The sequence below is a fragment of the Sminthopsis crassicaudata genome, chromosome 4 (genome assembly GCF_048593235.1).
Source record: "Sminthopsis crassicaudata isolate SCR6 chromosome 4, ASM4859323v1, whole genome shotgun sequence".
Classification (NCBI taxonomy): Eukaryota; Metazoa; Chordata; class Mammalia; order Dasyuromorphia; family Dasyuridae; genus Sminthopsis; species Sminthopsis crassicaudata.
In genome coordinates, this window is record NC_133620.1 from 196,995,951 (window position 1) to 197,284,308 (window position 288,358).

A 288,358-nucleotide genomic window follows, 5' to 3' on the forward strand; every position below is an offset into this window, starting at 1 on the left:
TTGGCACATACAGGAACCTTTTCCCTCTTTAGTATTTCTTTGGGATATAAGCCCAATAGCAGCAATGCTGGATCAAAGGGTATGCACAGTTTGATAACTTTTTGGGCATAGTTCCAAATTGCTCTCCAGAATGGTTGGATTCTTTCACAACTCCACCAACAATACATTAGTGTCCCAATTTTCCCACATCCCCTCCAACATTCATCATTATTTGTTCCTGTCATCTTAGCCAATCTGACAGGTGTGTAGTGGTATCTTAGAGTTGTTTTAATTTGCAAGAAATGTAAGAAATTAATGTTCATTCCCTCACTTAGCTATCCAGTCAATATTGAATATGAACTGTGTACAAAGCACTGTGTCCAGTGCCTGGGAATTTGCAAAAATTGTCAAGCACCCACTATGTACAAGATTTGTGACCAGTGCCTGGAAATTTAGAAAAAATGTCAAGATATGTTCCTTCCTTCATAGAGTTTACAACTGATCAGGAAATCAATGAAACATAGAAATATGCAATACAATGTAACAACTGTGGAGTCCCCCCAAAGGAATCCAGAAAGCATCAAAGTCAATAAGTACCAGGCATCTTACCAAGCAGAGAGGGATGGAAGGCAAGGGCAGTATTAATTTACAAGAAAGCTTCATTTGAAAAATATCATAGAGAAAGATAATAGACAGCTGTGAGCAGTAATCTCTCCTTAAATGACAAAAATAATGGAGGGGAAGATGGTAATAACTGACTTTTATTAAATGGTATAAGGTCTACAAAATGCTTTACATATATTATGTAAATAATCCTTACAGTTCCCTGAGGTTGATTCTATTGTTATCCCCATTTTTCAGATGAAGAGATGAAGCTCAAAGTGCTTTGATAACTTGCCTAGATGATACAACTTATTTGAAGCAATCATTCCATTTAAGCTCTATACAGAAGCACTTGTTGCACTGTATGAAAAGTGGAAGAAGATGAATCTGGAAAGAACAATTGACCTGCTTCTCTATAGGGGGAGAGGGAGAGAGAGAGAGAGAGAGAGAGAGAGAGAGAGAGAGAGAGAGAGAGAGAGAGAGAGAGAGAGAGAGAGAGAGAGAGAGAATGAGAGAGAATGAGAGAGAATGAGAGAGAATGAGAGAGAGAGAGAGAGAGAGAGAGAGAGAGAGAGAGAGAGAGAGAGAGAGAAAGAGAGAGAGAGAGAGGGATAAAGGAATGGAGGGAAAGGGAGAGGAAGAGGGATAGGGGAGGAGAGTTCCCTCATTTGTAAAATGAGAGAATTGAACAGTATGACATCCGTTTTATCTCTAAACTTATGATCCTATGGGGATGAGGTGTTCTGTAGGTGTTCTTACTTGCAGATGATGTATTGATTGCAGCAAACTTCCCTCCCAACCTTTCCTCTCATGATACAAAGGCATTACATATCTGAGTAGTCCTTACATCAAAATTGGAAGAAAGTATTACATACAAGAAAGACTAATCTGACAATGCTATAAAAAGTAAGTCAGGGGAAAGAGCAAAGCCCTGCTTTTTTTCATCAAGAATGTTTTGAAACCCTCTATTTCTCTTCCCTCCCCCTCCAAAGCTCTTATTCATTTTTTCTAAGTAAGTTATTCTTAGCTATGAGTCCATATTTTTTTTGCCTTTTGGAATACCATATTCCAAATTCTCTAATATTTTATAGTGATGGCTGCTAAATCATGTATGATCCTTCCTATATCTTCTCAGTATTTAAATACTTTCTTTCTGTCTGCTTGCAGTATTTTTTCTTTTTTAAAAAACTATTTTCTTTTTTTATTATAGTTTATTTACAAGATATATGCTTGGGTAATTTTTGAGCATTGGCAATTGTAAACCTTTTATTCCAATTTTCCCCTCCTTCCATCCACCCTCTCCCCAAGATGGCAGGTAGACTAATACATGTTAAATATGTTAAAGTATATGTTAAATACAATATATGTATACATATCCATACAGTTATTTTGCTTGCAGGATTTTTTCTTACATGGAAGTTCTGGATTTTAGTCCCTGGGAGTTTTCATTTTGGGGTAACTCAGGAAATGACCAGTGGATTCTTTCTATTCCACTTTACCTTTGATTCTCAAATTTGTGTGATTTTCAAGCTTTTTTGAAAAATGATATCTAGGCTTTTGTTTTAGTCATAATTTTTAGATAGTCTAGTGATTCTTAAATTCTTTCTTCTCAATCATGTCAGTTGTATTTATTATATTTTGCATTTTTCCCCTAATTTTTTAGCTTCTTGCTTTTGTTTCAATATTTTTTGTGGCCTCATGGAACCATTGGATTCTCTTTAGTATATTCTTAGTTTTCAGGGAGTTTGTTGCTTGGTAAATGTTTTGTGGCATTTTTTCCAAGCTATAAAGTTCCTTCTTTTTTTTCTTACATATTTTCCAATATTTTCTCAAGTACTCTCATTTCAATTGTAAAAACATTTTAAGACTGTTTTAAAACTCTTGCTTAATCTCTCCAATGCATTCTAGTTGAATTTGTGTCCAAGTTTTATTTTTCTATGAGGTATTGCTTGTAGATGTTTTAAAGTCATTCTCTTCTAGTCTAGAGACTATCAATGTCACTATTCTAGTTTTTTATGGCAGGATACTTTTTTGGTCCATTCTTCTAGCCTACTTCTTGACTTTAGATTTTATGTTATGGATGGCTCTTTCATATTTCTACATAAGAGTTAACCTAGTTGTGTTGCTGCTTTCTTGGGGATTGAATGTAGTGTTATTCAAGGATTTTAGGAATAGATTGGAAAACTGTGAGCTTTCAGAGCTGATCTAGGTCTGATCTAGGACAAAGTCTGCACACTGCCTTTCTGATCTGAGCTCTGGAAATTTCTGCCTTAATTTTGGGTCTGCTATTGGCTTCAGCCCCATCAGCCAGCTGGAAAATTGTGTTGGTTTAGTGATGGAACTGTATGTAGGCTTCCCTTTAGTTTGGGATTTTGGCTTTGGATTACTCGTCTGTATGTTGGGATAGATGTTTTAAATGAGATCCTACTCTGCCCCAGGATTTGAGCTATACTACTGTTGATTTCTGAACTTCTTCCCTTTTAGGTAAACCACCTAGAGCTTCCCTATCCAGGAATACCATTCCCCTACTTACTATCCTTAGTCTGCCCTAGATTTGTAACCTGGAACAGAGTAGAAGAAAGCAAAACTGCTAGTTGACACCTGTCCCAATCACAATGTCCTTATGGGTCTATACAGTTTTGGGACCTTCTCTCATCTTGAAAAGCAGCCTCTCTCTGGGTGTTGGATAATGGCATGGATAGTGTACCCTTGGCTGACCCTCTTCCCAGTATTCACAAAGTTCCTATCTTGTTTTCCTCTGTTCAGTTAGGCTGTTCATTTTCATTTGCTAATAACATATTCTAATAATAATGTCAATTCTAACTATAAAACTTGTCCAATTAATTTATTTTTAATATATTTTTATTTATTTTGTTAAATATTTCCCAATGATGTAAAATTTTTAAAATATTAATTTAAAAAATTTTGAATTCCAAATTTTCTCCCTGTCTATTGCCCCTCTCCCACCCTGGAAAAGGCAAGCAATATGACATCAATTATACATGTGAAGTCATGCAAAACATATTTTCATATCAGCCACATTGCAAAAGAGAACACACAAACTAGAAAAATAAAGTAAAAAAAAAAACAATCTTTCAAACTATACTAAGAGGCCATCAATCCTCTTTCTGGAGATAGATAGCATTTTTCATCCTTTTGCCCAGTGAATTTAAATCAATCAAATTCTATAAGCATTTCTTTTAAAAAATAATATTTAATTTTCTCCAATTCCATATTAAAACAATTTTTAACATTTAAAAAAGTTTTAAGTTCCAAATTCTATCCTTTCTCTTCTCTGTTCCCAGGGATCACTAGCAATCCAATATAGGTTACAAATGTGCAATCATGTAAAACATTCAATATCAGTCAATTTGCACAAGAAGATTCAAACAGAAACAAAAAAAGAAAGAAAGGAAGGAAGAAAGAAAGATAAGAAAAGAAAGAATATGCTTCAGTCAATATTCAGACAATATCAGTTCTTTTTCTGGAGATGAATGGCATGCTTCATTGTGAGTCCTTTGGATTTGTATTTGTATCATTGTATTCCTGATAATAGCTAAGTCATTCTCAATTCTGTTTGTGTAAAATATTCTCCTGGTTCTATTCACTTTACTTTGTATTAGTTCATATAAGTCTTTCCATGTTTTTCAGAGATCCTTCTTGTCATTTCTTATGTCATTTCTATCACAATCATATACCACAGCTTGTTTAGTCATTCCCCAAATGATGAGTATCCCCTTAATTTCTAATCCTTAGCCACCTCAAAAAGAGCTGCTATAAGTATTCTAATACAAATAAGTCCTTTTCCCCTTTTGATCTGTTTGAAATATATTCCTCACAGTAGTATTGCTGGATAAAAGTATATGCATAGTTTTATAATCCTTTGGGCATATCAACAAATATTTCTTAAATATCTTATTGTTCAGCTTTTTCAATCATTTCCAATTTTCATAATGCTATTTGGAATTTTCCTAATAAAGATATGAGAGTGGATTGCCATTTCTTTCTCCAGCTCATTTTTCAGATTAGGATCTAAGGCAAACAGGGTTAAGTGACTTGCCTAAGGTCACACAGCTAGCAAGTGTCTGCGTGCTTCAATTTGCACTCAAAGTTCATCAATTCTTTTTCTGGAGGTGGATAGCATTTTTCATCATGTTTCCCAATGAATTTAAAGCAATTCGATTTAACAAGCATTTCTTAAGTACCTTCTATGTACCTATTGTGCTACGTGCTCAGGATACAAAGACAAAATGAAATATTACTTGTTCTCAAAGAATTCATGTTCTATTGAGGGGAAATGACATGTGCACATGTATGTAAATTCAAAATATATTAATTTCCTGAGAGGAGGCAGAAATCTAGCACGAAGGACAGCATTTTAACAAAACAAAGATTCCAGAGTGCACAGTGAAAGAGTAGGGTGTGTAGGTTAGTGATGGCTTTGGGAGAACAAGGAATAGAGGTCTCAGAAGGGACTTTGTCTAGCCAATTTAAAACTCAGTAGCATAGGACTGTAACATAGGCTAAGAGGACTCATGGGGCAGTAGATTGTCATGCCCTTCACAGTAGTAAAGTAGTATTGATTTGATTATCAACCTGAGAAAGAGGTGGAACAGGGAGAGAGGTAGTGGCAGGGCAAGATCAGAGTCTATGGAGTTCTGGGGCTAGAATGGTTATAAGGGAGAGAGGCAAAAAAATTATCATTCTTGAAAAACGCACATTTATATAATCACACATACATTTTGTGTGTATATGTGTGTAGGGAGGGGAAAAAAGAGAGAAAGAAAGAGACAGAGACGGGAGGGGGGAGAGGGAGAGAATTAAAATGAAATACCATTTCCTATAGGGGGTAAAGAGGAAATAACTACTATTATTAACTGAAATCTCATAAATAAGTTCTTTGATGGTTGTTCAAATTCACTCATTTCTCTGTTACTGGCTTTGACTTTCTGAGAAAGTCATAGAATCCCAGAATATTAGAGCTAGAGGGAACTTTAGATATTACCTAGTCCAAGCCTTATATTTTGCAGGTGAGGAAACTGAGACCCAGAGAATTTGTCTTACTCTATGGATGATTTTTCATTTTTTTAAATTGGTGGACAAGACTATACAAAGTGGTTATAAAAGGAAAACTTGTGATGAGTGATGAGAAAATGTTTGGCTAATATCTGTATGAAAACTGAGTAATGGTAAGTCTTTCCATAGCCGTGATCTATTAAAAACAGAAGAAAATACAGTTTTAAAGCAAATAATAGCTTAACATAAAAAGGAAGGGGCATAAAGAAAGTACTCTTTCTTACTCTTTCAATTTTAGCAACATGAAGAAAATTTTATTTTCTGAAAAAGCATACCAAAAACTGATTATACCAAGCCCCAGCGATGCATAAAGATATTCCATGGTCCTTGTATTAATTATGCCTTTTGAAATGAGGTAGCACTGAACTGAGAAGCAGCTAGGTGGCACGATTAAGAGAGATTCCTTCTAAAGTCAGGAGGACCTGAGTTCAAATTCAGCCTCAGACACTTATTAGCTATGTGACCATTATTTACCTCAGTTCCTCATCTGTAAAATGATTTGGAGAAATACATGGCAAATCACTCCAGTATTCCAATGGCACCCTCTCCCCCACAAACAGGGTCATAGAGAATCAGATGCCACTGAAAATGACCCAACAACAAGCATTTACCAGGAGAACAATGTATACAATGAACATTATAATATAAAGGAAAAGAATACTAAAAGTTGAACTCTGAGTAAGTATAATAAAAGATTTTGTCCTGGACAACACATAATGAAATGAATCTCTCCTCTCAGAAGAGAGCTGGGGAACAGCAGGGATAGATTATTCTATATAGTCTATCATTTTGTATAACTGTTTATCTTTGTTATGAGGGAAGAAGGATTTGGTTTTTTGTTGGGCTTGATAATTGAGAATGAAAGTGATATAAAAACAAAAGGCATCAACTAAATATATTAAAAATATTGTCTCATAGATCTCAGTTTCAATCTCTTACTTGTCTCTGTCTCTATCTCTGTGTGTGTGTTTGTCTTTTCTTATTCGTAAAGTAGAGCTAATAATAACTGTGATACCTATGCCTCATGGGGATGTTATGAGGTTAAAATTAGAAAATACACATAGAATCTTTGTGAACTTTAAAGAGCTACATCTTTGTGGGTGTTGTTATTTTATTACTGTTACCACCTTAAATTCTGCTACTGCTGACAAGAATAAACTTTACATTCTTCTGTTTCAATATTGGGTTTCCATGGTCACCCTCTGCTATATGAAAGCAGGGCATAAAGGCAATAAGACTGACTTTCCTTAAAACCCACACCTTGTGTTGGCTGGGAGAAATGCGTTACCACAACAAAAGAAGCAATCAGTTAGATTTAAATTGCCTTCATTTTAAAGAGTCTCACTGTTAGACAAAGAATTTCACAGCAGATCCATAGACTAAAGGTCTCCAAGAATGAAGACTAGATAGAAAGGAATCAAGGTTTGGGACCAAAGAAAATCTGTGGCCAAAGAAAACTTGGCACCAAAAATTTAAAAATCTCCCTCTGTACAGATGGGGAGATTTTTCTCTTTATTCATGCTTTTTTCCCCTCGTGGCTCATTTTTACACAACTTTGTTAGTACACTGATTAGGTTGTTGTTGTCTGAGTAACCTCTATAGATTATAGAAATGATACATATGGACTTTTTCTACAACGTGCTACCAGAGCTTTAGAGCAGGATCTGCCTACCACTTTGTGATAGGTGAGGTAGGTAGTGGTAGTATTGTGAAGTCAAAGAGCTAATAAGTAAGTGCCTACTACTGTCAGGCACTATGCTAAGCACTGGGAATGCAAAGAAAGGCAAAAAATAGTTCCTACTCTCAAAAAGCTTACAATCTAAGGGAGTAGACAATATGCAATTATATACAGACATACAAAGAGAGAGAGAGAGAGGAGAGAGAGAGAGAGAGAGAGAGAGAGAGAGAGAGAGAGAGAGAGAGAGAGAGAGAGAGAGAGAGAGAGAATAAATTGGATGTAAATAATAGGGGGAAACATTACAATTAAGGTGACTCTAGAAATATCTTATATAACATGAGATTTTAGCCAAGACTTGAAGGAAGCCAGGAATGCCAGGAGATGGAGATGAGGAGGGAAAGAATTCCAGTCCTAGAGGACAGCCAATTAAAATGCACAGGGTTGAGAGATGAAATGTCTTTTGTGAGAGTCAGGAAATCAGGGTTACTGTATCACAAAAGAACTTGGAGGGAAGTAAGATGTGGGAAACCTGGAAAGCTAGGAGGTAATCAGGTCATGAAGAATTTTGAATACTGAGAATGTATATTTCATCCTGGAGTCAATGGAGTTTAGTAAATGGGTAAGGGATATTAGTGGTGATAGTGATATGGTTGAACCTGCTTTTTAGAAAGATCAGTTTGACAGCTGAATAGAGGATGGAGAAATTTGAGACAAGAAGACCAATGATAAAGCTTTTGCAATATTCTAGGTGTGAAGCGATGAAGGTCTGAACAAGGATGATGACATTGTCAGAGGAGATAAGCAGGCAAAAAAAAAAAGAAATGTTACAAAAATAGGATTGATAGGACTTGGTAAGACATTGAATAAGACATTGAATTTGAAAAATAGGTGAAATCACAGAGCAGATTAACACCTAATTAATTAATTCTAAAATCTACCTTTGCCCAGCTATAAGATGCTTGGTTCAAAGCATTCCTATGGGTAGACTCAAGATTATCTGTAGTTGGTTTGTTTGTGTAAATTTTATTTAAGGGAGGGGGAAGAAATTAACAAGCTCTAGATAACTAAGTGGCTCTGCATAGAGTGCCAGGGCTGGAGTTAAAAAGACTCCTTTAAGAAGGTTTGTATTGGCCCTGGGCAACTCATTTAACTCTATTTGTCTCAGTTTCCTTATCTGCAAAATGAACTGGAGAAGGAAATGGTAAACCACTCCAGTATCTCTGTCAAGAAAGCCCAGAATGGGCTCCTGAAAAATTGACCATGACTGAAATAACCCAACAACAAAAGATGGATTGAAGCCATCTTAACTGCCCCTTACGGTTATTCTGGTCTCATGATACCCCCAAATCCCAGGGAATTTGCTCTGGTCTTATATGAGAGCTGAAGGAACCCAAGTTTTCTTCTGTTTTTTTGTTTTGTTTTGTTTTGTTTTGTTTTGTTTTGTTTTGTTTTGTTTTTTAAGAGGGTCAGGATGAGGCTAAATTAGGACACTAAAAGAAGAGGACCTGTACATACTCTAAGGACTTCACCCTAATTAAACAATCCTCCATAAAGTATCTGTCATAAAATGCACTATCCAGTAACTCTGATCCTGCTTAATTATTATGCAAAATATAGCAGAGATAGAGATCCAAATTATTGAGATTTTGTAAACTTAATTTGTAGTTGGTTAATCTAAACAGCCTACCAATTTGGAGTTACAAATTAATGAATATGAGAGTTAGGCTGTTTTAATGAGTGCTGTGAAAAAAAAATGGGGGGGGGGGGAAACTTGTCTTTAACTCAGAGCAGTCTAGATGGTATTTATCCTGTGTAGTATATTTTTTTACCTAGTAAATTGAGTACCAGCTATGTTCTCAGGCCTAGATGATTTGTGTAGGCTGAAGAATACTGATACAGTTCTTGGCCTGAGCCTGCTTCAAGTTCACATTGAAAATATATTATTAGCATTCTAGTTTTTCACATCACATGCGATCAAAAGCAATGCATATATATGTATATGAATAACATATTCATATATATAAATATATGCAAAATTATATATATAATATACATATATAACATATTTATGCACATATAATATCTGCTTGTGTTAAGGAGAAATTGTTTCAGGTATTTGGAAATAATATTAAGAACAGTAAGACCTGGTGATTTTCTTTTCTGGCAAAGTAATAACTTTTTATTCCTGATGTGGGTTGGTTTTTCCAACTTTGTGTACATTCAACACAGTTCTATTTTTTTTATTGTGACTTGCCATCTTTGTAACATAGATGGGCTCTGCTCAAGCAAACCACTCAATTCATTCATCTTTTGAGCTAGAGAGAGACAGGAAATTTGAGGCCAAAGATTCATGAAGAATATAGCCAAGAACATTCATTTGCAGGGACAACCAAGTAGTCCTAATGAGCAAAATGGTTGAATTGTCAATCATCCTAAAGCCAGTGGCTCCATTTGCACATGTCAAGGCTTTCTGTCCCTGTCTGTGGGCACAGCTTCTCTGGCAACTCACTGCCCTTCTGGGGCATAGATTTCCTGTCAAATCTGCTGTACTTGCTCAGCCTTCCAGGAGAAGAAGAAAATGGCTGCCAACCTCACCCATTTCTTTTCCATACTAGCTTATATTTACCAAGGTTATCTTCTTGGAAGTGGCTCTTTCTTTTTCTTTCAAAGCACTCATTAAAACAACCTTACAAACTCTCATCTCTGTTAATTTGTAACTTCAAATTGGTAGGCTGCTTGGATTAGCCAACTACAAATTAAGTTTACAAAATCTCAATAATTTGGATCTGTATCCCTGCTATGTTTTGCATAATAATTAAGCAGGGTCAGAGTACTGGATAGTGCATTTTGTGACAGATATATTGTAGAGGACTGTCTAATTAGGGTGAAATCCTTAGAGTACGTGCAGTATTCCCTGCCTGGTTTCTGTCTCTCATAGATGGAGACTTTTTTATTGTCTTTTTTTTTCTTCCCACTTAATGATATTTTATTTTTTCCAATTACATGTAAAAATAGTTTTTAACATTTATTTTTGTAAGATTTTCAGTTCCAAATTTTTTCTAGCCTTCTCCCTTCCCTCTTTCCTCCCCAAGGCAGCAATCCTTTAAACATATTTCCACATTAATCATGTTGTGAAAAAAAAATCAGGACAAAAAGGGAAAACCACAAGAAAGAAAAAAAAAACAACAACAAAAAAAATGAAAATAGTATGCTTTTATCTGCATTTGGCCTCCATAGGATATGGATGGCATTTTCCATCTCAGGTCTTTTAGGATTCTCTTGGATCACTGTTTTGCTGAGAAGAGCTAAGTACAACATAATTGATCATCACACTACCTTTTTAAAAAATATTATTTTATTTTTCCAAATACATGTAAAGTTAGTTTTTTTTCCTGAGGCAATTGGAGTTAAGTAACTAGCCCAGGGTCACACAGGTTAGGAAGTATTAAGTGTCTGAGGTCACATTTGAACTCAGGTCTTCCTGATTTCAGGGCTGGTACTCTATTCATTGTACCACCTAGCTGAAGATAGTTTTCAACATTCAGTTTTGTATTCCAAATTTTTCTCTCTCCCACCCTTACCTCCCCCCTCCCCAAGACAGCAAACAATATGGTATAGAATTTGCAATTCTTTTAAACGTATCTCCATATTTATTATATTCATCATGATGTTCATGCTATACTTATTTGTCATGCTCATCTTGTTGTTACTGTATACAACGTTCTCCTGATTCTGCTCACTTCATTCAGCATCCATTTATGTAAGTCTTTTAAGGTTATTCTGAAATCTGCTTGCTCATCATTTCTTTTACAACAATAGGATTCCATTACATTCATATACTTCTCAATTAATGGACATTCCCTTAATTTCCAATTCCTTGCTACAACAAAAAGAACTGCCATTTTTGCACATGTCATACATGAAGACTTGGTGACCCTTCTTCAAGTCATAAATGACTCAGGGGTAGGGCTGAATACTATCATAGAGTATTCTATCTGCCTTCAGAGTTAAAAGGACTGATAATGGAGCCAGAACTGAGTTTATATACAGAGGATCATTTTACTCTTGCCCCTGTTATGCTTCTTTTCTTCCCTAGCAACTTATGAATGCCAGCATGTGAGTCTCTTGACAGCTGGTGGTAGTGGTGATGGGATGGAGGTGGAGGGTAAGGCACCATCTTTGATTGATTTATGTCCTTGAACACATTATACCCATTTCTGTTCTGTTTATTTTTTTCCTGGTGTTAGGTGAATGAATATTTAAGGATATAATAGAGCAGTTGAACTTTGAAAAGTAGAATGTACCATCAGATGTTCCCTCAGCAATTGTTGATATAAAATTAGTAGAGTGGTAGCTGAGTTTAGTGAGGAAATAGTTCTGAGGAGCAATCTACTTGATCCAGCCCAGAAATAAATTGACCCTTCAAAGCAATAAACTGGAAAAACATTTTTACAATTAAAAGTTCTGATAAAGGACTCATTTCCAAAATATATAAAGAATTGATTCTAATTTACAAGAAATCAAGCCATTCTTCAATTGATAAATAGTCAAAGCATATGAACAGACAATTTTTGGAGGATGAAATTGAAACCATTTCTACTCATATGAAAAGATGCTCCAAATCATTATTGATCAGAGAAATGCAAATTAAGACAACACTGAGATACCACTACACATCTCTCAGATTGACTAAGATGACAGGAAAAGATAATGATGAATGTTGGAGAGGATATGAGAAAACTGGGACTCTGATCATTGTTGATGAAGTTGTGAATGGATCCAACCATTTTGGAGAGAAATCTGGAACTATAATCAAAAAGTTATCCAGCAGTGTTACTATTGAGCTTATATCCCAAAGAGATATTAAAGAAGGGAAAGGGACCTGTATGTGCAAGAATGTTTGTGGCAGCCCTTTTTGTAGTGGCCAGAAACTGGAAACTGAGTGGATGAATAAGTTGTGGAATATTATTATGCTATGGAATATTATTGCTCTGTAAGAAATGACCAGCAGGATGAATACAGAGAGGCTTGGAGAGACTTACATGAACTGATACTAAGTGAAATGAGCAGAACTAGGAGATCATTATACACTTTAACAATAATACTATATGAGGATCAATTCTGATGGAAGTGGATATCTTTAGCAATGAGAGGATCCAAATCAGTTCCAATTGATCAGTGATGAACAGAATCAGCTACACCCAGTGAAAGAATACTGGGAAATAAGTGTGGACTACAACATAGCATTTGCACTCTTTCTGTTGTTTGTTTGCTTGCATTTTTGTTTTTCTTCCCAGGTTATTTTTACCTTCTTTCTAAATTTGATTTTTCTTGTGCAACAAGATAACTGCAAACATGTATGCATATATTATATTTAACATATATTTTAACATGTTTACCATGTATGGGACTGCCTGCCATCTAGGGGAGGGGGTGGAGGGAAGGAGGGGAAAATTTGGAACAGAAGTGTTTGCAAGGGTCAATGTTGAAAAATTGCCCATGCCTATGTTCTGTCAATAAAAAGCTATAATTATAATAATAAAAAGAAAATATACCCTTCAAGGCTTTAGCCTAACTGGGTAAGAGAGTAACTCATCCATTATAGGCTGCCTGTTCCATAACCCAAATTGAACTTGATGGGAACTCCTCAAAGGGAGAAAAGGACTTCCTAGTCCAGGAGTTCGCATGTATATATCTCAGTACCTTTTGGTTTCAAGTTTGAAGCCATTCTCCTCAGGAATAGAATGTTTGGAGTGGAGAGAGTATGTCCTTAGTTTAGGAGATGTCTTTGTAAGTTCTACTTTTTCCATATTTTCTTAGTACAGATTCTCTTGTCAAAAGTAATAGAAGTCAATAGGTCAATTGCTTATGATTGGAGGAGGGTCATGAACAATAATACTATTAGAAACTTTAGTTCAACTACCTTAGAGATATCCAATCTGAGAGTTGGAAAAGTGAACTCACTGGGGATACAATAGATAAATTGTAAAAAAAAAATCAAAATTGAAAGTAACAGCTAAGGGAACAAACAAGTTTAGACATGTTTTTGTTTTATTATATCCAACTCTTCATGATCACATGTAGGATTACCTTGGGAAAGATCTTGAATTCATTTCAGACTAGGCAAAAACTCTTTAATTTAAACATTCATTTTCACTTTTGACTTGAGATCATTTAGTAAGAGCATCCTTTCTTTCTCTCTATCCATCTTCCATAATTATTGTCTCTTCTATTCCTTTATTTGTTGAAATGATCATTCTGCTGAGGCAAACTTCTCCATATGACTCCTATATTGCAGAACTTCCTGTATTTTCCATCAAATTATTCCTTCAATAACCTCACATTTTCTCTAATTTTACATCTTTCCCTATAGACTGATTCCTTCCCTGTCAGAAAAACTCCTATTTCGATCTTTAATACATATTGTTTTATGAATTTTGTTGAGAGAGAAAAATCAGAGCAAATGGTAAAAACCATGGGGGAGAGAAAAAAAAAGAAAAAAGAAGTGAACATAACATGTGTTGATTTACATTCAGGCTCCTTAGTTCTTTTTCTGGATGCAGATGGCATTTTCTGTCAAAAGTCTATTGGGATTCCTTTGGATCACTGAACTACTGAGAAGAACCAAACCTTTCATAACTGATCATAGCACATTCTTGCTGTTACTGTGTACAATGTATACCTGGTTCTGCTTATTTCTCTCAGTATCAGTTCATGTAAATCTTTCCAGACCTTTCTATAATCAGCTTGTTCATCATTTTTTTTATAGAACAATAATATTCCATTACCTTCATGTACCACAACTTGTTCAGCCATTCCCCTGATAAGCATCCACTCCTTTTCCAATTCTTTGCTACCACAAAAAGAGCTGCTACAAACATTTTTGGACATGTGGGTCCTTTTCTCTCCTTTATGATTTCCTTGGGATACAGACCCAGTAATGACACTGCTGGGTATGCAGTTTTGTAGTCCTTTGAACTTAGTTCCAAATTGTTCTCCAAAATGGTTGGCTCATTTCACAACTCCACCAACAATGCATTAGTGAAAAACTCCAATTTCTTGATTGGTTTGACCATCTCTGCTTGTTATCATCTCTTCCGTCTTAGCTCAACTTCTTGAAAAATTCAATCTACACTAGGGTCATTAAGTAAGTCAATTAACAGAAATTTATTAAGTACTTTGTATACCTAGCATTTGCTACACTGTGCTAAGTGCTAGGGATATAAAAACAAGCAAAGAAACAAAAAAAGCAAATCTATCCAGCAAGAACATGCATTTTTAAAGAAAAAGACAAAATGGCAATAACTAGGAACATAGAAGATATACACAGAGTAGATAAAGATAGGGCAAGACATTGGCAACCTTAGGAAGGAAGGGACCAGGAAAGGTGTGAAGAAGATAAGATCTGAGCTGATTCTTGAAGGAATACAGAGGCCTCCTGTGTTTCTCTTCTCTCACTCATTAATAAATCCTTTGAAGTCTATTGTCTGACATCATCAGTGACACTGATTTTTTAAAAAAGTTACTTATCATTTTTAATTATCAAATGTAATGGCCTTTTCCCTATCCATATGCTTCTTGATCTCTTTGCTGTTTTTAACACTGTTTGCTGCTATCTCCTTTTGGATTCTCTCTTCTCTATCATATTTCTCATGATATTTCTCTTGCCTTCTCCTTTCTAATCCCTCCTTCTCAGGCCCATTTGCTGGATCTTCTCACAAGTCATCCCATTAAATATTGGATGTTCCTCAAGGTTTCATTCTGGACCTTATTTTCTTATTGTTCTATATTGTCTCATTTGGTGATCTCATTTGCTTTGATGGATTCAACCTCTCTATGTAGATCATTTCCAGATTTATATATTCAGTCCTGGTCTTTCTGCTGAGCAACCTACCGCCATAAATCTTCAACTGGACATCTTCAACTCAACATGTCTGAAACAAGAATTATGATCTTCTCAGTCACAACCCTCTCATTCCAAACTTCCAAGGCATCATTCCAGTCACCAAGATTTGTGACTTTGGTCTTTTGTTGAACTTGGTGTTATGCTATACTTCTCATTCTTACACATCATATATATCTGATCTATTGCTAAATTCCAACATCTCTCGTGTCACTCATCTCTCAATGTGTCTTTTTTGTCTTTATTTCTAATTTTGTCTCCTGTCTCCCTGTCTCTATCTGCCTCTATCTCTATATCTCTCTCTTTTCCTCTGTCTTTCTCTGTTCCCTGTCTGTGTCTCTTTCTCTCTCTCTTTTTTTATTTCTGTATGTCTATTTCTTGGTTCCCTCTCCCTCTCAGTCTCTCTCTGTCTTTCTGTTTTTGTCTGTCTCTGTCTCTATCTGTCTGTTTCCCTCCTTCCCCCTCCCTCCTTCCCTTCTTTCCTCTTTCCTTCCCTTTTTTCATTCCCTCTCTTCTTTCATTCTTCTCTTCTTTTCTCCTTCCCTTCCTCTTTTCCTCCCTCCCTGTCTCTCTCTGTATGTTTGTCTTTTTTTTTTCTCTCTCTCTCTCTCTTCCCCTCACCTCCCAGAGAACCACCATTCTTCATTCCTTCTCTCAAGGACTCTAAGAGTTGATCTTCAATATATTGATCTCCCTGCATCAAGTCTTTTTGTTATCCAATTCACCCTCTACTAATCTACTAAAGTGATTTTCCTGAAATATAGACCTAACCATGGCATTTCTCTACTCAATAAATTCCAGAGGTTTTTCATTACTCCAGAATAAAATAAAAAGTCTTCTGGGATTTAAATTCTTTCACAAACTGGATTCTTCCTACATTTCTCATCTTTTTATATTTTGCTCCCCTCCATGCACCCATCTAGCCCATCCACTTCCTGTATCCTTATTCTCAGTTTCTGGACTTTCTATCTTTGTACCCGCTTTCCCTCATTTGTAATGATATTCTGCCCCTTTCCACTTCTGCATCTTAGATTTCCTAGCTTCTTTCAAGGTTTAACTCAAATCATACCTTCTACAAGAGATTTTCTCTGCTCTTTCTGTCTCCTATCCAACTATGTATTCTGTATCCTTGGAAAGAACTTAGCTTTAAAAGGCCAATAACTCCCACTGCATTCTGAGCTATTGCTAGTCGTCCTGACCAGCATCACTGGACTCTGATGATCTTGGAGGAGAGAGTGAGGTTGATGACCCTACATAGTGCAAGCCCCTGACTAGTAAGTTTGTTAAATTATATAAAATATATCCTCTTTATGTTATCTGCCTTCTTTGAGTTGTTTGTCTTTCGTTCTTCAAGAGAATTATGACATCAGGGAGATAATGCTATGGTGTGCCAATGAGTTGGATTTAAGTGAGGAAAGGCTGTGCAAGGTCACCAATCTCACTTTCTCTCCTAAAGCCCTCAGAGCTCATCAAGATGATTGGAGATAGCCTTGGTGATAGGGGAGCTTCATCTTTTTAAGCTAAGATCTTTTAACAGGTCTCTATCTGACACCCATTTAGTGATTAAGGCTAGATAAGAATCGAGACAAAGAATGGCCTCTTTCTAAGGGGAAGACCCTTAGCATTTCTGGCCAAAATATAAACAATTGCTATTTACATTCATCTGAAACCAGTATGGCCCCAGACAGAGACCAAGTAGAACTTAGCTTGTCAGACAGAGGTTAAGTGACTTACTCAGGTCACACAGCTATTAAGTATTTGAGGCCAGATTTGAACTAAGCTCTTTCTGACTCTCAGTGTAAACTCTTTATCTACTGAGCCCTAAGTTTTATTAGAGTAACAAACTGGTCCATGACCCTAAAAGATTGAGAGCCCCTGACTAGTAAGTTTGTTAAATTATATAAAATATAACATCTTTTCAAGATTAGGTGTATTTTCCATGTGAATGGCAACTTGGACTATTGCTGAAGGGAAGGAGCTTGAAAATTGACTTATAGCCTCAGTTTTTAGAGCATTTTGGAAGTTACTCCATAAGAATTGTATTTGAGCAAGTTGCAGTAAAACCAGGATAGAAAAATAGAAAGAGAGAATGGAGACTGGAAATGTTAATTTACTTCTTCACTTAATCTATATTATATGTGACCTTTTAAAAGAAATGGATAACACTGTATTTTATCTAAAACTTAGTGGGGTTTCAGGTATTATAAATTATTGGTAATAATTTAAAGTGATATTATAAATTATTTGCTATGAAAGCAATTTTGTAAAGCAAATTAAAATTTGAGAGCAAATTTTCTATACTAGTTAAACCCTTTGTAGACTTTATATCCCATATAATGGAGACTTACTTTTGACTCTGGGATCTATCTTGAAGGATTTAGATTCTCACTCTCTTATTTTATAATATTTACTCAATGGCAATAAATAGGACATCAAATCAATTAAAGCATGATTGTGATAGTACAAAATTTTTCACTAGTTAGTCTAAGAAGAGGTCAGAAGATTCAGAAAGGGAGGTATACTGGAGCCAAAGATAAATTTTGCTTAATTTAAAAGAGTTTCTGCCACTACCAGTGGTTTGACTACATTTGGAGTGTTTGTTCTATTTGGTTCTGGGGCAAATAGATTCTTAATGGATAGAGTGCTGGCCTGAGTTCAAATCCAGCTTCTTAGATATGTGATCCTGGCCAAGTCATTTAACTCTGTTGCCTCAATTTCCTCATCTATAAAATGAACTGGAGAAGGTAATAGCAAACCACTTCAGTATGTTTGCCAAGAAAACCCTAAATAGGGTCAAGAATGTCAGACACAACTGAAAAATGAATAACAATAACAGTACTATATAGATATATTCTCCTTGGCTCTCCTGAGAGGAAGCATGCTATACTGGATGGAGAACTGACCTTGAAATTAGGAAGATCTGAATTCAAGTCCTTGTCTGTATGCCTTTTGGTAAATCACTTAATTTCTTTGTATTCTAGCTGTATTTATAGATTTACAATATTATATTGTTTAATATAACATATTAATATTATGGAAAAATTAGATATAGTATAATATTTGATATATTCTATTTCTAATATTATTTATTAGATATTATATTTGTTTGTATATTATATAATTTATATAGTATTTCTGAGACTAATTTATAGAGAAAGTATTGACCTGATTTATTAGAAGTTACTCCCTATCCCTATTTGGCTGCAGAAGTCAGGCTTAGATTCAATTTTTGGAAGTAGGAAGGAGATAAACTTAATTCTGATGTACAATTAGACCTATACATTGTGTCTTATTGGAAATATCTATGATAATGCGTGACAATGAATGAAGTAGGCAATGGGAAACCTTGCTTTACTTTACAAAAAAGGAAAGAAAATGGGGAAAAAACCCAAAACAATCCTTTATAGTGGATTGTCATCACTGGAAACCAGTCATTTCTTGTAGTGGAAATTCTTTCTTTAATTTGATTTAAACTACATCGTCATGAGTTCCGTTCTAAATCAAATTTTTATTTTCATGAAGTTAAGTTCGTCTTCTCAGCTCCATGTTGCTAATAGTTAACCAAGAAACATTTCTGTGGGGTGAACATACATGTTGTACTCAAAGAAAAAAAATCAAACAAGTATAAATGAATTTTCCCCTTTTTAAAAACAATAATAATGAAAATTATATAGAATAATTATATATGTACACATGTGAATATATATAAGTATATATATACACACATATATATTTATGTCTAATGATGATTATCTCTAGGATGGGGAGGAGGGAAGAAAAAATGGAAGAAAGAAATTTATTTGATAATTATTATATATTTGAAAGATATAACAAGTTGTACATTATACATTTACAGTTTCATGTGCAATCTTTTTTTATTATATTATCTTATGGAATTGCTTATTTTATTCCATAAATTAAAAATTAAAATTAAAATAACAGCAATGATTTTTTAAAAATTCAACCTCCAAACCCTACTGCAAGTTATTGTTGATGAGTTAAGGACTATTGTTGAGTTGCCTATATCCACATTAGATGCTGCTGGTAACATCCTGAGATATTACTCCAGACGAATGGACTCAGTGTACTAAATCTCAACAGATCACATCTGTAAAGAAAATGAGGAAGGATAAAAATGGCAGAAATCCAGGTAGAAGAAAAAAAAATTCCCTGCCTTTGAGACAAGCTGACTACTTGGGCCATTTTTTCTTGTTTCAGTGTTTATGTTTTGACCATCAGAAGGAAATAAAAATATTTGAAATTTCTTATAAGATATCCACAAGACATATTTTCTTCTCAACCCAACCAAGTTATTTGCCTGAAGATCAACAAATCTTTAAGCTGGAAGGGACCTTGGAGATCATCATATTCAACCCTTTCCTTTTATAAATGAGCAAACACACCATTTTAATTGTCATCCTTTGGAATGGTTCATGAGCCTAGGAGCATATATAAACATAACATTACAAGTGGAATAAGGATGCTTCTTGATGACAAACAGGGAAAGAGGAATAAGACAAATTGCTCATCTTCCAACACAGTTCTCATTTCAGTTTTTAATTAAATTCAATTTTTTTGGAGGAAAGAGGAGAAAGGGAAGCAATGATTGCTCCCTTTCTTCCTCAATTGCCCAATTTTATCTACTTGAGTTAAGATTTCAAGTTCATCCTGTTGGTTTAATTTATCTTCCTCTGATTATTAAGGATTTTGAACACTTGTTCATGTTTTAGCTGATAACTTGTGTTTCTTCTTTTAAGAATGCTTGTGCATACCCTTTGCTGACTCCTTTTAGTGGAAGTTTTCACCAATTCCTAATAAGTTTTGGCTGTTGGACTTTTATCAGAAATGTCTGTTATAAAGAATTTTTCTGGCCTTTTTTCTTCTTGTTCTGGACACTTTTCCATTGTGCTTTTAAAAACATAATCCAATTGGTCTTTTTTTTTTAACTTAAGAAAATTTATCCAAGTCACAGCTAGTTGAATATTTTCTCAACCCTCTCTTCATATCGTAAAAGTACAATCCACTATGTACCTTTAGTCAAGTCAGCAAGCATTTAAATATCCAGTATGTGCCAAACACTGTGCTAAATTTTTGGGACTCAAGGAAAGGCAAAAAGACAATACTTGCTCTCAAGGAGCTCACAGTCTAATATAGGCAATAGCACGCAAACATCTATGTACAAATAAGACAGAGACAGAATTGGGAATGATTTTAGGGGGAAGGCATCAACATTAAGGGAATTGGGAAAGGCTTTTCATAGAAGGTGGGATTTAAAGACATAATCATATTTAATGTTGATTATTGTTTTACAGATGTGAATGAGCATGGCTGGATACTTATAGATCAATAACTAAAATTCGAAAGCCTTTTAGTAACTTTCTCCAAAATTTTATCATTTGCCAACAATTTCTCATGCGTTTCTAATATTATCTTTCTCAGAAGGTTCATGAATTATAAGTTTAATTCTTGATTTACTAAAAATGATTAAATGATATTAGATGCCTTAAATAGTCCCAATTTCTATTTAATTCTATGTATCTACATTCTAGCAGTATCCTCAGGGAGTATTCTTGTGTATGCTCACAATATTTGTACAAAAGGATGTTGTGTCTTGAGGAAATACCCAATAAATTGGAGTGAATGAAGTGGGCAATGAAGAAATTTGCCCCACTTTACAAAAGGAGGGTGAAAGAGAAGAAAGAGATCCTTTACAAATATAAATTAATTTGCTACAGAGGGAGCAATGGAGCCTAAGTGATGTATAATACAGTTCCCCCCACACACACACCCCCTTTCTGAGTTCCAACTACACCATAATATAAGACCAGATATTTTTTGTATCTGAAAAGAGCTGCAAAATTGTTTTGTCATCATAAAGCATATGATAGTTTTGAACTTAATAGGTGTTTATTGAATTGAATCGGATCATTATCAATAATAATATTTACATAGAAATGTCACTGGAGCAAGGATAGAGCTACTATTCTGTATATACATGTTGAATCTTTCATATGAACACCTACAATGTACATACTTATGCACACAAATTCCCATGTGCAAAGGCACTGCTTATCCCAAGCATCCATACCATCCTCATTTTAATTTCTTTTTCCCATTGTCAGAAGTCTAACAACTGGTCCTTCAGATCACCAATATCTTTATGAGCTCAGTGTTGGCCCACACTGCTGCATGATTGGGACAAAGAGACGATGTAACAGTCTGGTTTCTATGGCAACAGAGGAGGGGTAGTTAAAACCGAAATGTTGGGAACACCCATTCTGATAATTGGGACATAATTCTGGCTATTGCAACTACATAGACTCCTGAAGAAGCAAAAGTGGCTTTTACCTTGCTACTCGGGCTGCCAAAAAACCTGCCCTGCACGTTTTTCTTAGTTTAGCTGTTAAGAGGAAGGAAACATCTCACACACAGGCCTCATTTTCTGCATGTAAAATGTGTGTGTTCTTTAAAAGCCAGTGGTTGGCTGGTTTTCCGGACATGATGTGGTTGAAGCTGTCATCGTAATGGAAATTCATTGCTGTAGCTATGGTAAATCGAGTTTTCTGCCTGTGCTGAATGCATTAGTCTAATGAGATGTTTGCAGCTGGAGAGCTGAGCTGCAGGAGACGTACAGTGTCGCCACTAAGAGACAGGGAGAAGATGGCTTGCGCGATAGTCCATGTGCGTGCCCTGAAAGTCCTCCGTCCGCTGGGTCAACACTCTGGGTCCCGATAAAGAAACTGACCAGAGATCTAGAATAAAGTAATAGGTAAGGGAAAGGCTTGATTTTTTTGGAGGGTGGAGGGCAGTGGAAGGGGAATGCTTTTGGTGACAAAACCTTTTTTTCTAACTGTCATACTGTGAGTATATGTATGTTAACTTCTTTAGTGGTTTCTGGATTGCATGCCTCCGCCTGTGGATGTATGAACGCACTGCCCATGTGAATGTGGCACCCAATTGAAACTTTGGTCCCAGAGCCTCCAAATGCAATTGTTTGATTCCCCAAGAAGAACTCTGGGAGGGAAACTTAGCATTGCTCTGTGTTCTACAAGTTTGGGGAAACTAGGTGTGTATATGTGTATGTATTAGATCACCTCTCTTTAATTATGCATTTAATATGCAGAAAGTCTTCAATCTTTTTCAAATGGAAATCCAAATCAAGTGGCAAGTTGTCTTCCTCTACCTGGTGTTACAAAAAAAGAGTCTCCTCTTTTGCAGCACATCCTGACACAGAAGGATTTTACATCAATCAGATTTTTAAAACTGATAACACAAGTGTTACGACTCCTTTGTTGATGGTTGTTTTGTTTTGCTTTGTTTTGAAGTAGAATTTGGTCATCAAGATTTTGGATTGGAAATAAATGTTATTTGGCTTTCTCTAACTTAACAAGATGTAGACAAAGACACTTAAATTGTTTCCAGTTGCTGCTTTTACTGCATTTTGGGGGAAATCTCCCCAACAGGTTGATTATTGATCCATCATTCATTTCTTGAGTGAAATGCAGATAAGCTTCCTTAAAGACTCATAAGCACAAACCTATTAAGCAAAATGTATGTATATATGTATATATATTATGTATATGTGTGTGGACATGTGGATGTGGGTATGGGGATATGTGTTTATAAAATGGACTGCCTGGATACATTTTTTTCTCAACTTCACAAGGCATACATCTTTCTTCTCCATTCTGCAGGAAGAGACAGACAGAGAAGCATACAGAAAGGGAGTGAGATAGAGAAACAGAGGCAGAGAAGGATTTATTGAAAAAGGGTAAAGAACAATCTGCTTTGTAAGTGATTTAATGGATAGTTGAGATGCTTAAATAGAAGTTATTTTCTTTTCTTATTCAAGTAAAAGAGAGATTTTTGCCCTATTTTGTCCTGAGAAAAATGTTTGAAAAAGGTAGATAAAATTGACTTGTTTATGGGAGGATGGTGTGTGTGTGTGGGTGTGTGTGCGTGTGTGTGTGTGCATGTGCCATTTTGGGGTATAATCAATACTGAGCTTCAAAAAAAATTTAGCAGCCATAATAAAGTCTTTTTGAGTATTGTAGGGACTTTGTGTTAGATGGAAATGTAGGCAGATATATAGCATATTTTTCTTGTTTCACATCAGAAATTTAGAAGCTATTTTCATTTAGTTAGGGGAAGAGTTTTTAAAATGTTTTGTGGAGTAGTTTAAGGAGAAAAATTAAAAAATAGTTCAAAAGAATTTAATGATGTATCCAATGATGCAATTAAAAAACCTGGAAGGCCCAATATTTTCTGTGCATTCTGTTGTCTGACTTAGCCAAACATATAAGGGTGCATTTCACAACATGGGAAATGAGTGTGACTTAGGAACATAATGCTTCTCAAGTTCCAGCTACAGAAAATATTAGGAATAGCCTGTTTTAAGGACCACTGGACAATTTCCAATTGATTGCTTTGGGGGTACACTTATGCCATATTTTTAAGAATAAAGATGTGGACTCATTTCTTCCCCCTCCTCCCAAAAAATTGGCAGCATGGAATGCCAATGAGTGTTGAAGAGTGGAAAGTCTTCCTAAGATTATTTGCCAGAGCTTCATTCTGAGCTGGTCTGATTGGCTTAGTAAGTTCACATACAAAGCACACATACACACACAAGTCCCATACTTGATATGGGAAAGAAAGAAAAGAAAGAAAGAAAGAAAAAGAAATAAATGCCCAAACACTTCCTGACAGAAGAAGTGAGCATTAATTTTCACTATTTAATTGACTCTGGTTTGGTGGACATGAGGAGAATGAAAATACAACAGTCAGTTTCACTTCTGGGCCCAAGCCTTCTTCAGGACTGAGACAGAAACCCAGCAGGCAATGATAAAATATCTATGTATTTTTCACTTTCTAAAAATGGCCTTAGTTGTTAGGGTGTGAGTTGATTTGAGAACTATTTCTGTAATGACATTTCTTGGTTTATCATCAGTCTCTTTTTCAGATATAAGTATTGGATTTAAAACACCTGATTCGCTCACATACCCCCCAACATATATATGGGTATGGGCACGTGTGTGCACATACATACACAAACACATAATACCTTTCTCTTGCAGAATAACTTAGGAAAAGCATAGATAACTGAACATTTTTTTCTTTTGAAAGTGTAAAAGAATTAGTCCACCGTGCCTGTATTTAATCTGGGAAGTTAAATGTAGTTCTTTGGAAATCTTTTTCAAATATTACAAGATATCTTTCCCCTCTTTCCCTCATGGCTATGAGCTTATAAGCCACTATAACCCTTAAGATACATACTCAAAATCTGATTCAAAATTTGATGTGTCCCATTAATTTGGGGATTCAAAACAATAGAATTCCTTCCAAGAGACTCAGCCAGCCATTGAGAGACCTTTCTGAGAAGAAAACTATGGCTGAATGTTTTTTCTTCACTCTCTCAAGCTTTTCTGAAAAAGATTTGAAAGGGAAAAGTAATGGTGTCCCTAGGGTATTTCTGTGCTTATGGTATCCACATTAATATAGATACAAAAGTATCTATGGCTTTAGGTTTATAGAATGTAAATAATTTTTAGTTTAACTCTGGATCATGTTTCTTTTCCATTGGTTTTTAGACTTTGGAGTAAATTGTGTGTGTGTATATATGTATATATATATATGTGTATATATATATATATATATATATATATATGTGTGTGTATATATATGTTACATAGTTAATTTAACTATGAACCATCATTAGATTGAGGCTTTATGGAACGAAATGTGTGAAAATAGCATCAGAGTTGTGCTAAGAGTACAGAATATTTCTATTGGTAGCAAGTATCAAATCCAGAAGTGGAATCCTTGTTTAATACTTTTCCATAGAATCTTGATTAAATGCCTGTGGACTCATCCAGGGATAGCTTAAGGTATATTTTTATTGTCTTCAGTGGAAGTGAGGAGAGAAAAGAGAGAGAAATAAAAGTATGCCCAATGACAAATGGTACAGAGAATACATATTGCTGGTACATAGAACCTAATACAGAAGTCACCAGTGTGCCCAGAAAATTACACTAAATTTTAATTAATGAGTCACAGAAGTCAAACTGCATGCTTAAAAAATTACCCCTGTATCATCGAGGTGATAATTAACTCTCTCCAGAATCAGCAGTCCTCCCAGACCTGAAGCAGTCTTCAGTGCTGCTAAGTTTGCTGGCATATGTCCAGTGCTGAATAATTGATTCTTTGGCAGTCATGTCTTGGCTTTTCATTTAAACAGTTGTGACATTTTCTAATGGGGCCAAAAGGCCACCAAGATCACCAGAGATCACTGACAATTCTGAGGTCAGGGGATAAACTGGTATTTGGAAAGAGTTGTCCCTTCACTTTTTTCATCATTACTTTTCTCTTTCAAATCTTTCTCAAAAAATAAAAAAGAGAAAAAAGTCCCCTCTAGCACCATAAGATCACTGACAGCATTTATTTTTTTAATATTTTATTTATTTTGTTAAATATTTTCCAATTACAATTTTTTTTTGAGAAATTGAGAAAACAGGAGGAGAAAATCTAGATTTTTGGAATGAAAATAATTCAGCAATATTTCTTTTTAAATTTAGGTACAATTTTTTGAAATGTTCATTGTTAAAAATTTGAGTCCCAAATTCTCCTTCTCCTTCCCATCCCCTACCCCTTAAGAAGAATACTTATAAAATTTGTTATAAACCTGTGTTGCTACCTTTATTGCAAACTTCATATGTGCTGGGACTGCACATGCAGTAAGTTTGAACAGTCTGCCCAGGGGCCAGTCAGCTTTGAAGTGCTTTTCATCCATCTCTGTTTCAGCTCCAGCCAGGTTCTGTTTCTATTTCTGCAAACATGAGCTAGTAATTTGTCAGCCATTGAGATGTAGATAGAACCTTGAGATGCAGCAGAGGGAAGTAGGGGACATCTTTTTAGGTTCTGTTGCTTATGGGCCTTCTTGACCAGAGCAGGCTGTTTTGTGAATGTCATCTTTCCCATCTAAAGGGATGTTCATTCCACGAGTGGGCTTTGAGTCCTTCTGCCTGAGGGAAGCTAGGATTTGACCAGTATAGAAAAAAGAACAACTTAAGACTATTTCATTTCCAGCTCATACTCTCCATGTCTGAAATGTTTGGGCTTTTGCTTCTCAAGCAAGTAGACCTATACTATATTAGGATTAGCCTTGGGACAAAACTTCCTAAGGATCTTACTAAGTGGTGCTGTCATGAGGAATAACATCATCACTTTTAGGGGAGGAAGAAGAGTGAACAGTAAGTGGAATTTATAGATATTCCTTAATAAATTGGGGCCTGGCAGTTGGGGAAAGTATTTTAGTGCCAGAGAAGAGATAATATAATACATTCACTTTCTATCTGACCATGACTTCTTTGCTATCTTTTAGAACAAACTTAATAATCCAAGGATTACTAATTAATCCAGGGATAGGAAGCACCTGGTATAAAACCTAAAATCTATTTCCCTGAAGTAATTAGACATTCTTAACTAGACAAAAATCATACTGATGACATTAGACATGTTATGTTATTGTTGAAATAGTTATATTTTGTAAAGAAATTGATGGTACAAACCAGTGAATGGTGGTGTCCAGTTTGTAGCTGTCCAGAGAGATAATATTTTTAAAATAGCTTTTTATTTTTTAAATACATGTAAAGATAGTTTTCACCATTCACCCTTCTAAAACCTTGAGTTCCAATTTTTCTCCCTTCCTTTCCCCTAACCCACCTCCTTAGATAGCAAGTAATCCAATATATGTTAAACATGTGCAATTCTTCTGTACATATTTCCACAATTATCATGCTGCATAATAAAAATCAGATCAGAAAGAAAAAAATGACAAAGAAAACAAAAGCAAACAAACAACAACAAAAAAGTTGCAAATACTATGTTGTGATCCATGCTCAGTCCCCACAGTCCTCTCTTTGGGTGCAAATGGCTCTCTTCATCAAAAATCTATTGGAATTGGCCTTAATCATTTGATTGTTGAAGAGTCACATCCATTAGAGTTGATTATCACATAATCGTATTGTTGCCGTGTACAAAGTTCTCTTGGTTCTACTGACTTCACTTAGCATCAGTTCATGTAAATTTCCAAAGAGATAACTTTTTCCCTCTTTCTTTTCTTCCTCATTTCTCCCAGTCTTCTTTGGGAATTGAGAAACTAGGAGGAGAAAATCTAGCTTTTTGGAACAAAAATAATTCAACAATATTTCTTTTTAAATTTAAGAGATGTGGAGGAAAGGTCTTGTTGAACAATCTCCATACCATAGTGATAGTGCAGATTCTGCTTTGTCCCTATGTGAGGTGATAGTATAGGATCATATTTAGAGCTGGAATTGCCCTTAGAGGTTTAGCCCCTTCATTTTACAGGAGGGAACTAAAAATAAAGTAACATATCCAGGTCACATAAGTGGTAAGTAGGGAGCTGGGTTTTGAACTCAGATCCTTTGATTACAGATCTTCTTTTCACTCTATTCCTGATCTTTGTAAATATTTGTGAGAGAATGATTTTGAGGAGATGTTTTATACCAATTGTTATCAGAGTTGTTGTCATTTCAGTCATGTCCAGCTTTTTGTGACCCCATTTGGGGTTTTCTTGGAAAAGATACCAGAATGGTTTACCATTTCCTTCTCCAGTTTTACAGATGAGGAAATTGGGGCAAGCAGGGTTAAATAACTTGCCCAGGTCAAACAGTAAGTATTGAGGTCATATTTGAACCCAGAAGATTAGTCTTTCTGACTCTAGGTCTGGTATTCTGTCCCTTGCACTTCTTATTTTCCCATTGTACTTAGTACCACTTTAGTAAATATTCTTTTCTAAAAGCTACTTAAGGCTACCTAACTGGTTGGGCCTTGGACTGATGGTATTAACTACCCTTGATTCCATAAGTTGCCCTAGAAATTTGAGCAGAGAACATAACCAAAATCTGAGGACTCAACTTGTAATTGGGAATGGAACTGGGAGTTGGGATAAGGATACTCAGAACTTATGTGGACTATCCTTGCTTTCTCTAGTCCTTCTACTAGACAGAATATGGGCACAAAAGTATTATGGCATCTCAGCAGAATTAACTGCTATGAAAAAATGAATATGTTTGAGACAAAATGCATTTTATGATGCACTCACTTTGTGAGTTTGGGAACTGTAACAACGTTTGAAATTTGAGTGGTTAGTGGGAGAGTTTTATTCTAGATACTACTACTGTGCTGATCACTCAGATTGAAAGTCCAAATATTCTAGAATCAGAATCATTTTCACTTTGAAGGTGAGTCTTAAAAAATTAATGAACAAAAACTAACACATTAAGTAGAGCCACACAGGAGGCACTTTATGAAGTATAAGTCACTCTAGGAACAAATGTAGAGTTGGGCAGAGAATGGGATTGTATAATAGCTTCCAAATCCAGTGAGTAGGAAATTACATAGAACAAATTGCACAGTACTGAGATAAGATCCAAATCTGGTAATGAGGTTTATAGACTACTATATATATATTCCAATTTTTTTAATCTTTGTATTCCTAATATCTAGCTACATGCTTTAAATAAATGTTTGTTAAATTTAAGGCAGTTCAATTTATTTGACCTAGTAACAGACTCTCGAATTCATCATCTAGGCAACTGCTGAAGAAATAGTTCTAAATTGTGGGTCTAAGTAAGATACTCTCTAGCTCAAAAACTTCTAGTGAGTCTCAATCACTTAGAGTAAAATATAAACTCTTCTATTTGATATTTAAAATCCTTTAAAATCTGACTCTAGCAAGGCTAGATATAATCATTATTGTATAAATTATTAAAATTTATATAATTATAATCAAATTATTAATAAATTATAAATTATTATTGTATAAAGTGCTGTAATGATTCCTGCTCCTTCATCTACTTTAGAATTGAGCTAAATTGGCCTATTTGCTGTTCCTCAAGAGCAACTTCTAATCTTCTATCTCTTTTCCTTTGTATAGGTTGTTCTGGATGCCTAAAATATGCTTCTTCCTTACCTCCAATTATTATAATCCTTAGATTTCTGTAAAGATCATTGCAAGTGTTACCTCCTACATAAGGCTTTTCTTGATTCTTCCAAATACTGTATGTTTTTCCCTCTTCAAATCAGTTTGCATTTTTGTATGTATGTTTATAGTTATATAAATGTACATATATATATATATATACATATATACATACTATTTATATATACATATTTATTGGGTATGTAAGCATTGTGTGTATTTTTACCAAAAAAACATATATATATATATATCCTTCTTGAGGGCATAGTCTAGTATGTGTATATGTGTGTGTTTGTGTGTTTTCCAATTATATGTAAATATAGTTTTCAACATTAATTTTATAAGCTTTTGAGTTCTAGATTTTTCTCCCTCCCTCCCTTCTCCTCCCCCCAAGACAACAAACAATTTGATATGGGTTATATATGTAAAATCATGTTAAACATATTTCCACATTAGTTATGTTGTGAAAGAAGAATCAGAACAAAAGGGGAAAATCATAAGAAAGAGGAAAAAACCAAAACTAAATGAAAATAATATGCTTTGATCTACATTCGGACTCCATAGTTCTTTCTCTGGATGTGGTCAGTATTATCTATCATGAGTCTTTTGGAATGTCTTGGATCATTATATTGCTGAAAAGATCTAAGTCTATCATAGTTGATCATGGTTGTCACTGTACATTGCTCTCCTGTTTTTGCTCACTTCATTCAGCATCAGTTCATGTTGTCTTTCCAGATTTGTAGGTTCTTTTCCCTTTTTATGATCCCTATGAGATACAGACCCAATAGTGGTATTGTTGGAGCAAAGCATATGGACAATTTCATAGACCTTTAGACATAATTCCATATTGCTCTCCAGAATGGTTGGATCAGTTTACAACTCCACCAACAATCCATTAGTGTTCCAATTTTCCCATATCATCTCCGATATTTATCATTTTCTTTTTCCTAATCAATAGTGATATAGAGAGTTTTCCATATAATGATGGATAGCTTTAATTTCTTCCTCTGAAAACTGCCTGTTCATATGTTTTGACTATTTATCAAGGGGGGTGACTTGTATTCTTATAAGTTTGACTCGGTTCTTCATATATTTGAGAAATGAGCCCTTTATCAGAGACACTTGCTATAAAGATTGTTTCCCAGCTTTCTGCCTTCCTTCTAATCTTGGTTACATTGGTTTTATTTGTGCAAAATCTCCTTAACTTAATGTAATAAAAACTATCTATTTGGAATTTCATAATGTTCCCTATGTTCTGTTTGATCATAAATTCTTTCCTTATCCATAGTTCTCACAGGTAAATTATTCCTTACTCTCTTAATTTTTTATGATATCATTCTTTACATTTAAAACATATCCATTTTGATCTTATTTTGGTAGATGCTATGAGATGTTGGTGTGGGCCTATTTCTGCCATATTATTTTCTAGTTTTCCTAGCAGTTTTGATCAAATAGTAAGTTCTTATCTCAAAAGCTAGAGTCTTTGAGTTTATCAAATAGTAGATTATTACACTGTGTTTTGGGTGCTTAATCTATTCCACTGATGAGACATACTATTTCTTAGCCAGTACCAAATAGTTTTGATATTTTCCACTTTTTAATAGATCTGTTATGGCTAGGCCATCTTCCTTTGCATTTTCAAAAATTAATTGATGTTCTTGACCTTTTTATTCTTCCAGATAGATTATTTTTCTAGATCTATAAAATAATTTTTTGGCAGTTTGAAGTTTATTTTTGAAATGAGATTGCCAAAGTGATCAAAGGGAGAGAGAGTGGATCTATATGTATAAAAATATTTTCAGTGGCACTTTTTATTAGAGCAAAGTCCTGGAATCAAAAGAAATGCTTACAAATTGAGGAATGATTAAACAAATTATGGTATATGAATACAATGGAATATTATTGTGCCACGAGAATTGACAAATATGATTGTTTCAGAGAATTCTGTGAAGACTTGTGTGAACTGATGCATAATGAAGTAAAAAGAATCAGGAAAATAATTTACATCATGTCCCCAATAACGTAAAGGCAAACAAATTGAAAGACTTTGGAACTCTGATCAATGCAGTGATCTCAACCTCAGAAGACTGACACTGAGACATTCTTCTTAAGTCTTGGCAAACAGGTGATGAATTAGAGGTACAGAATGAGGTTGACATTTTCAGACACAGCCAAAAGTATTGCTTAATTTTGCTTTACTATTGTTATAAGGGAGACTCCTACCAGGGATATCAATAATGATAAAGAAAAAAGAATGAAAGAAATAGCAATGAAATGCTTAAAAATACACAAAAGAGAGCAGAAAGAAGTTCAGAAGACATTACACACAAGCAGGGCATTTTTGTAACTATTGTATTAAATATAATATACATTTTAAAAAAAGCAAAACCAAAAAACAACCCTTTGCCTAACAGAAGTTCATAGTTCCATATATAATTCTATTCTCTGTTATTTTTATATTGAAAGGCTCATGTTTGTTAAATTTATAATAAAAAGAGAATTTATATTAAAATTTAATAAAATCAAGAAAAGGAGCTAGAGCTAGATGAAGTATAAGATCATTTCCAGCTCTAATAATTCCAGGCCTGCCCTCAAGTGAACCACCGCAGCCAGATGAGCATTATTTCTGCTGTTAGTGGGGGGGGGGGAAGGGAGAGAGCAAGAGAAAGATTTTTCATAGTAACCCTCTGCAATCCAGAGATTACAGTAAATAGAGAACTGAAAGCTTACTTGGGAGTCAGAAAGACTGAGATTCTCATAGATATTTGCCTGTGTGACCCTGGTCTATTTTAAGTCCCAACTCAATATTTTTTGTTCTATAAGATGCCCTTCCTCATTCCCCTTAATGCTAATGTCTTCCTCATAGTGACTGTTTCTAATTTAGCCTGGATGTAACTTGCATGTATCTAGTTGTCTTCATGTTGGGAGCAGAGATTGTTTTATGCTTTTCTTTATACCCTCAGCTTGGTACAGTGTCTGGCACATAGTAGTTGTTATTCAATTGTGTCTGATTTTTTTGTGACCCTATTTGGGATTTTCTTGAAAAAGATGCTGGAGTGATTTGACATTTCCTTCTCTAGCTCATTTTACAGATAAGGAACTGAGACAAACAGGGTTAAGGGACTTGCTCAGGATCACAAAGCTAGTAAATATCTTATATTGTATTTGAAACAGGCTCTCCTGACTACAGAGCCAGCACCTATCTGTCCACTGTGGTATCTAACTGCCCTACAGGTTTATATTAAAACCCCCAAATACTGGCAGCAGGTGTTAGGGTTTTGATTCACTAAGAATTTCACAGAGGGGATGGATTTCTATTTTTCTTTTTAAATCTGGGGAATTCTGTATTAATAGAGGAAAACCAAATAAGGATGTGTCTACAAGGCTCATTCTTTCCCATCTCCTGTCCACTTCAGATCTTCATGCAGTTATCATTAGGAGTATTATGAGTGGTCTGGTACTCCTTTGTTTGAATGTCTTTGGATGTTGGTATATTTTAACTCTTTTAGGCAATAAGGCACCTAACAGTGGGTGCACCTATTCTTAAATGTATTAAAGCATGGACTTTAAAAAGAGAAATAGTAATGGGAATGACATTTCTCAGCAACCTGCCTTGGTGGTTGGTGCAGAGCTCCATTGTTGGAGGTTTGGCTTGTTTTTGGGAAAAGTGTGTGTGCTAAGTAAAGTACCAAAAACTAACTTTCCTCAGACCCACTTTTGACTCTATCCGTAGTCTGTATACACAGGTCCCCATTTGAGCCAAGTTCATCAATTATAAGCAATGCCTCAGAAAGAGAGAAAATATGGAGGAAAAAAAAGAATAAGAATTTATTAAATATTTAAATATGTGTCAGATACTTTGCTAAGCACTTTACAAATTTGATCTTTAGAACAACTCTATAAGATGGATGCTATTCTTATCTCCATATACAGTCAAGGAGTCTTAGCCAAGGTTACACAGCTAACAAGTGATTCAGAAGGGAACATTGACAAGCAAGGCAGTTTTGTTGTTACCATGTTGTTTAGTGTGCAATTAAAAACTGTAGCTATTAAACCACAAAATGTTAGCATCAAAAGATGCTTTTATAAGGATATTTAGTTTCAACTTCTCTTTTAATAGGTGAGTAAACTGAGGGCAAGAAAGAAAAAGTCATATGCCCCAGATCATACCCATTTCTCTTCTCTCCCCAGTCCAGTGTTCTTTCTGTCTCCTTGGGGGGAAAACCACAATTTACCTTTGTGAAGTATACAATTCATCTCTTGGCTTGGTGTGTATTGCACACATCTCACTGTGTGATAAATTAACCATGTCTGTGCCAGTGGATGCGGTTAATTTATCACACAGTGCGATGCAACATGACTGTGTACTGCCTTAATGAGATGTGGTAAAGATATGCTGGCTGTAGGAGAAATGAAGCCAGACAGACTATAGGGAGGTTAGTGGGGAGGGGAAGAAGCAGGAGACTTTTTTTGCCTGGGGCCTTTTCCTTAATGCTCAGTAATCTAAATATGGATGCTTATAACATAAGCATGGGATAATTTTTTCTCCTTCTACTGGTTTTCTTTTAGTCTAGTTAATGAGTGTAGTCTTTATGGTTCTTAAAAAAGATATCTGTCGGGACTGTCCATTGGCCATTTCAAGCAAATGCTAGAAAAGCTTGGCCCAGTTGGGGACATATATATATATATATATATATATATATATATATATATATATATATATATATATATATATATATATATATATATATATACAAAATAAGACAGAGTTGAAAGTGGGTCTGGAAAAGTTAGCTTTTTGGACCTTTACCTAGCACACGCTTTTCCAAAAGTAACTCAAATCCCCAACAATGGAGCTCTGCACCAACCACTAAGACAGGTTGCTGAGAAATGGAGTTTCCACTAATTAGCTCCAGGCCAAGGGAGCATGAAATAAACTTGATATGTAATCCCCATGTCTCCAGCATAGGTCTGGGTCTAGATTTAATCATTGTGTTCATAACAATTACGGAAGTTACTGTGCTCTTTAAAAAATTACGTTTGCTTAAGTGAGGCAACCAGGGCTTAATAGCAAGTGTTGGATTCTATGTCAGGATGATTTGGGTTCAAATTCGATTTACTTCTTTACTCTCTGTGTGATCTTAATCAATTATCTAACCTCCTTGGGCCTCAGTGTACTAATCTGAAAAATAAATTAAATTATTATCACAGGGGGCAGCTAGGTGGCAAAGTGGATAGAGGACCAGCCCTGAATTCAGGAGGACCCAAGTTCAAATGTGGTCTCAGACACTTAACACTTCCTAGCTGTGTGACCCTGGGCAAGTCACTTAACCCCAGCCTCAGGAAAAAATAATTAAAAAATTATTATCACAGATTAAAAATAGATTAGATTATCTTTACAATCCCTTTTATCTCTAAATTATACCATCCTATGAATGCTCTGGAAATTATTATTTATAGATTCATAGTAATAATGGATAGTTTGATGTGATGTAGTGTGCTAGAATTAATAGTTTTATCCCCATCCACAATACAGGTGGACCCAGGACGTTCTTCTTTTTCTTGTTCTTAGGGATTCTTGTTCTTAGGTTCCCTGGCACCTGATTGATCTTGGCTTCTGGGAGACAGTCTCCTATTCACTTAAAGGCATTAAAAAAGTCCCAGCCAAGGGCAACTGGACCCTTCAGACTTGGTGAATTTCTGAAGACCACCAAGTCCTTAATAATACTCAAATGTTCATATGGATTATTTGTATCTTCTAAGCTTGGATTTGTCTGATCAGTCATAATGGGTACATGATGCCATGTTCCCAATATAGTGATGTCACTTGGGTCCTCTTCAAGAACAAAGGATAATAATCAACCAACTAACCTTGCCCTAATGAACAGATATTTCTTTTCAGAGATGAGGGAAAACTACATGCCTCTATGCCCTTGTTGTCTTAAGGCAAAGTAAACCTTTTATTCACTCTTCAATGATTTGTGAGCACTTTATTTCATCTTAATATTGACCCTAAACTAAGAGAGCTTTGGTGCTAAAGCTGATATGCAGCAGCTAGGGCAAATTAAAGTTCAAGTAATTTAAAAGTTTGGGAAGGGACTTAAAAAAATCAAATTAAACATCTGTCATTTTATAAGTCCAGGGAATTTTCTCTGCCAGTATAGCTGGCACTTTCTCCCTAGCTTGTAGACTTGGTGAGGGCACTGAGAATTTAAGTGACTTGCCCAACTTTGCCATGTCACTCTGTCAGAGCTGGGAGTTGAACCTAGCTATTCCTTGCTCTGAAGCTAGTTCTCTACCTTCTGTTCCATGTTCCCTCTCTTGAGAATGCTACTCGTGACCTCTCCACTGTCTCCCTACGAACACTTTGGATGACCCATCGGCTCATAATCTATTCCTCTTCCTGTCACTGTGGATGCTGATTGAAACCAGATGGAGAAAATTAAGGAGCATCAGGACACTTAACTGGGAACAATAGCTGGTCTTTGATGAAAAGGCTTAAAAGACAAAAACCCGATCCACAGGAGAGAATTGGCTTCTTTGTGTTTTGAAATATTGCTTGAAGAGGCCAAGCAGTTTCACCTGTGAAGGCTAGAAAGGGGAAAAAAAAAACACAAACATTTATGCAGCAGGTTCTGTTATCCTTGCTTTGATTTGACTGGAATCGGTCCCACTTCCAACAAGTTCTAGAAGGGAAATGCTTCCCGACTTCCCACTTAAAGGCACAGATTTATTTAGCTCCAAAGCCCACTCCTAGAAAGAACTAACTTTCTCTCCCAACTTTCTACCATTATTGGTTGATTTCTCACCAAGCTCCAGCTTACTAGTGTTTGGAGAAAAGATTCTGCTCTTCTGCCTTTTTCTCACTCTGTTGCCCTCCCAAGTTTCTCATAGATATCTACCCTCATATATAAAGATTCTGTTTCCAGAGACATTTGGTGTGCTAGAAGATGAACTGACTAAAACCTGCAATTTCCACATAAATCAGAAGACCTTGACCTCTTTTTCACCTTTTCTCCTTCACACTGTGCCAGGGTTTACTGTAAATACAATAGTACCTCACTATCCTATTATATGTCTCTGTGTAACTGCTCCAGTTGTTGAGTCATTTCAATCATGTCCAATTCTTCTTGATCCCAATTAGGGTTTTCTTGGCAAAGATACTGGAGTGGTTTGCCATTTCCTTTTCTGGCTTGTATTATAGATGAAAAAACTGAAGAAAATGAGGTTAAGTGCCATACCCAGAGTCACACAGCTAGTATGTGTCTGAGGCTGGATTTGAATTCAGGTTCTTTTTTTCTCCAAGACTGGTGGTCTATCCACTGAACCACTTAGCTGCCCATTTTCCAAGGCCATTTTGTAAGCAAATACATTTTTATTTGGGGATTTGGGGTAGCAAATGAAATTGCAGGTTAGTATAATCCTTTATTATCACTCCACATGAGGATTTTGGTATATGCAGAGGAGAACTGGATTCTAACTCTTAAAACATGGAGTTAACACCTATTTAAAATAGGACATTCAGAAAATCTCTTATATTCTTTGACTTCTGATCTTTGATTTCTGATGAGGTGATCTCTCAGGTCTTTCCAGCTTCTTCACCCTACCTACCCTTTTCTGATTCACATCATCAGAGCGCCAGAGGAGACAGTCAGTTTAAAGAATATATAATACTAGTTCACATAAAAGAGAGGGCATTGACTCAGAAGAGATGGTAGAAACACAAAGAAACATAAAATACAATAAAGATAACAAGGGTTTTCACAAAACAATTTATATTTATTATTATTATTATTTATTTATACATATAAAGCCACGGTAAGCTTGTTTTTTCTTCCCCTAGGGTAAAGGAAGAAAATGTATTCATAGTGTTTATCTCCTGATTTCATCTGACAGTTTTCATCTATTTTCCTATAAACTATGAATGAGAGATGCATCTCATAACAATCTCTTATGGCTCAGTAAATACTTGAATTTATATGCATATTAAATCAGCCCCTTTCTTCCTTTCCTCACTTCAAGCAGTAGGCAGCTACTTCTATGTGGGGTACAAAGAGATCCTGGCTTCTACTAGGGCAAAAAAAGCCATTTGGTGTCTTCTGCTTCCTTTTGAGTGTCCAAAAGAGTCGAGAATACCATAACAATTCATCATTATTTAACATAAGCAATTAGACCAAAGAGAGCTGTAGTTCACGATTGTAAAGTAGCCCAATATGCCTAGTTGATAAAGGACAGAAATGTGGGGCTCCATTCAGACATTGTGAGGGGACTGTCTTCTCCAGGTGGCACTGCCCCCATTGCAGCAGTTTCATCTCTCATGGTAAGACATGAGTGCATCCAAGAGGTCATCCAAAATCCCATAGTACTTTACATCTAAATAGAGGTCCTAAATTCATGTTGTTTATCATTTGATTCATTATAGATTGGAATTTGGAGTTTTCTCTTCCTGCTATTTACTATCCTAAAATTCTGGCTGAAAAATTAATAATAGAAATACCTTTAAATCGGGATTAAAGAAGTAAGTGTTGTCAGATTTTTGTGTTAAGACAATTTAGGCTCCTTTTTATAATGGCATGGGATTGGAGATTGAGTGGATGTCCATCAGTTAGGGAATGGCTGAATATGTTATATTAACATTATTCTGTAAGAAATGATGAGCAGGCTGATATCATAAAAACCTGGAAAGACTTCCATTAACTGATACTAAGTGAAGTGAGCAGAACCAAGAGAACATTGTACAAAGTAACAATATTTTATAATGATCAGCTTTAAGTGATGGACTTATATATTTTCAAAAACAAGGTGATCCAAGATAATTCCAAAAGACTTGTGATGGAAAGTGCTATCCACATCCAGAGAGAGAACCATGAAGATTGAATGTGAGATCAAAGTATAGTATTTTCACCTTTTTTTGGTTGTTGTTGTTGTTTTTTTCTTTCTCATGGTTTTCCTTCCTTTTGATCTGTTTTTTTCTTATGCAACATGACAAATATAGAAATATGCTTAGAAGAATTACACATAGTTAGACAATATTGAATTGTTTGATGTTTTGGGAAGGGAGGTAGAAGGGAGAGAGGGTGAAAAATTTGGAACAAGGTTTTACAAAGGTGACTTGAAAACTTTGCATCTATTTGGAAAAATAAAATACTATTTTTTTAAAAAGAAAGAAAACTTAGATTCTCTGCTTAGTAGCACAATTGGAGCCAAAACTTGCAAATCTTGAACCGATGGCCAGAGTGCAATTCAATATCTTAAATTCTTTGATCTGCTTCTGGGGCTATGGTGAATAAGAATAAGGAAATGTATATTTAAAACTGTTTTAAATAGTAGGTAATGACATTAGAAATGTTTGGTTTCTAAACAGGTCTATTTGGGTGATGGTGCAGGCTTTAAGAATGAATCAATAAATCAATTATTAAATATTTATTAAATGATTACTATGTGCCAGGTTCTGTGATAAATGCTGGGGATACAAAGAAAGGGAAAAGACAGTTTCTACCTTCAAAGAGCTTATAATCTGATACCATCATTGAATCATAGTTTTAAAGGCAGCTAGGTAGGCAATGAATAGAATCCTGGGCCTGGATTTAGGAAGCCCAAGGTATAGCCTCACATCCTTATTACCCAGGTGACCCTAAGCAAGTCATTTAATCTCTGTCTGCTTCCATAAAATAGGGAATAGCAACTTTCTCCTGGGGTTGTTGTGAAGGTCCAATGACATAATATTTGTAAAGCATTTAGCCCAGTGCCTGGCATAGAGTAGTTGCTTAATAAATGTTTCTTTCCTTTCTTCATAGAATATTAAATCTGGAAAGGACCTTAGGTGTAATTTAGTTCAATCTTTAAATTTCATAGACAAAGAAAATAGAGCTCAGACAATAAGCAAAGTGTGTTGCTCTGACTCAGGTGAGCCTCATTTAACTAGGCTCTTGTTGATCAGCTGATTCTTCTCTTAAATGGATCCTAACGGCACCCTAATGGCGCATTTGGAATGGGTTCACAACCATGGTACATTATTATAATTGGGCAGTCTGATGGCAGGTTTGAAATGCCCCCTTTCCCTAATTTCCACAGAATGATAGAGTTGAAAAGGAAATCACCTTTATTACCTAGGCAAAGAGTTTATTAATTTTTCCAGTCCCCAAATCATTTGGCTTTCAATAAATCTTCTCGTATGCTCAATTCTTCATGGAAGAAAATAAATCCAAGTTTACTATACTTGTCTTCAGAGAAAATTTAAGTGATTGAGTAATTTTTCATAAAAATTTTATTTGGTACATGAAAATTATAGCATCATAACTGCTAATTATTGGCATACAATCAAATAAATTAGTCGAGACTATTGATTTTATTTGTCAACCAAAATTTTGTATTTGGCATAGTTTTGGGAGTTTGAGCAGCTAACTAAGTAGTACAGTTGATAGAGTGGAGGACTTGAAGTCAGAATGATTCCAATTTGAATCTGACTTCAGACACTTAGTAAAGATGTGATTCTGGGAAAGTCACAACCCTGTTTACCTCAATTTCCTCACTCGTAAAATAAGCTGGAAAAGGAAATGGTATTTACACCACTGTCTTTGTCAAGAAAACTTCAAGTGAATCATGAAGAATCAGACATGACCAAAATCACTGAATAACAACAAAAATAGTTTTGGAAAGAGATTTCTACATGTCACATTCAATGTCCATTTTGTTTCTTGCTTTGAATTTGAGAATGAGACTGAAGATTCTGATTTACAAAAACAGGCTTTTATGAATGAAACAAAGCCTTGAGATCATGTTTAGGAAAAAAAATGGGCTTTTTCAGGAGTACACCTAAAATTTTGGAAGTTTATTGATAGGAAATCAAAGTTTCTGTTTATTGGGGAGATCATTTAGATCATCCTATACCACATCACTGTTACTGATTTTTTCTAGCTCTCTATGAAAAGTTTCATATCTAAATATCATTTAAGGCTTTTGATAAGTAGGAATTATTCTTTCAAATTTTTCAGATGGATCATAATGTTCTCTTCTTATCTCTATTCACCACCACTTTTCTTTAATTCACATTCAACAAGTTAATATAATTATTTACCAAATATTCCCTGAGAAACTTTTTGAACCCTCTAAGAGTTTATGTGCCCCAAGCTGGTAATTCCTAATTTAGTCGATTCTATACATAAACAGAAATTCCTTCCAAAATATTCTGGCAAATAGTCCTTAAGCTTCGATTTCAGGACCTCCCCTGAGGAATCATCCATTCCATTTTGGAGTCGTCAATTGTTGTCCTTTCACCAAACCTAGTTCTGTCTGTCTGAGGTTTCAGTCCATCCTTCGACTCTTCTAGAGATAAATAGAACAGGTCTAATCCAGCTTCCCTATGACAGTCCTTTAAATATTGAAACAAGTTAGTACTTCAATAAGGATGATATTAAAGGGACTTTTGACCAGTATACTGTTTTTTTGGCATTTTTTTCTATTCAAGGGAAGTGCATTGAGGAGAAGAACTCTTTATTGTTTTTAATTTTATTTAATTGCTTAATTTTTCTGGTTACATATGCATATTGACCTTTTAAATATACATTTTCTTATGAATCATGTAGGGAGAGAAAAAAAATCAGAACAAGAGAGAAAAAAATCATGAGAGAGGAAAAAAAACAGAAAAAAGAAGTGAACATAGCATGTGTTGATTTACATTCCATCTTCATAGTTCTTTTTCTGGATGCAGATAGCATCTTCTATCCAAAGTTTATTGGGATGATCTTGGATCATTGAAACACTGAGAAGAACCAACTCTTTCATAATTGATCATCAAACAATCTTGCTCTTATTTTGTACAATGTATTCTTAGTTCTGCTTGTTTCACTCAGCATTAGTTCATATAAATTTTTCTAGGTCTTTCTAAAATCAGCTCGCTCATAATTTTTATAGAACAATAATATTTCGTTGCCTTCATACAACACATTATTTAGCCATCCCCCGATTGATGGGCATCTACTCATTTTCCAATTCTTTGCTACCACAAAAAGAAATGTTATAAACATTTTTGCACATGTGGGTCCTTTCCCCTTCTTTATGATTTTCTTGGTTTACAGATCCATTAGTAGTACTGATCTCCAGAATGGTTGTTTTTTGTTTGTTTTGTTTTGTTGTCTTTTTAACCCCTATGGCCAGTTTAGTATCTTGAACATAACGGTTGTTTCATAATGGTTTAGGAAATTGAAAAACAAAAAGAAATATCCTAGTCCTTGCCATGAACTTCTAATCCCAGCCTTGCCTTTGAATATTGAAGCTGCTTCATTGCCAGAAATCTTTGTCAGGTCCTAGAGATCAGTATATATTGGGTCTGCAGATATTTTATAGCACATAATAACACTTTTCTTTCTCAAGTGATATGTGCTTTTGTATGATTTACAAACATGTCTGTCTTTACACTTTTTTCCCCCTTACATATGAAATGTGATGTGAGTGAGTTGAGGTGACTAAAGAAATTTTAATCTCTTGCAGGGAAAAGTCATTATTTTTGTAGTTGGAATTTGCCTAAAGCAGGGTTTTTTAATCCTTTTCTGAATATTATAAACCTCTTTGGCAGTCTGGGGAGTCTTTGGAACTTTTCTCAGTCTGATTCAAATGCATAAAACAAAATTTGTTGTTTAGTTGTTTTCAGAAGTGACTACCTCTTTGTGACCCTTTTTGTTTTTGTTTGTTTTCTTGGCAAAAATACCGGAGTGGTATCTCATTTCCTTCTCCAGCTCATTTTATAAATGAGGAAACTGAGGCAAAATGGGGTTACCTAGTAAGTGTCTGAATCTGGATTTAAAAAATCAGGCTTTACTTACTGTAGACCTGGCACATAACAACTGCATCATCTAACTGCCTATGATAGATCTGCTAGAAGCTCTTAAAGACAGGCAGTCAAGTAAGTATATCTTGAGTCACAGAATAAGTTTCTTAATCTGGATTTGAACTCAGGTCTTACTGATTGTAGACACATTATTTACTGTATCACACAGCTGCCCCTTTAAGACTTGTTACAAACCCTGAAAGACAGGCAATCAAGTAAGTATGCAATGTAGTACAGAGGAAAAAGCATTTGTGCTCAACACAAAGAATGGAATTCATAGCCCATTTCTAAAAAGAACTGTGGGATCTTGAATGTAGCTGGATCTTAATTTATTCATCTATAAAATGGACATAAGGGTCTGTGATTAGATCCCCCCTTTTTCGAGGTCCCTTTTACTTCCAGTTATAGGATGGTCTCTCTGGTTTCAGTACTACCAGCTACCTCCTAAACCTACATGAATTAGGCAGAACCTGGCAGCATGAGTTTACTCTCTCCTTACAGGGCTGGTTCAGAATGAATGTATAGCCTTATTCTGCAAGGTGCTATTTTCACAAAAGTTCTTCTACTTGGGAAATCTGGGACCTTGCCACAAACTCCCACTATCCTCTATTTGGGAAGAAGCAGGGCTGATAGAAAAGGACAAATTATTCTTTTCCCACTCCTCATCCCTAACTCTAGCCTTCTCCTTGTATAGTAAGGCTGAAAAATCCAGAGTATTTCCCATTAAAGCTGCTTCTTTTTGGAATGATTGCCCTTTCTAGCCTGTCTACCATCTCCTTTCCTTGTCCCTAGTTAGATTTATCAGCTCTTAGCTTAAGATCCCTTAAAATGCAGTTGTTATCAAAGTCAGTCTGAGCTCTAATAAACTGAAACAAGCAGCTTGAGAAGGTATCATGGAACAGAAATCCACACAAGAAATTCTGTCCTTGGGAAACTTGGGGCTGCTATCCCACACATGAGAGAAGACTTACCTGCCTATACCTCTAGAAAAGAGCCAGAGGTTGGATCAAGGAGCATAGTTTTCTTTAGGTAGCTTTTCTCAAGAAAAAAATGGTGATGAAATAGATACAATGTTTAGCATCAGGGAGATATAAATTCATATCTTGTTTCAGAAACTTAGTTGGGTAACTGGGCAAGTTACTTAAGCTCTCCTAGCCTCAGTTTTGTGATTTGTAAAATGGGGTAAATAATAGCATCTGTCTATCAGGATTGAGTCTGGGGTGCAGTGGGGATGTCTTTGTAATTCTTAAAGCATAATATAAATGCTAGCTGTCATTATTGATGTCTTGAGGAATCTTTTTAGTTTTTTTTTCAAAGAAATTTTTGGAGAAAGAAGAGAAAGGGATTGATGTGTATGTGGGTTTTTTTTTCCATGTATTTATTTATTTGCCAGAAACATCACAAAACAGTGGCGTATCTTTCCTTCCTTATCAAACATTCCAGAGAGTTTTGTTGGTTTTCTTCTCTCAGCTTCCTTCTGTTGCTCTGAAGAAAATCTGTCCCTTACAGATGAGCAGGGAGAAAGCCAGAGAGGCAAGCTCGAGAGGGAGGGAAAAAACTGGATGAACAGGGAAGAAATTAAACTTAATCCTGAAAAGCAAGCCATTAGGCTAATGGAATTTAAGCCAATGGAATTGCTGAAATGTTTGGGCTTCCCTGACTCAGGTTGGAATTAAGTGGTCAAAATTTTTATTGTTCAGTCATTTTCAGTTCTGCTCTCTGATCCCATTTGGGATTTTCTTGAAAAAGATATTGGAGTGTTTTGCCATTTACAGCTCATTTTATAGACAAGGAAACTGAGACCCACAGATTTGAGTGATTTGACCAGTCACACAGCTAATATGCATCTTGAAACTAGATTTGAACTCAGTTCTTCCTGACTCCAGACTTGGTGCTTCATCTACTATATCACTTAGATGCCCTGATTTTAATTAATGAAAGCAACCTAAGTAGTTAAATATCAGCAATGGGATTCCAGTAGCAATATCCTGGGCACTTTATTGTAAGGAACATGGAAGATAATTACAGCATTTAGTGAATGATATCCCTGCCCAGGGTCCAGAACTCAGAGGAATTTGCCTCCACCTGGTCAACTAGTATGATTGCAAAGTTTGCCAATGAGGTGGAAAGGCTGGCACTAAGAAGTGGGAAGGAGTAGCTTAGGAGGGGACCTAGAGGAAATTTTGGAGTGATGGTGAGACACTAGCCATAACACCATGGTGATTTTTAAAAGAATCTTCCTTAAAATGCTAAAGCCAATTGACTAAGTGGAATTTTACTTCTGGAGATAATGACAAAAGATGCCAAATGATTAGAAATAGCTGTTTGTTAAAATTTTTAAAAATACTTTCTTTTTAAAAAGATATTTAATTTAAACATTTTCTTTTTAAATTTTGAGTTCTGAATTCTCTCTTTCCTATCCATTCCTCCCCCACTCACTGAGAATGCAAGTATCAATAATATCAATTATGGATATGAAATCATGGAAATAATATTTCTATATTAGCTATATTTTTAAATATAAGAAAATATTATATAATAAAGAGTGAGAAATTTGTACTTCAGTTTGTATTTAGAATTCAACAGCTCTTTCTCTGAAGGTAGATAGCATTTTTACATCATAAGTTTTTTGGAATTTTCTCAGATCAATATACTTACCAGAGTAAGCAGGGCAATTGTATCTCTTATAAACAATATATTATTGGATTTTGGTTTCTAATTTATTCTGCTATTTGCTTCTATTTTATTGGTGAGCTCATCCCATTCACATTAATAATTATAATTACTGACTTTCCCTTCCATTACATTTTCTTCTGTTTCTCTTTCTCTCTCTTTTTGTCTTTTCCTTCCTCAAAAGTGTATTTTGCTTTTAACCACTGCCTCCCTTAACCTTCACTTCCCTTTTATAATCCCAATCCTAACCTTTTCTCTTTTAAAACAGCTGGTGATACAGTAAATAGAGTGCTAGACCTGAAGTCAGGAAAACTCATCTTCCTGAGTTCAAATATGGCCTTAGATACTTAGCAGCTTTGTGATCATGGACAAATCACTTCTCTCTGCCTCTGTTTTCTCATTTGTAAAAAGAACTAGAGAAGGAGATGGCAAACCATCCTATATCTTTGCCTTGGGTCACTTAAGTCACTAAGAAATGACTTAAAAACAATTGAGCAATTCCTTTCTTTTATCTCCTTCCCCTCCTATTTTTTATTGGATGAGTTAGAGTTCTATACATGCCAGTGTGCGTGTTTTTCCTTTTTAAACCATTCTTATGAGTGAAGTTCAAGCATCATCTTCCCTCTTCCTCCATTTTCCCCATAACATAAAATATTTTTCTTGTGCAACAATTTTATGTGGGAAAATTTTTCCCATTCTACTTTTCTCTTCCCTCATCTTTCAGTGCATCCCTCTTTCTTACCCCTTCATATTTTTTGAGGTTATTCTAATGTAATCAATTTACAATCCACATTCTTCCTATGTAAACTCCTTTTAATTGCCATAACAATGATAAAGTTCTTATGAGTTACAAATATCAGTTTCCCATAAAGGAATGTAAACATTTTAATTTTGTTGAGTCTTTTTTGATTTATCTTTCATGTTTACCTCTTGAATGTTGTATTTGAAAGTCAAGTTTTCTATTTAGTTTTGGTCTTTTCTTTAGAAATGCTTGAAAATCTTCTAATTAAATATCTATTTTTTTTCTCTTCAAGGATTATACTCAGTTTATTGAATAAGTTATTCTTGCCTGTATTTCTAGCTCATTTAATTTCCAGACTATCATATTCCAAGACCTCTGCTCCTTTAATGTGGAAGCCGCCAAATCTTGTATAATCCTGATTATGGTTCCATGGTATTTGAATTGTTTCTTTCTGGTTGCTTGATATATTTCTCAGGTCCTGAAAAGTTAAGGGATTTTCCTACGGTCACAGAGCTAGTATATTTAATCCCATGTATTTCTAACTCCAGATTCATTGATCTATAATATCATGATGACTCACATTCCATTATGTTGACATATCACAGTACATTTATCTCCAAATTCATGGGTTTCTAGATGTTATGTCAGAACATTTTGTTAATGCCAAATGGGGGAAGAGAAGAAAAGCTATGCAATAATAATTATGGGTATTTTTAGTGGAAGTCCTAGGTAAACCAAATTACTCACCCAATTGAGTGAGATGAAACTCATCATATTTACTCAAGATGTATTTAATTAATTGACTGCCAGTCTTTAGGGCTGGTTACAGATCTTGTCAGAGTTAAGGTATTTGTAAAATGGGAGTGAGAAGATGCAAGTTTCAAGAGCAAATATGAAATGAGGACAGAGGACAAATTAGAGTAGAGGATAGTGTTAATTCCTTGAAATCAGGTGTTTTTTGGTTTTTTTTTTTTGTATTGCAAAATAGTGACTGAGGTTATAAGAACATGAATTCCCATACTTTATTTTATCAAAACATCACAGCAAGATACCTAGGAATGTAGGTACTCCAACTAGTTTTTCCTTTGTCCTATACCTGTGATTTTTATTGATGTAGAGAGCTTCTAGTGAAAAAAACTCCTATCTATGCAGATTAGTCACTATAGGTATTATTATCCCCATTATGCACATGAGAAAATTGAGTTCTAGAGAGATTAATTGCTCTAACTGTGGTAACAAAGCTAGTATCAAAGACCAGATTCAAACTCTTCTTCCTCATTCTAAGGCCATCATTCTACCCACTAAACCACCATACCTCTCAACAAGAATGGTTCCATCCAAAGATGAATCCCAAATCAGTTTTTAAAAGGCTTATCTTATTGTTTCTAGCTTTTAAATATTTGGCTTCAATATAACAAAAGAATAAAGGCATTATAAATCAGGAGTTGTATCACATGTAAACCCCTTAAATATATAGACATTATAAATGAAAGCTTAGACACATTTCAAGGAATAATTTATTGTTCCCTAGAGAGTTATTTAAATTATTCTCCTCTCCTTTCCCTATTTCTGTTGAAGCATTATCAACTCACTTTTTATTTATTGAGACATGCTTTCATTATTCCCAGCACAGGAAGAAACATCAACATACATATATGATTAAAAAATTGTCCAGGTGTCAAAAGGTCTCAGGCTTTGCCCGACTGAAGGCACCGTGTTGACAATGTGCCAGCCCCTCCAGAGTTGTAGCTAATTTGTATCAGAAGGAACAGATGGCAAGTGCCCATGTCTCCAGCATGGCATCCTTGGAAACAGCAGGCTCCAACGATATGATGACTATGTCTATGTCACATTTAGCTCCTTCAGCCCAGGGTCTTGAAAGTCTCTGGAACATGAAAATACCACATCCTCAATAATGTTCACCTGATGGTGAATGTTCTCCTGATGGAGAAGTACCAGTACCCACCCATTAGGTGAGGACTAGAATATGGGACAAAGTTAAATCAGGCCCAAATCCAAAGGCTATGGGGTGGAGTTAATGATAGAAGGTGTAAAATTAAATCACTGGAAAGTGAGTCAGATGTTGGAAGGGAAAATTAGATGATCTCTAAAATCCCTCCCAACTTGCAATCCACAATACCATGAAGATCATGATCTCATTAGATTTGTTTCCAAAACTATCTAAAAATTGAAGATCAAGAATTAAGGAATGTATACCTTTCTCCATTATGGAGTACAGAATTCCAGTTTACTTAAGTTCCTTTCCCCCTTGGCTCAGCTTTCACATAAGGCATTTTGTGTGATATCCCCCTGCCCTCCACCCCATGCTTCTGTATTCTTTTATATTTTTAAAATTAATTTTATAATTATAACATTTTTGACAATACATATGTATGGGTAATTTTTTACAACATTATCCCTTACACTCACTTCTGTTCCGAATTTTCCCCTCCTTCCCTCCATCCCCTCCCCTAGCTGGTAGGCAGTCCTATACATGTTAAATGTGTTATAGTATATCCTAGGTACAATGTATGTGTGCAGATCCTAATTTTTTGTTGCACAGGAAAAATTGGATTCAGAAGGTAAAAATAACCTGGGCAGAAAAACAAAAATCCATGCTTCCGTATTTATCACAATTCAGAATACTTCACACTAGGTCTCTGCTGATTTTCTCCTCCATTTTAAAAAAAAATTATTTTTTGCCAATATGCCACAATTTCTTGTCAAGGCTCTTAAACTGGCCCTTTGCTACATCACACACTGGGACAAGTAAGAGCAGCTCTGAGCTTAAAACAGAATGAAAGTTCATCGTTTCAAGCGAAAGGAGTGGCCAAGTTGATGGGGACAACTTAGCATGTGCTGGGCTTTCAGATATAGTTAAATGGCTTTCTGCCCACAGAGTTGTTGGAGCTCAAAAGGTCAGTGAAGGGCCTAGGGATTCATGGAGTTACATGAAATCTCTGAACTAAACTTGTAGTGGTTGCCACACACCAGCTTTAATTAAGCGAGGTTATTAAAATGGCAGATCATGTCGCTTAAACTCACACACACACCCCAACTGCCATTTTCTTCATAATTAATGTTCAGTGAAGCTCAGCATGCCCTCACTACCAAGAACATGGCCTTCATCCTTAAGAATCCAAACTGCTTGACTTCCTTCTGCTCTGGAGTAGGCCAGTATATTTCATTTGGGATAGTTCATTCTGTTGCTGTGTTTAAATGTAGATGGTTGAGAAGATTACTGCTGGAGAGAAATGGATAATAAAATGGTCCTGCTGGGCTCTATCCTGATTAGCTCTTTTCTGCTTCTACGTCTAATTTGCTCAGCTTGCAGAAACATCAAAGAGATGAGTTTATATCCAAGAGGCATCCCTATAAACCCACTCTGAGAATGGGAAGGCCAGCTACGCCTGACCCTGAATTGTGCAATAGCATCATCCCCAGCTAGAAAGATCTGGATATTAGAAAGGGAGGAGGAGGGGGAAAGACAGACAGAAAGAGAGAGACACACACAGAGAGAGACAAATACAGAGACAGATAGAAAGACAGAGGGGGGGGGGAGAGAGAGAATAGAGTGATATATTGGTAGAGATAGATACAGACAAAGAGACAGACATAGAGACACAGAGAGAGACAGAGAGATAGAGACAGAGAGGGAGAGACAGACAGACAGACTGAAAGAGACAGGAAGATAGAGAGACAATAAGAGGAAGAAGAGCAGATAAAAGAGAGGAAGGAGGGATGGAAAGAGGAGAAAAAGGAGAGAGAGATTTTGTTTCTGTAATAGTTCTTTTTTCCCCTCTCATTTATTTTTTTCTCAACCACATGCAAAAAAGTTTTAAAATTCATTTTTAAAATTTTTTGAGTTCTTAATTCTCTTCAATCCCTCATTCTCCTTCCTCTTCCCCCAAAAGGCAAGCAATTCAATACATGTGCAGTCATATAAAATATATTTCCGTATTAGCCAAATTGCGAAAGAAAATGCAGACAAAAAATCCTCAAGAAAAGTAAAGTTATAAAAGTTTGGCTTCTCATTCAGATTCCATCAGTTCTTTCTCTGAATATGGATAGTATTTTTCAACATAAGTCCTTTGGAATTGCCTTGAATCATTGTATTACTGAAAATAGCTAAATCATTCATAGTTGATCATCAATAAAATATTACTGTCACTGTACACTGTGTTCCTGGTTCTGCTCTTCACTTTTCATCAATTCATAAAAGGCTTCCCTTGTTTTTCTGAAACCATTGTGATCATCATTTATTATAATACAATAGAACGTTATCACAATTATATACCACAACTTATTTAGACATTCCCCAATTAATGTGCATCCCCTCATTTTCCAATTCCACCGAATATGACAATACCAATGAAAGGGAGCTTAGAGAATCTAATCTAAATCTGATAGATGTGAGGTGGTATCTCAGAATTGTTTTAATTTGTATTTCTAATAGAATCTGATTTGAGAGAGATAGCATGATCTATATAGTGGAAAAATCAAAAGATGTGGATTCACTTTGCTTATTCCTGGTATGAGCTCGGGTAAATCATTTAACTACTGTACCTCAATTAACTCACTTAAAAACTAGTGATTTAGATTAGATTCTCTAAACTCCTTTTCATTAGTAAAGCTTATGTACCATATAGAGATGGGAATTAATTTTTGTTAAGCATTGAACAACATAATAATAAATAATTTGGTGAACTTGACCCAACTGTATTTCAATGATTTTTCTCAATCAGTCAATAAGCCCTTTCTTATGCTTATGTTTAGTGCTATGAAGCATCCTAAGATTTGAAACTACAAGAGACTTTTGAGGTTATACAATGCAACCTCCTCATTTTATGGATATAGAGAAGAAAACAACAGTTAAATGCCATAACTGGCACTATTTCTACTCATGATAAAAATTCAGATAAAGTAGATTTAAGTCTGAGCTTGAAAGATTATTATTTCTTACAGCACAATAGTGTTATATTACAATGAAGTTTGCATTTGAGCTGAGTGTTGAAAAACTAAAATTCTAGTCAGTACACTGGATGGTCCTTTAATAAGGAAGATGAGAGTTCAAGTCTAGCATCAGATACTAACTAGGCAATTCACTTCTGTTTGCCTCATTTTCCTTAACTGAAAAAAAGATAATAAAACATTTACCTTCCAGGTTTACTGTTTCAAATAAGATAATAATTATAAAATGCTTAGCATAATTCCTGACATATATAAAATGCTATATAAGCTATATAAATCACTGCTATCATTATTATCCAGGCTGGAGAAAAGACCATAGGCAAAGTGGCAGAAGTAAATGTGAATATAACATGTGTGAGTGACAGAAAGGAGACTGTTAATGATCAGAGATGTGACCCAGATGAAGTGCCTTTGAGTTTCAGCTGTTGAAGTACTCTGAAACCAATTATTCAGAAAGCATTTATTAAAGTCTTGCTATATGCCAGCAAAAGCAAAAACATTCCCTGCCCTCAAGGAGCTTACAATGTAATGATAATGAAAAAAAGTCCAATGGGACTATCAAAAGAGATAAAAAAAAATCTATGAGAACAATGGCAGGGCTCAGGGTGAAAAGGAAAAGTGTGAACAGGTGCTGAGGTCACCTAGGAAGGTGCCAATAGATGGGAATAGAAAGAGTAGATGTGGGAGAGGAGGTAAGAGATTCTACTTCAATATTGAGACATAAAGAGGGGAGATAGAATTAAAATGGCCTAAAATTGGCATTGGGACTAGAAGAGCAGACTGAACTCTTTGCTTTCCCATTTAGTAAAGGTTGGAGATAGGGTGAGGAGCAGAAGTTGAACTCTTCATGGGCAAGGCATTGGTGAGGATGCAATGTCTTGAGGAAGAACCAAAATTTAAATTTTGGGAGGGAGAGTGGGAGGTGGTGAAATGGGATTGTGGGAAGGAAATGAAAGAGAGAAAGTTAAGAGATATTCCTTTTTTAAAGAGTTTATTAAATATTTAGCATTCAATATTGATAGTCAATGAAAACTGATCATTTTACATTTATTTTACATTTATATCCAATATTTTACATTTAAATAAATTAATTTCAATACATGAAGATTTATAACAATTTACATTTACATTTAAATAAATTAATTTCAATAAATGAAGAATTATCACCATTTTTGAATTATTCTAATTTTTTGTTAGGACAACGGAGTCACCTATTTCTTTTTTCTTCCCTTTCCTCTTTATATAATCATAATATGTATGTACTCTATGCTGATGATTCTACTTTTAAAAAAACAAAAAACCTTTTCATTATTTTGTAAAGATTTTTCCAGATTTTTAGATTGTTGGTCTTAATTGAAATTTCTAGTTCATTATATTAATATAGAGATAGAGAATTATCCTGTGATTTCATTACCATAGACAGCTACTAAGTTTCCTCTAGTAAAGCATGTGGGCACCTTCTTTGCAACTAAAAGTCTTACAGGACAAAATGAATGCTATGGTAATGCTTTACATTATTGTGCATGTATAACTTCTATTGGATTGCTTTCAGTCTCAGAGGGGTGGAGAGGGAAGGAGAGAGGAATAGAATATGGAACTCATAACTTTAAAAGAAAATACTAAAAATAGTTTTAACATGTAATTGGGAAGAAATTAATATTATTTTTTTAAGTCCTACAGAGTGGCCTGAAGGTCTAAATAGTTTTAGGGTCTTATTCAGACTCATACAGTTAGTATGTGGGAGATGTGGGAATTGAACAGAAGTCTTCCTGTTTTTAAAATCATCTTTTTTTGGTAAAACACAAACTTTCTTTTTTTTTTCTTTTTTATTATTAAAGGTTTTTAAATTTTCAAAACATATGCATGGATAATTTTCAATATTTACCCTTGCAAAACCTTGTGTTCCAAATTTTTTCTTTCCTTCCCCTCACCCTTTCCCTTAGAAGGCAAGTAATCCAATATATGTTAAGCATGTGCAATTCTTCTATACATATTTCTATAATTATCATGGTGTACAATAAAAATCAGATCAAAAAGGGAAAAAGTGAGAAGGAAAACAAAATGCAAGCAAACAACAAAAAGAGTGAAGATACTATGTTGTGATCACACTCAGTTCCCACAGTTCTCTCTCTGGATAAAGATAACTCTGTTCATCACAAGACCATTGAAATTGGGCTAAAAAATCTCCTTGTTGAAAAGAGCCATGTTTGTAAGAATTGATCATTGTATAATCTTACTGTTATTGTGTACAATGATCTCCTGGTTCTACTCACTTCACTTAGCATCGGTTCATGTCTCTCCAGGCCTTTCTGAAATCCTCCTGCTGGTCATTTCTTACAGAACAATAATATTCCATAACATTCATATACCACAATTTATTCAGCCATTCTCTAATTGATGGGCATCCATTCAATTTCTAGTTTCTAGCTATTACAAAGAGGGCTGCCACAAACATTTTTGCACATACGGGTCCCTTTCCCTTCTTTAAAATCTCTTTGGGATATAAGCCCAGTAGTAACACTGCTGGATCAAAGGGTATGCACAGTTTGATAACTTTTTGAGCATAGTTCCAAATTGTTCTCCAGAATGGCTGGATGTATTCACAATTCCACCAACAATGTATCAGTGTCCCAGTTTTCCCACATCCCCTCCAACATTTTGCATTATCTTTCCCTGTCATTCTAGCCAATCTGACAGGTGTGTAGTGGTATTTCAGAGTTGTCTTAATTTGCATTTCTCTGATCAAGTGATTTAGAGCATATTTTCAAAAGGTTATCTTTCTATTATACCACACTATCTCTGCATTAATCTGCCACAATTAATTTTTGTTTCCTACAATGGAATAGGGTTTTCTTAGGCACAGAAAGAATGGTAGATAGGACTTGGTGGATTGATGTGATTAATTGTGGACGGTGAGAGTTTGAGTTGAGGTTGCAGAGGTAAGAAGGTGCTTACCAGGGGACCAGGTATAATTATCAGGAATTTTGTTCAATAGATTCTGACTCTTTATGACACTATTTGGGGTTTTCTTAGTAAAGATACTGAAATGGTCTACCATTTCTTTCTTTAGCTCATTTACAAAGAGGGTAAAATGACTTGCCCAGGACCCTCACATAGTTAGTAAGTGTCTGAGGCTGCATTTGAATTCACCAGGCCTAGAACTCTATTCATTGCACCACCTGACTGCTCCATTAACAGGCATGGTGGCAGCTTTAAAATGTGAGGCAGAATAGAGGTATCATCTAAAAACAGAAAAAAGAGAAAAATGGGATTCCTGGATGTAGTGATTGGGAAGAAAAAATTTAAAAACTTAATTTACTGTGGCAGAAAAATAATAATATAAAAACATTGAAATATTGAGATAGAAGAAAATGCATGCTACATACACATGCACACATGCACACATGCACTCGTGTGCTTGCATACACACACACACATACACACGCACACACACACACACACAGAGTTCAGGCCAGAATATAGAATTCCAAATGGAACAAACAAAGGGTTGCATGTATGTTTAATCATTTTCAGTCATCTTTAACTTTATATGACCCCATTTGGGTTGTTGGAATTTTTTTTAAAAAGATATTGGAGTGATTTACCATTTCCTTCTCTAGATCCTTTTACAAGTGAAGAAACTGAAGTTAAACAGGGTTAAATGACTTGCTCAGGGTCACTCAGTTAATAAATGTCTGAGGCTGGATTTGAACTCAGGAAGAGGAGTTTCCCTGACTCCAGGCTGGGCACTTTATTCACTGAATCACCTAGCTACCCTCTTCATAGGGTTGGATCTCAGTAAATTCAAATGTAGCAGAACATGTGCTCTTTGAGGACAGGAAAAGTTTTTTAATTTTTATATCTCTAGTGTATAACATTGCCTGGTGCATCTTAGGTGACTAATAAAGTTTTCTTGAATTGAATGGAAGAAATACCAGATTTGGATTCAGAGGAAAAGTGTTCAGTCCTAGGCAGGTCACTTAACCTCTTTGGGCTTCAGTTTTCTTATCTGTAAAATGTGTGTCATTGGAACAAATGACTTCTGAGATTTAATTGAACTCTGGACTTGGGATGGCTTATGACACTTAGAGGTCATGACAATGGTCTTTTTATACACACTGAAAATGGGATAGAGAAAAACTTTGTGATTCCTTATAAAATCAGCTAGTCCCAAAACTGGCCTTATTTAGGGCTCTTTGTTTATTTCAGGTCCTTTTGCCTCAGCATCCTGGAAACTAAAGTCATGAACCAGACATTCCAGCGGGAATGAATTTGCCTGAATGGCAGCAAAAGTCAAAAGGTTTTTAGCAAAACCAACAGACCATGTTAGGACTTGGCCTAAAGTTATGCCAGTCAGACAATTTTGAGGCTTTCTTTTTTCTCTTTATAATTGTTCAGTGAAATTAAATTACTTTACATTTCAATTGCTGCTTTCTGGTCAACTTTTGAACTTATGTAGGAGTAGGAACCACAGAGATTTGTTTTGTTGCTTGCTGTTTGCAAAATATCCACCAACTTAAAGATTTTTTTTAACCTAATAAAACATCTCAAGTATAGTTAGAAAGGAAAAAAAGAAAGTAAATAAATATTATTTTTGTTCCAACTTCTTCCCTTGGTAACAAGATGCAAATATTTATTGTTGTTTTTATTTATTTATTTATTCGTTTATTCATTTTATTTATTTATTTGTTTGTTTGTTTGTTTGTTTGTTTGTTTATTTATTCATTTTTGAGGCAATGAGGCTTAAGTGACTTTCTCAGGATTATATAGCTAGGAAGTCCCTCAAGCTGAATTTGAATTCAGTTCCCCCTGATTCCAGAACCAGCATTCTATCTACTTCACTACATAACTACATCTAAACAGTTATCTTGAAAATTGTAAAGCATGATTTATTTTGGAAACATCATCTGAGTAAGAAAGATTAAATACACAAATCTTTGTTTAATTTTAAGCTTTTAAAGCTTACTGTGTGTTAGGTCGATAGTTGGTGTAGTAGATAGAATATGGAACCCGGAGTTAGGCGGATTTGAGTTCCAACTTGGCCCCTAATACTTACTAGTTGCATGACCTTAGACAAGTCATTTAATCCTGTTCACCCCAGTTTCCTCACCTGTAAAATGAACTGGAGAAGGAAATGGCAAATCAATCTGATATTTCTGCCAAAAAATTCTGAAATTGGGTCATAATGAGTCAGACATGACTGAAAAATAACTCAACAAGATGTGCTACTCACTACACTGCCTTTAAGCTGATAAAGCTTAACGTGGCACTAAGACTTTTAGGACACCATGTGGTATGCATGAGTATATGTGTATATGCATTTGTATAGTGCATGTGTGCATATGCATATAAACATGAATATGTATGTACATATATATATATTTTTTTATGAAAATATTTTGTTTGGACTTTTGTTTTTGCCTTGGGATATTGGCTAGAGCCTGCAATTTTGGCAAACATTACAAATTAAGGCTTCATTTGTTGTTTTATATTGGCAAAACTTAAGAAAGTGATGAATAAAAGGTTAACAACTCAATTTAAAAGGATGCTTTTGCATAGTTCTTTTTGGAAAGCTGGTTGTTAAATATTTACTAGCACATTTCTCAATATTAGTGACATAAGAATGAGATTATCAGCATTAACATGATTTTGGATGGATTTCAGAAAGATTCAGAGAATCATCCCTCTATTCTGACCTGGAAACTATTTCTAATGAGAGTTCTGGGTAGGATTCTGGATCTGGCGTCTAGAACACTTGGGCCTGTCTCTGATGTTGACTAACTCTGTGACTGTGAGCAAATCCTTTGCCTTCCAGGCTTTATCAAGCCCTAAGGATTGTACATTATGAATAGATGCTACTCTGCCAGCAGAAAGGTCCTTGACATATATTCTCCTTCTTTAGCTTTCAATAATTAGGGAGATGTGTTGAATTTGGTATCAATTAAGGAAATTAGCAACTAAATGGCACAGGGATAAGAGTATCAGGTCTGGAAGAGTCTCTTTCTGACTTCAAATCTGACCTCAGACAGTTTCTAGCTGTGTGATTCTGAGCAAGTCACTTGACTTTAGCTCAGTTTTCTCACCTGTAAAATGAATTAGAGAAGGAAATAGCAAACCACTGAAGTATCTATGCCAAGAAAACCCCAAATAGGGTCACAAAGTGTCAAACATGGCTGAATAACAACAACAGGAATATCATGCCTTCAAATAATAATAATTTATGCCTGCAAAATTCTTTGGGCAGGAACTTTGCCTGGTGATCTTTGTAGTATATGACTAACTACAGGAAGAGAAAAAGAAAAAAAAAACCCTCAGATATCTCCAAAAGAATAAAATGTGTATCACTTTACTCCCTGTATGGATTTCCCCTCTTCCCCACATACATACATAATAAATTACCCATTTATTTCTCTAAATACAGACATGTTTCCATAGAAATTTTTCTAATTTTTTCTAATTATAAATTTACATGGATCCTGAGATAACCCATCTTTTTTAGGGTTATCCTTTAAAAAAAGATAAGCAGCCATGACCCAGCTGAAATGTAACCTATAGAACTATGTAGTCCAAAGAAATGAATCAGTCCTTAAAAGCCAGCAGATAGTAAAGACTACAGCCCATGACCTATTAATGAGTGAATTAGTTTCACCTATACTCTTGTTTTTCTTTTTGCTTCTATATTTGGAAAAATTCCTTAAGTAAAGAAAAATGTCCAGTGTCAGCAGTATGGGTCAAGTTTTCTCTATAAAGAATAATCCTTAGTAAATATAGTTTAATCTCTAACAGCCTAAGGTGGATAAAAATCATTATTTAAAAAAAAACCAATTTAAAAACATATAAATCTGATTTTAAAAAATGAAAGTATTTATTAAACTAGCAAAACACTTAAAATAGCTTTAATTTTAGATAGATTAAGACTTAGAGAAACCATCATGGAATAGAGATTATAACTTCTAATCCCATAATATTTCACCAAAAATATTCATGTAACCTTTCCAGAAAACCATTGTGAATCTCATGAAATTATATTAGAAGCCTAATAGCATAGCTTTCCTGGGGTTATCCTATAGATGAGTTAGAAAAATTTTATTCTGTATATTAGGAATGACTTGGCTAAAATATAAATTTCTCTGTTTGGCATTTAAAGCTTTCATATCCTGGCTATAGCCTACCTTTTCAATCTTATTGAACATCACTTTTTTCATTCATTTAATGTTTCAGCCAAACTGGCCTATTGTTCTCTAGACTCATTCTATTTTTCACTTCCAGGCCATTGCACAGGCTATCCCTCCCTCCCTTCCAGTCTCAGAATAGACTCACTCTTGTCTTACCTTGTCTTCTTACAATAGTTTCCATCAAGGCTCAATTTGAACACCATCTATTACATAAATCCTTTTTTATCTCTCCTCACTGTTAATGACTTCACCTCCCTTATTTTTCACTCCTTTTTGACTCTTCATGACTTCTCTTGGGAATTTCTTGGCAAAGATAGTGAGGTGGTTTGCCATTTCTTTCTCCAGTTCATTTTACAGATGAGGAAACTGAGGCAAACAAGATGAAGTGACTTGTCCAAGGTGACATAGCTAGTAAGTGTCTGAGGATAGATAGGAAGATGAGTGAGTCTTCCTGACTTCAGACCTGAGAATCATTCACACTGTGATACCTAGATGTTCCCTTCTCATATTACTTTGTAATTATTTTGAATAGATATCCTACTGAATCATTCATATGCATATTGTTTCTCCCAAGAGACTGTCAATCCCTTGAGGATAGGGACCATTTCATTTTTGTCTTTATAACTCCAGTGCCTAACCTGACAAATGGGAGTTGCTCTATAAATGTATGAATCAAGGAATGAACAACTTATTAACTTATTCTCAGTCCTACAAAGCATCAAAGACATACTTAGTTATCTCAGTTCTAAAACTGTGGATTTAAATCTCCAGAGATTCCAAGTTAGTATATAATCACTATAGAAAAGAGCTTAACTCTATGTACACAAATGGAGACGAAAACTGACAGTTTCATACAGGTTAAATCATTTGCCCAAGGTTGCAAAAAAAAAGTAGTGTCTGAGATAGGAGTCAAGCTCATCTCTTCTTAACTCCAATTGCTCTCTCTGTTCTCTCTTCCTTCTTCCCTCCTTCTCTCTTTCTCTTTGTCTCTCTTTCCCTGTTTCTCTGTCTCTGTGTGTGTCTCTCTGTTCTCTGTTTCTCCCTTTTTTCCTCTCTCTCCCTTCCTCTCTCTCTCTCTCCCTTTCTCTCTCTCATCTGTCTCTGTCTGTCTGTCTCTGTTTCTCTGTCTCTTTCTTTTTCCCCTCTCTCTATGTCTGTGTCTCTTTCTCTATGTCTCTGTATCTGTCTTTCTGTCTACTTCTCTGTGTCTCTGTCTCTGCCTCTCTTCCTCTCTCTCTCCCTCCCTTTCTCCCCCTATCCTCTCTCCCTCTCTCCCTCCCTCCTTTTCTCTGTCTCTGTCTCTCTTTCCCTCCCTGCCCCCCTCTTGCTACTATCCTGTCATTTGCGTCATTGAGCCTATATAAGAAAAACTCTTGAAGAAACTAGGAAGCCATTGAAGTATGGGCATTTGGTACTCTGGCTCAAATCAGGAACCTTTCTAAAGGTCACCAGTTAGGAGTGTCTTCTTCTGATCATTTTTAGGCAGTAGAATTATGAAAGTGACAGGTGCATTGCATATCTCCTGAGACTATGGGCCATGGAGTTATATTTATGTTGCTTAGATTTTAGCAAAGTGTTGTTCTAGGAATACTGGTGATTGGTTCTAAGATATAAATGAGATGGGTCAGCTTGCTCTTTACTTTCTTGCTTTCTGAGGAAGAATAAAAATCCCAAATTACTCCCAAGACTATAAGTATTTATTGACACAGCCCTGAGGTGTTTGCAGCTCCAGGAGTTTTAAGACTTCCTAGATCTTTTCACTGAGATTAATGATCTTACTTCTCCCCAGTATCTGTTCAATGTACTGAGCTGGGTAGTATGGGGTTCTTGTTCACCCATTTCCTACTCTTTGTAACCCCATTTGGGTTTTTCTTGGCAAAGATACTGCAGTGGTTTGCCATTTGCTTTTCAAGCTCATTTTATAGAAAGAAAACCAAAGCAAACAGGTTAAGTGACTTGCTTAAGAACACACAGCTATGACACAGTTAAGATGAGTCTTTTTGACTTCAAACTCCATATTGTATCTATTGCATTGTCCAGCTGCCTAGCCTGTATGACAAAGTAGTCAGCTTCCAAGGTATCAGTGATTTACATATCGGCTAACATGTTGGTGATTGTATGTCTATAGATATCTTCCCTCAGAGATTTCCTTCCATCTACTTTGTATTTGTATTTAAAGATAATACTTTGTATTATTTTGTATGCATATAATTGTTTATAAGCTGCCTGTACTTTTACTCTTTAAGAAGATGAGCCTTGAAGGTGCGGACTATGATTTTCACCTTTCTTTGAATCTGCAGTTCTTAGAACAGTGTCTTACACACAGTAAACACTTAATAGTTGCACCCCATCATTGAATTCTCAAAAACTTTCATCATTACTGACCAACAGATTGTTATCTGATAGCCAGCCTTGTTGGTGGCTTCCCAAGGCTGGTTAGCTTTAGAGTTATTATTACATCCTCCCTAGGAGCTACACCATATCTATATAAAGTTTTCAGATGAAGAAATTAAAGCTATCTATAGACTTATGAAAACAATGCTCTCAGTCATTATTGATTAGGGAAATGCAAATTAAAACAACTCTGAGGTGCTAAAGGAGTATAGCTTTTAGGGAAATATAGAGATGATTTTGGGGGGATTCTGTTCTGGCAATCTATTTCCAAAGTCCTGTGGCTTTGCTTCCCCCCCACCTAGGAATGTTATTGTTCTGACAATCTGTCTGATAGTGAATAGACTATGCCTCAATTCATTGCTCACAGTCAGATAGATAATCTGTTGGTCCGTGATAACCAAATTTCTGAGACCACTCCTCTGGACCATAGAATTAGCATATCAATGATAGAAAGCTGGATAAAGGGGTCTCCTCTCTCTTAGGACTTTGCTAATTTATTTTGAAATTCAGGCTGCTTGTAATTGGCTGACAATTACAATAAATTTTGTCCCTTGACAAGGAAATGGGTTCAAGCCTGCAAATTCTTTTGAGATATCTCACGATACAGTCTATAACCCCCAAACTTTTGAGGTCCCTTCCCAACCTCAACAGAACTACTTCATACCTATCAGATTGGCTGATATGACTAAAAAGGAAAATGATAAATATTGGAGGGGATGTGGGAAAACTGGGACATTAATGCATTAATGTGATCTGATTCAACTGTCCTAGAGAAAAATTTGGAACCATAACTAAATAACTATGAAATTGTGTAGACCCTTTGATACCATGGTCACTGCTAGATATTGGCATTGATTGATTGACTCCTATTAAATTATAAGTTGAAGGACTAAATCCAAACATTTTAAATTTTTTCCCAGTGTCTAGCATGATACTGTATTCACAAAAAGTGCTTAATAAATGTTAGCTGTTACTGTTATAGATGCCTGTGAAAGAGTCTCAATCAGAATTCATTAATGGACAGAAAATAGAGTCTACTACTTTCCAGGATGAGCTAAGGGAAGGGAAGAGAGGAAGTCATATTTACTCTGAGTTAAGACAAAATACTTGTATAGCCGTTACAAGGTTTGAATGACATCTCTTATGAATGGCAGAGACTTTGAGTCCCACTTCATTGTAAACTAGGGAACTGATGGTAAAGTGAATACCTCTGTGCTATAGAGGGTAGACAATAAAATATATATACAATAAGAAGAATTAATATTGAAAAGTATCCCTCAATATTTTTGTTTTGAGGGTTGCTTATTTTGCCTACTCTGTTCTGGCTCTGATCTTGCCTTCAAAAATATTGTAAAATCTGAGTTTGCGAATTGATGAATCAGGGCTAGAAATGAAGGGAAAGAACCTTCCCTTGTACTTATAGCAATTATGGGAAGGCCTGGAATTTCTGAATAATGTTGTCCTTAACTAGTGATGGTCTCATCTGCTCAGTTCTGAATATGTATACCTCATACCAGACTGTGGTGAATCCCCTTATCTTGGTCCTTGAATAGAAACTGTAACAGGAAGAGAGCCAAGAAGCCACAGACACAGGGGAGGAAGTTACTTGTAAACACAGACCATGAGAACAGCAGGTGCTGACCCCATGATATCATGGTAGTATTGAACTACAGGTTATTTAAAGATGAGTTCCCGTATCTACAAGTCACCAGTGTGATCTAACCTGGTCAATGTCATTTTTCACTGTCAGAGTGGATTGTGGTGAAATCCAGAAATTCAGAAGTACAGCTGGAGAAAGATAATTGACCAGCCTGGGCCCTTCCTATAGAAGACCTGGGAGGATCTCATGGTAGAAGAAGGGGGTTGAGACAGCATAGTTATATTCTAGGATAAAATGACTGACAGTGATTTCCAGAGTGAGAATGCAATTGAGAGTGCAGCTTGTCTTGTGTCTGTAGGGCCACTGGGATAAGTACTGCAAGTATTTGGGTAGGAGGAAATCGGCCAAGGGAAAGGTGAACACCTGGAGACTCAACTTTCAGCAGCTTATCTGATAATATTAATAAATTTCTAATACTAATACTAGCTTGGATAAAGGACTTCCAGCTTTGCAAAAACACTCTTACATATATTATTTCATTTTATCCTTGAAACAACTCTGAGTTAGGTGCCATTATTATCCCATTCTATAGATGACAAAATTAAGGCTGAGAGTGTAAATGTCTGAGGTAGGATTCAATCTCAAATTGTAATTGCTATAATTAGCTGCTCAGTAGGAATTTTCCTCCTGAGGTTATCCCCACTTTAGAGGCATGTTTCCCAGCTCATATACTGTTCATATACTCACATCCTGCTTCTTTCCTTCTGGATAGAGTCATCCATATCTATTTTTGTCCACCATCTCTTACTACTCTTTGGTTGGTCTTTGATCTCCCTTATTCTCCATTCAACTATCTCAAATTTTGCTTGGAGTCTATGACCTGAATATCCTAGATCTATCCTAAATGATACTATCTACAAGAAGAGAAGGTTCTTGGTGAGCCTAGCGGTTACTTTGTGCCTCTGAAAAAAGGCTCTAATGTGGAAGATTTTGCCTGGGAATAGAACTGAAGGCAAGAATGTTACAAGAATGTTTCACAAATCCAGAGAAGACTAGACTGATCTTTTATGTTTTTCTTTTTTTGTTGTTCTGATTACGTTCCTTAGGAGCACTGGTGTGAGAAGATCGCTGCAGAGCTTCTTAGAATAATGCGAAGGGCGAAGGACTCTGGAGAGAAATGCAATTTGAGATGTAGCAGTTATTAAGAGGGGCCAAACCAACGCTACCTTCTCCTCCAGTGGGCATGTGGGTAGAGAGCCAGCCAGGAAATAAGAGCTCTGTTTTTCCCCAGCTGACCTCAAAAGGAACCCCTGCTGTTCTAGCACCCAAGAAGGGAGTGTATTGGATAGAGAAAAACCTTTGCTTACACTAATAATATTCTGACTTCAAATTTCTTGAGGGGAAAAATCAAAACCTAAAAAAACCCAAGCAAATTTTAAACTTTCTATTAAGTTCAGTCTCCGAGCAACTTTTTTTTTTACCTCTAAGGTTTTTTATAGTTTGGTTCAAACTTTAGGAAGCCTTTTCTTTCTTTTTTTCCTAATAAATTTATTTTTAATACACATTGCTTTATGAATCATGTTGGGGAAAAATCAGAGTAAAAGGAAAAAAAAATGGAAGACATTAAAAAAAAACAGAAAAAAGAAGTGAACATGGTATATGTTGATTTATATTCAATCTCCTTAGTTCTTTTTCTGGATACAGATGGCATTTTCGGTCTGAAGTCTATTGGGATTGCTATGGATCACTGAACCACTGAAAAGAATCAGATCTTTCATAGCTGATCATAGCGCATTCTTGCTGTTATTGTGTACAACATATTCCTGGTTCTGCTTGTTTCACTCAGCATCAGTTCATGTAAATCTTTCCAGGCCTTTCTAAAATCAGATTGTTTATCATTTTTTACAACAAAATAATAGTCCATTACCTTCATATACCACATCTTGTTCAGCCATTCCCCAATTGATGGGTGTCTACTTATTTTCCAATTCTTTGCTACCACCAAAAGAGTTGTCAGAGCAACTTTTTGAAGTTGGGTCTATTTGGTGCCAAGTGAAAAAAGTCAGTCAACTGATTAAAATTAGCAAGACCTGACAAATGTGGGGAGGAAGTTGGATTAGGGGATGGTTACCTTTCTTGAAATTAAGCTTTCTTAGCTGCTCAAAGTTGTCTCAAATTTCTAAAATAGAGAAGAGTGATACTAAATTCAGTCTCTTTCTTCTCTCAAAATATGATAACTTTTTGAAGGATAACATATTTAGCCTTATTGCTCCCCTAACAAGAGTGAGTTTATTCTTTCCTGTGAACAGATATTGTTTTTAATTTTCTATCAGTTTTTATTGAAAAGTGATTTCATACCCCAGTATTTTCTTTTTTCACTTGTCAGACAAGACATTTATTGTTTCCTATCTGCCAGGAATTATACTAAGCGCTAAGGCTACAGAGACAGGCAAAAACATAGTCCCTGTCCTCAAGAAGCTCATAGTCTATATAAGGCAGATAACATGTAAGCAATTATGTACATATAAGATATAGATAGATTCTATAAAATAATCTATATGATTCTACCTATATACATACAAGGTAGATATAATCATAATCTACAAAATACAAGATAGACATTGATGTATATAATATATATATGATATAATAATAATATGGCACAACAATTAAATATTAAATAAAATAATTATATACTATATATAGATATATAATCTATATGATTATATCTCTAAATATAAGATATAGTTATGGTTTCATCTACAAAATACAAGCTAGACATTGATATAAACAATATATAGATATATCTATAATATGACATACTAATAATATATCAAAATAATTACATACCAGGTATAATAAACCAAAGTAAAATATACAGATATATAATCTATCAAATGAAAGATATATATATATATATATATATATATAAAGAGAGAGATGCATATTTCTCTAGACATGTAAGATATATATATATATGTAGTCTATAAAAAAGAAAGACATGTAAGAGATATGTACATATATGTACATGTAATCTACAAGATTATATCCATATCCATCTTGTATGTGCATAATTGCTAATAGATATACATTTATGCATAATAAACAAGACAACAGGAAGTAATCTGAGAGGGCTAGAAGAAACCTCTTGAAGAAGGTGGGATTTCAATTGAGTCTTTAAGGAAACTAGAAGATAGAGAGGAGGTGAGAGATCATTCTGTGAATGTGAATGAAAGGGACGGGGTTAGCAGATAGAGTGTTGAGTGAATGAATAGTAGCAGTTAGACCTCTGTGGCTAGATCATGGAATATTTGGAGGAGGTCAGAGTATAAGAAGAAGTTAGGAAGGGATCAGGTTGTGAAAGATTTTAAAAGCCTCAAAGAAGATTTCATATTTATCTAGTCTTATAGATAACAGAAAAGGAATTGATTTACTGGGAGGAGTCAGATCCACACTTTAGAAAAATTACTTTGGTAGCTGAATGAAGAATGGAGTAGAGAGAGACTTGAGGCAAGGTGATAAACCAGAAGGCTATTGCAATAGTTTATGTGTGAGGTAATAAGAACCTGTACCAGGGTGGTGGCTATGAGAGTGGAGAGCAAGGAATATATATATATATCTGTGTGTGTATGTGTGTGAGTGTGTGTGTGTGTGTGTCTGTCTGTCTGTCTCTATCTATATATCTATCTATTTTTCTACCTACCTATGCATCTCTGCACATGAGAAATGATACAAAGGTAGAAAGGATAAAATTTAACCATAGATTGGATGTATAGAGTGTACATCCAAGGAGCTGAAGGTGATCCTAAGGTTCTGAATTTGACTAACTGTGAGGATGGTGGTGTCCTTGAGAGTAATATGGAAACTAGGAAGAGAGGAGGACTCAAAAAAAAAAAAAGGAGAGAAAATGAATTCTCTTTTGGATATGTTGAGTTTGAGACATCCATAGGAAATCCAGCTTGAGATATCAGATAGAGAGTTAGTTGGTGACCTTAAGTTTAAAATAACTATGGGTTATGTCAGTTCTATAATTCAGATATTTATGATTTCCTCACCAATGACATTCTCTTCAAGGAAGACTGAAAACCACCCCTTGCACTGTTGGAGCTTGTGGGGTGCTCTTCCTGTACCTCTTTCTTTTCCTCTGCATACTTCTTCTTCTAGTCCATCAGCTTTCATCCAGTTTCCACTATGTGTAGACCCCTGGGCTGATTACACCAGAGTATATACCCTTCTTTGCCTTTGAGAAACTTAGAATCTTACAGGAGAGGCTAATCAAATATACATGAAAGAACATATCTTACAGAAAGAAACATATGAGAAGTTGATGGTTAACACCCACTGTTCCATTTGCTAGGCTCCACTGCTTAGCCTCTCTTGGAGCAGTTGTTCATAAGAGACATTTTTCCTTTTAAGGAGCTTCAGCAGGGCTTCATCGATTTACTGTTTCTCAGCTCATGCTTGAAAGGATGGACACCCATCTTCAGAGAATTCTGAATGCCAAAGTCCTATAACTGGAAGGCATTAATTTAGGGATATCAATTATATCCTGCTAGTGTGAGATTAATTTTCTTCTAGTGCTACTTCTTTCTCTAACTAGTTTTGTGCCTTTCACTTTTTTGAACCTCAATTTCTTTATTTGTAAAATTAAGAGATAGAATTAGATTAAGAGCTCTTAACTTTCTTTGTGTTATGAATCCCCTGGGCAGTCTGATGAAGCTTATGTTAACCTTCTCAGAATAATGTGTGTTTAAACATGTTAAATGTATGCAAAATAAAATAAAGATTACAAAGAAAACCAATTATATTAAAAAATAGTAATCAAAATTTTAAAATAATTAAAATAATTCTAAGGATAAAGATGTTAGATATAAAAACTTCTCTTCCACTACCAATCTAAATAATAATGAAAGTACATATATCACAACTGATTTGTGTATAAAGAAAACAAGAAAGCTAGACTCCAGGGGCAAGAATTCCTAGGCTAGATGATTTTTAAGGCCTCTTCCATCTTGTAAATGAGATGATTCTGAAGTAAATAGAACAATTGATTTATTCTTCCCTCATTAACTCAAGAAAAAAGATAGAAAACAAACCAACTAATCCTGCCTCTTGACAGAATTAGACAGCTGCCCTACCAAAACAAACTTCTAAAATCTAGTAGAAATAGAAACTTCAGATATCAATTAGCCCAATTCCCCCATTTTAAGTAGTTAAGTGACTAACCCAAGATCCAACTGAACTACCTTGTCTCTTTTGAAGCTTATGTAAATGAGTTGTTAAGGTGTTTTTTCATAACCCTCTAAGAAGATATGAAATATTTCCTTAATCAACTGGAGAAATTTATACACTTTAGTCATTAAATATAGACAATCAAATACCAAACATCTAGCAATTGAAAGAATCGGTAATACGCCCTAAATGTAGGTTTAAGCTTTGTGGTGATTAGGGTGGGACAATTCTCTCCTCTTCTCTAGAAACAGAGCTAATCACATAGACAGAAAGATCTCATCCAATCAAGTTATTTTGATAGACATGGAGACAGAGAAGAAACAGAACTACATATTCCAGGCAGACAAGATCTAGGATCAAGAACTCTAAATTCAAGAGCTAGACCAAAGAGTTATGACTCAAATTTTGGAGCTAAGTAGACCTAGGAAGTCTTGCTGAAAAGTCTACCCAAAAACAGAATTGTGTTTAGACTATACTAAAAGAAAGAAAAGACTTCCAGGCCTTAGAGTTATAGGAATTGTGAACTGTCTTTGTTCTGTGTGTATCCTACATGTGAGTCTCCCTGCCATTGTGCTCTAGTAAGTTTGTGCCCACTCTTCCCATAGACAGTATATGTGTATTTATGAGAGTGTGCTTTAGTGATAGGAACGTTTTGTAGCTACTGCCTTTTTTTTAAAAATGTAAACTTAGTTAATTACTTTGCTAAGAGCTAGTCATATTTACCATCTTATTGTTAAAGGGAAATGCACTAGTGAGAACTTATGAGCTATTGCTTTTAAAGAGAAGCTGCACAGAATACTCTAAATCCTTGAGACATCTTGTAGACTCATCTCATGAGAGAAATAAACCACAAATTCCATTCACAGGTCAGTTATTTGTATAAGACATAAAAAGATCTTATTGAATTGCCCACAAACACATACACATGCACATTTAAGAGACGTAATACATTAAGCTGTTATAATATAACAATATAAGAATAGGATAAAAAAAAACAACTTAGTAGAGCAAATGGAGTGAGGAAAAAAAAGATAAATAATTGGAGGCTGAAGATATTAAAAGACTGAACACAACCAATGAGTATGGCTTGGAGAGATAGCTTGGAGACAACTTGACATGATAGAAAGAGGAGAGACTGAATTATAGAGTAAGGTACTGTAAATAATCTTCCCCTTCTTTATAGGTTTAGCCAGATCTGGAATAAGGAATCTTTTCTAGTTCTAAACTTGATACAGGTCATGGTAAGAATTAGCATGGGATAGCGTTGTCTCCATCCCCTTTTTAGTCACATTTTTCATTGGGATTATTACAGGTTTTTGTTCATTGCAGATCACTTGGAAAGAAGTAATTAAATTCTTGACACACAGAACACAACCAGGCTGTGTAAAATTGCTATTGTTCTCTAGCCTGTTTTCTCTGCTTGTTTTTGTAAAATAGTTAAACATAAATGACTATGATGCTGCCCATTGCTGATGTGGACACTAGAGTTCTTAGTGTCTGAAGAAATAGCTTGCAAATTAGATTGGAAGCTTCTTGCTTTTGGGGACTATTTACAACATCTTTGTATTTTCCATAGCGCTTCACATATTGTAGTCACTCATTAAATGCTTCTTAGCTTATCTACCAAGTGGTTCTTCAGATCTTTGACTCATCATGGTAAATAGAGGTCCAGGCATTAACAATCCCATCTATGTTCATCCCAGATGTTATCATTCAACCCCAAACCAGAGAATACTCTGAGGAAAAGCTAAGTTCTGTGCAGTTCTCAGAGAGCTATCTATCTCAGAGCACTGTTCTCTAGATTTGTCTTATTTTGGCTAACAATACTTATTTTGTTAGTCTGGGGTGTGGATTTCTTGCATTAGTCTCTTAGTTCAGTCCTTAGTCATAAGAAGATTTTACCCTCATTCCTCCTTTGGGTTAAAAAAACTGTTTGGATACTTATTTATTGTGTGACCCTGGCCAAGATCCTAAATTTTTCTCTGTCTCAGTTTTCTCGACTGTAAACCAATAATACAAATATAAACAACAAATAATAGCACCTACCTCCCAGAGTTGCTGTAAAAATAAATTGGTATAATATTTATAAAGTACTTTGCAAACTTTAAACACCATATAAATGCAAGCTATTATTATTATTCCCATGCTTATTGTGTTTCATTAGACTAATTACTTGAACGTGACATAAAGGTTTAATTATTTGTAGTTCTTTACTCAGAAGTAATTACACAAACTATTAAAAACAACTATTATTGTAGACTATGTACATATAGTTCTTCTCAAACCCAGGAAGCCTCCAACCCAAATCCCGGAGTTGAAGGAAAGATCCCATTCAGGTGCATGAACTCATGGGGTCAAATGGGGTCATAGAGAGTTAGTTATGACTGGAACAACTCAATAGCAATAATATTCCTGTTCATCTCATCAAACTTCTGTCCACTGCCACCCATAAGTGTCTTGAAATGGCTCTAATCTGAGGTTAGAAGTGAGTTTTTGAAAAAAAGCAGGGAAGCTAAGAGAATGAAGTGAGTGAGCTATGAATTCTAGGCATAAGGGGCAATCAACCCCAAAGTATGGATTGATGGGAGATGGGGTTGCAATGTGCAAGGAGTAGCAAATAGGCAAGAGTGCCCGGATCAGAAAATGAGTATAATGAAGTAAAGCATGAGAAGACTGAAAAGGTAGGAAAGGGCAATATTCCAAAGGACTTTAAAAGTCAGATATGATTTTGTATTTGTTCTTAGAGGTGAGAGAAAGGAAGCCATAGGAATTTAATGAGTGGAGGTAAAATGGGACCTATGTTTTAGGAAAATCACTTTAGCAATTGATTGGCAGATGGTATCCCAATTCTGATCTTCAGCAGGTAGGGGAAGGGAAAAAGTAATTATTAATCACCTGTGTACCAAATACTATGCTAAATACTTTACAAATATTACCTCCTTTGAGCATTTAGAGGTTAACAAAGAATGAGAAGGCTGGTACATCTGTTCAATGCTTCATAAAATTCCTGATTTGTTTCATTACAGAGTAGTCCTTATCCTAATATATATGGCAACCTCTTCATTAGAAAAAATTAATAGAAGTCTTCATAGATTTCTGTGGCTAGAAAAATTCCTCAGTGGGCTTTCAACCTTCTGGCAATGATCCTCTTCAACCTCAGTCAGGCTGGCCTACAGACTGGAGATGCACATGCCTTTATATCCCTAACACTTTTCAACCCTTCGAGCTTATCAGAGCTGGCAGACTATGTGTTCTTTTGGCATAGCTTTAAGTAATTCAGGGTCACCTTCATTCTTTACTGAGAAGTTGGAGTCAAACTTTAGCAGAATGAGTTGAAAGAATAGTTGGTTTTTTTTTTAAATCCTTACCTCTCTTTTAAATCATCATCATCAAAGATGATGAAGCAAAGAGAGTAGATTTTCAAAGAAAAGAATGGGTTATATAGGTCCTTAAAAAACTCAACATTTCCTTTCTATATATTTGAATAAATTTCCTTTTGGGAGCAGAGACATCTTCCCATCAGGGGAAAAATATTATTCTTCCTATTTACATATGTTGACACAGCAGGTTCAGCATATGTTGAAAGTTGTTTAGATGTCTAATCTAGTGCAGAGAGCATTTCTTTTGCTTTCACAACAACAATAGCAACACATTACAAACATGAAAAGACAAAGGATAAGCAGAGGAAATTATGTCATCAAAAAAAAACATTGAAAAAGAAAGTCTGCTCACATGGGAAGAAGAGGGAAGTTAATGAACAGTTTATGCCTTCCATTGATATGCTCTCAGTATCATGAAAAATCCAGGAAGACCCTCAGCATTATTATAGAGAACGTGTGGGTAGCAATATACCTAAGTTTTCTAAAACAGGCAGCAGTATTATTGTTGTTCAATTGTTTTAATCTTGTCTGATTCTTCACAACCCCATTTTGGGGTTTTCTTGCCAAAGATACTACAGTCACTTGGCATTTCCTTCTCCCCTCATTTTGCAGATGAGAAAACTGATGCAGAGTGTCATACAGCTAATGTATTAAGTGTCAGAGGCCAGATTTGAAGTCAAGTTCTGACTTTTGGGCTGGTGCTCTATCCACTGCACCATCTAACTATCCCCTGTTCTCTCCATTGTGCATGCACCTAGCTTCTTCAGGCAGCAATGGATGGGTTACAGTCACTGTAAGAAATATCCACAGTGAACATTCACTAGTTTTTGAATAATAATAATAATAACAGTAACCAGGAGAAAAAAATGTAGCATATTGGGTGGAAAACAAACCTGGCAATGGAAAAGACCAGGGTTTTGTCTCTCTTAGATGCAGATGCAGATAATGATAATGGTAATGATAAAATATACCGCCTAGGGTGGTGTAAAGGGGGAAGAAAAGGGAACAAACATTCATTATTCACTATGTGCTATGTGCTATTCATTATTCATTAAGCAATTTACAAATATTATATCTTTTGATTTGGTTCAAAGGGCATTGAAACCTAGGTTCTAGTTCCAGCTCTACTACTAATTAGTTGAATGACTAAGTTATTTAATAATAATCAATGTTTAATAATAAAAATCAGTGATTTACTCCTCGAGGGATCCTCACAACTACCCCATGAATTAGGAACTACAAATATTATTTTCTCAGTTTTACACATGAAAAAAAATGACATTTGGAAAAACTAAGCCCCTTGCTCCTGGCCACATAGCCATTAAGTGTTGTCCAGGGAAGTTCATCAGTAGTAGTAAGCATCAGACAAAAAATTACAGAATCATGGAATTTCAGAATTGAAAGTGATATCAAGAGCCATCTAGCTCAACCCACACCTAAACAGTAGTAAGCAACTTACACAAGTTCTAGATAATAAACAATGCTCTTTGTGTTTTCCCAGCATAGCTGTGTTTTTGCTACCAGGCTTTTTAACACGATGTTTCAGTGATGCTATCAGATAGCTCTGAAAGGGTGAAAATCTCCATTCATGAGAACTTGTACTTGCTGTGACCCTTAAAACTGTCATGACTTCATTAAAAAAGGTTTCTTTCTCTTCTTGGAAGTCTGGTTCTCTGGACCTCAATAAACTTCTCTGGGTATTTGCAAAATGAGGATGCATAAATCAATTGACCTCTAAAGCCTCTTCCAATTCTAAATTTCTAAGATTTTAATAATATTTCAATACTTAAATAACTCCTGATTTTATTAATATGAGAACTGAATTCACTGACAAAGATTATAACTCATCTGCATCCCAGTAGGCTGTTTTCTTTTTTTTTTTCTTTTTTTTGCTTGTTTTATTTTTTAAATAATAGCTTTTCATTTTCAAAATATATACAAAGATAATTTTCTACATTCACCCTTGCAAAACCTTGTGTTCCAAATTTTCTCTCCCTTCCTTCCCTTTCTCCTTGACAGCAAATAATCCAACATATGTTAAACAGGTTCTTCTATACACATTTCTACAATTATTACTCTGCACAAGAAAAATAAGATCAAAAAAGAAAAAAAATAAGAAAGAAAACAAACAAAAGAAACCAAGCAAACAACAAAAAGGTGAAAATACTATATTATGATCCACATTCATTTTCCACAATCCTCTTTTTAGATGTGGATGGTTCTCTTCTTCACAAGTCTACAAAGCTGCAGTCCTGACTCACCTCGTTGAAAAGATTTTTTTCTATTAAAGATTTTTTTTAATTTTCAAAACATATACATGGATAATTTTTAAAAATTAACCCGTGCAAATCTCTGTGTTCCAATTTTTCCCCTCACCTCCACAGATGGCAAGTATTCTAATATATGTTAAACATTATAAAATATATGTTAAATCCAATATATATATATATTTATACAATTATCTTGCTGCCCAAGAAAAATAAAATTACAAAGGAAAAAATGAAAAAGAAAATAAAATGCAAGCAAATAACAAGAAAAGAGTGAAAATGTTATGCTGTGATCCATATTCAGTTCCCACAGTTCTCTCTCTGGATGTAAATGGCTCTCTTCATCACAAGATCATTGAAATTGGCCTGAATCACCTCATTACTGAAAAAGACATGTCCTTTAGAATTGATCATCCTATAATCTTGTTGTTGCTGTCTACAATGATCTCTTGATTCTGCTTATTTCATTTAGCATCAGTTCATGTAAGTCTCTCCAGGTTTCTCTGAAATCATCTTAGTAGGCTGTTTTCAAGAGTTGCTATGGACAAAGAAATTTCATCAGTGTGTGTGTGAGAACACAGGATCATTTCTGCACTGTGACCAAGGCATCTGGGAGAACTTAGTGGAGGATTCTGATAGCTGCCTATATTTTATTAAACATTTCCCAGTCATCTCCTTGTCATGTTGCCATCATCATCATCATCCTCCCTCCTTATCCTTCCCTCCCTTCCCCCCACCATGTCCTTTGACACGTTGTTCAGACAGGTGAGTTTTTACCTTCTTTCTCCTACAAAAACAGATGTCCACACTACCTTTAGGATATATACATACAATAATAGGCTCCCTCTTTCCAGGGATCATCTGGTATTTCTTGTTGCTGCTGCTGCTGTCAAATGGACATCTTGCAAACTTGCTTTTTTTTTTTTTAGTTCTGAGAGAGGCTACAGAGGCAGCATGAGTTTTCAAATCTTTTCTTTATTCACCATGAAATGTTATGTGCTGTCTTTTCCCAGTAGAATGAAATTAATATAACTTTCTTTCTTGGTTGTGTATTTGTATCCTCAAGGCTTGGCACAGTGCCTGGCATATAGTAAGTGTTCAATAAATCTTTTTTTTCCCTATCTATCCACCATCTATATATCTATCTATTTATCCATCTATCTACCTTCCATATTCCTATTAGTTTGTAGCATTTGATAGTTATAACATGTTTTCACAAATATTATCTTATTTGATCTTAACAATCATGGGAACATACAGAATGAGATATTATCACCCATTTTCTAATAAGGAAACTAAGACAAAGAGCACCTAAGTGGCTTAGGTTCATAATTGGAGCTGGAAGGACCTTAGAGATTATTTAGTTGAAATAGCTCCATTTTCACAAGAGGAAACCTAGTTGGAAATTAGGAAAATGACTTGTTAAAGGTAGTGCAAGTAGTGAGAAGCAGGTCTATTATTTATACAAAGGCTGACTGAAATCTTTTGGGTTATATAAGGAGAAAAAGGAAAAAGAAATAGGTTATCCTGTAATAATCACAGAAAAGGTCTCTCTCAAGTCATTTTTGGCCAGATTCTTTCTGAATTCTCCTTAATAGGCTGATTTTTCCCCTGAATGCAACATTCATTGATCTGACTAATGCCTTTAATACAGTCAGTAATAAGGGCTTGTAGAAAATCGTGGCTAAATTTGGTTGTCCAGGGAAGTTCATCAGTAGTAGTAAGCATCAGACAAAAAAATTACAGAATCATGGAATTTCAGAATTGAAAGTGATATCAAGAGCCATCTAGCTCAACCCACACCTAAACAGTAGTAAGCAACTTACACAAGTTCTAGATAATAAACAATGCTCTTTGTGTTTTCCCAGCATAGCTGTGTTTTTGCTACCAGGCTTTTTAACACGATGTTTCAGTGATGCTATCAGATAGCTCTGAAAGGGTGAAAATCTCCATTCATGAGAACTTGTACTTGCTGTGACCCTTAAAACTGTCATGACTTCATTAAAAAAGGTTTCTTTCTCTTCTTGGAAGTCTGGTCTGCTTCCTGGAGGTCAAACACTCCTTATATATCCCCAGAACTAATATTGCAGGATAATAATCCTGTGAAGAGGATGCACCTCTTCCTGGGGAGCTTGGTCAGCTCTCAAGGAAAAGGCAAACACTTGTATTAGTCACACAAGAAGTTGACTCAATGTCTTTTTTTTATCTAAAAGTATATTTAAGTCTACACTGGGAAAGTAGACTTTGGAGTCTCACCTGTGAAATGGAAAGAAGCATGGTCTGGGATTTTCCCAGGTGGAATTCTGGAGGCTGAACTGAGAGCCCCCAGATGTTTGTGATATATGTGATCTCCTGTTTGATGATATGTCTTTTTTTAAAATTTATTTTCCTTTTGTTACAATAAACCTTGTTTCCTACTACATCAATTTCTTTATTCATTATGATCTGAACTGAAACTAAGCTCCTTGCTGCAGCACATTGCTCCTTATTAATACAACCTTCAATGAATATAAAAATGTTAATAAAATTAGCTACTCCACAGCAGTAAATATATTTAACTTGAGAAGGCTACATGTCAAAACTGGAAGGAGAGTTGGTGTGTGACTTTTTGTTGGCAGATGATTGTGCTCTCAGTGCAACGTCTAAGGCTGAGTTGTCAGAGGCTGAGTAGTCAAAGTATGGATCAATTCTCTGCTGCTTGTGTTCGTTTTGGCTTAATAATTAGCACCAAGAAAACAGGTTTTTCCATCAACTTGCATCCATCCATGAAACCACTGTTTCAAATAGAGAAATTTTGAATGCTGTGGTTAACTTTACTTCTCTTGGCATTATGCTTTCTGTGGATGTCCATATAGATGAAGAAGTTGACCCACACTTTATCAGTGTTTGGGAAGCTCTGAAGAAAAATGAGAGAGAAGAGGTATTAGACTGATTATCAAACTGAAAGTCTACAGTGCTATTGTGCTGTCCTCATTATTATATACTTATGAATCCTGGATAGCATACCAATGATATACCAAGAAATGGAATCACTTCCATTTGAATTGTCTTAGGAAGATTATGAAGATCACCTGGTAAGATAAGGTACTGGACACTGAGATCTTTTCTTGAGATGAACTGCCAAATATTCAAACTCTACTGAAGAAAGTGCAACTCTGATGGGCTGGCCAGATTGTTTGAATGCCAGATATATGTGTGGCTAAAGGTTTATTTTAAGATGAATTTGAAGAAGGCAAGCAGTCGAACAAAGATCAGAAGTGATCCAAGGACCCTCTCAAAATCTCTATAAAGAACTTTGTAATTATAAGACATGGGAGACACAAGCCCAGGACCTCTCAGCACAGTGTGCCCAAATCTAAGAAGGCTCTGTTCTCTATAAGCAAAACAGAATTGCAGTAGCTCAAAACAAACAAACAAACAAAACATCATGAGATGAGGAAATTTAGAGACATCTCCACTCCAAATGTTCATATGGACTATTTGTATCTGCCTTGTGTCAGAATCTTCTGAGACCATAATTGTAGAACACACTTTACTTTGACTCCAACATAGTAATGCCATTTTGGTCTTCTTCAAGCACAAAGGACAACAACCTACTGAGCAATAGAGCCAGAAACCAAATCTAGACTCTTTAATTGAAGCCAATGCTTTTCCCACTATATTACACCCAAATTCCACAGTCAATTAATTGATCAATAAATATTTATTAAGTACCTACTGTGTGTCAGGCACAAACAGTAATAGAAGTCAGGATTTAAACACAAGTCTTCTGACTCCAATTTACTTTCCTCCATCTTTCAAAATTCATATCACATGCCCTTTTTCTAAATCTATTTGGACTGATTTTCAAGGGACAAAAATGAGATTAATAGCTAGAGAAGGTGCTAGCATGAATGGGGAAAAAAGGTATTAAACTTTTTAGTTGGGTGGGTTCTAGATTCCTAGATACCTAGACCTCATTAAGATTAAGGATTTGCCTTTCAAAGAAAAAAGATAAATCACTAATCTTACAAAGTGGCAGACAAGAAATTACAGAATCACGGAATTTCAGAGTTGAAAGTGATAACAAGAGCCATCTAGCTCAACCCACACCTTAAATTAGAATTCTGCAACATATTAAATAAATAGTCCAAGCTTCTCTGAAAGATCAAAAGAGAGGGGGAAACCCATTACCTTTGGAAGCAGCTCATTCCACTTTGAGTTAGCCCCAATTATTAGGAAGTTTTTCCTAATATCAAATCTGCATTTTGCTTTTGAGAATTCCCACCTGTGGCTTCCCAATTCTTTAGTGATAGAGTGAGTAGCACAAGTCTAATCCCATCTGATACACATTTAAAAGTTCAATAAGCATGGCAACAGTGAAAGGGGGAAAATGTTATTCTCTTCAACTACTTAGTGAGGCAGTTCAGATGTTTACTCACTTTGACTTTCACTGTGGGTGAAGTCTCCTTCTATTTGTAAAAAACTTCTGGTTTTTCTGGTTGCTGCTTTTGTTGTCTGTAGAAAGCTTGAAAACTTGCTTTTAATAGTTCTAAGAGACCTCAGAAGCAGCATGGGTGGAGTTGGCAGCTCTCAACAAAAAAAAATTTTTTTTTCACTGTGAAAGGTTATTTGTCATAAAGAGCTGGGGCATACAGAATGTTTCAGTTGGCAACATGGTAGAATTTGTATATGCATGGTTTCCCTTCAGTATGAGCATCCTCTTTTATTGAGTTCTGTGTAAATTCAAGATCTGATGTGTTTTGAGGTTAGTGTGTTTGTTTAACATGCCGGTATGCTGGCATAGTGTGATATGTATGTGGTCTCTCTGTGTAATACACACACACACACACACACACACACACACACACACACACACATATATATATATATGCATGAATAATTTATACATATATATAATATCCCTATATGAATATATATATATCTCCTTTTCATATTATTATTTTATTTTTAATTTGTGGGAAAAACCCAATCATTTCCATTGCATGGCATAACAAAAATATGATTTTACATGAAATTGCAAATCTGTTATGCACAACTTGCCATTCTTCTTAGATATATAATAAAGTTATCAAATAAATTTCTTTCTTTTTTTCTTCTCTCTTCCAACTCTAGCCCTAGAAATGGCTAACATTAGATACAAATATATATATATGTATATACATATATAATTATCCTATACAAACTTTAATTTAATCAGTTCTTTCTCTGGATGCAGTCTTTTCAAATGCCCTTTATTGCTAATTTAAATATTTATAGTTGGCAAAATGACTTTATCATGCAATGTCAGTCTTAAAACAGTATTGTTATTGTATATAATGTTCTCTTGGTTCTACTCATTTCATTTTTTATCATTTATGAAAATCTTTTTATGTTTCTTTAAGATCATTGAACTCATCATTTCTTATAGCACAGTAATATCCCATCTCAATCGGCACAACTTGGTCAGTCATTCTCCAACCAATTATTAAACTTATTTATTTCTTATAATAGCTTTTTTATTTTCCAAAATACATGCAAAGATAGTCTTCAACATTTACCCTTGCAAAATTCTTGTGTTTCATATTTTTCTCCCTCCTTCCCATCCTCTTCCCTCCCCTAGACAGTAAATAATCCAATATAAGTTAAACATGTGCAATTCCTCTAAATGTATTTCCATATTTATCATGCTGCACAAGAAAAATCAGATGAAAAAAGAAAAAAAATGAGAAAAAAACCAAGCAAGATCAAGTTCAACTCTGACCTTTACTAGCTATGTGATCCTGGGCAAGTCATTTAACTTCCCTCAGTCTTGGTTTTCTCATCTGTAAAATGGGGAAACATTTTACATACATTCAAGTGTTATTATGTGGAGAACTTTAAAGCCCTATATTAATGCTTTTTGTTGTTTTGTCAATTGAATCATGTTTGATTCTTTGTGACCTTATTAGCTAAGGTACTGGAGTGGTTTGTTATTTCCTTCTCCAGCTCATTCTTGCCTTGCAAGATCACCTGCCTCATTTTCTCCTCCAGAGTCATTTGGGACCAATGGCAAGATAAAGATTAATTATATCTAGTTGAGATGGTCCTAGATGAAATGGGAGACCTTGTTCTTTTTAAGCTAGTCTTCAACAATTTGACTGAGACTCCACCCACCCAGGTTAAAAATCTCCTCTTTCACATAATTCCCCCTCTCCCAATCTAAATAAATAAATCTGGAAGGGAAAGACCTTCAGGGTTTCTGGTCAAACCAGAAATAATTGCTATTTACTGTCAATCTCAGTCAATCAGGAAACAAACAATGACCAAATGGGGCTTGTCTATGACCTTAGTGGCCAATGAGAATCAGTTTAGTTTTGCTATAAGGCCTGGTCCTTAAGAAAGAAATCTAGCTAGTAAATGCTAAGATATCTTGGGAGAGTTCAGAAGTGCAAAAGATATCTTGGGAGAGTTCAGAAGTGCAAAAGTGCAAAAGAAGTAGCTATAAATCTACCACTTTGTCATGTTTGCACCTCAATTTCATGATTTATAAAGTAGGAATAATATTACGTACTTTATAGGGATCCTTTGAGAATCAAATGAGAAGCTGTGTGCAAAATGCATTATAAATGTTAGCTATATGTATATGAGGACTACTAGGTGGAGAAGTGGATAGAGCACAAGGTCCAGAGTCAGAAAAACTTACCTCTGTGAGTTCAAATCCAGGTTTAGACACTTAACTAGCTGTGTGACTCTGGGCAAGTCACTTAACCTTATTTGTCTCAATTTCTTCATCTATAAAATGACTTGAAGAAGGAAATGGCAAATCACGCTAGTATCTTTGCCAAGAAAACCCTAAATAGGATCATGAAGAGTTGGACATGACTGAAATGACTGAACAATAACAAAAAAATTATTAGATGAGTAGTTATCACTATTAAACATATTTTACAACTCTGAGGTGTACTATTTAGCATATTTAGGAGTTGAGAAAATAGAAGATGAAAGTCTGATGAATTCTGAGTTTGGATGAGCACAAATGGAGAAATCGTCTCATTACTTTAAAGACATAACATCCTAGTGTGAAATATTATGAGACTGAGGCCATAATAGACCATGGATATTCATATTTCATACTTTTACTCAGATTATCTTCTGATGTTGAATGCCATCTCCATCTTCTCTGTTAATCTAAGCTCTACCCTTGTTTGTTCAAGGCTTACCTTTCCCAACTGTCGGAGACCACAGTTATTCATCTTCCCTCTGAACTTTCTGACACTCATCTGTTTTAATCATTTTAATCTCATTAAATGCTATCTTAAATCATTACTTATCTTTTTATATATATATATATATATATATATATATATATATATATATATGTGTGTGTGTGTGTGTGTGTGTGTATGTTTTAAAATTCTATATAAAGATGACCGATATGTCCATCTTCATTGTTTAGTTCTTAAGAGAAATGACAGCTACAATCAAAGAATGTGAGAGTGGGGAGATACCTTATGAATCCAGCTCAGCTGCCCACCCATTATAGAAATCATTCCATGGAATACTCTTTGCTGTATTGTAAAGAGCATTTACTACCTTATTATATTCACTTGTTGGATAACTAATTGTAATAGTAAGTTCTATTTATGCTGTCTTCATAAGTCAATCAAGCTGTCTTCATGTAACTTAAATATATTGAGGTCTGCTTACATGAACCACACAGAATCAAATAAGTATTTAAGATCCAACTATGTAGAGGAGGCAGAAGCATAATGGATAAAACTTTGAAACACTTAGATTCAAATTCCAGCTCTAACCCAAACTGAGTTTCTATCTTTGGACAAATCTCCTTAACTCACTGCTCATCTAGACAACTCTTTTAAACTATAGTTTCACATTAAATATGTATGGGATTGCCTGTCATCTAGGGGAAGGAGTAGAGGGAGGGAGGGGAAAATTTGGAAAAATGAATACAAGGGATAATGTTGTAAAAAAAAATTACCCATTCATATGTACTGTCAAAAAATTATAATTATAAAATTAAAAAAAATAAACTATAGTTGCTCAGAAAATACTATCCTGCATTAGTGGAGATAATTATCTATAATGGGAATAAAGGTTTTGAGAGAAAAAATATCAATTTAAATACTATTCCCCTTTAAATTATTAAATATAAAAATCTGAACATATAAATATCATGTGCAAAAATTTTTCCTAACGAATATAGGCTTGCTTTCCTCTCTTTTTCTCTAAAATTTTCTCATCCTTTCTTTTTTTCTGGCAGTAAGCATTCTAAACTTTCAGAGTTCCCAAACCTTGATCGGTGACCATTAATATGCCTCCAACACCAGAGTATCCCATGACCAAATTATCATGAGAAACTTTCTATTAAAGTGAGTGTCATTGGGATTATTTGAAGACTTATTTTAATTCAACAAATATTTAACAATTTAATATTAACTTAATATTATTCCAGAAACCATTGAGGTGCTAGGAATAGGAATAGGGACCTATGATTTCATTAACAGAGGAAATTCTTGAATAATAAAATTCCACTTTCCAATGCAGGTTGGTATTCTCTCTTCAGTGTATAGGCTTTTAGAGTTCTCTAGAGCAATTTAAGTTAAGTGACTTGCCAAGGATCATGGAGCTTGTATATATCAGAGGCAGTATTTGAACCCAGGACTTCCCATCTCCAAGACTTTAAGTGCAAAATTATTCATCTCAAGGAGTTTGCATTTTACCTAGGGATGAGTCATATCCCTGAGCTCTAGTGCCCAGTTTTTGAAACTATATGGAGTATTGTAATTGAATATGGGGGTCATTAAATTATTATTTATTATCAGTAAATGTTTGATTTATATTCCTATTTTATATCCTTATATACTCAGGTCACATAAACATGTTTCGTACAAAAAGGCGATGCAAATGGAAAAAATTTAAGAAACTCCTACTCTAGTGGAGGTGGGTGTTAAGATTTCACTGGAATGATTTCTTGATACTTTCTCTCCCTGTAGTGGATGAATGCTTGCTGGCTTTTCAACTTATATACTATAACAGATCCAGAAAGAAATGCAGAAAATTGGCATTCCCTTCATCCAGTCATAGGGACAAATTTTCACTAGGGGCAAAAAAAAGCAAATCTGTACTTTTAATATACCTTAACATCCTAGTGAAGGACTTAAACTGAAAAAGACCAATGTCATGTCAAACATGCCTTGTTTGTGTTTGAGAGCAGGGATTCTTGGAAGACTCAAGTTTGGGGATTAGATCAAAGATTTCATCAAGGGGGATTATATGAAATCAGACTGGAAAGGCAGTGAAAGCCAGAAATCCAGAGGACTATAGATGCCATCTGATCATTTTATATTTTAGCCTAGAGATAATGACTATTTTTTAAAAATGGTATTGGTGTTATATAGTCAGATTTGTTTTTAGGAACATCGTTTTGCCAGAAAAACAAACAAACAAACAAACAAAAAAACCAATGTGGTATCATGGAGCCAGCCCTGAGAGCTTGCTGTTGGTCAGTCATTTCAGTCATGTCTGTGATCCCATTTAGGGTTTTTGGGTTTTTTTTGACAAAGATACTGGAGTGGCTTGGCATTTCCTTTTCCAGCTCATTTTACAAATGAGAAAACTAAGGCAAACTTGGTTAAGTGACTTGTCCAGAGTCAACCAGCTAATAAGTGCCTGAGATCAGATTTCAACTCACAAAGATGAGTCTTCCTGATTTCAGGCCAAACACTCTATTCTTTGGACCACCTCACTGCCCTAGAATCAGAGGGCTATGTTCAAATTCCACTTCTGATGCTTACTAATTGAGTAACCTTGGGAAAATCACTTAACCTTACTAGGCTACTTATCTGTATCTTTGTTCCCCTGGCTTCCTTCAAGATTCAGTTCAAATCCTACTTTATGCAAGAGGACTGTCCTGTTTTCCCCACCTGTTTATAGCTTTCCTTTTGAGATTATCTTCTACCTGTTCCACATGCATCTTGTATATATCTAGTTATTTATCATTGTATCCCCCATTCAGATGAAAGTTTCTTAAGGATAGGGATTGTTTTTACTTGTCTTTGTAATTCTACTACTTATGAAAGTGCCTTGTGTTCAGTAATGACTCACTTGTATATCAAGTTGGCCATATTTGTTCAGTTAATCCTTGCACTGGTTTCATGTTTCTGTTCTTTTGCCCTGCCCTTTGGAATTATGTGTAGGTCACTGTCTCTCCTTTAAGCTTTAAGAACCAAGAGGTAAAGTACAAGGTGACGTAATCCTCATTGTAGAACATCCAGAAATTAGACATTTAACAAAGTATTTTAAAAATAGTCTGCCCCAAGCACTGCATCCCTGTAATGAGGAAAGACATTTAAGGAAAGCCAATTGACAGTAACTGCATCTGACAATTTGTAATATATTTATAATACATCTGATTCCCATAATATATCTCTTCTACCCCCCCATTTACTTATTTATTTATTCATTCATTTATCTATCTGTTCATTCATTTATTCATTTGTTTGTCTGTTTATTTATTTATTGCTGAGGCAATAGGGGTTAAGTGACTTGCCCAGGGTCACACAGCCAGGAAGGGTTAAGTGTCTGAGATCACATTTGAACTCAAATCCTCTTCACTTCAGGGCTGATGTTCTATCTACTACACCACCTAGCTGCCCCTTACTCCCCATTTATTAAAAAGAGGAAAATCTCTTTTCTTATTAGTTATCCAGGGACAAGACTTTTCACTGCAGTTTATCAAGTCTACTGCTTCTTCATCTTTTATCTTTTACATTATTGTAGTCATTATGCATATTGTTCTTTTGATTCAGCTTTCTTCACTTTGCACCATTTTGTACAAGTCTTCTCATCTTTCATTGAATTCTTCATATCTGTCATTTCTTATCAAAGGGAATTATAATAGAAAATATTTTTCAAAATATCATTTTTTTCTCTCTCCACATATATTTGCACACACACACATAAATACAAAATAGTTTTATCTTAGAACAAATGCTAAATGCATCGAGATACCTTGCTATATAAAGAAACCATGGTGTCAATTTTTTAAGAAAAATAATAAAAATCTTTTATAATTTCAAGAATCACACTTTAATTCATCTATCCTGAAAGTTCAGATTTTGGATTTAAAGTTAGAGGGCAGATTAGGACTAATGGGTGAAAGTTGCAAATATGGGCTTGATACCAGGACAACTTCATAACAATGAGAATTTCTCCTCAAATAATTAGATGTCTTCAAGTAAAGAGTAGGTGATCATGTTTTATGTGTTATAGAAAGGACTCTAATTGAAGTATGGGTTGGGTTTGATGGCTATTGAAGTTCCTTCCAATTCTGAAATTCTGTGATTCTGTGATTTGAATCCTAGCTCACCACTTTAGCAGCTTGTGACTCTAAGAAAGTCCTTTGAAGCCCCTTTGATTTTGTCTCTTCAATTATATGATAGGGATACTGTCATTGCCTGCCTCACCCAATTATTGAGAGGAAAGCCCTCTGTGAACTACAAAGCAATAGATAAGTGTAAACAATGATTATTGTGGTGATGATTTCTCAGGTTTTCTCAAAGCAGGGTAAGCCAGTCCTATTTTCAAGATGATTTTATCTGTCACTTTTGGAAATGCTGAAGTCAAGAACTCTTGATAGTAGGGAGGTAAACACATCATCAAGGGGAGATTTGCCCTGGAGATAAAGTCTCAGATGGAAATAAACAAAGAGAAAGTAGCAAAGCTTTCTAAAAACTGAAAATAAAATGTAAACAGAGAAAGGGAAAAAACCCAGGAAGTAGAGAAAATGTGGTGCCCTAAAAATTGACTTTCTAAATACTAGAGAAGACAGATTCAGAAAATAACTTACAGAAAACCTCATGGACCCCTAATAAGTATAAACGCTCTCTAATTTTTTTTGTTACCCTTCTTCCCAACTGCCTTTTGTTATTATGATACTCATTCATTCCTTTTGATTCAGAGTTAATTGCTTTTGATCTTGTAGAATCTAGCTTTCTGTTCCTTCTCCTCCTCCTCTTTCTCTTCCTCCCTTTCTTCCTCCTCTCTTTATCTCTCCCTCTCTCCTTCCCTCCCTCCTCTCCACCTTCTCTTCCTCCCCCCCCCCGTCTCTGTCTGTCTTTGTCTCTCTCTCTCTCTCTCTCTCTCTCTCTCTCTCTCTCTCTCTCTCTCTCTCTCTCTCTCTCTCTGTCTTTCTGTCTCTGTCTCTCTGTCTCTCTCTCTCTGTCTTTCTGTTTCTGTCTCTGTCTTTCTCTGTCTCTGTCACTCTTTCTCTGTCTTTCTGTCTCTGTCTCTGTCTCTCTCTGTTTCTCTGTCTCTCTCTGTCTCTCTCTGTCTCTCTCTCTGTGTGTCTCTCTCTGTCTGTCTCTCTGTGTCTCTGTCTCTCTCTCTCTCTGTCTCTGTCTCTCTGTCTCTGTCTCTGTCTCTCTCTGTCTCTCTCTCTGTCTCTCTCTCTCTCTCTCTCTCTCTCTCTCTCTCTCTCTCTCTCTCTCTCTCTGTCTCCCAACACACAAAGTTATTTAAACTTGAACAAAACTCTCTTTTGGATTTCAATTTTCTCTTCTGTTAAAAAAAAAAAAAAAAAAGATGGGAGGAGGCAACTACCCTTATTGGTACCATACTTGCCTAATGTCCTTCCTTCAATTGAGTCAGGAGTCAGTGTGATGGGTCTGCCAAATTATGTATCTTGACACAAATAATTTCATATCTTGGGCCTCGGTTTCCTCACTTTGAGGATGAGAAATCTGGACGAGATGATCTCTAAGGAATGTTCTGATTCCAATATTCTATGAACTGGCAATATCATTGTTAACCTGAAAAGGGTTACAAATCAGGATGGTTGTCACAGTTTGAATTAAAATTCCTTTGAACTGATTTTTGTCTTTATATTCTTTGCATTTAATATAGTGCAGTACACTCAGTAGACGATAGACAAATGATCTACTTCTTCTTGATACAGTTTCTAGCATGATATCGAAAGGGCTTAACAGTCACTCTTCCAAAGTTTAATTTTGTTATTTTCTAATGCAGCTGATGCAATGAGGTTTTTTGTAGGGTGACAAGCTGTTGAAATCACATCTGTATGACCTTGTAATTTCTGTATAATCTCTTTTGTCTGAAGGTTCCAAATGTAAACCAGGTTATCTTCTGATCCAGACACAATCCATTTTCCACCAGTGACTGAAAAATTAGCAAAAATGCAGTATTTCTCATTCTTGTGGCCTGTGTATGTCTTCAGGCACTTCCCTTTTTTGTAGTCCCATAGCTTAAGAGTATTGTCCAGAGTTACAGCAAGAATGTATTTACCATTTGGAGAGAATTTCACAAAAGACACAGGAAGATTATCATCATCAATAAGTGTTTTTAAATATTGACCTGATGCTGTAATCCCCAGTTCAACAGAGACCATTGTAACTACTTGATACTATCAAGGATCCATCATGATTAAAATGAACAGTTTAAATGAAGTCAGAATGAGGAGGTAAAGTCTTGAGGCACTTTCCTCTATTGTATTATTTATTGTTGAATTGAAAAAAAAAAGATAAAGAGAGGAATGTATGAGACAACTAAGTGGTTATTAGGTGATTGTGTGGGACTTGGACTTTTGAAGACCTGAACTCTTGCCTCAGGCATTTATTAGTTGTGTGACTCTGGGCAAGTGGTTGAACATCTCTCAGTATCAGTTTCTTTATCTGTAAAATGGAGAGCATAATAGCATCTACCTCCTAGAGTTGTTATGAGGACCAAATGAAATCATGTTTGTAATGCATTTTGAAAATCTTGACATATTATAAATGTTAGCTGTTATTATATAAAATGTAATATAATATCAGCTATTTTTAAAAACACATTTTATTGATTTCTAAAATTTTAATTTTTAATCTATATTTATACACAAAATAATATTTCTATATATAAAGTAGAATATGAGTTGAAAATATGTCTTTATCTCATATTTCTTGCTTTTTAAAAAAGTTTAAAATCAAATACAAACTTTACATTCAAAACTGTCATGTTTGTACTTTTTTTCTAAATAAATGTGTCCCCTTCATTCTTCCTTTCAACCTTCTCTCAACTTCATGTCATTATTAGTGCCTCCATAACCCCTCTCCAAAAAGACAGAGAAAAGATTAAAAAAACCCAACCCTGTAACAAATGAGCAAAGTCAAGAAAAAAAAATCATCCCACATAGAGGTGCTGTTCACAAGTGTATGCCTCTTTAGCACCCTCAATCTATCACTTTTCTGTCATGTTGGGGGTAATATGCTTCATTATAGGTCCTGTGGAAACATGATTGATCATTAATAACAATGATCAAAGCTTTTTTTATTTTAATAACTCTTTATTTTTCCAAATAATGCATAGATAATTTTCAACATTCACCTTTGCAAAACTTTGTGTTCCAAATTTTTCTATCTTCTTCCCTCCCTTCTCCAATCTGATATATATTAAACATGTGCATTTCTTATAAATGTATTTCCATATTTGCCATGCTGCACAAGAAAAATCAGATCAAAAGATGAAAGAAAAAAAAACACAAGAAAGAAAAATCCAAGAAAACAAACAACAACAGGAACAAAGGTGAAAATACTGTGTTTTGATACACATTCAATTTTCATAGTTCTCTGCTTGGAGGCAGATGGGTTTTTTTCCATCACAAATCTAGTGGAAATGTCTTGAATCACTGAATTGTTGAAAAGAGTCAAATCCATCCCAAGTTGATCATCACATAATCTTATTATTGCAGTTGTGGGGAATAGAGAGATAAGGTGAAGAACTTATATGAATGTATGAATTCTTTTTCTGTATTTTATTTTCATTATTTCTGTATTTCCCCTATGACCTGTATAATATGTGCAGGCCCATATTTACCTGAGCCTTGGCCAGCTATAAACATAGTTACTTAACCTGAGCTGATGACATTTATCAGTATTTGACATTTATCAATATTTAGTCTATTAGCTGGACCACTATCTGCTTGAGTAAGCCTGAAGGCCTGATTTTCTGTTTCCTAGAAATCAGGTGATTTTGGGGAAACAGAAACCTCCCATTCCAATCTCTCCAAATAGTAACAACCAATTAGATGCTTCCCCCTCCTCTTCTCGATGCTCTTTTACTTGTGATGTAATCTCTTGTATAAAAGCTGTGTATCTTTACTACTTCTTTAAGGCCTCCTACCATGAGCTTTCTCTTTCTTTTCTTGTGATGGGACAGCTCATCAAAAAGGTTGTTTTAATAAACAACCTTTCTGTTTTCTATTTTGAGTGATCTCTGAGTAGTCATTTTGGGTTAGGGTCTTCTACATCCCTCACACCTTGTACAATATTTTCATGGTTCTATTCACTTTACTTAGCATCAGTCCATGTAAGTCTTTCCAGGCTTTTTTGAAATCTGACTGCTTGTCATTTCTTATAGAACAATAATATTCCATAACTTATTCAGCCATTCCTCAACTCAAGTTTCTAGTTCCTTGCCATTACAAAAAGGACTGCTACAAACATTTTTGCATATGTGGGTCCTTTCCCCTTTTTTATGATCTCATCAGAATTCTTGAGACTTTCAGGTATATTTTTCTTGACAATCTTGTTGTCATATAAATTGCTCTCTGGCTTTGCATCATTTCCTATACCTAATATTCTCTGACATCATCCCATCATTTCTTCTGATATAACAATATCCCATTGCACTCATAAATCACAGTTTTCTCAACTATTTCCCAGCTGATGGCCATTCCCTTAGTTTCTGATTCTTTTCTTTGCTTCTCCTCAGCCTCTTTTTAATCCCTCTTTAGGACTAGGAGGCTTACTCTTAGGGAAAGTTATGATAAAACTAATATCACAATCTAAAATGAATTTGAAGGGATAACTTGGGAATTGGATAGACAAGGGAAGAAGGCCTTTCACTAGTCCAGGATTCAAATCCTGCATTTGTAAATTTAGGCAAATCATTTTCTGTTAGGTTCTTACTAAGTGCTAATGAGATAAGGAGATATTAGGTTCTTACTAAGTGCTAATGAAATAATGAGATATTAGGTTCTTACTAAGTGCTAAGTCGGTACATGACAATTCTCTAGTTCTAGCCTTTACTGGGAGTTTTACTTTTGAATTCCTAGGGAAGAACTTGCATGCTTAGGAGAAGCAAGTTCATTGGTTGAAGAAATTTTTCCTAGAAGCCCTTGCATTGTCCCACGCCCATTCTCTGGGAGGATAAAAGAGGGCAGCTCTGGAGGAAAAGAGAGTTTTGTCTGGAGGAGACTTGAGGCTGCTCTCTGCAGGAAGGGAAGTTGGTTTTCTACAGGAAGAAGAATCTGTCCAAGAGATTTGAGTTGACACAGCAGATCTCCTCCCAGAGAGCGATTGGCAGCTTCTGGAGACAACAGCACTTTACAAATTGGCGTCCACAATGTGGGGCAAGGACTTTTGCTTATCCTGACAAGGACTTATTCTGTCTGAGCCCTTCAGAGGAGCTAGACCGGACCATTGCAATTTGGCGCCTGAACAAGGACAGACAAGATCCTGATTCCAGTGGAAAAGCCTCCGATCCAGATCTCAGTCTCTCTGACCCAGAACTGTGAGTAACAAGGAAACTTTGTTAAAGATTAAATAAGCGTGCTAATAGATAAATAAGGAACTTAACTTGTTAAGGGCTAAACCAACAATCTCCTATAGTGAAATGGGGCAAACGCCTTCTGTTCAAGGAAAATGTTTAGAGAGCATCATCAAGGTTATGAAAAGCCAAGAATTGATTATAATTTTGGAGGAGATTACTGAACTTTTAAAAACTGTGAAGGTCATATGTCCTTGTTTTTCTCTGGAAAAAGAATTGGATCTAGATGAATGGGAATTAGTAGGAAAGCAATTAGGTGAACACTACAATTGCCCTTGTGACATTTTGCCCTTTGGTTCCAGACCAAACTCCATTTCCAAAGATATACTTCATACCTACAATTTAATCCAAATGGCTTTAAAAAACGTTATTCTAAAGGAAGAGAAGAAGGAGCAAAATGGGGAAGTGTCAACTAAACTAGATGAAAAAGATGAATCAGATAACAATGAAGTTAAGTACAATTCAGAGCAACAGGAGCATTTCCCATCTCCTCCCTCAGGGGTGGAGCAAGAAGGAGGAGGGGAAGAGGCAGAAACACAAACAGAATCGCCTGTGAAGCAGCCTAAGCCAAGTTTAGAAAAAGCATTGGTTAAAGCTAAGAGAGAAGGACAGAATATAAGTGATTTTATACATGCATAAAGTGATTGAAGATATTGACTCTGTAGGTCAAAAAAGGAGAAGATATGCACCTTTAGATTTGAATAAAATTAAAGATTTGAAAAAAGGTTGTACCCTTTATGGGGCTACATCGGCTTATGTTAAAATGTTACTAGATGGTTTGTCTTATGAAGTCCTAACCCCAAATGATTGTAAATCCATAGCAAGGACATGTTTAGAACCTGGAGAAAATTTGCGGAGTTTCATGAATTATATAAAATCCAAGTAAGATGCAATTTGGAAATAGGAGTTAACACACAATTCACTTTTGAGCACTTAGCTGGTGAAGGTCGGTATGGAGAGAATTCAGAACAGATTAATTATACCATGACAATATATGAACAAATTGCTAAGGCTGCAATAAAAGCCTGGGGTGTCCTCCCTCGACAGAAAGATCGCAAAGAGGCTTTCACTAAAATAGAGCAAAGTCCCAATGAACCTTTTACAGATTTTGTGGGACGTTTGCAAACTGCTGTCAAAAGAACTATTGGAGAAAATGCAGCTACAGAAATAATGACCAGACATCTGGCTAAGGAAAATGCCAATGAGATTTGCAAAAGAATTATATGGGGATTAGACAAAGATGCTCCTTTAGAGGAGATCATAAGACACTGTGCTACAGTGGGAACAAATGCTTTTTACACCTGGATGATGATGAACGTGGAAAGACAGGGTCCCTCCTGGCAAGGGACTTCTAGAGAAACTCAGCGATGTTTTCAATGTGGAAAATTGGACATCTAAGAGCTCAGTGTAGGTATGGAGATACAGTGAGAAGACAGGGTGAGAGAAGACCTAAAACTCCATATCCGAAATGTCACAAGGGTCTCCACTGGGCCTCCGAATGTAGATTGACCCAGGGAAATGAGAGGCGGGGCCCAGCTTCAGCCCACCAAATGGGGCATGATGGCAGCTAAGGTTACATCCAGAGAATTTTAAGACATGATCAATTGGCCAAAAGGCAATCAGATGGACGAAAGGGATTGAAATTAGGAAAAATAGAGTTGTGTGCAGTAGAGACTACTGAGATACTCCCTGGAGAAGTGAAATCTGTTCCTGTTGAGCCTATGGATCCTTTGCCTCCAGGCACAGTAGGCTTGACCATTTCACCTTCTGAGAGTGCCTACAAAACAGTGTCCATCCATACACTGATGTGGGAAACTGGAGAACATGTAGCTAATATCCCAGTCACTAACACAGGTAGACAACGTATGATTTATCAACTAGGAGAAGAGTAGCATCAGGCTTATTGTTACATACCCCTAATAAGCAACCTGGTGATAGTTGCCTAGATTCTGACTCCAATGAACAAAATCCAGGAATATATTTGACAGCAGCTGTGACAGCTGACCAACCTATGCTTGTTATTTATATAAATGGAATACCATTTGAAGGATTGGTAGACATGGGTGCAGATCGTACAGTTATTAGAGGTACCAGTTGGCGCAGTCACTGGCCAAAGATTAAGGCAGACACCTACATGTCTGGGGTAGGAGGATCAATAGCAGCAGAAGTTAGTGCTAGGCCTTTGAAATGGATATTCGAAGGTGAAAGAGGAGTTTTTTACTACTTTTGTGGTTGAAAAAAATCCCCATCAATCTGTGGGGAAGAGACATTTTACAGCAGATAGGATTACAAATAAGCACTTCGCCTTTTTAGGCAGGGCTCCTGTTGAAGGCCTACCTGCACTTTCACTGGTTCCTATTCAGTGGAAGACTGATTCACCAGTGTGGGTAGAACAGTGGCCCTTAAGAAGGGATAAAATTCAAGCCTTATTAGACATAGTGAACGAACAACTTGACCAAGGACACTTGCGGCCTTCTCTAAGTCCTTGGAATTCCCAAGTATTTGTGGTGAAAAAGAAATCTGGAAAATGGAGGATGTTAACTGATCTAAGAAGAGTAAATGAACAGATGGAAACTATGGGAATTCTTCAGCCTGGACTTCCATCTCCTACTCAGTTGCCAAGAGAATGGCCTCTATGGGTTATAGACATTAAGCATTGTTTCTATTCTATCCCTCTAGATAAGGAGAATATGAAAAGATTTGCTTTTTCAGTGCCTAGTGTTAATTTAGCTGAGCCTTATAAAAGATATGAATGGACAGTTTTGCCACAGGGAATGAAAAACAGCCCTACTATGTGCCAAATGTATGTTGCTGCTGCTCTTGCTCCAGTAAGAAAAGCCTTTCCAAAAGTAATATTGTTACATTATATGGATGATATTTTGGGATGTGCACCTGAGGAACAAATGTTAGAAGCATGTCTACAAAAGACCCTGGAAACACTAAGGTACTACAAACTGCATATAGCTACAGAAAAAATTCAAAGACATGCAATATTTAGGATATGAAGTATATCCTAAGACACTCACAGTACAAAAGCTTTCTTTAAGAACAGAGAAGTTGAACACCTTAAATGATTTCCAAAAATTAATAGGAGATATCCAATGGATGTGTCCAGTGTTAGGCTTAACTACCAACCAACTACAACCTCTATATGATATTTTAAGGGGAGACAGTGCTTTAAATTCACCACACCAGCTTACAAAAGAAGCACAAGAGGCTTTGAGAGAAGTTGAACTGGCTTTATCCAATGTGGTTGAAAGAGTCACTCAAAAACCCTTGGAAATATCAGTTTTTGCTACAAAAGAGGCAGCCACAGCAATCCTTCATCAAGGAAGACAGTGTGATTGAGTGGGTGAACCTCCCAGCACAACCAGAACAAAGCCTTACTCCTTACCCAGTGCTTGTGGCTAGGATTTTATTAAGGGCTATTAAGAGAGCAATATAATTATCTGGAATAAGTCCTGAAAAAATATACACATTCTATACTAAGGCACAAATTAATGTATGCTGTGAGACCATCCAAGAATGGCAAATTTTATTGGCCACTGCTCCAAATTTTGCACATGGATTTCCATTAAAGATAACCCAGCTACTACATAATTGGTGATGGATTTTTGAAGAAAAGGTTTCTAAGATTCCTCTTAAAGGACCAATAATCTTTACAGACGCCTCCAAAGAAAATATTTGTGCTATATACTCTCATGATTTAACCATAAAGAGAGTAGTCAGGACTCCTTTTCAGTCCATTCAACAGAATGAATTATTTGCTATCATGCTAGCTCTTACTTATTACCCAGGAGATGTAAATATATTTACTGATTCAGCCTATTCAGTAGGTGTAGTATAAAGAATTTCCACAGCCCAAATAAAAATTGCAGCCTCTAATATTTATCAGTTCTTTAAGGAACTTCAAGAGCAAGTGAGAAAACATCCAGGTAAGATTTATATCTTGCATGTCCACTCACATAGTGGACTTCCAGGTCCTATTTTTGATGGAAATTCAAAGGCAGATAGCCTTCTAACCATGTTAGTTAGTAGTCTTTTATTTCAGGAAGCACAAGAATGCCATTCTAAATATCATCAGGCTGCTTGAAATTTACATTTACAATTTGGAATCACAAGAGAGGAAGCTAGGAGCATAGTAAAAAGCTGTACAGCTTGTCTTCCTTTCCACACTCCTACACTCCCTCCAGGGAAGATTCCTCATGGTTTGAGACCCAATGAAATCTGGCAAATGGATGTGACCCATTATAAATCTTTCGGTCGTCTGTCTTTCATCCATGTGGTAGCAGATACCTTTTCAGGATTCACTTTTGCAGTGCCAACAGCGAAGGAGACAGCCCGAGTGGTCACTGAATTCCTTATCCAAGCATTTGCAATTATGGGTGTGCCACAAGAAATAGAAACAGATTATGGACCTGCAAATAGTTCTAAACATTTTGCGCACTTTTGTGAGCAGTATAAGATTTTACACACTACTGGAATACCTTTTAATCTGCAAGGTCAGGCAATAGTAGAGAGAAGAAACAGAGACATTAAGACACTCCTCCAAAAGAGAGGGGGAGCCATAGGTAATCCTAGAGAACTTCTAAATTTAGTTCTCTTTACCATTAATTTTCTAATTTTTGACAAAGATGCACTGGCTCCAGCAGACAAGTTTTATAACCCACCAGAAGGGCAGTGTCCAGTGCGAGCAGCTCCACTGTCCTTAGATAATCGCCAGGTGATGTGGAGAGACCAGAAAGTGGTGAATGGAAGGGACCAGATAGGTTAACTGCTTGGGGGAGAGGGTTCGCTTGTATTTCTTCAGATGGAGAAGGAATCAGATGGGTGCCAATGAGTCGTATTTGCCTTGTCCATTGGAGAGAGACAGAAAAAGAGAAAGACCTCAAAACAAAGGAGAAAATCTAAGAAATATCTGACACTGAAAGAGCATGGCTAATAAGAAGACTGTTTAAGAACTTTAAAAACCAGCAGGAATTATTGTATTTGCTAACACAAGATGAGACTAATGGACAATGGACTTATGGACATTTATAAATTCTCAATTTATGATTATTTGACCATGTTATTTATTACATACTTCTAGCATGTATTATGTTACTATGTTACTATGTGTTTATGTAATCTATGTAATTATGTGTAATGCCTCCCATATTGATGGATTTATGTTTCAAGGTCATGACTACCCTATGTTCTAAATCAAAAGAAAGGGGGAGATGTTAGGTTCTTACTAAGTGCTAATGAGGTAATGAGATATTAGGTTCTTGCTAAATGCTAAGTCAGTACTTGACAATTCTCTAGTTCCGGCCTTTACTGGGAGTTTTACTTGTGAATTCCTGGAGAAGAGCTTGCATGCTTAGGAGGAGCAAGTTCATTGGTTGAAGTAATTTTTCCTAGAAGCCCTTGCATTGTCCCACGCCCATTCTCTGGGAGGATAAAAGAGGGCAGCTCTGGAGGAAAAGAGAGTTTTGTCTGGAGGAGACTTGAGGCTGCTCTCTGCAGGAAGGGAAGTCGGCTTTCTACAGGAAGAAGAATCAGTCCAAGAGATTTGAGTTGACACAGCAGATCTCCTCCCAGAGAGCTTCTGGAGACAACAGCACTTTACAATTTTCACTGCTCTGGGTTTCAGTTTCCTCATTCCTAAGGTTGGTGAACTAGATGAATTCAAAGATACCCTAACTTACAATTCCCTCCTTAATAAGAAATAACTTCTTATTATCTCTAGGACAAAATAGAGATGTCTCTGTTTAGCTTTTAAACTCTGCTCAGCCCTAGCCCCAATCTATCTCTACATTATCATTGAATATTACTCTTCCTCCTACACTTGGCAATCAATTCAAACTAACCTCCTTATTGTATGCCTATCTCTCATACACTCCATTTTCCATTTTCTGTTTTTGTTGTTTTCTTTTTTATGACAGCTTTTTTATTTTCCAAACATATGCATAGATAATTTTTAACATTCATATTTGCAAAACCTTATGTTCCAGATTTTCCCCTTCTTCCTCCCACCCCTACCCCTAGATAGCAGGTAATTCAATATATGTTAAACCTGTGCAATTCTTCTATACACAGTTATCAAGCTGCACAAGAAAAATCAGATCAAAAAGAAAAAAAAGAAAACAAAAAGAAAGCAAAACAACAACAAAAAGTGAAAATATAGTCCCTACAATTCTTTCTCTGGATACAAATAGCTCTCTTCACAATAGTCTCATAAGACTATTGAAACTTTCCTGAATCACCTCACTGTTGAAAAGATCCATTTCCATCAGAATTGATTATTGTATAATCTTCCTGTTGCTGTGTACAATGATCTCCTAGTTCTACTAACTTCTCTTAATATCAATTCATGTAAGTCTCTCCAGGTCTCTCTGAAATCATCCTGTTGATCATTTCTTACAGAACAATAATATTCCATAACATTCATATACCATGACTTATTCAGTCATTTTCCAGCTGATGGGCATCCACTCAATTTCCAGTTTCTTACCACTACAAAAAGGGCTGCCACAAACATTTTTGTACATGTGGGTCCTTTTCCCTTTTTTACGATCTCTTTGGGATACAGGCTGGATCAAAGGGTATACACAGTTTGATAGCCCTTTGGGCATAGTTCCAAATTGCTTTTGAGAATGGTTTAATCAGTTCACAACTCTACCATTGTATTAGTGTCCCAGTTTTCCCACAGCCCCTCCAACATTCATTTTTACCATTTCTTGTCATTTTAGCTAATCTGAGAGGTGTATGTGGTCTTATTTTCCATTTCCCTTGCCATCTCTAATACTTAAAACTTCTTCCTCCTCTGCAAATCTCTTTTTTCTTTTGATACCATTTTTGGTATCAAACATTTTCAGATCTCTTTAACAGCTAGTTTCCTCTGTCCCAAACTATTTTATGCTTATTTGACTTATATTTATGTTATTTTATACATATTTATATATGTACTTGTCATTTCCCCCATAAGAATTCAAGTTTCTTGTGAATAGGACTTATTTCATTCTTTATACTTGTATGTCTAGTACCTCAAAAGGTCCTTCCAGGTTTAACATTCTATGACTCTCCACATAGCCATATATATGAATATATATGTTCTCATGTGCCCAGAGGACTGTCTCTTTAATGAAAAGCGCTAATCTCTGTAGTTTGCCTTTCTCTGAGTAGTTATTAAACAGAAATATCCCAATGAATAAGAGATAGATATTTCACATTTCAATCTGGGGACAGTGTTTTAGTAAGGAAAGGTCATAAAATCCTATCCTCAGAATTTTAATACAGTTCCAGTGGTACAATTTAATTAACAATACTTTTGGGAAAATCCCTACTTGGTACTTTGGCTTAGAGCTTGCTGAAAGATACCTGTTGTTAATTAAGGAACCTTTCTGGAAATTCTCATCCTACCTTTTCTTCTGATTTGAAAGCTGATCAATGGCAGTGCCTTTTCATTCTTGTAATCAAGCCCAGAAAACCATCTGCCATTACCCTGTCTTTCCACAGAATGGCTAAGAAGCTGGCATGAATGATGGTTGGAGGTGGTTTCTGTTGTCAAGGAGACTGATTTTGAACAGGCTTAATTCAGGGAGGATGACAAAAGAGGAGGTCCATGGAATCCCCTAAGAATACTTCAATCAGAATTATGACCAATGGATAAAAGTTGCAAGGAGATAGATTCTGGGCCAATATGGAGAAAAACTTTTAATTTTTCAAAAAAATAGAATGGGCTGCCTCATGAGTCTTTTAAGGATATACTTTTCCCATCATTGTAGTTCTTCAAGTAAGGGGCTATATGATTGTAAATTAAGAAATGCTGCAGTTAGGATTACTGCATTGGGTGGGAAGTAAATCTAAATGATCTCAGTGGTAATTTAGTTCTCAAGATCCTGTGATTCTATGAGTTCATTCCTTTCATGATATTTTGTCATCCAAGTAGCAGAATAGGAAAAGAACTTGCCTTAGCATGCCAATGGAAAAATACCATCAGCATCCTTGGAATTTGGTACCCTGGGACAAAGCCCTGGTTTCTCTGCCCTTGCTACATTCCAGCTTATACTTGGATGTGATGAGAATGGAAAATTTAATTGTCTGTAATGTAATACTCAAGGATAAAGTTATAGGGAAGATTTAGGGAAAAAAATCAATTGATTTAAATTAATTTACATATTCAATACAATCCCAATTCAATTACCAAACATTATTTTATTGAACTAGAAGAAATAATCTTCAAAATTCATTTGGAAGAACAAAAAAAAAAGTCAAGAAAATCAAAGGAACTAATGAAAAAAATATAAAGGAAGGAGACTTATCAGTACCAGATCTTAAATTATCTTATAAGGCATTAACTATTAAAATTCTCTGGTACTGACTAAGAAATAGAAAAGGCAGATCAATGGAACAGAGTTGACATATAATTTATAGCAAATATAATAACCTTGTGTTTAACAAGTGTAAAGATAAGTTTTTGAGAAAAGAATTCATTATTTGGTAAAAATTGTCAGGAAAATTGGAAAGCAGTATGCCAGAAACTGAGTATAGACCAATATCTTATGCCATTTATCAAGATTAGGTCAAAATGAATACATGACTTAGATAAGTCATAAAAAGAGACATTACAAGAAAATTAGAAGAACATGGAACATATTGCTTATAGACTGTTGAATAGGTGAACAAACATAAATAAACAAGAGACAGCAGAGTGAAATGTAAAGTGGATAACTTTTATTACATTAAATTAAAAAGTATTTGTACAAAAAAAACAAAACAAAACAAATGTAGCCAAGAACAGAAGGAAAGCAGAAAATTGGGGAATTTTTTTATAGACAATTTTTCAGGTCTCATATCTCAAATATATAAAGAAACTTGTCAAATCTATAAGAACACAAATCATTCCTCAATTGATAGTCAAAGAAAATGACAGGTTTTTCAGTGAATAAAAACAATTTATAGTCATATACTCCAAATCATTACTTTTTAGGAAAAAAATTTAAAATAACTTTGAGATATCATTTTACACTTACCAAATTGGCTAATATGATTGAAAGGGAAAATGACAAATGTTGGAAGAATGTGGAAAAATTGGGACACTAATTTATTGTTGGTGGAATTATGAATTGAGGCAATCATTTTAGAGAGCAATCTGCAATTATGCTCAAAGAGTTATTACATTGCTTATATTCCTTGATCCATCAATATCCTACTAGAGTTGATTTCCAGAGCTAATTAGGGAAAAAGGAAAAAACCTATATGTTAAAAAATGTTTATAGAAACTTTCTTAGTGATTACAAAGAACTGGAAATCATAGGGATGCCCATCAATTGAGGAATATCTTTAAAAAAGTTGTGGTATATAATTGTAATGTAAAGAAAAAACTTGGAAAGAGTTGCATGAAATAATGAAGAGTAAATTGAGGAAATCCAAGAGAACATTGTAAACAGTAACAGCAATATGGCTTTAAGAATGAATTTGAATATTTATAGCAGCTCTCTTATCAGGGCAAAGAATTAGAAATGGAGGAGATGCCTATCAATTAGGGAATGAAGGAATAAATTGTGGTATGTGATTATGATGGAAAATTATTTTTCTCTGAGAAATAATGAGCAGGGTGCTCTCAGAAAAACCTGGAAAATCCTTCATGCAGTTTAGCAAAATGAAATGTGTATGTACAAAAACAATGTTGTGAGAGGATCAGTTGTGAATGACTTTGTTAATCTCAGCAATACAGTGATCCGACTACTTTGAAAGATTTATTATGAAAAATGCTATCCATATATAGAGAAAAAGACTGTGTCTGAATACATATTGAAACATAATCTTTTTTAATCTTTATTTTTCCTGAAGGCTGTTTTTGGGGGAGGAGAGCTATTTTTTCACAACATGACTTTTATGGAAATGTTTTGCATAATTTCACATGTATCTTCTTAAAGGGGGTTGATATGAGGAGGAAGGGAGAGTTCTAGATCTCAAAAGGTTTTTTATTGAAATTTTTATTTTCAAAACATATGCAAGGACAATTTTTCACCATTGACCCTTACAAAACCTTGTGTTCCAATTCCTCCCCCTTCTCCTCACCCCCTCTCCTAGATGGCAAGTGATCCAATATATGTTAAATATGGTAAAAAAAAAAAAGTAAATCCAATATAGGCATATGCATTTATGCAATCTTGTTGCACAAAAAGAATCAGATCAAAAAGGAAAAAAATGAGAAAGAAAATAAAATTCAAGCAAACAACAACAAAAGAAGTGAAAATGTTGTAATGTTATCTATACTCAGTTCCTACAGTACTCTCTGTACTGGATATAGTGCAAAGCAGTACTCTGGTTGTAGATGGCTCTCATCACAAGATCATTGGAACTGGCCTGAATAGTTTCATTGTAGAACTCAAAGTTTTAAAAACAAATGTAAAAAATGTTTTACATTTAACTGGGAAAATAAAAATATTAAATAAATCTTTAAAAAAAAAAAGAATGACCTTGAGCAGATAAGTTATTTTGATATTATAAATTCTCAAATCAATTAGTAAGGATATTTGAAGAAAGATGCTGTCTGAATCCAAAGAAAGAAATGATGAATGGAAGTGTGTATAGCATAATTTTACTTATATACACCCATTTGTGTTTAATTGTTACCATTTCTAGGGGTAGAGGAAGGGAAGGAAAGAAAAAAGAAATAAGCAACTGAGAAATCTGAGGAGAGTATCATGTGGTCAAAGGATGAGAGATTTAGAACTGGAAGTGGTCTTACAGATCATCTAGGTCAACATAAGTTCCATATAAGAAAACTAAGGTTCTAAGAGTTTAAATAATTTGTTAGAGGTCAAACAAGTATCCAGTGACAGATCTAGATTTTTGAACCAAGGATTTTTGACTGCAAATCCAATCTTCCATAAAAGCAGTAGAGTTATTGATACAGCCCACTTAAAAAAAAAAAAAAAAACAGAAACTGGGAAGAAAAGAAAAGCTCAAATATTCTTTAATCTAGATGTAGAAAAGATTTTAGGAGTCTCTGGCAAAAACTGGAGGGAGGAAATAAAGAAAAAATAGGAAAGAAGAAAAACAAACAAGCAAAAAGCACTTTTCATCTCTAAACACACGCACACACACACACACACACACACACACACACACACACACACACACAAACCTCCACCCATTTTCTTTAAAATTAGCTCAAGACAATGGGTAAATCCATAACTGAAGACAAAAATATGATGTATTAGGTACAACAGTAATAGCATCCATTTGTAAACTGCCTTATATTGCATATTATCCTCAGTCTTGGCCTAGCAAAATATGAAGAGACTAATAACACTGAAATGATTATTTATTTTCTTTGGAGAAATTAATGAAAACTGTCTATTAAGGACTGTAGCTAAAGGGTTGGGATTTGTGTAAGTGAAAGGATCACTCCATCTCTCCAGGCTAAAGATCATAAATATTTCAAAGTATCAAAGAAGATAAGTTTGAAAATTTGATTATTTATTTTCAATTCTCAGTGATCAAAATGGTCACTAAAGACCAGAAAAGGGTAACTAATTTGGCATTTTGTACTTGTATCATTCTGCTGCTGGTGCTTCTTCCTGTAAGAAATGTCACCACTTTTTTATAATGAAATCTTCCAGACCAGCATGCCTGGTGGCTTGTCAATGTATTTCTAGTTGAATCAACAAAGGGATTGAAGTTTAATAGTTTATTCAGCTGATACAGTAGGGCAACTTTTTGTGCTTTTCAGCTGCTAGGAAAGCTTACATCAAAAAAAAAATTGAAGCAAATGAGGTTTGCAAATTAAGGAGTGAGGGAAGAAGGATCTGTTCTGAGTCCACAATTTTTTGAAGTCTCAGGCTGGGATACCTATAGTCTTTGCAAATCTCTGTTAGCAGAAATTTTTTCTTCTTGAAGCCTATTATCATGTACTTACACAGCATGGTTACAAATCAGTTCATTTCCATTATCTCATTTGGTCAACCTGTAAATAAACCTGTAAGGCACTCAGAACAGTTGTTTTAACAACCAGTCCACCAGGGACAAAATGGAGGATAAATTGAGTTGCCCAGGGCAATGACATCTGAGTCAAAGACAAATGGGAGCAACTAAACTTATATAAGGATCTCTATGGCAGCATATTCACTTAGACACCCACATATTAACACTATCTATGTATTGTTGTATATTTATTTAGTTAAATATTTCCCAAATACATTGCATTCAGAGGAGGTCAATCAGGATAGTTAAAATCCATGTCATATGAAGATCTGTGGGAGAAACTAGGGATGTTTAGAATGAGGAAAAGATTATTTGAGAAGACATGGTAATTGTGTTCAAATATTTGAAGGACTGTCATGTGGAAGAGTAATTAGACAGTTGACCCAATGGAACCAGTAAAAATAGCTAGTAAGCGTCTGAGGTAAAAATCAAACCTGCATCTTCCCAACTCCCACTGCTTTTCTAGACTGAGAAGATGATCTCTGGAATTCTCTGTGCTGAGCTGAGTGTCCTCAGGGTTGTGGGAGTGACAGATAGCCATTTTTTTCTCCTCCCTTGACCTGCACATACTTCCAAAGACAAAATGGGATCAATGTTTCTTGGATTGCCTATTTTCCTTATCATGAGGCCAGATCTCAGCTAGGGTCAGGTTGCAGCTAATTTGCCATTCCTCACACAATAGAAAGACTTGGTTAGCATGCTGGTGTGCATTTGCCAAGACTCTCCTGCTCCTTCTCCTTCTGTCTCTGATACTATGTGATGTGTACTTAGGAAATAATAATGTAATAGCTAATATTTGCATAGTGCTTTAAGGCTTGCAAAACACCTTACATATATTACTTCATTCTATCATCACAACAAACTCAGGGGGTAGGTTCTATTATTATCCCCATCTTACAGCTGAGGAAACTGAAGCAAAGAGAGATTATATTATCTGCTCAGGTTCACACAATTAAAGTTGGAGTTGAATTCAGGTCTTTGTGATTATAGTCCATTTTTAAAAATAGATTTTATTTTTCCAAATACATGCAAAAATAGTTTTCAATGTTCACTTTTGTAAAACCTTATGTATTTTTCCCTCTCTTCCCCCTAGCCACTCCACAGACACGAAGAAATTCAATATAGGTTAAACATTTCTTCTGCAATTCTTCTAAACATATTTCCATATTCATCATGTTGCACAAGAAAAATCAGATCAAAAGGGGAAAAAAAGATGAGAAAGAAAAAAAAAACACATACAAACAAACAACAAAATGGTTAAAATAACTATACTTTGATCTACATTCAGTCTCCATAGTTCTCTCTCTGGATGCAGATGGTTTTTTCCATCACAAATCTATTGGAATTGCTATTGTTGAAAAGAGCCAAGTTAGATCCATTTTTAAACCATTGCACGAGTCAGCTGTTTACAGGTTACTTCACAAAGCCTAATTGGCCACAGAACACATCACAAGAAGTGGCCAGGGTCCAGTTCATTCCTCATGTAAGCTCCAGGGCAATAACCATTGTTACAAAATATAAAACCAATGCTTATGTATGAAGATATTCAACAGCAGTTCTTTTTGTTGTAGCAAAAAAATTTGTCAAAATCCCCCACAAGTCCTATTTGCTTGTTGTTTAGGCTTTAATAGCTCAGAGTGAATGTAAATCACGCTCATTTCTGTTCTGACCAGAAACTTTAAGGATCTTTCCTTCCTAGATTGATTCTTCTGTGAAGGCAAAGTAGGCCATTCCCCCCCCACCTCTTTTCTAAACCAGCCTTTAATCACTGAATGAGTGTAGCCTGAGACCAGGGAAAGTCCCAACCTTACAAAATCCAGGGTTTCCCCCTGCATCCAAGGCCATCACCAGTCTTACTGACCTATGTCTTATCATTGGACTTAGATGACTCTGGAGGAGAGAGTGAAGCAGATGATTTTGCATGGCTTTCCTCACTTAAATCCAATTCACTTGCAAGTCATCACTCTATTAATATCATTGATCCTCTTCCAGATTGAAGGAAGAGCAACAAGAAGCAAAGAATTAGACATGCCCTACTCAGGAATGGTTAAACAAATTATGGCATATGAAAGTAATAAGATATTGCTATGTTATAAGAATTGAGAAAGGTAATGGTTTCAGAGAAACCTGAAAACTGACGCAGGCTGAAGTGATTAGAACCAGGAGAACAATTTATATTATAACAATGTTGTAAACACAGACAACTTTATGAGAACACAAGGCAATTGATAAATTGTCAAAGGATATGAACAATTTTCAGATGAAGAAATTAAAGCCATTTCTAGTAATATGAAAAAATACCCAAATCACTATTGATTAGAGAAATGCAAATTAAGACAATTCTGAGGTACTATATCATAACTATTAGATTGGCTAAGATGGCAGGAAAAGATAATGATAAATGTTGGAGGGGATGTGGGAAAATTGGGATATTAATGCATTGTAAGTGGAGTTGTGAAATGATCCAATCATTCTGGAGAGCAATTTGGAACTAGGTCTAAAGAACTATGAAACTGCATTCATACCCTTGGATCCAGCAGTGTCGCTATTGCATCATAAAAGAGGGGAAAGGACATACATGTGCAAAAATGTCTGTAACAGCTCTTTTTTGTAGTGGCAAAGAACTGGAAATGGAGTGGAAATCAGTTGGGGACTGGCTAAATAATTTATGGTATATGAATATAATGGGATATTATTGTTCTATAAGAAATGATGAGAAGACTTATCCTGAAAAAAAAGACTTGTGTGAACTGATGCTGAGTGAAGTGATCAGAACCAAGACAACATTGTATACTGTAACAACAAGATTATGTGATGATCAATTGTTATGAACTGACTCTTTTCAAAAATGAGGTGAGTTAAGGCAATTCCATTAGACTTCAGATGGAAAGTGCCATCAGAATCAGAGAGAGAACAATGGAAACAATGTATACCGAAACATAGTATTTTCACTTTTTTTGTTATTTGTTTGCTTGTTTTTTTCTTTCTCCTGTTTTTTTTTTCTTTTGATCTGATTTTTCTTGCATATGACAAATATAGAAATATATTGAAAAGAATTGCACATTTCCCCTCCCCCCCAGGCTGGGGTTAAGTGACTTGCCCAGGGTCACACAGCTAGGAAGTGTTAAGTGTCTGAGATCAGATTTGGACTCAGGTCCTCCTGAATTCAGGGCTGGTGCTCTATCCACTGCACCACCTAGCTGCTCCTAGAATTGCACATATTTAGATTGATTGCTGTTTTGGAGAGAGGGGAGGTAAAAGAGGGAGGGAGAAAAATTTGAAATACAAAGTTTCACAAAAATGAATGTTGAAAACTATATATATTTGGAAAAATACAATACCATTTTTTTAAAAAGGAAAACTTTGAAAGACTTGAGAATGTGATGACCAACTATGATAATAGAGGACCAATTATGAAATATGTTTGTTACCCACCTCCTGACAGAAAAGTAATAGATTCAGAAAAGAGAATGAAGCACATATTTTTGCATATAGATAATGAGGAAATTTATTTTGTTTATCTATGCTTATTTGTTACACAAATTTTGTAATTTTTTTCAGATGGGCGAATTGGAAGGGTGAGAAAATCAACTAATGTTAATTAAAATCAATTTAATTTTAAAAACCAAAGCACAAAAGCCTAAGATCAGCCTTTCTACCTAAGTTATATTGTTTTCTTGATGACATCTTTCCTGGCCTAAACTCACATCCTAGATTTGAGCATACACTGGTTCACAGGAAGAAGAACAGCTTATCAAAATATATATATATATATATATATATATATATATATACAAGTGGGTTATGCCCGTACCTGAGATGCATGATTAGATGAAGTTCAGACCACACTAATTTATTCCTTTGTGTGTATGGATAAAAGGAGATAGTAGTGGAACTATGAGTTCATGGATTGGCAAGACAGACAAATTTTGGATATAAAATTTTTCCTGGGCTTTATTGACCCCCCAAAAATCGCTAGGATCTATTCACTCCCTCGCTGAGGAGTGGCCTTGTGATTTTGTGCCTTTTTTAAAAAATAAAATGGGGTTTTAATTAACATAAGTTGATTTTCTTACCCTTTAGTTCTCTCACTGGGAAAAAAATGATAAAACTTTTGTGACAAATAAACATAGACATTTCTGTGGTGGCTTAGGGTAGAAACATATGTCAGGATGGGGAGCAGGAGGTGGGCAGGTTGAATGAATTAGGAATTGTGATTAAGTTTATGGTCTTTAATTATCTCTGGTGAGAGGAACACATTTCATGGGCAGAGAGAAAAACATGATGACTTGTCTTTGTTACTGTCAGTCTTTTAAAGTCATGACTGATTCTCCATTACCCCATTTGGGATTTTCTTAGCAAAGATACTGAAGTGGTTGCCATTTCTGTCTCCAGGTCATTTTATAGATGACAAAACAGAGGTAAATAAGGTTATGTGATTTGTCCAGGGTCACATAGATAGTAAATGACTGAGGTTAGACTTGGATTCAGTAGATGAGTCTTCCTACGTCTAGTCTCTCCTCCTTGTTGCCCAAACAGGATGTTGACAAAAAACAATTCTGGCCAAGAAACATCAGAAAATGTATAATAAACATTTTGCTGCGAGGACGCATCTTTTATGATCAAATCTCTTCACCAAGAGAAGTTTGGCTTTTGTTCTCTGAGGAAAAGGATTTTATTTATATGTGCACATCTCATCACCTGAAGTTGATCAAGAAGTGATGGTTTTATTTTTGACTTCGGGGACTTATGATGATTTTCTAATAAATTGTAATGGTAATTGTAATTATCTCAGATGATGAGAAAAACCCACTTATAACCTCACAGGTATATAGAAATATTGAAATATGCCTGTATGTATATGTAAATGTATAAGCTTATATATATATATATATATATATATGATAGGAAGAACTGGAATAGAGTATGATTATGGTTTTTATGCTATGGGGAGCTTTCAGTGAATAATTTCTATCCAAGTAATTTGTAAGTTTTTCTGCAATTTATAGTTTAAGGGTGTTGAATGTGGCACTGAAAGGCCACCTGAATTGGCTTGGATCATCCAGTCAATATATATATATGAAGAGGCAAGATTCTAGCTCAGGTCTTCCTGCCTCCAAAGCCAACTTTCTTCACTATTCCACATTGCCATGTTCGTATATGTATGTGTGCATGCATATATATATATGCAATATAAATATATGCCTATAGTTATACATTTGTATATATTTATAAAATAACCAAACACATGTATATGCATGTATATATGCACAATATACATATACATGCATGCATTTATGTGTTTCTATGTATGTTTAGAAAACAACTAAACGTGTGCACATATGAAAAAATATATATATACATGTGTACATATTTATGTATTTCTATGTATATGTTTATAAAGCAACTAAAATGCACTTATATACTTATATGTATATTTATGTACTTCTATGTATATATTTATAAAATATCTAAACAAAAATCTATGTATATCTATATATATGTCTATCTATACACATATATATATTATATTATTTATAATAATTATATATAAATGCAAACTTATATACATGCATCTATACACATATATTAGATATATTATATATAGGTCATATTAGATGTTGTATAGAAATAGAGTTATATAATTATATTACATGATATATTAGTGGATAGTTGAGTGACTTAACTGATAGTGAACTAGGCCCAGAATCAGAAAGATTTGAGTTCAAATCTGGCCTCAGATACTCACTAGTTGTGTGATCCTGGAAAATAATTTACTCTGTTTACTTTAATTTCCTTACCTGTAAAATGAGCTGGAGAAAAAAAAAAATTATTCCAGTAATCTTTGCTAAGAAAACCCAAAATTCAGACATAAGTGATAAAAGATTGAACATCAATAATAACAATATTTAAATATATAATTATTCAATAATATGCTATTATATATAATATCAGTTTACATTTAGATAATGATTTATGGTTTTCAAAGTCCTTTATGTCCATTACAGAATTTAATCCTCACAACAATTCTGTGATGTAGCCACTATCTTCCAGATAGTAAAATTGAGGCTCAGAGTGTTTAAATGAGTTGCCCAGTCACACAACTAGAAAGTAGAGAAGGCAGGATTCAAATTCAAGTTTTACTGACATCAAGTCAGCACTCTATTTCTTATACCAGACTGCTTCTCTGAAGGTAAATATGCATCTTTGTAGATTTTGTTTTTTTCTTTGTATTGGCAGAAATCAACTTTATTTGAGTATAAATATCTATATGTATACCAACACTGTATGTCTGATGCACATATCCATATGTATATACACATAACATGTAGATATAATTATAATTTACACATATGGATTCAGGTATCAGAGTCTCTTGTTTCTAGGAGCCAGTTAAGATTCCTTTGTTTCACATTTAAAAGCCTTCATATAATATGAGTATGTTCATATTATATATAATACATAGTTATATATTATATTGCATAGATATTTACACTTCTATGTATCTAGGCATCAAATGCTATGGTTTCTAGCTGCTAGTACAAACTCCTCTAGTTGGCATTTAAAGTCTTCTGCAATCTGATTCCAAATTACCTCTCCAGATTTATTACACACTATTTTCTCTCATGTGGTCTACAATCCAGTCAGCCTTGTCTTCTTGCTTTTCCTCACACCCATAATTTTCATGTCTATGCTTTTTTGTCCACCACATTTGAATAAACTCCCTTCTTACCTTTGTGTCTTATGCTTATTCTTTTCCTTTAAGGTTCAAATCAAATGGTATATTCTTCATAAAAGCCTCTTCTGATCCACCTCCAACCCCTGAAATTGTTTGTGATTGAATCCTTAATATTCCCTTGTCTTTATTTTGCATACATTTTGTATGTATTTATATAGCAGCCTCTTGGGGCTTTATCCCCAACTTAGCTCTTGAAAGTTTCAGGTTTAGTCTCAAGGGGGCAGTTTGATCCCATTTTCAAGGTATGTTATGGGTCTGCATTCTTAAAAGTATAGATTACCAGCCCTTACCAGTGCATTTACCTTTAATGATCAGTCAGAAGGCACTGAAAAGCATTTCCTGAGTCGGAAGAGTAAGAAGAGTAATTATAAAGCATTCTGCTCTACTCAAATCCTACTCCCATTAATCTGGTCTAAAATTTTAAATGATATCAGTGTGAAGAATGAGTTCATCCATAGAGAATACTGATTGAAGCACACAAGCAGGGACCATATAGAATCAAGGTATTTTCTGCCTCTAGCACTGTAGAACCTCTATGTACTTTCCCTTCTCATGGTTGCTCACTTTGGTATTCTGGAGCTACTTCTCTTTACCACTAGATTTCTGAGTCTTAAATCCATATTTGCTTCTCTTCACTGTTACTAAGGGTCACACCCCTTAAAGCAGTCTCTTGAATTGGTTCTCATTGGCCCTGTTCCCTACCATTTCTCCCACTGGACAGGAAGTTAGAAAAACATCATTGGTGATGGAGGTGTAAAAAAGAGAGGAAATCCTTTGGCCATCTTCTGATAAAAGTAAAAGAGGCAAGACAAAGAGCTGATTTCTTCAGCTCTAGAGGCAAGAAACTGTACTTTTCAGAGCTATATCTTACTTCATTGATTACCCAATGATCTTATCTTACTTTTTAAAAAACTTGCTGCAATTGTGAGTGGGGAGATGACCAAGCCTTAACAAGCCAACATCTAGCAGTTGTTGTTCAATCATGTCCAACTCTTTGTAACCCCATTTGGGGTTTCTTGTCAAGGATATTGGAGTACCATTTCCTTCTTCATATAATGATAGAACTGGGGCACACTAAGTTAAATGATTTGCCTAAGTTCATACATCTAATAAGCATCTGAGGCTGGATTTGAACTCAGGAAGATAAATTTCTATTGCTCTATCCATTGTGCCACTTAGTTGCCCCTCGCACTTGACTGAAGACTTCATACCTTTACTTACATCTTTGTTACATGATGAACAACTACATGTCTCTTTTATTTCTCTTCTTATGTTCTGATTTCAACTAATTTACAGGGAAGAGTCAATTCAACCAGGAATCTCCTGATAAAATCTGCCTACTACAATTATAAATGTACATCTTATCTCCTCCACAGAAGGGAAGCTTCTTGAGGGTTGGGATTGTTTAATCATTGAATCTTCAGAGGATAACACAATACCTAACACACAATAGTTAGCTGCTAAATCAATGCTTGTTGATTGCTTGGCATATATATGTAGTCCTAGATAAGGAGTATATGCAAAGAATAAAGGAATCTTCCTGCTTTTGTTTTAGCATTCCAAAAATTGGACTCACAATCTAGCATTATCACTTTTCAAAATGTTTGCTAGCCTTGGAGGTAAACTTCTTGAGGACAGGTACTGTCTCACTTTTTTATTAGTATCTCTAACACCTCCTGCAATGTTTGATAAATCATAGGCACTAAATAAATGTTTCATCTGTTTACTTACTCATTCATTCATTCCTCCTTATGTGGTAATCTCCTTTGCCTTTGCCTCATTCAGGCAGATATTTCCCTCAGCTTGCTTGGCAGACTTCCATTTTTCCCCTATTGGCATATCTAAACCCAGCTTAGTTGGAATTGGAATCCTCCTTGTAGGGATCATAAACCTGGCACCTATTATTTAGTTTCGCCTTTGGGCACAGTTCAGCAACTCTCCTGAATTTTTATTGTCCATATGGGAAGTTCTATTAGTTCCCCTGGGGGCAATAATACAACTTCCTCATTCCTGAAATAGCCAAAGTACAGGTCAATAGGAAGCTATAGCTTTCACCAAAATATCAATATATACTAAATGAAATCAGTTGTGTCCTTCCTGGTAACATTTAAAAGGTCACATATTGATTCCAAGGATTCCAGATAAGTAGTTAGTGTATGTTAGAAACAGTTTGGATATAGGTCACTTGGAAGTTCATATGGGAAAGTTTTTGAATTATTAATTCCAACTGGGCAGTTGGAATTGCTTCCTTGAGCAACTAGTTCTCAAAATTTTGAAACCTGAACAGAATGAATCTTGACAAAAGAGCCATCTGAGAAATATAAGATCCATAGCATTTGAGACACCATAGCATAGTGGAAAAGACACCAGACTTGGAGTTAGGAACATCTGGATAAAAATCCTGCCTCTGAGACCTACTAGCTATGTGACCATATGAAATTAACTGAACTGCTCTGAATTTCTGCTATAAAAGGAGAAAGCCTTCAATGAAACAATAGGAAGCTCTTTGCAAACTTTCCTCTTTTCTCCCTATCCCATTGCTAACAACTGGAAAAATGGTTACTCCTTCCACCTTCTAACTTGTGTCCCCCAGAAGTCTTCAAAAAACAATCTTCAATATCCACATTTAAGCATATCACCAACTGGTAAACCCTGAGATAGTGTCTGTTGGAGTTTCTCATCTCTATAGAAATATAGGTGTTACATTCCTTATCCATTCCATAGGGTATTGGGATCATGAGATATCCTTCCTACTCTTGGAGAAGGTGATCAGGGATATAATACTTCCAAAGGAAAGCCTTAGATATTGGGAAGTATATAGTAAACTCAAGTCTGTTGGTTATTTAGAGCTATTTTGGCAATAATATTCTTTTCCTTCCTCAGGATAGTTGTAGCTGGAAGTGGGAACCAATAGTGATTTCTGAGGCGTGGGTAATGATTGCTCTACTAGGTTTTATTGTAGTCCAAAATCATTGTGCTTTGCTTTTCTTAAAATCCTACCATGGGACCAGTAACTCCCTGAGAAGTCTAGGGGGATCATTAAACCTTATGAGCAGCCCAATGGGATCAATAACTTCCCTTTATCAACAAGCATTTTAAAAGTTAATAATGCCTCATCCTGATTTTATTTTCCCTTCCATTACATGGTTGGTACTCCAGAAAGGCTAAAAGAAAACTGAGCTAATTTTCTTGTAATTTTTATTCCTATTTTCTTCCAACCAAACAAATTATGTTTTTGTTTTTGTTTTGTGTCTCAACTGATTCCTAGCACCTCCTCTGCATATCAATAACCTGTCATCACTGCTTACAAGACTGGTAATGGCTGAAATGCAGTCTCCAAGGATAGCAGGAAGAAAACGAGGCAGACCTCCACTTCATTCAGCACCTATGAAAATGGCGGTCCACAACCTTTACTCTTCTTCTGCCTGTTCCTTACCAGTTGTGAAGATCCCAAAGAAAAGAGGTCGAAAACCTGGGCACAAGGTATATTTCCAATGCATCTTTACTCGGAGGCTGTCTTAGATGGACACAATTAGCATCAGAGTAGAATTAAAATGTGAAACACAGTGAAAGGTGGAGCAGGCCATGTAGAGTTTGCAAAAGAGAAAATAAGAATTTGTTCTCAATGCTATATCATCACCATATCTCATTAAGCATGCTTGCTTAATGTGTAAAAAAATAGTAGCTCCTTTCCATGTATCAGTTAAGAGTTATAGTGGATAAATTACTGGGTTGGAGTCTTTGTAAGTTTTCGAACTTTGTAAGTTCAAACCTGTCCTCAGACACTTATTAGCTGTGTTACCCTAGGCAAGACATTCAATTTTTTCACCTGTGAATTGAACTGGATTGGGCAATGGCAAATCACTCCAGTATCTTTGCCAAGAAAACTCCAGATGGGATAACAATCAGTCAAACATGACTGAAAAAATTCAATAACAATAATCTATATGTTGCTTTGAGAATAATAATGCTGTTTATTTTATTTGATCCTTACAGCAGTCCTGTTCTAAGGTACTTATTATTATTATTATTATTATTATTATTCCCATTTTTTATACCAGGAAACAGAGTCGGGGAATGAGTCTTGCTCAGGGAGACAGTACCTTCTAAATGTGTAAGATGAAGTATGGACCTAAGGCTTCTTATTCTATGTTTATTCTTTATCTCTTATAGCATTAATATAGTCAAACTAATTTTGGGAGTAGGGAAACTGAATTAATAATAGACAAGGTAAGATCAGAATAGAGAAGATTTTGAGGCATACATTTAAATCCATGTTTCTAAAACCATCATTTAAATTAGCCTATCAAGCAACAGACTATTACCTGACTTCTTACAGGAGCTGTTTTCAAAGCCATCATCCAAAATGCATTTGTCATTTATTTGAGTACAAGCAGATGATGTCTCTCAGACAGTTAAATAAATACTACTATCAAGGCAATGTCAAGGAATATAGAAGATTTTTCCCAAACTCAGCTCAACCAGGGACCCCATGAGGAAAAAAAACACAGCTCGTTAATTCACAACTTCCTGCTTGCATAAAGGAAACTCTGATGTCAGGCTTGGCTTCACTTTGATGAATTCCCAGTGATTTGGAAGTGGAGAAAGAACCAAATTCTCTGATGTAATCCCAGTCTTATAAACAAACTCTAAACCAGGAATGGTCTTCTTCCATTCTGAGTTGAGAGCCAAGTATTTCTAAGAGTCTGAAAAAAGGAGACCATCATAGTGACCATTCCTGAACATTTTCCACTTCAGGTAGATTTAATTCAGAAGCTTTCTTTTGTTTGGAGAGAAGGAAAGGCTTAGGTATCCATCTTGAGATTTGAACACTACCCAAATGAAAATTTCCAATTAACTTCCATAGATTTAGGAAAATGTGTGGAAATTATTTCAGGTATGCAGAAAGACAAAGACTCTGGAAAGCCTGAAATGAATTTAACCCCATCCCCTTTGATTCTTAAGGAAGTAAATGCAGGTGAAAAGAAAAATGATATAGAAAAAAATGTGTATATGTATACACACACACATATATGTATATATATATATATGTATATATATACATGCATATACACATGCAAATAGAGGTTACTCAAAGTTATTTAAGGGTTATTTATGAATTGTTGAATTCAGTTGTCTGATGAGGTAAATTTGCCTTCAGATTCTGGATAATTTTTCTTGGACTGGATATCTTCTTTCTTATTGGCTAAATCTTAATTTAAAAGGTACTCTTTCAGAGCTGATATCAAACTGATACCATTCCTCCCAGCTCTCTTTCTTTTTTACCAATAGTATTTTACTTTTCCAAATATATGCAAAATAGCTTTCAACAGTTACCTCAGCAAAATTTTGTGTTCGAAATTTTTCTCTTTCCTTCTCCTCTTTCCTCAGACAGGAAATAATCTGATATAAGTTAAACACATGAAATTCTTCTAAACTTATTTCCTTATTTATCATGTGGTGCAAGAAAAATCAGATCAAAAAAGAAAAAAAACAATAAGCAAATAAACAATAACAATAACAAAAAGGTAAAAATACTATGCTTTGATTCACATTCAGTCTCTCTCTCTCTCTATGTGGATGGCATTTTCCATCACAAATCTATTGAAATTGCCTTGAATCATCACATTGTTGAAATGAGCCAAGTCCATCACTGTTAATCATCATATAATCTTATTGTTACCCAGCTTCCTTCCTTAACAGTGCTGAGGTCTGACTATCCTACCTACATGCTTGGAGCAGAACAGACTGCTCCATTGATCCAGGGAGCAAATCCAGGGAATGGAAGAAAAGCTGAGAAACTGGCTCCTCCTACACCCTTGGGAGCTGTGGCCCATAAATAAAAAAATGACAACAAAGATATTCTTTATCACAACCAAGAAAATGGAAATTTGCTCCCTAGTTTGAGCCCGACTTCATGATTTTCCTTCTTTTTAAAAACCATCGTTTTCAGTCATTCTGGCTGTATCACCATACAGCCAGCTGGCCTTTTCACTGTGTTTCACATTTTAGTTCCACTGGGGAGGCAGTTAACATCAGTTTTCATTGTTGGGGGCATTTTGGGTGAAAGAGAGAGCTTCTGAGACTGGGGTGGTCCAGGTGCTCATCTTTACAAAGAAAGCTAGTCATTCCCATATAGTCAGACTTTGGGATCAAATGAAGTAACATGGTGCTTTGCAAACCTTAAAATGCTATACAAATGCTAGCTATTATTATTATTTTTAACAACAGCAACAACAATAATGTTAATGATGATGATGATGATGATATTTGTTGGGCAGCAAGCCCTATTATTCTGGATTCTTCTATGCAAATCCAGGTTTGCCTCATACACAAAGATGCAGATCATTTATGATGACTGGTGGTGGGGCTCGTGTTCTAGGGTTGGTTGTTTTTTTTTTTTTTTTTTTTTTTTTTTTCAAATGAATGGATCATTTTACTCTTTGGTCCTGGGGAGAAGAATTCTGTGCAATTGAAAAGCTTAAGACCCCTGGCAAGAAAATTACATAGTGACTCCTCACTTTCCCAGATGTCACCTATTGGGCAACCTCAATTCTTTGGAACAATGCCCAGAATCCAGATGTGAACAAACTCACCCCTCCCATTAATTATTTTGGATGGTAATCTGTCTAAAATACATTATATCCCTCCCTAACACCTTAAACAGAGGATTCATAGCATAATTAAACATTTTCTTATTGATCCAGTCACATTCTTATAAACATTATTCATTGTACTGATCTGTATACATTTACCTTGGTGGTTTCTGAGGCTTTTTATGTATTGAAGGCATATAGTTTACCCTCCCCCTTGTCCTAATTACTTCATTTATTGGATCTTTTCTTTGCAACATCTGTTTAAAAATCTTTCTATAGTGCATTGAAAGGTGGTTGGGCTAGGATATGAATTTTAGAAAAAAAAAAGCTTATCTTCTTTTCAGTTGCTTCTTTTCCTTAAAGCAAAAATATAGGAACATTCTGGTTAATGAAATTGCTATCTGTCTTTTGAATTAATTTGTGGGATTTTCAATAGAACTTCAACAATAGTTTTTTGTTCCAATTAAGAAAACTGCAATGCTTGTTTCTGGTAGCCCCAGAACTATTTTAAGAAAGAATGATATATAAAAGACTAAATATTAGTTATGTGCACGTATTTTGGTGTCTTGGGAAAGTGCAATATGATTTTTAGGCCTGGGATCAAGGCCTCCCTCTGACATAAGCTGTCTTTATGACATTTCTGTGTTCCAGACAAATTTTTAGGATAGTTAGTCAGGAATAATAATGCTCAGACTGAGGTGAGTCTGGCAAGGGATGCTAATGATCAAAATAAAAGGGCTTTAAATAGGTCACATGACTATTGAGTATGTTGTATTAGTCTTTTTTATCTATGAGCAAACCACTGAGATTTCATAACCATTCTCAAACTTTGTGATCTGTGTAGTGTCAGAGAAGGCATTGACTTTTTTTGGTAAAGGGAGTTTCCTCACCTGGCAATTCCTTATACTATTTGAATTGCAGCTCCAGTACAGTCCCCCTGTTCCTTTTGACACAGTGAACGTGGGGAATAGGTTAGAAGAAAGTGCATGGCCCTCCTACTTCTATTCAAGGTGGTGGAAACTATTTTACTTTCTTTTTTTCTCAATTTCAGTCTTAAAAGAAATGAGATTTTTGGACATAGTGACTAATTGTGATCATGAGAATCTAGGGTCTTAATGTCTGAAAATTGAAAAGAATATCACCTTTTCTAAACACTGATTTCATTTTCTTGCTTTAATTTTTCCAATATTTTTTCTTGATATTTTTTTTGTCTTTTGTATGGCTTATAAGAATCAATTATTAAATTGTTAAAATTTCAGTTTGACCACTTACAAACCAGAAATCAGCAGATGTTTCAAATCAGATCACAATTTATTGTTTTGATGAGCAATAGATTTAAGAAAATGATGGAGAAAATGTTAATAAGGGTGTTCCTGCATACATTTTTTTCAAAGAGCTGATTGTTAAACATTTATTAATATATCCCTACATAGGACCTAGGAGTTGACTCCAACTCTCCTGATCCCATGATCATAGATAGATTTAAAACTGAAAGGGATCTTAGAGACTATTTACTCCAGTCCCTATACTTTATAAATGAGGTGTGGACCAGAGAAGTTCATAATTTGCCCAAAGCCACACAGGTGAATCAGAAGCAGAATATAAATCTCAGCATTCTGACAGCTCTTCAAAACCCAAATTTCTTGTAGCAACATGTGAGTTATTACAGAACAGATAGGCAAAAAGGTGTTTTTTTTAAATTTTGGCAAAGTGGTAATTTGCAGCCCAAATTTAAATTCATTCTGAGTTTTAAGAGGGCAGGAGTGGAGGGTGGGAGTAGTTAGAGAATAGTCTGTCTTCTTTGGTATGTAATCCATCTACAGCCTTTTTTTTCCCTCTGAGATACCATGTATAGTAATTAGCCTACTCCTAGCAGGTCTATTAGGCTTTTTTTTTTTTTTTTTTTTAAAGAATTGTGTTTTGGCAAATTTATTTTTTCCCTCTTCTTGGGTTGTTTACCTGCTGAAGGAATAAAAAATAGCATGTTGTCCTTTTTGTCTACACAGATGATATTACAAAGGCCTTTATCTAGTGATGGATTTGTGCCAATTCTATCTTCCCGTCTTTCCATGTTCTCTTTTATACGGGGTGAGAAATGTTGGCCTTGGGATCCAGAAGGTCTATACTAAAATCTAAGCTTGTTACTATGAGGAAGTTAGCTTAATGCCTCAGTCTTCTGACTTGTAATAATATAACAATATTGATGACAATGACAGTTGGCATTCCTATAATGCTTTGAGTTTAAAAAAATATATTAACTTATTTGACCCTCACAATGACCCTGGGGCATAAATACAATTATTATTATCATTTAAAAGATAAAACAGAGTTTAAATGACTTTCCCTGATTCATATAGCTAAGGCAAGTTTTGAATTTACTCTAGATTTCATATTCTATTCACTCTGCCACCTAGTTATTGAGCATTGTTATCCCCATATGCAAAATGAGGATAATAAAACTTACATCATGTACCTCATAGGATTATTACTTAATTTTTTTTCGAGTGGCAACTGTGGTTAAGTGACTTATTGAAAGTCACCCAGCTAGTAAGTCAAGTGTCTGAAATTGAATTTGAACTCAGGTCCTCCTGACTAGAGGGCCAGTGTTCTATCTACTGTGCCATCTAGCTGCACCTGTAAGATCGCTATAAGGAAAGTGCTTTGTAAACCTTAAAGCCCTCTAGAAAAGTAAGTGATTATTTCTTATCATGATTATTATTACAAATGGTATCTTTCCAGCCCAAGAAAAATCAAGCCAATCAATAAGCATTTATTAAGTGCCTACTATTTGTCCTTGACAAATAACAAAGACACAAAAGAAGCAATTCATTCTCTCCAGGTTTCCGTTTTTCAGGGAGATTACATTTATCCATTATGTTTATACAAATTAGATACATAAAATAAATATGTGGCATTTTGGAGAGGGAAGATATTTGCATCTGAGGAAGAGAAAAAGATTCATATGAGATTTATTTGAGACTGGAGAAGTAAGACATTCTGGTTTTGGGAGATAAAGAAGAGATACATTCCTGTGATTGAAGAAGATTAGTACAAGGGAACAGAGATGGAATGTCTTCCCTAAGGAAGCAAGGCCAATATGGCTAAACGTATGATTTGTGAATAGGGGTGACATATAATAAGGTCAATATGGCATGTTGGGACATTGTAAAAGGCTTTAAATTTCCAGTTGTAGGAAGTTATATTTGATTCTAGAGACAATAAGTAGGTTGCACAGTGGATAAAGTTCAAGGACTAGATTTGGAAAGAGTTAGCTACTTGAATTTAAATCCAGCCTCAGACACTTAGCAACTATGTAATTCTGGGTAAGTCACTTAACCCTATTTGCCTCAGTTTCCTAGTCTGTAAAATGAGGAGGAGAAAGAAATGGCAAACCACTATCATATCTTTGTTAAAAACCACAAATGATTAAAAATGACTCAACAACAATAAGGAGTTCACTACTGAGACAATGATATTATTAGATCTTTTGCACAAGAAAAATTGTTTTGGCAACTATATGGAAGACAGATTGAAATGGGGAGAAACAAGAAGCAGGAAGACAAAACAGGAAACTATTGCAATAGTCCAGGTGAAAGGTAATGAAAGCCTGAACTAAGGTAATGGCTTGAGAAGTGAAGAACCAAATCCAAGAGAATATGTATCAGTGGAAACAATAAAATTGAGTATTTCATTGATTATGTGAGAGGGAGAGTGAAGAGTTGAGAATAATGTAAGGCTGAAAACTTAGAAAGGATCCTGGAAGAATGATGGTTGCTGTTCAGTCATTTCAGTCATGTCCAACTCTTCTTGACCTCATTTAGGGTTATCTTGGCAAACATACTGGTGTGATTTACTATTTCCCTCTCCAGCTCATTTTTCAGATGAGGAAACTGAAGCAAACAGAGTTAAGTGACTTTTCCAGGTCCATTCAGCTAATAAGTGTCTGGGATCAAATATGAACTCAAGTCATTCTGGATCCAAGTCCTGTGCTCTATCCACTGAGCTACCAGCTGTTCCTAGGATGATGGTGTTCTTAATAAAAAATATGGATGTTTGGAAATACAGAGATTATATGATTTACACAGATGAAGTTGTCCTTTTTCTCAGTTCACATTCTTTCATTCATTCAACAAATATTTGTAGTCTTGTTCTGTACCAATAGTTGCACAAGCTTCTGGTAATTGTAGTTCTAGGTCTGCAAAGAAGCTAAACCATCATGATGTCTGAGCTGGAGAAGCCTGGAAAATTTGGAATTAATCTCTCTGCACAGGGTAGGGGTTGAGAGTGAGAGAAGATTGGAGAGAGAGGAAATACAGCAGCAAAATGGGAGGATTTTTCATGAAGCCAAATTTTGAGCATGGAGCTATGGGAAACTTTTACTTTCAGCTCCACTTAATTAATGAGCCTTCTAGGGAGGCAGAGATTAATCTTTTCTGAGGAAATGCAAGATGTTAGTGAATTGTCTCCTTTCCTTCTCCATACTCATTTTTTTTTGTTTGAAAGGGTGAAGGTTTAAATCATAAGTCCCTTTTTTTGTTCAATTATTCCTTATTATTTAATTATTGCTTTAAATCTGTATTTTTCCTAGCTAAATGATAAAATCTATCTTATTTCTGCATATATATCTTTAATTTAGTAGAAAATAGATGAAACTTTTTGTTCTTTGAATACCCACAGAAATTTTATAAATTAGAGAAACAACTTTGGGGGGGGGGAATTGTTAGGAAATTTCTGCTGTAATTGAAGACGTGAATTATCATTATTATTTATTAATAATCTGCATTGATAGGCTCCCAAAAATCACAGAAAAAGATACATGAATTTTAAAGATTTCTATTCTTACTTGATAATAACAATAACAATCTGTATTAAAAGGATCCCAAATTATCAGGGCAAATGATGAATGGATCATTGCCTAGGGTTACAGAATGTTAACTTATTAGATATGCCCCAAAACTTTGAATATAGGTGGCTTGGCCAATTTCCACTCCTTCAAGTTTTTAGAGAGAAAGATTAAAAAATAAGGAAAGCATTCTCAATTCTAAGTTTGAAAGGGCAGAGACAGAAATTATTTGAAAGATTCAGCCATGCCCTTCCTTTCAGAAGAGAGAGGATGGTTAAAAAAATGTGAAGATAATTTCTTCTCACAATTTTACTTGCTAATTTGACAAAATCTTATAAATTTATATATTTTATGCCTATGCCAGATTAGTACTCTGACTCAAACATTTTATTTATTTTTCCATGTGACTGGGTGGTTTGTAGAGTAACTTTATAACAGTATCTCTTCTTTTTCTTCTTCCACTGATTCTCAACCAACCAATGTCCATCACAGTTCCCCTTTTCAGTAGTAGAGAACTATTTAATTATATATGTTTAATATATCAAATTACTCTCCCTTTCTCCCAATCTTTTACTCATTCTACAAATGAGAAAACTGAGGTCCAGAGTTTTATTTGAGACCACATAATTTATTAGTAATGGATTCAAAAATAGTAACTCATAGCCTAATATGCTTTCAATTATACTACAATTTGAAAAATTCTGGGATTTGATTTGTGTGGATGCTCTGTATACAATCCATATTTTAATTTCCCCACTTAGCTTTTGATCCCTTTTTAAGTTTAAATTTATTATTTATTTTAAGCATTCTTCACAAAAATATTTATAGGAGCTCTTTTTTGTGGTGGCAAAGAATTTTCTCACTTTATTTTTCTTGTTTTAATATAGATAATATGGAAATGCTTTACATGATTTTTAAAATATAATTAATATATTGCTTGTCTTCTGTCAATAGAAGAGAGGTGGAAAGGAAGAAGAAAATTTGGAACATAAATTTTAATATATGAGTGGAGTGAGAAGGACCAGAAACATATCGTACCCAGTGATAGCAAAATTGTAATGATTATCAGCTATGAAAGATTTAGCTACTCTGATCCAGGACAATTCCAAAGAACTCACTTTGCATCAAGTCATATGGGTCTTTCCATGTTATTCTGAAGCCATCCCCTTTGTAATTTCTTGCAGCACAATAATGCTCCATCATAATCACATGCCACAACTTGTTCATCTATTTCCCAATTCATGGCCAAACCCTCAAATTCGAATTGTTTGCCACCACAAAAAGGGCTGCTATAAATATTTTTGTACATATAGATCCTTTTTCTTCTTCTTTGATCTCTTTAGGAATATAGATCTACTAGTAGTACTTCTGGGCCAAAGGGTCAGTTTTGTAGTCCTTTGGAACATTGTTCCAAATTATTCTTTATAATGATTGGTCAGTCCACAACTTCACCAATAATTCATTAGTATACCTATTTTCCTTTATCCCCTTCTGCATTTATCATTTCTGATAACTATGAGATGGTTCCTTAGAGTAGTTTTCATTTATATTTCTCTAATCATTAGTGATTTAAAGCATTTTTATTTGACTATAGCTTTGATTCCTTTTTCTGAAAAGTGTCTGCATATAACCTTTGACCATTTGTTAATTGGATAATGGCTTTTGTTGAATAAGGTTGACTCAGTTCTTTATACATTTGAGAAATGAGAACTTTATCAGATAAATTTGCTTTAATTTTTTATATTACTTCTATGTCTATGGAATTTTAAAAGCAAAATGCTTTTCCTTAGTTACCTCTTTCAATTAAGTCTATTTTTGCTTTTGCTTTGTCCAAGATCACAATTGCTATCCTTGCTTTCTTTATTTCAGCCAAAAGCATACTATTCTTTCTGCTCAGCCCCTTATTATATGTCTTTGTGTCTCAAATGTGTTTCTTATAAATAAAATATCATTGAATTCTAGTTCATAATCTATTCTGCTATCTTCTTCTGTTTTATGAGTGAGTTCATTCCATTCAAATTCATAGTTATGATTACTATGTATTTCTCTCTATCTTATTTTTCTTCTGTTTATACTTGTCTTTCTCTTTTTATCTTGTCACTCCTCAAAAGTCTATTTGAGTTCTGATCATTGTCTCCCTTAACCCACTCTCCCTTTTATCACACCCCCACACACATTTTTTCTTATTTCTTTATATCTTCCTATTTTCCTATGGGGCAAGATATTTCTATACTCAACTGAATATATGAACCAATTGCAATGTATTGAACCAATTCCAATGTGATATTCAAGCACTATCCATCTCCCATACACCATATTTCCCCCTACATTATAAAAGCTCTTTCTTATATAACTCTTTTATGTGAGAAATTTTTCCATTCTTCCCTTTTTCCCTCTTTCTCTTTCTCCCAGTGCATACCTCTTTCTCTTCCCCCTCATGTTTTGAGATTATTCCAACATAATTGACTCACATTCATGCCATGTATTGTTGTTTAGTTTTCTAACTTTTTGTGATCCCCATTTAGGGTTTTCTGGGCAAAAATATTGGAGTAATATGCCATTTCTTTCTACAGTTCATTTTAAAAAAGAAATTGAGACAGACAGGGTTAGATGACTTGCCTAGAATCACAATATCGGTTAGTAAGTATCTGAGGCCTTAAACTCAGAAAGATCAACCTTAAATCCAGTCTTGCCCCTCTATTTACTGAGTCACATCATTACCCTCTTGTCTATATAGACATCTTTTAATTAAGCCCTAAAAATGATAAAAGTTCTTAGGATTACAGGTATTATATTTCCACATAGGAATGTAAATAGTTTAATTTTGTGGAATCCCTTATGATTACTCTTTAATGTTTACCTTTCTATGATTCTCTTGAGTTCTGAGTTTGAATGTCAGATTTTCTATTGAGCTCTGGTTTCTTTTTCTTCAGAAATGCATCATTAAATAGCCATTTACCCCCCTGAAGAATTATATTCAGTTTTGCTGGGTAGGTTATTCTTGGCTGTAGCCCTACTTCCTTTCAGAATATCATATTTTAAGTCCTTCACTTCAACATTGAAGTAGCTAAACTCTGTGTTACTGACTGTACTTCATGATAATCTGAATTTTTTTTTCTGAAAGCTTGTAATAAATCTCCTTATCTGGGAGCTCTGAAATCTGACTATAATAATCCAGGAGGGAGTATCATTTTGAGATTTTTTTTCACGAGTTGATCAAGATGCTTTGTATTTCTAATTTACCCTCCGGATCTACACTCTTAGGGCAGCTTTCCTTGATCATTTTTTGAAATATGATGTCTAGGTATTTTTAAAAATCATGGTAGTCAGGTAGGCTTAAATGATCTCTTGATTTATTTTCCAAGTCAATTGATTTTCTAATATAGTTCACATTTCCTTCTATTTTTTCATTCTTCTGACTTTGTTTTATTGTTTCTTGATGTCTTGTGAGATCATTAGCTTCCACTAGCCCAATTCTAATTTTTAAGGAACTATTTTCCTCAGTTATCTTTTGTATGCCTTTTTCATTTGGTCTGTTCTGCATTTTAAAGAATTCTTTTCTTCAGTAAATTTTTGTGCCTATTTTACTATTAGGCCAATTCTGTTTCTTAAGGTATTTTCTTCAGTATTTTTGTGGCTCTTTTACCAAGATGTTAATTTTTTTCATAATTTTCTTGCATCACTCTCATTTCTTTTCCTCCACTACTCTTCTCTCTTTAACTCTTTCAGATATTGTTGAGCTTGTATTCAATTAGCATTTTTCTTTGAGGTTTTTTCATGAAACTGTTTCCACATTAACTTTTTCTAAGTTTTTATCTCAGTCTTCTCTGCCATTGTAGGAAGTTTTCATGGTTAAGTTCTATGTTTGCTTGCTTATCTTTTCAGTCTATTTCTTACTTTTGAACTTTGTTAAAAGCTGGGCTCTCCAACTTGGATCATTGTCACAAGCTTCAAGTTTTTTTGTGCTGCTGTTTTCAGATGTTTATTTCTGGGGGTTTACAAGTTTTTGATGTTTCTGAGATAATATGATCCAAGCAAAAGTGTGGTCATTGCTCTTCTCATCTGTGCTCTGGCCTTTACCCAGATAGAACCCCTGTCCCCCTGCAGGTGCATATGCTAGCACCTTGGAATTGTGACCTAGTTCCCTGTTTTCCTTCAGTCCCTGCTCTCCTGCTATCACTCCTCTTTACCTTGGAACTATGACCAGGGTCCCTGATCCCTTATGTCTGACTTTTCTAACTTGGGATTGTAACACAGAACTACATATGGGCAATAGAATTGAAAATCAGTGCTGTCTATACTCAAGGCCAGCAAAGGGTCCCCTGTAATATCTTTCTGTCCAGTTGCCCCACCCCCTTACTATCTCTAAGATGAAAGCTCTTGAAGCTGTAATTGATAATCTCATTGATAATCTCATTGACATTGCTAAGACCTATCCACATTTTAATAGATAATTTTATGAGGTTCATCTGATGATCATGTTCCTCCCCAAACTTAGGTCATTCTCAGGCAACAGGCAACCTTTCCAGTTTGCTAAGTTCAGTCACAACTTCAAGCCCACTGGCATAGCTTTTTAAAAGCCGGTATCACTTCCATGCAACATAATACATATCAATCTCATGCTATTGCCACCAACAAATATTTGATTTATTAATATAATACCATAATGCATTTCTCTTCCTGAAATGAGCTAATGATACTCAGTTTCCCAGTATGTTTTATCCTAGACAACTACACTATTACAAAAGAAATTTTTTTTTAGTTTTATAATGTTGAATATGTCTTCTTTTATCCTATATAAATATTCATTGTTCATATATTACAGCAATCATGTTTTGAAATTTAAAGAAGGGAACCCTGCCCTTGCTATAAAGAGATGAAATAAATTAGCAACAAAGAGTACCCAAATATTTCCTTTTGGAAATTTGCATAAATGTGACAGATGATAAAATTTGTCAATGTATTAAATACTTCTCAGGAACATCTTTCAATGGTTAGGGGCCTTTGAAAGGGCATTACATCCCCAAGTTCATGGTAAGGACATCTAAGGTTAGCTAAGTAACAAGAGTGATTTTCAAAGTTGTATTTGTGGGAGCTAAGGGTTAAACTGCCACCACTGAATGTTTTTATCCTCTATGTTTAATGTACATGTATTTGTATATATAGTAGGCATCACTGTTCCTTCTATACTGATCAGTATCAATGTCATACTACTTCAGTCAATAAATAGCTGATTTATTGATCTTATTTGTGCAATGTATGTATATATATATATATGTGTGTGTGTGTATGTATGTGTGTGTATCTGTGTCTGTAGTTATATATGTATATATAAATTTTAAACACATATATTACACATACACATAAATTATATAGAACACAATCATGTAATTAAATTAAAAGGGATAAAGTGACAGGCCTAGAGTCAGGAAGACTCATCTCTCCAAGTTCAAATTTAATCTCAGATATCTGTGCGCCCCAAATCAAGTCTACCTAAAGAGGAATATAGAAATGCAAAAAATAGATATAGAAATACAGCTATAGAGATGTAGAAATTGAAGTAAATGTACTCAACACCTCATGAACTTTAAACACTCCTTCTAAAATTTACTCTTTTAGAACAAGTTTGTGTGTGTGTGTGTGTGTGTGTGTGTGTGTGTATGTGAGAGAGAGAGAGACAGAGAGAGAAAGAGAAAGAGAGAGAGAGAGAGACAGAGAGAGAGAGAGAGAGAGACAGACAGAGAGAGACAGAAAGACAGAGACAGAGAGAGACAGAGACAGAGACAGAGAGAGACAGAGAGAGAGACAGAGACAGAGACAGAGAGAGACAGAGACAGAGACAGACAGAGAGAGAGGAGAGAGAGAGAGAGAGAGAGAGAGAGAGAAGAGAGAGAGAGAGAGAGAGAGAGAGAGAGAGAGAGAGAGAGAGAGAGAGAGAGAGAGAGAGAGAGAGAGAGAGAGAGATTGTCCACTCAAACTCATATTAAGTGATGTTCTTTTAGTTTAGGAGCTTAAAAACATTCACTCTGTTGATATGGTGTTGGCTTCCATAGTTCTTGCCTATTTTTGCTTCCCTATTGAATACAATTTAAACTTGAGATAATACATACAAAGTATTATTTCATAAATATCACTTACTCATACTAATATTGTCCTTTACATAACCTTAAATAAACAGCACTTCTGATAATGACAAAGCTACACATTTCCAGCAAAACTCTTTGAATTGTGGGTCCATTTATCCCTGCTCCCTTGTAACTACTCTGTTTCCCATCATATTCTAGTTGGACCCTTCCTCACGATTTGGAATTTCACTTCAGTTTGAGAATTTTGTTGTTGTTGTTGGTTGGTTGGTTGGTTTTTGTACAATGATCAGCACTATTCTATGTATTCCAATCAAACTAAATGACTTTTGACTGCCATGTTGATTTGCAGTTGATTTAACAAACATTGAAAACCTGGAGGGTCATTTCCATAAACAAGGTGACTTGGGAAAAATTCATTCATTCATGCATGACATTCAGTTTTCCTCCAGAGGAAACAACTTACACAGGATCTTAGTAAATAATCATTTGCTTTTAGATCGGTCTCTGCATTGGGATTTTAGTTCACAATGGAAAATGGAATCCTATCCTAGTGTCCCCACTCTATTTTTCCTCCTCCCCTCCAGTTTTAAGTGAGTGATCCTTTTTTCTGAAATCTCTCGTACTGATGTAGATAATTTCTAAGCAATTATATATTTTGAAATATAACATACATGGATATAGGCAATGTATATATAACTTTGTATATTATAATTGGCATAGAAATTGGCTTTTTTTTGGGGGGGAATCTTATCCATCTTCCAAATGTTTATTCACTTCCTAGAATAATTATTGGGTAGCTGGGCAGCACAGTGGATGCTTGACTTGGAATCAGGAAGAGCTAAGTTCAAATTCTGCCTCAAATACTTATAAGCTTGTGAATCTGGGCAAGATAATTAATTTCTCTTTGACTCAGTGTCCTCATTTATAAATTGGGATAATAAAAGCATCTACTCCATGGGGCTATTGAAAAGAGTGAAATGAAATAGCATATGTCATACATTTTGTAAACCTTCAAACACTTTAAATGCTAGCTATTTTTATTATTGCCACAAAACTCCAAGCTCCTTGAGGACAGGACCATAATATTTTTTTCATCTTTGTACTCTTGCCACCTAAAGCATAGCATCACTCTCCTTCCCAGGTGATAGGATATAAAACAGGTTGAAAGTATTTAATAAATGTTGTTTGTTTTGTTTTTTGTTTGGCCTAATTGAGCTAAAAGTCATCAAGGAAGTATGGCACTGAAGAGTAGATTGACATGGAACACAAAGTCCAAAATGTCCAAAAGTTAAATGTTGGGTCTCTTAATGCAAAGAAAAGATGAGCTGGCCAGAGGGTTCCGCCCTCTTCAATTGCATTTCCAGCTGGCAGAGATGGGTACTTTCTCCTTCTGTTCCATTCTCACCATGATACTATTAACAAGGCAAAGCACAGGCTCCTCTGGCAGCCATTGGCAGCAACGCCCTTTACACATATCGTGTTGGATGCATTTGATTAAGGTTTTGCATTTCAGATCAAGGTGCCAACTTCACCAGTGCCTGTACAGGATTGTTGGCTTTGAATGTGTTCCCTAGATTGCAAATTGATTAGCTACTGTATGTCAGGGCAAGGCAGCCTGGGCAGTGAATCTTCTTCAAGTGGGTATGACTGCCAAGAAAGACTCCCCTCCTCCCCTCCTTCCTCTTCATTCCAGGCCGTTTGTTCGGCTGCAGCCTATTTGAGTTTGTCCATTAAAAACAAAGAAAAATCACCTGCCAGGAGAACAGCTTGAACAGATTGGGGCAGAAGTTGGAGCTCATCATTTTACAAGTTGGAGAGGCTTCAACTTTCGGTCCTGGGGTTTCCAAATCACATCCCTGCTCCAAAGGGAGAATCAAAGGTAACATTTTTAGCGAGAAGGCCCTCATTGCCTATCCCTCCTCATTCATTACATGGCCTTCACCAGCTGAGCAGCCTGATACATGCAGGGAGAAATTTTACTCACTGAAAGGCCATCCAAGTGGAAAGTTGGTTCACTTTCACTGAGCCTGAGTGGCACTGTGGCAGACTGGGACATTTAACAAATGAACAAGCAGACAATGCCCAAGTTGCTGTGACCAGTTCACAAAGCACTTTGGGTTCACTCATTTGTTCACAACTGCTATCTCATTTCCATTATTTTGGGAATTATTTAAAAGTACTTTATTTTTATGGCCTTTAATTTTGTTTGAATGCCCAGCTTGTAGTATGTTGAAAAACCTATTAATAGCAAATTAATGCTTTGAATATTTTAAGAGGATTCTGGTTAGACACAACCACATAAATAGCTAGCTAGTGGTATAATTGTAATTCTTTTGTAAAATAAATTTTATGGCTATCTTTTTTCATATTACCTACCCTTACAAGTCACCCCTTATAACAAAGAAGACACCAGTTTAACAAAACTAATCAATGGACTAAAGAGTCTGACATTACATCTAGAGATCCATACTCACAATATGGAGCCTTCTGCGAAGAAAGAGGAAAAAGGTCTTTGAAAGAATTTTTCATTATTATTTGGCAACATTGAGCTTTTTTTGTTTTATACATCTTTGTTCCATTTATATTGTTTGAGTCATTGTGTCTATTGTTTTCCTTATTATACTTACTTTACTCTGCAACAATTTGTATAAATCTTTTTTTATGTTACTATGTATTCATAATTTCTCACAGAATAATCAGTCCTGTTGAAAAAAAAATCCCATTACATCATGTACCACAAAGTAATGTTAATTGTTAATCATTAATCTTGGTTTTTCCCCCCAACATGTGAGATTAAAGGCAAAATAAAGAATGGCTTGATGTTAGAGTAACTGTATTATGTGAAGGGGAGAAGATCAGAATTTGACTCTTTGAGATTCTACAAATATTTAAGTCCAATGAATTTTTATTAAGCACATGCTTATGTTGGAGTTATAAAAACAAAAATGAAGAAGTTCCTGTCCACAAAGAATTTGCATTCTATTAGATTACCAACAGAAAATAATATCTAACAGAGAAGACCTTCAATCCTTGTTACCTTGGTGCCCAGAGTTCAATGATAACTCATCCTGAATAATAGTCCCTTAGAACTGTAAGAGTAAATTTTCTGTTCCGTGTTTAAGGTTTCAAGCAAGACATGGAGGCTGGCCTCTTCTTATAACAGAATATACATATGTCAGGACAAATGGCTAATCCTAGTAGCCTTGATCGACAGAACTAGGCACAGGAGAGTAAATTTCTCCTTTTGGGAAATGGTTACTATATATATTTTCACAGTGAGATGGGACCTCAGAGACCTAGTTCAATCCTTTCATTCTACAGGTGAGTAAAATGAGGCACAAGGAAGTTAAGTAAATTGCCTGGAGCGACTCATGTCAGAAAGGGAAACCCAAGCCCTCTGACTTCAAAACCAGTGTTCTTTTGATTATACCATGCCTCCTTTATCCGGAAAGAGGCAGATAGTCAACACTCAGGTTTATGGAGAGCATGATACTGAAGGTCTACAATGATCCTCTATGATTGAGGACTTGCAAATTAATTATATTATTAATTATAATTAATAATATTAATTATATTAACCCAGGGCTCTGGACTGTAGGATTTAGATAACCCTATAGATTTTTAAGAATTGACCTTGAGATCATCTAGTCAAACTTCTCATTCTACAAATGAGGAAACCAAGGTCCAGAAACATGAGATGATTTTTCACTTAGTAAATTTCTGAGCTTGTAAGTGCTAGAATGAGCAATGTCTTAACTCCTAGTCCATTTCTTCTTATTACTTAGAACATCACCAGTTTCATAGGAAGCCTTAGACAGGCATCTGGAATTCTGTAAATTCTTTTTTATTTATCCTCCAGATAAATAAAGAGATAATAAAATTAATGAATTCAAATCACCTGGCCCAGAAGTTAATATCCTCAGGCATCAAAAGAATTGGCAGTTAGGATTACTGAGCTACTGTCAGTGACCTCTGAAGCCCCTGAAGAGTGAGAAGGATACTGCAGGATTGAAGAAAGTCAAATATTCTCCCCATATTCAAGAAAGCAAAGAGGATGGTGATTTTCACTTTGATTGAAAAATTCTAAAATGCCCTATTAAGGAGATGGTTAATGATCATCCAGAAAAGAAAGCTGTGATCCCAAAGGACCAACATCAAGAACAGGTCATGCTCAATTAACTTCTTCCTCTTTCTTCCCCCCTTCTCCTCTTCTTCTTCTTCTTTTTTTTTTTTTTTTTAAATAGAGTATCTAGACTGACAGACTGGAGGAACGCCATAGTTGCAGTTTACTGAGATTTTAACAAAGAATTTCACTGAACCTGCTACTGAGCTGTGGGGTTAGATAATAGTTCAGTTAGGCAGACTTGGAACTGTTTGAATGACCAGAAATCAGTTAGCCTCTCCTAAGTGACATTTTCCTCCTATATAAATTTGGGGCTAATAAAAGCATCTACCTCACGGAGTTGTCGTGAGGATCAAATGACATATAGAACACTTTGCAAACCTTAAAATGCCATCTTAATGCTAACTATTCTTATTTGTAAAGAGACATCTAGTTCTGGCCAAGGGTTGGATCAATTGATCCCCTTTTGACTCAGATTCTCTATGATGTAGACAAAAGGTGGACCGTGCTTATCATAATTTTTCCTTGGTGTGGTCTTGGGGACTACAGATACCATTGGGCTATCCTATCACTATTAAACACATAATTCCACTTCACACACAGGACGCATCCATCAGTGACCCTTTTCGTACTTCACACACTGTGGAGGGGAAAAGAAAGGCAAGATGGGGGATGCGCTAGAATTTGCTAACTAAAGACAGGGAAGTATTCAGGGAGACAAGGAAATGATGCCCTCTAGGTTTTCATTCACCAAATTGGTTATATCTTGCAGCTGAAGTCTCGTGTTCTAATGACTCCTTTAGCAATCTCCCCTCCGCGTCCGCCGCGAAGCACACCGGAGCCAGATGTCAGCTCCATCCCTCAGGATGCAGCCGCCATGCCCAGCTCAGCCGCAGCGCAGGCGCTCACAGGTACGTCCGCGGAACTCGATACAAAAGGGTGCGTTGTGGGGCAGGGAGTTAGTGAATTGACTAATGGCTATTTGCTCCACGGTCACAGACATCAGTTGAGATCGATGTGACTGACGAGTTGGTTATCTCTGACAGTCAAGTGAAATCTATAATGACCAGAAATGTCGAGCTATGCTGTCTTGAGGTTTGGAGCATTCTGTTTTGGGTTTTCAATGAACCTGACGATGGTCCTGCTGAACGCATGGGGGAAGGGAGGTAGGAAAGAGTGTGGAGGGAAAAAAAAGAAAGCCCTGTTTTTCTTCTTTGCCGTCAGTCTTGATTTGAACCAATTCTAAGAAGATTCATCAGTGTCATCTTGTATACATTCATATTTTTTATTTTCTAGTTTTGTCTCTTTTTACAAACCCATCTTTATGTCATCAGTATTGGAGTAGGATGTATTTTAGCCAGTTTGGATTTCATATGAAATCAATTCTATGAAAGGGATCTAACATAAAATGATCTAATTCACTCATTCATTCATTTGTACATGAATGCATGAATCTATTCAACATCTGCTATGTGCTAGGAATTATTTTAGATGTTAGCGACAAAGATAAAAATTGAATGGTGATATGACTTGAGAAATTACATGTTATAGGGGAAAAACTCTCCCTTTGGAATTGGACAGGGCTCAAATCTTGCCTTTGATTCTGTCTACCAGTATGACCTTAGCTAAGTCATTTAACCTGAATTTTCTTATATATAAGATGAGGGGGTTGGAATAGAATTCTCTAAGGCCCTTTCTGGCTCTTAATCTATTATTATCTTATGAACCTATAATGTAATATTATTTATAAAGATCCTATATCCAAATATCCCCCCTATTAAAACTGAAAATTTCAATATCAGGAATTAATTTGTATTAATCTTTTAAAATCTAAAAAAAGCCCTGGTACTTATTTTTCAATGAATCAACCTTAGTGTGATTTTCTTTCCTTTTTAAAACAAAATCATTTATGCCTTTTGTATTAATATCACAGTCCCTTCCAATTATACTATGTTGTCTTCCTCACCCAAACCCCAGAATTATACTTCTTGTGAAACAAAGATAGTTAAATAAATCCTACTGACAGTGAATACTTCTGACTGTGTATGTAACACTCTGTACCTGTAATCTCCCACCTTTTTACCTTGAGAGAGAAAATGCTGAATCATTTCTTTTCTAGGATTAAGACTGATAACATATAATTACATATGATTATATTATATAACACAGTTATATAATTGACCATTATAATCATTGATTAGACTTAATTTTAATGTTACTTTCATTTACATTATTGTAGTCACTGGGAATATTCTCTTTTTCCGATTACTTCACTCTGAATTTAGTATATATTTTCCCATGTTTCTCTAAATTTCTCATATTCATCATTTGTTAAAGTTTAATAATTTTCCATTATATTTTTGTTTGTTGGACCATTCTCCAATTATAGATATTTATTTCACCTCCAACTTTTTTTTTCTATCATCACAGAAAGTGATGCTATGAATATTTTGTTGTTGAGTATCTGCCCAATAGAGAGAACTCTGGGTCAAAGTGGATGAACAATCTAGCCATTTCTCTTAATTCCAAATTGTTTTCCAATTCATAGATCCATTAACAGTGTATTTAGTGTGTCTATTTTCTAATAGTTCCTTCAACATCTGTCATTTACAATTTGACAAATGTGAGGTGAAATATTAGAGCTAATTTAATTTATATTTTAGTAGATATTTGGAGTAGTCTTTCATATGGTTGTTCATAGTTTGCAAAAAAGCTGTTTTTGTCTTTTTATTACTTATCTATTGACTCTTGATATTATATATTGTGTTATTGCTTTATATAGCTTAGAGACCAGAGTTTATGAATATTTGATACAAATTTGTATTGGTTTTATTTGTGCAAAAGCTTTTTAACTTTAGGTAGTCAAAGCTGTCTATTTTTTGTTTTAAGATAAAATCTATACTTCCTTTGGTAAATAATTATTCTGCTAGTCATAATTGTGAAAGGTATGTTCTCTTTAAGAAAAAAGAAAGACAGAAAAATCTGTGACCATCTATATAGAATATCCCAAAAGTCTTAGTGCATAGTCAGGGCAACTAGATGGCACAGTGGATAGAGCACCAGCCATGAAGTCAGGAGGACCTGAGTTCAAATCTTCTGTCAGACACTTAATACTTCCTAGCTATGTGACCCTGGGCAAGTCACTTAACCTCAATTGCCTCAGCAAAAAACAAACAAACAAGCAAACAAATAAACAGTAGCAGTTTAAATACTAAAAACATACAAAAATTACCTTCAAAGGTTATTTTAGTTTTTTTTTTAAATTAAAGTTTCTTATTAACTATAACCAACATCTTGTGTTGTAGGTTGCAATAAGTGATTTTTTTGGACTTTGCAAAAATTTTCTTGAGATGCTGCTCAGTGACTGGAACAATTGCATCAGTAGCATTAGCTTTAAGATCAATGAAAGAAAACTATTTTTGCATGTATTTGGGAAAATAAAATACTATTAAATTTAGAAAACTAAAAGATTTTATTATTAAAAAAGATCATGCAAACAATGAGATTTTGAAGCATACATTTTTGATGCGCATCTACAAAATAATCCTAATATATATAAATCAGGTTATTGAGGTGGCAAATTTACTGGTCTGAGAAAGTGTTTTCCAGAAAACAAAATTAAAATTAAGTTATTATTCATAATTCATAAACTTAAATAAGCATAAAAGAACTAAAATCTATAGAGAATACTCTATTTAGATAAATTGTTTATTTGAAATAAGTAATAGTACACGATGCTGTACTAAAACCAAGTTTCTCTCTAGTTTTTAGTTTCTCAGCAATTTTTATGGGCTAGAAAGTCCTTTCATCAATAGCTTAATGTAAGTTTCACGATTATTTTCTTCAAAAGAGTATTTATTTGTTGGAAACAATACTTCCTGAAAGGGTTGAATAAAAGGAGAGAAAAACTGCAAAGGAAGAAAGGGGATAGAAAAGGAAGGCTATGGTCATGATGACATCTTATCAACTTCACATTTTTGTTTATAGATAACCATTCAGAGATGGAAGTTTATAAAGTAAAATGTAAGATAGATTTAATAAATGGCCTTAGAGAAAGATAATGGTACATAATGGTGATTGAGTCAACTTTGGAGTCAAGTGGATGTGGAGTCTGATTCATATTAGGTGCATAATTATAGGCAAGATATGTAACCCCTCAATTCCCCAGACACCTAAGACAAGGGGGCAATGAGATTTAGTGGGAAAAGTTTAGGTTCTGGAGACACAGGAACTGGGTTCAAATCCTGGCTCAGATGTTTACTATCATCTCGAAAAGGTGGGAGTTCAGCTAGATTGCATCTGAGATTCTTTCCAATTTGAGATCTATGATTCTATATACTTTGAGTTAGAAAGAAGTTGCTGTCAATGGACAGTTTTAAGTCTTTTTCTGATCTTTTCAAAAACAAGGAAATTCTAGGTGATTATATATATTATATTATAATATGATCAATTCCATTCTTTAAAAAAAAAAAAAACACTTTTTTTTTTTTCTATTAAAAAGTCTTATTTTCTCTCACCACCTTCCAGGAGGGAAAAAATAAAATCCTTGTAACAAATATGAATGGTCTATCAGAATAAATTCCAGTATTGTCCAGTCTAAAAGTGCATGCCTTATTTTGCATCTTTAGGAAGCAGGAAACACCCTTTATCATTGATCTCCTTGAATCCTAGTTTGATCATTATGCTGATCAGAAGTTTTAAGTCTTTCAAAGTTGATCATTTTGGAATGAAATTGTTATGGTATAGAATGTTCCAGTTTTGTTTACTTCAGTTTTCATTAATTCATAATACATATTAATTATATTCTCCATAAGCCATTGAAAACTGGTGGGTGCTCCTAGGTTCCTTGAGTCATGTTCAAATTTGTCAGAAACCTTTTAGGTATGGAAATGGTTTTTGTTTTCTTGCTTTCTGTCATGGGGGCTTTACTACACTTGCTGGACAGGTCTAACAGGGAATAATAATAATAAAAACAACTAATATTTACATAGATTTTTAAGATTTGTATGAATATTTCACTTGATCCTTACAGCAACTCCGGAAAGTGGGTGCTATTATCTTTATTTTATGGATGAGTAAACAGAAACAGAGTAAGTAAATGGCTCAGGATCACACAGCTAAGTAAGTATTTTAAACTAGATCTGAACTCAGTTCTTTCTGACTCTGTCAGCAATGTATCTACTTCACCACCATTTTTAAAAAAGAAAACATCTAAAGCTTTGTTCTGTTTATTGAGTTGACCTCTGATTCTTTTCAATAGTTGGAGACAAATAAACCCTCATTTGAGGCACCTAAGTGGCTCAGTAGATAGAACCCTGGGCCTAGAATCAGGAAGATTTGAGTTCAAATCCAGTCTTAGATACTTATTAGCTCTGTGACCCTGATCAAGTCATTTAATCTTGTCTGACTCAATTTTCTTATTTGTAAAATGAGGTAGAGAAAGAAATGATAAATCACTCCATTATCTTTGCCAAGAAAACCCCAAATGGGGTTACAGAGAGTCAGTTGTGGCTGAAAACAATTGAACAATAATTTTTATTAGAATGCTACTAAAAAAATAGAATTGCAATGTAGAGTCGATCATAAGAAGTGGGTTGGTATAATAGGCTAATGGACTTTTTAATTCAGAAGACATGGATTCAAATCTCACCTCTGATATTTACTAGGCTATGTGATTCCTCACAAATCACTTACTTTCTCTAGATCTCCATTATCTGTAGAATTAGAAGTTTGGACTTGATGGCTCTTGAGTCTGTTTCAGCTTGAAATAATTAATCCAGAAAATTAAATTAGTAATTTTTGTACCTGGGATAGCATATACTGCAACTAGGGCAAATACCATAAAAATAATTTCTGCAAGCTAAGAAATAATGCTTCCTTTGGGTAGATAATATGAAGAAATAGACTATATAGCAGCTTCCTATTTTAATTTTTTCTAATCTGTTGCAAAACTGTAGATTCTTTAGTACCCTACAAATTCAACACCTTGGAGCAAAACTTCATCTTTCTTTCCCTATTTATATCAACCTATGAGCATTATAATGCTTCTCTCTAGATGTTTACATTTTAGGATGGATATAGGATCAATCTTCCTGTTGTGCTTTTTTCTTTTCCTTTTCCTTTTCTATTCCTTGCAATTGTTGTCCCTTTCTATTCTATATTCAAAGAATTAGGTGAGACTCTTTTCAAAGAACCAGTTCCCATACTTGATTTTCATCCCAGAAGTATCCTCTATTGGAAAACTTTCTGTAATAGTAGATTGACTAGAATGCTTTATCTAACCTTTCTTTTTACAGACTAACAGGAGTTCATTCAATTACCACTTTTATCCTACCCATTGCCCATCTCCTGCTCTAGGGATGCTGTAGACTGAGATGCTGATTTCAAGAACAGAATTTTTTATTTAGTCCTGATTTCAATGTCCTCTTTCAAGCTTAAGAAACATCAAAGGTGTCTATTGAACGCACCATCAGTACACGTGGCTTCTCCATTGGCTAAGATGAAGTACTCTCTCTAGTCATTAAACACTTCTATGTCTCTCAGAGTCTGGGCATATTTCCTTAGTAGGGAATTCATGCTGAATGATGAAGAAATTAGGTGGACAAAGAGAAAAGTGAATATATGCTTGGTAGAGAAGGTTCACCTTTAATTTTAAAAGTAATATCTTTTTTTTTCCCCTTTGGAGAGATGGTTAACTATGGTTACAGAATGTTGAATAATCATGACAAAATTGCTGTGTTGTTTATTTTTGCTTGACTTTTACTTTGTCACAAGGGAAGGTTCATTGGCAGTGAAGGTGGGGAATGCTATATCTGGAAATGACTGTGATATAAAGACAAAAGGCATCAATAATCAATAATTAAGTAAGTTAATTCTTAAAAATAAAAGGAATACATCCATTGAGATAACCATTGCCTGTACAGTAAAGGGAAAGCTAGTGAGGCTCTTGTCTCAGGCTCACCAAGATGAAGGGTATACATGCATACGTGTATGTATATACATATATGTACATGGGTGTCACACATACACACATATAAAATATGCATCTGTTATCCTAAGCATGCCATGTCATGATGTCATGAAGAGGGTCAGAGTCACGTAATTTTATTTTCTTCCTTGGCACAAAATCAGACAGTTTCAGGGCTGACTTCTAGAATCTCTGAACTGGAAGAAGTTCTAGCTCTTGTTCCTCCATATACTGCCTTGAACACCGAAGTGATTCATACCATCAATATTCATTGACATAGACTGGGAGCAAAATCTCTGTCCTAGGTGCTGAATAGGAAGGAGTAGAATGAGAAAAGAGCACCATAGTCACTTGTTTTCTCTAAGTTTTCAACAGCTTCTACCTTCTAATTAGATAGATAAACAGGTAGGTAGGTAGGAAGCAAGATAGGTAGATAGGTAGGCAAATTGGCTAGCACGGTACAATGGTTAGAATACTGTTTTGAAGTCAAGACAACCTGAACTCAAATCTTGCCTCTGACGTTTACTGATTGCATGACCATGGGCAAATTAAATAACCTTTTTAGGCATCAAGTTACATCTGAGGACTTATTGATTACAGAACAATTGCTGATTTGCTGGTTGATGGAAGTGATTTCCATAGTGGTAGCTCTCCACTACCACATTAATGGTATCACAGCTCATTAGAGTGTTAGACATTATTTGTCCTTCCAGAGGAAAAAAAAATCCTTTAAAATCTCCTCGGCTACAAAGCACATTCCTTCACTATCCTATTCCTACTATATTCCTACCTGTGAGTCACTATTTCTTTTTCTCCAGAAAGCAAAGAATAACATTTTACTTCAGATATACTTCTCAAAGATTACCTGCCAAAGCTGCCAGTTACATTTACAGGGCCAGCATGACCTCAATGATGTTATCATCCCCTAGATTTTAGCATAGTCTGGCACATAGAAGATACTTGAAAAATTCTTATTGAATAAGTAGAAGTTGAATGAATTTCAGTCCCTTAGGAAAAACTTTGCAGAATAGCTCCTTTTTCTTTTTGTAGCCCATGATTTGAAGAAATCCTGCTCCTTTACCCCTAGTCTTTATAAATAGCACAGCTTGTGCAGCAAGTACACCTATATACTGACAAACAGGGCATGATAGAAAAAACCCAAAACTTTCTACAATGTGTCAGATTAAATTCCAAATCTAGGTTATGATGTATGGCCCCTTGATTAATTTTCTTTTTGATTGCTTGGGGAAGATGGAAAAGCTATATCTCGTGCTCAATCCAATAAAAATTTATTAAGTGACAACTGTTTGCCAAGTATTGAGGACACAAAGTCAAAAATGAAAAAAAAAAAAAACATCTCTTCATTCAAATGGCTTTTATTTTCCTAGGTCCTTTCCTTGGTGGCTATCACCCTCCTGAAGTCACCCCCCAGTTTCATAGAAGACCAAGAGGAGCAAGTGAGCATACTTTTCCTTTGAAGTTATGAGTAAATAATATTTTTACCATATAGGCCTCTATTGACAAATATTGTGACATTTAGAAGTGACCTCAAAACCTTTTTTGAAGAAAAAAGTCACTAAAAAGGAGTCATTTAATTTTTTAGGGGAGGTAGGAGAGGAAAGAATGAAGTATGTATCTTTTTACACACATAGTCAGAAAATGACCACCAGAACTTTTTAAATATTAGAGGTTAAGAACCATTATTACTAGTGAATTAATAAACAAGATCAGGTTGTTGGAGTCCAGTATGGTCCCAGTCATTAAGCTCTGTGCTGAAAGACCCCTGAAGCTAAAGTTTCAATTTCATGGAAGGGTAGACAACAACGTCAGTTATACTTATCCCTCCATCATTCTACTCACGAAGTTCAGTGTTTACCCTATTGCTTTGGAGGACTTGACACTTTTGCTCCTTTAATAACATTCGTCATTCTAGGACTGTCAGTGATACCTCCTAAACCAAGAGAGAAAGGAAGAGGGAGTGAAATTCTGGGAGAGACCCTCAGCATAACCTGATCCCCAGTGTTCCATAATAAGCACATGGTGCTGGGTATTTGTCTCTACAGTTTGCATTTATGTCAACAAACAAGTCAACTTGGGGCCATACCTGGAGAGAAAGAAGGTACAGCAACTCCCGGAGCACTTTGGGTCTGAGAGGCCCACAGCAGTCCTGCAGCAGGTGGTTCAGGCATGTATTGATTGTACATACCAACAGAAGACAGTCTTTTCCCTGGTCAAGCAGGGATATGGTGGTGAGATGGTATCTGGTAAAGTTCTGGAGGATGATTGATTGTTGGGAGGCTAACAAGTGGGGGGACTTCAATTGAGAAATCAGGGTCAAAGCTTAGGGAGGATGATTAGGACAGAGTCAAAGGTACTGAAATCCCAAGTGATTCTTTCCTCCATCAAAATAGGACAGAGGCCCCATAGCTTTAAAAAAGCTGGTTGCTTAAAGTCACCTTCCAGCTATAGGAAGTTGTCTGAATCCTGAACTGAGACTTAGACTATATTCCAATCCTAGCTCTGCAGTGTAAGTCTCTTAGCCTTAATTTCTTCCTCTGTAATATGAGAGAATTAAATAAATAATAATTGTTAACACATAGCAATTTTAATTTTTCAAAGTGCTATACAGGTATTATCTGATTTTATTTTAATAAACCCTCATCTAAAATTACATTCAGAAAGGAAAATAAACTTGTAGGCCCATGAATTTAGGGAGTATCAGCCACTAAATTCTATTCCCTCTTGTTGTGTACTAGGACCTAGCTTAGGTTATAGAACATAGAGGTGGCAATTAAATGCTTGTTGAGTTGAAGTGATCATAGGATCTTAGTTCTAGAGTTGGAAGGAAACTCAGAGACCATCTAGTTAAAAATCTTCATTTTATAGATGAAGTGACTGAGGTTTCGAGAAATTTAGTGACTTGTTTAATGTCCCACAAATAGCATCACCAGTGGGATTTAAACTCAGTTCCTTGTACTCCAGTGCCAGTTCTCTATTGAATTGGGTTGAATTGCATCAAATTGAATTTGCACATATGATTATCATCTCAGCCATCAATTAGATCAGTTTATAGGCCTTTCTCTTCTTTATGGCTCAAAAATTATGGGAAGCCATGATTTCCTACAAAGTTTTGTCCCCTCTAGGCAGGGATGTCACTCTGCTTGTCCATGGATAGTCAATTCACACTTTGGAATATATCCACATACATGATTTTAATCTGTAAACTTTCTGCAAACATTATTTTAAAAGAGATGATTATGAAGGGCACGGCCAGAGATTAGAGGAAGAGAAAAATGAAAATTTAGGACAGAGGAATCTGCTTACATTTAGTACATAAGATGTCTCTTCTATAAGAGTGAGCCATCAATAGGTTTTGAACACAGATGCCTCTGAGTGCCTTACCACTGAAGCACAAAAGTTTTTAGGTTTACTTTGCTAAATGGTAGTGACCGAGACAGAGTCTTATGGCAGGGTTAACAGAATCATAGTTCTAGAACTTAAAGGTCATCTAGTTCACCCTCTTATTTTATGGGTAAGGAAACTAAGGTCTATGGACTTAAATCATTTACCCATGGTCACCCAGTATAAGTATCAGAGATATTATTTGAAAATAGATTCTCAGACTTCGGAATATTTTTCTACTGTGCCATGTTCAAACCCTTAAATAAGATCCATGCAGATGAAACTTCAGCTTATCACTGAAATGAGGGACTGAAAAACCAATATAACAGATTTCATTTTTTAAAATTATCCATACTTCTTTTGTGACATCAATGAGTTCATATTCACAGGAAATATATTTACTAACTGGCACCAAAGGAGACCAGGGCATTTACCAAGCTTTCCTTCTATTAGGTCAGTTGTTATGTTTATACTGAGAATTTTGGTTTTGAAATTTCATAGCATTTTAAATCACTACCTTAGCTGAAATCTCATACTACCACTACATGTTAAAGTGAGATGTCAAGTGGTTATATCATGTTACAGATGAGAAGATCACCTAAAGAAGAGGTGCAAGAATTCAGGACTCTCAGGAATCCTGAAATTGGTTCACTAGATCACAGTGTCTGACAGAAGCATAGTATCAATTCCATGTCCTTATCTGAGAGGTGAAATGGGCTTCTTGTCTTCTCCTTTTACTCCTTCATGAATATCCTGATTTGTATTCTAGTCTGTATGATTAAAATAGCTGCCAAACAGATTGGAATCATCACAATTGCTGACTTCTGAGGGAAAAAAACGAAACAAAACAAAACATAAAATACTAAGGACACATCTCATGGGGGATGAATTGACCTCTCATATTCTCTCCCTTTCTCAAACTAGTCAACACTTATGTTCATACTAATGGGAATAACAGAGTCCCATGAGTAGGACGGATGCTTGCTCCTTCATAAGGGTCATATAGGATCATGCATTTAAGTGACAGGTCCCACAGAGATCATCTAGTTGAATCCCTCATTTTACAGATAAGAAAATAGAGGTACAGAGTGTGATTTACCCCAAACAAGGTGGTAATGGTAATGATAGGGATGATAGTAGTAATTGGTAGTGGTAGTTGTAGTTGTTCCAGTAGTAGTAGTAATAATTAGCATTTACATAACACTTTCAGATTTGCAATGTGCCTTAAATATACTACCTCACTGGACCCTTAAAACAACCCAGTGAGATAGTTGATATTATTATCTCCACTTTACAGATGAGGAAATTAAGTTTCCTTTAGAGGTAGTAATTAAGTGACTTGTCTCAGGGTCATATAGTTGGTAAGTGTCTAGGGCAGGATTCATACGTAAGCATTCCTGATTCCAAATGCAATACTTAAAAAAAATTCAAGAAATATAGTTTCTGGGTAAATTGAGATTCCCCCTAACTCACCCCTGGATTTGCTTCTCATTCCTTAAATAGCTCAGTGCACCAAAACCCAACTTCAAGCTCCCTTTCCCAACTCTCTATGGTTTTGGGGGGGAGAATTTCCAATAGACACAGAACAACTTTAAGATGGAAAAGAATACATAGTAGACTTCTGGGTCTTAAGTAGACTTCTTGTGATCCCAAAGGCAACAAGCATTGGAACAAGGATTTGAATCAAAAGCCCTGTACTCTAAAAACAGCCCTCTTTCTACTAAATTGCTTAGCCTGAAAAAGTCTCTGGCCCCAACTACAAATCATCAAGGTCACTCAAGTAATAAATGTTAGAGGGTTAGAGTTAGAAACTTACGTGCTCTGACAAATTCTTTGACTTTTTCATTGCTACCAGGGTCATGAATAGATGGCTAGACTGACAAAGACTGAGAGAATTAGTAGAGAACAAAGAAGCATTTAAGTGTTTATTGTGTGCCAGGTACTCTGCCAAACACTGAGAATATAGATATAAGCAAGCAGGATAGTCTTTGCCTAAAGGAGCTTATATTCCAATAGGTAGAGATAAATTAAAAGGATCTAGAAAGGGGATGAAGTATTTGGACAGATTTGGTAGCAATGGGTGGAGCCCTGGTTCCCAGAAAGATAAGTACCAAGTTTTTCTATCAAAGTGTAAGAACAGAGAAAATAAGTTGCTATTTGGGGTTTTGGGGATGGGGAAGGAAACTTGGCCAAAGTGTTGTCAGCATGGTAAGGAGGTGCCCAGGAAGTGTATTCCAAAGAAATGGAAAGACAAGTCCTCAAGCACTATTGTTTCTCTTTTTTTAAAGCCAAACTAAGACAGCATATTGGGAATGGGAGGGGTTGAGATTTTCTTTGCTCTTATTTCATTTAATTTTTAAAAATTTATTTTTTATTTTATTTGACTGTTTTAATTAAATTTTAATTTCATTTCTTTTTAATTTTAATTACTTAAATTTCATTTCATTTTTAAAAATTTTACTTAATTTTAAATTAATTAGATTTTCTTTTATTTCAATTTATTTTATTTACTTTTAAATTTTATTTCATTTTGATTTGATTTGATTTGATTTGATTTCTTGGCTCCCAGGCTGTTTGGCCCAAACTCTTCTTCTACGCACACAGCTCTGAATCGCTGTCTCCTGTGGTTTTTCAGTCTCAGCTTCTTTTGATGGGAAACAGCATCTCCTGAGCCTGCTGATGGTGAGCAGCTTTGGCTGTGTCTTAAGCTTCTTGAGGAAGCTATGTCAGAGCCTGTTGTGTGACAACCTCTTCACCAGCCAGCCTCTCCCCCAGTACCCCAGGGCTCCTGAGCATGGCCAGATTATGAGGACAGGAGGATGGAGTCAGGTAGGCCTTGACCTGTTCCAACTGGCCTTGTTATCTGAGACTGGAGATAGTGACATGGACCTTCTGGGACCTTTCTGTAAGAATTACTTTCTTGCGATAGTTAAACTGCTAATATGGTAATAACAGGCAGTTCTTGAGAATCCTCTCATTGGGATTTTCTGGGCTTCTCTTTCTGGGGTATTTATTTCAGCATTTGGTTTTCCTGGATTAAGAAGTATCTGGAAGACTGACATTATAAATTTAAATTTCTCAGACATTAAAATATAGATTATAGAAATTCCTCAACTATGACTAAGAATTTTTTTTCTTTATTTTTAGTCCACTATTGTCATTTTATTGTAGAGAGCTTCTGATGAGGTGACTCCCTCTACAATTTCAGACCATTAAAGGATTCTGTTACTTCAAGTCTCAAGTCCTTGAGAACACTGAATTTAAGATACTTATTCAGGATCACACCAACAGTAAATCTTTGAGGTAGAATCTAAAACCACATCCTCTTGACTCAGAGGCCAGACCTCTATCCTCTATGCCAGGGCTGGAGAATGTCTGGCCATGTAAGACCCAATAAATCATTCGCTAAGGCAACCACAGGCGATAATGAGCTGAAAGCTAGGTACAACCTCCCACTGTCTGAGTTCTATAAATTGATAATTTTGCATGGCCCATGAATGATTTTGCAAATATCCAAATGGCCCTTAACAGAAAAAAGGTTCTCTTCTTCTGCTCTATGCTGTCCAGTCTCTCAAAGCTTTTTCATATTGACCATAATTGAAACTTTTGATTCACTGTCACTGTTACTGTGTGTTACTGTGAATGAAGAACTGTCCAAAGTCCTAAGTAAACTGGGTCAGATAATTATTGAACCTAGTAAATATATAAATATTAAAAGCATCTATTTCATGAATCAGATCATATAATGAAGATGAATTTTTCTTCTAGCAGGTAAGTGGACAGTGAACAGACCAATAGGTTTGAAGTCAGGAATATCTGAATTCAAATCCAGCATAGGGCACTTACTAGCTGTGTGACTCTGGGCAAGCCACTTCACCTCTAGTTTTTTCAACTGTAAAATGGGGATAAAATAGCATTTACCTCTCAAGGTTATTGTGATAATTAAATGAAGTAGTATTTGTGAAGCCCTTAGCATGGTGTCCATGGTGGCACTTAAACACTTTTTTCCTTCCTTCTCTCACTAAAATACTTAAAATATTGCCTCTTCCCAACTCTTATTCCCTAATGTTTTATAGAGCTCTGCTAGACTTCTTATTAAAGAGAGGAAAGTTTTGGACAGCAGGGCTAAATGGATAGATTTTACAGAAGCCACTTGTCATAATAATATCTTTTTGAGAGTGTAATTGCATCGATTAGAAGGATTTGCTTCCCTTAGAAAGACACCTCTTTCTATCTCTCTTTTTCTGAATCTGTCTCTCTCCCTCTCCTTCATTTTCTCTCTCTGTTCTCCTCTCTCTCTGTGGGTCCGCTTTTTCTGCTTGTTTCTCTTTGTCTATCTGTGTCTCTGTCTCTTTTTGAAGATAGTAAGACTGAATTTCAAGCACTTGAAATGGTCTCAGAGGACTTGAGCACAAGTCACAAGTCTTTTACTTCCTACCTGTGTGACCTTGGAAAAAGTTATTTGCCTTCTCTGGGCCTCAGTTTTCTTATTTGTAAAATGAGGAGGGTTATTACCAATTGGCCAAGATGACAAAATATGGAAACAGTGCATGTTAAAGGATCTATGGGAGATCGGTATGCTAATATACTGCAGGTGGAACCATCGATTAGCCAATCATTCAGGAAAATAGTTTGAAGTCATGCTAGAAAAATGACTGAAAAGGTCATACCCTTTGACCCAGCAGTTACACTATTGTGTATATATTCCTCAAAAAATCAAAGACAGAAGAAAAGGAGAAATACACATACACACATACTCACACACTCATAATGTATATATGCATATTTAGACCACACATGTATCTTTATATATTATGTATTTATACATATATAAATACATGTATATGTATGTGTGTATACAGAACAAATATTGAATTTATATACATGTACATACATATATAGAGAAACCTAAAGAAAATATACATCATATCAGTATATATTTATATGACATATGTGCATATATGAAGCATATGATGGTTTTATATGGTTATACATGTACATATAAACATAAAAGAAATGCATGTATATGTACACATGGATATATGGAGTTGAATTTCTAAATAAAGGAAATGTGTATATGTATATATACACAAATATACATGTATAGATGAAATATATGTTAAGTTTACATCTGCATATATCATTAATTTACATAGTCATACTGTTTTGTGGTAGCAAAAAAAAAAAAAGCCTCCCTCACCCACCCACCCTTGCATATACATGGAAACAAAATAGTTAACTATTGATTGAGAAATGACTGAATCAATTATGATCTATGAATGCAATGGATATTATTGTGCCATAAGTAATAATAATTAAAATGAGAAATTCAGAGAAAGTTGGAAAGATTTACTTTTTTTTTTTTTTTTTATTATATATATATATATATATATATATTTTATAATATTATCCCTTGTATTCATTTTTCCAATTTACCCCCCCTCCCTCTATTCCCTCCCCCCGACGACAGGCAATACCATACATTTTACATGTGTTACAATATAGTCTAGGTACAATACATGTGTGCGAATATCACTTTCTTGTTGCACAATAAACATTAGAATCCGAAGGTACATGCAACCTGGGCAGACAGATATTAGTGCTAACAATTTTCATTCCCCTCCCAGTGTTTCTTCTCTGGGTGCAGCTACCTCTGTCCATCATTGATCAACTGGAAGTGAGTTGGATCTTCTTTATGTTGAAGATTTCCACTTCCATCAGAATACATCCTCATACAGTATCGTTGTTGAAGTATACAGTGATCTTCTGGTTCTGCTCATTTCACTCAGCATCAGTTGATTTAAGTCTCTCCAGGCCTCTCTGTATTCCTCCTGCTGGTCATTTCTTACCGAGCAATAATATTCCATAACCTTCATATACCACAATTTACCCAACCATTCTCCAACTGATGGACATCCATTCATCCTCCAGTTTCTAGCTACAACAAAAAGAGCTGCCACAAACATTTTGGCACATATAGGTCTCTTTCCGCTCTTTAGTATTTCTTTGGGATATAATCCCAGTAGTAGTGCTGCTGGGTCAAAGGGTATGCACAGTTTGATAACTTTTTGGGCATAATTCCAGATTGCTCTCCAGAATGGCTGGATTCTTTCACAACTCCACCAGCAATGTATTAGTGTCCCAGTTTTCCCACATCCCCTCCAACATTTGTCATTATTTGTTCCTGTCATCTTAGCCAATCTGACAGGTGTGTAGTGGTATCTCAGAGTGGTCTTAATTTGCATTTCTCTGATCAGTAGTGATTTGGAACACTCTTTCATGTGAGTGGATATAGTTTCAATTTCTTCCTCTGAGAATTGTCTGTTCATATCCTTTGACCATTTATCAATTGGAGAATGGTTCGGTTTCTTATAAATTTGGGTCAGTTCTCTATATATTTTGGAAATGAGACCTTTGTCAGAACCTTTGTTTTTAAAAATATTTTCCCAATTTGTTACTTCCCTTCTAATCTTGTTTGCATTAGTATTATTTGTACAGAAACTTTTTAGTTTGATGTAATCAAAATCTTCTATTTTGTGATCAATAATGATCTCTAGTTCTCCTCTGGTCATAAATTCCTTCCTCCTCCACAAGTCTGAGAGGTAGATTATCCTCTGTTCCTCTAATCTATTTATTATCTCCCTCTTTATGCCTAAATCATGGACCCATTTTGATCTTATCTTGGTATATGGTGTTAAGTGTGGATCCATATCTAATTTCTGCCATACTAATTTCCAGTTTTCCCAACAGTTTTTTCCGAATAATGAATTTTTATCCCTAATGTTGGAATCTTTGGGTTTGTCAAAGATTAGATTGCTATAGATGTATCCTTTTTTGTCCTTTGTATCTAATCTGTTCCACTGATCTACCGGTCTATTTCGTAGCCAATACCAAATGGTTTTGGTGACTGCTGCTATATAATATAGCTTTAGATCAGGTACACTTAGACCACCTTCCTCTGAGTTTTTTTTCATTAGTTCCCTTGCAATTCTTGACCTTTTATTCTTCCATATGAATTTTGTTGTTATTTTTTCTAGGTCATTAAAATAGTTTCTTGGGAGTCTGATTGGTATAGCACTAAATAAATAGATTAGTTTGGGGAGTATTGTCATCTTTATTATATTCGCTCGGCCTATCCAAGAGCACTGAATGTCTTTCCAATTATTTAAATCTGACTTTATTTTTGTGGCAAGTGTTTTGTAATTTTTCTCATATAATTCCTGACTTTTCTTTGGTAGATGGATTCCCAAATATTTTATACTCTCAACATTTGTTTGGAATGGAATTTCTCTTTGTATCTCTTGCTGTTGCATTTTGTTAGTGATATATAAAAATGCCGAGGATTTATGTGGATTTATTTTGTATCCTGCCACTTTGCTGAAATTTTGAATTATTTCTAGTAGCTTTTTAGCAGAGTCTTTGGGGTTCTCTAAGTATACCATCATGTCATCTGCAAAAAGTGATAGTTTGATTTCCTCATTTCCTACTCTAATTCCTTGAATCTCTTTCTCGGCTCTTATTGCCGAGGCTAGCGTTTCTAGTACTATATTGAATAGTAATGGTGATAGTGGGCAACCTTGTTTCACTCCTGATCTTACTGGGAAAGGTTGCAGTTTATTTCTATTGCATATTATGCTTACTGACGGTCTTAAATATATACTCCTGATTATTCTAAGGAATAATCCATTTATTCCTATACTCTCAAGAGTTTTTAGTAGGAATGGATGTTGGATTTTGTCAAATGCTTTTTCTGCATCTATTGAGATGATCATATGGTTCTTATTAATTTGATTATTAATATGGTCAATTATATTAATAGTTTTCCTAATATTAAACCAGCCCTGCATTCCTGGAATAAATCCTACTTGATCATAGTGTATTATCTTGGAGATGATTTTCTGAAGTCTTTTTGCTAATATCTTATTTAAGATTTTAGCATCAATATTCATTAAGGAGATTGGTCTATAATTTTCTTTCTCAGTTTTCGATCTACCAGGTTTAGGTATCAGTACCATGTCTGTGTCATAAAAGGAGTTTGGTAGGACTCCTTCATCCCCTATTTTTTCAAATAATTTATATAACATTGGGGCTAATTGTTCTTTAAATGTTTGGTAGAATTCACATGTGAATCCATCTGGCCCTGGGGATTTTTTCCTGGGGAGTTGATTAATAGCTTGTTCTATTTCTTTTTCTGAAATGGGACTATTTAAGCAATTTATCTCCTCCTCTGTTAATCTAGGGAGCCTATATTTTTGGAGAAAGTCATCCATTTCACTTAAGTTATCAAATTTATTGGCATAAAGTTGGGCAAAGTAACTCCTTATTATTTCTCTAATTTCCTCTTCATTGGTGGAAAGATCCCCCTTTTCATTTGTAAGACTATCAATTTGATTTTCCTCTTTCTTTTTTTTGATCAAATTTACCAAAGGTTTATCTATTTTATTGGCTTTTTCATAAAACCAACTCTTGGTTTTATTTATTAATTCAATAGTTTTTTTACTTTCAATTTTATTGATTTCTCCTTTTAATTTTTGTATTTCGAGTTTAATTTTTGGTTGGGGGTTTATAATTTGGTCTTTTTCTAGCCTTTTAAGTTGTAAGCCCAATTCGTTAATCTTCTCTTTCTCAATTTTCTTCAAATAAGCCTCTAAAGATATAAAATTTCCCCTTATTACTGCTTTAGCTGCATCCCAAAGATTTTGATATGATGTCTCATCATTATCATTATCTTGGGTGAAATTGTTAATTGTTTCTATAATTTGCTCTTTCACCCAGTCATTCTTTAAGATGAGATTATTCAGTTTCCAATTACTTTTTGGTCTATTTACCCCTAACTTTTTACTGAATGTAGCTTTTATTGCATTGTGATCTGAGAAGAAGGCATTTATTATTTCTGCCTTCCTACATTTAATTTTGAGATCTTTATGTCCTAATATATGGTCAATTTTTGTATAGGATCCATGAACTGCTGAGAAGAAAGTATATTCCTTCCTATTGCCATTCAGTTTTCTCCAAAGGTCTATCATACCTAGTTTTTCTAATGTTCTATTTACTTTTTTAATTTCTTTCTTGTTTGTTTTGTGGTTTGATTTGTCTAAATCTGAGAGTGCAAGGTTGAGATCTCCCACTATTATAGTTTTACTGTCTATTTCTTCTTGCAGTTCTCTTAACTTTTCCTTTAGAAAGTTAGATGCTATACCACTTGGTGCATATATGTTTAGTATTGATATGGCTTCATTATTTATGCTACCTTTCAGCAGGATATAGTTTCCTTCCTTATCTTTTTTAACGAGATCTACTTCTGCTTTTGCTTGATCTGAGATAAGGATAGCTACCCCTGCTTTTTTGGCTTTACCTGAAGCATAATAAGCTCTGTTCCAACCTTTTACCTTTACTCTGTATGTATCTCCCTGCTTTAAGTGTGTTTCCTGTAGACAACATATTGTAGGGTTCTGCTTTTTGATCCAATCTGCTATCCGTCTCCGTTTGATGGGATCGTTCATCCCATTTACATTTACAGTTAAAATTACTAATTCTGTATTTCCTGCCATCGTATTATCCCCAGATTATACTTTTTTCCCTTGACCCCCCTGATCCCCCTCCCCGATATTTAATTTACAGACCCCCCTTGTGACGCGCAACCCTCCCTCTTTTTTTTTTTTTTTTAGGATCCCTCCCCCCTCCCTCCAAGTCCCTTCACTTATTCTCCTTTTCCTTTCCCCTTTTCCTCTCCCCCCTTTTAATGAGGTGAGAGAAAATTCTCTGAAAAACAAATATGTTAATTATTTACTCTTTGAGCCTCTTCTGATGAGAGTAAGATTCACACAATGATTCTCCCCCTCACTAAGTTCCCTCAGATATGGTGTATTTTCTATGTCTCTTCCTGGGATGTAGTTTCCCTCTTTTTATCATTCCTTCCCCTTTTTCTGAACCGACCTCCTTCCCTTTACCACACCCCCCTTTTTTTCTTTTATATCAGTAAAATCAAATTATCCTTGAGTATTTTTTATATACCCACAACAAAGTTACAGTTCTCAAGGGTTCTGTGTACCTTTTTCTGTTTCTCTTCAGTCTTGTGGATGTAGATCAAATTTTTTGTTTAAGTCTGGTTTTTTTCTTAGAAACATATAGAATTCCTCTGTTTCATTGAATGACCATCTTCTTCCATGGAAAAAGATGCTAAACTTAGCTGGGTAGTTCATTCTTGGTTGCAGTCCTTGATCTTTTGCCTTACGGAATATCAGGTTCCAGGCCCTTCTATCTTTTAATGTGGAGGCAGCCAGATCTTGGGTGACCCTTATTGTGGCACCTTGGTATTTAAATTGTTTTTTTCTAGCTGCTTGCAGGATTTTCTCCTTTGTGTGGTAATTCTGCAGCTTAGCCACAATATTCCGTGGTGTTCTTTTTTTAGGGTCTATTTCAGAAGGAGTTCGATGAATTCTTTCCACATCTACTTTCCCTTCTGTTTCTATTATCTCTGGACAGTTCTCTTTGATAATTTCCTGTAAAATAGAATCTAGGCTCTTTTTTTGGTCATAGTTTTCTGGAAGTCCAATAATCCGCAGATTATCTCTCCTAGATCTATTTTCCAGGTCTATAGATTTTCCCAGTAAGTATTTGACGTTGTTCTCCAACTTCTCATTTTTTTTGTTTTGTTTGACTGATTCTTGGGTTCTCTGTGAATCATTCATTTCTATTTGTTCCATCCTGACTTTTAAGGAGTTATTTTCTTCTTTCACAGTTTTTAGTTCTTTTTGTAAATGCCCAATTTCGTTTTTAAATGAATTATTTTGCTCTATTGAGTTTTTTTCCATTTCCCTAATTTTTTTTTTTTGAGAATTATTTTCTTTTTCCAATTCAGAAATTCTATTTTCTTGAGACTTTTTTATCTTTTCCAATTCAGATATCCTACTTTCCTGTGTTTTTTTAACCTTTTCTAATTCACTAATTTTGTTTCCCTGCATCTCCTGTGAATTCTTTATTTTTTCCAACTCCAATTTCAGGACATTGTTATTCTCTATCATAACTTCCCTTTCCTTGCCCCATTTTTCTTCGATCTCCCTCAATTTCTTAAGAGCTTCTTCTAGGAGAGAGTTATGTGATGGGGGGCAGGAATCGTTCCCCTTTAGGTTGTTATCTGATTCTCTGCTGTCAACTTCCTCGGGGTTGGACACCCGCTCTTTCTCTGTATAGAAGGAATCTATGGTTTTTCTAGCTTTTTTGCTCATACTTAAAAAAAATCTTTTGGGGCCTGTCTCTGGGGTAGGAAATTATTTACTTCTTTACCAGCTTCCTCCCAGACGGGATGGATGCAGCGGCTCCTGAGCCTGAGCTAAGAGAGAGCTCTGGGAGAGAGTTCCCCACCCTCTCCCTGGGAGTGCCTCAGAGGTGATTAGCACTGCTGTGCTTCGAGGGCGTAGAATAGTGAAGACTGCAGGAAGCCCAGGCTATGTGTCCGGGTGGGGAGTGGGTGTCTGCAGCAGGTGACGTAAGAAGCCCCTGCGCTCAAACTGGAAGTGTCTGCCAGAAACCGCGGTCCCTAATTCAAAGGTTCCGCTTCTCTGGGACTTCCTGGAGCTGAGTTCCACTCCCTCCAGCTAAGCTAGGCAGTGTGTGTTGCCTTGGGCCGTGTCCACCCACTTGTCAGTCTCTTAACTATTCTCAGGAGGTAGCTGAGGCCACACCCCCTGGTGCCTGAGTCACCCCCCAGGATCGGGGAAAATCTAATCTGAGTTTTAAAATGTTTTGGCTTTCTCTTCTGAACTGCTAAATAATTAGCAGAGAAGAGCTAACAGCCTGTGCCAGATTCCTTTACCTCAGTGGCTTCTCTGATCCCAGAGCCCCTCCCAGCGCAATGGGCGCAGTGTGCCCCTACCCCACCGTCTGTGCTGGTCTTTCTTATTCCTCCCCTGAGAACTGACCTTTCCTGTTGAAACTCCAGATTCTCTTCAGCTGGTAAGTCGTGCTTCCAGTCCTTGTGGTATCTATCAATCCTGAGCTAATTTTGAGACTTAATTTATCTAATTGGTTGTGAGGGAGTGAGGACGTTCACTGAGTCGTGTGTTTCCTCTCCGCCATCTTGGCTCCGCCCCCCAAGATTTACTTAACTATAGCAAAACAAAGTAAAACCAAGAGAATAAATATATGCTCCTCATAATTATATAAAGAAAAATAACACAAACATATATCAGAATTGAGAGCAATGATTAATCTTGACTCGAGAGGACCAGTGATGAAACATGCCTTTGTCTCTCAGGCAGAAGTTCTGGGTTTTGGATATGGAATGAGACACATGTCAGACATGGTCAATGTGTCTGCTATTTATCTGTACTGGAGAAATGATTCTTTTCTTGATGCACGTGTGTGGAAGATTTATGATAAGTCACAGTTGTATAATAAAAACAAAATGAAACAGTAAAACATTTTAATAAAATGAATCACAATCACAAGTCTGATCTATATTTTTCACAATAGCTTGCATTTATGCTTTATATAAGCAGTTTCATTGGATCCTCACAATAATCCTGGGAAATAGGTGCTAATATGATCCCTGTTTTATAGATGAGAAAACTGAAGCATATAAAGATGTGCCCAAGGTCATATAGCTAGTCAATATCCTTGTGAACAACATGAGTTGAATGGAGTATTCAGGGAGGACTAGCACCTCTGAAGTAATGGCTGCTCATCCTTTTGGCCATTCAGCGGTCACCTGTGGCTCCAAGAAGCTGTAGCATGTGACCGACAAACTTCAGACCTGTCAGTGAGTTAGGGGGATTTTTACACCAACACTTGAAGACTTCCCTTGGTGGAATGAGTGGATAAGAATGATTTCTTTCAACAGCCAACTGAAGCAGATCTTGGGGAGCACTTAGAGCTTAGTCAGACATTGAAGAGTCCAAAGTCATCTACTGCACCTAGAGGATTGCCAGTCCCTGACTTTTTTCTTGCCACTGAACTTTGAACTTAGAGAGAATGAGGCTGATGATTTTGTGCAATTCTTCCTCATTTAAATGCAGTTCACCCATGTGTTAAGACATTTCTTCAAGGTCATTGGTTCTCATCCAATTGAAGGACAAGCAATAGAGGACAACATGATGAGATAGAGGATCAATATTACAAAAGCAGGAGTAGTTAGAAAATGGAATCAGAAACTGGGAGAACAGAGTTGCTATCTTGGATCTGCCACTGAGAGGCTATGTTTTCTTTAGTTAATTATTTAACCTTTCTTGGCCTCAGCTCCCTCAACTGGAAAATGAAGGAGTTGGATGATATGTTCTCTAAAGATCCCAACCAGCTCAAATTATCTAGTAATCAGATTTCCCTTAAAAACCTTATTTGGCTTAAAGACACTTTAAAAACTAATTTTTCCTCCAGTGAGTTTCCCAGTAAGAATGGTACAGTAGTCTCAATTCACTTCTAAACACAATCTCTTAGCCCTTTAGGAGCAGCTCAAAGTGGGCTAGACAGCCAGTCCATTAACAAGGACTAGCTCCCCACCCCCACTCCTTTCTTCCCAGCCTAAAAGCCTTGGCTTAGGCTTTAGGTTTTTCTTTTGGGTGAATTTGGGATGGAAGAGCACCCTTTTTCCTTTGGTTGTAGATGATAACCTTTCTTAAAACAAGCTGCATTGCTATTCAAAGAAGCATGATGGCTTTGGTCCTAATCACATTTGGCAGGTTTAATTCCAGAGCCATGATGAAAGGGAAAGTTGGGAGCAGTGTTGTTCAGGATTCATTTGTCCCTTTTCTCACTCTTTAGGGGGACCTCTTGTTCTTAAGTAGGGTCCCATATTAAAGGAAAGGCAGGATGGTAAGGTGAAAAAGGTACTTTGCTACCTTTAGATTTGGAGCACTTGGGTTCAAATTCCTGTAAGATTTCAAGGATTTTCCTGAGCCTTCCTGGCCTTCAGTTCCTTCATCTGTAAAATGGAGTCAGACTAACAACTTTAGATCTAAAAATCAAAGCTGTAAAGATTTCCTTATAGATACAACCTTAAAGAGAGAATCTTGGATCCATAAAGCATGAATTCATTCATTCATTCATTCATTTTGGAGATGAATCCTTTCATCTTACAAAGGAGTAAAATGAGGCAGGGTTTGCTCCAGCACATTAGATTCTTATAGTCCCTATCATAGGTCTTAAAAGCTACAAATAACCTTAGGCAATGTGTAATTTTAAAGATAAGCTTATATTTATTAATTGACCAGATATTGACCAGTCAGGAGATACAAAGACAAAAGAGAAATAGCCTCTGCATCCAAATATTCTATCAGGGGAGATATATGGATTTTTGTCATTATTGTTCATTTGTTTTCAGGCATGTTCAACTCTTTGTGACCACAATTGGGGTTTTCTCGACAAAGATGCTGGAGTGGTTTGCCATTTTCTTCTCTAGCTCATTTTTTCTATATCTGACCACTGGACCCAGATGGTTCTGGAGGGAAAGTGAGGCAGGTGACCTTGCAGCCCTCCCTCACTTAAATCCTATTCAGTTACATGTCAGGCATCACTTGCCTGATGTCATGGTCATCTTAGAGAACAAAGGATAAACAACAATAGATGAGGAAACTGAGGTAAACAGTGTGAAGTGACTTGTTCAGAATCATGTAGCTAGAAAGTGTCTGAGGCTGGATTCAAACTCAAGAAAATGAGTTTTTCTGACCCCCGTCTCATGCTTTATGCACTGCACCACTTATCTTCTCAGAGACAACCCAGAAACTAGGTATATAAATAATATACATGGATATACAAAATAGATAGAAAGTGAAAATGAGACTGCCTCTGGTTGTCTAGAGATGGCTAGGGGACATCATGGTACACAGAACACTAAGTCTGGAGTCAAGAGACCTGAATTTAAATACACCTTCAGACACTATCTGTCTAATCCTGGGTGAGTCATTTAATTGCTGTTTGACTCAGTTTCCTCATCTGTGAACTGGAAATAAAAATTGTATCTACCTCCCAGGAGTGTTGTTGAGAACCAAATGAGATATTTGTTTAAAAAAAAAAAAGAGCCTAGGTCAGTATTTCCTTTCTTCCTTTCTTCCTCAATGGAGGCAAAGTGCCCAATTCTTTTACATCTATGCCAGTAAAAACCTGAAGTCTGCACCAGACTAAATAATCAAGAAATACAATTTTTAAAATGAGCGTGACTTATTCTATTTCTGTACTGCTTTCAAAGTGAGTCAGTAGACAATGCAGTTCCAGTGTAGACAATCCATAGCCTCTCAATTTGACCATAGAAAGGCCAGAGTCCTATATCTATAGCTACACAGAGCTTCTGTCCAGAGGCAATAAAGGCTGAGAGATTCAAAGAAAAATCATCAAAGAGATTGTCAGGGGCATTTAGCCTGGGGAATAGCAAAAACAAGTGTAGGTAGAAAAGGGTGGAGAGAGACAGCTAAATGTGATGAGACCTCTAGAACCCTGTCTTGAGATAGTAGAGAGGGCCTTGTAATAGCTAATGCTTTGAAGCTCAGAGATCCTGGTGTAGGTGATGGCCCAATCCTAGGAAGAGGAGGTCATTGAAGAAATCAATAGCCTAAGGTAAAACCAAGGATAGCCCAAAATCTCAGGGAGGTGTGAAACTTGTCCCTGGCATGAAGTCCCATTTCAGGAATTACAGCTGAAGAGTTAAATAAACTAAAGAGTTCTATGACCAGAATAAAAAAAATATTGCAAGTCTTGGGAACCCCTAAAAGAAAGGTAAAGAGTCTTTATGATGACAGTAAATTCTATAGCAATTATAACTATAAGCAGAGACTGAAAGAAAAAGATGGATTTTCTATATAAAAAAGAAGAAATGAAGCTAGAGATAGAAAATAAAATAAGTACTTGTGATAGAAGAGATGCCATGATGGCTATTCTTTGTTTGGGAGCCTACAGCCATTGTTAATCCCAACTCTGTTCTGTCTGTTGTTCTTCCTCTCTTCCTTTACCTCTTTCTCTTTGGACTAAAAGCCTAAAAAATACAAATGTCTAATTGTTTTCTGAGTTAACTGGCCTTAATCATGATACATTTGTATATGTTGTGCTAATTTTTTTTTCTGTCAACTAGAACTCTTGAAAACTGGGTGATGAAGTTATCTTCCCCCCTGCCTCATATGGACTTTTTGGAGTTGTTGTTTAATCATTTTCAGTGGAATTCTGCTCTTCATGACCCCTTTTGGTATTTTCTTGAGAAAGATATTCGAGAGGTTTGCCATTTATTTCTCCAACTCATTTTACATATGAGGAAACGGTGGCAAAGAAGATTAAATTACTTTTCCAGGGTCATACATATAGTATCTGAAGCCAGCTTTGAATTCATATCTTCCTGATTCCTGTTCCACCTAGTTGCCCAAAATGGGCATTTAAATATGAACAGTTAAGTGCAATTCCATCACCCTGTAATTCTAACTTCTGTATCATAGACTCTATTACATGGCAATGATGACATTTTATGGTTTCTATATGGTTAAAGTTGGGAAACCAAATGTCTGTTTTTCCTGTTTTTTAATTGCTTATCCTCTAATTGTGATATACAGAAAGAACATTGGCCTTGGAGTCTTGAGAACCTAGATTCAAATCTGTCTTTGTTACTTACTAACAGATTTTGGAGAAGCCATTTAACTTCAACTTTAATTTCCCAATCCATAAAATTAGGAGACTAGACTAGATGGTTTCTGAGATCCCCTCTAGTCCTAGACTTATGATCCTAAGTCCCTCAACTTCCTTAGGCCCCAGTTTTCTCCTCTATAAAATGAATGTATTATACTAGATGGCCTTTGAACTCCCTTCTAAAATCAAATCTATGATTTTATGAAGAAACTAAAATTCTCCCTTTTCTAGATGGATGAGCATCACCATATGATTATATTCCCATAGCCAATCTCTTTTAGATGTCTCCCTCAACCAATATTCTTTTAGATTTCTTTTCTCACAGGCCTGTTTCCTTTTCTTGGCTTTGAGTTGGTATATCTTGGTCCCTTTATTCCTTCTTGATGAAGTAAGCAAGGCATGGTACTTTGAAGTATATCTACAGTCAGTTCTCACCATTTGATTCTTTAGCTTTCATGATTTCAAGCATTTACATGATTTTATTAGTAACCACAATTTCACTTTCATTTGGCAATAGTGCACAGTACTGGCTATTCATAGTAGGGAAAAAAATGAGTTAGGATATGTGAAAGTTTGTGGAGCTACTGTTATCCTACTAGAACTTTATTGGTCTTGTTCACCCTTTCTTTGTGGAGAGCTTCTTTGTGCATTTATTTCATATTTTCATTGTTTGCCTTTAAAACTCAAGTTTTATGTTGCAATTATTCCCTCAAAACATAGTGCAAGCCCTTCAGGCTCTATGTCCAAGTGTGCAAAGTCAGCAATGTGGCTTAGTAAGAAAATAAAGGTGTCAATTGAACTTCATGCCAGAATATGTGCAGCCACTATCAACCTAATCAACCAGTTGGCTACAAACATCCAGGCTGCCTTTCCATCATCAATTTCAGCTTCAAGGTTAAACATCTATTCGCCTTTGCTGTACTACCAAATTCAGAGACCATTAAGGATTTCAAATAGTGAGATGTCACTGACAAATTATTTCAAGCTGGTACATCCCTCATGATCTCCAATTCCATTCACCAACTGTGAAAGACAGGGTGTCGGAGGTGATGTTGAGATGTCTCAACATCACCTCTGACACCTCATCAGTTTCAGCATCATCTGATGGCAGTAATTAAAGTCATAGCAATCTCTCTTTTGGTTTTCAGAGGATGGGCAAGATAGAGAGATTCATAGCAATATAGTGTAACAGTACAATGCCCTCACATTGCCATGTAACATAGTGGGAGGTAAGATTTAAGTTAAAAATATTTTAGTTTTAAGAATTTTATTTGTTGAACAGTATTTGTGGTACTATTTATTTTATGTTATGAGAAGTAAATATCATCTGAAATTAAATGTTTATTTTAATTGAGATGTTAGCACAAAAATTACAGAATTCAAGGGAATTACTGTCAGGAAAAATGTTTTGCATGTTACCAATTTTATTTTGTATACTGCAATTTATGGATGATTTCATGGTTACTATGTTGGGGAAAGTGTATGTTATCAAAATTGATACTTTGTTACAAAATTATTATATGCAAAAATTAATTTTTGACAGTTTCTAGCAAAAGATTATAGGTTTTTTTGGTGGTCTTAAGAACCTAATCCCTTGTTTCCCATAGATTCACTTTATCAACACTTGCATTTTTTTTCATGACATTTTCTAGGAATGTTAACCTCAGGAAATTGAGGAGTGACAACTTGTGATCAACATAATGTTTCAAATAGAATGGGTTTGGAGAACACATTTTTTCCCTATAAAGAGCCAGTTAGCTACAAGATCTGATAAATGCATAAGCTAAGGAAGAGAGGAATATGGAGATCATATCACCAATTAAGCCCTTACAAGCCTGGGTAAAAGTGCCCACAATGCCTTGGACCTAGTGTTGGGAAGTGTGAGGGAAAGAGGAAAGTGATGTATCAAGAGATGAAAGCCACACAGGAAGCTAAAAGCAGAGAAGGAATGAGGAACTAAATCTTTTCATTCTCTAGCCATTGCTTTTATCCCAAGGTTATACAACCTCCCAGTATCCTACCTTATTGCTTCTACTGGGATAGTTATAGGTTCACAAAGTCCTCTATCAAGAACTTAAAGTGACCTTAAAGGTCAGTCTGAACCGCTCCTTTTATAGATGAGAAGACTGAGGACAAGAGAAGTAAAGTATGACAATGCCCAAGATCCCACAGTCAGAATGAAATGTTATTTCATCTAGACTCTGAATCTGGCTTCCTAAGTGAAAAGTAAGCACTCCACATGTGTGTGATTCTCTTCTGAGAGTATATGCTTGTTTTGGTGCCTCTAACTGGGCGAAGATTAGAACAAAATAAAATCCAGAACCTCGATCAGCCAAACAAAAGGGGAAACCCCACCCAGGCAGGCAAATCAAGAAGAAAACCATAAATGTTCTTTTCCCTTTCTGGATTTCCTCCCTTTGCCCACAAAATCCTCTGCCAGCAAAGTAACTCCTACTCCCATTCTGTGAACAAGAGATTCTTTTATACCCAGATTAGAGGTAAACCGAGATCAAAGCTGACTTACTAACCTTTCCAGTAGACATTGTGGGGTCATAGATTAAAGTATGGATCATATCTGAGAAGTCGACAGCCCTTCATTTTACAGATGAACCTAAAAACAGTAAAAAAAAAAAAATAAAGTATTAGAGGTGAGATTAGACTTCAATCTTTTTTATTTAAAAAAATCATAGTGCTTTGCCCTGTACTTCAATGCCTCAGTAAGAAGGTGTAGCAGCTAGATAGTACAGTGGATAGAATTCCAGGTCTATTGTTTGGAAGACTTATCTTCATAAATTGAAATTTGACTTCAGATACTTCAGATACTAGTGTGTGACTCTAGGCAAGTCACTTAAGTCTGTTTGTCTCAGTTTCCTCATCTGTAAAATGACCTGGAGAAGAAAATAGCAAATTATTCCAGTATCTTGGCAAGAAAACTCCAGATGGGGTCATGAAGATTTGGACATGACTGAAAATAACAATAACAATTCTAATTGGACCTCCTTGTATGCTTAAATTGATAGAAGAAAGGGTAGAAAACTGTCTTCTAGTATTTAGAGAACTGTCATGTGGAAGAAGGAATAGATTGTTTTGACTCCAGAAAATAGAATTACAAATAATGGGTAAAAGTTGCAAAGAGGCAAGTTTAGACAATATAATAAAAATATTCCTAAAATTAGAACTATTCAAAAAAAGAATGAGATGTCTTAGGTGGTAATAGATTCTCCCTCACTAGAGATCTTCATTAATTCAATGTGCATTTATTAAGCTCCTAATACATGCTAAATTCTGGTGATATAGAAAGAACAAGTCCCTGCCCTCAAGGAATATCAATGAAATAAACATATACATGTACTTAAAAATACCAGGAAGAACTAGTTCTTGCAGCTAAGGAATCAGGCAAAGGCTGATAGGAGATGACACTTGAGCTAAACTCTGACAGAAAATAAGGATTCTAAGAGGTTAGGAAATAAAACCCAAGAGATCAAGTATTATAGGATGGAGTCTAATGGAGAATGACTTCCAAGATCAAAAATTATTGTAGAGGTAATAGGAAACCATTGGAACCTAGTAATACATGAAGGCTAGAGAATCATTTATCAGGTATATTATAGAGGAGTTCCTTTTTTAATGGAAAGGATGCTATGATCCCATCCAATCCTTAAATTCTGGGATTCTTTGATCATTCTTCATCCTGCACCCACCTTCCTCTTTCTGACTTGGTCCCTTGGATTTTGGCATTACTTCTGGACTGTGTTCATTTAAATCCCAATTTCTATCTGACCTAAACTAGTCACTTAATTTCTCATTAGAATAGGCAACTCTTACTACTAATTCCTATCTTTTTCTTCTAATACGGTTAATAATAGTAACCAGGTGTTGGCTTACAGTTTTCAAGAGCTTATTAAAACTTCCCAATATCTTCATGAGTTAAATTGTAAAAATATTTTTATCCTTAACTTAGCACAGTCTCTGTCCCATAGTAGACAATAAATGTTTATTGAATTAATTGAATTGAATTTCTCTAATTTGAGTCTGAATTCAGGTTGAAGCCTACTTTTTAAACTTTATCTCTTTTTTGTCTATATTTTCTTTTGAAACATGTTTAATATGGAAATTGTATGATTACACATTATGGTTTATATCAAATTGCTTGCCTTCTCAAGAAGAGAGAAAGGTAGGAAGGAGAGAATTTGAAAATCAAAATTTAAAAAATAAATGTTAAAATGTTTTGTTTGTATTTAATTGAGAAATAAAATAAAAGTTGAAAGTAAGGGGGAAAACAATTTATATCCATTTGAAAGCTGACAAAATGGAGGATCTTGAATGTCTGCTTCTTCTGAATAGTTCATTCAATGTTATCTAAAATTCTTACCCAATAGTCACTATGCAGGATCACATACCCCTTACGGTATATTCTCCCTTTTGTATTCCCCTTTATGGAGACTACTACCCCACACTAAAGCTGTTTCTTGAACTAAAATAGACTCTGAACCCCACTCTAGTATGAACATGGAGTTTTTAAAGTTGAAGTTAGAATCCAAGTGCTAAAGCTTAGCTCTGCCTATAAAAATTCATTTAGGAGCAAACTATTGTACATCCCAATTAGATCATTATTCTTAATTGTAGTATTTGCACATAGAGTTTTTTAAAATATATATAATGAGTTGGAAGAGGGGAAAAGATTCTCTAGATAGAAGTCTGGGTTAATGCAAGAATTTAAAATAGATTCTTTTCCTTTTTAATCCCTGAGTAATTTCTTGGCTGCTTTCAAATGGAAAGTGTCAGGCACTCTGTTTGAAGCCCTAAGGAAATATGTTCCTACACAGTGAGGAGTTTTGGAAAAAAGACAAAAGATATTTCCCTTCCTTCTACTTGCGTTCATATCTCAGGATAGCTGAAACTTGTAGAGCGAATGTAAAATTCTACTGGCTATATAGTGGATTGATTTAATAGGAAACATGTATTTTTAGGTAAATTAAAGGTTATTAAGTATTGCCTTGATGAGATACATATATATATATATATATATATATATATATATATAATAGTTACATCAGAGTTCTATCTGGAATGTACAGACTTAATCAAAGGGTCTGTAAACTTGGAAGGGAAGAAAATAGATATTTCAATGTAACCAATTTCTTTTGTCATTCTATGAATTTTATGTGTTTAAAAATATGAGAAGGGGTCTAGCCTTCACCAGATTGCCAAAATAGTCCACAACACACACACACAAAGATGGCACTATCTGGGATTAAATTTAGTGGTGGTGACTTTCAAAGGGGTCAAGGTAGGGGGTAGTGAGAGACAAGCCAAAAATATGTCTTAGGGACCTTTTGTTTTGAAGAAAAGACTTCAACAATCCTTAAAGGATCCCCAGCTAGGGAAGAAAACCACTGGGGATATTTTCTCTTGATGGGTGAGACAAGCTAACCCTCCAACAAAATGAAATCAATGCTTGACTGTTGGAAGTGACCTGACCTTTCTACTACCCAGCTGGGTCCCGGACCAATAACACTCAAGCTACATGCAGATGATGGAAAGGCTTGCTCCTCATACCTCCCTAGAAGGAAATGTATGTGTATGCCTCTGACAGACCCCTCATTCTCTCCTGGTTGGTGGGCCAATTATAAGCACAGACTAGGTTCTATTAACTTCAATCAGAACCCACAATCCTATCTGCTTTTTGTTTTTCTCACTGTGACAGATATTCCCTTAATATTTAGCAGGCAGCTAAGTGGTGAAAGTGCATTCAACTCTAGGCCAGGAGTCAGAAAGATCTGAATTCAGATCCCCTTTTTTGGGGGGTAGTAACATTAGTAAATGCTATATAAATGTTGGCCATTATTATCTCCAATGAAATCTTCCAGACTTTCTGTGGTCCATTTCTTTCTTCCTCCCTTCCTTCCTTCCCTCCTCCTTCCCTCCTTCCCTTCCTTCTCTCTCTCTCTCTCTCTCTCTCTCTCTCTCTCTCTCTCTCTCTCTCTCTCTCTCTCTGTCTCTCTCTCTCTCTGTCTCTCTTTTCTCTCTCTCTCTGTCTCTCTCTTTTCTCTCTCTTCTCTCTCTCTTGTTTCTCTCTCTCTTTCTCTCTCTGTTTCTCTCTCTTCTCTCTCTCTTCTCTCTCTCTCTTCTCTTTCTCTCTTTTATCTCTCTCTTTTTTCTCTCTCTCTTTTCTCTCTCTCTCTCTTTCTCTCTGTTTCTCTCTCTTCTCTCTCTTCTCTCTCTCTCTTTTCTCTCTCTCTCTTTCTCTTTCTCTGTTTCTCTCTCTCTCCTTTTTCTTCCTTCTTTCCTTTCTCCTTTTTTCTCTTTCCTTTCTTTCTCACATTGCAGAGGAGAAATGTAAGTCTCTGAGAAATTATGTGACTTGTCTATGGTCATGTAACTAATAAGTCTTAGATGCAGAATTTAAACCCATGTCTCTTTTTTGCCGCATAAAATACTATATCTACATTTGTAATGAAAGCTTTTTAGTCTTTGCAACCAAGACTCTCATAGCAAAAAAAAAAAAAAAAAAAAAAAAAAAAAAAAAAAAAAAAAAAAAAGGTTTTTGGAGGAGACTTAGTTACATCTTGGTTTATTGTCCCACTCCTCCCTACAACTCTGGGAAAAAATCTTTACTTTGCATTCACATTAAATAGTACCAATTCCTCACTAGCACACATATAGTTTGGAAAAACAAAACAGAAGACTTTGAATGGACAACCATGAATCCCAGAGACTTTATAATGCAAATTCTCACAGTTTCAATAAGGATTTGAATGACTGAAGCACCCCCATGAGTTTTAGGTTCGTTTACTGTTCTGGGAGAAAACTTTCCACTTTTACTTTTTCCCAGAGGGTGACTCTACATATTGCTCTCTGCTGTCCTCTGCTGGTAATCCCTTAACATCACTTACCTGGTCCACTATACCATCTGTGTAACTTGGTTTGGGGGATCTGGGTTTCTTTGGAAAAGGGAGTGAAAAAAATCACTCTGACAGTTCTCTATTGTTTTGCATAATATTGTAGAATCATATATCTCAAGATAAAAGGGAGTTCAGAGATTATCTAGCTCAACTCTCATTTTTTAGAGAGGAGGAAACTATCTCAGACTAAATTATTTGCCCAAGGTCATAACATATAATAATACTATTATAATAATATTTACATAGAAAGTTTATAGAATACTTTGTCATTTCATTTCATACTCATAATAGGTAGGTGCTATTTATTACGCCCATTTCACAGATAAAAATTATATTTCTTGACCAAATCAAGCTAGTAAGTTTCTGAGGCTGTATTTGAACCTAAGTCTTCCTGATCCTACCACAACACAAGATTTAGTCAAGAAAATTCACTCTTTCCATCCCATGAGAGGAGGATGCCTTACAGATCCTTTGTTTTGGGGCAGCTAGGTGGCGCAGTGGATAGAGCACCAGCCTGAGTTCAGGAGGACCCGAGTTCAAATCTAGTTTCATACACTTAACACTGTGACCTAGCTGTGTGACCCTGGGCAAGTCACTTAACCCCAGCCTCAGGGAAGGAGAAAAAAAAAAGATCCTTTGTTTTTTTGAGTTATAGCTCTTTCTCTGGAGTTTCTCTGCCCCACTGGGATAGTAACAGAGCAACAGAGCCTTCAAAACCCCTTATCCCCAGGCCTAACAGTCCCTTAGAAGTTTTCCCTGGGCCAGCTTCTGAGTTTGCTTCAGAAGAATCCCTGATCTGATCTTCATGTTCAGCAAGATGACTGATAGCTTTGTTGCCCTTTCACCTCTGACACCAGAGATAGATGTTTTTCACTCAACATTTGCATAGAAGCATACAAAGCATGCACTTTGTCTCATCTGTGTAAGCATACTTGGCTCTAATTATTCAAATAAAAAAAATGCCATTAACATTTTTGGCTACTTAGGTACCTACTACATAGTCAGAGAGCCATTCCTCAAGCTGCTTTTCTTTAAAAAAAGGTCACCAATTCCTTTCATGTTTTCTTGGGTCCTGTGAGGAAAAAACAAAATTCTGCTAAGGACATTTAAACTGATCAGTAATAAAAAATGATTGTGAGATGAAAGTAGTTGATCAATATTTAGAAGAAAAGTCAATTCAATATAAAGATAGAAAATGAGTTAGAAGTAAGGGTAGAGTGTTTGCACTGGAATCCTGGACTTACCATCGATGTCTGCATGATTTTAGACAAGTCTTCTCCTAAGATCATAGATTTAGAAGTAAAAAGGATCCAAGAAGCATTTGAATCCATCCCCTTTATTTTATAGACGAAGTAACTATGACCCAGGGAGGTAATTCTCCCAATGTCATGCAGGAAGTTGAGACAGATCTTATCTCAGATGCCAAACCTGAATCTTCTCCATCTTCTACTTTTGCCCCCTGTTTCTTCATCTTAAGAGGCAACATAGCGCAATATTTAGGCTACTAGATAGGACGTAATATTCTTTAGACCTGGACTTGGATTCTATTTTCAACATTTACTACTCATGAGTCTAGTCAAGTGAATTAGGCAATTTCCCCTGATATCAGGGTTTGTTTTTTTTTTTTCATCCATAAAGTAGGGGCAATATTTTGAATGATTATCATGAGGCTGAAATGAGCTATTATACATAAAGGTTTTTGTAGATCTTAAAGCATAATACAAATGTGAATTATCAACTGTAAATTTATGGGGCTGGAGTAGCTGACTTATAAGGTGAGAACATTCAGTTTTAGAACTAACATCTAGTGACTTTTGTTTCTGAGTTATGGCATCCCCTTGGAAGGACCACTTGCCCAAATGTATTAGAGCCAACACCAACCAGCTAGAGAGTGGGTTGTTAAATTTTTAGTGTCAACTAGAAATAGAACTGTTAAATTTTCCATGTGAACATTTACCCTTGAAATCAGCAAAGCTACAAATTAGAGCTTGATTTATTGTTTTATCGATTATCTACACTTAAGTGTTAATAATTCAAAGTAAACTTAAAAGTTTGACATGTGCATTTTTTTTCAGAAAAATGATCATTAAACATTTACCAGCAGAACCCTGATTTCCATTCTCTGTCTATATATCTTAATCTACGGAGAAATTTCAGAGTTTATCTTTATAAAGACTTTCCACTCAGTGGTATTCTGAAATCCAGAAGTTCAGTAATTATATTTTAATCCCTGAAATACTAAATAAATCTATTCTGGAGTATTATAATTATGGTGTCTTCCAGAAGTCCCAAGCACATCCAATCTGTTAAGCAGACTTAACATTCACACCTACAAGTCTTGACAAGAAGAATAAAATGTATGAAATTTAAATTCCTGCTCTTCTTGGTATTTGATTATAGGATCATAAACTTAGAGATGGAAAAGAATTTAGGCCACCTAGTCTAACCCACTTATTTCACAAAGAAACCTGAGCCTCCTTAAAAGTGAAATTACCTTTCCCAATGTTCTACTGTTAGGAGGCAGAAGAGATAGGATTTGAACTCAGGGTCTCTGACTCCAAATTCTGTGCTCTTTCCTCTGACTTCATGGAGACTTAGATTTACTTCCTGTTAATTTTCAGTTTTTGATTAATATAGCCACTTATCCATTTGAAATTATAGGCAATGGGGGAAGGGAGGGATAAAACTTTGGCCTTGTGGGTGGTATTCCTGCTGCTCTCTGGCAGCTTGTGATTGATCCCAGAGATCTCCATCTTCTGGCATGTACTCCCCTTCTTGCTCCCTAGGGATGAAGAACAAGTTGTTTGGCTCTGTTTCCAGGTACCATCTGTGGCTGTTTGGGGTTTGTATAAACTCAAACAGCCTGTCACACACACCTCATGGGGTTGGAGATTGAGAAAGGTAAAGGAGCTGTTAACATTGGAGCTGTTTATATCCTGGCTTTTCTCATGATGGGAGTTTGAAGATGTCTGAAATGAAAAGGGGTGTAGTGGGGTGGAGGGGACTTTATTAGAAAGTTAGGAAATATGCCTGATTATGGGTTTGACTCTTGATGGTACACAGAGTAATGTGTGTATGGGAGGTCCTTGAAGGGATCATAGAGCTGCTTACTGATGTCCCCATCAGTGAGTGTGTGTGTGTGTGCGTGTGTGTGTGTGTGTGTGTGTGTGTGTGTGGTGTGTGTGTGTGTGTGGGTGTGTGTGTGTGTCAGAATTAACCATTCTGGAGCCAGTTACAGAGAAAAGGATAAAGGAATCAAGGGAAGAATGATAACTAAGTTAATGAAGCAGAAAGAATACAGTAATTGTTAAAGCAGATCATTTACTGGGAACAGGAGCAAGCAGATAAATTTTTGTTCAATATCATCTAATAGTCATTCACTAGGGCTATTCCATTCTTGATTCCACTACTAATTAGGGATGTTACCTTAGACAGGTCACTTTTTTTTGCCCCTGTTGCCCCATCTTTTCTGGAGGCAATGGGGTAAAGTAATGCCCAGGATCATGCAATTAGTTAAGTAAATATCTGAGGCCAGATTTGAATTCATTTCCTCCTGACTTCAGGGCCAGTGCTCTATATGTATTGTACCTCCTAGATTCTCTTTGTTTCCCATTCTTTTATAAAATTTCTCTTTATTTTAATATTATGTTATTTTTCCAATTATATATAAAGTTGTTTCCCTATTCATGAAGAAATAGAAAGCACACTTCACCCAGATTCTTCTTAGTGAACTGTTCTAATTTTTTAAGAAAACCAATATGAAAATCCATTTCTGAAAACAGATAAATTAAGGGGTGATTGTTCACAACACATAAGTTTGGGTTTTTGTTTTGCCTTACAAAAGGATTTTGTTCCTTCAAATGATAAATTCCACTCATGCTCATGATAGTGAAAAGAAAATTTATTGTGTCTAGATTACCTGGGCAGAAAGAGGGAAGATATCTAGCTAGTGACTTGCCTCTAAGATCTTCTCCAATTGATCTTGTGTATGTATATCTATGTCTATCTTTTTACAGATGTTTGCTTGCTATTTCCTCCATTAGAATGGTAGCCTGGACTAGGACTATTTTTACTTTTTTTTGTATCTCCAATACTTAGCACAGTACCTGGCATATAATACAGTTATCTCTTCCACATTGCAACTTTCCCCATTGTATTTTTGATGTATCATGAATCAGCATAAGAAATTAAATGGAAACTTTTGGATAGTTTTGCCAAAGCCATAGATGAAACATGAAGGTTAGTAGACAATACAGAAAAAGTTCAGAAACTCAGAAATGCATAAAATATATTGTAATATTATACAATATTAACATTTTATCTTTTAATACTACAATAATTCAGACTTCTTCTCTCATATGAAGAAAGATTCAAAATTTTTATATGAATTTTCCAGATCATGGAGATACCATATTTTTAATCCCCACAGTATGGAAGGGAAAACTACATGGGTTTAACAAATGTTTGTGACTAGTTGACCTTTTTTGGAATTAGATGAGCCAAGTTCAAAACCCTTTTCTGCTGCTTGATTCCTATGAATCAGATCTCTTGGTAGGAGAATTCCAAGGGTAACATACCAAGGATAACCTTTTTCCTTTTTGGGGGGTCAGTTTCAATCAAAATTTCAATGTGGGGTGATGAAATTCTCCTAATTTTGTGATTTTTTTAGCCATGGGTCATAGGTTTTGCTGCTTCCCAAGGAATCTAGTTTCTTTTAAGAATTAGTCCAGGGTGCCTTTGCAATCTTATAAATGAGAGGTCTCCAGGCTGGGACATTTCCATGATGTCAGGAATGTATCTGTGGATTGCTTGTTAGATGCCTTGATTCCTCATTCTGTCCCCATTCCCATAGAAGGACACTCCACTGCTTCCCTTTAAGCAGGAAGACTACATCTCATCTTGGACACTGTCTTTGACTTTGGGGCTAACATCTGAGGGTGGGTGCTTGGGATTGGAGAGAGGAGAGAATCAGGGGAGTCTTTGTGGCAAAGGTGACAGCTTCCTGACTATAAACATAAGAAATTGCTGAACTAGTCAAATTAAAAAGCTGCATTTATTAAGCACCTAGTAAGTGCTAGGCACTATGCTAAGTACTAGGGATAGAGAAAAGGGCAAAAACCAGTCCTTGTCCTATAAGAAAATTATAATCTCAGAGAAGACGGGAGGGAGAGACAACATGTCGACAATTTTGTACAAACAAGATACATACAAAATAGAAAAAAAATATCAAGAGAGAAGGCATTACTAGATATCTTCCCTCCATTAGCTCATTTGGGAGAAGAGTCATGAAGAACCATCTCATAGAAGAAAAGTTCCTTCCATCACTTCACAAATGTAATACACCAATCCTGTCTGAAAAGTCTCCACCCCCCCCCAATATAACTTATCCCATCAGAGCCTTAAAATTGGACTTTAGGCAAGAACATGAGTGCTCAGGGTGGAGGAAATTCAGATGTCAGACAGATTAAAATTGTATGTTGCTTTCTGGTCTCCCTATTATGTGAGAAAATATATAGCACTTAAACAGACATAGAAAGGGGTCACTGGGTTAAGTCCAACACTGAATGATTTGAGCTAAGGAGACAGGCTTAAAAAGAAAATCTATACTGTTCTGAGAAAAAGTTAATGGGAAATGTAATTGAAGCAAATAAAATGATAAAACACTATAGGTAATGCAACCTGAAGTGCTCTTTGACCTAGGGAAAGGTGAAACAAAAGGCCATGAAGGGACATGGGGGTTAGGGGAGAAGCCAATCATGGCAAAAAAAAAAAAAAAAAAAGAATGATGGGTTTTTATTAGAGAGAGAGCAAGGGCAGGGGGCATGGATAGAGAAGCCCCTAAAGAGTTGGGAGAAGCCAGAGAGCTCCATTGAATAGGAGACAAGAAATATGCCTGGTTTATGCAATCAGGTTACATGTCTACTTAAAGGCCATGCCAGAAGGGTCTCGCCTTTATTTTCCTGAGTTCTGTGCCTGTGCTAAACACTGGAAGGACTGTCTGCCCCAGCTGACTGGGAGGGAATTTAGAATTTCATTGTCCAAGGTAAGTGATATAGTCAGTGCTTAAAGGGATGCAGTGGGGTGACCTCCTCGGGGAATGGGGAGTCAGGGCTTCTAACAGACAATACACATATGTATCTGTGACATCATGGAAATGCTTCAGCCTAGAGATTTCTCGTTAGATTTAGTGAAAAATCACAGAATAATTTTGGTGAGCTCTTTTAAGAAAGGTGGTGTGTGTGTGTGTGTGTAAGTGTGTGTATATATATACATATACATTTACCATAGAGATACATAGATAGATATTCCCCCTGCCCCTTTCTGAGCTGAGGAGTTAGAGTGCTGTAGCCACAGAAAACAGCTCTACCAGCTGAACTGTGAACAAACCCTTCATTTGGACGTTGATCAGTTGTTTGGGGGGCTTATTGCCAGCTGAAATGTGGCTATTAAGTCCAGCCACGCAGAGCAATTTCGTGAAAGGACAGAAAATCATTTCCTAAGGAAAGCCAGTGAATCTTAAACAAAAGGATGGGGGAAACTATTGAGGGATAAGGTAACAAGCAGAAAGCCTTCATTCAAATCCCTCCTCCCTTCATTTTGCTCAATAGGGAACTAATAAAGGTATATATGTATATGTGCTGGGTGTGTGTGTGTGGGGGGGGAGAAGCTTAATTTCTCAGTACATAGTACATTTTAACTGCAATTTTATCATATGCGAAGTTTTAGAGTAACATTAAATACACTGGTGTTTTTAGCATCTAGATTAATGTTACATCTACTTTAACTCCTTTTTCTGGCTGCTTACAGTATTTTTTCCTGATCTGATCATTCTAGAATTTGGCTACAATATTCCTTGGAGTTTTCATTTTGGGATCTCTTTCATGTGGTGATAAGTGGATTCTTTCAGTGGCTATTTTACTCTCTGGTTCTAGGATATGAGGACAGTGTGATAATTTCTTGAAAGATTCTGTCCAGGCTCTTTTTTTTATATCATGGTTTTCCAGCAGTCTAATAATTCTTAAGTTATCTCTCTTGGATCCTTTTTCCGGGTCAATTGTTTTTTTCCAATGAGGAAATTCTTGATGTCTCAAAGAGTTATTAGCTTCCACTTGACCAATTCTAATTTGGGGGAATTATTTTCTTCAGTTAGCTTTTGTACCTCCTTTTCCATTTGGCCAATTTTATTTTTATTTTTTGTGCTTCCTTTTCCAAGCTGTTAACTATTTTTTCATAATACTCCTTCATAATTCTCATTTCTTTTCCCAATTTTTCTTCTACTTCTCTTGATTTTAAAAATCCTTTTTGAGCTCTTCAAAGAAGATTTTTTGGGGCTTGAAACCAATTTATATTCCCCTTTGAAGCTTCACATGTAGGCATTTTGACAGTGTTGTCCTCCTGTGAATTTGTATTCTGATCTCCCCTGTCACCATAGTAGTTTTATAGGCAAGCCTCTTTTCTGTTTCTTACTCATTTTTTGGCTTATTTCATGATTTTCAAAGTTGGGATCTGCTTCAGGGGCACAGAGGGCCCAAGCTTCTTATGTTTGGGGCTAGAGGCCTAGTCACTGGCTTTCTATACCAAAGCTTCAAGTAATTTTCAATTTGGCCATGGCACTGCGATGGCCTACCCTCCTTGCACCTGTTGTCCCGAGTTCTGGGGCTATCATTTGCCTTCTGTGCTGGAGCTGGAAGCCTCATCGGTGTACTGCTGTGCCAGGACCAAGAGGCCTTGGTTGCTGACTTGTGCTGTGACTAAGTGTTTCCCCTGCCTTATCTGGACATTGCTGCAGTGGGGTGTCCTCCTCTTTTACCCAAGTGAGACAAACTTTTCTGAAGTTTCCTTACATCTTTTTGTGGGTTCTGCCACTTCAGAATCCATATAGAGGTTTGATTTAATGTTATTTCCAAGGGAAATTGAGAAGAGCTCAGGCAACTACCTGGCTTTTCTGTGCCATTTTAGCTCTTTCCCCTTCAATAATTCCTTTTAAAATGTTGATATTTTTATGTTGTTTACAATATAATCATCCTCTTCCCTATTATGCCCCACTCCCACCACAACAAAGAAACAACAAAGAAAAAGAATCAAATTAAAGGGACCAGTACAGCAACTGTGTTAGTTGACTTCTCCCAGATCTGTAGTGATATGATCTCTGGGATCATTATTAGTCATTAGTATTCTCAGTTCAGTTGTCATTTAAAATTTTTTAAAATTTATATCATTGTAATTGTGTGTTGTCACCCCTGGTTCTACTTGCTTCAATGTGCATCAGTTCATATTATCTAAGGAATCATAAATTTGGAGCTGAGACGCACCTAAGAAACTTTCCAGTCCAACTTCTTAATTTTATAGGTGAAGAAACTGAGGTCTAAAAAATAACTTTTCCAAGGTCACTTGGGTGGTAAATAGAAGAAGTAGGATTTGACTTAGATTCCATCACTTCAAATTCAGTATTCTTTCCATGGTCTTCCCAGATTTCTTTACATTCTCTCTATTTGTCTTTTATATAGAGCAATAATATTCATTGAATGTGTAGCCACAATTTTGTTCAGCCATGCCTCAATCAAAACATATGTACTTTATTTCTAATTTTCGACTACCATTTAAAAAAAAAAGTATTGCTGTGATGATTTCCCCATAAAATCTTTCTTTTAGGTTTCATTTGATTTAATTTAGCTTTTCTAATCTCATGAAAATAAATGGAAGAACATCAATGATTTGCAGGCAGTCCATACTGTGACCAACCAACTAAGGGAAATAAAAAAAATTCCCTTGGCTGAAATGGAGCCAAATTTTGTAATAAATCATGATTTTGTAACCCTCACATTCAGTTATAAGACTCCATATAAGATTGTGAACCACAGTTTAAAAAAAAATTACTGAATTTAGTAATAATTGTGCTTCCAAGGATTGTCAGAGGTTGATCCTGGAAACACCAGCAGTCACATTCAGTTGTGGCTATTTGGGATTTTGGTTTTTTTCAGTTCAGGCATTTTGTTGCATATCATACCAAAAGCAGAATCTTTTTAGAAAAGAAGCAATGATTCACTAGTTTCATCATTTCTCCCCAGTGAATCAGGATTTGAGAGGAGAGAGAGACAGAGAGACAGAGACAGAGACAGAGACAGAGACAGAGATGGAGAGAGACACACTCAAGCATATACATACCCCTTATGATTCAGCTGACTTGGCTTAGATTTCCTGGAGTCGTCCTCAATAATTAAATGGGCTTGAACAAGAGAGGCTTGATTGGCTTCCTTTTGATTTAATGGGAGTAGTTAGGGTGGCAGGATAGCTGAATTGAATCAGGAAGGCATCTTTTTGTAACCACTGGAGAGAAAAATGATACTGAAAGTTCAAGTCCTGTCAACAGGCTTGTGTGGTTGCTGTGTTACTGAACAGGCACATGGCTCTCAGTCAAGGAGCCCACACAACTCAACCACATATCCGTTGCCCCTGACTCATTTCTCCATGATGTGCCTATCTTCATCATTCTCTATCAAGCTGAAAATTCAATTTTCTTTTTAAATTGTCTTAAGTATTTGTTAAGAAATGGGATGGTGAATAATGTAAATTCATATTAAGTAGATCTTCAAGTCAGAAGTCAGAAAGAGCTGTGTACAAATCCTGCTTCTGACCCATCATATTTCTTGCCTTCTCAATAGGTGGGGGAGAGGCTATTAAGAATTTAGTTCTCAAAATTAAAAAAAAAGAATGGTAAAATAAAAAGACATATATGTCTATGTGTATGTAATATATATATATGTTTGTTTGTATGTATGTATGTATGTTCATGACTGGTTCCCTTTATTCCCTTCTACTTCCTCTATGTCCACTGAAAGCCAACATTGATCTTCTTGACACTTCTCATATCTCCCAACTTCTTGCCTTTTGCATGTTGTTTGGCAGGCCTGGGATGCTCTTCCTCTTCCTCTTTGCCTACTGGCTTCTTTCAAGGTTCACCTTACTCTCTTTTGAAAGAGATATTTTCTGGTCTCTACTGCTGGTGCCTTCTCTCTATGGTTACGTTCTATCTACTCTGTATATACCTTGTATGTACATAATTGTTTGCATGTTATTGCAGAGCATTTCATTGTATTCCCAGTATTTAGCACAGTGTTTGATATTCAGTAAGTTTTTAATAAATTTTTGTGGAGTGACTATGCACGAGAGAGATAAGAGTTAAATAAAAAGAGACAGAGGTAGTGGAAGGAGACTTCAAATCAAGAGATCTGAATTCTAGTCCTGCCCCTGTCATTAATTATGTCCAAAATTCTCCCAAACCTCTGCCTCCCACATAAAATCCATAACTCCTGCTTTGACTTTGCTACCAAGGCCAGCCATCTTTCTGATTCCCATAGATCTCCTCTTCTCTTCATACCTTTCCAGTTTCTGAAAAGGCTTGTCAGTCCATTCTTTGTAGTCTTATCATCCTAGTAACTTTTCTTTTTTTTTTTTAATTTTTTTTTATTCATTTTTCCAAATTATCCCCTCCCTCCCTCCACTCCCTCCCCCCAATGACAGGTAATCCCATACATTTTACATGTGTTACAATATAACCTAGATACAATATATGTGTGTAAATACCATTTTCTTGCTGCACATTAATTATTAGCTTCCGAAGGTGTAAGTAACCTGGGTAGATAGACAGTAGTGCTAACAATTTACATTCACTTCCCAGTGTTCCTTCTCTGGGTGTAGTTATTTCTGTCCATCATTGATCAACTGGAAGTGAGTTGGATCTTCTTTATGTTGAAGATTTCCACTTCCATCAGAATACATCCTCATATAGTAATGTTGTTGAAGTGTACAGTGATCTTCTGGTTCTGCTCATTTCACTCAGCAACAGTTGATGTAAGTCTCTCCAAGCCTCTCTGTATTCCTCCTGCTGGTCATTTCTTACAGAGCAATAATATTCCATAACCTTCATATACCACAATTTACCCAACCATTCTCCAATTGATGGACATCCATTCAACTTCCAGTTTCTAGCTACAACAAAAAGAGCTGCCACAAACATTTTGGCACATACAGGTCCCTTTCCCTTCTTTAGTATTTCTTTGGGATATAAGCCCAATAACAGCAATGCTGGGTCAAAGGGTATGCACAGTTTGATAATTTTTTGGGCATAATTCCAAATTGCTCTCCAGAATGGCTGGATTCTTTCACAACTCCACCAGCAATGTATCAGTGTCCCAGTTTTCCCACATCCCCTCCAACATTCATCATTATTTGTTCCTGTCATCTTAGCCAATCTGACAGGTGTGTAGTGGTATCTCAGAGTTGTCTTAATTTGCATTTCTCTGATCAGTAGTGATTTGGAACACTCTTTCATATGAGTGGAAATAGTTTCAATTTCATCATCTGAGAATTGTCTGTTCATATCCTTTGACCATTTATCAATTGGAGAATGGTTTGGTTTCCTATAAATCAGGGTCAGTTCTTTATATATTTTGGAAATGAGACCTTTGTCAGAACCTTTGTTTTTAAAAATATTTTCTCAATTTGTTACTTCCCTTCTAATCTTGTTTGCATTAGTATTGTTTGTACAGAAACTTTTTAGTTTGATGTAATCAAAATCTTCTATTTGTGATCAATAATGATCTCTAGTTCTCCTCTGGTCATAAATTCCTTCCTCCTCCACAGGTCTGAGAGGTAGACTATTCTCTCTTCCTCTAATCTATTTATTATCTCCCTCTTTATGCCTAAATCATGGACCCATTTTGATCTTATCTTGGTATATGGTGTTAAGTGTGGATCCATATCTAATTTCTGCCATACTAATTTCCAGTTTTCCCAACAGTTTTTTCCGAATAATGAATTTTTGTCCCTAATGTTGGTATCTTTGGGTTTGTCAAAGATTAGATTGCTATAGATGTACCCTTTTTTGTCCTTTGTATCTAATCTGTTCCACTGATCTACCGTTCTATTTCTTAGCCAGTACCAAATGGTTTTGGTGACTGCTGCTATATAATATAGCTTTAGATCAGGTACACTTAGACCACCTTCCTCTGAGTTTTTTTTCATTAGTTCCCTTGCAATTCTCGACCTTTTGTTCTTCCATATGAATTCTGTTATTATTTTTTCTAGGTCATTAAAATAGTTTCTTGGGAGTCTGATTGGTATAGCACTAAATAAATAGATTAGTTTGGGGAATATTGTCATCTTTATTCCTAGTAACTTTTCAAGTCAAAAATATCCAAGCTGAAGACCACATTTCCCTCTGTGTGTCACCTCCCTTTTTGGAATGTCAGCTCCTGGCTATGTACTGGGACTCAACATTATGAAAAGCAGTTTGTAATTATGCAAATTAAATGACTACAAATGTTCATATTTCTTGACCCAGAGATTGCCCTGTTAGGCATATACAACAAGAAAAACATTAACAGAAATGTCTTTAAGTAGACTAAAATGTTTATAATAGCAACACTTTTTTTCGTAGCAAAGAATTGGAAACAAAGTAGAAATTTATCAACTAGGGAAATGACTTAAATTGCATTACATGGATGCAATGGAATATTAGAGATTTATAAGAAAAAGAAAAATAATGAATATAGACAAGCAAGGAGAGAATTATATGGACTAATACAAAATGAAGTAATCAGAGACAAGAGAATAATATATATTGACTACAATGTAAAGTGAAACTACAAAACAATCAAATGTGTTTGTTGTAAAATTACAAAGAATAAGCATGGCCTCAAAGAAGGAACATAAAAGACAACTTTTCTCTCCTTGCCCGAATGGAGGAAGGACTACATAGCTATGGAAATAACATCAGATTTTTATGATTTATTAATTGGTTTTGTATATTTTTTCTTCTTTCTGGAAGAGGAAGGTGAAAGGTACAGGGGGAAATATGGGTGATGTAAAATATATCAATAAAAATCTATTTTTTAAAAAATGGAAATTGTATCTCCAATGATTAGCACCAAGGCTTGGCACATGGTGAATGTTTTAATAAATACTTTTCATTCATTTAAGCTTTCTGGTCCTCAGCTTCGTTATCTGTAAAGTGAGGTGATTCTAATTGGTGATCTTTGACTACTGCTAAAGCTCTAATCGTTTGACATGCTAGGTTTCTGGTCATTTTTTTTTTCATTTCCAATTTGTTTCTATTGGATTGTAAACAGAATTTTCCCTTTTCTTTCTTTTCTTTCATTCTTTTTTTTCTCTTCTCCTCCCTTTACTTCTCTTTTTTTGCCTCTTATTCTGGTCCAGTGGGTGCCTACAATTGTACAGTCCCTAAAATATTTGTTATCCTCTCTCCTTCCCTCCTCTCATACATTGCTCCCAGAGTTAGGGGAAGCTGGGAGGCCACACTAATCATAGCATTTACGTTGCTGACAAAGCACCTCTTCCTCATCACCCTCTCTTAAAACTAATTATAACAAAAACAGCAACAACAAATCTTACAAGATAGCAAAATATGCAAAGGGATGCTGAAACAAATTGGGAGCTGTCCTCCCAGCATCTGGAGCCAGTTCTACTCCTATCACCCTTCACTGCCTCGAGGATCAAAGCCCATTTCCCTTGGAAGCTATCTGAAACTCATCTCTGTCCAAGACTCCTCTTAGACTCTCCCTGAGAATTTTCTCTTCTCGTCTTGGAGAATAGATTCACCAAAAATAGACAAGAGAACCCTCAAGGATCAAGACATATTGTTTACAATTAGTTTAAATGACGTTATTGTACCATTGTGGGAGAAACAAGCCTTAATAACAAAAATATATCTAAATACTTGTATTCATGCTAGCATACAGTGGTGCCAAAAAGCTAGTTAGGATCTGACATTAATAGTTTTGTAATCTTGTACAGTGTGTTAAATAAAATGAATTGAACTTAATGTTCCTGAGCCCAAGTTAGGAAGTCTATAAAAGAGGAATAATAACACTTATTATAATAATTACCTCATCATTATGATCATCAACAAGAATTTATTAAGTATTTAGTGAATATCAGGTACATACACTAGGTATAAGGATTACAAAGAAAGAGGAGGGAAAGGATCTCATATTCTAATGAGGAAGACAACATAAAAATAAATATGCACATAGAAGTGATATACATACAATGTAAATGGGAAGTAATATCAGAGGGAATGCACTAAAACTGGGAAGGCCTGGAGAAAGGTCTCTTACTGAAAGTTAAATTTGAATTGAATCTTAAAGGAAGGGAGGGATGACAGGAAGGAGTAATGAGGAGAGAGAGAATTCCAGGCTTCAGAGGTATCCAGTGTCATGGAGTTGGGAGACAGTAGTATAGTGTAGGAGTCCAGAGTCTCTGGATCACTAAGTATAGTGGAGGGGATGGAAAGGAGATTAAGGTTTGAGAAGGTTAGAAAAGTGATGAGACTAGGTTGTTCAGGGCTTCAAAAGTCAAACAGAAAATTTATTGATCTTCAAAACAATAGGGAATCCTCTGGAGTTTAATAAGTAGAAAGATAAAAAGATCAGACTGAATTGGGGAAAGACAGGGAGACAAACCAGAGGGCTTATTGCTATAGATCCCACATGAGTTGACAAGGATCTTTACCAGGAATTAGCTGTGTGAAGAGAGAGAAGGGAACATGTTTGAGAAATGCCGTGAAGGTAGAAACTACAATATTTTTAAAAGCAGTTTATAATGTAGTTTTACACAAGTAAAGTGTATTATCACAAGCTACTTAATCATTAAAATTACCAGAATCTATTGTCTCTCTAAACTAGACCTCTAGATGACATGCAAAGAGTATTTAGAAAAAAGACATTTATATTTAATATTTTTAAAAGAGGTAATTCAATACATGAGAGTGACTGTGCTTCCTGTTCTTGATAGATTAAAAAATGTTTTTCTTGTATGCATGGTTGAATAGATAATGCTTATACTTGGAGTTAATGTCCCTTAAAAGTGTACAATTTACACTTTCAATTTTACAAAAGAAGTACACAAGCTACATGAAATTTTTGTCCTTGAGTCTTAATGTGCTCTTACTATGGTATAATTTAGTTAATATGCTAAATGTATTACAAAAGGATCAGATGCCATACATTTAATGAAACCGCAATATTTAACAATAGAGTAAGTATGTTGGATGAGTGCTAATAAGGAAGAGATGATGACACGGAGATTGTGAGTGACGGGGAGAATGATGGTGCTCTGGAATGTTAGGAAAGTTCAGTAGTAGGGAGAGTTTGAGGGGGAAAGATAATAAGTTATGTTTTATACATGCTGAGCTTCAGATATCTATGGGACATCTAGCTTGTGGTGTCTAATGGGCCTTGGAGGTATGAAACTGGAGGTTAGGATGAAGGTTAGGGCTAGATAAATTGATTTGAGAATCCTCAACTGATGAGATCATGAAATTAACTAGCACAGAGAAAAGAAGAGAGACCCAGGATGGAGCCTTGAGAACACTCACCATTAGTAGATATGATCTGAAGGAAGAACCAGCAAAGAATAAGAATTAGTTAGAAAGATAGGAAAAAACTCAGTAGAGAGTATTGATACTAGAATCCAGAGAGAGGATAGTACTCATAAGAGAGTATTAGGTAGTATCAAAGACTACAAAGGGGTCCAAAAGATTGTGGATTGAGAAAAGGCCATTATATTTGTAATTAAGAGATCATCAGTACCATTGCAGAAAGCAGCTTCAGTTGAATGGTGAAGCTGGAAGCTAGACTAAAGAGAGTTTAAAAGAAAGTAAGAATAGAGGAAGTAAAGGTACCATTTGTAAATGATTTACTCAGAGCCAGTAAGGACATTGGGATCACAGAAAGAGGGAGATGTGAATATGTTTGTAGGCAACAGGAAAGCAGCCAGTAGATAAAGACCGAAGAGTAGTGAGAACGGGAATGATAAAGGGGGTGATTTGCTGGAGGAGAAGGGATGGGATAAAGAGTTTGCCTTGGCAAGAAAGGCTACCGCTTCATGTGAGAAAGGGATTCTGGGAAAAAGCATTTGAATGATGTGAGATGTGGAAGGAAGATTAGTGGTGAAAATCAATAAGCTAATTTTATGTTAAGTGCTTTGTAAGATAACAGCTGCTATTAGCAGAATATATATTATATTTACTATCTAATTGGTTATTGTGATTATTTCCATCTTTAAGTTAACCATATTCCCACCATCACAATGACTCTCATTTATATACTGCTTTCAAGTTTGAAAAGTACTTTACCCACATATCTCATTTGAGGCTCATAAAAACCCAATGATAGCACCCTGAAAGGTGAGTGATGTTATTAAGGACGAGGAAACAGGTGAAACTAATAGAACTTAAGTGTCTTGTAAGGGTCACATAGATGTTTTCTGAGTCTGGATCTTCCTGATTTCCTTTCATGCCCTCTATCCACTAAAGCATATTATCTAATCATACCTTTTTTTCTGGTTGCCAAACATTTTCTGGCTTTTGTTTTTACTCATGGATAAAAAGAATTTACCAGCCACTTATCTGGGTAGGGGCAGCCTTTTTACTTCTTACCTATGTTGTGGATGGAGAGATTAGAGAGGAAGAAAGGAAGGAATGCTGAAAGGTTCTGTTCTATGATCTCTCAAGAAAGGAAGGAATGCTGAAAGGTTCTGTTCTATGATCTCTCATAATAGGTTGCTGGACAATATTCCTAGGAATTCTTTTTCAGAGGATTTGATTGATCATTAAATTCATGGGCTTCCTGTGTGGTGGTATTTGAAAAATACTAACAATTCTCTCTCCCCCCTCCTTTCCTTCTTCCTTCTCTCTCCCTCCTTCCTTCCCTCTTTTCCTCCCTCCCTCCCTCACTATGTCTCTTTGTCTGCATGTGTGTGTGTGTGTGTGTCTGTCTGTCTGTCTGTCTCATCTCTGGCTCTTTGTATGTGTCTCTCTTAGTGTCTATCTCTGTCTTTTGGTCTTTGTATCTCTCTCTCTCTCTCTCTCTCTCTCTCTCTCTCTCTCTCTCTCTCTCTCTCTCTCTCTCTCTCTCTCTCTCTCTCCCTCCCTCCCTCCCTCCCTCCCCCCCTGCCTGTCTCTCTCTATGTGTGTGTGTGTGTATGTGTGTGTGTGTGTGTAATTTTGTATCCCCATAGTAAATTCCTCGAGAGAAAGATGTTTCATTTTTATAAGTGCATATCCCTAGGGACTGGCATGGTGCTAGCACTTAATAAATGCTTATTGGTTGAATAGTTATGCACTTGCTATATCCTTCCTGACAATGCAAACTTCTTGAGGGCGGAACTGTTTCTTTGTTTTGTCTCTATCTCTGCCTGCCTAAGCATCTTCTCTGGAACATAGTAGAATCATTAAATTTTTTGTTGAATTGAATTGATTATGTAATTAATTAATTAATGGGTTATCCAGATCAATCTATTTCCCCTTCTCCAAATGCTTCTTTAGCATCTCTGTACAATCAACCAACAAGTTTTTATTAGGAACTTACTAAGTATTGGGGATGCAAAAAATACTATGAAATAGTCACTGTCTTCAGGGAACTTATATTTTATCCAGGGAGACTACACACAGAGAGAGAAAGCAGTGAAATAGAAAACTTCTTTTAGAGCCCTTTTTGTTTGTCAGCTCCCTCAAAGAGTGAATGAAATATGTAGTTTGTTTTATTTTATTTTTTTGCTAACAAGATGTAAGTGATCTCTGTGGATTTCTCCCCAAATACCCAACAGGGCTAGGGTCAGGTCTGAGCTTGTAATTTCATTGATTAGAATGAACCCTCAGATGTGAAACATCCTCCCTCCCCCCCCCCCCCAATGCAGGTCAGCATCTTCTCTGCAACTTAGAGTCTAAGAGAATTGCCTTCATCACTGAGAGATTGTTTTTTGTCTAGGGTCACTTTGCCAGGATGTGTCAAGAGTGATGTTTGAATCTAGGTATTCCTGGCTCACTACTCACAATTGCCCCTAACCTCTGAACATTCTGAATGATTGGGAGTTGACTATCAGGGAAAGGTTTGCCATTTTCCAGTGACCATTGGTCTCTTGTGCTGATCTCTGCTTTTTTGCACTGCTTCCTTGCCCAGCCAAAACTGTCATCTCGGAAGATTACCTGTTGGACCCTGTGGGTATGAAGCGCTACAGTGTGGACCCCTCCAATTCTGCCTTCAGTTGCATGGGCTCTTCCTCTTCCTCCTCCTTGTATTCTGGGAGGTTGAGCTCTGGAGATGGATGCCTTGGGAGAGGCCTCCCAACTTCCTCCTGCAGTCATCGATCTGGCTCCATGTCCTCAAGTGGCCCCTCAACTGTTGGTCTGAGGCATCAGGCATCCAGTCTCATGAGGAATGGCACTTATTTGGAAGGAAACAAAAGTGGTAACGTAATACAATCCCATATGTAACTGTCTAAGGTCAGAGCTCTGGAGAAAATAGCACTTTCTTCTAGAAACCAATACAATTGATAATTTATCCCCTAAGTAACACATAGGAAAGGGAGAGCTCACATGGTGTTAGGAAGTTTTGACCCTATTCTTTTATTGTCTCTCACATTATTGCCTGTATCCTTTAAAAATAAAATATTACATTGCTCTTATCCTTTGCTCCCAGGCTACCAGAGCTCTGTACGTTGCATACTTATATAGCCAGGAATGATCAAAAATGCTTTCATGTATGTTTACTTTGCTCTACCCCGTACACATGGGCCATCTCCAAAAGCCTCCCCCAGGCTCCAATCTGCTTCATCACCCAGCCAGTTCCTTGTGGCAATGAGGGTAGAGAAGCAAAAAGTGATGGGAGCCAGCTTTTCAAGGGGATGGCAGATCTGGGCTGTTGAAGAAACCAGGATCCTTCTGTTAATTTTGAGGTTCATACCATAAGACTATAAATCCTGCCCCAAGCTCCTCCCCTGGCACGACTCTCCAGGCTAGAAAGGAATGAATACTCTGTCTTAGATATCATTTTATATTTGGAAGGATGGTGGGACAGGGGGGAATTAACTTTGGCTCCCTTCCATCTCCTTTTCTATAATAGTAAAAAAAAATTAAAGCTATTATTTATATGGAGCTTAAGGTTTGTAAAATTCTTTACAAGTTATTACCTTTTTTATCCTCACAACAATCCTAGGTGGTAGGTTATTATCTCCTTTTCAGACTCCTGCATCCTTTTCTTCTTCCTAGTTAAAGATCAATCTTCTCATGTTGCCTTCTGGTTGCTCACAATACCAGTTCTGAGATTGTGATAGTACTGGCCCCAAGCCTGTTTTCTTCACAAATGCCTTATCCTACAAAATTTGTCTCACTCATTCTACTTAGGAAAATTTCTATTCTCCCAGCTTCTTTGAGGAGGAAACCAATTCTGTGATAATAATTAAATGAACGCATCCTCTTTTCTTTAATTCTACGAGGCACAACTCTGGAGTTGGCTGCCTGAAGTGTCAATGATAGACACTCCCTCTAGAATTCTGGGAATTTTTAGTTTTTGTTGTGATTCTTAAAACTTGATTGGTCATAACATAAACACCCACTTGCCAGGGAGATTGGCATTTTTTGGCATGGACAATATGGGAATATATAAAACGCAGTTATAATGTGTTCTTTGGATCTCCTTGCATTTTATTCCCTAGAAGGCAGCCTTTTTGACCAATTCTTAGATCAGGCTTTCCTGTGCAAAAACAGAACCAGAGCCAAAATGAAGTTTGAGCTAAGATCATGCTAAGAGTGTGGCCAAGCTGGGAATCCAGTAAGGAGGTATGGCCATAGCTATGTGGTCAAAGGGTAAGTAACTGAAAAGGGAGGGGAGATAAAGAAATTAGATCTGATTTTATGGAAATTGTTTTTATTAACATGTACAAGGATTGAATTATCAATTGAATTTTTAAAAAATCTCCTGTATAAAATCCCCCAACTCAGAAAGCAGGGACTAGATTACTGGAAGTCTGAGCCTAAATTAGGGGTGAGGGAGAAGCAATGGAAAAGATCATATATGCTTTGCCCAGGAATGGGTTTGGCACTTAGTAATGGCTTAGTTTGCAACACTCTAGAAGGGATGGAGTGGAGGGTCGGACTATCATGTGTTAGGATTACTAAGTGAGAACTCAGGTTTTCTGGACAATTACAAGGTGAGAACTCAGGTTGACTTGATAGAGGGGGCAAGCTCATTGGCTGGGGTGGTTCTTCCCAGAAGCCCTTGCATTATCCCACGCCCATTCTCTGGGAGGATAAAAGAGACAGCACTGGGCCCAGAGAGCAGATCGGCCTGGAGAAGGATAAGAGCTGGAGGAGATTCAGAGCCAGGATTCAAGAAGAAAGACTCTGCATTGCATCAGGCTTGACGGGGCTCCCTGCAGGAAGGGAAGTCACTTCTTTGGACAAGAGGTAACAGCAACTGCCTGGAGACAACGGTTCATTACAGGAAGAAGAATCTGTCAGAGAGATTTGAGTAGAAGACACAGCAGATCTCTTCCCAGAGAGTGATCCGGCAGCTTCTGGAGACAACAGCTCGCTACAATTGGCGCCCAACGTGGGGCAAGGACATTTGCTTATCCTGACAAGAAGAGCTAGACCAGACCTTCGCAATTTGGCGCCCGAACAGGGACAGACACAGTCCTGATTCCAGTGGAAAAGCTTCCGATCTAGATCTCAGTCTCTCTGACCCAGAACCGTGAGTAAGGAGGAAACTTTGTTAAAGATTAAGTGAGCGTGCTAATAGATAAATAAGGAACTTAACTTGTTAAGGGCTAAACCAGGAATCTCTTATAGCTGAAATGGGGCAGATGTTAGCTATATTCAATCCCTGGACCTCAGCCGACTCAACCCCAGCCCCAGAAGCAACCTCAGCTCCACCCCCATTCAGGAGTGGTACTATAGAGAGTATAATCAAGATAATTGAGGAGCAGAGTTTACTTGTAACCTGGGTACAGATTGCTAAACTCTTGGCTGCATTAAGATGCACTTCCCCTTGGTTCTTAGAGGAAGAAAAGATAGATGTAGATAAATGGAAGCTAGTGGGATATGAAATGAAAGAATTTCAAGCAAAAAATTGGCCTCGTTCAATTTCTGCAGAAGTATTTTATATCTACAACATATGATGTTAGGATTACTAAGTGAGAACTCAGGTTTTCTGGACAATTACAAGGTGAGAACTCAGGTTGACTTGATAGAGGGGGCAAGCTCATTGGCTGGGGTGGTTCTTCCCAGAAGCCCTTGCATTATCCCACGCCCATTCTCTGGGAGGATAAAAAGAGACAGCACTGGGCGCAGAGAGGAGATCGGCCTGGAGAAGGATAAGAGCTGGAGGAGATTCAGAGCCAGGATTCAAGAAGAAAGACTCTGCATTGCATCAGGCTTGACGGGGCTCCCTGCAGGAAGGGAAGTCACTTCTTTGGACAAGAGTTAACAGCAACTGCCTGGAGACAACGGTTCGTTACAGGAAGAAGAATCTGTCAGAGAGATTTGAGTAGAAGACACAGCAGATCTCTTCCCAGAGAGTGATCCGGCAGCTTCTAGAGACGACAGCATGCTACAATCATGGATTTTGAATATGCATTGAAAGCCAAGGTCTGCCTTTAAAAAGAAAATCAATGCAATCTGCATAAGATCAACACAGAAAAGAAGTTTAATAGTTCCCTTGTCTCATTTCTTCATTTTTTAGATCAAGGAAATTTAAACCTGCAGAGACTAAGTGCCCAACTTCACTTAGATAGACTTGGAATTTTACCTCCAGACTTTGATTTCTAATATATATGATAATTTTAAGAGAAAGAAAGCACCAACAAATAGGGGATGAGAAAATGCTTGCTGCAGAGGAAGCACATGAGCTAAGCCTTGAAGGAAAAGAGGGATTCTTGGAAATGGAGGTAGGCAGGGGATGCATTTTGGACATGAGAGACATAGCTAATTTGAATGAAATGTAGAATACATGAAGATAGTAGTGCAAGACAAGTCTTAAAAGGTCTTCTGGAGTCAAACTCTGATGGGCTTTCAGTGTCAAGAAGCATTGTTTTATCTTAAATATCCTACGGAGCCAATGAAGATTCTTAGGCAGGGTAGTAGCATGGTCAGATTTGTGGTTTAAGATTATTTTGGCTGCCATTTGTAAGACAGATTGGAAAGGTAAGAGACTAAAAGAGAGTCCATTTAGAAGGCTATTGGCTTTTAGCATAGTGAATACCAACAATTCTAGCCAAATGAAGAAATCCTAGCATTTATATTCTGTATGGCTTTTCTTTCAATCCTACCCTTACATGAATCAATCAACAAGCATTTATACTAAGTACCTATTATGTGTCAAGTGCTGAGCTAGCTGAGATAAAGATAAAAATGAAACAATCTCTGCCTTCAGTCAAACCTTTGACAATACTATATTTTTCTTACCAAGGTCTCATCAGTGACTAAATAGCTTGGCTCCTATGAGTGGTGCTGAAGTCACCTAGTTCACTGCTTATTGTTCTAAAAATCACACCCTGAATGAAAGGACTGAGTTATCTCTAGGAACAGAAGTGACTTTGGTCATAAATTTGGGGAAGGCCCCTAGACTCATCTCCCCTCCATGGTATAAATTGAAATCATGTATCTTATGCAGTCCTGTGCGGATGGCAAGAATCCGGCATCGAGAAGAACCACACAGCTTTCTCCCTCCAGTGAATAACTTGGTCTGTCTTCCTGCTGTCTTGATGCACGTGCCTGAGCTTATCTGTTACGCCTGTCAATGTAATGTGAAGAGTATGTGTACATGGTCCACGCTTTCCTGGCTTTTGCTTTGGTATTCAGGTGAAGAAATTCTCTGAGAGTGTGTTCCTGTCTCTCAGCCAAGAAAGAATTGCTGAGAAACATGAGATTTCAAATAATTAAGACTCTGACTTTTGCATTTTACCAGGTAGATAGATTTCGAAGGATTATCATTCATATTTAGTTCCAAACTTCAGTGTTTAAAATAAACAGGATAAATCAGTTCTTAGGGCAGCCTGAATTTTTGTTGCATACTGTCACTTTGCTGGGTTAAAGTTTGGAGCTGTCTTGGGAGAGCATGATGAGTTTGAATGTTTAATACTTATAAAAAACTTTCATATCCTGAATCACCGAATGACAAAATTCTGTACCTTCAGTGGATCTTCTCATCACCCAAATGAATTGCCATAGGTTCATTATATTATGACAAATGCCATTTTTATAGGCTTTAAAGTTTGCAAGGGGATTACATTTTATCAATATAACCTCTTCTTTTCCTGTTTTGTACTATTCTTTCCTCTTCTCTTCTTCTCTCCCTTCTTCTTCTGTCTCCTCTCTTCTTCCTCTTTGCTCTTCTGTTTTGTCTTATCCTCTCCTTTTCTCTTTTATCTTGTCTCCTCTCCTTCTTTCCTCTCCTATTCTTTTCTTTCCTTTTCTGATCTCTCCTCTTTTTCTCTCTTCTCTTCTCCTTTCTTCTCTTATTTTTTCTATCTTCTCTCCTCTTTTTTCTTTCTTCTGTGTTCTCTCCTTTCTAGTCCTCTCCTCTTCTCTCCTTTTCTCTCTTCATCCTCTCTTCTCTCCTTTCTGTCTTCTCCACCTCTTCTCTCTCCTCCCTTTCTCTTTCCTTCTTCTGCTTCCTTTCCTTTTTTCTCTCTACTCCCATTCAGCAAGTGAACAAGCATTTCTTAAAATCTATGTGTCAGGCACTATGCTAGGCTTTCAAGATGCAAATACAAAAATAAAGATCTAAACACTAAAAAAGCTTTCTTTCTGTTCTCTCTCTCTTTTCCCTTCTTTTCCCTTCTTTGTATACATAACACATACACATTCACATTCTTAGCTCATACTTCTCCTATATTACCTGTCCCATTCTGCCTTATCTGGCATGTTTTACCTCTTCTGCTAGATTATGAGTTTCTGGAAGACAAAGGATAATGTTTTGTCTGAGCTTTCTTTCCCCATAACATCTAACCCATCATTTTTCTTTGTAGAACATAGTCAATATATCTGTGTTGAACTGAATTAAATGGGACATCAGGAGTGACAATAAGATAAGGGAAATTATTCTATAAATTCCACCTAAATATTAATATCATAACTTCATGATCACAATTCAAATCCACATTCATATCACCACTACAGGAGTAAGTATACCTAAGTGAAGTTTTTCTCTATACTTCAGCAGAATCTCATCTGCTAATTTATTTACAGTCCTGACTTCAGGGCTGGTGCTCTATCCACTGTGCCACCTAAGTGCCCCTATATTATATATTTGTGTAAGTGCAAAGATAATCTTTTTATACTGAAGTCTGTCTTAAAAACATATGAAAAACCAAAAAAAATGAAGTTTTTCGATGGTGTTTCTGCAATCTTAGCTTAAGATAAAAGAGATGCAGCAGGGAAAAACAATTAGCAAATTCAAGTATTAAAGTTGACTAATCCTTTATTATTTATTTGTAGACATAGAACTAGAATATCTGGCTAAATCAGTCTCCTGGCTGCAAAATTCAGTAGAATAAAATTCAAATATACTTGTAGAAATTTAATTATGTTTACCTTTTAAACACCGTCTCTTTTCTTAACCAAAGTAGGACACAACCTGAAAAAAAAATCAAATAACTTTGACAAGTAAAGAACATGAATCCATGAATTTGGTAATTTTTTCCCTATGGTATTAACTTGCATTCAGTGAAATTTGTATAATTCAAGAGATGTAGGTAAGGAAATTTTGCTTTAAGAAAAATGCTTTTTCTTAAGCAAACAAAACAAACACAAATACCAAATGTCTTTTTGAAATTCTTAGCTTTTGTCTATTATTAATAGACTTTGGGAGCCTTGATACTTCACTCCTATCCAAAAATGTGACCTTTTTCTACAAATCATTTTAGGGATTCCCTTCCAACCCCTATTCATCTATCCATACAACACTTCACTTTAACTCATAATGTAATAGGACTATTATACAACTTCTATCAAAAAGAAAAAAAAGTGAACACAATACTATAAGTGTAGAGCATTTCCCTTATATTATGGGTTATATAGGTGTTTGTGGGCTAGCTTCTAATCCCAGCCTCTATTTATAATCTTGTTTCTATGAAAAAATGCAGAAATGAGTTCCGTATGTGATAAAAATGAAATACATCTTTTCCCCATTCACCTCCCAAACTGGTCTACAATGGCAAGGGCTCTAGCTCTGGAATGTCTTACATTCAAAACCTACCTCTTACATGACAGTCCATCACTGGGTATTTTCACTATCTCTCATACCTAGAACACTATCTTAGAGAAAGCCTTCCCCAATTTCTCTTCCTTCTATTAATATTTTCTACTTATCCTGTATATAGCTTGCTTTATATTTATTTGTTTGCATTTTGTTTCTCTCCTCCCCCCCACCATTAGATTGAAAGTTCTTTGAGGGCAGGGACTGCATTTTTTTGGTATCCCCAGCTTTTAGCACAATGCCTGACACATAGTAAGTGCTTAGTGAATGTTTATTGAAATGAATTTCACTATCCATCCTTATCTCTACCAGCGCCTTGAAAATAAGAACTACTATCTTTTAACTTTCTTTCTTTCCCCATCTTTTAGCACAGTGTCTGACATACTTAATAAATGATTATTGGCTAACTTAGATACTTTTATGACTTTAAGAAGTCACTATTCCCTAGTCTTTATTGTCTCTTCTGGATTGGGGAATGAAATAGATGTCCTCCGAGGCCATTTCTGAGTCAGACCAATGACCCTACAATCCAACAGGAGTTCTAGAAAGGGAAGTTTACCCTCACTTCCACTGCAAGTGAGCTGTTTGCATATACAGGACACTTCTGAACTAGAAAGTCACCTCAAAGACCCTATAGTCTAGCCCTTTCATTGCACAGATGGGGAAAATGGGGCCTAAATCAGTGAACTAACTTGTCCAATGTTAAATAACTATTAAGTGATGATAGGATTCAAATTCAGAACTTCTGACTCCAAACCCAATGTTCTTTCTACTATTCTAGTAAGGTTTTCCAACTGACTTTTAAATCATGCTCATAAATTATAGAGGGATGGAATTATATACCTCCAATTTATGTAACACTTTTGCGTCTGGTGTCAGAAAGAGTCATTTTTGTGGGTTCAAATCTGTGCACAGACACTTTACTCATATAACCTGGGAAAATTATTTAAGCCCATTTGCCTGAGTTTCCTCATCAGTAAAATGAGTTAGAGAAGGAAAATGGCAAACAATTCCAATATCTTTGCAAAGAAAACCCCAAATGAGGTCAAACAAGCAAGCAAGCAAAAAAAAAAGTAACTTCATATTTTTGAAAGATGTTTCGTATCTGAGGCAGCTGGGTAACACAATGGATAGAGTATCGGGCCTGAAGTAAGAAAGATCTGAGTTCAAATGCAATCTCAGCCACTTAGTCTAGCTTTGTGATTCTGGAGAAGTTATGTAGTATAAATTTCCTCATGGAGATAATAATAGCACCAACCTCCCAGAATTATTGTTAGGATTGGTTAATAATAGTTGAAAAGCACTTTGAAAATCTTAAATATATGAAAATAATATAAATATATGATTAAGGAAAATATATGCTGCATAATATTTTATATTGTGCATATTATCTTTATTATGTTATATATAATTGCAACATAAATATAAATTCTGTCTGCTTTCAAAAAGGTAGGGTGGCATAGTAGGTAGAGTAATACACCTAAAGTAGGGAAGGTCTGAGTTCTCATCTCTGCCACTTACTGGTCAATGCTTCTCTTAGCATTAATTTTCCTCATCTGTAAAATGAGAATATCTTTCATATCTTCCTCCCATCTTTCTATTGATGCTCAAATGAGATGAGACATAGGAGTATGCACATGAATAAATATACACACATACATGTATATATGCACATGTGAACATATGTGATATGTGTATATATTATATACATGGATATATGTGTGTATAAACAGAGAGAGGAGAGGGAGAGAGGAAGGGAAGATAAGAGGAGAGGAGAGGAGAGGAGAGAAAGAAGGAAAGGGGAGAAGAAGAGAGGAAAAGGAGAGAAGAGCAGAGAGAAATACAGAGACACAAAGAGAGAGGCAGAGACAGAGAGATAAAGTGCTTGCTCCCCTTGCTTTGGAGCAGTAGGTACATGCCAGATATTATTATCTCATTTAGTTCTTGAAAGCAATTACAAGGCAAAACAAAATTATTAGTACCTCCATTTTACAAAAGAGAAAATTAAGACCTAGAGAAATAAGGGCTTGGCTCAGATCATGCCCTACTGTGGTGCAACAATGGATCCCAAAAACCTTTGATAATACAGAGTTCTTGCCTTAGAATTAGTAAGTCTTAGATTTGAGTCCTGCCCCAAATACTTATTAGCTGTGTCTCTTTGGACAAGTTCTTAACTCCTCTGAGTTTGTTTCCTCATCTATAAAACAGGAATAATACTGATATTCACCTTCCAGGTTATGAGGATAAAATGAAAAGCTGAGTGTAAAGAGCTTTGCAAGTCTTAAAAGGCTATTGGAACGTCACATATGATGATGATGATACTCCTCATTCCCAGTCCAGTAGTTTTTCCATTCCCCCATTTTTCAGACGTGGAGATGAAAACATGTACAGATTCATGAAATACATGAAAGGATTTATTGAGTTTTCACATGGGTGTGTGAGAGGCAGAGAGACAGAGATTGAGTGTGCATGCATGTAAAAATGTGCTGGATTATTTAAAAACTAGATTCAAGGCAATTCCATTCCTGGGAATTATTATTTCAGCTCTAGAAAAACATTTCATTATACCTCCATTCACAACTGGGTCTCATTTTTCATAAGCTTTTGGGCTGTATCCAGGGAAAGGACATCACTACTTACAAAGCACTCCACACCATGAGAAATGCTGGCATTTTCACAAAGACATTTGTCAAGCAGTTTGTATGTTTCACCAGGCTTCGACACTACATTTTTTTCACATCTGTCATGTGTTCCAGCTAACCTATTAAATTTGCCTGTCCTGGCAATGCCAGGCTGAATTCATAGATCTCCCTGACACCTTTGCGGCAGCCAGTTCATGTAGTTTATTTATTATCTTTATAAGCACAGACCACTGCAAAGGTTTTACAAACTTGCCATTGGGCAACTCCATTTTTCTTCTTCCTGAAGCTGGTTTATGGGCTGCCATTAAATCCTGGGCAAATCTTAGCATGTAACTTGTGCTGGGTTTTGTCTAGTACAATTGTGTAACATCCCCCCCCCACCCCAAAGGTCCACACCACAGGCCACTAGATGGGAGTCCCATCCATGACCATCTTGCTCTTGCCCCAACCACCTGATAAAAGTTTTCCTGGGATGTTTTATGGGCAGTAAGGCGTATGCTTAGTTACTGGCTGGACAATCTCAACAACCAGTTTGGGAGATAAGTTAGAACTCTGAGCCACAGCCAATAATTCCACCTCTCTAGAGCTCAATTGTCTCGTTTCTAAAATGACTTGATAACTTGTACAATCTTTTGAATTCAATTTGACAAGCATCGATTAAGCATCTACTGTATTCCAAGCAGTCATTGTGCTATGGATGTGATTATGAATTAGCATTACTCACACTCTGTTATTCACTTTACAAATATTGTTTCATTTCATCTTCACAATAACCCTGAGAGATAGGTGTTCTTATTATCCCTAATTTGCTGTTGAGGAAATTGAGGCAAATGAGGTTAATTCACTTGTCCAGGATCTTACAACTAGTAAATATTTGAGATTGTATTTGAATTGAAGTCTTTCTGACTCCAGATGTATTATCCTAAACTCTGTGCCACTAGCTAATTGATACCAAGAGGAAACACGAAAGTATCCCTGTCCTTTAAGAGTTAAAGTCTACAAGGAAAAAAATAAAATACACTCTCATAAATAAATACAAAATAATTTGCGGAAATTTCAGTAAAGGAATCAGGAAAGGTCTTCATATAGGAAGTGAAACTGGAGAAGAGACTTAAGGGAATTAGGAATTCCAAAAGGTAAGGAGGAACCCAGACTATCTGGGCCAAAGTATAGAAATAGGAGATGGAATGTCATGTATGGGGGAAAACAAGCAAAGCAGTTTGTCTTGGAGCACAGAGCATATAGGAGAGAGTCATTTAAAATCAATCTGGAAACAGAGGTTAGAGCCAGATTGTGAAGACTTTAAGTGCCATATAGAACTCACATTTTATCCTGGAGACAATAGGGAGCTACTGAAGCTTTTTGAGTAATGTTATAAAATGATCAGAGCTGTGCTTTTGGAGTGTGAAGGATGGGTTGGAATTTGGGGAGAGAGACTGGAAGCAAGGAGACCAAATTAGTGCTGCTTTTAATTGTTTAAGTAAGGGTTGGTTATGTATGGACTGAACTTGAGTGGTAACAATTTGAGTGACAAGAAAGGAACAGACTGGACAACTGGTTGATAAGAGTGGGTGGGGTGAGTGATAATAGAGTATAAATCTGAGGTTGCCAACCTGGATGACTGGAAACAGAAGTTAGAAGCAGGGACAAGTTTAGAAGGAAAGATATGATGAGTTTAACTTTTGCATAATGACTTTAAGATGCTTCAGGGAGATGATGTCCAACAAAAAGCTTGGTGATATGGTACTAGAACCTAGGAGAGCAATGAGGATTGGCTATATACATTTGGGAGTCACCTACAAAGAGCTAATGGAAGTTGATGAGTTCACTAAGAAAGAGCGTAGAGATAAAAGAGAAGATCCAGAACAGGCCCACACATCCATTACCTGGAGATAATACAGAAAAGGAAATGGAAAAAGAGGACTTAGGTAAGAGGAGAACCGGGAGAGAGTAATGCCCTGAGAACCCAAAGGAACAGAGGAGGTCAGCATGCTTTAGAGAGGTCAAGAAGGATAATAACAAAAGTCTCCTGTAATTCTGCAAATTTCTGATCCTGACTCTGGGATCTAATTCTCTACTTCCTCTTCATTTTCACTAATTCTGGAGTCTCCGTCTTAAAAATGAGCTTTTTTTTTCTATCCAACCAGCTGAGGTACTGCAGGAAATCAGCTCTGTGAGTTTGCTAAAAAAGAATCCTTGCTTTCATCTGTTCATTTATCTTCATTTTTCCTTATTCGTGCCAAAAAGGGACATTAGAGTCAGCCTCAGTCTTGACAGCTACAAAATCATTAATGGCACCAAAGACTCCCAGTCTTTTCTAATCAGAACATCTATTATCATCCTGATTAATTCAAATGCTGTGATGAAGTAGGATTCAAAAGTATTTGACAAATGTGATTTCCTTCATTCCAGATCCTCTTGCTGAATGCAAATGTCTTTAAACACAACAGCATTCAGACGGCTTTGTGATGCAGTCAAGATTTTTCCAATAGAAAGTTCCAGTACAGAGCACCTTCTCTCATCCACATCCCACACAGGGCAAGAAGGAAGACTTAGCATATGAAATCCCTACCCTAGGCCATAATGCATGCATGCATGCAGTGACAGAAAGGCAAAGGGTCTATGTATTAACGGAGTCCTGTATTTTTTTCAAATAATTTACAAGGAAGAGACAACTGTGGCCATCTCCAGTTTGTCCAGATCTATATCTGGCCATTGGACCCAGATGGCTCTGGAGGAGAAAGTAAGGCTGATGACTTTGCACAACCTTCTCTCACTTAAATCTAATTCACTTACAAGTCACGATATCACCTTCCTAATATTGTAGTCCTCTTTGAGAATGAAGGAAAAATGACAAGGAAGAGAAAATATGACAACAGAAAACTTCTGTGACCTCATACACTAAGAAGGAGACTTAGTAACTCTCAGATTTGAACCCAAAGACTCCACAGGTAACCTGGAAGAGTTCCTTTCATCAATGCTCAGTATCTTCGTTGTTCTACCTGTAAAATAAGAATGGTGATCCCTTGCTTATAAGGTTGCCTGTTTAGTGATTGGATTTTGGACATTTAGTCTATCAGAGATTTCCCACTGGTTGTTCCTTTTCTTTTTTAAATTGGACTTTTTTAAAGTGATTTCACTTTTTATGAGGTATGGCAGTTAAGAAACTCCAACCATGAAAATTATAGTCCTAGAGAGTTGCTTGAAGGCAATAAGAGGTCACAAATCCAGTTTCTCTCAGAAGTAGGTCTGCTTGACTCTGGAGATAGGTAGGTAGTTCAAAGAACAGAGTGGGCCTAGAATTAGGAAGACCTGAATTCAAGTCTGGTCTCAGATGCTTACTAGCTATGTGTCCCTAGGCAAGTCATAAGATGTCTGTTTGCCTGAATACATTGGAAAAATTAATGGCAAACCACTCCAGTATTTTTACTAAAAAAATGGCATGCTATGTCCATGGATCATAAAGAGTTGGACATGATTTAATAGCAACTACCTGACTCTAAAACCAGCTCTTTATCCATCAGAAAGCTTGAATTCTACAGGGGAAAACAACATACCTCTTGTTAAGTAAATATACACTATATGCAAAGTAAATTCAAAATAATTTTGAGTTCATGCTTATGGCCTCTTTCCCCATCCCCCAGCCCATCTTCCTTGTTTTCAACTTCCCTGTCTCTGTCCAAAGAATCCCAACCTAGTCACCTAAGTTTTTAAATTTAGTCATCCTTAATTCTTCCTTCTCCATTACTTCCATATACTCAATCAGTTATCAAGTCTTTTATCTGTACATTTCCTAAATCCATCCCATTCTCTCCACTCACATGAGAATCCTCTTAGTTCAGATCCTCATCATCTGAATTATTGCAATAAGGTTCTAATTGGTGTCCCTGCCTCAAGTTTCTCTCCTCTAATCTATCTTCCAGACAGTTGCCAGAGTGATATTCCTAAAGCAAAGTTTGCATTGTGTTAGCTTGCTGTAAAAGCTCCAGTGGCCCCTGTTGCTGCTAAGATAAAATACAAATTCTGTTTTAAAGCACTTTACAATCTGGCTCCAGCTTTCTTTTCTATCCATATTTTATATTATTCCCCTACACATACCAGATGTGTGGTATCAGTATGAATTAGAGGGAAAGAGGGGCGGCAGTGTTTTGGAGTGGAATTTATGGCATATTGTAGAGTCAAAATAGATCTTAGCAGCTGATTGGACAGAAAAGAGAGTGTGGTGGAAAGAGTCAAAGATGACTTAGAAGTTTCCAGTCTAGTTGGCTCAGAAGATAATGATGCTTTCAACTTTGTGTGAGAGCTAGACCTTTTCTTCTGCCTTCTACATGAATTCAGTTTTCATCCATCAGCTATACTACATCAAGCCTACTCTTATCCTGTGCCAGAAAATGGCAACAGCTGGGAAATATGACAAATTCAAATATGGTCCCAGATATCAGCTTCAGATTTCTCAAATATAAAACTGGGATAATAACAGCATCTACGTCTCAGAATTGTTTTGAGGATCAAATAAGATAATAATTGTAAAGTGCTCAGCACAGTGCCTGACACATAGTAAGCACTTATTAAATCTTTCCTTCCTTATTTTTCCTTTTCTCCTTCTTCCTTCCTTTCTTCCTTCCCTCCTTCCCTTCCTTCCTTCCTTCCTTCTTTCCTTCCTTTCTTTCTTCCTTCCTCCTTCCTTCTTTCCTTCTTTCCTTCCTTCCTTCCTTCCTTCCTTCCTTCCTTCCTTCCTTCCTTCCTTCCTTCCTTCCTTCCTTCCTTCCTTCCTTCCTTCCTTCCTTCCTTCCTTCCTTCCTTCCTTCCTTCCTTCCTTCCTTCCTTCCTTCCTTCCTTCCTTCCTTCCTTCCTTCCTTCCTTCCTTCCTTCCTTCCTTCCTTCCTTCCTTCCTTCCTTCCTTCCTTCCTTCCTTCCTTCCTTCCTTCCTTCCTTCCTTCCTTCCTTCCTTCCTTCCTTCCTTCCTTCCTTCCTTCCTTCCTTCCTTCCTTCCTTCCTTCCTTCCTTCCTTCCTTCCTTCCTTCCTTCCTTCCTTCCTTCCTTCCTTCCTTCCTTCCTTCCTTCCTTCCTTCCTTCCTTCCTTCCTTCCTTCCTTCCTTCCTTCCTTCCTTCCTTCCTTCCTTCCTTCCTTCCTTCCTTCCTTCCTTCCTTCCTTTCTTCCTTCCTTCCTTCCTTCCTTCCTTCCTTCCTTCCTTCCTTCCTTCCTTCCTTCCTTCCTTCCTTCCTTTCTTCCTTCCTTCCTTCCTTCCTTCCTTCCTTTCTTCCTTCCTTCCTTCCTTCCTTCCTCCCTCCCTCCCTCCCTTTCTTCCTTCCTTCCTTCCTTCCTTCCTTTCTTCCTTCCTTCCTTCCTTCCTTTCTTCCTTCCTTCCTTCCTTCCTTCCTTCCTTTCTTCCTTCCTTCCTTCCTTCCTTCCTTCCTTTCTTCCTTCCTTCCTTCCTTCCTTCCTCCCTCCCTCCCTCCCTCCCTTTCTTCCTTCCTTCCTTCCTTCCTTCCTTTCTTCCTTCCTTCCTTCCTTCCTTTCTTCCTTCCTTCCTTCCTTCCTTCCTTCCTTCCTTCCTTCCTTCCTTCCTTCCTTCCTTCCTTCCTTCCTTCCTTCCTTCCTTCCTTCCTTCCTTCCTTCCTTCCTTTCTTCCTTCCTTTCTTCCTTCCTTCCTTCCTTCCTTCCTTCCTTCCTTTCTTCCTTCCTTCCTTCCTTCCTCCCTCCCTCCCTCCCTCCCTTTCTTCCTTCCTTCCTTCCTTCCTCCCTCCCTCCCTCCCTCCCTCCCTTCCTTCCTTCCTTTCTTCCTTCCTTCCTTCCTTCCTTCCTTCCTCCCTCCCTCCCTCCCTCCCTCCCTCCCTCCCTCCCTCCCTTCCTTCCTTCCTTCCTTCCTTCCTTCCTTCCTTCCTTCCTTCCTTCCTTCCTTCCTTCCTTCCTTCCTTCCTTCCTTCCTTCCTTCCTTCCTTCCTTCCTTCCTTCCTTCCTTCCTTCCTTCCTTCCTTCCTTCCTTCCTTCCTTCCTTCCTTCCTTCCTTCCTTCCTTCCTTCCTTCCTTCCTTCCTTCCTTCCTTCCTTCCTTCCTTTCTTCCTTCCTTTCTTCCCTTCCTTTCTTCTTTCTTCCTTCCTAAGTTTTCAATCTCATAGTCATCCTTAATTCTTCTCTCTCTACCACTCTCATATACCCAATCAATTGCCAAATATTTTACCTCTACAATATTTCTTAAATCAACCCCCCTTTTTTTCCCTTCACATGGGAACTCTCCTAGTTTAGATCCTCATCATCCACCACCTGAATTATTGCAATAGATTTTCTCCTTCTTTTCTTTCCTTTCGTTTTTCTCTCCCTCTCTTCCCCTCCCTCCCTTCCTTCTTTCTGCCCTTTGTTGCATGCACATTTCAATCTAAATATGAGCTAATGTTGCCACATGCTGCTCCTCAGTGAATGAATCCCTCAACAAGCATTTTTTCACTTCTTTTGAACCAGACCATGTCATGAAGTGATGCTTGAGCTAAGCTTTAAAGGAAATGTAGGATACTGAATCCAACCAGATGCATTAACACATTTTTTTTTATTGAATAAATACTTCTAGGGGAAAGAGATAGGAATCAAGGACATCACCTATGCTGAGATTCTTTCAGTAACCCAGGCATAGTGAGGAAGGCCAAGGCTGGGGCAATGGCTATAGAAATCAAGAGTAAGGAGGGAGAGGTACAAGGAGGTGCATTGGAAAGAAATAGGGATTGAGAGACATGGTATTTAGCCTTGATATTGCCACTAAACAGCTTCTAATCATGGGTAAGATACTTCATCTCTCCCTCAAACAGTTAGTCAATAAACACTTATATTAATAGTAATCACTTGATTGATATATAGTACTTTAGTGTGTGCAAGGCACTTATTTGATCTATACAACAATTTTAAAGAGATAGGTGCTATTATTAATCTCCATTTTATAGGTGAAGAGTAAATGGCTTGCCCAGTTGGACTCAAATTCAGCTTTTTCTTCTTCCAAGTTAGTCACTAGATCCACTTTCCACCCAGGAAGTATTAAGTGCCTACTCTCTGGTAGGCACTATGGTAGACACTGGAGATGGGGGATAGGGACTAGGTTTCATTGGTATAGGAAACTGTCCAATGAAGAAGTTTCCTTTATCAGGGTCTTTTCTGCAATTTATAATCTTAGAAAGTTGCTCAAAGCACTGTCTAGGTCCTGAGGAAATGAAGACAAAAATAAAATGGTCTCTATATTACTTGGGCTTCTGCACCATTATGAAAGACAAAATATATACATAAAATTAGACATAAAAACTCAAAACTACAATAAGACTTTTGGAACATGCTTCGATAAAAATATAATGTTATTTGAGTGGGTAGAGAAAGAGGCACCAGCAACTGGCAGATCAAGAAACATATCTTGTAGAAGATGGTGTATTTGGGCTAGACTTAAAGGAAATTAAGGGTTCTAAGATGTAGAAATAGGGAGAAAATTTGAACTGAGCTCAGTTTCCCCATCTGTGAAAGGAGTTTAACTATATATTCTCTAAGTCACTTATATGTTTAAATGATATCAAGAACCCGTGTAGTACAGTTCAAGAGAGTTTTGGGATTTGATTATGCTTCTTTAGAGATTCCTGCAGATCCCAGAGTCACTTTTTAATTCCCTATTCCAAGCTTCAGCAGTATTTCTTGTGGAAATTCTCCATATGCCTTTGTTCTCACCCTCCCCCCACCCCATGCCAGCTCTAGCTCTTTACACCAACTGTGTCCTTAGAACTGGTAGACTTATTCCTTAAAAACCAACTGGCAATGATAGGACTTAAGAGGATTGAGTCAATATGAGTCATTGGCAAAGGAAGGTTTTGATTTTAGTTTTGGTTTTGTCTTGGTGTGATGTAAAGATGGACTCTCTACTTCCCCAGGCAGGATAATAAATTCCATGTGAGGAGGTTACATCAATAAGATGTTGAATCCTTCTGCAGAGACCAAGAATGAAGACATAAATGTATCTCCATTCTGCAGTATCATTATTGCTTTGATTTAAAACTAGTGTGGGCTGAAGTGATTTTTAAATCAACCTGCTCTCACAGTATTAAAAAAAATCACATTTTCAGTGTTTATCTTAGCACTTCTTAGCAAGTTAACAAGTAGAATGTTCATTAAAGGGCTTTAGTTAATGATGAAACTAGGATTAAAGGATACTGAACAAAAAAGGACAGCTACCTGGTGGTGAATAGATGCCCAGCCTGGAGTCAGATAAACTCATTTTCCTGAGTTCAAATCTGGCTTCAGACACTTGACTAGCTGTGCAACCCTGGGGAAGTCAATTTGACTATTTTTATCTCAGTTTCTCATGTGTAAAAATGAACTATGAAGGAAATGACAAAACACTCAAGTATGTCTGTCAAAAACCAAACAAACAAACAAACAAACAAACAATGAAGTCCCAAAGAATCAGACATAACTGAAGAGTTGAGCTGAAAGGTTCTTTTAAACACCATGGACATGAGTTGGTATAGAAAAGAAATTTTTCAATTCCTGTTTTTTCATTTCTCCCATTTTAGGACCTACAGAGAACAGAAAATTTGGTCTCCTGATAGGATTTTAGAGTTGTAGACTCAAGGTTGGAAAGGAATTTAGAGAACTTCTAATCCAAAATCATTTTACAGAAAAGAAAACTGATTCTTAGGGATACTAAGACTACACAGATAAGTGTCAGAGGTAGTAGTTGAATTCAGATCTAGTGACACTAGAGCCAACATGATTTCAGATACCTTCTTTACTGTCCAGTCCCCCCACACACACACACCCCTATCTCTTGGTTTCTTGTGTTCTGCTTAGTTAGGAAATTTGTTTCCCTTTCTCCAAGTCTAAAGCCTAGGTTTAAACCAGGTAATAGCCACCAGTGTCCCTGAGTGATAGATCCTGGACCATTTTCTAATAGTAGTTTGTGCTTTTCCTCTATTTGCTCATCTCCACTTAGCTTCAAGTCCTTCTCCAGATGGACAAGATGCCGCCCGACCAGCCAGCAAGAATCCCTCCACCTGGACTGTGGAAGATGTAGTCTGGTTTGTGAAAGATGCTGATCCCCAGGCCTTAGGACCTCATGTGGAGCTCTTCAGAAAACACGTATGCAGACATTATGGGCCCTGGGGAATGGGATAAGGGGTGGGGGTGGGAGGGCTAAGCCAAACATACAAATGACATGGACTTGTTCAGGTGGGCCAGATGAACAGCATCTCACTCCCTTCTATCAAAGTGAAATGCTTGAGATGCAGCAAAAAGAACACTTGCCTTCTCTTCATTACCTAAAAAGAGAATGAAGTTTTTTTCAGAGGACTACAAATCAAATCTGTCCTCTGGTACTTACTATCAGCATGATTTTGCAGAAACCACAAACCTCTTTAGGCCTCAGTTTCCCCAGTTATAAAATGAGAGAGATGGACTAAGGTCCTTTCTAGCTCTAGATTTAAAATCCTACAACCGGTTCTCTTATATCTGCTTCAGAAATAGCATTTCATTTGTTCTACATATTATCTGGTTTTGACATTTACCAGGTAGGCCAGTTTAGGATTACATTATTTCCCGTCACAATGAAGTAGTAATGGTCTGTACAATATATTGCTAATTTGAGTACTTAATAATCAAAAGGAATTTAGAGGGGATATTCAGGTAGGATCTTTCCTAGAAAATATGACCCTTCCTGCCCTCTATACCAGGGACCCACTCTCACAAAAAGTATCACAGAAATTCTTAAAGCTCAGATCTCAACATTCCCATGGACCATGCATGGGAGATAAGATTTTACTGGCATTTGAAATTTGTATTACTGATCTCTGGTCTCTGTGCACTTGGTGGTCTTATGTATGAGTTATTGCTCATGATAATGAGTCATGATCACTGACCTCAGATTAAAGATAGACTTGGACCTCACATGGAGCTCTTCAAAAAACATATATGCAGATGTTGGGGTAGGAGGGCTGAGATAAACATATAAATGGCACTGGACCAAATAAACAGAACCTCACTGCCTCCCTAACACGTGTCTCTCACGCACACACACACTCACACACACACACACTGACAACTCTTTTGGTGTCCTGTGTCCTGTTTAGTTAAGAAAAATTTCTATGGGACTAAAGCCCAGGGTTAAATCAGATAGTAACCACTACAAAAGAGAGACTTCTTCTCTTGTTGGGCCAGGGGAAGACTACAATGCAGTAGGCACAGCAAAAACAAAAACAAACAACAACAAAAAAATTGCACTTGTCTACTTTGTAGTACTCAGGAAGAGAATGAAACTGAATTCCCAGGCTTAACCAAAACAAATGAAAGACAGGTTTTTAAATGCCCTGAGATTTGCCAAAGGCAGGGGCTGGATTCATACTAAACTATCTTGTTAATTTGCTATGTCATCTCCTAGTAAAATGCATTATTGGTTTTTACTCAATCCCTGGAAACATCTTATTCCAATAAATTTCTTAGGTAGAGAATTAGAAGAAGAGTTTGCAGAATGGTCCCCAAAAAAAATCCTATGGAGTTCTTTTTAAAAATGAAATATTACACTACAATTTATCTTTTTCTGAAATCTAGATTTTCATTCAAGGTCATTTAAAGTAGGGTAAACCTGTAAATTTCATTCCCAAGGAACAAATATCAAAGAAAAGTTTAGGTAGGCATTTAATTTAAGATCCCTGCCTAATTTCTTGGTGAATAGAGCTTGGTTCTAATGAGGGAAAGGAAAGGGGGAACCCCATTTCTCGGTGCATAGATGATCCCATGAGGCGCAGTGTCTCCTGTAAAATGAATTTACAGGCCCAAAAACCCAGATTGATAAATAAAAGGTTTATTGTAGAAATTTGGAAGTAAAGCTCAGTTAGAAAGACGCCAGGGCCAAAGGTGGCTCCTGGGCGGGCAGGAACCCTTACATGGCCGGAAGGACACCATGTGATGGCTGGGAGGGCTCCTGCAATGAGGGCGTTCCGGCTCACCTCTTTTATACCCAAAAGATGATGGGCAGTACCCTAAATTCGGTGGGCTTTTCAGTTAGCTCAGATCAGGTGAGGGCTGGGGAAGCTGAGCTGATAGTGGGGCTGGGCCTGGATATTCAAAGGATGCCTTTGACCCAGATTTGTGAATCAAGGTCAGCCTTGGGTTGGGCAATTAGAAAGGAATCTTAAAGGGACCCCAACCCTCATCAGTTCTACAGATCATGAACTGTCAACTTTGTGAGATCATTCAAACAGTCTCCCTTACCTCAAACTTCTTCCAACTTCCTCCCTCTCCTATTCAATTAGTTACCAAGTTTTATAGACTCTGTTGTTTGACAGCTCTTTTATTGTCCTCTTCTCCATTATTTTTCCTGGTACAACTCAAGTACAGGGCTCCTTATCACCTCCCACTTAGACATTGACAGTAGCCTCCTAACAGGCTATCTTATCTCCTCTTTGTCCATCTCCAAGCTCTTAATACTGCTACTAGACTAATCTTTCTTATGCATTGACTCAGCAATGTTATTATTCTACTCAAAAATCTTTTGAATAGATTTTGGAATTTTTTTTGCCTGGAATTTAAAGCTTTCCACAACTTGACACCAGCCTACTTTTCTAACTTTTTCCCAAAGGGCTCCACTCCCAAATTATTCTAAACTTCAGCCAAACTGCATTCTAGTCTACTTCCTCACCCCACCCCCACATGTCATGTGATTCCCTAATTCCAGAGCTTTTGCTTTTGCTCTTCTTTCTGCTTGCAGCTCTTTCTCTCTCTCCCTCTTTTCCTATTGAACCTAATAACCAACTCAGGCACTTTCCTTCAGGAATGGAGACTGGAGCCAGATCAACAATCCACAATGCTGTGGTAGATAGAACCTCATCTTAAAGCTTTCTTTGCTGCTTACTCCCACTCTGGCATAGAATGCATTGGGGTGCTAATAACCAGATAATAAACTTTATCTACTGACAAGCACCCATAAACACCAACCCCCAAAACTAATTATCATTACTCAGAGACAAAATATCAAAGTCTACAAACACACACACACACACACACACAGTGAGAATATCCCATGAAAACTGCTAGACAACTTCATTAAAACCTTAGTAGCCATTAGCACAACTGGATAAATCAGTTTATCATATCAATTTGCTGTTATCTAACAAATATCACAGTCCAGAGACAATGGGGTACAGGATAGGTCTTCTTTTCATTGAGAATGTAAAGTGGAGAAAGAGAAGTGTATTGGAGAAGCCTGGGTAAATATCTAGTGTTGTCCAGGAAAGTCTTATGTTAGTAGGAGACCCTGGATTTAGTAGGTTGGTAAAGTATAAGAAGAAAAGTGCAAGAGGGGGAAGGGCAATTAAAGGGAGGGAAGAGCCAAAGACAATCTTGACCAGCTCCAGAATTCTGTCCAGGGCTGGATCCAAGGAGAAACGGAGGCTTGTTGCTCTTCTCACAGTTAATGAATAGTAATCATTCCCTTTCTGGAAGTCCTTATCACTTACTTTCCATGATGAGTCTATGGTTCTAGGAAATATACAGTACAGGTATCTAAACTGAGGTAAGAAGAGGCTAAAGAAACCCAATTGAATTAGACTCATGAATTAAATATATCTCCAGGAGTTCTGTGTCTTTCTTAGCAAAATAGGATTAAAACAAGTACCATTGGTGATTAGTGTATTAACTGTAGCCCTATAATTGTATGTGCTAAATCCTAGTAAGAAGCAGGTGAATAATTTGTGTGTAGTTATTGACAGGACCAGAAGACACCTAAAACCTCTCGCTGGGAGCAATTACCACATTGGCAATCAACTAAAGTTAGGGATGAAAATTTTAGGGAAAAAAATCACAAGAGGTCCAGGGAATGAATGGCATATGGGGAAAGGAAGCTGCCAAACCTCAGACCTGGTTTTGTTTGCATATTTTAGGATATGATGGATGTCATATCTTATTCCTAGAGACATAGAGGTTGGAGTAAGGGAATGTGGTTTTGGGAATACAACAGAGATATAATTTCCTGAGCCCTCACTGAGTAATAGGGATGTTGTTTTCTCCAGTTCCTTCTTCTACAAGGAGACATAGGCAATGACCTAAAACATACCAGAAGAAAATGATAGCCAACAGAATATAAACTCCTTATGGGTAGAGACTTTGCTTTTTAATCTTTGCATCCCCATTATGTAGAATAGTACCTGAAACATAATAGGTGCTTAATAAATTCTTGTTCAATTCTTGTTCAAGAGTTCTTTATCTCTTAGTTCTCTACCTATTGTGAGACTCTGAACAAGGCATTGACTCATTTCATGAAAGTAAAGGAAGCATAAGTGATCATAAGATTTAGACCTCAGAGATCATGATAGCCAATGCTTTCATGAAGAAACTAATGTCAGAAGGGGAAATAACTAGTCTAGGATAACATAGGTTAAAAAGCAGAATAGGAATTCAAACTCAAACCCTTTCCCTTGAAATCCAGTATTCTTTCCATCCAAAGAACTCTGGAGACAAGGTCATGTGCATACACAACATTAAATTTTTAATAATATCTCTATCATAGATTTAGAACTTCAAGAGACGTCCTTTTACCCGTGAAGAAACTGAGGCCCAAAAAAGTGAAATAATTTTCTCAAGTTTACACAGATAGTAAATGCCATTATCAGGATTTAAACCCATATCTTCTTAACTAAAAATCCAACTCTCTTTCCAGACAAGAAGGAGAAAATAAATTAAAATAAAATAATAGGTAGACATGGAGATGTCTCTCCTTTAACATTTATACTTAAGTATATATTTACTCAACTATACACTCAAACACATTCTTAAATGACAATTTACAACCCTATTGTTATACATAATACACTTATATACATATATAATATATATATACATAATACATATATATATAACACAGATATAACTATAATCATTGATATATGGTACAGTGGATAGATTCCAATCCTAGATTCCAGTCAGGGAAGACCTAAATTCAAATTCAGCCTCAGACACTGATTATCTGTGTAACTCTGGTCAACAAACACATTTAAACTCTGTTGCCTCAGTTCCTTCATCTGTAAAATAATCTGGAGAAGGAAATGCAAACCAGTCTAGTATCTTTGCCAAGAAAACTCCAAATGAGATCACAAAGAGTTCGACATGACTGAAACAACTGAATAACAAATCTATGTGTGTGGGGGCATGTATGTGTGTGTGTGTATATACATATATATATATATATAATATGTATAATTATGATTATAATATAATTTACACACATATATACATGCATATATACAGAAAGACAGAAAAACATGGAATATATTTGGGAAATATACACACATACACATACACATACACACACACACACACACACACACACACACATATATATATATATACATATATGCGTGTGCATGTGTGAGTATTTCTCAGGAAAAAAGAAAAAAGGTCAAATCAATCCTGAGGGAAATTAAGCCATACATCCAGCGTATGTTTATTTGTTTTTCTTCAAGTCACCAGAGCACTTTAAAAGCATCTTTATCCTACAGAGCACTAAGTAAATAAATCACTCATTATAATTCTCATCATTATAACTAACTAAAAGCTTAAATTTCTAATGTACAAGATCATGTTTCTAGTGATAGTATTGGTTTTTGATATTTTCTCTGCAAATTTAACTTGGAATAGGTAGATGTGGTTATTTGACAAAAAAAATGCAACTCACCTTCTTAAAACTTTCATGTGATTTTAAATCAACTTTGGCCCTAAAATTCACAAATCTAAGCAATTTGAAACAATGACTCCAAATTATTAACCTGCTCATATCCTTTGATGTAGTAATACTACCATCAGACTTACCTTCTATACCTTCTATGTCTGTCCCTCTCAGTGTTTTATAAATAATCATAAATATATTTTATTATAAATTATTATATCATAAATTATAAGTATATTATTATAACTGAAAAGAGAAGAAGAAGCTTTATAAATACATATATATATAAAAGCTCTTTTCACTATAGCTCCAAATTAAAAACTAAAAGTTATGTCCATCTATTTTAAAATGACTAAACAAATTATGGTTTGTGAATGTAATAGAATATTACTGTACAATAGGAAATGATAGAAGAAATAATTTAAAAGAAAACTGAGAACTCTATAAACTGATGAAGAGTAAAATGAACAGAATTAACAATATCTACAATAACAACTTTTATAAAGAAAACATGCTTGAAAATATTCTTTATTAATGCAATGTTGAACCATGAGTCCAGAGGACTGAAAAATAAAACATGTCACCAATCTCTTGTCAGAAAGAGGATGGTCTTAAAATGAGATTCATATTTCTCCAAGTCACCAATATGAATATTTTCTGGACTGTGTTATAAGAGTTTTATTTTTCATGTTTCATTATTATTAATCAATTAGAGATGGTACAGTGGGATAGAGAAATTAAAAAATTAAAATAAGGTATATGTGAAAAATATTTACAAGTATATAACTATCCTCTTCCAAATATCCTATTTCTGTCTCTGACTCTTTCTATACTTCTGTTTCTTTCTGTCTCTCTCAACTAGGAAATTGATGGCAATGCATTGTTACTGCTAAAGAGTGATATGATCATGAAGTACCTGGGCTTGAAACTAGGGCCAGCACTGAAACTTTGCTACCACATCGATAAACTCAAGCAGTCCAAGTTCTGAGATTCTCTAGAGCATAGAAACCAGATGTTGACACCAGTAAAAGGGTAGACTTTAAGGTAATATGCTGCCTTACCAACATACAACTCCAACCACAAATTTTTTTCCTTAAAATAACAAAAACTAAAAACAAAGACTTTAGTTTTGGATTTTTTTCAACATTTGTGCATTTTTACCTTTTTTGTTAAAAAAAAAAAAAAGTCAAGTATAACCTTTTAAAGTGGCTGTTTCATGTTAACAAGTTGCAAAAAAAAAAGTACAAATTTCAATAATTTTTTAATGTTCCTAATATCATTGTTTTTCTTAAAGTAGGCCTTATTTTTATAACCCCAAAGTGAGAACATTGTATATATCAGCCTTCTGAGACACCTTGGGGAGTGACAAAGAGACTATAAGAAGAGAGACAACCCTGGCAGACTCTGGGAGATGAGGGAATTAATCCCTGGTTTATTGCCATTCCAAACAGTGCCAACAGCAGCACTGCCCAGTGTTACATACAACACCTAGGACATTTCCAGTGTTGGTCAGTTTGGTTCAGCTCTCAGAGATACCTTCTGAGAATGACTTCTTTGTCTTGCACTATGTGGAAAACTTGAATTCTTTTGCTTTCCAAAAAGAGAGAGAGAGAGAGATGAGAGGGGAAAAAAAGAGAAGAGAAGAGAAGAGAAGAGAAGAGAAGAGAAGAGAAGAGAAGAGAAGAGAAGAGAAGAGAAGAGAAGAGAAGAGAAGAGAAGAGAAGAGAAGAGAAGAGAAGAGAAGAGAAGAGAAGAGAAGAGAAGAGAAGAGAAGAGAAGAGAAGAGAAGAGAAGAGGATTTATTTCTTAGTGGATGAAATACCTTGTTGTCCCACTAGAGGGGAGACTTTTAATGAACTTTCAAGATTTTTAACTTGACAATATTGCTCTTAGACAATATTGGTGTGAGGAAATAGCTGTTTTCTTGAACTCCACCTGACCTGTACATTTGGCTATAACCCAACCAACTCATCCATAATCAGAACCAGAGAATGCAACAAAGCAAAGAAACCAAAACCCAGAGTGGTGCTGTTTTGTGTTCAGTAATTATTGGCTCACTGGCTGACAACATTACTGGCTAACTGATTGACTGCCTATCTGTCTAACTGAGTAGCTAACCAATAGGAAAAGAGAGTCCTTCTGTTTCATGCTCCCTAATTGTTGTTAACTGGCTGACTGACTGTCTGAGTAACTGTTTTTTGTCTGTCTGCCTAAATGAGTGACTGAGTGACTAGATGATTGATGGTCTGTCTGAATGGCTTTCTATCTGAGTTGGATGACCAACTGACTAGCCAACAGACTAAAAAAAAAAAATTCTATTTTAGCTCATTGATTTTTTTGACTGACTAGCTGACAACCTGGCTGACAAATAACCAAGTATCAAGAACAGAATTTTTGTCGCATTGAAATATTTTGTTTTTTATCATACTGAACTTAGTAGAATATTCCATTTTGTCGCAATTTCTACTTGGATCTCTTTGATTCTGTTACAAAAAAATCTCAGAAAAGAGTGAGTCACATATCGTCAACTGGAAAATATGAAAATTCTGAACCAAGTTCTGGACCTAGAAAGCATTGACCTAGAAATATCCTTGCTGGACTGTAGTTGTAACTGTGGTTAATTTCATTAGTTTTTAACACATACACAGACATGGTGTTTAGGGTTGGATTCAATTTACAAATAGGTTTTCTCTCCCCACCATGAAGGAATACAAAAAATTGATTTTCTACTACTTTCACAGCTGTGTCCAACAGAAGAATGATATAGTCCATAATTTAATAGGACAGGAGGAGATTGAACACTTTTTTCTCCCTCTCTGTCTCTTGGTTTTCTCTCATTGAGTTAAAAAACTTGAATGTTTCAGAAAGGTGATTTGATCTTTTCTTAATGGATCATATTCTTTCTCAAAGAGTGTTCAGAGTGGTAGAGGAGTCTACAGCATGGCAAACTCCATGTTTTCCTAGGAGTTTTAGAGCCAGAACAAATCTAAATAGCAGATTGGCTACCTATAATGGAGGCAAGATTTCTTTGAACACCATTAAATGCTCAATTCCAGAAAAAACGCTGAAGTCCATATGGATGAGGGAACCTTGGAGAAATTGGCTTCGTGAATGAATGTCTGAAATAATTGTATACCATGACTTGCTCTTTCACTGAAGACTGACTTGAAAATGGAGAAGGGAAAAGGAAGGTGAAAAATTTTAAGAAACTTGCTTCAATGAAAGTCTTGAGTTTTCCAATTGTAAAAATGACCTGAAGCTTAGACTTTACAAATGGACCTCATTTTGCCTCAGTGACTGTTAACTTTTACCAGAAATGAAAAAAAAAAACTTTTTAACCATGATTGGTACAAAAAATAAAAGCTTTTTTGGGAAGGGAGTCCATCCCTAACAAGTTTGGTAAATCTAAATAATCACTGCTGTATATTGATTCATTTCCCTAAAATGCTATTGTACATAGTCAAAGCAGTTCAGTGCATATAAAAAACACTCTATACATAAATGCCGGGTAATTCTAAGACAATCTAGTTTCTTATAAGTGTCATTGTCTTGATGATAGTACTATGATTTTTTTATTCCTCTTTCACAAGCATATACCTCATTTCATACCTTTCAATATATATCCCCCTGATATCCCTCCACAGTCTCTTGAGGTCTTCTCTCCCCTGACTTCTCTTCACCCTCCCCATCCTCTGCCTACACCTGCAAACCAGTTTCCAAAAAATAATAATCAGTCCAAAACTCTTGTGAAATAGCACTCATACTAGTTTATCAGTAGAAGAATGTTTCTGCTTATCTCCAGTTTCAAAGAAAATCAAACACATTGTCCTATGGAATCCCACACACCGTCAGAGATGCTGGCTTACCTTGGATCCCCAAAACTACCTAAGCCAGGATATTTAATGTTTGACTTTCCAGGCTTTCATTACTAATAAAATGGATGCTGCCCCTAGTGTATAAGAGACCAACCAGAGAACAAACTCCTCCCAGCCTATTTTTGCACTGGAATTCAATCAGAAGGCCAAATTGTTGTAGCAAGATTGCAATTATAATTAATTTTTCCCCCTCTCAAAAGTCTTGTCAAACCAGGCGGCTAAATAGCTCTGCTGTGTAAAACATGTCAGGCTATTTCTACTGAACAAGCTTTTATAGAGACAGACCACAGATGTCGTTCTCTTCCAAATGAGAGCCTGTTTGGAGGCCTCACATTTGTACAAATTAGGTTACTTGGTATTTCATTCTGTAGCCTTTGTTTCAGATTGTAACCAATAAAGATATGTTGTTGCATTATTTAGAACAGGTGTGTGTGTGTGTGTGTGTGTGTACATGTGTATGTGCATGTGAGTGTGTACGTGACTTCTGAAACAATGGCATGAATCTGTTGTATACTTTAAGGGAATCAAGAGACATTTCTATTGCCTCAGGCATTTTAAATATTTAATAAGTGTGAATGTTCTTCTTTTTTTTTTTTTTTAATAAAGATTTTAGGTAAAATCTGTGAATTTTCCCCTCCCTTTTCTGTTTTTCCAGCAACTCTTATTGAAACAGACTGAGGAAATAGCATTCAAAATACCAGCTACTTGGCTTTTAAATGAGCACCCGGCTTACAGATTAACCTTTCCCATGCTGAGGCAGATTGCTTTTAAGAGCTTTCAACCAGCCAGTCCTAAGTACACCATCTCCCATTTTATTTTTTCATTTTATAGAAGATGAATCTCAGGCTGAATGGCTGTGATTTGCCCAATAGCTAAGTGGGAGCTGGGATTTGAATCCAGGTCTTCCTGATTTCAAATCCAATAACCTATTTAGAAGACCATGTTGTCAAAGGAATTTGTCCTAAAGGTTACCTATGGGATTCCCCTTAGCTATCCTGGCTTCATTGAGCCACACTGGGGCACTGCTGGGCCCATGACATGCTCCAATCTGGAGCCCTTTCTTGCCTTACCCAGCTTCTGCAGCCCTCAGAGGGGCTATCATGCAAGCCACACTTTACTGATTGTGAATTCTGGAGGGCAGGCCTCCCTCAGGGAACACACAGGTTGTAGACAAAGAGTTATACAAGGTCCAAGAAACCCTTTCAGGAACACAGGATCTCCCAGTGCTCCCTTTCAATGGCACTGCCAATGATTTTCCTTTCATTTGGAAATTAGAATAGATGAATCACTCAGAAAAACCAAATAAGGATGCTTGAGTTGGAGAGAAATATTGAATTTAGGTTGAAGACACGGGATGATAGTGTGGAAGGGGCCCTATCCTCCTGTTTTGTGGATAAAGAAAACGAGGGTCAGAGGTATAGCTATTTGCCCAGGATCACATAGCTAGTATGTGAGACAACATTTAAGCTCAATTCCTCTAATTATAAAACTCTCCTGTATTGTTATCACTCTGATTGTCAAATAATAGAATTTAGAACTGGAAGAGTGCTTGGAGATTATCTAGTCTACCTCTATCACACAAGTGAAGATGTCAGAAACTGCTCATAGTTACTTAGGTAGTTAATGGTAGTATCCAAATCAACTATCCCACATGATGACCGTGCCAATCAGAATATTCCACATCCATCACCCATAGTCCCTTTCCCAATTGAGAAGGAGGAGGTCTTTTTTGTTATCTGTTCTCTGGAAATCAGTTCTGGTCATTGCATTTAATTTGGGTTCAGTTGACTTACGGTGTTATTTTATTTTGCATTATAATTATCATACATGTTATTCTCATGGTTCTGCTTTCTTTGCTTTGTTTCACTTCCTACAAATCTTCCCAGGTTTCTCTGAGTTTCTCATATTTTTTTCATTTTCATGGTATAATAATATTCTATTATATTCATATACTTTAGTCATTCCACTTAATAGATGGATACCCACCTTACTTACTGTTTTTGTTGTTGCTTATTTGAATATGTGATGCTATCCATGTGAAGAACCACCAGTGAGAAAATTCTCCACACTCATGGAAATGTCCATAATTTATAGCTTTAAAAAATTTCCTGAGACTTTCAGAAATATTATAATTTGCCAATTGAGAAGCTAGCTAGTATGTATCAGAATTAGGACTTGAACACAGATCTTCCAGACTTTAAGAAATACTCCCTGATTCCTTTTGCCTCTTTTCCAATTAATTTTTTTCTCTCACATATAAAAAATGCTGCTATAAACTTTTTGGGGAATACACACACACACATACACACACACATACACACACACACAAATGTGCATATATATGAAACACACAAATATATGTATATATAGTGTATTTATTCATTCACCTCTATATACATATACATGCAGGCATACACATATACACATGTATGTTCATATGTATATCTAAATATGTGTGCATATATACATACACATATATACCTATATACAAACACACAATATACATATATATGCAATATATATAAATATACCTACACACAAATATATATATATATCCATACAAACACACAAATGCATTACAGACAGATAGAAAAATGGATGGATGGATGGATATAAGGCCTTATATCTTTGACTTATTACTGTCTAGTAGTGCTGGGTCAAATAATGTGAATATATTATTAACTTCTTTTTTTCACAGAATGTCAAATTGACAAAATGTGCTATTTTTTCCAATTGGTTTTAATATCATTTTATCACAAGCATACAGATACCTATACTCCAGATGGTACTGTTTACACTTATACAGACAGACCACCTCAATAGATGAATATGATGGTCAAAGCTGTGAACTATCCAGTGTTTCCTTTTTTAAGATATCAAATCAGGTGTCAGTTTTGTCTGAGTCAACCTCTCGTACTTATATAGATCACTCTAATCCAACAAGATTATTAGAGGAGGAAGCACTAGGCAATCCCTAGATCCCATTCCTCACAACGGTTGAGCAGTTCCCTGATCCACAATTCCTTCATGGATAGTTGGAGATTGATTCTTTGGAAATCCAGCATTGACTAGAAAAGGATTCACATTGATTCATTGCCACCAGTTAAATATTATGGAAACATGTCTGCTAACAATTTGCTTTGTGTAATTTGCTCTAATGCTAATCAGCAGCAGCTGTGAAGCTTCCTGTGGTAAATTCTTTTGTGGTTGCAGCGGTATTATCACACATGTACTTCACATACACGTTACATGAAAGAATCACTCTCACCCTGGCACACCATCACTCCAAGAACCTTCTTTGACTCAGGATCAGCATAAAGCAAAGGCACATTTATTATTACTTTAAGATGAGGCTTTGTTTTTTGCTCTCCTTATATTTTAGACAGGACTCAAGGAGTTAGTTTCTATGGTTGATAAGATGGCTTTCTTGTATGCATTGCCTAGTTTTTCTATAGAAGAGACAATTCCTCATGGTTAGTACATTAATACACACACACACACACACACACACACACACTCATATATATAATTTTACAGTGTCAGATACAGTACAGCATAGATACCTAGTGGGGTGGTTTTGAAGTCAGGAAAATCTGGATTCAAGTCCTTCATTTGATACATATTGGTCCTCTTCAAGAATGAAGGACTTCAAGCATCCTACAACCAACCACCAACCAACTAGCTCTGTGCCCCTGTGAGTTAATTTCTCAGTGTGCCAGACAACTCTTTTAAGATCATAAATTACTAAAGAGTTACTGATCAGCATTGATAAGGAGAGTTTTCACACTGGGAGTTTTCAAATCACAAAAAATAAACCAAGGAAGTTGGAGGCAGAAAATTAGGATAAATCAGCCCTGCTAAAGAGATGGTTGTATTATTGTCTGGGCAGCCAAACCATGTTAGCAAAAGCAAAAATTTTGCTGCTTGAATGATACAAATATATGCTTTTATCCATATTTATTGGGTAATTGTTTGTTTCATTTTAGCTGGATAAACTGATTCTTAGAGAAAGAGTATATGAATAAGGGTCCTGTTACTTGCCCACACCTGTTATAAGGAATTCATCATAAAGATGATAATTACTCCTTTGCTGCTCCATAACCTGGAGCATCCTAATGAGATAACTGATCCCTACTGACTATTAATTAAAGTAAACTATCTTGAGTTGAAACTCATTTCTCTACTATAAATCACAGAATCATGGAAAGGAAAGAAGGAAGGAAACAAGCATTTATTAAACGCCTAATATGTGCCAGGAATGGTGCTAAACATTTTACAACTATCTCATTTCATCCTTACAATAACCCTAAGAGGTAAATGCTATTATTGATCCAATTCCATAATAGAGAAAACTAAAGGAAACAGGTTAATTGATTGTTCAGAATTCTACAACTAATAAGTATCTTCTGTGGTCTTCCTGATTATAAACCTAATGTTCTATCCATTCTATCCATTATCCACCTAGCTGCCTCAGAATCTTAAAATGTTAAGCTCCTTTAGAAGTTGACCTATCCAAAATTGAATCCCCTCTCTACCATCCCTAATGAGTAATTCAGTCTTTGCTTGACCACTTACACAGCAAGGAGTTCACTATTTTACAGGACAACTTGGCCACTATTTTATAGCTATTGCTGTTAGAAAGTTCTTTCTCGTGAATATCATGACATTTTTGTGTATGAGTCATGATGGAGATCCATACTAAACATCATGAATTTTTGGAATTTCTGCTGTAGGGCCATTGCAAATGGAGTTGGATTTGTCAACTGTTAGCAGCTAAGCCTACAATTAATCCATATGACTTAATGATTGCCAACAGATGCAAGATTCAGTCTCCAAGAGTATACTCTTGCTTTTCCAAAGGAAAGCTTTCAATAAAAATTGAAATGTGAACAGATCTCTACCATCAGATGTAGCATCCCTGTCATGGAAAAAAAAAAGGCAGTGAAAATTTTGTGAGCTCATAAAAAATTGGGGGCAACCAAGAGACTTTTTAAAGCCTAGCTATAAAGCTGCCTATAAGCACATAAACATATGAGTATGTGCATTTGGGTTTACAAATCTGCACAATTTTATGCTTTGATTACAACTGTTATTACATTAGAAAATGTTGAAGGAAACTCAATCTCTTCTAACTGCCTTCACTAATTAAATAACCAACTTAGTTTGAAGAAATCAATTATTGTAATTGACAATAGAAGCTTAAGCCTGCTCTTTCGAGTATCTGTGAATAGATAACCCAAGTTAGGCTATATTTGTTACAAAAGCTTGAAAAATGTAGAATATAGAGTAGAAGGGAGTGGTGAAGAGTTGCATCCACTTTTTCAGAGCACTGTTCTCTTTATTTAGAAAAAGCTGGGGAGATCTGATGCAGCAACCAGGTTTTTTACAAATAAAGTAATGAAATATGTAGATTGCTCAGTTACTAGCCAAATATGGGTTAAGTGCCTTCTGTAAACATCTAAAGTTTGGCAAAACTGCCAGTCTTATATATATATTTTTCCCAGAAAGAAGCCACTATTAGTTTTCTCTTGTTCTATTGGGTGTTTTTGTTTGTTTGCTTCTTTGTTTTTTGCTTTTTAAAAATAGCTCCCAAGTTTCATCTTTGGTCCAAAGTAGCACTATCACATAACCCCTTCCATTTGGAAATGGAATCAGAAGCTGGGAATTTCTCATGATGCAGTCTCTTTGAATCAAGTAAGGAAATTATAAGGAAAGAAGAAAACGATTTAGTGATTTTGTAGAGGTGACTCTTTCTCAATCTGAAGGAGATTGCCCATGTCTTTCACTGAGAGGATTGGCTGAACAACTTTCTCCCTTTCCCTTTACTCATGTTCTTTCTTGAAGGGGTTTGAATTTTGACTGGCCTGAAGATACATCACAAGAGTGAATGTAGTCTTCTGACGCATAAGACTGAGCCTATATGGTGAGGCTGATCTCAGCTCAATTTTAATTTTACCTCATATACCTCCTTATCAAAAGCAGATTGCTAGGACTAAGCAATATCTTCTTTCCCACCACTTTAGAACCTGGAATACTTCCCTCCCTCACAACAGCTATTTCAATTTCAAAAGACTCTGTGTGTCCAAATTCATTCTGCTTTTTACAAATATTATCTCATTTGATCATCACAACAATTTTGCATGATAGATACTATCATTATCCTTATTTTTTCAGCTGAGGAAACGAAGGAAAACAGATGTCAAGTGATTTGCCCAAGATCATACAGCTAATAAGTCTCTTTGATGCTAGAGTGGCCAGTACACTGCTTTTCTTTTTATTTCTTACTGTGCAATACAACTGCCTTATGTTTTGTAGTATATAAAACTTGGGGATATGTGGATCACAAGAGATAGATGATAAAGCATCAATTCTTATTCTCTTTCATCATCTATGCTGCTTCTCCCCCCAAAGAAGAATATATAGAGTCCTTAAGAATACAGATTGGAATTATAAAGATTCCTCCCTCCCCAGTTTTTCCACTTTATTAAGAGACAGCATGAAATAGTGGATAGAGAGGTGGCCAAAAACATTGGTTGAAGTGTGTGACTCTTGATTTAAGTTCTTTGAAACTATTACTGGTAAAGAGAGTGCCAACTTTGCATCAGTAGAGAGAGTTTAGTCACCTGGGAAGTCTATTAGTGAAAACAAAGATCCACTCCCTTATTTTTTTCTAAAATTATCTTAGAAATTCTTTTTGGGAATTGGCCTGAGCCAATAGAGCCTGAGGCAATTTATCTGTATATCTAGTGGAAGGAAATATTTGTCCTTAGAGGAGTGATTTTATTTTTGGTAATGGGCAAAACGTCTGATGATTAAGAATAAAGCTGGGTGCTCTCAATTTGGGTCAATAATGAACTATGGCTATAGTAAAGTGATAAGACTTATTCCCTTGCAAACTGGCTCAAATATTAGGGTTATGGAAGCCTCATTAAAATAATTATATCAACTCCCAAGGTGAATACTTGGAAGAATAAATCATTTTTATCAGATAAAATGTGGATTTTTTTTATAAGTTTGATTATTTTATGGTCGCTGGTGTTTTTCCCTGGAACAGTTCAATGCATATATAAAGAAGCCCAATTACAGTCACATATCTAGTGCTAGAACCCTAAAGTTGGAATTTTCTTTTCTTCAACATCTCATTAAACCTCCTTTGCTTTGTTAGAAAGGCTGCTGTCTTAGAGTGAGGAGATCTGATTGTGTGACCTTATAGAAATCACTCTCTGGGCCTCAGTTACCTCATCTGTAAAATGGGGGTATTGACTAGATGGCTTCTGAGATCCAACTTTTAAAAGTAATGGAACCTTATCTTTTTTTCATGATGTCCAAAGTGATCAACAAATGACTTCAACTTGAGGGACTGAAGCCAAATTATCAAGGGCCTTCCCCTTCTCTACTTCATTATGTCATCTGCAAGTTCTAATTCTCTTTCCATTCAAATTCCTTGGGGTTTCACATCTTTTCCTCATTTTGACCCAAGAGATTATTTCTTTGCCTTCAGCCTTTTGTTTTCTTTTAATTCATCCTTCTCTTCATTGAAAATTGGTTGGCTGAATTTTTCATTTACCAAACACAGGAAACATACTTGTAGGGAAACATGAACAAGTTATCCTAAGCCTACAGCTTGTACTCTGCCATGGGGAAAGCTTTAACTTATCCAAGGGGAATCAGACTTTGGTTCAAAGTTCAGCATCTAGAGGTTGAGGATGACAGGATATTTCCTTCCTGGGGGAAAGCAATTTCCTACCATCCTCAGGCAACCAAGACCTCATTACTTTGCTACCCCTATCTTGGGGCCTATCTTATCCTCCAACCCTCAAGGGGTAAGACACAGATTTTGGGAAATGGCCAAAGCCTTTCCCTGCATGAGGGCACCTATAGTCACACTGATCCCTATGCCATTCATTGCCTATTGAATATTAACCAATGGCAAAAATTCCTAATTATGGCTCCATCCTCCAAGATATGCTACCTACCCCTTTGGAGGCACATGGTAATCTGTCTTCTAGAGATGCCATAGATGCCAACAATTCCCATTCATAGAGCATTTTGTAGTTTATAAAACACTTTCCTTATCTGACATTGGCTTCTTTTAAGTCCCAGCCATAATCCATTGGAGTAAGAAATTCCAATATCTTTGTCAAGAAAAGACCTAGGGATAGTATTGTCATGGGGTCATGAAGAATTGGACAGGAACACCTGAATAACAAAAATCCAATTTTTACAAAAAGCTTTTCCCAACCCTTCTTAATCCTAGTGCCTTCCCTTTGTTAATTATTTTCTATTTACAGGATAAAAAAGAATTTATATGTATTTATTTGCATGTTGTTTCCCAAATTAAACTGTAAATTCCTTGAAGACAGGAACTATCTTTTGCCTCTTTTTGCATACTCAGAACTTAGCACAGTGCCTGGCACATAGTAGGCGCTTAATAATTGTTCATTGATTGACTGAAGTAGATAACACAAGCAGTATTATTACCATTTCACAGTGGAAGAAAATGAAGCTCAAAGAAGTTAGTTAAGATGGTTGCCCAGTCACACAACTAAAAAGGGATAGAACTAGGCTTTGTACCTAGTTTTCCATCTTTCAAGCTCAGTACCTTTTCCACTCTACCATACTGCCCAATTAAAAAAGAACCACTAGTGGCTACCACTTAAGTAGAAATCAGGGAATGGTTTGGGTAAAGGCAGGGTATGAGAGTCAAGTCAGTAGCTGGCTCATGTAGTAGAGTGAAAAGATCACTTGTCTCAGTAGCATTTGTCTTTTTTTTTTTTTTTTTTTTAATTTGTCTGGTTTTTGTTCTTATGATTTCACTACTGCCAATAAGGCTTGTTCAATAGTGGGTTTCATGGTGTGTCCAAGAAAGGAGACCTTTATATCCCACCCGTTTGCCCAATCCTCCCACCATCATATCCCCTTGAAGTTGATTAAGTGATAGTTTCCCAGAGAAGGAAAGCCTGGATGATTTAAATCCTGCTGGGAAACTGACACTTCAAAAAAAGGGTCTGAACCAAGTATTAACCGAGATGTCCTTAGATTTCTTCTACATATCAAAGTTAATTTTCACTGAAGAAAGAAAATGTGTGTGTATATATATATGGGAGGGAGTGTTTGGGAATGCTGAGGGATGGGAGAAAGGGTAGTTTTTTGTTCCGTTGTTTATATTAAAAATATTTTAGCTTAAAAGAAGTTAAAAGAATATTAAGTTAAAGAATATTAACTATGTATTTAATTTGCTGAGAGTTGTTAGGGGATAGAGAGTTGAATTCAGAGTCTAGGAGATGGGTTCAATTCTCTGAATCCATTGCCTGTAGGACTCTGAGCACTTCACAACCTTTTGTTCCTCCCCAGGTGATTCTCTAACTACAGGCTTCAGAGAAGGAACCGATAGGCATCAGGAAAGTTATCCTGGGGGTCCTTATATTTACTCCCTCTGGTCAATACACCATTTTTTCCCCATTAAATACTGCAGGTACTTTGGAATTTTTTGCCTAGTTTTTACATAGCAAATCTATTAATCTTGTGTTGAATAATGGGCTGAATTATGTCACTTTATGGATCACATATCCCCTCCCAAATCCCACTATAGAGAGATATTAAACTTTAAGTGCATTTGTAGATTATTTTATTTTGTATTTTCTGTGCCCATGAAACCTAGAACATCATAGTTGGCAGACAAAGCTCTTTTTAAGTATAGAAACTTTTCACTAAGATTCTGAGCACTGTGGCCTGAAATGTTACGTCTTCTGCTTTGTAAGCCAATAGTGGTATTGTCAGATGCTTGTATTCAACTAAAAAGCTCATCTCCACCTTTTTGTCCCTTTAGTCCAAGATGGCAGCCACACCCAATGGACTTTCCTGCTCTCTGTCCACCAAGGAGTTTTACAACTGTACCTCTTCCTCCTCATAATCATTTCTTTAAACTGTGCACTCTAAGAAACGACTACACGGCAGGGTGACAATTAGATCTTTCCTTGTCCTGGAAAGAAAAGAACTAGGTCAGTCATTCTCTTTGTTGCTTTAGCAAGGTGTCATTGTAGCTCAATCTACTTATGTTGGTGCTGATACTTATTTTTTCAAAGCAATTGTCTCTCTCTCTCTCTCTCTCTCTCTCTCTCTCTCTGAGTGTGTGTGTGTGTGTGTGTGTGTGTGTGTGTGTGTGTGTGTGTGTTTTAGGCCTGAGGGTCCAATAGAAAGGCAGCCTGACATAAGTCTGTATACTGTTAGCAATTAGAAGGTCCCTGGATGACAAGGATCTTACTGTGTGCTATTGCAAAATCTCTAATTATGGGGATGATTCTCTATGGTATAGACTTGTTACAGTGCAGGAGCATTCCTCCAACTTCAGGCTCAGTTCAGAAATGCCCAAGGAACCATATCTTAGAGCTTATGGGATAAGACTTTAGGTCTTTTGTTATTTTTAAATAACAACTGATTTTTGCAAAGCAGGATTTTGATAAGAATAGGAATGGGGAGAGGCAATTAGATGGCTGAAGTCAGAAGGACCTGAGTTCAAATCTGGCCTCAGACACTTAACACATCCTAGTTGTGTGACCCTGGGCAAGTCATTTAACCCCAATTGCCTCAGCAAAAAAAAAAAAAAAAAAAAAAAGGAAAAAAAAAAAAAGAAAAAGAAAAAAAAGGAATGGGGACTGCGTCTGTGATTTCTCTGATATAGGGAACTCTTCAATGAGGACACTTCTTTTATCGAGGAAGGTTAGTGTGTTTTCTACAATTTATAATCATAGATAGTTGCATAGAGCACTGAGACATTGAGGGATTTTCCCAGAGTCTCATAGTCAATATATGTCTGAGGCAAGATCTGAATCCAGAATTTTGTGGGGAAAAAAAATGAATGACCTGAAAATTCACATTGGAGTAAAAATACAGTAAAAATCACCATCTGGAAAAGTTAGGCAACTACTGACTTTTTACTCTTTGGGAACAAGATAATGTTTTTCTCCATTGGAACAACTGTCTTTTCCTGTGAAGCATTCTTATGAAATCATAGTATACATGGGAAATCACACTAAGTATCTCTGTGTTAAATTCAGTTTGACAAATATGAATATAGAAGATAAATGGCTCAAATGCAAATGTTTCCCACTTATTTGGAGGTGATTATGGGGAGATAAGTTTGGTTCATCCTGAGAAAACCATCTGATAAAGGCATTGTGGCTATGGTTCTCTTACTTATAAAACCAAGACAAACCCACATGCAGAAAGGACTGAGAACATGTATTTAAGATGTGACAGTTCCACACACTGTTCCCATCAAGAGCAGCATCCTTGTTATCCATGGTTATATGGGTGAGCATACAGCAGTATTCTTAGAGACATCCATACACAAATCTCTCACTGGTACAAACAGACAGACCCCAAAAGGTAATATATTCCTGGGTGATCATCACTGGCTATTTTCATTTTAATAATGTACCATATTATAAGAAATCATCTATCCTGCATCAGGCATTATGTCAAGATGTATTTTTTATTCTTCATTGTTTTTTGTTGTGTTTCATTTTTTTCCATTTATAATATTTGTATTCTTTGAGTAAATTTTTGTATTTATTTAGAGGAATGTTTCCAATGTATACTTACTTGTACAGTCACTGCTAGAGGCGTATTGTGCCCAGATGTAAGAGCGTGAATTAAATGAGTTACTACTGTTACTACTTTTTTTTTAAATTGTCTAAGTTTTCTTTTGAGGTGGTATGTTCCAATCTTGTGTCATGGGGACCCAGGTTTGATTAAATGTAAGGATCCCAAATCTTCACCTTTATGTTCTACAAAAAGGCAATATTTTCTGTTATTACTGTAAGAATTATTTCTGTATTTTTAATAAAGAATGGAATTTATGCAGGTCTAGGTGTTTTGTCTATTTGGCCATTTTATCTGATTTGTAGTTTTAAGATAATATCTCTTATTATAAATAGAAATAATGGGAAGAATCATAAATGAAAGTGTGTAGAATCAGAACCAGAGGATCCCAGACTTAGAGCTGGAAGGTATTTCTGAGGCCATCTAAGAAGGAGGGAAATAAGCATCTATAATGGTCTACTGTGTACCCAAGCACTGTGCTAAGCACTTTACAAATATAATCTCATTGCATTACAACAACCCTGGGAGGTGGGTGATATTGCTATCCCAATTTTACAGTTGAGGAAACTGAGGCAAATTCATTTAGATTACTTGCTCAGAGGCACATTGCCAATTAATGCCTAGCTTACAGTGCTTTGCACATAGTTAGCACTTTATAAATATTTTATTCATTCATTTATTCATAAGGGAATTGAGGTACAAAGAATTGAAATGATTTACCCAAGTTTACACTGGAGGTACCAGTGATACCACTAGCAGGCTTAGATCCCCAAAAAGATCAGAGAAAGAGGAAAAGGATCTAATTGTACAATAACATTTGCAGTGGTTATTTTTGTAATTACAAAGAATCGGAAACTGAAGGGATGCCCTTCAATTTAAGGTATGCCTAAATAAATTACATTATTTGAATATAATGAAATGCCATTATGTCCACAAGAAAGGATGAAAAAGATGGTTTCAATGAAATTTGGAAAGATATATAAACTGATGCAACATAAAATGAGAAGAATAAGGAGAATAATTTCAACACTCTAAAAAGAAACAACTTTGAAGACTTTTAAGAACTCTGATTAATGCTTCAATCAACTATGTTCCAGAGGAACCCCACCTCCTAAGAAAGAAAATGGACTCATGGAGCAGAACGAAAGATATATATATATATATATATATATATATATATATATATATATATATATATATATATATTTTGATATGACCAATGTGGAAATTGTTTTGCTTGATCCTGCATATCTATCTGTTACAAGGATTTTATCTTCTTTCCTTCCTCCCTCCCTCCATCCCTCCCTTCCTTCCTTCTTTCTCCGAAACTCTTGTCTTCCTGTGTCTCTGTTTCTCTGTCTGTGTATTTCTTACAGTGATGAAGATTGGGGGATTGGAGGGGAAATTTTATTTTTGTTGGTTGAAAAAATAAAGATTGAAGACAGAATTTGAAATAAGGACCTCTAACTCCTAAAGGAGTGCCCTTGTCACTGTCCCATGTTGGTTCCAAGAAAAGAATGTTAAGGTTAGCTAGAGAAATAAGATTCCAGGCAAGAGTAACATTAAGGACAAAGTTGTTAGCAGAATGAATAGATGAGCAGTCAGTCAAAACCAGAGTTGTCATCCATAGATGTGAATACAAGTTGAAATAAGGATAAAGCCAGGAAAAGGTAGAGTCTAGCTAACTAGGGTGTGGTCCTTTTGATTTGATGAGGACAAGATTGACAAGGTGATGCTAAATTGGTTCTTAGAAAAAACCAGAGAGAGCCTCAGCACCTCCTGGTTGATCCCAGTGTGAACATGTACTGTTTCCCACTCCTGGCTTTACCATTATTCCCACTTGTTCCCATAGCTTTGGATTCTGAATCTGGTTTAGTTGATATGCCATCTATTCATTCTGCTACTAGCTCGATTCTAGGACTGTTTGTTTTACTCCTTTTTGGCATCTTGAACTAGTTTCTAACCAGGATGTCCCAGCTTTAGGACAATTAAGTGGTATAGTAGATAGAACACTAAACTTGGAAACAGGAAGACACCTTTTTTGAGTTCAAATCTGTCTTCAAATACTATTGTATGACTTTGGACAAGTCTCTTAACCCTGTTTGCCTCAGTTTGTCATCTGAAAAATAAGAAGGAAATGGCAAATCGTTCTAGTATCTTTACCAAGAAAACACCAAAATGGAATCATGAAGAGTCAGCTATAATTTAAAAAATATAACAAGCAAAAATACTCCAATCTTGGAGTGACACAGCATAGTGAAAAGATCGCTGTTTTGGGAGTTAAAGGGTCTGGATTCAAATTAAGAATCTGTCAGTTATTTGCTTTGTAATGTTGCACAAATCATTTCTCTCTACTCTCCCTCTTCCATCCTTGTTCCAGTTTCCTCACTTGTAAAATGAAGCTTGACTAGATAACCTCTGAGTTCTTTTCTAAAACTGGGAACTTAACACATTTCTTCTAAACTCTTATCTCTCAAGTTTCCATCCCAGGTTGTGAGCCCTCTTTTTAGTGCTTAGTTCTAATCCCTGACAAGAACAACTTTATTCTCAATGAAAATCACTTTTTTTTGGAAAATCCCTTGTGTCTAATGAGTAACATTCAAGACTCAGTACAATCTAGCCTTACCTTTCTAGCTTTATAGCTTATTTAATGTACATTATTCCTGTCCACCAACTCTATAGTCTGAATTGCTCTCTCCTGAACAAATTATGTGTTTTAATGCATCTATGTTTTTTGTTTTTTTGTTTTTCTTTTTTCCCTGAGGCTGGGGTTAAGTGACTTGTCCAGGGTCACACAGCTAGGAAGTATTAAGTGTCTGAGACCAGATTTGACCTCAGGTCCTCCTGATTTCAGGCTCGTGCTCTATCCACTGCGCCACCTAGCTGCCCCAATGCCTCTATGTTTTATCAATGATCTGGTTTCCCCATGCTTGGAATATCTCTTTTTCCCTTCTTCACCTGTTAAATTCCTATTCATCCTTTAAATTCCAGTTCAAGTAGGTCCTCTTCCACAAAAATGTCCTTGATTCCACTTGTAGTTCCATTAGTAATATCAGGTACCACTCATAACTTCTGATGAAGGGTTAACCATAGGATCACTTGTAGAGGACCATGTAGGTGGTTAATGGGATTGCTTCTATAAGCACCTGGTGATGTGGAATGGAGGGGCACCGACTATCTGTAGATCTCTCCCAAGTACAAAGAAAGTGCTCTGACAGAGTGGATGCATATTGAGGAAAAGGAGCCAAACTCATTCTTCCATTGTTGCCAGTGCTCCTCATAAATTTCTCTGAAACTTATAATCTTCCTTTTTAGAGCAGAGGTAGATAACTCATAGTTACTGGGAAATATTTAACAAAATAAATAAAAATATAAAACATAGATAATGTTAACATGTGATTTTCTAAGTTAATATGCAGCCCCAGAGATGCCCTACGATTTTTGAGGCCCTATTTCTATTAAAGTTTGATACTGATGAGGTTTAGATTTGGGGTACTCAAATGAAATTAGGGTTTCTGGTGGTCGGGGAATTAAATAAGTTCTAGTGGCAGCGCTAGGGTAGGGAGTTCTGAGGATTCCCTTTCTGGCATCACAGAGATCCTCTATAAAGGAATTTACAGATCCGAAAACCTAGATTGATAAAGAGATTTATTATGGGGATTGGAAGTAAGGTTAAAGTCTGGTTAAGGAAATAGGTGAGGGTAAAGAGAAGAGAGCAGAAACAGTATTCCAGTGGACAGAAGTTCCTTGGGGTGCCAAGCATGGGCTAGCATGTTTGGAACCTTTGCAGAGAAAAGGTTTTAGTTTGGCTCTTTTATAATAGGGGGCTTTGGCTACAAGCTGAAGAGGGCTCATGGGTGGAGTCCCAGGTTGACTCCTCCATGGGTTTCAGCTAGAGCTAGAATTTGAATTGAATTCCATGGGTTTCAGGACTGAGCCGGCCCCACCCAGATAACAAAGATGAAGCTGTTTGTGTTTTGGGATGGAGTCCTCTCACTGAGGCAGAGTTGAAGATTTTCTCCTTTAAGGATTTTCAGAGTTTGGGGGTTCCCTCTTCAATACCACTTGTCTGGAACTCTTGAAATATTAAGAAGCCAGTAGTATGTGTTAAAGGGGGAAGAGGGATGAGGCTGGAATCTAAGTCTATTGGAATATTCTATTCATTGGCTCTAAGCCAAATCTTCCTTTTATAGGTACTTATTTTGGTTATGCCTGGCTCTTCATGATCTCATGGACCACAAAATACCAATGTTGTCCATGGGATTGTTTTAGAAAAGATACTCAAGTGGCTTGCCATTTCCTTCTTCAGTAGATTAAGGTAAATAGAGCTTAAGTGTACTTAGTACTAAGTAATTACTAAGTATCCGAGACTGAATTTGAATTTGGTTCTTCTGACTCCAGCCCCCAGTGGTCTGTGTACCATTGCCTCCAGGTTCTTATTAAATGTTAATAAAATTAGTACCATTATTAAAAGAAGGTGAAGTCACATGAGCACAGTTCTTCAAAATTTCACTTAAGTCTTTGGGTCTCTAGCATATTTAGTAGGCTCAGAAAAAAATCAATGAACTTGCTAAAAATTAATTTAAAAATTATTTCCAAAGTTTATTTCTTCACCCTTCTCTCTCCCTTGTTGAATATAAGACCAAAGGTAGATAGAGATTTTCTGAACCACCAAAATGAAGCAGCCCTAGGAGACTGTCTTTCCAGATGTTTAGGATTGTGGCAGCTGGCAATCATACTGTTTCCCTTTTCTTTAATCAGCTTTTCTCCCTTAGGCTTTAGGGACAGTCCCCTAAAGCTACCTTTTATTAGTAGGTAGAAGTCTGAAATGTAACCCCAGTGGGGGATTATGTGGGAATTCTAAGGTAAAACTTGGACTTATTATTTCCCTCAGCTGGGAACTGTCTGTATTCTATTTCAGAGAAGGCTGACCTTCAGCCCTTGATTCCTTCAATCCTCCCCATTATATGGAGGACAATAATCTCTTTGATATAAATAATTATAAATAATTATTACTATTTGACTGTGATGAGCACAAAAGCATGCAAATTTTTTTCTTTTTTTTTTTTTAAATGTAGATTGTCAGTATGACAAACAGTGAGAAGAAGCAAAGACAGAGCTGGTCTCAGAGTAAGGAAGAGCCCTATTCAAGTTTTGCTTCTGACACACACTGGTTGTATGACTTTGGGCATGTCACTTAACTTCTTAGTGAACAGGCAACTCTTTAATTTAAAGAGAGTTATGGTTGTTGTTCAGTCATTTCAGTTGTGACTGACCCTTCATGATCCCATTTTCAGTTTTCCTGGCAAAGACGAAGAAATAGTTTGTCATTTCCTTCTCCAACTCATTTTACAGATGAGGAAACTGAGGCACACAGCTTTAAGTTACTTGCCCAGAATCACACAGCTAGTAAGTGCTTGAGGCTTGATTTGAACTCAGGAATGAGTCTTCCTGCTTCCAGGCCTGGAACTTTATCCATTACATCACCTAATTGCTCATTAAGTTGCAGATCAGGTGCCAATTTGCATTGGTTGAGTTTCCTGATTGTCAGTTCTTTAAGGCAACAAAATCACAAGTCTGATCTAAACGTGTGTGTATAACACTAAGTGTCTTTATGTTAAGTGGACAGTGTAAGATAGATTTAAAGGAAGAATTTTGTTGTAATTTTGCCTTTGAAAGTTTAATGAATATTTTGTGATATTGTGTCTCTACTTAGAGAAAACTCCAACAGTAGCCAGGAAGCTTGGATTCCCAGCTCTGGCTTAGGAAAAGTCACTCTTCCCAAGTGACTTCCAGAGCTGCCCTGTGCCCTCATGTTCTAAACCGAGGAAATGCAAAAAACCACAAGAGTTTATGAAAAATAAGACTAGATCAGGAATATTCAGTCCTTAGCAGAATTAAAGGATGTATGTAGAAGTGATCATTGATTGGACCTGGCTAAAGCAAGGCAAGGGGAAGAGAGTGAGGGCTGCTACTTCTTGTCTGTTTTCTGGTTCAGAAATGTGTCCTTTAAAAAAAGTAAAAATATGTATGTAGATATACATATATATATATATATATATATATATATATATATATATATATATATACCTATGTGTTAGGTTCTTACTAAGTGCTAAGTCGGTACTTAACAATTCTCTAGTTCTGGCCTTTAGGGGAGTTTTACCCCTGTGAACTCCTGGGGAGGAGCTTACATGTTTAGGAGGAGCTGGGCCCTGCCTCTCATTTCCCTGGGTCAATCTACATTTGGAGGCCCAGTGGAGACTCTTATGACATTTTGGACATGGAGTTTTAGGTCTTCTCTCATTCTGTCTTCTCACTCTATCTCCATATCTACACTGAGCTCTTAGATGTCCAATTTTTCCATGTTGAAAACATTGCTGAGTTTCTCTAGAAGTCCCTTGCCAGGAGGGACCCTGTCTTTCCATGTTCATAATAGTCCGGGTGTAAAAAGCATTTGTTCCCACTGTGGAACATTGTCTTATGATCTCTTCTAAAGGAGCATCTTTGTCTAATCCCCATATAATTCTTTTGCAAATCTCATTGGCATTTTCCTTAGCCATATGTCTGATCATTATTTCTATAGCTGCATTTTCTCCAATAGTTCTTTTGACAGCAGTTTACAAACATCTCACAAAATCCACAAAAGGCTCATTGGGACCTTGCTCTATTTTGGTGAAATCCTCTCCCTGATCTTTCTGTCCGGGGAGGGAACCCCAAGCTTTTATTGCAGCCTTAGAAATTTGCTCATACACTATCATGGTATAATTAATCTGTTCTGAATTCTCTCCATACTGACCTTCACCAGCTAAGTGCTCAAAAGTGAATTGTGTGTTAACTCCTATTTCCAAATTGCATCTGACTTGGATCTTACATAATTCATGAAACTCCGCAAGCCATAACAGATTTTGTCCAGGTTCTAAACATGTCCTTGTTATGGATTTCCAATCATTCAGGGTTAGGACTTCATAAGACAAACTATCTAGTAACATTTTAACATAAGCCGATGTAGCCCCATAAAGGGTACAACCTTTTTTCAAATCTTTAATTTTATTCAAATCTAAAGGTGCATATCTTCTCCTTTTTTGACCTATAGAGTCAATCTCTTCAATCACAGGATATGCATGTATAAAATCACTTATATCCTGTCCTTCTCTCTTAGCCTTAATCAATGCTTTTTCTAATCTTGTCAAAGGCTGCTTCACAGGCGATTCTGTTTGTGTTTCTGCCTCTTCCCCTCCTCCTTCTTTCTCCACCCCTGAAGGTGGAGTTGATGTGGGCCTGTCAATAATCTGCTATCTAGGCGGGGTTGAAGCTTCTTCAAGAGAATCAGAGTCATCACACCCTAATTCCTCATTTAAATCCTCTTGCTCTTGGGCAAGATCTTGATCTTTCCTTTTTTCCTCAAACTTCCTCCTCTGTTCATTTTTAAAACTTTTTCTTCTCCTACAACTAGCTCGATAGTTTAAGGCTAATTGAACTATGTTGTAGATATAAAATACCTCTGCAGAAATTGAACGAGGGCCTGTTTTTGTGTGAAATTCTTTCATTTCAAATCCCACTAGCTTCCAGTTATCTATATCTATTTTTTCTTCCTCTAAGAACCAAGGGGATGTGTATCTTAATGCAGCCAAGAGTTTAACAATCTGTACCCAGATTACAAGTAAACTCTGCTCCTCAATTATCTTAATTATACTCTTTATAGCACCACTCCTGATTGGGGCTGGGGCTGAGTCCGCTGAGGTTGAGGGAATGTCTTTAGCTAACATCTGCCCCATTTCAGCTATAAAAGATTTCTGGTTTAGCCCTTAACAAGTTAAGTTCCTTATTTGTCTATTAGAACACTCACTTAATCATTAACGAAGTTTCCTTGTTACTCACGGTTATTTCTGTGTCAGAAAGTCTTTTCCACTGGAATCTGAATCGGAGGTTTTTCCACTGGAATCAGGATGTGTCTGTCCCTGTTCGGGCGCCAAATTCCAATGGTCTGGTCTAGCTCCTCTGAAGGGCTCAGAATAAGTCCTTGTCAGGATAAGCAAAAGTCCTTGCCCCACATTGTGGACGCCAATATGTAATGTGCTATTGTCTCCAGAAACTGCCGATGATTGCCCTCTGGGAAGAGATCTGCTGTCTCAACTGCCGCCAACTCTGACCTAGAGTAGAGACTCTTTCTTCCTCCAGAGAGCCGTCCCAGGTCTGGCCCAGACAAGACTCTTAATCTCTTGAGTGCCTCCCTCTTTTATCCTCCCAGAGAATGGGTGTGGGGTAATGCAAGGGCTTGTGGGAAGATTACTTCTACCAATGAACTTGCTCCTCCTAAACATGTAAGCTCCTCCCCAGGAGTTCACAGGGGTAAAACTCCCCTAAAGGCCAGAACTAGAGAATTGTTAAGTACCGACTTAGCACTTAGTAAGAACCTAACATTTCCCCCTTTCTTTTGATTTATAACATAGGGTGGTCATGACCTTGAAACATAAATCCATCACCTATGTATGTGTGTATATATATATATATATATATATATATACACACATATCATAACAGACACAGAGACAGAGAAAGAGAAAAAACAAACAGAGAAAGAGACAGAATGAGAAACCTGTTCAAGTCATGCTACTGATACACTAGTTGCATGTGTGTATGTCTATGTCTACATCTTATTGTTTCTTGCCCCTCATCATGCTAGTTTTCACTTCTCCAATCTCCCCTATGAATGAGTTTGAGGACAGGAACAGTTGATTTCATCACCTCTGCTTTGTGCATCCTCTCTCTTTAAATGATTCTCTTTTTTATCTGGCTCTGATCCAAACCAAGCAATATTCCTTGCCTCAGAAGTTGAGCAAAAACCTCCAAATCCCAGAAAATATCCAAGATATTCTCTCCTCCTCTGGAGAAAGTGTTACATTCTTACACATTTGAAAGGTTGGAATTGCTGTGCATCAGCATGGAAAACTTTCAGCCCTAGGGAATTCCCCTAGCAAAGTAGGACTCCACCTGATTTGAGACTGTCTTTGAGACTTGCCCTAAAGGTTTTCCACAGAAACTCAGCTAGCATGTGAGTGGAATGACTTGAACAGGTCTCCCTCTCTTGCTCTCTCTTTCTGTCTCTTTCTGTCTCTGTCTCTGTCTGTCTGTCTGTCAAATTTGACTATACATTATCCTCCTCTCTTGAATCTTTAGACTCTTTGTCATATTTCCAATTACACCCACCCAAGCCTCACCCTCAGATCACAGCCACTATTCATCACCTTTGAGCCTACTCATGTGCTGCTGAACCAAAGTGGAGAAGATCAAGCAATGATTCTAATTACGTCCACTTCAAATTTGTTACTACGTAACTACAACTGGGCTCTCACTATTGCTGGGCAATTCTATATAACTCCTTTATTAATTCTCTATATCTTTCTTCACAGTGGCTCTTTTAAAGCTTTACATCTCCTCTTCAGTCTTCCATGGCTCTTCCTCCCTTTTCTCAGTTGAGAACCTGGGCTCATATTTTACAGAAAAAAATAAGGCCATTTTGCCATGAGTTCTCTCTTCCTCCTTTCCTATTATTCCTGTTTTATTATTCCTTCTGCCATTCTTTCCTCCTCAGTATCATATGATGAAGTGACTTTAATCCTCACTTGTTCTCTACATGTTCAAGTGATCCTATTTTGTACAGTTTTTTTTAAAACAAATTTCCTCCTCTGTCATCCCTATTCTTTCATTTCTTTTCCTTTCTTCTTCTTTTTTTTCTATTTATTTTAATAGTATTGTATTTTTCCAAATACATGGAAAGATAGTTTTCAACATTTATTTTTTGCAAAACCTTGCATTCCAAAGTTTTCTCCCTTTCTTCCTCTACTCCCTCCCCTAAATAGCAAGCAATCCAATATAGATTAAATATGTACAATTCTTCTACACATATTTCCATATTTGTCATGCTTCGCAACAAAAAAATAGATCAAAAGGGGGGAAAAGCACAAGAAAGAAAACAATCTTTCATTTATTTTTAATTTCTCCCTGACTACTGGCTCATTTTATACAAAAAGTCTGTGTCTCTATTATCTCAAAAAAAAAAAAAAAAAAAAAACCGACCCTTACTTCCTTCCATCCCACTAATAGATAGATAGATAGATAGATAGACAGACCGACAGACGCAGAGAGATATATTTCTGTTTGTTACTAAACTCAAAAAGTTCATCCACAATAGCTACTTTCTCCACGTTCACTCCTCTAACTCTTTTCTTAACCTCTTAAAATTCAGCTTCTGTCCTTATCATTCCATCAAAGCTGCTCTCTCCAAAGTTTCTAATTATCTCTTAATTGACAAATCTAATGATTTTTTTTCTCAATTCTCATTCTTCTTGACCTCTTTGCCACTTTTTGTCACTCTCTCCTCATTGGTTTTTCTGGGCACCACTCTATTTTTCCTCTTACCTATCTGACTGTTCCTTCTCTGTTTCCTTTGCTAGATCCTCCTCCAGACCACGCTATGTAACTGTAGGTGTTCCTCATGATTCTGCCCTGGGCCTTTTTCTTCCTCTATCCTACTTCACTTGGTGATCTCAAAATCTCCCATGAATTTAATTACCACCCCTATGCTGATGATTCTTAAATCTAACTTTCCTATTCTAATTTTTCTTCTGACCTCCAAATTTGCAACTCCAACTGCCTTTTAGATATCTCCAATTGGATGTCCAGTATACATCCTAAACTTATTATATTCAAACAAAGCTCATTATTTTCACCCTAAACCCTCTCTTTTTTCTCCTACCTTACCTACTGTAGAAGACAACACCATTCTCACAGTCCCTTGGATTCATCACTATGTCTTACCACCCATATCCAAGCTCTTACCAAGGTCTGTTGATTTCACCTTGGTAATATCTCTCTAATAAATTCCCTTTTCTCCGGTGACTTCTACCACTCTGGTATGGACATTCATCACCTTATGTCTTGATTTCTGCAATAGCTTGCTGAAGGACCTGCCAACCTCAAGTGTCTTCCCAATCCTATTTATCCTCATTCAGGTAAATAAGTGATTTTTCAAAAATATAAGTCTAATCATGTCACCTTTGCCCCTCTCCCCACAACCTTTATTCAATAAACCCCAGGCTCCTTATTGCCTCTAGGACTAAATACAAAATGTTCTGTTTTCCATTCAAAGACCTTCATACACTAGCCCCCTTCTACCATTCCAGGCTTCTTACCTTTTATTCTCCAATACATACTCTTCAATCCAATGACACTGACCTCTTGGCTATTCCATGAAAAAGACACTCTATCTCTTGTCTCCAGGAATTCTCTTTATTTCCCCATCCCTGGAGTATTCTTTCTCCTCTGCTCCCACTACTGACCTCCCTGAATTTCTTTAAGTTCCAAGTAAAATCCCACTTTCTATAGGAAATCTTACACAGCCCCTCTTAATTCTAATGAATTTAATTAGTTCCTATTTATCCTGTACATTCCTTGCTTTTTCTTCCCATGTTGTTTCTCCCTTTTTATTGTAATTTCCTGAAGGCAGGGATTCTTTTGCTTTTATATCCTTAGTGCTTAGCACATAGTAGGCATTTAATAAATGTTTACTAATTGATTGGTTATTAATTGATTGTATGTATGAGTATTGGTATATATGGGCAGTGGTATGCTGATGCATATTTAATGTCCAGCTTAAAAAAAGTATATGACACACCTTTAAACTTAATCTACCATCATTAACATTTTTCCACCACTTATATAAGATTAGACAATCAAGAAATCAGTAAATCAAGCCTGATTTTTAATGTTTGCCAATTTCTGAGGTGTAAATGGTCACACTAAAAAGTAGTAATAATAATAATAATAATCAAGCCTGTTCCATCATGTGTGTGTGTGTGTGTGTGTGTGTGTGTGTGTGTGTGTGTTGCCACAACTAGCTGCTGTAGCAGGCGGTCTATGAGAGAATTTCACTCTTCACTCTTAACCTGATGAAGGAGAAGCAGACGTCATTCAAACTAGCTATTTCAGTCTACTAGTATGGGCTGACAAAGATAAGATTTCCTCCTAGTCTCTGCCCTCTCTTCCCCTTCATCTCTCAGTCCTTTTCTGCTTGGTCAGCTGTGGAAAATGGAGATGTTTAGCCCCAGAGTCCATGTCTTTCAATTATAACACAATTCTAAAGTCACTTTTTATATCTGGAAGAAGACAAATTAAAAGCCAGGGTTCTGTTTTACATACTGCTCTTGGAAATTTATTTTTAAAAATTTAAAATACAGAACAAAGCTTGTAAAATACCCTCAGGCAGCACTACCTGCAGAGCTGAAAAGGAAAAACTCAGAACTATTCCTATCTTGTAAGCTAATTAACCAAAGCAAGCCTATTGCATTCCCCAGACCCTAAGTAGAGATTTCCCCATGGGACGGGAAAACAAACTCTTTTATCTAAAGGAATCAGGCTTACAAAATACCATTAATATAGTGAAGAATGAGCTTAACAGGGAAATAAGAAGTTTAGAGTTAAATCTGCTTCCTGAAAGGTCAGAGGAAGAGAAATGAATGGGGATAGAGTGACTGCTTGGTTTTTCAGTTTGGTGTTTGCCTCTTAGTCTAGTCACTGCTACCAAGTGCTCTTTTATCATTGTCCCCTCTGCAGAGACCTTTTCTTTATTTCCTAAGTTACATCTTTTATGCTATTTTGAGGATACCAGTCATAAAAAGAAAAAGGCTTCCCCTATTCATGTCTACTCTATGTCTTTCTGTTGGCCTTTGGATTACCCACCATTTTAAATCTTCTTTAGTTGTAGAACTTCTTGATTAGAGTCATAGAGCATCATCAGAAGACTATTGATTTTTTCAAAAGATTATTGTTTATTTCAGGAAACAACTTGGGGTCATTAAAAACATCATTCAATTTTCCAAATGGAATCTCTTCTTATTCAACCCTGGGTCATAAATTCATCGAATCATATAAGATTCCTCAGAAAATAAATTAGTGAAAAAGAAATTGTTCAGTGGTCCTCTAATTATCAATATAAAATGAAATGTAAAACCAGGAAAAGTTTGCTCCCCATTTGTCGGTCAAGAAAATTCCCTAGCTTGGACTCTAAATAAAAGACTTCCTATGAATGAAAAGATCTTCCATGTGCTTCTTTGGGAGTAACAGTCCCAGACTGCAGTAAACTCCAAGTTACTAAAAAATCTCTTAAAGAACCCCATCAATTGGGGAATGGCTGAATAAGCTGTGATATATGAATATAATAGAATACTCTTGTGCAATAAGAAATGATGAACTGAAAAATTTCAAAAAAACAAAAACCTGGAAAGATTTATATGAATTGATGCAAAGTGAAATGATCAGAACCAAGAGAACCTTGTATATAACTGCAACATTGTGTGATCAACTATAAATGACTTAGCTCTAAGCTATGTCCAAAACCAGCACTTTTTTACACTGAGCCATGATATCTCTAAGAATAGAGAACAAGTAAATGGAACAATGCCTCCCCTCCAATGTAGGGGAGTGCCAGGGAATCAAATAATCAAAAGATCAATGAGTAAGCTTACTATGTTTCAGGCACTATGCTAATTGCTAGGGATACAAAGAAATAGGAAAAATAGTCTCAACTTTAATGATGTTTACATTCTAACAGAGGAGATGACAAGCCAAAACAAATGTTCCATTTTTTAAAAATGGACCCTAAGACAGTAATCTGTAACAAGAATACACAGGTTAAGTGACTTGCAGAAAGTGTCTGAAACTGAATTTGAACTTACATTTTCCTTGTTCTAGTCTAGGTCCAGCATAAACTCTTCTGTACCATCTAGCTAGAGGAGATAGATCTTTTCAGTTTCAAAGGAGTGTGGGGAGATATAGCTAGGTGGAATGACTCAGATTTCTGTGCCACAGGGAATGAGCTTTGGTCATCAAACCTGCCTAGATTTTGCATCTGCCCCATGTTAGAAAAACCTAGTGACTTTTCCTAACCTTGAGCCAAAAACTTCATGGAAAGTAGCCACATTGTTACAAATTGTTGCTGGAAAGGAATACAGCAATTCATTTTTCAGAAAGAGTGAGAACAGGAAAAGTCAGGCTCCAGTTTGTGCCCTTCATAAAAGAGAAGCAGGTAATAACAAGACTATCAAAGAAGAAGATAGTAGACAGGAATCTCTTCCTCAGCAGAGAATACAGAGGCCCATAGAAGTGAGAAACTAAAAAACTCAAATCAGAGAGCATTTGTTAGGGCACTGGGCTGGGTCTTAGGGATGTAAAGGTGATAATGACACCATCCTTCTTTGAGGTGAGAAATTAAGAATCTGGAATATAGCATTTTACTGTCAAGCAAGGTTGATGTATTAGGATGGCTGAGCTGCTTTTTTTCTTTCTTTTTATTCTCCATCTCTTTAAGCTTTATTTTTATCTAATTTATTCTATTTTCTTTATTTTTAATTTTTCATTAATTTTTCATTAATTTTTATTTATTTTTTTATTCTTGTTCATAAAGGATGCTGGAAGAGGGGGAGGGAGAGATCAATAGTGGAGAATGAGAGTATTATAAAAAACCAATAAAAGGGAGACAAGCTACAGACATATGAGTAGATACAAAATATTTACAATAGAGGGAACACTAGCAGAAGGAATTGAGGGGATCAGGAAAAGCTTTATGATGAGGAAGAAGCTTTGGATTCTGAGGGCATCCATTCTAGGTACGGGAGATAATCTCTGTTAAGACACAAGATAGAACATCATATGTGAGCAACAGCAAGAAAGTGTGTAAAGCCAAGATGAACACTAAGGAATTAATTTTCCCAGACAAGTAAAGTGAAAAGTAAATTTCCTCTCTCTACCATATTCAATTACTGAAACTATTATCTCCCAGAATAAATAAGTCAGTCACACAGATCAGTCATGAAGGGGCCTTTCCTTCTGCTCACTGATTAAGGATTCAATTCATTCCAAGTTCAATGAGCTTTTGCCCTTCTCTATTACTTCTTTTCATAGAAAAATCATTATTTCAGTAGAATGGCTTTTCTCCTTGAACTTTTCAGTGATCCTGGTCTGAGATTCATCCAACAGCAACTCCTAATTGTTAACCTATTAGTTGAGGCAATAAAAAATTATGGAAAGCCCAAGGCTCCTTAAATGAGAAGTATTTCTACAGAATTCCCTTGAGATGGGATGGAGGGGGAAGAGGGCAGTACTGGCTGTGACCTTACTCTGGCTGCCAGTTTGAGTAAAGACTAACAGGTTTAAATATGCTGCTTTAGTTATCCACTCTTTAATCAGCAAATCTCATACCTTAATAAGGCAATCAGTCTTCGCAGAAGCTGCACATTACAGTTTCTGGCTTGCCATGTTGAAGACACCATCCTTAACACTTCACATCAGCAAACCTCTCTCCGGCAAAACTTGGGTAATCTGAGAAACAACCATCATGTGCGATCAATGGGGCCTGACTTTGTCCTGTAAATTTATAGCCATTTCCACCTCTCTTTTTTCTTCCTTCTCTCTCCCCCTTCTCTCCCCCTTCCCAACCCCCGTGTATTCTTGCCTTGGAAGATGTACTTAAAAGAGCAAAATGTGCCACTATTTATTACTGGATGCAAGAAACAAACCATAAAACCAGCCTCAAGTAAATTCATAGCCTTGTAAAAATCCACACTAAGTCAGTTCATGGGCCTTGAAGGGAGTTTCCAAATGATCAATCTGTGAATCTATGATTTATTAAACTAGAGAAGGCGGAGAGTAAGAGGCTATCCCCATTCCAACCTAACTACTTCCATTAACCTCGGATGACACTCTGCCCCTTGCTAAGGTCACTTCCATTTTGTACATCCTATTTCAGCCCATCTCATTTTAGGACTGAGCAGTTCAGTAGCCACTGAGCTGTCCCTCCTCCAGACACAGCTGACTGGCTGGTCCTTAAATTCCCCAGACTCATCTGCCAGATGTCATCTGCTGGCCCGAGCACTTTTGTCATCCAGCCATGTCCCCTGTGTAGGCTAGGAAGCTTCACATAGGAAAAGGACAGTGCTCAAGGTTTCAGGTCTAGTCTGGTTCGTTTTGTCTCATGTGGAACAGAAAGTGGGCCAGTGTGTGTGTGTGTGTGTGTGTGTGTGTGTGTGTGTGTGTGTGTGTGTGTGTGTGTCCTGCAGCAAAGAGAAAGCTCCCGAGGCACTAGACTTGGAGGTAAGAGGATCTGAATTTAAAATCCCACATACTTAGCAGCAGCAAGATCCTGGGCATTATTATTCAATCCATCTTTTGAAATTATTCAACCCATCTTTGTCTCAGTTTCTCATATGAAAAATGTAGAGCTGGACCTATTGACATCTAAAATCCCCTCTGCCCATCTATGATCCTATGACCCTAGGCATTCACAGCAGGGGTTAGGGGCAAGGAAAACTTGGTCCCTAGTGGGAGAAAAAAGAGGTAAAACAGCAGCCGTTTTGGAGAAAAAACATATGGAGCCTGGGAGACTGTGTTTGGCATCTCTCCTAGGGAAAGATGTTGGTCCTCACACTGAAGTGAGACTTGACATCCCTGCCTCAGAACTTTATAATATCTTTAACTTCCCTAGTTCTGTTTTTTAGTTCTAAGAGTTCTTTTGGGGAATAGATTTTTAGCTCAGAATGGGTTTTTTTTAACTTTTTTTTTCTACCTCTTCTCCAGCAGATGATGTCATTTTCCTCCTTGTACTGCCCCCCTCCCACCAACTCTGTCTGCATGTCCTGAAAGGCTATAACATTTCTTAGAGCTGCTTACCATTTCCCCTGGGTGGGTCCTTGTATTTTTTGGCCAAGTTAATCTTTATGTATTTTCAGCTGAAATTTTTTTTCCCTTTTGGTTTCACTTCTGCATTCTTCTTGAACATGGCTCACTAGTCAATAACTGGGGAGGGCAGGATATATGTTTATTTTTTTTTATTTCTTCCTTCTTTCCTGTCCCTTACTCTCCCACCCAGTGAGGACATCTTTGTGAGTATTTTCTAGTCCTACCCTTTCCTTTAGCAGAGTTTCCAAAGAAGGGAGAATTTTTGATGAATTGTGAAAAATTCCTTCTCAGTCTCCTAGAAACAGGATGTCAGATAAAAGCCACTTTCCTTCAACTAAGACATTTTTAAAAGGTATCCAGGAACTGCTATGAAAAAGCTAAGTGTGCCTTCATTTGCCTAAAACTGAAAAAGAAGCTGTTCATCCTGGAGTCTAAGAAGCGGGACAAAGCATCCCAAGCTTCTTAGGCCATGTGCTTATTCTCTCAGGCTGGCAGAGGTTATGAATTACATAGATTACATATGATTTCTCTCTTTTGCTCTAAAGAAATTCAGGTTCAAAAAGTGCCTGGGGATCTTTGTTAAATACTGTTCCAGAATGACTATTATAATTGTTTGAGACAGTTATGTGGGAGCTCTGGAAGTAACTTTAAGTCATGATGTCTTATTTGGACTCCTAATCCTTGATTAATGTAGCAGAACCTGGTCATCTTTAAGAGGGAAACTTAGTTTATTCAGTACCTAGCAAGGGAATTTAGGCTGAAATTATGGTAAATATCAAAGGGACAAACTTCCTTATGAAAAATGGTGTGTGTGTGTGTGTGTGTGTGTGTGTGTGTGTGTGTGTGTGTGTGTGAGAGAGAGAGAGAGAGAGAGAGAGAGAGAGAGAGAGAGAGAAACAGAGATAGAGACAGAGACAGAGTAGAGACAGAGAGAGACAGAGAGACAGAGAGAAACACGAAATGAGACAGAGAGACACAGAGGGACAGACAGACAGATAGACAGAGACAGAGAAAGAGAGAGACACACACAGAGACAAAGAGACATAGAGGGAGGGAGGGATAGAGAGAGAGAAAGATAAGCTTGTTGATTTAATTCCAAGATCCCTTCCAACACTATGATATGATCATGGCTACTCCATCTCAAGAACTAAAATAAACAAGAATTTGAAACAAACTGAACAACAAAATTAGACCCATAAGTGTATTAAGCACTAGAAATACAAATAGAAACTCTCAAAGAGTTCATATTCTGATGACCTATGCATGACTATATATGGTACATTTGAAAGGATGTTGAACTTGGAGTCACAGGTGATAAATCACCTAGCCCATGACAAAGGAGGAGACAGAGGCTCAGAAAGAGCTGAAATAATTCACCTGGGTCACAAAGCAAGGTAAAGATAAAATAGGAGGAGCAGAATCTGGTTGTCCTGAGTCCCAATCCAGAATTCTTTATCTCTCTTCCATGCTACTCCATTAAGAGACTTGTAGATAAATAGTTAACAAATATATATCATATAAGTAGCCTATAAATGTTTATATATATATATATATATATATATATATATATATATATATATATATATATATATATATATATATATTTGTTGTGATTGTTCAAGTGTTTCAATAGTGTCCTATTCTTTATGACCCCATTTGGGGTTTTCATGGGAAAGATACCATACTAGAATAGTTTGTCTTTCCTTTTTCAGCTCATTTTACAGATGAGGAAACAGAGGAAAATAGGGTTAAATGATTGCCCAGAGCCTCACAACTAGTAAGAGTCTGAGGTTAGATTTCAACTCAGGAAAATGAGACCCAACACTCTATCCACTGTGCTACCTATTGGCTGCACACATATGTATGTATACATGTATGTGTGTATATACACACATGTATGTGTATATATTTATATGTGTATAGCTTAATAGAGCCTCAAAACTACCTGATTGCTTTTAACATTTAAAATTTCCTCTTCTAATTATATGAGATTTTATGAAAAAGACAACATGTTATACATATATATCTATTTATTTTCATAATATATGTATGTATGTATATACTCAAAAGCTATATATGTGTGTATGCATGTACATATATATGTATGAATATATATATATATTCAATGACTTTTAAATGTATCATCTTGGAAAGTTGGGGCATTTGAGGTACATCCCTAATTCATGTATGAATATGACATTGTACAGGAAGTGAAGCTTAGCATCACAATGACCTGAGACCAAATACCATTCCAGGGATTTATTGAATCCAACTCCAATATATTCAAGAGATTGTTAAATTGTTAGGATGATGATTTCCATCTCAGAAATTGGCAAATACTAGAAATCAGGACGTGATTTATTGTTTAAATCTTTAAAATGTGAGGGAAAAACTATTAGTGTTACAGATTAAACTTATTTTTTTAACATGGTAAAAAATGTTAAACCCAATATATGTTTATACAATTATCTTGCTGCACAAGAAAAATCAAATCAAAAAGAAAAAATAAGTGAGAAAAAATAAAATGCAAACAAACAACAAAAAGAGTGAAAATACTATGTTGTAATCCATACTCAGCTCCCACAGTCCTCTCTCTGGGTATAGATGGCTCTCTTCATCACAAGATCATTGGAACTGGACAGATTAAACTTAAAAGGGTGTTTCTCACCAGAGAGTCAGGCTTTGTTGAACTTCTATCAACACATTAGTACTTTTAAAACTTACTAATACTGTGACCCTGGCAAAACACAGAATCTCCATTTGCATCGGGATGGAGTCCTGGACCTGGACCAGGAAGACTTAAATTCAAATCCAGCCTCAGATACTTATTAAGTGTGTGATCCTGGACAAGATCATTTAATCTCTGAGTGCTTCATTGTCCTTAACTTTACAATAGGAATAATAGTAACACATTGCTCCTTGTAAAGATCAAATGAGATAATATCTGTAGAGGTATACACAAAAGAGGTACTTAATAAACACTGATTCCCTTCCTAACATAGTGCCACTAGTTAAACTCCAAAAACCTTGCAGAAGACTGCAGATGCAAAATTGCAAATTCCAAAAATGTTATCTTGCAAATCTAAACAGTTCTTATGAGCTTGTGCAGAGCAGACTTTGGAGAATCCTCTGACATTCTGTCACTGGGATGTGATGAAGAAATCAGCTTTTGATTCGCTACAGGGTTAAAGTTGAATGTATTCAAAAGGTACTAATTAGCCAAAGCAGGCCACCTGTTTTTTCCCGTCTGGCTAGTGTTCAAGAGAGGAAGATGAACTACTATGTACCATAGTTACCCAGAGCCATCATGAAGGCAAGGAGGTATGGCCTTCTGTTGCTGAGAGGAGTGATAGCAGTAGGTGCAGTTGGGATCACCTGTTGCTATCTACCTATCTCCCCTCCAAGGGTCAACATGAAATCTGTATTCTCTGTCTTTTAGCACTTTTTTCTGTTTTTAAGAGAAGTGCTGGAAATGGTGAGAAACTTATGAGTATTGAAAGATCACACTAGCAAATGCCAGAAATTCTGCAGCTAGAATTAATGCCAAGATTTGCTGAAAGCTAAACCCAGGTGGGGCAATATCTGAAACCCAGAAGAATGACCTTCTGGATCTAGCCTAAAGGTAGCTGATTGCAACTGACTTATTCGATTCCAACTTATTCCAACTGTAGTTGGAAGGAAATTTGGTGGGATGAATGCTTAATGGGCACTGTTTGAAGCTTGAACCCACTTTCCCCAAGGATGAGGTGAGCAAAAGAAAGTGTGTGCCATGGATAGAATGCTAGGTCTGGAGTCAGGAAGATTCAATTACCTAAGTTGAAATCTGGGTTTACTAGTGTGTGACTCTAGGCCAGTCACTTAACCTTCTTTGTTTAAGTTTCTTCATCTATAAAAATAAGCTGGAGAATGAAATGGTGAATCACTCCAGTATCTCTGTCAAAAAAAAAACCCCAAATGGAATCAAAAAGAGTAATACAACTTAAAATGAGTGAACAAGTTCTTTCTCTTCTGCCAATTTTCTGGGGAGATAGATATATAGATAGAAAGATAGATTTTATAGATAAATATACATATATATATTCCTGTTTCTGTTATATCCACTCAGTAGAAGATTTCTCAGTCTTCCCCTTTTAAAAACAAATCGACGTTAATTAGTTAAACAATATAAGGTTGCTAATCACTAATGACTGATATTGGGAAGACATACAAGAATGAATATTTCAACCTGTAATATTAGAAAATCACCTCCTCCTCCTCAGGAATAACTCTCAGAAGGAGAGGTAGCCTGCACTTGGGGACTTAACTCATCAGCATTATTGATAATAAGAACACATTCTTTGCAATATGTATGGAGTGTTCAGGGAAAACTAACACTTCTGGTGGGAGGATATTCTGAGTGCTTTTCAGAGTTGCTCATCCACCTTTGGCGTTCCCCTAGCATCCAGCTCTCACCTGTGTCTCCAAGAAGCTATAGCATGTGTAGTTGCCACATCCCAGTAAAACATTTCAGCAGACTGGGTAATATAGGCTGAATACAACCAACAGACCTTAAACCCACTGGTCAGTTTAGAGGGTATCTACCCCCTATTGTAAAGATTTCCCTTACTGGAATGGACAGATGAAAGCAATTTGTTTAAACAGCCACGAAAGCAGCTGAAGTAGGCACTATAAAGCTTTTGGAGGTTAATCAGACATTAACATCCACTGCATCCTGGTCATCACCCCTCCTCCTGATTTTTGTCTTGCCTCTGGACTTTGATGACTCTTGAAGAGTGAGACTGACACCTTTGTCTGACTCTGCCTCACTTAAATACAATGTATGCATAAGTCAAGATACCACTTCAAGATATCATTGGTTTTCTGAAAAACAAAGGACAAACAACAAAAGCAACATTCTTTGTAGAGTTCCCATGAGGATCAAATTATATAGTATTTGTAAAGTGTTTTTAGCACAGGGCCTGCAGCATAATAGTTACTTAAATACTGATAACCTTCCTTTCTAACATAGTACTGAATGATTGAGAAGATGTCAGTTTCTTCAAGTGCAAAATGGGAATAATAATGGTGTCTACCCAGTGGAAGAATAAAGATAATGCCTAAAAAGCTTGTACTGAATAAATGTCAGCTATTATTATTTATTAATCATCTATTATGTGGAATGAATAAGAATTCGAAGATGTATAGTGAGCCTGAGATTTTGTTATGTATTTTGTACATACTTTTGTGTATATATTGTTTCACCTATATAATCAAAGTTCCTCTAAGGCAGAAACTGTCTCATTTTTGTCATTGTATCCCCAGTGCCTCCCTTTCTATGTTGCCTGGCTGTAACAGGTACTTAATAAATGCTTATTGATCGATTGATTAATTACATATGTAATTGGTCACATATGTTAGCAAATTTGATCGAGTTGTACAGTTTCATCATTGTCAGTTTTTCATTCATTCAGCTGTCAGTTATGAATTTTAATTTCTTTTTCTTTGATAATTTTTTTCTTTCATGGTCCAAAGCTCAAGATAGTCTCTTTATAATTAGCCATGTTGCGGAATTCTTTTAAAAGTCATCCATTTGGGCTAGCTTCTCCTTTATTTCCCATTCATTGGTGAATTATTACTCTCTTGTCCTAGCAAGAGCAGCAGAGCTCTTACCACTTACCCCCAGGTCACCTTTTTTGCACAGATGATGTTTTAAATGCTACACAACAGACAGCACTCATATGACAGTCAGAGCACTCATATGACAAGAGACAGATAGTGTGGGCAGAAGCCATTGGGTCCCAGAGGCCATCTCTACAGACAGAAGGGACATTGTGGACCTGGGCTTGTTCCACTGACTCCACCACAAATCAGTCAATGGAAACTTCTCTGGGAGAGAATTACCCAAGCAGAAGAGACCCTAGGGAGGTTTTTGGAGGGCTGATGTAATGGACCAGCATTCCTGGGGAAGCAGTTAAGCTTTAAGAAGGGGCCAGTATTATGTGATCCATTGTTATACAGGGTAGTAGTAAACTATTTTCCATCTTCATAGAGAGTAAGATAAGAGAAAATTGGTTTGAAATAGATAATGGAATTTAAGCTAGCACAGGAAGATCAGGGATTATTTCCTGGGAATAAGGGCTACTTAAGCCCTGGAAGAAGTCATTTAAGACTATAAAGTCAATCATTTAACCATATGTTGTTTTTGATTTTTAGCCTTGTTTTCAGTCACATTTAATTCTTTGCAATCCCTTTTGGGCTTTTCTTGGCAAAGATACTAGTTTGTCTTTTCCTTCTCCAATATATCACTTTGGGCAAAACAATTAATGTCTTTGGGCCTCAGTTTCCTCATCTGTAAAATGAGGTGTTTAGGCTAACTTCTATTAACCTCAGTTTCCTCATCTGTAAATGAGGATAATAATATTCCTCACAGGACTTTTGTGAGGATCAAATGAAATATTGTGTTTAAAGTGCTCTGCAAATCTTAAAGCTCAATCTAAATTTTAGCTATAAGTACTATTGTTTTCAATAATGATAATTCATTATTATAGCCACATAAATTTATAGGATTTAGAACTCTTAAGTCCTCAATGATCATTTAGTCCTGTGTTATTCTTCAAATCTTATGCAAAGAAATATGAGAAGATAGAAGATGCTTTACTAAGCAGCTGAATATTTGAGCTTCCTTAGCCTCCTGACCTGATGTGGCCCTTCCTTTGGAGCCATCTGCCCAGGAAGATGACCGTATTTATTTGCTCTGCTTTCTCTTTATTGAGGCTGCTTTTCCATACTGGATAGAGATGAAACACACTTATAAAAACGTAAACTTCTCCTGCAGGACATTAGCCCCAAATGGCAGACTGTTTGAGAGAAATATTGTTAATAGGGAATAACTGAGTAATTTACTGATTTATAAACCCATGGAAAGAAAATGAAGGCAACTTTTCCACTCAGTGTGGTTATTTATGATGTCCAGAGACTCACCCAATTCCAGGGTAGAATAGTCTTTGGTCCCTGAGCATAAGAAAGAATAAAAACCAGTATTTTAAGACTACTTTTTCTAATAAAATACAGTGCTCAGTTTGCATCAAAATTTACCTTGTCCTCTCCTTGATTACTGTACATGGACAGATGGTACTTGAGTCATGAACTCAAAACTAAGGGCATTATAAATAAAGAGAAGATTAAGTTGACCTGTTTCAGTTTGGTAACTTTTTCAGTCTCCCTCCTTTGGTGGATACATTCCATTAAAGAGAAGCTTTAATTTTATGTAAATGATTTAAGTTTTGTCATTTCTCTCTCCCCCATCTATAAACCACTACCTCTCCTACCACGCTTCTCCCTCCTCCCCAGCCAATATTTATTATTTGTCTTAATCACTCACCATTTCCTAATTTATATCATATTTTTCATCTTTATGCCTATTAGAATTCTTTCTTATTTCTTTACCCTCTCTCCACAAAGTCCTTTACTTAAATGACTTTTTATATATAAATGTATATATTATATATCATTAACATTAATTATATATTATAACATGTATTATATGTATAATATGTATAAATATTTTAAATATGTGTAGTGTATCCTGAACAGAAGCCCCTAAATTCCTCAAATATTTCATTATTGTTATTTAGTCATTTTGGTCATGTCTGACTCTTGATGACCTTATTGGGTTTGTTTTGTTTTTTTGTTTTTTTTTTTTGTTTTTTTTTTGGCAAAAATACTGGAGTAGCTTGGCATTTTCTTCTCCAGCTCATTTTAAAGATGAGGAAACTGAGGCAAATAGGGTTAAGTGACTTACCTAGGATCACACAATTAATGAATATCTGAAGTCAGATTTAAACTCTATCATGCCACTTAGCTGCTCCAAAATTAAATACATTAGATGGCAAAAGAAATCAATTCTATTAAAACACAATTACTACAATATTCTCCTCCACCTCTCAAAAAAGTTCATGGGTCCAAAGTTAAGAACCCTTAGATCGTTAAGGTCCCTTGCAGTTATTACTCATCTTTTTTGCAAGGTCTTTTCCAACATATACTCATCACTCAAGAAGCTGGCAAAGACCCAGAAGGCAGTCCTGACAGGCACACCTTGTACAGCAAAGAACCCATTTTCCCAACCAAGGAAAAATTAATTTAACTAATAGCATATCCAAGCTGCTGCCATCCACGGTAGCAGCCTTTGAGAGTTCTATACACACTAAATGTATTCTGTGATCACTTTGGAGGGTCCCCAACTCCTGGTAGGAAGCAGTCACCTAGCCAGCCTACTGCTGACACCTTGTGGCTATTCGAAAATGTTTCTGCATTGTCAAAGAGGAGTTAAAAAAAAAAAGTCAATCTTGGAAAAACCAAGAGAAACTATAGCCAGCTCTTCTCTTCCCTCTCTAAATCCCACATTTTCAAATAGAAAATTTCCCAAGTTTTATTGTACAAACTGCAAAGTGTTCTTTATAAGTTTCTCTCTGCAAAGTCAGAACTTCTCTGTTTCTAGGGTCTTTGTAGATATCTACCATATGGGAGAGCTCTGGAGTAGAGATGGCTCTCTGACTGAGCCAATGATTCAAAGGGTAAGAATATGGACCAGACGTCAGAAGACCTAGATCCTGCCATCCTTAGCTTTGAGACTTTGATCTCAGCATCTGTTTTCTCATCTGGTGACAGAGTAGGTAAAGTAAGAAGACAGTTCACTCCAGAGTCAAAAATACTACCAATTAGACCAATCCTTGAGGAATCCTTCATGTTTCATCTCTAAAATGAGGATGTTGGAGAAGAAAGTCTCTAGAGTCCCTTCTATATTACCTGAAAATCAGGTAATATAGGATTTCTTCCATTTTGTAAAGACTGAAGTCATAAGCACCTCAGGGTGTCACTACAATGTTAGAGTTCTATCTGGTGTCATTGGAAATCAAAGTTTGTATGAAAGATTCATTGCCAAGCAGGTTGAGGAAAGCAAAAGTCTCCATAGATTTTTGCATTAAAAGCAAAAAACAAACAAACAACAATAGCAAAAAAACAAAACCCAAAACCAACAAGTCAGATATGGTGGGGGTGAAAGGATTATTGAATTTAGAAAACCTGGGTTCAAGTTTTGATTCCAAATCATTTGATTTGTCTACTGCTACAGTTTCCTTATTTATAAAATGGCGATTTAAAAAAAATCATAGGATTTTGATGTGAAAGCTACTAATCTAAACTCTTCATTTAATAGAAAAGGAAACTGAGGCATACCATATTATCACATTGGAATAAAGAAGCAGAGTATTATCTAAACAATGTTTTATTAAGCAACAAAGGGCAGTTGCATAACAACCTGGGACCAAGACTCTTAGTAGCCAAGGACCTTAACTATTGGTTTCTACCCAGTTATTAACCATTTGGAGGTAGTAAAAACAAGAAAAATAGGAAGAGGTGACTATGACATCAGGTTTCTTACTGATGGAGGATATCAAGAGGCAATCAGGTTGGGGATAGTAGGGTATTCTTATAGTTGAATGACATTGGGGAGGGAGAGTAAACTTTCCATTTAAAATCAGGTACTTATAAGCAACTGAAACTTACCTTAACAAAATGGTGGTTAAATAAGTCACATTATTTGAAGTCACATTATTTTTAATATTACAAAAGTTAAGTTGCCTAAGGTCACTTAGATAGCAAAACCAACATTCTTCCTTTGACTTCAAATATAGGGATTTCCCCCCAAAATCAGGCCCCTTCTCCTTCTACCTCAAAAAGTTGCTGCTGTGTGGAAAGCAAATTCACAAATATAAAAGTGTCATGGAAATGTGGTGTGTGATTACAATGAAATTGAAGGGAAAAAAGCAATAATTTCACTACAGACATTCAATTCAATTGGACTCTCCTAGGCTCCTGAGATACAAAATCAAAAATGAAACAGCTTTTGATTTCAATAAAAAAGCATGTTGGGGAGAAACAAAAATATACAATACATATGCAGTATATGGAGAACAACTACAAAATAGTTTGGGGAAGGGATAAGAGAGCTAAATTGAGGGATCAGGAAAGATAGAAGTTGACAACAGGGATTCTAAGAGGTAGAGGGAATAAAAGGGAGAAGTTCATTATGCAAAAGAATGGAGATGGGAGATGGAAGGTTAGGTATAAGAACTGAACTCATTCATCCCCTATGTTGCTCTTTAAAGGGGTGTGGCTTTTTCCCTCCCCCAGCTCAATCCTGTAGGGACTGTTTTGTATCCAAAAGCCCCACTGATCCCAGTAAAATAAGCCACAGTCACAGGGAACAATAAGTTTGGGATTAGATTGTGGTTTTCATTTAACCTGAAAATGTGGTTTCCCAAAGCTTTGATAATCTCATTAGTTTGTTACAAAGAAACAGGTGCAAAATTTGATCTGTAGAAGGTCAAGTGGGAAATGCCCAAGGGGGTGCACTATTCCAAAACTATTTAACCTGATGCCTAACACAGGACAAATGTGAAGTTGCTTTAAAACTAGGATCCTACTCCCTTTTCTATGATAATGATTTATCTTGATAAAGAATGTTACAAAAAGACATTCTTCTATCCCAAAGATTCTTCACTTGAGGGTCTATGAACTTTAAAAGATAGAGCCAGAAATTGCAGAGATGTCCATCAATTGGGGAATAGCTGAACAGATTTAGGTATATAATGGTGATGGAATATTATTGTCCTATAAAAATAATGAACAAGCTGAAAGATTTACATGAACTGATGCTGAGGGAAACAAGCAGAATCAGGAATACATTGTACACAATAACAGTAAGATTGTGCCATAATCAGCTATGAAGGACTTGATTCTTCTCAGTGATTTAGTGATCCAAAACAGTTCCAGTAAACTTTGGATAGAAAACACCATCTGCATACAGAGAGAGAACTATGGAGACTGAATGTAAATTAACACATACTATGTTCATTTTTTTCTTCTGCTTTTTTTTTCCTCTCAAGGTTTTTCTCTTTTGTTCTGATTTTTTTTCTTCCAACATGATTCATAAAGAAATGTGTATTCTTAAAAGTACATACATATATAATCAGGAAAAAATAAAACAATAAAATATAAAATGATAATAAAGAAATGATGAGCTCAATATTCTTAAAAATATGAAAGGAAATGAGCAGAACCAACAGAACACTGTATATAGTAATATTGTTTTAAGAATGACTTTGAGTGAATGAATTATTTTGAATATTATAAATACCAAAATTAACTATAAAAAACATGAGAGATGCTATTTGCATCTAGGAAAAGAACTGATAAATAGAAGTATATATAGAATAATTTTACATGTGTGTATATATATGTCTTATGGTATGTATGTATACATATATATATGTCTTTTGGAAGCCATCTGTAGGGTGGGGAAGGAAAGAAAAAAGATTTACATAATAATGTTTATGTATATTTGAAAAAAATAGCAAGTTGTGCATGGTAGATTTGCAATTTCATGTGCAACCATCTTTTTATTGTAATGTTATAGAAATGTTTTATTCCATAAATTAAAAATAAAATTTTGAAAATTTAAAAATCCAGTCAAAAATATTTTTGACAGCTGTACTCCAATACAATTGATTTTTTTTTGTAATCCTACATTATTCTGATAAAGGGGCCATAGATCTGATCAGCCTTCCTTCCTAAAGGATCCAATTCATTGAAAAAGTTAAGAACTCTTGTTCCAGCCTTTTTATTGTCTCTTCTGTCTGTGTAGATATTAAACTAATATCAACCATGACTCTTTCTTCTTTCAATTGTATTTACCATTACCATTTAAATGTTCCCCCTCTTCCCCCTTCCTGCAGCCTTTGGAAAAATTAATGAAATGAGATGCACCCTTAGTTAAGTGAACCTAGGATTTGAATCCAGATTCTTACACCTTTCTTGATCTCATTTGGTCTGTGCCAAAACAAATAGAAGACCATGCCTCTGTCCTTTCCAGGCCCGCAGATGTAGACAAAGTAAGAGAAAAATCAAATTCCTAAGGGAAATCCTTCTATCCCTCCACAACCTTCACTCCCCAGATTGTTAACAAGTGCCTTCAGGGGATATATCATGGTTACAAAATATCTGTGTTTTCTTTAGTAGAGGTACTCTTCTTTCCCCTGACACTGATCTTAACACCTCAACTTTAGAAGATGGATATTTTCATGAATTTCTATGGCTAAAAGTATCATTACCTGGTTTTCATCTCAGATTTGTTTTCAGGTGACAATCTATGCATGGATCCAGTTTGATAGATCTCTGCCTGAGTTTTTGGTTTAATCACATAAATGTGTAACCCTTGGCTTAAAGGGCCAATTATGTGGGACTCTCTCCTCATTGACAGAGATTGAATACTCAATGCCCCAAGCCTGTGTGAAGGGCAGGAGAAGCTGACAATAGCTGGAGAGAAGAAAGGGACTCAAATCTTCTGACTTTCCTCTCCAAGGGAAAAGATGTGCCATTCCAACCTTTCTTCAGGTGCCCAAAGGGAAAGAAAGACTGAGAAGAAGCCAATACGTAGAGGAGCTAGCCATTTCTCTATTCCCTTCTCCAGCTTGTTCCAATAAAGACTTTGGAAAATTTCTCTTGGGTGAGATCTGAGGCTCTGCTAATTGAACTGAGTCATCTTGCTTTTAACTGGAGATCTCAATTCACCATGTATTATCTGGTATGTATTCTCCCATGTATAGTTTTTCTGCTTTGTGTTTTGCTATTGATTTAGATAAATGGTTTTATTTGTTATTTCCTATATGTGTTCATTGTAGAGCTGGCATTTGATAATAAGAGAATCAGCCCTAGATATATAATATCCCATTAAGGGATAGTGATAAGGAGTGTAACTTGAACCCAAAAGTCACTTCCCCTAGACCAGGGCTTCTTAACCTTTTTTAATATGTAGCTCCTTTTCATCTGAGAAATTTTTACAAAATCCTGGGTATATGGGCATATAAAAAAGATATATAAATCAAATACTTCCTGATAATAAATCATAAAGAAATTTATTTAAAAACAATTATTTGGTATACATATAATTTTTCCATTTATTAAATATGAAAGCAAATTTTCATATTAATGAGATAGAGATGCTTATTTATTTTTAAATAAAGAATCAAATCTTGGCAGAATATTTGATACTGCAGGTCACAGAGCTTTCAGAAACCTTTTACTGTTGCCAAATTTTTGCAATCCCTTCCCTCACACAGTTATGTGACCCCATATGGGGTTGCAACCCATAGTTTAATAAGCTTTGCTGTAGACTAATACTATTTAAGGGAACACATAAACCTGATTCTAGCCCAGTACCTCCTCTCTCGGAGGAGAGGAGAGTGACCAACTTCTAGTCTCCACTTCCTGTATTTGCTCCTGGCAGAAATGAAAATCTTCCTTAGAGAAGGGAGGAAATGTTAAGAGATGTCTTTTCTTATCTCCTTGGAGGCTACAAGACATATATATGTAGAAACATATAACTTAGGTAAGAGCAAAACAGTACACACATACACACATACTCACAAATCCCTTTTAGATATCAACAACTAAAGGGTCAGGGGAAGATTTGAGAGCAGGATTCAGTGAATGTTTAATTAACAACCAACAAGAAGCATTTCAGCTGTTTCTTATTACTACAATGGCGCATTAAAGAGATTGCATATTAATCAGAACACTGGACTGGGAAATGAGATAAGGATTTCTGTCAACTAGCTGTATGACCTTAGGCAAGTCATTTCTCTTCTCTGAAACTTAGTTTCTTTATAAAATTGGGGTCATGGGGATAGGACAAATGATTTCTGAAGTCCCTTCTATTTTATGGTTTCATTATAGAGAAAAAGAATAGAGTATAATAAATAGGACCTGTGGATTTTTGTTACTGGCTCATAGCAAGTCCATTCAAGATATAGGTATAAATGCTGCCAATTCTAAGCCTTCTAGGACCCAACTCATTATTGAGAGTGAGAGATAGGATAGAGATCCCCTCTGCGAAATTTTAAAAGGCTACAAACTTGGATTATAGTTGGATTCTCCACAGTATCCAAGAGATCCAGCAATAATACTCCGATGTCTCTATAAGGGTTAAGAAACAGTGTGAATCAGAGGTCACGAAGCCACCAGATGAATTTGATTTCATATGTATCTCAAAAACTTTATAGGAAGAATATAGTATATGTAAAATTGTATAATGCAAATAAATAAAAAAGGTGCATATTAAGAATAAGATAGAAGGGGAATGTGACAAATGCTGGAAAGGATGTATAAAAATTGGCACACTGTTGGTAGAATTGTGAATTGATGCAACTATTTTAGAAAGCAATTTGGAATTTATGCCCAGTTATTAAACTATCTGTACCCAGAAATACTATTATTTTGTCTATTTCCTTTTTTTTTCTTTCTGTGGCTGGGGTTAAGTGACTTGCCCAGGGTCACACAGCTAGGAAATGTTAAGTGTCTGAGACCAGATTTGAACTTGGGTCCTCCTTAATTCAGGGCTGGTGCTCTATCCACTGCACCACCTAGCTGCCCCCTTATTTGATCTATTTCCAAAGATGATTAGGGAAAAAAGGAAAAGAAACCATATATTCTAAAATATTTTATTGCTCCATTGTGATGGCAAAAAACTGGAAATTGCAGGGATACCTATCAATTGGGGAATGGCTGAACAAGTTATGATACATGGTAAGAAATGATGAGCTCAATGATTTTAGAAAAACATGGAAAGATTTGAATGAAATAATGAAGAGCAAAATGAGTAGAACCAAGAGAACATATATCGTAACAACAATATTGTTTTAAGAACAACTTTGAACAAATAAGTCTTTATCTATTCTAAATACCCAATTAACTATGAAGGACATATGAAGAAGGAAGGTATCCAGAAAAAGAACTAATAAATGGAAGTATATATATATACACATATATATACACCTATTTGTGTTAAATAGTAGACATCTCTAAGTTGGGGAAAAAAAAGAAATTTCATTATACATTTATAGTATTTTGAAAGGAATATTAAATTGTGTGTAGTAGATTTGCAGTTTCATGTATAATCACCTTTTTATTGTACCATGCTACATTTATTCCATAAATTAAAAGTAAAATACATTAAAATATATTATAAATAATATTTATATGGCACTTTCAGGTTTGCAAAATACTTTAAGTATTTTTCTTATTTTTCCATCACAATATTCCCTGGGAGGTAGGTTCTATTACTGTCTTCATTTTACAGATAAGGAAGTTGAGGCAGATTGTGGTTAAGTGACTTATTCAGGATAATACAGGGTGTTTTGAGGTAGAATTTGAACTCAGATTTTCCTGACTTCAAGTCCAACAATCTATCCACTTTCTGACCCTAAGCAGTGTGAGGAAATCTATACTTGTGGGAAGAAGAAGTAGAGAGAAATTAAATGAAATTCAATGGAAATGGAAACAGAAGTAACATTGTGATGGGGGAACACTACAAATGAGCTAAACAGAAAGAGAAAAGAGATGAAGAGGTTGGTAAATAGATTTTACACCTGCCACAGAAACATGATATTATAATGTAGGGGACTATCTGGATATCTGTGGTATTCTCTCTGTGTCAAAAATAAAGTTATTGTTATATCTATGATTTCTCTTAGTGAAAATTTTGTCTTTCAAAAGATAAAGGGAAACGTAGAAAGGGAAACTATATTCTGGACCTGATTTTGACCAAAAAGGAGATAATGGTTATTAAAGAAGGAAGATCAAATCACTCCATCTTAGAGTTTATGATGGTGAAGAAAACAAGTGAAAGTCAAGCATTTGAGACATGTACCCTAGGTTTGAAAAGAGCAAATTTCAAAGAGCCTTTTCTTTTAAGAGAAAGATTGAATGGAAAGGGATGAAGATCTTTCAAGAATGAAATTCTAAAACTTCCAGCAAAAATTATTCCAACAAAGATGAAAGGGGAAAACAGACCAACAAGAGCAATGTGGATGTACTGAAAAGTAATTGACAAGTGCATATTTTTAAAAAAAAATTATTATTTGTTTTAACATTCTTTTCTTTTTAAATTTTGTGTTCCAGATTCTCTCTCTCCCTCCCATTCCCTCCCCTCATGCTGAGAGGGCAAAAGGAGGATTAACTTCCTTTTTATTTTTTGACTGATAATTTTTGTTTTGTTTTATTTTAATTATTGTTTTCAATTAACATTAACATTTTAATTAACATTGCTAATTTTCTTTTTAAAATAATATTTTTCTCCAATCTTAAACTTTTTTGAGTTCCAAATTCTCTCCCTTCCTCCCTCCCTCCCTTCTTTTCTCCTTTCCTGACATCCCTGATATGTTCATGTGGACTATTTGTGCCCAACCTGTAGTAGAGCCTTCTGAGCCATATAAATTCGATGAATCACAGTTGGACATACTGTACCTTGATTCCAACATAGTGAAGTCATATTGTTCTTCTTTGAGAACAAAGGACAATAACCATCTTCCTTCCCTGAGATGTAAGCAATCTGATGTAGGTTATACAAGTGCAATTATGTAAAGCATTTTCATGTTAGTTAAAAACGCATATTTTTAAAATCATGCATGAATTACCAAAGATAAAATACATCATTTTAATTACATGACATTGAAAAGCTTTTGAAGAAATAAAATTAAAACATCTAGAATCAGAAGGAAAGCAATCAACTGGGGGCTAGAGCATCAGATATTTCTGATAAAGGTTTGATATTCAAGGTACATAGGCAATTACTAGAAATATGCAAGGAAAAAAAATAATTCCCCAACAGATGAGTGATGAAAGAATATGAACAAGTAGTTCTCAAAAGAAAAACACTTTTAACAGTCATATAAAAAGAATGTTCAAAATCACTAAAAATAAGATAAATATAATTTTTAAGTGAGGTTTTCATTTATACTCCACAAACTAGAACAAAATGACAGAAGATAGGAATCGTCAATGTTTGAGGGACTAGAACACTAATGAATTATTAGTAGAATAAGTATATACTATGTATCAATGTACTGTGTACTGTGAATCAGTACAACCATTTTGAAAAATAATTTGGAATTTGCAACATATCTATAAAGTTCAAATTCTTTGACTTAGAGATTCCAGGCTAGGCATATACCCCAAGCAGGTCACTGAGGAAAAAAAAGTCTCAAATAGTCACTGAAATATTTATAATAGTATTTTCAGGAATATGAAAGAATAAATATATAGCACTTTGCAAATCTAAAGTGCTTTATTCATGTTAGCTATTATTTTATGTTAACAAAAATCAATATTCATGGAATGAGGAATGGCTTAATAAATTTTAGTACCTAAATATATTGGAATGTTACTGTATCAAAAGAAACAATGAGCCTGGAAGTTGTCAAGAAACCAAAAAAGACTTCTAGAAATTGATACAAAGTGAAGGAAGCAGAATCAGGAAAACAATATGAACAATAACCACAACAACGTAAACTACTGAAAAATAATAATAAAAAAAAACAAATGTGAAATGATTAAAAAAATTATTGGCCTCAAAAAAGAGAAATAAAACATTTACCCTCCTAATTCTACATCATCCCTTCCTTTGCAGAGGTACATGGGTGTGTAATATTGCATATGATATTAGCATTTTCTGATATTTTATTCAGTTCTGCAGATTTTTTTTTCTTTCTTTTCCTTTCTTCCTTCCATTTGGATCCTCTATGTATATTAACTATCTTTCCAAACTTGCATCAAATTTGGTAAGCTACTCATCTATGCTTTTATCCAAGTCATTGATAGAAATGTTAATAATATGAAAGCAAACATATCCCTGGAGCAGATCCCATACCTCTGACATTCAACCATTGACAATAGGTTTTTGAATTTGGACATCCAAGCAGTTATGAATTCATCTAATAGCATTTTCACAGAAGCCATACTTTTCCATCTCCCCCACAAGAATGGAATGAGAAACTTTATCAGAATTTCCAATAAGATTTAGGTAAATTATATCCACAGTGTTCCCCTTATCCATTTGTCCAATAATTCTGACAAAACAAGGAAATGAAATTAGTCTGGCATGACCTGTTCTTGATGAAATCATTCAGGCTTTAAGTAATTACCTGTTTCTTTTGAGATGCTCATCAACCCTTTCCCAAGAATTGAAGTCAAGCTCATTGGTTCATAGTTTGCACACTCCATTCTGTATTTCTTTAATCCTGTATTTCTTCCACTTACCTTTGTCTTCCAAATATCCTTGACAATGGCTCAGCAATCTTATCCAACAGTTTTTTCCTGATGTAATTCATCTGACACAGGTAACTCAAATTCACTATTAGTAGTAGTAGTAATAATAATAAATTCTTTTTGATGATCACGATGCTTCTAGGTGTGTATGTGTCTTCTAGTAATTAAAATTTTATTATATGGAAGAAAGTCTGAAATTTTCCTACCTCACTCTGGAGGAGAGAATTAAAATCAGAGCAATCTGGATTATAGTATCTCAATAGGCACAAGTTGTGGAACATCCTAGACTTAAAATCAAGAAGACCTTAATTCAAAATTTGTGTCACTTACAAGCTGTGTGACTCTGTGCAAGTCACTTTACTTCTGCCTGCCTCAATTTCCTCCTCTGAAAAATAATAATAGCACTCACCTTCTATGGTTATTGTGAGGATAAAATGAGATAATAAATGTCAAATGCTTTTTTTTTTTTAACTTTAAAAGACTATATCAATGTTATCATTGTGATGATAATTGTAAACAATTAAGAAGTATGCAAGGAGTTTTCTTTCACAATGAGTTGTCAAGAAAATGCTGAGTTATCACTCATTGGTAATGCTGTGTGGGAAATTGTTGATAAGATATAGGTTAGACTATATGGCCTCTGAAATCTGAATTAGACATTATATGTCTAATAATCACTATTTTTATCATGTGTAGCTTTGATCTTTGGTGATTTTTAGTGTTCCAAGATTCTCACCCATACAGAAAGTCAGAGAAGATATCTATATTTATTATAGAAGGGGGAAGTGAAAGAAGCTTAAAGTTATAGTCATACATTCATGTAATCTCAGAAGAATTTCCTTTAAGCGCTTAAGATCACATAATAACCACTCACATTTTATAGCATTGTACTTAACAAAGGGTATTTCTTACAACAACCCTAACAGAAGTTTTTGTTTTTTGTCAGGGAAGGAAGAAAAATCTGTATTTGTAATTTCATCATTTTAGAAAATTACTAGAATGAAATCTGTTTCCATCAATGCAGATCAATAACTCATGTATAACTTAAAGAGTTAATTGGGTCACTGAAATATAAGTTGCATGACTTGTCCATGGTTATCCGATTAAGAATACATCAGAGGAAGGACTTGAAGTCAGTTCTTCCTAATGCCAATATTGCCTCTCTATCACATCATACTGCCCCTTTAAAAATATATTATTTTATCTTTTTCTCCACTCACACATTAAAACAATTTTTAACGTTTTTGAAGCTTTCAATTTCAAATTCAGTCCCCCTCTTCCTTCCCTTCCCTTAGCCCCATTTTAACAATGAGAAACAGTGTCCCCCAAAAGTAAGCGGCTTGTCCAGGATGGAATGTTAAGTACTTAAGTACTGGGGCTGCAACCCAGACTTCCTAACTTCAAGACTAGTGTTCTTCCCCATAAAGAGCCTAATGACCTCTTAATATAACTGAATCCTGCTGTAAGTGAGGGGAGAGAGTTGTAATGTGTTTCTAAGACAAGGAGTGTTCCTAACCTCTTTAACCGTTGACCCTGTCTCTAGTAACCACAGGTTTCCTTACTGATCATTAAGAAAGGCTTGGTTGTTCTCTCAGGTCATTAACTGCCAGAGCTAAACTACTAATAGCTTTATTCTCCTTTTGGGGTGTGGTGTGGTGAAAAAAATTGAGATGACATGATATTTCTAGGCTATACAGTAGAATTCCTTAAAATCCCACTCATTCACATAGAAAGCCAGGCAGCAAACAATACAGCAACAATATGCTCTGACACAAGGAGAAGCCCTCATGGGCCAACATGACTTCCAGACTTAGAGGTGAACTTGCAGAAGAGCCTCATCTGACTTCCTGGAACCTCTCATTAAAGGCTTCTGTGCACACATCAGAAGGATGGAGCAATGGGCCAGCGGGGGTGGATGTGCCAGCTAATTAGTCTATCAAACCTTCTGCTCCTCTGGAAGTCCCAGCCCTGCTGGACAGTGCAGCATTTTGTGTTCCTGGTGTCAAATGGCCTAGTTCCACCTCTCAATGGTACTGGTATTTGGTTGGTCTGCCAGAGCTCCCATTTGGCCCATAAAGAGCAAACATCTGCTAGGGTTCTGGTTGGCTTGTTGGCCGATTTTAGAAAGGTTGGGGGAATTGGAATGGGGGGTGACCGGGAGAAGTAAAGGGGATGGAGGAGGAGGGGGTGGCCTGCAGCATTAGTGGAGCTGTTCTGGAGGAGTTAATTAGATTCCATGGAAGAGTTTCAGCTAGCAGGGGCCAAGCTTAACCATTTGAGAAGTGGAAGCAGGACTGGGAAAATGGGATTTCACAAAATCTCATCAAAAAAAACAAACCCTAAAGCAGAGACTGTGAGTGTTTTCCCATCCATTGCCTTGCCTCCTCCAAATGTTTCATTTTCTCACCAGTTGGCTATTATTTTCTAACGCATTTTGATAATTACTTTATCAATCAAGAAAGATAAACAAAAGCCTAAAAATATATTTGTGAGAACAAGTTTCCTGAGCCAACCATTCTTCAGTTCTTTCTACTTTATTCATTGAGCTCCAGGAATGGTTTAAGTTCTGGGAAATTCATTCAATGGGATTATTTACACTGATCATTGGGTGCTAGTGGTTATCATAGGTACCATCGGAGAAAGTCAGCTAATAGGGCAATGTTATTCAAGCAAGATATATGGGTTGAAAGTTCTTGCCCCAAAACTCTTTATTTGATTATCTCTTCCTAGTCATTTTTTTTAATGAGGAGATTACAGTGTTAAAAGTTAGGATAAGCCTTCATGTGGCACCTCTCTAAAAATAAAGCTTATGGAGCTTCAACCCTGTCACAGTAATTGTTTTCATTAAAGAAGGGAACAAAAAGTTCCTGTTATTTTAGAGATGAGTATAACATTTCAAAATTAAAAATATTGTCCAGCTAGGCCCTTTGCAAAAAGAAAGAAGATATGCACAAACATATTGATCTTATTTGAGACCAAATATGTTGTAATCTAAGGTCTTTGTTTATAGAGCAGAATCTTACTAAGGAATGGGAGAGTTTGGAGAAAAGTAATCATCAACATTAGCCTAAAATTCCTAACTTGGGTAATGAGAAAGCCAGTAGGACTTGAGAATGAGTTTCTCAAAATTTACTTCCATGCACCATCCCCTTAAAGCTGCCATTTTTGAGAGATCTGCCAGTACTGAGTTTGGGGAGGGTACTTTTCCAGTTGAGACCAGAACAATTGGGACTTATTCCATACCTATTCCCAAAAACCTATAGAGTCCTATATGGATATCAGACACGAAGGAAATTATCTAATTTATAGCTGCTCATGTGAAAGCCGCCAGGAGGATCATAAAATGATTCTCCATATGGTGCCCGGAAGCATCCAAAAACTATATGAGAAAGGGGCTTGGACAGATATTTTCCATTTTAGGGATAAAGGATAAAATCATAGTGTTTATAGCAATCTAGAAAAGGGAACTCTCACCAGGGTAACCTGAAGGGTCAGTCTGGAATGGCCTGCCTTTGAATAGAAGATGGCTAATATGAGGCTTGGAGGTATTGGGGTTTTATTTTTGTTGTTTTGGGTTTTTTTTTTTTTTGTTAAACAACTTCATGTTTTCTGGCAAAAAATGGATTCTACAGTTCCATTGCATGGAGGCTTCAGAACATGGTTTGCCAAATGGAAAAACATTTGGAGGTTGGGAAAAAATCTTGCACATAAATTACCAAAAGCATGGAGAGCTTGAAAGAGGGATCAAATTAGAAGCCAAGGAAAAGACGGGGAGGTGCCAAAGTTAAAAGAGAGGAAGGAAGGGAGAGTCAGACAGACTCAGACAGACAGACAGAGGCAGAGAAATAGATACAGAGATAGAGAGACAGAAACACATAGAGACAGAGAGATACAGAAAAAGAAAGAGACTGAGAGACAGCAATGAGAGAGAGAGAGAGAGAGAGAGAGAGAGAGAGAGAGAGAGAGAGAGAGAGAGAGAGAGAGAGAGAGAGAGAGAGAGAGAGAGAGAGAGAGAGAGAGAGAGAGAGAGAGAGAGAGAGAGAGAGAGAGAGAGAGAGAGAGAGAGAGAGAAGAGAGAGAGAGAGAGAGAGAGAGAGAGAGAGAGAGAGAGAGAGAGAGAGAGAGAGAGAGAGAAGAGAGAGAGAGAGAGAGAGAGAGAGAGAGAGAGAGAGAGAGAGAGAGAGAGAGAGAAGAGAGAGAAGAGAGAGAAGAGAGAGAGAGAGAGAGAGAGAGGAGAGAGAGAGGAGAGAGAGAGAGAGGAGAGGAGAGAGAGAGAGGAGAGAGAGAGAGAGAGAGAGAGAGAGAGAGGAGAGAGAGGAGAGAGAGAGAGAGAGAGAGAGAGAGAGAGAGAGAGAGAGAGAGAGAGAGAGAGAGAGAGAGAGAGATGCAAACCACAGAGAAACAGAGAGGAGGGAGAGAGGAAAGGCAGGAGGAAGGAGAGACAGAGAGTGAATGATTTCTCTTAAAGCCTCTCCTTCAAACTGGAAAGCAAGCTTCTAAGTCATGTCCTGGTCTCATAAAAGCCATGTGCCTAGATGATGAGAAATATCCTTTAAATGGCTAGATTAAGCCTCCATTTTTCATCCTCTCTCCCTGTGCTCTCGATGGATTATGCTAAGTGCTACCCACGGGTAAGAAACAGAGGGCTCCTTGTCTTCCACTGTGGCAAAGGCCAGTTACACACTTGTTAATTTCCTGATTTATGACACAGTAAAGAAGGAACTGAGAGGGTGTCTTTTTTTCCCCCATTCTTTCTTTCTCTCTCTTTTTTCTTTTGGTGGAAACTATTAAAACACAGGCAGATCAGGAAGTTTGTGATAAAGAAAAGACAGACTCTCCACTGACATGCAATCTCTCTCTTGGCTTGAGTAAACCTTCTCCTTCAAGGCTCTGCGATCAACAGGGTCTGGGCTCACATTTCACCACTAAATCTGAGTCAACAATCTCTAATCTGGACACTGGGTTCGGAATCCGGGCTCAAGTTGCACTTGGAAGCTAACAACAGGGACAAGAGGAGAAAAATACGGCCTTTGTTTCTGGTTCGATCGTCCAGCCTGTGCTGAGCTGAGGTCATGTGTCATTTTCTGTCATCAACAAGATAAAAGTTTGCACCTCTCTGGCCTTGAAATGGCTTTCCTGCCACTTATTTTAAGTATGGGAAGATCTATGCCCAAGAATCAGGGGCACAAGTTGGACGAGCAGCTCAGATTTGGACTTCTTTTCATCTTTCTGACATGCGATACCGTGACATAAGCAGCCTGCAGCGGGTTGCTATGCAGATATACAATTTCTGAAAAGTTACACCAGGAAAACGAAAACCTCGTGCTGGATTAGCATTTCACAAAGAACAAGGATAAAATGTGTAGCAGTTCGACTAAAAAGCTAAAAAAAAATTAGGTGAATTAAAGTTTCATGAAAACAATCTCTTTCCAAAAAATGAAAAAAAAAGATCAATAAGCATAAAAGTATCTTATTGCATTCCTGGCCCTCGGTCTCATACTCGAATCCAGCTACTGTATATGAAGGAGATACTGTGTGTTGAATGGTGGAAACTGGGTAGGAGGCTTCTTGGGGGTAAAAAAGGTGGGTTGGGGAGAGAAAAAAAGATAGGGATGTTAATGTTTGGATGCTGATATATATATATTTTAAATTCCCTCTCTTTTCTGGTTCATTATTTTTGACAGAGCTTTGTAATAGTTTCATTTTTTAAAGTGAATCTTAAAAAAATACTAATAGAAAATGATATTTTGGATTTCCAGACAAATGTACCTCAGTTCCCTGTACTTTTTCCCTCTCTAAGTTTTCAAGTCAAAGACCATGTGCTCTCTTGATTTTACTCTGTCTTCCCAATGAATAATGAAAGGTATTATGAATAACAAAAATAATATCATCTGAAACTATTTGGGGAAAAAAAGTATGTTTATACACAAAGATAAAAATGAGAAGAAACTGGGGATTTAATTTAAGGAGAAGATCCAGAGACAAAACGTTCTTGGGATTTCCTTGCCATATCGCAGTGATATTACAGAGACATCTCAGACCTTTCTGTGTCATTCCTGAAGTATCCTTTATATGCTTTCTTTTCCTAAAAGCTTCAATACCACTTTGAGATTTACAAAGTATTTTTTACTCACATTAACTTATTTGAGCTTATAGGATAAGCATATACTATGAATATTTTAAATTTTTTTGGTTGAGATTTTGTTAGTATACCTCCCTAAATGCAGTCCTTACTCTCAAGGAGTTTACAATCTAATGGAGGAAAATAACGTACAAAAGAAAGTTGAAATGATGGAATGGGGATGGCCACTAGGTGGTACCCAACTTGGTGTTCCTTGGAATCATTGCCAAGCAGAGAAACTGATGGAAAATGGAATTATCTAAAAGGTGTTGAGTCCTTTATAAAGCAAGATTTTGGTAGGAGTTTAATGCTCCACCTGTCAGCCCTCCAATCAGAAGAGACAGCTAATTAAGGGTGAGTTGAGAAGATATTGAATATCAAAACCTGAGTCAATCTGTAAGATGATGAGATTTCAGATGATCAGGTTATCCCAGGGTGGAGGTCCATGGAGTGCAAGCCAAGTTGAGCTATGGTCTTAGAGATCTGTTCTGGGTACTGAGAAGCTAATTGATTCTCCCATGGTGAAACAACTAGTATTTAAATTTAAACCATTTCAGTGAGCATTTATTAAGTACTTACATTGTGGAAGGAGGATATTCTAGAAATGGGGGATGGGAGATGAAATGTTAGCTGCAAAGAAAAACAAGCAGGCCAGGTTGGCCATAGTGTAAAGTAAAGAAAAGAGAACAATGTGAGTAGAATAGAGCCAGATTGTTAAAGACTTTTAAAAGCCAAAGAGACTAAGTCATATTGTATCCTAGAAGCAAAAGAAAGGCATTGGAATTTCTTGAGTAGGGAGGTGATGTGCTTAGACTGGTACCTAAGGATAGCAATGATGGAGTGGAGGATTCGAATTAAAGACAGGAGATATCAAAGGCAGGGAGAGCAGTAATACAGTAGTAGTATAGGCAAGAAATAATAAGGGCTTGCAATTAGGGTGGTAGCCATGCTAATGGAGAAAGGGATATTCAAGAAATGTTGTAGGGATAAAATCACAAATATTTGTAAATTAATTGAATATCATATCAGGAGTGAAGGAAGTGTCAAGAATATCTCTAGGTATAGCAAATCTGGATAATCAGAATGATGGTGATACTTAACAAAAACAGAAAAGTTGGGAAGAGAATAAACATTTATGTGGTTGTACCTATATCAGATTGCTTGATGTCTTGGGGAAGGGAGTAGTAAGGAAAGGAGAGAGAAATGTTTTGAACTCAAAATCTTACAAAAATGAATGTTGAAGACTATTTTTACATGTAATTGGAAAAATAAAATACTATTGAGGAAAAAAAAGAAAATAAATATTTTTGTTACATCTACTACTGTATTCTGGGTGTTCTGCTAAGCACTTTGACAAATATGATCTCATTTGATCCTCACAAGCACCCTGTGAGGCAGGTGATGTTATTATTCCTATTTGACAGTTGAAAAGAGTTTGATAAGATGATCTATATGGTCTATTCCACTTCCAAATCTGTGACTGCTGTTTTGTATTTATGCTACTTAACATTCAGCAGTTGGCTTATGTAACTTCTATAGTTGGTCCCCCTAAATGCATAAAAATTGAGGAAAAAGAAACTAAATGACTATTTAATATTCAGGTCTTAAGGAGCATGGGAGAGGTAGAAGAATGAAAATTAACATACTTTAAAGATTCTTCCACTCGACCAACTAATCTACTAATTCAAAGTGGGAGTAGTACATTTGCCCTGAAATGTTTAAAATCCAAATAGAGTTGCTACTTGAGTTGACAATGATATTTAAATAAGTGAATGTACTTCAATGGAGAGACTGTCTGGCATAATACTTAAAAAATTGGCCTTGGAGACGGAAAGACCAGGATTCAAGTCTTCAGATGCATGCTTGAAGTATGACTTCAGGCAGATCACTTAATCTTTTAGCTTTCCCAGGCAACTCTAAACTAAAAGTAAGGTGACCCGTTTTCTTCTGGGTGGAGAGAAGTTTCCACACCAGGGACTCTCCCAAATGATGAAATCACAGGTCCATATCCAAAATACAAGTAACCCACTGTCAACTGGAGATTCAGTCCAGATGTGTATGTAAGAAATGCATTGTTCACACCTTCAACACCTGTAGCCCATCTCAGCTCATTGAGCTTTGGGAAGAGGAGGGAGGGAAGGAAATATTTTATTTTCATATACCCTAACTGGCTTCTAGCATGTTTAATATTCACCCATCAATCTTAGTGAGAGCCAAGGGGAGAGAAGACCTAATAGTTAGAAAATCAAACTACATTGAAATGGAAAAATGTGTGTACGTCACCCGTGTGCATCATAACATCCTCTGTTTATTTCCTCTAGGGATGAAGAAATTCAAGTCTGGGACTCATTGACGATATTAAATGTACCTCTGCTCTTTTTTTTGAAAAGCCTTTCTCTTGCCCCCTCATCCAAATCTGTCCATAAGCAGATGGATATTTGCATATTTGGCCTTTTAAAGGACCAAGGGAAAAAGATGCTATTATGCTACAGAGGTTTGTTTTTTGGTTCAAGCCTGTAAGTTCAGTGATGTAAGAAAACCCCTGCCTCTCATGAAAAAACACCTTTTACTGATTCAAGTAAAAGAGCTCCTATGCAACTTTTAGACTTAGAGAATTATTGCAGTGGTGGGGAAGGGATGGATGGCACTGAGAGGTTAAGTGACGATAGCCAGTAGGAGGAACAAGCCAAACTCCAAGTCTTCCTGACTCCAAGATCTACTCCCTATTCTCTATGTATGACAGATAGTTATTTCTAAATCCCTTCCATACAAAAGAGAGGGATGCCTGCATCACACAAGTTTGGGCACTAAAGAGCTAAGTGACTTAATCTTTTGCAAAGGTATAATTTAAATCCTTCCACTCTTATAAGTCTGATGCTCATTTTACTCTTGCTCATCGTACACTTCCAAAGAGGAATACTTATATTGCCTTTTCATTCCTTTGCAACTTTCTCATGATCAGGGTGTAATAGAGAGATCACACACACACAAAAATGTAGCTCTGGTTCCAACACATGCTACCAGTGTGATTTCTGGCAAGTTCTTTGATTTTTCTGTGTCTCAATTTCCTCATCTGTGAAATGGACTAGAATATATCCAATATACTTTCCAGCTCTATGGTTATAGGGTGTCCTTGATTTTATACTAATAGGTTCTTTCTTGTTGTTTAGGAATAAATATGAATTCTCATATAGAAATGTTTTCGTGTCAAGAACCTCACTGATATCTAGACTCATTCTAGCTCTAGAAGTCTAGAATTCCTTCCCTAAAATAAAGTTGTTGGCAAGAGACCATACATTTGATTTTGCATTTCCTTAGCACCTAGTAAAGTGCTTTTCAGAGTAGGGACTTAATAATTTTGGTTGAGTAAATGCAATGAATGAATGAATGAATTAGGCAAGAATTTTGATGACTTTCCCTAAACACTAAACTGCATAAATGACATTTTCATCTAGTTGTCCTGTGCTTTGTTGCCAAAGGAAATTATTTTCTACAAACAGATGAATAAAGAGACTTTTTTTCATTTAAGAAGAAATTGCTTATAATAGCACTAGTATGTTTGTTTCCTCCCCTAAAGGGAAAAGAATCTACTTATACAAAAATATTTATAGAAGTTTTTTTTTTTTATGGTGGTGAAAAATTGGAAATTGAGATGCCTATCAAATGGGGAATGCCGAACAAGTGGTGGTATATAATTATTATGGAATATTATTGTGTTACAAGAAATGACAAGCGGGGGTTTTCAGAAAAACTGAGAAAGACTTACATGAACTGATTCAAAGTGAAGTGAACAGAACCAGGAAAACATGGTATACCCCAATCACAGTATTATGTGATAATCAGCTAAATTACTTAGCTATTCTCTGCAATGCAAAACAATTCCAAAGGACTTATAAGGAAAATGTTAGCCACTTCCAGAGAAAGAACTAATGGAATCTGAATGCAGTTCAAAGCATACTTTTTTTAGTTTTATTTTTCTTGGGTTGGGGTTTTTTTGGTCCATGTTTTCTTTTACAACATGACTAATATGGAAATATGTTTTGCATGAGTGCACATGTATAACATATCAAATTGCTTGCTTTTCAATGAGGAAGGATGGGAGAAGAGAAAGAAATAATTTGGAACTCAAAATTAAAAAAAAAACTAATGTTGAAATTTACATGTAATTGGAAAAAATTAAAAAGAAGGAATTGTTTTAGAGTAAGATGTGTCAGCTGTTAGGTTCTTGCTTACCCCTGCAATTTATGATTATGGCACAGACTTTCCATGGGACTTCAAAACATATATGGTGTTAGATGAAATCAAGAACTATGGCCATGAGTAGGAAGGTCCAATTAGTTTTTTCTTTCATTAAAGTAAAACTTCAGTCAAACCTACATGATATTCATGGGTTCAAAAGTATATTACACACTATGCAAGGCACAACAGGCATCCTGTGCATAGGTTTCATTCAAGCCAAGACTTAATTAGCAGTCAATCACCTGAAAACTAAGTCACCAACTATCCCACTCAGACTCTCAGAGCAGTAGCCCTTGACTAAATTGTGCCTCTAGTGGTGCATGGGTCCTTGAAATGGATGTAGGATCACCACTTTTCTGTAAATCTGGAAGAGGCCCACTGTACAAAGTTTTAAGTGGGTGCCCAGAACTGTTACTTAATAGCTCTGTTTGGCCAATTTGGTATATTGACATTGTCAGTGTTTTTGAAGACTTTTCTCATGTCTTTGCTCTATCTCTGCCAATTCAATTTTAAGCCCTGCCAGGGTTTTCATTTTGTTCCTCTCTCTTACCCCTTTCATATTTTGCCATTATACCTAGAATGATATGGGGACAGGGGAAATTCAATAAATGTTGACTGATTCACTCCCTTACTCATTTTCCAGGAAGTCGAGTATCCTCCATATCTTCTCAGAAGCCAAAAGGTGAAGTGAGCCGTAAATCATTACTGTCCAATGTTTTTGTTCATGTTTAAAATTAGGGCCAAGTTAGAATGAAACTGAATCATCTGCACAAATGCTCAGGAGGTTAAAAAAAATTCTGGATCAGTTTAGGTTTCCATGGTCATTCTACGGATTAGATTTCAGGGTTGGTTTGTATTTCTTTTCTATAGATGATTTTCAGGTCTAAGAGATATTGCACTCTGGAAATGCTGAGTTTAAAAGGAGGAGGAAAAGAAGACAACAATATACTGATGTCTAATGATATTCTCTAGCGTAGGGAACAAAGGAAACTTTTGTTTCCAGAAGGGTCAAAATGTTTGCCGACAACCTTGGACAGCAGACAAAAGCAAAATTAATATCCTGTGTGATTGTCTCTCAGGCCAAGTCCAGATGAATAGTGCTATCAGGGATGGCTTACCAGGCAGGAAAACTGATGGCCAATTCTCTCCAACCTGGCATGTCCTCTGCTGAGCCTGTTCAGCTCATTTGGAGACTATGTCGTTGGCACAGAATTGTACCCAGAGGCCTCCACTGATGATGCCCCGGGGCTATGAAAGCATGAGCCAGTGTGGCAGAAACCACAGCATGATCATTTGAAAAAGGTTTCCCTTGGACGGCACATTTTTAATGAGCACCTGCTTTTGATATGCAAATGTTTAGGTACCATAGAGAAACTAGGCTGACCCCAAGGTGAACTGCTGGTTGCCATACAACCTTTATAAAAGCTAAGTAATACCAAAGAGAGGCAACATGGTGTAGTAGATAGAGAATTAGAGATAGGAAAATTTGAGTTTAAATTCTATGATATTTACTGGATAAGTCACTTAATATCTCAATTCCTGAAATGGTACATCAAAACAACCCTTACTAATCTCCCTCAATAGGGGGTTTCTATAGGGATTTGGGATTTCTATACCTCCTACAATGATGAAATCACAAGTCAGATTAAAACGAATAGATGCCCCAAACAAAATATACGGCTAATGTTGGGATGTGGAAATGGGTAGAAAACCAGCAAATAGCCCATAGGTTTTGTTAATGTCTTTTTCTTGATTTGCATTACTATTTAGGTAGATCTCTATTAACAACTTTGTTTTGGAAAGAAGTCTTAAGAGCTGAAAAATTGATTTGAGAATGACTTTGGAAAAGAAACAAACGCAAGATTTAGAGTTGTAAAGGAGGAGAGGAAATTCAGTCCAAACCCTACATTTTATAGTCAATAAACAAGCAGTTATTAAGTACTTATTAAGTGCCAGATACTATGCTAAGTGATGTAGATACATAGGAAGGTTAAAAAGCCTCTGGCTTTAAGTAGCTCACAGTCTAATGTGAGAGGCAATATATATATAAAGAACTATGTACATACAAATTTTATATATATATATATATATATATATATATATATGTATGTATGTGTGTGTGATACATGTATATATGTGATAAATTGGAGATAATCAACAGATTGCAAAAATTGAGATTCAGAGATCACACGAATAATGTTTGACTGTGCCCCTAATATCAGAACCATTCCTTGTAACATTACTTTCCATCGACTCTTAAGGCATTTTGTTATTATTCAGTTATTTCAGTAGTGTCTGACTCTTCATGATCCCATTTGTGGTTTTCCTATCAAAGATACCAGTTATTTGCCATTTTCTTTCTCCAGCTTATTTTATGATGAGGAAACTGAGGCAGACTGACGATAAACCTCACAGCTAGTAAATATCTGAGGTCAGATTTTATGAGTTTTCATGACTCCAGGTCGGCACTCTATCTATTGTGCCATGTCACTGCTCAATGCATTTTACATGTCCCTATTTATTTTCATGTTGTTTTTAATGTTTAAATGTACATTTCTTGAAGGCAATGATTGATTGGAGTTTTTTGCCTTTCTTCTACTGCATCTCACACACTGTAAATGCTTAATAAATACCAATTGATTGATAATAAATAATAATGATTTGCTCAAGGCTCCACAGGTAGTATGTAGGGGGTGGGGGTGGGGATTCAAACTCAGATGTTCTGATGCCCAATCCAAGGTTTAGGTCAATTCTGCTACATAGCACTTCCTTGCAAAGAGGCTGAAGCCTACAGACAGAGCTGTATATTTGTGAAATGTGATATGAGGGAATGGTATGATTGAATAGGTAATGGACTTGGACCTTCAAATAACATCTCTATATTCTTTTATTTTATTTTTCAAAAGAAAATGATGAAAAAGAGATTAGGCAGAATTAATATCTCTATTGTTGTGTTTGTTGTTGTTTGAAACTAACTGATCCTCAGAAAGTTATAATCCATAAAGAAAGATAAGAATACTTTCAAATGACAATAGTCATAGTAATGAAAAAAAAACAAAACCCAACAGCAGCACAAGTTAGTGCATTTTTTTTCTTAGAGATTTATTTTTGTTTTAATAAATCTGACACCAGTCAGGGAGAGAGAAAAAATGTTGTGAGCCCAGAAGGAAAATGAGCACAAGTTCAGTGCCACTTCTCTGTGTGTGTGTTTGTGTGTGTGTGTGTGTATGTGTACATGTGTTGGGAGAGGGGAAAGAAGGTTGGCATGTGTTGGAGATGAGGGTGGGATTTCTTTTTAATTTGTTGCTGGAGGTTTTTCTTTTGTTCAATTTTAAAAATCTCTCCCCTGGCTTGCGAGCTTCCCCTCCCTCCCACCTCCCTTTCCCTTGCCCCACGATTTTATTTTTAAAAAGCGAGCTCGCTCGCCAGGTGTGTTTCCCAAGCTCTCACAGCTCTAATAAATAAGGAGCACCTGTAAAACAGTAGCTTGACTTGTTAAGTGAATCTGTACAAAGGAAAATATAGAAATACAGTATGTACATAGTGCCCGTCGTGCCCCATGTCTACAAGGCTCTGGCTCTGGGCATAGGTACCCCTGTCCCAGCTCTGCTGACCCTGCAATCGACCAGCCAACCTTCCCTTTCTCTTCTGCCAATTGCTCGTTGGTTCTGCTCTGCAGCCTTGTAGGTCAGGGTGCACTTGGAAACCTTCAGCGTGAACAATTGCTTTATTTGAGTTAGTAAACAGATACACTGAATCACAAGGTGATCGGAATTTTTTTTGTTGTTGTTGTTGGTTTTCTTTTTTTGGGTTTTTTGGATTTTTTTTGTATTTTTTTGTATTTTTTTTTGTATTTGTCAGAATGGGATACTCCACAACTGTCTCACCAATTCAGTGCCAGTATACATGCTCTAGTGGACTTTTGGACTCTCGGCTACGACTGTACAAGTGCACACAAGTAAATCTACCCTGTTATCCTCCACCCACCGATTGAGGATCGAATTGCACATTTCTCTTAACCATGACAGGAGAAAGCAAACAGTGAAACAGAATCATGGGGGACCTTTCTCACTTTACTCCTTGTTTGCGGCGGTTTGTCCATACCATTCTAATTATCATGAAAGGGCGCTGCGTATGGAGAGATTGTCTCACTGGCTTCCTGGATCACTGAAAACCATCAGGGCTGAAATTTCATCCAAGTCTTTCGTGACGCCCAGCAAATATTCCTCTCATATTATTTTACACCTTGAGGGAATTTTGGTCTTTAGTTCAACACTCTTGCTCTGTTCCCAAATGGGGCGCTATTTAGGGGAATTTAAAGAGAAAGCTGAGAAGAATAAACATTTACTGAGTTCTCTTGGCATTCCGTCTCTGAAAAACCACAGTATAAACTATTCATGCTGCTTCTTACATCTGTCAAATCAAAAATTAAAACCCATAAAAGTGTAACACTGAAAATATGGCATTAAAAAGGATAAAGGTGGCCTTTGTAAAAATAACAAGAAAAAGTATATTAGCCAATAAAATATTCTAACTCTTCATTTAAAAGTGCATCCTGGGTAGGCTAGAGATGACCCTGAAGCGTTGTGACTCCAGTTGAATCCCTTTCCCCCACCAAAACGTGAATAGTATAGGTCCAAAACCGTACAATGCAAATCACAATTCTTAGTGTAGCAGCAAAACCACAGCAGTTTTTGAAAAGACAAAATTTTTTTTTAAAAAAAATCCATATCATCTTTCAGTCTCACATTTCTGAGCCTTGAAGACAGAGAGGGAAAAGTACCTACATTGGTCCTTGTGGTTTATTGGTGCTTTTTTTGTTTTTGTTTTTGTTTTGTCTTGTTTTAAACCTTGGGCAAAATCCCTAAGTTCTTCTGGGGATGAGAAGAGGTGGCAGCAGCAGGAATGCTGAGCAGGCTTGGTGGGTCCAAGATGTGCTGGCTCTTTTAGGCCAGAGGCCACCATGGGAGAGCAGCTTCCTCCAAGACGCTTAATGACAGGAAGCTGCTTTATTTACTTGAGTTTTAGCCAGAGGGGTGGTGAGCTGACCAGCTGGTGTCATTTGGTGGAGTGACATGATTTGCTCTGCTCCCTTTCTCCATGCAAGGTACCCTGTGAGTGAGTATTCCTGAAAAACAGAAAAGAAGGAGCCAGTCAGAATACAGTGTAACTGAACCACTCCCAGAAAATGAGAGCATAGGTATAAGTAAGGCAATAGACATTCAGTTGGTTCCCTCTGAGCTAAGAAGGATGTTAACTAAGCAAGCATGACTTGCTCTGTGAATCTCATTTCCAGGACAGCTAAAAGTCAACATCACCAATTTCACATGACCAACTGAGTTAGTTCTCTAATAGAGACAATTCATATCTTTTAACCAATGGCCATGTGCCTCGTTCCAAGTCAAAAGCTTGTAGCTTTCCACCTTATTTCACATTGAGTGAGCTGGGTCTTCAGATTGATCCTATGCCTCTAAATAGTGACAGAACCATAATTAGAGCTCTGCTGCTCCTTCTACTACTTCTACAGCCCTTCCTACTAAGCAAAAAACCTCACTCTGGGGTGTTTGTTATAAAGCAATGATCATCTTTATAGCAAATGAAGTAATAATCTACATGGAGACACACCTCTCAAAAGGCTTCTCAGACAGATGGAATGATCTCCCCAGTGGTAGGAATGAATGAATCAAAGTTCAGATGCCAAAATCACTCAATCAGTCCACTCATTTTTCTAACTCTTTCCTTGAGGAGATGAGCCATTCACATCTTTATATTTCAAAACCAAACAGGTAGGGTTGGAGAAAAATAACCTCTCTGAAGCCCTCTGACAGCACGATGACAAGCTTTTGTGGGGTTCTTTGATCCCAACTTTGGATTGAAATCTGATTTACTTAGAAATGCCTATCCCAGCACAGAAATTGATTCCTGGATCTTCGTTCTTATTGGTTTATTTTAATGTCATTCAGATATTCAGCTGGCGATCAGTTTAGAACTAAAGCAGTTCATTTTGCTTGACTGTTGTGGCTGGGATTATAAATATGCATTAGATGGAGTTTCATAGAATAGGAGGTAGGTTTCTTTAGAGGTTATCAAGTTCAACTCCATAATTTTACAGATGAGGAGACCAAGGCTATTTATGTTAAGTGACTTTGCCAACATAGAGTCAGTGGAAGAAGTGAGCCTAGGTCCAATAAATTCAAATACTATACTCTTTCCCATTGTATCACTTTGTCTTTTTGGTAGATTGTCAAAATAAAGAATATTCATTTAAGAAAGGAAGATAGGAAAAGAAAAAAAGGAAGGGAGTGAAGGAGGGGAAGAAGAAAGAGTGAGAGAGGGAAGGAAGGAGAAGGTCCTTTTCTATTCATCCATACAACAGTGAACATTTTTTTTTAATTTTCACAAATGAGGATATCAAAAACATTCCCAGCTAAAGTTTTGCTAATGTGAAGTGGAGGTAGAAGGCTTATAAAAATCTTTACAACTGTGGAGAATATTGTTAGAACTAACAAAAACTTCACTGTGGTTATAATAAGAAATTAGAATGAATTTAAGTGAGCTAAAAAAAAAAAGTCCACTGGGGAGGGACCAAGTTTAAGTACATCCTTTGTGCAATGCCTACTCGATGACTGGTGTTAATGAGAATAGTAGGAATATGGCTCTTGATACTTGCTAACAGCAAGTTGGAAGTTTAAATGTGCACTGTGGTAGGAAATGCCAGAGTTCCCAGAGTAATACTAAATCATCAACATTGTATGCACTTCTAAGATGTACATTTAATTGCCAAATTAAAAATGTAAAACACCACAAATATACTAGAGTCACCCAGACATGAAAAGTTTTTATCTGGCCCAGTTGGCTCTAAAAAGTGTAGACATTCTATCACATTGGGTAGCTATTAATCTTTCATTTGACTTTTACTGTTTTTATAAGGAGAAGGAGGAGAAAAAGCTGCAAAGAAAAGAGAATGGGAAGAGTAAGAGGAATTGAGCCATGAGATTGAGTCATTTCCCTTTGCAGAGTTTTGATTCTGAAAAGATAACTGAAAAACATTCCCTTGACAAAATTTGTCTATAAAAATCACTCTTCCTTGGGATACTGGAAAGTAATGAAAGACAGTAGTGGAAGAAATGATAAATATAAAGAATTTGGAGGAGACTGGAAATACTTACACAAATAATAGGCTAAAAAAAGTATTAAAATCTTCAGAAATCTGATCAGTGCAGTGACCAATCATGACTTTATATTAGTCATGATAACTTCTCATCTCCAGAAGTATTAAATAGGGTATGCATTTTCTGATATGACCAGTGTGCTGGTCTATTTATTTGAATACACTTACTTGTTTCAAAAGTAGTAATAGGGGAATTCTATCTGGTGGTGATAGGGGAAGAGGGTAAATTGGTGAAATGTGAGATTTTAAATAAAAAGAAGAAAAGAGTACCATTTTCCCCCAAAACACTGCAAATCATCAAAGTATCACTACAAAAAACATTACAGGAGCAAAAAAAAAGTTTGGAAGTAATCACAAAAATAGCAATTTTTTTTTTACTATCTACTTTAAAAATCATTACAGAAGTTCATTGTCTTCTAGCTAGTACTCTTTTTGTTCCTCTCTATATATTTCAACTTTTGTGTTTGTTAATTGAGTTCATAATTTAAAATAAGAAAATGTAACATTAAATTAAATTATTTTTGAAGAGAGCCAAATATTAGCATCTGGAAGATGCTATAAACTGATATATTTTGTACTTATATATTTTTGTTTCTGTTGCATCCCCACCCCACACTCATAATTAGAATGTAAGCTTCTTGAGGACAGGGACTTGATTCGTTATTTGTAACCTCTATTCTAGTCTATTGTAATGGGTTGCACTTAGAATATGCTTAATGTTTATTGAATTGAATTGATTTGAACTAATTAAGAATAAAAAGTATTTTTTTTATTCTTTTTCCTTTCTGGAACTTGCTGCTTGAGAGCCTTATAACTATATACTCCTAGCCTTTCTAGGTTTATTTCCTACTTACAAAATGGGGATAGTAATACATTCCCTACTTACTTGATAGAACTATTATAATAATCAAATAATATACGTAATAGAACTTTGTAATAGCATACAAAAAAGATCTGTGATTTCATCAGTGTGGAAATCTAGTAGATAAGTTCCAGAGAATTACCTGAGTGAGATACATGGGAATTGAGTGATACATTCAGGATCCCACAGCTAGGTGTATCACTGGATTGAACACACATTAATTTTCATTCTAATGATGATAATGATAACCACAACAAAGTAGGCAAAGAAGCAAAAAGAGGAGGAAAAGGAAGAGGAGGAGAAAGAGAACTTAGATGTAAGGTTTTCAAACTTAATTAGTTTGTAAATCATATTTATTCAAATCTTAGGGCTAGCTAATTATGGAGTTATTTAAAAGTTCTTACAAGCTACCATTTTGGATTATTTTCTTAATGATGCTGCAGTTTCTTTTTCAGTAGTCTAAGATTCATGTTTAAGTTTTTTTCCTCTTTCTTCTTCTGCCCCCTCCTCTCTCTCTCCCTCCACTCCCAAAGAAGAGTATTTCAAATAAGTTTCTGAATGTTCAAATTTACCTTTTAGACAGACATTAAACATGGAAAGCATCAGCCTACTAGAAGAAAAAAAAAATTTGAGGCATTTATAAATGACTGCAAAATAATGAAAGCCATTTTGGAACCCTAACTATAGCATTCGCCGTCACAAACGCTATAATAATCATGATTATTCTCTGGTATCTATTATTGTCTGGTAAATAATATGTGTTTTCCCTGAAAGTTGCAAAGGGTGCAGCTGCACCGTACGTCTATTTTTGCAGCCCCAACTCCTGCTGCTCTGAAAGCTTCCTCACACACAGCTTATTTTAAGTGAATAGCCGAGCAGACAATTTAGGCTGTGTTTCCTTCATCCTGGCTACACGTTTCCTATGTCAGGGACAACCCCAGGGGCCGGATGGTGGCAGCAGAACTCCCTTTCTGTAGCTGCCATTTCTGGGGTTGGGAGGGAAGCCAAGCTTATTTCAGCCTTCTGAGGCTCTGCTTGGTTGAGGTCAGATCCCTTCTTGATGATAAGCAGGGCTGTTGTTACTGAACAGATTGTCTGTGTGGTGTAAACGAAGAAAGACCACATCTGGAAGAGTACCTATTTGGAAAGCAAGGCTAGCATGGAAGTGAGGGGAAGCATTGTGGAATGTCTGAGCTGAAAGGGACCCCAGCGATCAACTATTTCCTAGCCCTTATTTTCCAGATTTGGAAAGAGAAGGCCAGATAGGAATTGTCAACTGCCTAACCAGTTAGTAGGAGAACTGGGATTCAAACTTTGGTCTTTTGGTTCCTAGTTCACTATTCTTTGCACAATTTTGTGTTGCTTTTAAGAAAGTATTAAAGGCAAGAGATTTCTGATTTTTAATTTACTACTATTACCTTTTTGTCTTTGTAGCATGCCCTTATAAGAATGATTGACCATATACCAGTTTCCTCATCTATGTCAATGGGAAGTTGTCCCATAAAAAAAAGTAACAACATTTTTGAGATCTTTGAATAAAAGTTATATATTACATGCAAAATGACTATAAACATAAGTAGCTAATGTATTAACTCCATAGATATATTGCACACAAAGTGACTACAAACATAAGTAGCTGTGTATTAACTCCATAGATATATTACATACAAAATGACAACATTTATAAATAGCTGTGTATTAAGACCTCCATATAGAGGTCTAATTTCCAAAGAGTCTCATATCACTAAATTGTGTGCTGGCTAAGCCTATCTTTCACAGAGGAGACCCATTTCCTTGGGACCATTTAAGTGGTAAACCTAAAGCATTCTAGACATGTATTCTAGGCATTATTTAAGTATTGAGATGCCTGGCACTATAGTTCACATATTTATTTATAAAACTTTTCAAATTCAAAAAATACTATCTATATGTCAATTACTATTGTAATTATGAGCATTTCTACTAATTGACTTCATAAAGAAGAACCATAACACAGTGGATAAAAATCCAAGTTTCTGACATCAGAAAGACCTTAGTTCAAGTCTTTCCTCTGACATAGACAGAAATTGAGATCTGTAGCTAAATTGCTTTGGAAAATGGAGTTTCCTGACCTGGAATTCCTAAACCACTGAAATTACAAGTCAGGACCACATATCTCATATTAAAATACCATCTAACATTTTAATGCAACATTACTGATAATACTCCAGCCAAACTTGCTTTCTGAATGATGATGTACAAATTGCCACAAAGCTTAATCAATTTTTCTGGACTGTGGAATCAAAAATTCTTTTTCAAGTAAAACAACTTCTGGACAATTATACTATGAGAAAGGGAGTGTGAGGGGAGTGTGTTTTCAGCATCTCCTCTTCATTTGCATGCCTTTTTCACTTGCAAGAAATTACTGTAGAGGAGTGATGACTCCTTACCTTTGATAGCATAAGAAATAGAAATGGACTAGACACTGCAATGAAGCTAAGATCTCTTCAATATGACGCCTGTCTATGTCTTCCTAGAAATCCTCCACAGAAGGGAGGTGCCCTGCAAAGAGGCTTTCTTTTAGGTTTCCTCGTATTATGAGGGTTCAGAGCAACATTCTGGCTGTCCACCTGTCATTTTTCACATTCTTTACATGACCAGCCCATTTCTTTTGCTGACAATACATCCCTTTGATGATTTTTAATGCTACTTCATGCATGCAGTCTGCCATTGTTAAGATGTTGTATTCTATTTCTACCCACCATACATCTCTCCATTGCCCTCTGGGCAAACCCCATTTTGATTCCTCAGATTTTCTGGCATCCCATGATTTGTGGCCATATAGCCTCACCAGAAGAATAAAGGTGTTGAAATGATGGAACTTTCTTTTAGGAAGAAGCTTGGGATCTCTGGAAGTGCTGCACAGTTTCCCAAATGCAATCCAGCCTGCACTCCTCCTCCTATTCAATTCTACGTCCACCTCATAGTGCATCTGTAGTATTTGTCCAAGATTTAGGTACCGATGGAAGAACTCTATAGGATGTCCAACCAACTGTATATCACAGGCTGGAAAATAGACATTCTTCATCCACTTTGTTTTCCCACTGTGGATAGTAAGAATGACCTCTTTTGAGTAATTATGGATCTCATTTTGGAGATGATGTTATTCCCATGCTCCAGAAGCTTCAATGGTTCCCAATAGATTCTAGGATAAGATACAAACTACTGTGACATTTAAAAACCTTCTCAATCTGAATCCAACCTGCTTTCCAGACAGATTTTACCTTACTCCCCTTTACACATTTTCATATTCAACTTGCACTGGCTTATTTTCTGTTCCCTATAGACAACTCTTGTATCTCTGTGTCCATATAGTGTATCTCCCATGCTTGGAATGCTCTCCCCCCCCCCCAAGTTCTACCTCTTATAATCCTTATTTCACTTTAAGGCTTACCTCAAGAGTTATTTTCTATATAAGGACTTTCTTGAAACCCTAGTTATTATTGCTCTCTTTTCCCAATAGAATTACTTTGTACCATTACACATTTGTTTTATATTTATCTATGTGAAGTAAAATATAGGCTCCTTGCAGGCAGAGGCTGTTTTGTTTTTATCTCTAACACAGAGAAAGAGCTTGTTGAACTGAATTAATATTCTGGGGCTTGATGAAATAAATCAGTACATTGTTATCCATAGATAGGAACATCTGGAAGGCCTCGTTACCTCTAGTTAATACAGTATTAGCTAACACATTTCATAAAATCTATCAAAAATTGCGTATGATGTTAACATGTGCATTTAGTTCTACAAAAACAATTTTTTAAATCAACAAAAAAACAGTGAAATTTTATGTTTTCTACTTTTTGAGGACAGGAAGTGTTTGGTCTTCTTTGTATCCCCAAAGTTTAGCAAAGTGCCTGGCACATGTAAGTGCTTAATCAATATTTGTTGACTGATTTGTATGACTATAAATATGTGCTCTTTTGTATACTGTCATTTGTAAAATTCTATCTGTTCTCTTTTCATATTTTCATCAAGGATGCCCATGAGATGTGAGGAGCCTATTTTCACCAAGATTTCATAGAACTAGACAGCTAGATTAGAAATTACTGATATCCTCTTGATCCTCTTATTTGGGGAGTAGGAATATATTGATTTTTCCCAACCATTTGATGTTTTCCCTTTTTTCAGAGGTTGTAGGAATTGATCCCTCGATATCCTCAAAATTGTGTCACAATTCTCTTTGATATATATTTGGTCTGACCCAGATGAACCTCCCATTTTTGTTTTCTTTAGTGTACTTTCTATTTTCTCATATAAAATACTAATAACTATGATGACAAAATGTGGTGGTTTTACTTTCATTGACACAAAAGGGTTTTTAAAGAGAAATCTTGACAAAATCTTTTCTATTTTTTATCTGCTTGCTATCCTACTTTCATTCTCATTCTCAATTTTTTTTGGATGATCTGACTTAATTGGGTCTCTCATTGAGTTTTCTATATAGTCATTTTCCCCTCCATCATTTCTCATTGCTTTATGAAGTGATGTTGATTATAATCTTCCACCATCCTTCTCTGTACAATTTTATAAACAAGTTTATATTCTAAATCTATTTTGCTCTTGGCTCTTTACTTAACAAGGAGACCAAGTGTTGCTGAATGTGATGATTTTCAGTTAGATTTTTTTAGCCTTCTTTTCATGAAGTTATAAAGGACAACAATATGACCAATTTTTTATTACTTAAAATAACCCATTATAAGATACACATTACTATCCTTGTATTTGCCTGAGCTGATTGACTCCTAAAGAACCTTGGAGTTACAGCAAAATGTTAACCAATGAAATAAGGCTAAAAAGAGAAAAAAATGTATTTCATTCACTGAAAAATATCCTTGTTACACTTAAATCACTGGCTAAGGTCCATCTCCTCCAAGAAGCCTCCCCCAATCAATTTTTTTCCTTCTTCCGCTTGCAAGCACAATAGTTATTCATCCTTCCACTCAAAGAACTTTGATAATTTTCTTTTATGGTCTAGTCCCACTCCTGCTTGGAACTAATATCTTAGGACTATGATGAGAAGAGATTGAAAAAGTTTCCCCACATGAAAAGCAGAGTCTCTACCTCCAGTCTCTATCAAAGAGGGAAACTGAGCCATAAGGACTAACATTTTATTATGCTGGTGTCCCTTACTACTAATTAGAACCTAGACAGTGACCATGAAAAGCAGAGGAAAGGTCAAATATTTTTCACAATCAGTAAGGGGAGAGAATGATGGGAGAGCCAAAATAGACATCTAGCCAAAACCACCTCAGGTCTTTTGCAGGGATTTCTTTTTTCTATTCAGCACATGACTATGATCAATGATGAGGATCAGCCCAGGATCATTTGCCAATTTGTCAGACTATGATCAAGGAACTTCAAGATATACAAAAATCACTGGGGAGTCTGTGGAGTGAATACCAGCAAGAAATTGATGTCTGTTTAACCAAAGATTCTGGGTACCCTCTGCTTTTCAAGCACACTGCCCAGATAAGACTTAAAAGACTCAAATGGCACTTACACAAGAATAATAAAGATTTCTTTTAATTCGTAGGATTTGTTGCTATTGTTGTTGTGGTAGTTGTGGTTGTTGGGAATGGGAAACAGTTGATTTTGTTTGTTTGGTCTAGATTTGTGATTTCATTGGGATAGGGAACTCTAGGTAAGTTAACTTCCTCTTTCAATGTAGATGAGCAATTATTTTGTAATGGATAGTCTTATCAAGTTACCTGAAACACTAAGAGTGTCTTGCCTGGGGTCACACAACCACTATTCATCAAAGATACAACTTAAATTCTAAATCTTCTTAATAGCAAGGTTAGCTTTCTACCTATTACACTAAGTTATCTCACATTGTCAATTTACATTTTAAGTTTATTTAGGGCAGAGATCATCTACCCTATGGTCATTAATATGGACTCCCATTCCTTGAAAAGTCTATCCTACTGTATACCCCCATGGTACTCAATAAATAGTTTTTGACTGAGGTCCTCATTTAAGTATTTTGGGTCTGTAGTGAGAAGAGATTGAAAAAAACTTCAGATCAGTAATAGCATTGACTTAGGCAGTCTGAACCATCAGTTAACATGTTTCAATCAAGCCATTAAGTTTTGACTGTACCAGTATTGCTTATCTGGGACAATCAGAAGTCTCTTGGAGGACTAAACTCTTCTAGGGTAGCCACAGTTGATTTCCCAAATCACAAAGGTATAGCTCAAGACCATCTGTGCAGCCTGATAAAACTCCCAATGAAATCTCTGATAATAAGCTCAGCACTAAGCTGATTTATAAAGACTTGCCATTATTTTTTTTCTCTTGCTGATTAATAAATTATTTTTAAGTAGCCAATATCAGTATTTAAAAAATTGGGCTTAGATGGGATAGTGAGTGTGAAATAAAGGGAATAAAATAAAATTTTCTTCTAATTGGGTCAATGGTTAATGAAAGAAAATGAAAAACATTCCTCTTGTTTTTCAGTAGGTCTACAAATGGAAAAAAAACACAAAGCAAGGGGCAAGAGAGATGGAGGGGCAAAGGTCAATTTCACTGTGGTTTTCAGACTGCATTGATCTAAGTTCTACATGATTAGTGATGGCCTACCCCAAAAAGATAGGTAAGATAGACCTTGGAATTATTTCCAATAACAAATATTGTATTATGATTAAATTAATTTTAGCTGCTTCTTCCTTCTTTCTTGCCTCTCCTTCACTGTCTCCTTTATTCTTTCCTTCTTCCCTTCTGCCCTCTCTTTCTCCTTTCTTCCTTCTTTTCTTCATTTCCTTTACTGAAAACAAATCTTTACTGAATAAATTATATCTTTAATATTCTACAATTACTGATTTAGGTAGCACTGCTAGCTAATTGAGACAAAGGTTTTCTTTATTCACTCATTCTGCAGATATTTATTGAGTGTCTACAATATACATGGCACCATATTTATTTTTATAAGGATGGACTAGAGTTTATTATTGCCACTAATGGGGAACTTTAAATTCTTTCTTTCCCTTTGCTTGCTACTCTTCTTCCACACTTGTAGAATCACAGAATTTAGAACTAGCAAGAACTTGAAAGATATCTATTCCAACTTTCTCATTTTATATATGTCAAAACTGACATCCATAGACATTATGTATGAGACTTGTTCAAAGTCATGCAACTGAGAAGCATTGCAACTGGGATTTGAACCCAAGTTTTCTAGCTGTAAATCCATTTTTCCTCCCATATATTACATTGTCTAATATTTAGTTTAACTGAGCTCTGACTTGGATGACTGACCCTACTTCTGTCTTTTCCCCAAAAGTATGTAATAGTGTCAGAATAGAGAGTTGATGATCTGTGCTTTCTGAACAATGCTATCTAGTAAAGGTTGATGGCAAGACCAATTCACAAATAGGGGCAATCAAAGTACTTAATGGGTCATATAATATTCTTTTATCACAAAGGAACTTCACAGGATTGTTGTGAAGAAAATACTTTCTAAAATTTTAAGTAATATATAAATTATTTTTTATTATTATTTGAAGAATAGGCTAGAAATTTAGTCTTCTGATCCCCAGCTCCATGAATTATCTGATATCTAGACTCCCTCAAAGTAACGTTCAAGTGCTGTTACAGCATTCCTGATCCCCCTATTATCTCCCTCTTGGCATTATTACTTAATATATACTTTTTATTTACTTATTTGTATAACGATTGTATCCCATCCTCTGCTCCTTGAAGGTAGAGATTGTTTTTGTTTTGTATCCCTATCCTCTAGGAAAACACCTATTTTTTCTTGAATTTAATTAACTATATTATTTCCTTTCCTTCCTACCTCTATGAAGTAGATAGGAGCAGCTATTCCCATTTTATTCAAAAAGACAAGAAAGTCTAAGCCAATTTACATAACTTATTAACTGCCACAAATTGGGAAAGCTGGACTCAAAAATCATTTCCAGTCTGCCCCCTGTTCTTTCCATCAAGAAGCTGCCTTTCCAAACTGTCACTTTGAATAATTGACATCCTCATTCAAATACCATGGGCCTATGGTGAGAAGGGATTGAAAAAGCTTCAGATCAGTGACATCATTGACTTGGGCAGTCCCAACAATCAGCTATGTTCAAATCAAGCCATTAATTTAATCAAACCTTAAGTAATTTTGTGTTAATTGAGTCTGGTTTTTTCTTATGTCATTTGGACTGCAACACCCTAGGAAGACAAACTATTTTGACCCTAAATCAGCAAAAGAAATTAGAAATGTAGCATTTTTTTTGCCCAATCAGCCTTGTCACTTTTCAGAGGCACAATGAAACTCGTATCTTATTTGAAATAAGATGGATTATATAAGGAACATATAAATGTATGGTGAAAAAATATAACTCTGGGCATTGTCAGGGATAAGTTAGCAAAGTATTTTAGTCTCATGATCCTTCCTATTGGGAAAGTCAGGTAAGCACTCTAAGATCTGAAAATTTCCTAATAGTTATAGCTGCTCAAAAGTAAAATCCCCAAATGCAATGTCTCAGTCATGAATGGAAGCCAACGTTTAGAAAAACATTTATTGGGAATATCCTCTGGTAAGGACTGATCTGGATTAATGGTGGCAACTCACCACTAACCTATACATAAAGATGACTACAAGATGAATATTGACTTAGAAAGCCACATATTTCGGGGGGAGGGAATAGAGGGAGGGGGGGTAATTTGGAAAAATGAATACAAGGGATAATATTATAAAATATATATATATATATATATAATAAAAAAATTAAAAAAAAAAAAGAAAGCCACATATTAAAATTGTCTAAGTTTTATAATATTTTTATTTATTTTAGTAAGGCAACATTTGGGGGCCATTTCTTTGATGCTTTAAATCTAGGTGACAATTGAGAATCTGTAAATCTAATCTAGATACAATCTAGATAATCTAGATAGGCACAGAATGGCCTCTAACTCTTTTTTTTATCCATTCAATGGATTCAATGATTCTGCCAGCTGTGAAATACTTAGAAATCTTTATCTTCTACCTACTTTCTAGATATGTTAGGAAAATTAGTAAAATAGTGTAAGATATATTCCTAAACCTCAACCATTCTTCTACAATGTTCTTGACTCACAATGAAAAGGATGAAGCATGTGTCTGACCCAGTAAAACAACTGTTTAATTTTGGGAAACACAGGCATCCTAAGAGAAGCCTATTGCTACTTTCATACAGTAATTTAGACACACATGAAAGCTTCAGAAACTAGGGGTCTCTATCTCGGGTTGAAGGAAATTGAAAGGTAGGCTCTAAAAAGTTAATGCAGTTTCCAAAATTACTTTGTTCAACAACCTCAAGTCTTAAGAGAAACTGGATCAGTGACTCCATGACTCCAATAACATCATGTCAACCTGGGCTTTGACTCCAGGTATCTTTTAAAAATGGACAGTTTGGGTCTCACTGTGGTATGAACCACTGGATATACATCAATCTTCTCATTCCTGAATGGTGTCCTCTCCTATTAGAAATGACTGTGGTGGTATATGCATTTGGCCCTTCACCAGGATGATCTCTGTGCCAGCAGACCCAGCCTGGCTCGGCATTCTCCCAGCAGGGGAAAGCTTGAAGGAGCTGTGGGAGCCTAAAGCTGACATGAGTGTGGGAGAAGTTTAAAGCTGCTTTTCAGACAAATGTTGCACCTGTTTCTGTGGCAGTCTGGTACTGGGCCAGGCCTTGGCCTCTAATGAGTGGTTAGAAAGTTCTGCACAGCCCTCCAGGTCCCATGCTGTGTCATTGAGTGCCCCCAGGCCCACTCACAGGCATAAAGGAAAAGAACTTTCTCCCACATGGTGACTGTGATTATACAACTTATTTAAAACATAGCATGTGGCAACTTTCCTCCCTTATAGCCTGGTGAAAAAAAATCTGCAATGTTTTGAGTTGACCATTGACAATTAGCCTTTCTTTAAAATGCCTCCGTAAGCATCCATAGTGCCAATTTTATCTTACTCTTACCTCTTCTAGACATGGGTGAGAGAACAATGGTCCTCCATTACAAATTTCAATATGCTCCATTTTGCCCCATCAAGCAAAAGATAAATGTCCACATGACAGATATAAAGACAAAAACAAATCAATTCCTGCCCTCAAGCAATATTCTCAAATATACTTTGTGTATAAAATATAAATTCTGATCTCCTATTGTGCACAAAGATCTTTGTATCACTGAGCTGACAAAGCTCAAATTCTGCTCCCATCTGAGGGAAATCTGAAACCTATCCCCATTCATTGGATTTCCCAGATTTTAAAGGTAATATAGTAGAAAGAAAATTTGGATCAGTAATCAGGAACACCTGAGTTCAGATGTTTATTTCTGATTCTAAATCAGTTATCCACTTCCCCTTTCTGTCCACTAATTCATGCCCCACATCATTTTAAAAATCTAATTCAAATCTTCCTCAAGAAGTCTTCCAGAATTAACCACACTAAATACATATCCTCTCAACTTTTAGATACTGTATCTAGATTGAAACCTGGAAGGAACCAGGCAGATTCACTCACATCTACTGATATTTTGCTTTGTTAACTGATATTTGAGTTGTTTCATGTAGATTCTGTTCTAGCTGTCTTTCCCTCCTCCTCATGTATTCTCTGACAATGTGTACATGTATGGATGGATGGATGGAATTAAATTCAACCCCAAAAAGATTTATTAAATATCCTCCAGGTTCCAGGCACAATGCTAGGTCTTAAGGATACAAATCTTAAAAAAATAAAATTGATGTGGTGCAGCCCTTAGGAAGGCTGTAGCAATAACCTTAAAGCCCACCTGGTCTTGAGAATGATGTAGTTAGAAATGATATATTTCTCCCCCTAGGCTAGTCTGTTCCACTTTACTCTATATGACCAGGATTCTAAGGCCACAAATATTACTAGTTGTGAGATAACAGCCTGTTGGTCAATGATAACAGAGTTTCTGAAACTAATGAGCAACAATAATGAGGTGTTTAAAGTTAATGCAGGCGCAGAACAAAATTGGGTGTCCACCACTTGACCTAGTGCTATTTCAGGCCTAAAAACACAATTCCCGAAGGTTCCCAAGAGCTCTGCCCAGGGAACTATGGGTACTGCATCTATACATGAAATCAGAACCAGATCACTCCTCAACTCTAACTCTAAGCCATAAAATTAGCATATCAGTGACATGAAGCACCTGGTTTCTCTAACTTTTCCCAATAAATTTATCTTCCTGCTCCTGGCTCTTTGCTAACTTAATTTGGAATTTATATTGGCATTACAATTGTAATGAACTTTGTCCCTTGACTTAGAAATGGATCTGAGCCTGCAAATTCTTTTGAGACATGTCATGACACCCATATGGAACCCCAACATTTTGGAGTTCCCCTTGAACCTCAATAAAGTCATTCCCATTTTTAAGGAACTCACATGCCAGTTAGGAGGAGAGGGCAAGTATACAGATAAATATATATGAAGTCATTGAGGTGGGGTTAAGAAGAGCATTAGCAACTGGAAAAATGAGGAAAGGTCTCTTTCAAAAGAAGTAGTGATGAAGCTAAGCCTCAAAGTCTATCAGTCAATAAACATTTATTAAGCACCTAATATATGCCAGGTACCAAGTGCCTAACTAGGAAGCTAGGATTTCTAAATAAATATAATTGACTTGTTAAATGCATTTTCTTGATTTTCCTAGAGGATCAAATGAAGGCCATGAAGACCATGCTGTGAATGTTGTCTCCCTTCTCTACTTAGTTCATTTTTCTTTATAGACCCCCCCAAAAAAATAACAACAGCAGCAAATCAGTAAAAACAGGATCTTTGCTTGGGATTAGTCAGATCTGAATTTCATGGAATCAATTCAATTTACCAGCTTCTTTTAATTGTCTATTATGTAGCAAAAATTGGCTACATTATGGGGATCACAGATCTACAGTTGGAACAGAGCTCAGAGGTCACCTGTCCAATTTTATAAATGAATAAATTAGGGCCAGAGAAGCCAACTCATTTGTCCAGGGTCAGAGAGATACTAAATGTCAACTGGGAGATTTAAACTTATTTCTTGTGACCCCACATTCACTACATCTTGTGCTTTCTTGATTAAAAAAGTTTTAACTTTGAAATTAATCTAGGGAACATTCTAAATATGAGCATTTTTCTTTTTGAGTAGGTGAAGAATTGAGGTAGAATGACTGTGACTCAGGCAGTGAGGAAGTAACAGAATCAGAATTAGAATTCCAAACCACTGGCTCTTACTCTTCATTTCCTGGGCAAAGTCACTCCCCCTCTCCACCTACCCTCTTCCTTTCCTTCCAAAATATTCAAGTATAGTTTTTCTATCATTATTTTGTAGACAATGTTGATCAAACCTTAAATCATAGGAAAACAGCCATTATGTCTCATGTTTAGGATTCCATAGTATTAAATGGGAGGTACAATGGAACCTGGATATATTTTTGGTTTGGAAAATAGCTCAAACTATTTTTCAAACATTTTCGGTTTGGCAAAAACTAAAATGCATTTTGCCAAGCACTTTGGCCTTAATTTTTAAACCCATGTGTATTTTAAGGGAAATTTAATCTATATGTTTCTGACTCATTTACACTTAACTCATCAAAATGTTGTTTGGTAAGAGCTATTAGATGTCCAAGAAACTTTATGAGCCCTTTTCTTAAACTGTTTTACTCCTTGTCCTGACCAGAAAGTCGTACTTTGCCAGTCATAAAATAACTCGAACCTCAGAGGCCTGAGGTCAGTTTGAAATTTATAACCTCCAAAGTTTAAGTGGATACCGAGCTTGGCAAAAATCCCCCTCCCCTCTTGTCTTCTTATGAGGGCTACAAATAAGTCGGATTTTTTATGACAAAGGTAAGACAAAGACTAGCTCTTCAGTTGACAATATAATAAAGGACCTGGTCTATATAGCAACAACAACAACCAACAACAACAAAAACAACCCCAAAACACAACAACAAAATAAAACAAAAAACCTATAACAGCTTGCCAAAGAGGGCAAAATAAGCCATTTCACAACTAGGTAAGGGTGAGCTCCTAACTTATTTCCAAAGAAAAGTCTTAAGTATCCATTATAGAGAGAAGAAGGAAGTGGGATTTTTCCATAAGGATCTATGATGTTCACATCTTTATGTTTTGCTTTTTGAGGAGCTAGTAGGACAAAAAAAAAGGCAAAAAAAAAAAATAATAAAACCCCAAACTTTTATCAGTGGCAACGCTGTGGTATGACAATTTCTACCAAAAAAAAAAATTGTTAATGAATTGGACTGCCAAAAACAGCACTTGCGTTTAAACCAAAAGCACATGGGATCCATGTATGCATATATGCATGTCATGGTGATCTCATCGCATATCATCTGTAATAATGTTCAGATGTCACCAGATTACAGTATTCTGGGGGGAGAGGGGTTTTTTGGACAAGGTACTTTAAAATAGCAGCTTCAGTGGTTATAAGAGCTTATAAATATTTAAAATGTAAGCATTGAACAAATCTTAATGACACAGTTTTACATTTAACTGCATACGTACCAAGTATCTTGCAATTGCTCTAAATTTAGGCTTAAAATATCAAAAGAGTATGTTGATGGCACACAGAACTTTGCTGAGAAACTTAAACCTGATAGTTCTTGCCCTCACAACATCCAATCTGCACAATTTTAAAAGTGTGTGTGTGTACGTTTCCACAGAGGAAGATTATATTACACAGCCTAAATTTCCAACACAAGAGTCAAAAGCTGAAATATAGCTTTCCACCCCACCCCCTCTTCTTTCAACAAATGCAGTTCAGCCACTTGGCTTTTCGATAATTTCTTATTGTCGGTTGGCTCAAATTTAAGACAGTAACATTTTAGAAACATTTGGGGAACTAAGCCAGCTGCAAGGAGGATATCATTACAAATTGAGAC

The 288,358-nt window shown here is 36.2% G+C and overlaps 2 protein-coding genes, 1 long non-coding RNA gene and 1 pseudogene across 5 annotated transcripts in view; 1 reads left to right on the top strand and 3 right to left on the bottom strand.

Annotated features, from left to right (window-relative positions):
• Positions 1 to 21,524: 21,524 nt before the first annotated feature.
• On the top strand, positions 21,525 to 207,359 carry SCML4 (Scm polycomb group protein like 4). The gene is made up of 12 exons (XM_074310158.1): positions 21,525 to 22,008; positions 111,066 to 111,280; positions 130,218 to 130,356; positions 137,801 to 137,869; positions 138,476 to 138,676; positions 142,450 to 142,588; positions 155,007 to 155,020; positions 158,531 to 158,554; positions 167,250 to 167,267; positions 181,300 to 181,587; positions 199,976 to 200,121; positions 206,559 to 207,359. The coding sequence occupies exons 2-12, from the start codon at positions 111,116 to 111,118 to the stop codon at positions 206,682 to 206,684; spliced, it is 1,329 nt and encodes a 442-aa protein (XP_074166259.1). The 5' UTR covers positions 21,525 to 22,008; positions 111,066 to 111,115; the 3' UTR covers positions 206,685 to 207,359.
• LOC141540689 (WD repeat-containing protein 5 homolog) lies at positions 85,460 to 88,657 on the bottom strand (annotated as a pseudogene).
• Positions 140,044 to 179,790, bottom strand: LOC141566101 (uncharacterized). 2 transcript variants are annotated; one of them, XR_012489233.1, is made up of 5 exons: positions 179,673 to 179,790; positions 172,484 to 172,645; positions 164,313 to 164,390; positions 158,942 to 159,024; positions 140,044 to 140,638 (listed from the first exon to the last, which is right to left on the bottom strand). It is a non-coding gene; the product is annotated as an uncharacterized LOC141566101 (long non-coding RNA). The 2 variants fall into 2 exon arrangements; XR_012489232.1 differs by lacking the exon at positions 172,484 to 172,645 and having other exon boundaries at positions 179,673 to 179,743.
• A 64,043-nt stretch (positions 207,360 to 271,402) lies between the features above and the next one.
• SOBP (sine oculis binding protein homolog) overlaps positions 271,403 to 288,358 on the bottom strand; it is a 218,910-nt gene continuing 201,954 nt past the window's right edge. For both annotated transcript variants that reach the window (XM_074310160.1, XM_074310159.1), the window contains one exon: positions 271,403 to 271,538. The gene's annotated coding sequence lies outside the window, so the exon portion shown is untranslated. The remainder of the gene's footprint in view (positions 271,539 to 288,358) is intronic.

Bases quoted from the DNA above. Each gene is read 5' to 3' on its own strand.
- SCML4 (XM_074310158.1), top strand. From the start codon at position 111,116: ATGGCTGAAATGCAGTCTCCAAGGATAGCAGGAAGAAAACGAGGCAGA. The intron at 137,870-138,475 runs GTGAGCATACTT...TTGTCTCTACAG, and splicing joins TAGAAGACCAAGAGGAGCAA to TTTGCATTTATGTCAACAAA. The intron at 181,588-199,975 runs GTAACGTAATAC...ATCTCCACTTAG, and splicing joins TTTGGAAGGAAACAAAAGTG to CTTCAAGTCCTTCTCCAGAT.